Source organism: Scleropages formosus, chromosome 20 (assembly GCF_900964775.1).
Source record: "Scleropages formosus chromosome 20, fSclFor1.1, whole genome shotgun sequence".
Taxonomy (NCBI): Eukaryota; Metazoa; Chordata; class Actinopteri; order Osteoglossiformes; family Osteoglossidae; genus Scleropages; species Scleropages formosus.
In genome coordinates, this window is record NC_041825.1 from 14,619,331 (window position 1) to 14,907,688 (window position 288,358).

Sequence of the window (288,358 nt, forward strand, 5' to 3'; positions counted from 1 at the left end):
TTTATCATTGCCTTCCTCCATGCCTGTATTTCAAATGTGAGCACAGGAAAAGCATAATAAATTCAGGACACCCTGAGCTGGGTTCAAATCTACACCCAGATGCACATCACAGTTCCTGTGAGGGACCAGCACTACCTGCTGTGTCACCACACCATTTATGAGAGGTACACAGCTATGTCCCCTTGCTGTAACATAGTCCAAATCAGGAAACTACGTCACACAGTTCCTCTGCCCCCAGTCAGGGATGCAATTTTTGGGCTTTACACACATGTGCATGTATTCATTCATCAAGAACATGCAGAAAGGCAATTCACCAGACCTCATCAGTGTGAATTCAAAGGTCAGTTGACTAGGGCAACTCTTCCTTGGAAGATTCTGAAATACACTATCGTTCAGCTCTTATTTTTTCTCCAGTCTTTAGAATGAGCCTACTGGTCTGTTGCTAATTCACCCCATTTACCTGCACTGGCTCAGTGTCTCATCTGCTAGAAATTTCTGCAGGCTTTGGCATTGTTGACCACTCCATCTTTGCTACATCAAGAACTTTGGGATCCTTGATACAGTCATTGGTAGATCACTGATTTAACTGATACCTGTTTGACAGTTCATCTCATGTTTATTCACAGTTTATGTGCTCCCTCTCCACCAGTGTCCCTCAAGGATCAGTACTTTGAGCTCTTCTTTGCACAGTACACACCTAATTATTCCTATGCCTTCGTCTTCCACTTGTGTTCTAACAATTTGCAGATCTTTCTTTCCTTTCTCTTGTCAAGTCCCATGTATCATGAAGAAGCTGCTGGCAAAATGTAGCACATCACCTCTAGATGAATCTCTATCCTTGCTAAAGTCTTCATAACATCCACAGAATGAGATCATTCTTCACCATCCTTTTTAACCAAATGCCCCAGTCCTATGTAGACTGAACTATGGAAACTCCCAGCTGAGTGGCTTCTTTCCATCAACTCCATGACAACTATTTAAATTCAATTACTATTTGTATAAAACCTTAGAACCTCACATAAAATGTTACCTCAGAGCACTTAACTAAGGCATAAATATACAGCAAAAGAAATAACTAAGAGGAACCTATTTTTTTCAAAATCTCCAAATGCTAATTGATCTTCAAAAAAGGATTAGCTAATGAACCACATATGAACAACCGACCTTCTTTCAGTTTAACATATAATGCAAGCAGCTACATATCATTTCATGGTGTAGAACAAGAATTAGTGCATAAAATAAGAAACAGACCAGTTAAAAGTCCCACATTTTAGCCTATCCCTTCTGCTGTTTTAAAAAAATTCGAGATTTCATTCATATTATGAAGGACTTAATTCAGCCCTAACTCATGTCTCTTGACAAGTTTACTGAAACTATTTGTTAATGATCCAACTGCTTACCTTTTTTAACGAGTTATGTGAGCAGCCATAACTTATTTTCATTGTAACGTAATTTATAGAGGTACTTGTCTAAATAATTAGCTTATTAAAAAAAAAGTTATTCATTTATGCTTTCCCAAAATTCCCGACCACTTGGCACACAGACCACCACTCTGTCCTCCAAGAGCACCCTATTCCTGCCTAGAATAAATTAAAAACCCTTGATCTCAGCTACAGCAGATGATACTGTTCACACACACACACACACACACACACATTTTCAGAACCGCTTGTCCCATACAGGGTCACGAGGAACCGGAGCCTACCCGGGAACACAGGGGCGTAAGGCCAGAGGGGGAGGGAACACACCCAGGACGGGACGCCAGTCCATCGCAAGGCACCCCAAGCGGGACTCGAACCCCAGACCCACCCGAGAGCAGGACTGTGGTCCAACCCACTGCGCCACCGCACCCCCACTGATACTGTTCACTTCCTGTGTATCTTAAATGCGGGTTCCTTCCACACATAGCACACAACTTTTCTGATAGTAGTGTTTTTGGTTTTTGTTTTTTCAAAGCCCTTTCTGTCTGTCTCTATAGTTGATCCTTCCATAGATACCAAGTAATGCAAAAATTTGCTAAAGATATCACTGTCCCATTACTGATGTTCCACACAGCAGGTTTAACACCCACCTCATCAGATTTCAGGTCTAGGAAAGGAGCATCTAATAACATTTGCTCTTTCTGGCCTTAAAAGGATTAGCTTCTTTGTGATGATTCATTGATTTTCTTATGTATGAGTAATTTGAGTTAGTATTGAATTTTATGATCCTACTTAAGGACTGCGGGCAAAATTTGCAATGAGTGGTCAACATGTCTTATGTATAGCTTTTGGGGTTTAGAGTCTAGAAAAAACCCAGAAAGTCACTGATTCTGATGTCACAAGAAATATCTGAACAATTCTAAAACTTTCTTTGCTTCCAGTAGTAAATAAATTGTGAAGAAGTCGTCAAATTGTACATAAATAATGTGGATGATAAGCCAGAAAAACAGGCGTACAGGCAAAATTTAAAATGCGTATGGTGTCAAGAGCTTTAAAGTCATTATGTTGTTCATTGTTCATGGTGCCTTTATTAATTCTTTTTGTCCGTAATGACAAGAAAGAAGGAATAAGTACAATAATCACTGAATACTCTTCATCTCTCTCCACTGGTTTCTTGTAGTTGTCCATATCAATTTACAGACAGTGCCTCCAAGACTGTCAAAAGAGCAGCATCCCGATACAGGGCATGACCATTCTCTCAATCCCAGGAAAAACAATATGCTCTTCTATCTCTGGCTGCTTGATATTTCAACTAACTGTCCAACTAACAAGGAGCCAAAAATTCAAAATTTGTCAGCTCTATCATTATGGCCAAAATAAGGTGTGATGAACTCCCTGTCAGCCTCTAAACCTCTAAATCCTATCAAGCATTCAAGAAGGGTGTTACAACCCTTTGCATCTCCTATTGGGGTCTCATTTCTTTTGGCAGCTACTCCAGTGTACCATGCAAAAGGGTCTTATCAGACGAACAAGCTGTGTTTGCCTGTATCTGAACTTCTTCATCTGAAATGTAATTTTATATACCCTGAATTACACGCTGCCATGGAGAAAAGCATCTGCTTAATGAATAAATGTAAATGTAGTGCAATTAACTGATATAAAATCTTAAGGCAAATGCAGAAGCATCAAAATCTAAGAATTCTATTAAAATTAATTAAAGCTCTACCAGTCTTACAAACTCAGAATTAAAAACATAACATAGATAAAATCTCTGCTTCCAGAAATGCTAATGTGCAGTGGAATGAGAAGAGAAAGTTTTTCCTTTTCCCACCACGTAATGCACCGCACACTATTTATAATCTCATCTTTGTGTTTGCGTAGGATGTGAATGACCTCTAGAAATCCCCAACAGGTAATTAGATTTGGTGGGAACCTCAATGGCCACTTACAGTATAAGGCACCAAAAGACATCTTGAGCAACTCATAATATTTAGAACTGTTCTATCCTGCTTTTTCAAGGGTTTCGGCTATGAGAGAACTATGTACATGGTTTAACACTGGGAAAACTGATGTGTGCCTCATCTCTGGGGTTGCACAAAACGAGACTCCACTTAAAGTATGTGAAGGTTGGAACACGAGGCTAAACAGGTAAAGTTAGGACTGCCTGAGAGCAAATACATGGAAAGATGACATCACATGAAACAAATGTACAACAGACACTGTTCTTTAAGGTCAATGTACCTTACAAGAGATACCTGCTATTGTAGTTTCAAAAAAGCATCTAGAAAGAACCATTTGCATTTTCCAGTATATTTCCACCCAAAAGCAAGGAAACCACAGCAATCTTGCAGGTAATAAGTCACCATAAGCTACAGTGTTGATGGTGTCCAGCTGGAGAACACAGTTTAACTGAAACGCTGTACTCAAAGAGGGAAGCACAGAGAAAGGGCCAGTGTAGCTGACAGTTATTGCAAGGCATGCTGTGAGAGGTATTGCCAGAGCAGACCCAGCAGAGCGAGTGCACGAGGAATCCAGCAGGTAGACTTCTTGGTGCGAAGATTAAGCCAGGCGCTCTTCTGGAACCCAGAGGCCCGTTAACCACACACAGATGTCATAATAAAGCTCTCTGTTTTATAGTCCACCTCGACAGGAAAGCTACAAGTATGCAAACATCAGCTGGGAAATGGTTTGAAGATGCCTGCAAGGCCCTGCCCTGAACATCAGTTTGATGAATTTGAAAAAAGTATGAGGAAAGGGGATGGGCTCCTTTATCTGTTTCAGTGCTGTTTTTTTCGGTGCCTTCTTCCGAATCAGCACAGTTAAAATAAATAAAACAACGTGTCACAGGAAAATCATTGTGTTCGTATGGCTGCAATCACTCATTACTTCATCTGTGCCATTCATTTCATTAGCTTATGAATGCAGTTCTACTCAGTAATATATTCAGCTGTGTTCATTCTCTACATTTCTAAATCCATAAAATTAATGGAAATTAAAGATTTTTGTGACAGCAGGTAAGGGCAAGCATAGCACCCGCTTTTCTTTTGTCTTTCTCTGGAGTGTTACAACTGTGACTTTAATATGTCCGAATAGCATGAAGCATATGACTTCCATTCCAACATAAACAGTACATTGTTGTTTTAAATCCAGTAGGATATCTCAAGGCAGTTAAGGGTTTTGTAGCTGAAAACAAAATAATTTTATGAGATGGCTTCAAACCAAACGTTCAAAAGTCCCAGCTACCATAGTTTCATGCAGAGCGATGACATAAACGTACAACACATGACAATGCTCCCAACATTGGAAGATGTCACATCGCACATTCTTGACAAAAATTGTTGTTTAGCTAGATGGAGACTATTTAGACTAACTACTGACAAAATGGGCTCAGCTGCAGAAAACTTCATGAGAAAATATGTTTAGGACTTCTGTTCTTTCCACCAGTAATAGTAATTATTACTAATTCATTGCTTGCTGGGGCTTTTGCCAAAGCAGTTTATTATATTTGACCAGTTTATAGAGCTGGCTAGTTTTAGTGTATTGTTTAGGGTAACCACCTTGTTCAAGGACACTACAGCAGTAGATGGGAGTGGGACTTGAACTAGCAACCTGGACGTTAGAAGTACGTGTCCTTAACTGCAATACTATCGGTTAATAATAATGGCAACGTAACGGTGACTTCTGGTGCGGACTGTTTTTCCCAAGTGTCTCTAGAATTCAGTCACTTTAGGTTCACGAGACACCTCTGTGAAAGTGGTGTCATGTTATTTTTTTAGTTCCTGTTTTTACAGCAGCCCTGACAGTAAGCATGACTGTGCCCAACAAAAGTTGCAGGAGAGGGCGAAGGAAAAAATCAATCACTTAACATAAACTGTAAACACACAAATGACACGTGGCAATATAAAATGGAAAATTTAAATAAACAAAGAGTGTGCCTCTTTGGAAGCATCATTGTTATAATAGTGCAAAGAAATGGCATTTAAGTAATCATTAAGAGCCATAATTCACAGCCGGTATATTTTAAATAAACAGTATACTTGTGCAGGCATATACAAATCTCATATTTACTTTATCCAGATTACAGAAATCTTTGAGGTAAAGGACACTCACTAACCTGGAACTTGTGCACCTCTTGCAGCCACTACACATGGACATTATACAAAAAAGTGAGTTCATTATCTGGCACGGTATTTTCTGCCGTGCCTGAATCAAGTGAATTAAAGTAAGGATATACTGAGTGTGCATGTTTCCATCACTTAACACTAAAAGAAGGACCACTGTCCTCTTCCAGTGGCACATTTGTAGCCTTCTGGCTTTTAGTCTTGTTGAAAAGAGTTAATGCATTAGCAATGTTATGACACAGCTTTTTAACCACTTATGACACTGTTTTTTACAGCTTTAAATCAAATTATTGAAAGTATTGAATTATTGAATTATCCAAAGAATTAAGAAATATCAAGATCACTTGTGGTTCTTTTACATTCATTTAGTTGACGTCTTTATCCACAGTGACTTACAATATTTTTAATCTTACAATTAAATTAGATATTCCTCTCTAAGCTACTTAGAGTGATTTACCCATTTATAGAGGAGGGTAATTACTTTTCTTAAGTATAGTGGAGCGGGAATTCAAATCTGGGTCCTTTCATTGCGAAGTGATGGCTCTAGCCACTACAGCACTGCTGCTAGCTTTCCATACTAATAACAGTAATTTAATTAGTTCTGCAACATGAGGTTATATGACGTGTTCTGTGATGTCAAAGAGAATACATGGCAACGCCATATAAAATAACGGTACAAATAGTTACAAATACTTTAATAGAATTTACTCATGCAGGACCGTAATTAATTGTGCTGTATTACTTCAGCTGTCTAGTAATAATATGTTTGTCTGTTTCCTTAATATTTACAGCAGTTTCAGTAGTCACAACCCTTATTTATGCCTCTTGCACATGTGAAGTGGTAACCGTCTATCACAGAAAAGAGAGCAACATACAAAGTAAAACCACAGAGCTTGTGAACGCTAAAATAATGAAAAACTGAGGCCATGAAGGAACTGTTGCACACACTTGCCTTGACCCAACCCAGAGTTTAGCCTTACCATGTTTTAATGAAAAAATAGTTAAAACCACATTGCTGGCATACATTATCACATGAAAGAATTATTATTTATAAATGCAGAATTGATTTATAAAATCCACTACTGGTCTGTATCCAGGAAATTTCTTTATGCTAACCTCATGAACAAATTCCTCACTTAAAATTAACTTTAATTTGCACTGTAATATTTCAGACTAATCAGTATGCTTTTACGGTGTGGGGTAGCTAGCCCCACGACCAACCCTTCTCCTTTCTCAGCTGTGTTTGGGACCGTCCATGGCGGAGTTGTATATCAGTATACAGAAATACAAATACAAATGTTACATTGATATGTACATCAATATGTACATCAGGTAAAGTGTTACATGGAGACCAAACAATTTGAACCAAGCCTTTGCTGCAGGAGTCTGGCACATTACTCAGACATGTAAAAATAACTATTGAGCAGTCATGAAACATTATAGAAACCATTGATCTTTAGGGTAAAATTAAACACTTTCTTATTTTAAACTGAATGGTCCAGCATAATGTTCTCAACAAACTTTTGGATCCTGTGATATTTTTAAAGACCTTATCTAATTTTTAAATGTTTTCGTATGTCGTTTAGCTGAATAAAATTTTTTTAATGACATTGTAACATAAGCAGATACATGGGTGCAAAGACGATATCTGGATACCTTTCCAGGGTAATAAAATGGATTTTTGAAGTGTCCACAAAGTGTGTTCCATATTTATATTTCTTTAGTATGTGAATCATGTTATTCAAACGTACCAAGCATAACCCAAAGCATCGTATTTTTAATTGTCATTTCCAAGATATACTGTAGCTGGGCTTTTAAAAACATTCTTTGTGCTTTATATGAGACTAAACTGTATAGGTGAAGTTACTTTAAGTACTTCGTGTTAAACTGATGACGGTTAGTGTTTTGCAACATTACCTTCACCAAAACTAACGGTAACTACTGCAACCTCCGTTTTACTGGTTTCGCTTGAGATGGAGCATTCCTGGAAAACCAATGAAACATCCACATAATCTTGCAGGCGCGATGTCGTCCTGGCGGCTTAGCAAACACAGAAGATTGCTTTTAGCACTTCATAAAAATATAAGAAAACTGTTGAGCTCAACTTGCATATGTTCTACAGAATTTATCTTGATAAACACAGAACACAAACCGAACCCATACCTTGCTACCATGAACACACCTAATTAATAAAGGATTTATATGTGTAACATTTGGATCAGGCTCTATTAGATCTTTTGACTTGTAAAAGAAACGCTCTGTTATTTATGTCATACCGAGCGTCCCCAGACAGCCATTACTAACCTAATATCCTGTTTCAGAGTGAGCCGTTCTAGCCTGTTGGTCTTGGCCATTCACCAAAACATAAAAGTATGAAAACTGTCCAGTCACGGCCTGCAGCTCTCTAGAGCACCAATATTCTAAAGACTCGCACATGTTTCAAAAGACGCTTGCTAAGATAATGGCTGCAGACTATGAGCTATTTGTTGCTTTTTGTAATAGAGCATATTTCAGTGACCACAATGGCCTGCGATTATAGCTATGCAGGAGTATAGATAAACACCGCTGACTTCCTCTAGACATTTTATCTCCTCTCTCATACTTACTGCCCTGCGCTTTACCCTTAGCTGCTAAATGTGTCAAATCCCGCTGGATGCACGGCCAGAAATAGCTTGACATGTTGCTTGGCTGACATGAAAACAAGAAGCGGATACTGCAGTTCTCACTCAACATGCTGCCCTGGAGGTTTCTCTAAACAGCCAACATCATCCTCTGTGGGGGAAAGCTGTGCTGCCGTTGTCTACGTCACTATGGAAAAAAACATATTAGATAAGGAGAAAGTTGTGTCATTGTAATAATTGTTAAATACACTGTTTCCTTTGTACACCTTAAGTTCTTAAAAGTGCAAAGAAATTCTTCATCAATTCCTTAACACATGCCATTCAAACAAACACACACAATGTCTATAACCGCTTGTCCCAAGCAGGGGTTGCAGCGAGCCAGAGCCTAACCTGGCAACACAGGGCATAAGGCTGGAGGGGGAGGGAACACACTCAGGACGGGACGCCAGTCCACTACAAAGCACCCCAAGCAAAGTCTGAACCCCAGATCTGCCCCATGGCAAGTCCCAGCCAAGCCCGCTGCACCACCACACCCCTGTGCCCCCTGTTCACTCACTTTTGCAGAAATCTGTTTATGAATGGACCGCTGTAAATAAAATAATAGAACCCACTATTTTGATGGTGAAAACATTATGGCATTATACAAAAATGCATCCAATGCAGCAAGGTTAGCGGAATCCTACTTCTTGAGACCTTATACTACTTCCTTTTCAAAACTGATTATCATCTGCGTTCTTCTATTTGGGGATGTCTTTATGGTCTCTTATATTTGCCATACAAGCACATTGTACACAATAAAGCAGAATGAATCTGAATACAGAATGTTACATTTCTCACTCAAATACATATGGTACATAAAAAGATGATAGCCAAAACTGGGATGCTGAAACCAAAGGAAATGAAATAAGACAGTATTGTTCTGTTAAGATACTGGCAAAGCCAAGACCAGCTGTGGTGCAGACAGATTTATACCCATACCTGTGATGACGGCGAGGAGAATGAAATTTCTTCTCTTCTTTTCATTTCTTCCCTTTTCTTGCTAGGCTATCCATCATTATGCTTGATGTTTGAGCTCTGATGTGGAAAATGATGGCACCAGAAGTGGTAAGATTCCTAAATCATCAGCGGCCTTTCAAAACATAAGATGTATACTCTCACACACTGTGTCCAGAATGTGAGAAAAGGTATCCTTGTGTGTTCAGAATGAACAAAAAATATAAATTCGATTTGATGTAGTTAAAAAAACAAAGTGGCCCATGTTGGATACAGGCAGATTTTTTTTTCTTTTGTTTTTGCTGGGTGCCTTTTTTGTAGTAGGTAGTGCAGCTTTTCCTGAGAGAGAGTGCATAATCATATACATGGGACACCAGTCCATCGCAGGTCCTCTACTGTGTACTGTGGATCATTAGATTGTTGTACATTTAATTTCTCCTGCTCCTCACTACAGTCCATCTAAGCAATTCACCTAAAGAAGCTGAACCTCACCATATTCGTAAGTGTTGGGATCCATCAGGTTTCGCAAGAGCTGCTCTCAGTGCTGAGGACATCCTGTCTGCTTCAAGGTGAAAGGCCAGTGGCTCTGGCTTCCAGATTTCATCCAGGCTCCTCCTTGTCAGGCGCCAAACGTTAATTAATGCAGTGAAGGAAATCAGACATGTAGGGGAAATGGCCTTGTCCGTTGCAACCCAGTATGAAAGCCAATTCTAATGTGGGACTTTTTTATTGAAACCCACAGGTAATAGGGAAACTGGACATGTAAGGCAAATGGCCTTGATCATAGCAACTTGGCTAGTTCTAATGTGGGTCATTAAAGTGAAGTTGATAAAGAACTGACTACAGGGAGTGTAGGGCAGGGCCTTTGAGAAATGTTGAGTGTGATAGTGCAGTGCGGGTGGCCCCTAGCATGTCCAGCTCACTGAGTCTCCTCAGCTCATAACTCAGCTCCCTGCTGCTACATTTTACTGCCTGACTTACAGAGTAAGGAACTGCAACAGAAAGACACTCTAGGTCTACGGAAAAAAAAAAAAAAAAAAAAAAACAGGAGGTCTGAATCCATCCATCCATTTTCAATAGCCACTTGTCCTGAGTGGGGTCACAGTAAACTGGAGCCTTTCCCAGAAGGATTGGGCACAAAGCTGAGAGGGGGTACACTCTGGACAGGACACCAGTCTAGCCACACGCACACAGACACCCACTTACCCATTCACACACTAAGATCAATTCGGTGGCACCCCTTTACATGAACTGCATGCCTTTGGACTATGGGAGGAAACCAGAGCACTCACAGGAAACCCAAGCTAACACAGGGAGAACATGCAAACTCCAAACAGACTAAATAGGGATTGAACACATGTTCCTTCTCCCACCCAGACCCTGTTAGGCCTAACATTGTCATTTAAAGCGGTACATTAACATTGACATTTCTTCATTTAGCAGACACTTTTCTCCAAAGAGACGTACACCTCGCAGAAAAATACAATGCGTGAATTACATCAACAGAAAGATAGACTTAGATGCAGATGCATGATTTTGCTACATTGCACCATAGGAACCAATGTACATCATATGAGTAGCGGCATTGGTGTGGTATTTTGCAGTGCAGGCTGCATCACACGGGACTTTGACTTATTAAGCTCAATAGCATATTTGCACATGCATACTGATAATGCCCGACTAGATCACACCGGATGACCAAATCAAACAGCATTTATTAATTTTCAGACAGTCAGGAAGCGGGCAAAGGGTCGTCTGACTGACTGATCGACTGACTGACTGGTGGCAGTTTAGTGTGTTAACATTATAATCGTAGCTGAAACCACAGAAATGGCTTGGGAAACGTGCTATAAGGAATTTGGTAATGTTCCATATATTCAATTCAGTCTCTTCACAGAAAGGAAAAACACTCACCTACTCTTAGTTTACTGCAATTTACAAATACTTTCTGTGCTATGGTGGAGGAGTGGGTACTCCTGTTGCCTCACATGTGAGCTGGGGTTTGGACGTGGGTTAATATCTAGCTCAGTGTGTGAGGAGCTTGCATGCTCTCACCATGTTTGCATGGATTTTCTTCCATAGTCCTGACACATTTCAGGTGTGCTGCTGACCCTAAATTGCCTGCAGTGGGTTTTAAAAAGTAAACGAAACTGTCAGAGCAGCCTGTATTAAATATTTAACCTATAAACTGACCACATTCAAATATTCCCCCTTATCTTGAGTCTTGTACTTCATCAGTATCCACATTTCCTCTCAATAGCCAAGTGACTAAAAAAGAATGAGTGAAAAAGTATTAGTAATTTTGTCACAGTATGGACTGTAAGACCTCTTATGGCGTATAATATATGTATTCCTTGAAAACACACACACACACACACACACACACACACACACACACACACACACATTTTCAGAACCGCTTGTCCCAAACGGGGTCGCGGGGAACCGGAGCCTACCCGGCAACACAGGGCGTAAGGCCAGAGGGGGAGAGGACACACCCAGGATGGGACGCCAGTCCATCGCAAGGCACCCCAAGCAGGACTCGAACCCCAGACCCGCTGGAGAGCAGGACCCGGTCCAACCCACTGCGCCACCGCACCCCCCATTCCTTGAAAATAGTACCCTGGTTTTACCACAGCTTGTCAGACATACCCGGAGTGTTAACTGCTTCTAATGTGAAAATTCTTGTATTTGAGATGGTGCTGTACGTTGTTTTCTCGATATATCGCTGCTTTACAGTGGCCATCTTTCTTTGTAAGATACTTTTTAACCCTGCAGATATGTCACTGGACCCCCCAGAGGGATGCATTTTAACTTGAATCTGTAAGTTACAAAATACATGTTCCTGTTTTATCATTTGAACTAATTCTCTTTTATAATTATTAAATGTGTTCGTGAAGAAAATACTGTAGTGTGCATGCCTGCACAGTAAGGTGCAGTACAGTATGTATTTTCTATAACACTGAGGCCTCTTGCTGATTTCTCCTGTTAATTTTGCCGTTTATTTGAGGCGCTACCACACTGTACACACAGCACCGGCTTAACTAAGAGAAAAAATACCCAAATGAACATCCCACACACTCATACACTGCAAAATGTAGATGAGGCACACAACAAAACAAAACACATACACTAAATAAATGAATTTGTTTCATTTTAAAATTCATCTAAAATATCCCAGAATACTTTTGCTGTTGCCAGACATTAAAATGCACATATAATCTGTAGGCTTTTTGAGCAATGGCTGACGACAGAGTTCAGTCTCCCACAGGGTATTATTTGCGGTAATCCGTCCCCGTCCCGCTATCGCTCCCACTGTGAGACACTTCAGCGCAGCAGTAGCGCCGCCTAGCGGAGATCGTCTCCATTGCAATTAGTGCATCGACTTGCGCAAGTCCACGGGGTTTTTGCGCCCCCTGGTGGCGGCAATTCGAGTACGTTTCTCAGCGACGGGGATATTGCTGTGGTCCTGGGTCCAGACTTCACTGTACTTGTGTCTTAGCTCCAGTACAGGCTGCTTAAATGTACGGTAATACTCAAAGGAACTGGTGAACTGACCTGGGTTGAAGAATAATTTAATGCAATTACCTGTATATGTAAACACATATATTATATAGAGACGGGTGTAGTGGCGCAGTGGGTTGGACCACAGTTCTGCTCTCTGGTGGGTCTGGGGTTTGATTCCTGCTTGGGGTGCCTTGCGACAGACTGGTATCCTGTCCTAGGTGTGTCCCCTCTGGCCTTATGCTCTGTGTTACCGGGTAGGCACCGTGACACTGTATGGGACAAGTGGTTCAGAAAATGTATGTGTATATGTACATACACACACATCTCTTTATACATGTATGTATTATTCTCCAAAAGATTTATCGCCACTCTTTGCTTTAAAAACTTAGAATTTTATTCTCACTGCATAAAATGTATTCTTCTTATATTCCGACACCTTTATGTTCTTATATATTTCGTCTTCTATATTTTTCTTTTACTGCCCCGAGCTGGAGCTGTGCTCGTACACCATCATAACCATTTTTCAAAGAAAGGATGGAATAACGGACATTACATTACATTAATTTACTTAGCAGACGCTTTTCTCCAAAGCGACGTCCAACGAACTCTATGTAGTGTTATCAGCCCACACACCTTATTCACCAAGGTGACTTACACTGCTAGATACACTACTTACAATGGGTCACTCATCCAAACATCAGTGGAACAGATTGCCTCAGTCACTCACACACTATGGGTGAACCTGAACAGAATGTCTTTGGAGTGTGAGAGGAAACGAGAGCACCCAAAGACTTACACTGCTAGATACACTACTTACACTGGGTCACTCATCCACACATCAGTGGAACACACTCTCTCTGTCACTCAAACACTAAAGTCTTTAAAAATGTGAATTAATTGTACGAATGTATAAATACAGTCTTACGTGAGCACAAACAACAATTAATAAATTAGTATTTACCGTCCCCAAACATGCACCTAATGATGAGAGCTTGCCTGGGCCCCCGTGAATCTCCGTTTCAGTTTAACACGGTCGACATTACGCATAGCTCTTGTGTTTATAACTGTTGTGTTTATTATGCCACTTTCATTATTGCGGTCGCAGTAGCATTAAGTCATGCATTACAAGTGTACCGTGCAGTTTGAGAAGCTTTCAGTTTCATTCAAGCCCAGAGCTTCACCGCTTTTCTCATGAGCCACCTTCCTATGCTCTGCCAATGAAAAACACCCATTGCGTCATGTTAATGAGTGACATCCTGTGAGTAACAACTCTTAACAACCACATGTAGAGACACACATTCTGCCCAAGCGCATATTAGTAAATGTATGTGGGAAATCGACTCTGACCTTTCAAAGAGACTGTCCATGTTACTTTTCTATGGGTAGGAGATTAAAAGGAGCAGCTGGTAGCCTTGTGGCTAGAGCTGGTGCTTTTAGCCTAGAGCTGGTGCCTTTAGCCTGTAGAGTATAGGTTCTAGTACCCTTAAGCAAGGCCCTTACCCTTAAGTACTCCAGTAAAATTATTGTTGTCTGACAAGTGTCAGCTAAACAAACGAATATAGTTTGGTGACAGTTTCCCGATGAGTAACATCAAAACAGGCTCATGTACGGAGAATTGGCCACGAAATGCTTCCGGCTCAGAGGAAATCCAGCTTGGTGTGCTGTGCAGCTGAAGTTCTGTTTCCCCTCCTCTGTCCAGTAAGGCCCAGAGTGATGCGGTGAAGTGGAAGTGGAAGGATTGTTCCAGAATGTGTAAGTAGATAAGGGCATCCCAAAAGAACGTACATGAATCATCCATCCAATGACGTCTCCCTAATGTCCTCAATATGGCAATAGCTGGAAGTGGGATCCGTAACTGCACTTCCATAAATAGCCACGCGGCAAAAAGTCTCCCAAGTATTGCTGCTATTTATGGAAGTATTGTCAAGTTTCTGCTCTTACCAAATTCCAAATTATCTAAAGATATATAAATCACCCTTTTATACACTGCATCTAGCCTTGAGATGACTGCAGACGTACAAGTGTGCTTACATTTCCCGGGATAATTATACCACAATTTATTGCTTTAATTTATTTTTCATTTTTCCTTTCCCCGATTAAGATTTTAAGGCACCAGAGCTTGTGCGCCTAACTATCAAGATAGCCACCCTGCTTGAAATTACAAGGAGGATGTTCACGTTGTCCTGGAATGGAATTTTTGTTTTGCGGCAGAAAATTGGCGCCCTGATTATTTCTTTTGGTCTGTCAAGCTAATCTTCAAAGAAAGAGCGCGTCCTCGCCGTTCGCGGGATTCCCAGCCCTTCGCGTGCTGCGTCAAGCCCCCGTGGCCAGCCAGAGGTCCCATGGATGTTTGAATGGTGACACAAAGGGCACAAGAAAAACACGTTACGTGATACGCAGCTGATAAGTCCGTTTGTCGGCCACTTGCCACCACAGTGAATAAACAAACGCGTTCTGTCTTCTGCCGCCAGTTTCCAAGTTTCTCACATGCAAATTCGCTGGTTACAAAGTTTTGTTTTGTTTTGTTTATTTTAAGCTATGGGAAAGAATTGGGCATAAATGTCGTCCTGATAAAGCACACTGCCAAATGCTGGACATTATCAGGAATAAAGCACTTAAAGCTTCAGTATCTGTTTTGCCTTTTGAGGTTTGTTTCAAAAAGGGCCAGCACATGATCATGTATTTATTTCATTTTGATTGTTAAACTTATCTTCTTGCTTCAGTCAGTACACGGTCTCTAAAGAAAACACATTCGTAGATGTTCGCGCCGGAATCAAAATACCGTAAGACTATTGGAGGCAGGATTTGGGGCCTTCGAACCTGTTACAGTCGCCGGAGGTAGTGAGATCGTAGGTGTTTGCCCAGGCTGTCAAAATAATGTAGAGCAGAAGTACAATTTTAATCTCTTTACTATTAAGGATAGCTGGTAAACCGGCTCCATTTACAGAATGAGAACGTCCCATGTGTGGTGTCCCCAAGGTGTGTCCATGGAGTACCTGTGACAGCAGCTCTCACAACTATCACGATGCTCCTGCTTCAGTCTGCTCACCATCGTTTAATACATCCATCTTTACATCTGCAAATCAGCCTACAGATAAATGGGAGTAATACTGATATCACTTGTGAGGAATTGCTGGTCTTTGACCACAGTTTTCCTTTAGCAAAATGAAGTCTTTCCAGGCTGGTTGGACAGGGGGTGAGGTGGTGAGGTGGGATTGGCCAGGTCCCGCTCTCTGGCAGGTCTGGGTTTCGAGTCCTGCTTGGGATGCCTTGCGATGGACTGGCGTCCCATCCTGGGTGTGTCCCCTCCCCCTCCGGCCTTGCACCCTCTGTTGCCTAGGCTCCGGCTCGCCGGGACAAGCGGTTTCAGACTGTGCGTGTGGGCAGGTGGGCTGATCAGGTAACTGTGTGTCAGTGACCACCATGTCACAAGGCCAGCCTTATTCTTTCTTTACACATATACCCAACCATCTGAAAGACCAAGAAGCCCATCATGTGCGTTTAGAAAGTATGCCTACAGTACATTTTGCTCGACCTCTCCAACACACCTCTGCGCACTCTTTTTGTTTTGTGCAGAATAAGCAACCACGTCCACCTGTACAGCTTGCGCCGACTGAACATGGTACCTCACAGCCAGACAACATTAACTGTTCGTGTCTCAGAGCCATAGCTTTCAGAGTCTACTGCTGCCATCAACTGGTTAGGTCTTTTTATTACAGCTACCAAGGACGTGTGTGGAAATTTAATAATAACCACTAAATGAGAGACTGCATCTTATCACAGAGACATTTGTTATTGGCAACAGAGGTCACCCCTGACCTTCATTTATTTAAACCAAACAAGTAAAAATATAACAAAATAGACAGTGAAAAAAAAAAAAACAGATCAAAGAACACTGAACAGTTTCATTATTTTTTGGGTGAAAATGTCTGTCTACTGATTCAGTTAGACAATTCAGTGATATAACAGTATGAAACTGTATACACTGGTAAAGTGCACAGTAATAAGCAACACATCCAATTCTTAAGAAAAGCTTTGGCTCAGCAACTAAGTAATGAAAATTACAATAATTAAGTGATTCTTTCAGCAAGGTTCACATTATGGAAGAAGCACATTCTTATCTTCAGAAAAGCAGAGGAATGCAAACATCATGCATCAATATACATCTTGAGGTTAATGCATCCAATAATCACACAGAGAAGGTATCGCTGGAAGCAAAAGTAATGAATCCTTGCAATCAATTATGAGGAACTTTATTGATTTTCGCTTTTAATTTAAGGTTCTTTAAACAAAAAAATGTTTCAAAAGAATATATAATAGCAATCTCAGCCTGTTTCCATTAGATTTTTCAAATAACAACACTGCTTCCATGTCATTATATGTGCATCTTAACTGGCCAAAAAGGGCATTTGTATGAGCTTTTTTCTCGAGGGAAAAAAGATATTGATGCTGAATTTGCTTGTTATGTTGCTTACCCTTTACTTAAAGATAGCCTTATTAAGAACACATTGAGAAATAGAGGCTGGTAAATGCGCAACATGAGATGTAAGTGCAACAAAAACAAACACTGTCCAAGTTTTATTTCTTTTAATTAAGACAAATTATACACACCCAACCCCTCCGTCTCTATGCACAAAGAAAACTCCACTCATTTTGACAGTGATGAATGAGCTAGGTTTATGCTCCAGTGAAACTTCACATGTAAATAAATCTGTTGCAGGATAGGTTTACTGCCAGAAAACAGCAGAGCATGTTTAATTAAGCAAGTTGTTGGAAAAATATGTTCTTCCATTAGGGAAAATGATGGGCTGTCACTGTCTTATCATACTGGAGCGTTGTGATTTTCCAGCACTGCAGTCCCATTCGTCTCGACTGCAGCTCCTATGGTGTAGCACAGCTCAGCTCCGCACACAAGGTAACAGAAAGAAGTGCATTATAGCGACTGTTTTTCGAAGGGTTGCATTTCCTTTCCCCGTTAAGATATATACATCTTATTGCTCCTGTAGCTAGCTCGCAGGCTCCTTTGAAATTCTGCCATCAATTTCATGATTGGGGTCATTTGTATTGCATGGTGTGTGAAGACGTGGAACGTGCGAGGGCAAGCACTCATCGATGATCCACCTGCAGTCTGAGAGCTTGTTTTTGAGATTTGTGTTGTTTCTGCTTGTGGCAGGAACAGATTCCTGCTTCTCTGCCCAGTACATCACAGAATTCAAATATAGTCTTCAGTCACCAGAGTACATGTATTCAGACTATGTATATATGTGTGTGTGTGTGTGTGTGTGTGTGTGTGTGTGTGTGTGTGTGTGTGTGTGTATATAGCTGAGCAGGGCCAGAATTACTCAATGGATGTGTGTTTGTCTTTATATTTGCTTTTAAACATTTAAAAGAGAGCTATACATTTGGACAATGAACATTGCTAAGGTGGTCTGAAGAAAGTGATTCCACAAGTGATGAGGAATTAATTGCTACATATTTGAATGCATGGCAGCGTATCATTACATGTTGATCAGATTGGAACTATGGGGAGGATGAGGAGCCTTTGACTTTTAGGCCCCTCTAGTGGTAAGATCAAACACTCACATATCATATGAATATCCATCCATCCATCATCACATATAATTATATACTCACATATGTATAAATATATATACATTTATCAGACACTTCTCTCCAAAGAAAATTACAATGTTAATATACCTACAATTATTTACCCATTGATACAGCTGGGTAGTTTTACTGTAAGTACCTTGCCAAGGGTGTAACAGCTGGAAGAGTGATTTGAATGTGTGATCTCTGGGTCCAAACGCAGCAACTCTAACCACTATGCTGCCAGCTACACTATGTTACTGAGGTATATGTATATATACTGAGAGATGAGACTGAGATGAGATTTATATATAGACTGCACTCTTCTGGACAGAGACTTCAGATGTTGTTCCCGGAATCTGCTGGAGCCGCTCTCCCGGTTTGGGGGTCACGGCCCCGAGTGCTCCTATTACCACTGGGACCACTCTGGACTTCATCTTACACATCCGTTCCAACGAATGTCTTGTTCCAGTAGCCCACTTGTGTATAGACTATGTGTATACATGTATACACATATATACATATACCCATAATGAAACTTGTTTATTGATTTAATTTTTTTAAATTAATTCATTTATTTTCATTCAGGACAATTATTTGGTAAACAACTTTAAGGCAGGACATCAGCCTACATGTCTTCCCAGCTTTTCTGCAGCAATTCTCACAGACGTAGGGTAGGGTTGTCAGGCCTCGGACCACATGCCCCAGCAGAGCGCACCAGGCAGGAATTATGAGCATGTATAAAGGAGGCAACTCCACCCATCCCGAGTTGTGGAATCTCCTAGAGAGTACTCCCCTACATGTGGTTGCTCCTTGACTCTTGCCCCCTGTCTCCTCCAGTTTGACCTCCATCTGAGATATTGAATCTCCTAAGGACGATGTTCTCAACTCGGCTTTTGACCCACATTTTGTTCTTAGACCACGACTTTGAATTTTGCCCCCCACACCACAAGCCACCTCCAGAAATAGTAATAAATAAATAAATAAATAAATATCTCCCTGCATCTTTGTGCATGAAAAGGGCACAGATGTGGATTTCTTTCATTTCACTGTTCTGCTAAGTGTACCCACACTTTTGACCAGTACTGTAAACATACAGTATTGCCTTTTAGTGTATGGTCTGTGCTTTCAACTGTATCTTCCCTGCCCTGCTACATTACATACCTGGAACCTGTCTCCACTACACTTCACCAGATGTGGTATAATAGAAGGTGCCTGTTCAATAACTGACCAGTGCTTTCCTGCAGAGAAGTCGTATTTCAGTGAAATTCTCTGGGTTGGTGGATATTCCGCACTTAAGAGGTAGAAAGAGCCTAGTGTTGTTAGAACCTCAGCTGTCCTAAAATCTAAAATACCAGAGTAACTGTGTGTTGTTTCTCACATCAGATTTACAGTTAGGTGACACAGCAGCCTGTGTGAAAACTTCAGCTTCTGTGATTGGGTTTTTTTTTTTTTTTTAAATGTCAGTCCCTCAGAGGGAGAAAACCACTGGACTTACAACTCTGAGGAGTTAGAGTGATTTTTCCGGGCAAAGGTATGCCTTTGTTCAAATTACATTCCATATTCAGCTTCACAATGATTTACCCTTACGCCCTGTGTTACTGGGTTGGCTCCGGTTCCCTGTGACCCCGTATGGGACAAGCGGTTCTGAAAATGTGTGTGTGTGTGTGTGTGTGTGTGTGTGTGTGTGTGTGTGTGTGTGTGTGTGTGTGTGTGTGTGTGTGTGTGTGTGCACTAGGGTATTCTTACCATATTCTTAACTTATGGTAAACACATTGATCAAGGATACTTTAGCAGAAGTGGGATTTGAACCAGGAACACAAATACCCCGCATTAATGATGAATATCAGTAAGAAAAAAGAAGTACAGGCTTCATTCTCAGTGTTATGCCCTTGCAGTGATGACCAAAAAAAAATAAATAAATAAATAAATAAAAATAAAAAAAATAATGCTGGGAATATAATCTTCATTGGGGCTCCTGAGGGATCTGTCACTGTGGGAAGTCCAGCCGTATGCTGTGGGGTCATTGTTTTGGTTTTCAGCACTTTATGTCCAGTGGGAAGGGCATTTTGCTGTCCCTGTCTGACACAATGTCCTGAGTGGCCGTGGTCTTAGCGGGGAGCTGTCCAGCTGTGAAGACTAACAGCAGGTGGAGGCAACACACCTTTAGTTTCTGAGCGACCGACGGCGAGGAGGGGGAAGCAGGTGGAAAGATTCACACATCGTGACGGCGAGGCTACAGCACTGAATCCAGCACTTCAGAGCCATTGTTGTTCTAACGTTGTGTCATTCCGCAGATACCGACACGCTGCACTTCTGAAGTGGACCACGTTGCAGCCTTACATTTTCTGGTTTCTTGCAATGTTACACACTGTTTCGCAATTCGGGGGGGGGGTCAACTTTTCCCATGCAATAATCAAGAAGTCTTTTAAAGTCTATTTCATACACTTTATGCTTCTTAAGGAGATTAAGATTTTTTTTCATTAGAGAAATATTTTCTTTGTGTAATTTTTAACCAATTCATATACAGATGTGTTCCAAAACATTGCTTGTGCAGTATAATAATAATAATAATAATAATAATAGGCACTCCTGGGGAAGTAATTGTATGTTTACTGCATGCTCCTTTTTAAGTTTATAATAATAATAATAATAATAAGAAGAAGAAGAAGAAGAAGAAGAAGAAGAAGAAGAAACTGAATAAACTTTCCAAAGGAGTGTACAAAAAATGAAATAGCAGAACTGACACTGAAATGTGTTCAGACTACTGCACTGTACTTGTGCTGTACTGTGCTGTACTGTACTGAGCTCCGAGTAACCAGGCTCCGGCTGTCCTCGCAAACACACCTGCGGGAACAACGGAGGGGCGGGGCACAGCGGACGCTATTGAGTTGCCATGACAACCCCGCGACCAATTAAAGCAAAGAGTCCGTTTCTCCGGCAACGAAAGAGGCTTTCGGCGACGCCGAGGAGCCCAACTCGAGTTTAGTGGCACTTGTCGCTTGGGACCCCAACAAAGTGGAAATGTCGGAGGCGGCGCCGGCCGACAAGAGGTACGACTTCCTGGGACACTACCTGGGGCTGAGCTACAACCTCAAAGCGGACCGCTGGCAGAAATGCATGTCCACCGAGGAGTACCGGCAGCTCATCGGGGACTTCCTGAACCGCGCGGACATGAGCGCGCTCTTCGTGAGCCTGAGCGCGGCGGGGCAGTTCGTGCCGTCGGCGACCTTCCCCGCCGCGTCCAAGACCAAGGCCGTGTACTTCGTGAAGCGCAGCCAGGACCCGCTCACGGCCGAGACCGTCCGGACGAACCTGCTGTACGGCGACATCGCGCCCTCCCCCTTCGAGCAGCTCTCCACCCTGGTGGAGGAGGTGAGGCCCGAGAGCGACAGGGGGCGCAGTGCCTGCTCGGTGGCTGTATCATTACAGTGCCCTGCTGTGTAAATGGGTGAATCACCGTAAGTACCGTAGTATACAAACCCCACACTCCCTGCACGGGCTGCGTCGGGGAAAAGCCTCGGCTGAATGGACAACTAGTCTAGTGGCTTAGCGATCTAAACACACGAGTCAACTCGGAAGGGTTACGGTTAAGTATGCAGATGACATGGCCATCACTCAGTCATTTCAAGTGTTTCCCATTTCTGATTCTTTGTCAGAAAGCGTGACTACGTGGGTGGCACAGCGAGTAGCGCTGCTGTCTTATATCACCTGGCTGGCGCGCGAGGACGTGGGTTCGATCCCCTCTTAGTCTGTGCTAAGTTGTGTATTTTCCCTGCGTCTGTGTGGGTTTCCTCTAGGTGCTCCCGTTTCTGTCCCAAATCATGCTGTTAAGGTTCCCCTAGAGTGTGAGTGATAGAAAGAGTGTGTTTCACTGATGTATAGATGAGTGATGTAGTGTATCTAGCAGTATAAGTCACCATGAATTTGTTGGAAGTTGCTTTGGAGAAAAGTGTCTGATAGATAAATGTAAGTCACATATTACACTATCATGAGCACTTCTGGAATTCTGATTACTGCTATAACAATCATCATGTTCATATTGTAGTTGCTTTATAAGCCACTGTTTAAATATTTCACCCTTTCATTGAGAACTGTGAATTCAAAGAACTATTGTTCTAATAGTTAATTGTGAAGCCAGTCAAATGGCAATAAATCCCTACAATGTATCTGTGGAGACAAAATGTATGATTCACCTTGTGTACATTAGTTTAGTGCCACGTGGTTCCTTTGCATTCATTCTTGATCTTGTTGGCTCAGTTATTGGTTCCAGTGATGTCCAACAGCAGAAACCATGGTGGATGGCCACAGGTGGTGTCTCAAGATATTAAGCAGCATGTACACTCTCTGAAGACCAGCGTGTCGGTGATGGCGGGGAAAGTCCGGGGCAAAACTCTTCTTCCTTTACCTGTGTGTTTGGAAAGAGTGGGTCAGGCAGCCCTGGAGAAAGACAAGAGGTAATGTTTTACAGTCTGGCTTCCATTATGTTGACAGACATTTTTCCACTGTGTTCAACTGTAGCCTGATTCCAAGTTCTCTTTTTTTTTTCCAAGGAAGGCAATGCATTGTGAAATCTCATTATTGTTTTCTTCTCCAATCCTCATGGACAAAAGCATCCTCCATTCAATTGAGTCTGTGGTGATTGACTGGTGCCATCAGATTCGGGATGTCATCAAAAGGGACTCTGCAGCAGCACTCTTAGAAGGCAAGAACCCAACACCTGATGAGGAGCTGCTCTTCTGGAGAGATCGGTCGGTGTACTCCTTAAAAAATATATGGCCATCCACAGTAAATTTAATCTCTCTTGTGGTGTCCTTTCAATTCGCTAATGGGTCACTGCATTTACGTTTTTCATTGTACTTCAGAACCTTCTTTGGAATGGCATAGCTATTTTATTGGAAGTTATTTCTGTTAGAGGGTTTCAAAGTTTTGACAATTGTTGAAAAAATGACATGAGAAGAAAATGGCAGGTTGACAGACTGGGAATTTTTTGGAATTGATGGTAAATACACAGCTGGGTTTATTAATCTTACTGAAGCTGCCCATTTAAGTCTTCATGTGGCAGTGGTGCCACGACATACACTCTCAGGTTTCGACCAAGACATTTTTGCCATTCTGTAACCCTTCCTATGGTTTACTGCCAGTCCTGTTTTAACTATATACATCTAGGTCTAGCAGAGCAGGTAATTTTTTTTTTTTTAACTTCTAAACTGTAGTTGTCAATGGACTGTAATACAAGGGACATTATACCAGATCTAATAAAATAATTCACAGTGAGCATGTCCAATGAATTTCCATTTAATTATGTTCCATTTGAATGCTTCCTTATCGCCAGTATATGTCAGTTTAGAAAAATTGCATGCCTATAATATGAGAACAATGTGTCACTTCTACCACTGACCAGAGCAGTTAGCAAGGATCACAAAAGTAATAACAATAGAGTGTAAAATAATTAAGTATACTCTTGTTCTGTTTATACTTCTGGGGATTGTTTTAGATTTGCTGACCTAGAATGCATTTATGGGCAACTGAAGTCACCAAATGTTGCCAAAATGGCAGAGATTCTGAAGAAGATGAAGAGCAGTTACTACCCTGCTTTTCAGAACATGTTTCAAGAAGTCTTGGCAGGTGAGAACAAACATTTGTTCAGACTGATGTGCACTTTCCACATGGAGCTGTTCTCGTTTTGAGACATTGGCAGCAATGACAAAACTACAGTACATATACTCCATCAGTTTTGATGATTACATTAGTGGCACCACTTGTAAAACACAAGTTGGATCATTTTAGTCCAGTGTATTAATCATCATGTAGCCTGCAGATATTGAGCTTCCTGAAACCCAAGTGTTTTACTATGTTAGATCATTAATACTTTTGACAAGAAACTGAATGACTTGGAGATACTTATCCAGCAGTGAAAGCATCACCTCATTTCTCCCTATTTATAGCACTTGAGGAGGCCAGGGACATCAACATCCACTTGAAGCCCCTTAAGCAGATCTTTGAGGATGTGGAGAACATGGAAATCAATGAGATCAAGAGTCAGATTGCTCCCATGATGCATTTGGTGTGTCTTTTGTGGGCCAAGTCCAGATTCTACAGTAGCCCTGACAGAGTCATTGTACTTCTGCAGGAGATCTGTAACCTCCTCATATGCCAGGTATAGTAAGCTGCGCGCACCCTCAGCGCTGTTTGCCAGACACTCAGCTGTCAAAGGAGAATGGAAGGGTCATGCTTTTCATTTTCAGGTCTTTCCACTAAAGTGAATTCAACCTTACTTCTGCTGTGAAACTAAATTATTAATACCACAGCCATGGACTTGCCTTTCTAATTGCACGTTCAATATTATTAAGAGGTGAAAAGCTTTGCAGTTGGGGGAATTGAGGACCATGGCCTTGCTGCACAGTTATTAATTCAAGAGCTCCCTTATTCACACAATATCTTCATTTACATTCTATTTCTCAAATTTATGCAGATTCCTTTCTCCTAAGAATAACTTAGTTTATTCGTATAAGTTCAGAAACTATCTGTTCGTATAATATTAACCCAAGTAATTGTCTTGACCCGACAACTTTCTTCCTTTTCAGTAGTTCTATTGGACTCAGTGTTCTTTAATTTACACTGTTTTACATTCAAACAGATTTAAAAATGTACATCAGTTTTTTTGTGTTGTGATTTTTTTTGTTTGAAACACTATTTTAAAGGTGATTGTTATTTTTTAGGCCGAGAACTATCTGAACCCTGAAGATCTGTTAAAAGGGGAGGCTGAGGAGAGCCTGGCCAAGGTGCAGGAGACTATTGGAGTTCTTCTTCACTTCCAGCAGACCTACAAAGAGAGGCGTGCCAGCCTGAGTGAGTACCAGAAGTATGGACAGCAGCTCAAGGAGTGGGATTTTCCTCCTGCCATGGTCTTCAAAACAATGGACTTCTTCATTCAGAGGCTGGAGACTATTCAGGCAAGTAGAGTGTTCTGCAGAAAACAAAATCGAAGTGTGTCATCACTGGCGCCACCTTAATTTACCTTTGTTTCTGAAATCTAAATTAATATCTGTTCTGTGTTTTTAAAAAAAATCTTTTAAAAAATTGTGAGACTTTTTCTCCTGTCTCTGCTCGATTAAAAGAGGAAAGGAATTTTTCATCTGTGGGCGATGCCTTTATAGGGAAACGTCTGTCAGATACTTATTGCAGAACTTTTACCTTCAGGGTCTGCTGCTGGGGTCCCTGGACATGATGAAGCTGGAGAAGAGTGACTATGGAGGAGTTTGTGGGAAGATGCTTAGACAGCAGGTCCTGGGCATGTATGAGGAGTTCATGGAAACATACAAAGCATTCACAGAGAAAGCCACAGATTGTCTCAACCCTGCCAACATGGTACATACTGAGATTTATATTTCTACATTTGTATTCTGCAGCATGAGGAAACAGTGAATGGCTTTTTGAATGGAGCAGCCACTATGCAGCTGTTAACTTTCTAAGTTGTCAATTGCACAGTTGGTAGCGTTGTGTTAGAGCTACTGCCTTTGGACCCAAAGTACACAGATTTGATTCCCACCTCCAGCTGTAGTACCCTTGAGCAAGGTACTTACCTTGAATTGCCCAGCTATATAAATGGGTAAATATTGCAAGTACCTTAACGCTGTAAGTCGGTGTGGAGAAAAGTGTAAGCTAAATGAATAAATGTCTCTTTTCTGTGGGCCTGATAGGAGTTTGAGGCAGATGTTGGTGAGTTTATGCGTAAAGTGGAGGACGTCGATCGTCGTTTGGGTTCCATCTTCTGTCGTGCTTTTGATGATGTTTCGGACTTGGAGCATGCCTTCAAGGTGAGCATAATGAAACCAAATCAACAGGTTGTTTAGATGCGCACACACTTTCAAACACACACACAGAGCTTTTCTGTTGTTGATAAAAGACTTACAGGATTAAGTTTTAATCCTTTAATCTTTCTTGTATATTCCTGTAAAATCACATTCCAGCATATCTGTTTTTCTACAGATGTTTTATAGCAGATGACATATCTAACGGAAATGAAACTGTACATTTAATACAATTCACAGACACAGTGTCTGAATCCGCTTGTCCCAAGTGGGGTTGGAGTGAGCCGGAGCCTAGCCCGGCAACACATGGCACAAGGCTGGAGGGGGAGGGGACACACCCAGGACGGGACGCCAGTCCACCGCAAGGCACCCCAAGCGGGACTCGAATCCCAGACTCACCAGAGAGCAGGCCCTGGCCCCCCGTAATACAATTCATTTAGTAGAAATGATTAATTTTTGTTACAGGTTATAGAAATGTTTGCCAGCCTTCTTCATCGACCCCTAATTGCAGCTGGTATGCAGAGTAAATACCCGGAACTGGTCAACATGTTGGACTACGAATTGGAGAACTGCAGAGTACTGTACAACAGACATATTCAGAGAGAGGAAGAGCAGGGTGAGGTCACTGGAAATGATGTCCCATTTTATTATCAAACCTAATGTATGCCGTTATGCTAAAGCGTCACATGTAAGACGACGACAAAACCTTACAGAACTTGGGTCTATGCATTTTTTATTGTACACGTATGCAACTTTCTACTCCGCAGGTTACACCCCCGTCAATAAGAATATGCCCGCTGTGGCTGGGGGATTAATGTGGGCTCAGGAGCTCCAGGAGCGCATTCAAATCCCATTTGAGAAGTTCAAGCACATTGAAAAGCAGTGAGTTTCACTTTTTCTTTTGGTTTTCTTAGCTTTTTCACTGTACATCCACATTCTTATGTAAATGTCTTCATTCTTTTCTCACCTCAGTGTTAATTGAACGAAAGACCTATGTTGGGCGTGCATTTTTTTACTTCTGTAATGCCAGCGCTTTTATACATTACTTGCTCATTTTTGCAAGCCTCACAGTTTCTCTCTGTGCAGATTCTCAGAGTATGCTGATGGGGAGAGAGTGATTCAGAAAGAGAAGGAAGTGATGAAGTTACTTGACAGGTCGGTTTTCTCAGAGTCCATCTTGTCCTTTCATAAACACAATATACTTCATTCATTACATCCTGTAACCATTTCTTTCTGAACATGTTTCATTTAATAACCTCCCCTTTTTTGACAAATGATAAATTGATTCAGACTTTGAGGAAGTCTAGGGGAAATATTTTAAATAACCTAAAGCACGAGAAGCTGCTCTGCTGAAAATGGTTTTGCGGACAAGTCACAGTGTTTCTGAAGATGACTTCTGTCGTTGGCTGGTCCACGTTGCTCTGCTTAATCAGAATCACATCGCTCCTTTTCCCCCTTCTCGTATCTTTGGCAAAGCCATCTGCTAATACAGAACACAACACCTTTACAGAAAGAAAGGATTTTAGGAATTGTTAGAAAGCCATTAATTTTTATCTTTTTCGGTGAACATTGGAGTGCCTTAAGAATCAGTTGTTTTTTGATGTTCAAGTGTTTTAATTAGAGACAGTGTAATGAAGACGATAAGCATGGGATATGAACATATTCTGTAAAATTATGGATTTCTCTTGTCTCTGGTGTGAGGGCATTTTTTACATAAAGGGAAAAACTAACTTGTTAACTTGGAAACAAGGTACCCTTTTCATACTAATTTGTCATAAACCCATCATATCCTTAGATGTGCGTTTCCCTAGCACACTTACGTTTTTCTGCATTTTTTCCTCTGCTAATGCTAAATTAATCAATCAACAAATGAAAAAGAACAAGCACACAACAAGATTTCCAGTGCCCTGGAAATGAGAACCATTGTTAGATGGGAGCATTAAAAAAATCTAGCAGGGCCAATTAGGTGCATCTGCAGTCATTACCTTTCAACAAAGAGGCGTATGATTTATTGCTGTTACAGTGCCATTTGATTGCTGTTGGCCTTGTTCTGAAGCTGTAGAGAAATAAAACTGAATCCAGACGGGTTGCAAAATCCAATATGGACCTCTTTATATGAGCCCTTGTAATTAGGTTATTTACAGATTGATATAGTAGTTCAGAGACCTGACGTGCAGCCTCATCCATATCCTCAATTAGATTGAACGGAACTGAATGTACTTTTTACTCCAAAGTCTCTGCATGGTTATTCAGTGTTTCCTTGGAAAGCCTGGCCTGCATAAAAAAAAAAAAAAAAAAAAAAAATCTTTTCATTCTCGCAGAATTCCACTTTCATTAATCATTGCCTTTCCTGTGCTTGTCCTCTCTCGTAGGAGGATATTACACGAGATTAAGCCCAATATCTCTTTTGACAAGGTGGCTGTATTAAAAGCAAAAAGTTGGAAATTTGATTTACTTGTCAATACATTAACTGCTGCTAATGTCTAGGAAGCAATCACACAAGTTATGATGTCTCATTGACTTTCTTGTTAGACCATTCGCAATTTTTCTGAGGCAAAATTATGTTTTTTTTATGATGTACCATTAATTATATACAGCATATACCCCATTGAAAATATACATAATGAATGGAACGTGTGCTGTCTTCAACCAAGAGTTGCTTGGTTTTATTTATCCCATTTTATTTCTTTTGCATTTTCCATATTATCCAATTTATTACCCAGTTTTTACGTGTGCCCTTCAAGGTATGCCAGCTACCGAGAAATAAAGACAGCCACATTCATGCTATAACTCACCTGATGTCTGCAGCAGTGGCTGCTGTAACACACAATTCGAAAAGCGCTATTAAAATATTTCCAACCTTTCCTTGTCAGCACCAGGGCAGCTAGAACCTTGTTTAACTGTGTTGTTACCTCTACAGTATATGTGTTAGACATATTTTGAAATGTTTCTCTCTTAACAGTTACACGTCTAAGCTATATCAAGTGTGGGCTGAAACAGTTGGGGAGAAGTCTCAGTATAACCTCACTCAGCCCATTATATCCAGAGACCCTACGACAAGGCTTATCACTGTCAACTTCAGCCCTCAGGTATGAGAACCTATGGTGGTTTGCTCTTTGTCTGGTCTTATACTGTATGTCAGGGACAGGCAGCTTCAGAGCTTATTAGTTGTAGCTGGTTTTGTTTTATGGAAGTCTGTGTAGCTAACAGTGTCACTGAAAACGCAAAACGGAAATGACTAAAGATTTGTTCATCAGTATTCTTCCATCTGTTGTGTAGCCTTTGGCTGGAAAATAAGTACATTTAGACTCTCATAGAAATAGTGAAATATCCAAATAATATAGACTGAAATCCATGTTGTGGTTTTGAAACATTAACTGCACTGCATATATGTGCATAGAAATATGTATTACGTTAGGCATTTTTATTACCGCAGCTGAAAAACACCAACCTTTTTTCTATATCACCTAGTCTTTTCTATCTGAAATTCTCATGATCTCATAACAGTGTGATATTTTATGCTTTTCTTTGAATGTGCCACGTATCACCAAGCAGCTCACCAAAATGGCTCAAATAGTTTTAACCTTAAGATCTGATATCAGTAGTCCCTTTTTGTATTACTTTTCTCCCCGTAAAGCAGGGTTATACAAGTGACCGTTACCAATATGGCTTGACTTGTGTTGTACCTGTGAAAGATTTTTTCTGCTTCAGAAAAGAACTTATTTTCTCGACAGCAACTTCTGCTCAACTGCTTCACTTGACTTGTACAACAGTCCATTCTCGAAATCTGTGTGCCATGCTTTTCCAGGTGGCCACACTGTGATGGGTTTGACACTAACCCGGGGTCCATTGGGAACTTTCCTATGGACTATTTTAAATGATATATCCCATTTTTCAGAATGTATAAACAGGTCTACCCGTGTGCACACGTAACTCATTTTAGGGCCTGGTTACTTTGCACCTGATATGATAAATACATTCTTTTCAAAGCAAACCATTTAAGCATTTTGTATCATGTTCTCTTTTTTTTCTGGCAATACAAAGTCTTAACAATTTGAGGATATAATTCTTATTTCATGCATTTTGACTCATAAACTTATAAAGAACATGAAATGTAAGGAATATATATGGTTTGCTTGCTTTCCTATATGAAATAAAGAACATGTAAGCACATTTTTTTAAATTAAGTGCAGTAAAAAAGCCTTTTTTAATTGAACAATACAGTTAGTGTCCATGCTGAGAGAGGTGAAGTACCTGCAGGCCAGGCAAGTTGAAGCCATACCAGACTCAGTAGCCGACATTTATGCCAAAAAGAAAGTCCTGCAGCAGTATGTGGCCAACCTGGAACTCACTGCCAACTGGTACAACAAAGTGATGCAGACGGTGCTGGAGGTGGAGTTCCCACTGGTGCAACGGCAACTACAAGATATTGACGCCTGCCTGAAGGAGGCCGAGATTTCCGTTAACTGGAAGAGTGAAGGTACAACAAGCTGTCAGCTTCCTCATGAGTGTTTCTCATGTTCCCATTGCCCGTATTTTAAGTCTGGGATACATCCATTTATGGAGGGCCAAAACATGGTAAAACAGATATGATTGTCATGATGAAGGATGCACTGCATTGTGTGTCACGTGCCATGAAGTCAGTATGGCTCTTTTGCTTAAAGTGAAACCAGAAACTCAAAAGAGTCTGGCACTCAGAAGGAATGCTGCTGATACAGTGTTGTGTTTTGTGGAGCACTGTCTTTTCTCTCTCGATCCTTTGAGGAGGAACCTCCAGCTGAGATGTAAGGAGCTTGTGAGCATCTTGTAAATATCAAACTACTGATACGGCATTAGTTGACACACTTAAAACCAGTATAAGGACAAAGAGCAGTAAGAAACATTTGTTTTTCTTTTCTTCGGCACAAGAAAATGTTGCAGAGCAGAACAGAACAGATGGTTAAACCTACTTGAATATTCATCTTGTCACTATAATTCTCCAAACACATCATAGTCTTGTTTTGAATTGCTGCTTTTTTGAATGAAATAAGGTTCCTTCTTAAATGTCTTTAAGAGAAACAGTTCAAACTTTTCTCCTTATAAACAGCTTGAATTTTGTGAGGAAAAAAAATCCATTCCCTTCTTCCCATTAATAGCTGTGAAAGGATGGTTTGCTTTTAGTTTATTTTTAATTAAGCCCTTTAAACTAATTGAAAAGTGTTGCTTTTCATGTACTGAAGTATATCATAAAACTTTTTGCTATGTAATTACACTGAAACCGCATTAATGTAAAACCTGCTGATGGTCTCATGAATTTATAAGCTTTTCACAGATAATAATACTGCATAGCAAACACTTTGACGGCTGGAACTTTAAAAAATGAATAATGAATTAAAATATGGCCACAGAGAAGTAACACTGACTGTGTGGAAACCACACTGCAAATTATTCATCATTTCTGTCCTTGCCCTTGCTCATTATCTGTGATTACTCTTCATTACAAATATTGCCATGTTAATGTGCATAGGCATTTGGGACTACATTCAAAAAGTCCGTGACATGGTCCGTGACCTTGAGAGATGCCTGCAAAAGGTGAAAGACAATGTTGAGGTGATTCAAAATATCATGAAGACCTGGATGTCTCCCATCTTTGAGAGGAAGGAGGGGAAGGACACCCTCATCAACCTTGACGACAGAACTGAGAGGCTCGAGAAGCGCTATAGCTACATCCGAGACTCTGGCAACAGGATCCATTCCTTGTTGAAGGTATCTGTCCTTGTCACACTCAGTATGGGACCTTATGGGGGCACTTTCCTATGTCTGAGAGCAGTTGGGGTCCTTCACATGTGTCTATATGTATGACTGTGGTATGATGGTTAACTAGTTTGTAATTTCTATTTCAGGAAAATTTAGAACTTTTTAAGGCAGATGCTACTTCTGATGCATGGATGGCTTATGTGGAATATGTTGACGAAATGGTAGTCGATGGATTCTTCAACAGCATTGAGTGCTCACTCAGATTTTTTCTGGATAACACAGGTAATGGATATTCATTCTGCAGTAGTTTTCAGTTTGGTTCTTTAAGAACCACTTGATCTTTTTTTATTGTTCTGGAGCAAAATTTGACTAAGTCTTTTCTGTCTTCACACAGATCCCAAAGCTGGTTTGGCCCCGTTGTTTGAAGTCCAGCTAAACCTTAGTGTCCCTGACATGGTATTCTACCCCTCCCTTCAGTTTGGCACCAGTGATGGCTTTTATGACTTGGTGGAAAGCCTTGTCAATGACGTCTACAGGATCTCTTCCCTGATGCCACGACTAGCTGGGCACAACAGCCTTCCTCACTACCAGGTCTCTTGTCTTGACATAAATGTAATCTGTGACATATAGAAAGAATTGTTAACAATATTGGACTTGTCCTGCTTGTTTCTGAGTAACTGTGCCTCATGGGCTTTCCAGCCTTGAATAAAAAATGCCCCAGCCACATGGAAATTTTCAGAGAATGCTTCCTGTTAGTAGCCAAAGTCTTGTTAGTATAGAGGATATTAAATGTGCATGTGGAAAAGGGATACAGTGCATGTTTGACCGTGACCTAAACTAATGATCAATTTTGCCTATGGTTCCATATCGTTCATCCTGACTAAGGCTCATCTGCATGTTTTAATAGGCTGATATGGAGGGTATGGCTGACTTAGCTGACATGCGTCAACATCTCATGGACAGCGTCAAGCAAGTGATGTCCAAGTGCTTGGATTACTCCAATGGCTTTGAGCACTATGCATACCTTTACGTTGATGATAGAAAGGAGTTCATGCGGCAGTTTTTGCTATACGGTCATGTTCTGACCAGCGAAGAGATAGAGGCCCACGCAGAGGAGGGTGTCCCAGAGAGCCCTCCTACCCTGGCACAGTTCAAGGAGCAGGTGGACTCCTACGAGAAGATCTGTGAAGAGGTCCAGCACATAGACCCCATTGCCGTATTTGACAGTTGGATGAGGGTTGATGCCCGCCCCTTTAAGAGTGCCTTGCTTAATGTTATTAAAAGGTGGAGCCTCATGTTTAAGCAGCACCTCATTGACTATGTCACTAACAGGTAAAGAATTCAGTGAGCCATTCAGCTAATATTTGCTTAACGTTACACTTGTGTTGCTGCTCAACACAATAGTGTCATATGGAATTTCAGTGTGTAGTAGCCTTGTTACCTTTAAGCTCCAGAACTCTACCTTCACATATTTTTCTGTGTGGACTATGCTTAATCTCCCAATATATGTTGGGGTAGACAATTCTAATGTACTTCCATGTTTCCATGTGTGTTTTTGCATGCGTGTGTATGAACTTCAATGATCTTGTCATTGTGTACCCCAGATTACACTCTGTATATTCTATTCTATCTGTACTACAGCCCTGACTAGACAAGTGCATTCATCACCACAAGTCCTTGATTGTGCTATTCTTCGTCGCTTTTGTGCTTCACTGCAGCCTGTCTGACTTAGAGAAGTTCATCAAAGTTGCCGAAAAACAGCTGGGCAAAAAGGTAGAGGAAGGTGACTACAGTGGCCTGGTGGAAATAATGGGGCACTTGATGGCAGTGAGGGAGAGGCAGAGCAACACGGATGCAATGTTTGAGCCACTGCAGCAAACCATAGAGCTGTTGCAGACATATGAGCAGGAGCTTCCGGAGGAGGTTTACAGGCAGTTAGAGGTTTGTGTCTTATTTTGGTTCTGAAATGTGCTAATTATGTTTTTCATTTGTATTCATGTCGGAATTACTTACTATAATCGTGTCATTTGCAGTGCATTTATATAAAATATTTTTTGTGTAATGCAGTTGACTTTGAAAGGGGCAAGCATTATTAAAAAATATCTCCCTGTTCACAAAACGTTTTACTTAAGTTTGTCATCGTAGTGACATTAACAGTGAGAAGTGTAAAAAATTTCAGTGACGCTGCACTTGGTTATGTATCCACTGTACCACTTACCATGCTGTATAATTCCTGCCCAGTCAGAAGGCTGATTTATTCACTTTATCACAATATGGCGGCCTGTCGAACCCTCGCAGGAGCTGCCAGAGAAGTGGAACAATGTGAAGAAGCAAGCGGTCACAGTGAAGCAGCACATCGCACCTCTGCAGGCTAATGAGGTGGCCAGCCTGCGGAGGAAATGTGCCTCTTTTGATGTGGAGCAGCACACCTTCAGGGAACGCTTTCGCAAGGAAGCACCTTTCAGGTAAAATTCTACAGCCACGAATTCTCCAGTCACACTGACATTATCATTTACTGGCTAGGCAAAGCTTGCGAGACCCTTTCATTGTCTGCATGTACCTTTGGGTAAGCGTTTAGTGCCGTATAGTCCTCTGTCTGACTTGGATGTCTGCACTCGTACCTACCGCCCCATCACCTTACCACAGTCCACCCCACCCCAAAGCCTGCTCACATGCTTTGAAGGTAGAGTGTGTGCTTCTCTGATGCACTCCTTTCATATACTCTCAAGGACCAGAGCCATTCCTTTGACATAGAGCAGAGAGAGAGGTGTTCTTTGCTAGGAGAGGCGTTGCTTATTTGAGGACTGACTATACATCTGTCGCTCCCGATAGCTGGAACCGACAGGACTCTGAGAGGACTGTAGGAGGCGCCAAAACACCCTGATCAAATTAAATACAACCCCCCTGCAGATGAGCATTGCAAATTATGTCCTGCTGCTGTAGAACTTCTGGTCGTAATCACAGGATGACTTTGTGAACCCTTTTAAAGTTACTTTTCTATGCAGGTTTGACACTGAAAACCCTTACCATATGCTAGATATAGCCCACAAGCAAATTCAGGAGAAAGAATCAACTATGGCCGCAATCACCGAGTCTGCAAGTCTCTTTGAGGTGAATATCCCTGATTACAAGCAGCTGAAGCAGTGCCGCAAAGACGTGTTACTGCTGAAGGAGCTGTGGGACATGATTATAGTAGTGGACTCCAGCATTACCGACTGGAAGAAGACCAGGTGGCGAGAAATCAACGTTGAGGATATGGAGATGGAATCGAAGCGTTTCGCCAAGGACATTCGGGCCCTGGACAAAGAGGTGCGGGCATGGGATGCCTTTTTAGGCCTGGATGACAGGGTGAAGAACACCCTGACCTCCCTGAGGGCGGTGGCAGAGCTACAGAACACAGCCATCCGGGAACGGCACTGGCACCAGCTGATGCAGGCCACAGGGGTGCGCTTCACCATGGACAAGGACACCACCCTGGCGGACCTCCTGAAGCTCAACCTGCACAAGTACGAGGATGAAGTGCGGGGAATTGTGGACAAGGCTGTTAAGGAGATGGGCATGGAGAAGGTTTTGACCGAGCTGAACACCACCTGGACGGGCATGCAGTTTCAGTATGAACCCCACCACCGGACCAAGGTGCCCCTGATCAAGACTGACGAGGAGCTGATCGAGATCCTGGAAGATAACCAGGTGCAGCTGCAGAATCTCATGTCTTCCAAGTACATTGCCTTCTTCCTGGAGGAAGTTTCTGCCTGGCAGAGGAAGCTGTCCACAGCAGACTCTGTTATTGGCATCTGGTTTGAGGTGCAGAGAACCTGGTCTCACCTGGAGAGCATCTTCATTGGCTCAGAGGACATACGTTCTCAGCTGCCTGAGGTCAGTTCAAGGAGGGGTGGTGTATTATCCTTCAGCGTACGAGCTATTTTTGTGTTCCACTTATTTTTAAATCCTGCTTAAACTGAAAAACCACCTGTGAATCAAAGATTTACTGTGCCTGTGAATCAAAGATTTACTGTGCATTTTATTATTTTTTGTTAGATACTTGTCAGTTTTAATTAAGTTAAATGAGGATTTCAGTAAGTTAGCAGCATTGTTTTTTTTTTTCTGTGGTTAATTGTGTTTTATTCCCACATGAAATTCTCCCAAGGATTCAAAACGCTTTGAAGGCATAGACACAGATTTCAAAGAACTGGCCAATGATGTGAGTAACACTCCCAATGTTGTGGTAGCCTGCAACAAACCAGGCCTGTACAATAAATTGGAGGACCTTCAAGGCAGGTAGGTGGCCTGTTTTTTTTTTTTTTTTTTTTTTTTAAATAAATTGCGCTCTTATTTTATCAACTCTTTTGTGAATACACCTACAGATTAATATTTAGAACTTTTGAATTTTAAACAGTTCAATTAAATAAAAACCAAATGTGGAGAAGCTGATCAAGTTTGGTGAACATCATGTCTTTTTGGAGTATATAAACTGATAATAGCTGCAAGCTTTTTTTTTTTGTTTTTGACATATTCATTATTTGTGTACATGTACAATTGTCTCAAATGACTAAGTTTATCACCAACAACACACTTTTTTCAGGTTGGCCCTGTGTGAGAAGGCTCTCGCAGAATATCTGGACACCAAACGACTTGCCTTCCCCAGGTTCTATTTCATTTCCTCAGCTGACCTGTTGGACATCCTCTCTAATGGCACCAGTCCTCACCAGGTATGTCTTACAATCCTGATGTTGCACTGTCTCAGGGAAACGGGCATGAGGTCAGAATGATTACTGAAAATTAGAGGGACCATCAGTGGTTCTGCTTAGTGGCCAATTCAATGACCTGTAACATCTTTTCCAGTGGCTTCTTTTCTTTTAAAAAAGTCATAACATGTTGCCTTTGGAAATAGTTCTGCAGTTTAGCCAGCATAGCATTCCCATATTTAGCTGTGCACATTCACTAGAAAATGTATCAGTATCTGGATAATTAATTTTATATTATCGCTGATCAGTTATTATATTTTTAGCTGGGTGGAGTTGGTTTTTGTAGTACGCGGTCCACATTTTTTAGAACCACATCAAGTAGTACACATCCATGAACATTTTGCAAAACACTTTTCTGTGTAAATTACACTTGAGGTACCTTAACTTTAAATATTGAATTTCCAATAATATGCAACATTAATGGCCAAGAAATTAACATGAGGGATGCCAGTCCTGTGAAATGTTACATTTAATGTTTGCCAGGTTCAGCGCCATCTTTCCAAGCTGTTTGACAACATGTCTAAGATGAAGTTTGAGGTAGACCAGGCTGGGAAGCCCACCAAGATTGGCCTGGGAATGTACAGCAAGGAGGAGGAATATGTTACTTTCAATAAGCCTTGTGACTGCGCTGGTCAGGTACATCAGAGAAAATTTCTTTTTTTTTTCTTCTCATCAGAATGTCATAAAAATATTCCTTTTCTCCTCCAGGAAATTCAAACTGCTATCAGTTATTTTCAGGATGTCATTACCTCCCAGTCTGAGATTATAAATGGGAGATGAATGATGAGAGCGAATCGCAGCGTCTCTTCTCAGATTTTATTCTCATTTCAGCTGTGATCCATTTATCGGCATGTTCAACTGTTACAACAAAGTGTATTCGTATATGAGTCTTTGTGTATGTATTGATTCAGGTGGAGGCCTGGCTGAACCGAGTACTGGACAGCATGAGAGCTACAGTGCGACATGAGATGACAGAAGCAGTGGTAGCCTACGAGGAAAAGCCCAGGGAACAGTGGCTCTTTGATTATCCTGCACAGGTGCTCTCAGTGGACTTGCTGCACACAGCAGCCATTAAACTGTTTAATTAATTGTACAGGCACTGGCCTGCACCGAAGTTGTGCTATTACTTACTTTTATTTCTTGAAAAATTTACGTCAAGGATACATTTCATCCTTATCCATTCCATTTGAGTTACTGTTTTGAGGGAAAACTGTAGATTTGCTTGCTTTTTTGCATATAGATGAATTTCATGTCTCAGATTCCTTCTGGGAGAATGCTACTGATTTATGCCTAATTAGCTATAGAGGGTCTTTTGCAAATTGGATGTACTGAAATTTCTCTTTTTCTGGCGGGAGCTGATTTTATGTCTTGCATTCTTCCCAGCGTATTGTCGTAAATTGCCTGATATGCTTCCATGCTGTACTCTCAGACAAAATTCTAACAAGAAGTTCAGTATCAGTTTTGTCAGTGTTCACATTCCTTTAATCACATTCATGAATAACAAAAAACTGATTTATTTAGGCTTTGGAAGGTGCGATTGCTCTGTATAGTAGTATATTCTGAACAAATGAACAGATACCCATGGGTATACTTCATGTTAGTTATTTGGAACATCTGAACACTTAACCTTTTCTGACGTTTGTGTGTCTAGGTTGCTCTAACATGCACTCAGATCTGGTGGACTACAGAAGTGGGCATTGCCTTTTCTCGTTTGGAAGAGGGCTACGAGAATGCCATGAAGGAGTACTACAAGAAACAAGTGAACCAGCTGAATACCCTTATAACTATGCTGATTGGCCAGCTCTCGCCTGGAGACCGCCAGAAAGTCATGACCATCTGTACTATAGATGTCCATGCCAGAGATGTGGTAGCCAAAATCATTGCTCAGAAGGTATACAAGCCGTATGGCCCAGTGCAGTCTGTTCTCCAAGCACACAGAAAGGAGAATGCCTAAATAAATCAGAATCTAGAGGAAAAGCATGATTCAGCACAAAATGTAATTTACAATGGTTCCTCAACTTACAGTCACAACTGGAAGTGGAAGTCTGTCTAATCAATAAAAATGTAATAATACAGATATTGTATAAATCTCAAATATAATTATAAGAAACTTTAAGAATACTTGTTAGAATATTTATCTGAATTTAAATTGTAGCTATTTTAATTAGCATTGTTAACTACCTGTCGTTTTGCACAGGGCACCGGCTCATTTCGCAAACTTGCGCACTATGGATTTTTGAAGATGTTCACACTTTTCACTGTATTTATTTACTTTTAACTGCATTTTATTCACTATCAAATATTGAAGATATTTTCCAGTATTTTTGCTTGTTATGGAATAAACATGATCTGTGTTTACGTGGCCAGCTGGTAGATGTCAGTAAGAAGTACCCAAACAGAACAGGAGTGTGATTAATTCAGCTCACTTCCACAGTCTGGTGTTTGTGAGTGTCAGTAGACAGTAACAAGAAGAATGTTGCTCACGTTTACGGGGTGAATTGGTGAGCAACACTGAATAAGAGAATAAGACATTTTTATTTTTGTCCATTTTAAATTAGTCTCAGTAGACTGAGCTTATATTTCAGTCCGGACATATAAGGAGGGCTTTACTGTACAGCTTTTTCAGGTTCCATTGTCACACTTTTAATGAATGGTTTCTTTTGCTTTGTTAAAATGTAACACTTCATTAAACATTGACAATTGCAGGTTATTCATTAATTTGTGTATAAAGCATGACCAGATTTTTGGTCTTCGGTGAATGCAAGTTATTTGGATAATATCTGCATAATCTGAGCTAAGTACGGTAAAGACCGAGAATTTGTTATGCTTGTTGGTAACTTTTCTGGCCTGCAAATGCTCTCTACAGTAACCGTTTATTGTGTATGCTTTTCCACTCAGGTGGACAACTCACAGGCCTTTTTGTGGCTCTCTCAACTTCGACACCGGTGGGACGATGATAGGAAACATTGCTTTGCCAATATCTGCGATGCCCAGTTTCTGTACTCATATGAATACCTTGGTAACACACCACGTCTGGTGATCACTCCATTAACAGACAGGTTGGCAGCTTCTTTTTAATTGTTAAGCTTATGATTTATGACCTGTATTGTTTGTGGGGTAAGTAGGAACCTATGAGGTATGCTCTCTCTCTGACACTTATTAATTTGTTCAAAAATCAAGAATGGACAAAAATTTTGTGTTATGACGTGTCAATTGAATTTATACTTGCTCAGGAAGGGTTCATCTGCCTTACTGGCATAGCTTTTTTTGCACCCAACAAATTGTATATTCCTATGCTTTTAAAAATAGCTTAGCTTTCTTTGAAGTTATAAAAAAACCAGGATGACAATATGTGATGGCTAAATCAATGGTAATAGGCTGAAAGAATGGTTTTGCCCTTATCTCCTCAGTCAGCCTCTGACAGGGGTTTGAATGCCACCCATATATAAAGTAAAAAGAACACCTCAGACACTTAACTAAAGAACTGAACACATGTCCTTTCAACTTAGTCAAGTCCAGAATGTACTTTTGCCCTTTTTGTCTGTTTACATCTTTTTCATCTTTTTCACAGCACTCAAACTAATGGCAGTATTAAATTAATATATTGTCTGAACCAACACACTCCTTGGATTCCTTGGGCTGATTGGTGTGGATGTGTGTGGCTGTGTTGACAGATGCTACATAACCTTAACCCAGTCCCTGCACCTCATCATGAGTGGAGCTCCAGCTGGCCCAGCTGGCACGGGGAAGACTGAGACCACCAAGGACTTGGGACGGGCCCTGGGGATCATGGTCTATGTTTTCAACTGCTCTGAGCAAATGGACTACCAGGTATGCTACTGCACCAGTGAGAACAAAGATGAGTGCCTTATATATAACTACTTAAACGCGGTGGTCTCATTTAGCTTCCATTTTTTAATGCGTACTGTTACTTTTTAGAGTCTGGAAGGTGCACAGTTTATTAAGGCAAAGAAATGTAGCTGATGATGGCCACTGACTGTGAAGAGCAGGTGCTCTTATGAAACTATCAGTCTCCATTTTTTATGAATATATTTAAAGAAAACCCTTTCCACAAACTATATGATGTTATGATGTCTCATACATCTCTTAGTAATTTGCAATAATGGTTCAGTATGCAAATTAGGCAATGCCACTTAAGTGAACGCTTTTCAATTTAAAGGAAAACTCTAGAAAAGCCAAATTTTCACATGAAAAATGGTCATAAGTACAAATTTCCGGCAGTATTGAGGCGAGAGTGAGAATTTGTTATCACCTATGATTAACACCTCTAGTGCAAGATATGTTCACACTGAAATACAACTTAGGACACAAATGGGGTTGATGAAACAAGTGTTTTCTTGCTGATGACAGTATTCAGGATTTTTCAAACTAAAACACAGCTAGTGTTGCAAATGTCCTTGTGGCTTATTAACTGTTTTGAAAGTGCCAATGACTGTGAAAGAAATGCCCAATTATGCCAACATTTATATGACGATAACGAGGCAATAATGGCGACATACTGCACTTTCATTCAGTGTGGTCGGAGACGGAACAAGGAGGGAAAAGTGAAATGAGAGTGAGAGAGAGCTTTGAAGATTCCCGCTGTCTTTCTTCCTACCTGAAGCCATATGTTAGTGCTTATTAATTCTTTTTCTTTGTTTTCTCCCCGAGGGGGGCGCGGTGGCGCAGTGGGTTGGACCACAGTCCTGCTCTCCGGTGGGTCTGGGGTTCGAGTCCCACTTGGGGTGCCTTGCGACGGACTGGCGTCCCGTCCTGGGTGTGTCCCCTCCCCCTCCAGCCTTACGCCCTGAGTTGCCGGGTAGGCTCCGGTTCCCCGTGACCCCGTATGGGACAAGCGGTTCTGATAATGTGTGTGTGTGTGTGTGTGTTTTCTCCCCTTTTCTTCTCCTGAGTGTCAGTCATATCCAGAGCTGTTCATTAAGCTCTGCAAAACCCCCTTCTCCGTCTACATAAATGAGACTGATTAGTTAGAGTCTGTTGGATTTTCTTATTTACCTCCCAGGCCATGCCTGATCTGCCTCTTCAATTTCCCATCCTATAATAAAAAATACACAGTGGTCAATAGAGACACATCCATAATCTCCGGATACAGCTTGTTCCTGACTCCTGCCGCATCAGCATCATTGCCTTGCATACTGCTTTGACACCATGAGGTGTCAGACTGAAATAATAATAAGGGTAGGGGAAGGATGCAAACTGTTCAGTGTTCATTGTACAAACAGAAAACTTGAATATGTCAGCTCAATTCTGCAGGCAGTTGACAATTTGATGCCCGTTCTGAGTTTGAATTTATAAGCACATGCAAGAAAGGCATATTTCTTTTTAACCACCAGTTGTGCATGAAATATTTGTTCCTTAATCTGTTATATTGTAGACAAATGTATTTGAGATTGAAAGTTCATAAACTATTTTGATTTGCACTTTTTACATTTTAACCTAGCTAGCATTTTAAATAATATAAAGCAGTTTTTAGTTAGTGTCACTGGCACATTTTGCGTTCAATAATTTTCAGTAATTTTATTTTTCAAAATGACAGCGAAATTAATTTATAATGCTTTGGGTGCAAAACAAAACATGATTAAAACATGAAAAAAATCACTGCTTTTGGCAATATGTAACCATCTTTGGTGTATATAAAGACTTAATCTCATGATCATCTAAAGATCATTTAGCATCAACATTTGTTAGTAATGGTATAGTGTCCATATGCTTTGCACAGTGACAAAGAATGCGTTTGTCTTTATATCATAAATATCTGTCAATATTAACAAAATGTTTCCATGTATGTTTCTCACACCCTCTGCTTGCAAGGTAGACTGCAGACCACTGTTAGAAGTGGTTATTAATAACGAAAAAATTAATGAAAGTATAATATTACAACACAAGCTATGACTAATACTTTTTGTTAGTAGTAATATAAAATGTTTTGGGCAGCAAAGTGGCACAGCAAGTAGTGCTGCTGTCTCACAGTGCCTGGTTGGTGTGAGAGGATGTGGGTTTGATCCCTGCTTGGTCTGTGTGGGGTTTGCATGTTCTTCCTGTGTCTGTGTGGGTTTCCTCCTATAGTCCAAAGACATGCTGTTCACCCATAGTGTGTGTGTGACAGAGAGAGAGTGTGTTCCATTGATGTTTGGATGAGTGACCCATTGTAAGTAGTGTATCTAGCAGTGTAAGTTACCTTGGTGAATAAGGTGTGTGTGTGGGGTATCTGTTGGAAGTCACTTTGAAGAAAAGTGGCTGCTAAATAAATGTAATGTTGTTGTGTTTTGCCACTGTCTTCCAGTCCTGTGGGAATATTTACAAAGGCCTGGCACAAACAGGAGCCTGGGGGTGCTTTGATGAATTTAACCGAATCTCTGTGGAGGTGCTCTCTGTGGTAGCAGTACAGGTGAGTGTGCAGTTGCTGTTAAAATGGTGATTTTAATTTAAATGAGAAAATAAAGATGCATCAAATTTAATTCAGTTTAACTGAGAAATTTCACGGGGGGTGCGGTGGCGCAGTGGCGCAGTGGGTTGGACCGGGTCCTGCTCTCCAGTGGGTCTGGGGTTCGAGTCCCACTTGGGGTGCCTTGCAATGGACTGGCGTCCCGTCCCGGGTGTGTCCCCTCCCCCTCCGGCCTTACACCCTGTGTTGCCAGGTAGGCTCCGGTTCCCCGCGACCTCGTATGGGACAAGCGGTTCTGAAGATTGTGTGTGTGTGTGTGTGTGTGTGTGAGAAATTTCACACCACCTACCCAAATATGGAAAAAATACAATAAATACATGCCAGAGCCTATGTAACACATTTTCTTATAGCTTCTTTTTTATGTTCTTTGTATGTGTTTAAATTTTCTAACATTTTATTAAAATTTTGTCTTTTTTTTGTTGTCATCATTTTATTTTAAAATTGTAGTTATTGTTTTTTAGCAGTATATACAGTTTGCTGTATGTAAAATAGAATTGTATGGGGAGAATGGAAGATACAGAAAAATGCATAGAAAAAGCTGTCAAAAAGGGAACCAGTCATCTTTTAAGTTCTAGTTCTTTAAAACAAAAATTTAGCATGTTTTTTGCAGGAGGGGGACTCATTAGGACTAGTATTGCTATGAAAGGATGGAGTATTCACTTGAAATTTTAAGTATGTAAGCCTATTAAGACTTGCTTTTCTAGGCTTAGTAATTATTATTTTAATCCATATAATTCTTTCTGCACAGATACAGCGTGGACAATACAATTATTATTATTATTATTTTTTTTTTACTGTGCCAAGGCCATCTTAGATGGTTTCCTAGAAGTTGAGATTCCTGTTTGTAATATCTTTAAGCATTTAGCACTGCAAAGGAATTCAGGATCTGATTAATGGTTTCTAGACATAGAGAGAAGACTTGACTAATTCTGAAAATGTTTTAGCTTTTGATTGATCTTGGCAATTGTGTTATCAAATCTACCCTGTGGAAGTCCCTGGTATCTTCTTATGCCAAATATGTATGATCAAAAATCTAATCTGTTGATATCCTAGTGGGATGGAACCTAATGCACAACATACAAGTATACACTTTCTTTTTAAAATTTAACTTGTACTGCCCCAAAGCACAAATAAAGCACAATAAAATGTTGAAATTCTTTCAAGGGTTTCAGTATAACAAACAAACCCGATCCATCTCACTTACTCTAACCTTAATAAAAGGATTCAGTTGACAATTTCAGGCAGATCTCAGAAGGTAGCCATGTGCTCCAGCCCTTTGCCATTAAGGTCTTAAATGTCAGCTCTTTGTCATAAATGTCATTAGAAATAACAGAGTGAGACAATTGGAAGGAACAAAGTCACTGAAGGCAGTCCTATATTTTAACACCTCTAATCCCAAGAAAATCTTTTGATGGCAACGTTATAAGTGTTTTTCTTAAGAAGTATTTCTTAGAACTTTTAGCATAATTCAGATCTCTTTGGTTTATAAATGCTGTATGTGACAAGACTGTCAGCTTTTAACACCAAATTCTCTCTTCCAGGTTAAGAGCATCCAAGATGCTGTCAGAGATAAAAAGAAGCGGTTCAACTTCATGGGAGAGGAGGTCAACCTCGTCTCCTCTGTTGGGATCTTCATTACCATGAATCCTGGATATGCCGGGAGGACAGAATTGCCTGAGAATCTGAAAGCACTTTTTCGGTATGGTGTAGTGTTAAAGCTGATCATAGACCCTGTGCTATAAACCAGTGGTTTACCAAAAATAAGGTTTAAAGACATAACCTTTTGGAAAATTGGTCTGTGGATTTCAGCAATTTGTTTTGTAGTAATCATGATGTCAGAGACTTTAAGGTGTAATCATTTGTATTCACTGGGAATATTTCATTCCCTTTTCTTTGAACTGTACTGCTGACTAAGAAGCTTTTTTTTAGTTCTTCTGAATCAGAGCGAAATAATGAATGTGTTTATATGCAGTGCTCTGCACTGATATAATCATATATTCATTTTGGCATAAAAAATCAAGGTTTTTCCAGTGTCATGCTTTCAGACCTAAAAACAGTATGAGTTATTTGTTATGCTTCTGTTGTAGACCTTGTGCCATGGTGGTGCCAGACTTTGAGTTAATCTGTGAGATTATGCTGGTGGCAGAAGGCTTCATTCAAGCCAAGATTTTGGCCAGGAAGTTCATTACCTTGTATCAGCTGTGTAAAGAGCTTCTTTCAAAGCAGGTACACAAGCACTGGGCATCTGGCAATATATTTAATCATTGTATTTTCTCTTAAATACCATATGCATGTCTATGTGTTGAAGAATATTTATGTTAAATTACAAAATGCAGGATACTGAATACTTTGTAATGAATATACTTAAGGCAGTTGAGATAACTTTGGATTCTGCTTATATGTATTGTAATATCTGAATATAATGTATTATGTATAATGTATTAGTTTATTATTTATCCAGTGACATTCTCCACACATCTGCAAACAAGTATATGAATAAGATATAAAACACTGCTATTAACTGTCTGATTTGTTATAAAAATGCAAGTGTTCACTGTAATTTCCCGTAGCGGACAGGGTTCATCTGTGGGTATCGGATTAGATACCACAGAAGACATGAGTAACATATCATTTGATGGAAAATTAACATGGATATTTGTATATTAATGTAATTTACCCCTAATGTTGGGGAAGTTTATTTTTTCAACTTTAACTTGTGCGTGGCATTTTTGCAGGACCACTATGACTGGGGCTTGCGGGCCATCAAATCCGTGCTGGTGGTAGCAGGGTCATTGAAAAGGAGTGATCCTGACCGCCCTGAGGAGCAGGTGCTTATGAGAGCTCTGCGAGACTTCAACATCCCCAAGATTGTGACTGACGACATGCCCGTGTTCATGGGCCTCATTGGAGACCTGTTCCCTGCACTGGATGTCCCTCGTAAAAGGAACATGGAATTTGAGAAGTTTGTCAAACAATCTATCCTGGACCTCAAGCTGCAGGCTGAGGACAACTTTGTTCTGAAGGTCAGTCGAAAAAACTTTTTCTTTTTTTTGAATCTGTGGTTTCAAACATGCACACCCCCCACACTCACACACATAGACACACTGGCAAAAGTATAAATTGGCTGGGTGGCTAAATTGCTGGATGGCCTCTGATGACTGGCGATCTTATATTGCCATTTACTGTATCTGGTGTTTTTGTTTTCTTCCCTGAAGCAATAAACCTCATATTGTATAAGCATCAAAAGGGGTGAGAGGCAGAGAGGTTGGAATGAGTTGGTCAGAGTAATATACCATGAGTTATGATTGCACTTCAGATTCTACACTCTAAGTCCTAATTCAGGACATTAGTGTGATGTTACAGATATCAAGAGTGTAGATATCTAGGGTCATGGGAAATAAGTGTAATCTTTGGCAGGGGAAAAGGTCAAAGAAACAACTGAAATTATGTTCAACAGACGTATCTGTTCACCGCAGAGGCGATTAACCCTGCTTTTGTGAGAAAGGGAATCAAAATGGAGATAAACATGGCACACTTTGCTAGAAGAACAAGAGGTCAACAGCTTCATCTGCTGCAATTGCCTGAACTGTATGCAAGCAGTTTCTTCTAAATTGAGAGTGGAAAACTGTTTTGTAAAATGCCCGTCTGACCATAATGGCTACTGCTCACAGACATCATGTCAAAGCTGCAAGCCACCAAGGCTTTTTAAATGCTAAACCCCATTCTGAAGAGCGGCATGGTGAGCCTGGTCGATGGCATTGATTGAGCATGCCATCAGCATTGTGGAGAAGATCCCTCAGTCTCGGAGGGAAGTGATTCATTATATTTTTTCCCTTGCTTTTCTCAGGGACTTCAATAGATGTTGAGGTTTAATTGTGCAGGGTTATATCAAAGGAGTTTGGCATGACACTGCCTGAACTGTGCATACTTCTTTCTTCAAGAATGAACATGCATTTACTTTCCACTTGTTAATTTTTAAGAGACAGATATTACTGTATTTAAAGCAGTTTCAGCCTCGATTCTATAATTTGGACAGAACATTGGATACTGCACTTGCTGTGCATGTGCCATTTTTATATATATGTTTGTGTGTGTGTGTGTGTGTGTGTGTGTGTGTGTGTGTGTGTGTGTGTGTGTGTGTGTGTACATATATATATGTGGTCTCCGCTCAGTGGAAGAACATGAATAGCAAATACATTCTTTGCAAATACTGAAGTCAAATGAAGGCAGGTGCAGGTGGAGTTAAGAAATTTTGAATTTAAAAAAGGTGAAGAAGCTGTGGAAAAACTCTTTGCTACATATTGTAAAAGCAAAACCTCAGGTGATTCCGGGGGATGGCTTAACCACTGAAATACAAGCCAGACCAAGCACTGAAGGGCTACAATTGCCCTCTGATCTTATAATACCAGTGTACCTAGGGGGCTACAATCATAATGATTTGATTACGCTTGTGAGAGCTGAAGGAGACTTTGTCCAGTGTTATTACCAGAGAGCTTTGGAGCAGAGGAAGGCTGAGTGTGGAGAGCAAAGGGATAGGTGCCTGGTTGCGGAGGGGTTGGCCAGCCAGTACAACAATTGACCACATGGTGGTGAAGAGGCCACCTACCTCATGTGCCCAACACAGAAAATTGAAAAAAGGGCAAGAGGGCGATGGGCTGTAACACTTGCTGGGAGCTGAGAAGGAGCAGCTTACTGGATAAATTGAAGGCCAACAACAAGGTCTGTGAAATGTATGTGGAATACAAGTCTGACCAAGTCTGAGTGAGCGCAGAGCTACTATAGTATGTAACTGTGCTGTTCTTGATGGTCCAGCAAGGTCTGATTAAATAGGTAGGGGCACTGTACTGAGTTTAGTATGGAGGAAGTGCGCCGGGGTACGAACCAGCAACTGAAGTGATTTAGATACACCAGGTGGATCCAACTGATGTTGTTTATTGAGAAGGAAGCAATGGGGTTTCATTTGTATTATCACATAGTAAGATTAAGGGCACCACTTGTTTTTTTGAAGATTTTAATCAGTTGGGGACAGAGTCAGTAATAAATTTTCAAGGTCTTGTAGAGCAGCAGGATTTTGCAGGCATGACAGGGTAACTTCATATTTATATGCAATACATGCGGAAAGGATTTTTGCCTTTTTGCTATGTGGAAATTGTTGATTTTTTTAAAGAATTAATTACATTGTTCCTACAATAGTACGTTTTGAAATGAATAGCGTGACATAGCAGGAGGTTTATAAAAATAACACCAGATCCATTGTCCTGGAACCAGTTATATAAAATGGTGTACTTGTTAATCTTCAACCCGTCCATTATTTTCCACAGTTTGTTGGCACAGTAAAGAATTCATACATTACAATGCATACCCTCCCTCCTTTCTTCTCAGGTGGTGCAGCTAGAGGAGCTCCTTGCTGTCAGGCACTCAGTGTTTGTAGTGGGTAATGCTGGCACAGGAAAGTCACAGGTGATGAAATCCCTGAACAAGACCTACCACAACATGAAACGCCGTCCCGTGTGGTCTGACCTCAACCCCAAAGCTGTCACCAACGATGAACTTTTTGGCATCATCAACCCAGCCACCCGGGAGTGGAAAGATGGTGAGATCCAGAATCCTGTTTGACATAAAGGTCATTTAAAGAAGTTTTGCACTGGCATCAAAATATATATTTAAAAATTTAGAATTTCCAATGTTTCCTGACCATTTTTAGTCTGTATGGACTGGGAAGTTAAACATATTTAGTATATTTTTGTTTTAGGGCTTTTCTCCAATATCATGCGTGAGCTGGCTAACATTAGTCATGATGGACCAAAGTGGATTGTGCTTGATGGAGATATTGACCCAATGTGGATTGAATCTTTGAACACCGTCATGGATGATAACAAGGTGAAGTCCAGCATCCCACCTTTGCCCCAGCTCAGCTAATGTCATAATACTGTTTGTTTCCTTTGAAAGGTCGAGTCTTATTCATGTCCTGCTCACATGTGATCTTCTCAATCAGGTGCTGACTCTGGCAAGTAATGAGAGAATACCACTGAACCCAACTATGAGGCTGGTTTTTGAGATCAGCCACCTGCGAACTGCCACACCTGCCACTGTGTCCCGAGCTGGTTAGTTACTTAAGAATTTGTCTGCACACATTTCACTTAGCTTAGGGGTAAGGGTCTCCCTCAAGGTACATTTGTAAATTGTAGTGCACCCTGTGGCAGGATCTACATTCTAATGGTTGCTATACTACATTGGCTATTTGTGGTAAGGGGGCTCCAGGAAAGCAGGCTAGCCTGTGTCCCATTGGAAATGTGAAGTCGCTGGGGTCCTTTTCAGCTTGTGTCTCACAGTGACACCTACAGTTGGCCAGATGCCTACAGGTCTGCCTGTGGAGTTCACTAAGCAGCACTTTCCTTCAAGAATGCTGTGCAGCTTGGTTAAGCCTACAACCAGTTAACATGTCTGAGGGTTGTTCACCCTTCCTAAGCTACTGTGGGTGTCGTGCTTCAATGGGGAGACATAAGATACATGAGACATGACTGACATAACACACATCTGTAAAAGGTATAAGTACTTAATATTTATAATTGACTTTATCTGTGCTGATCTACACAGGCATCCTATACATAAACCCAGCAGATTTGGGCTGGAATCCTCCAGTGAGCAGCTGGATTGACAAGAGAGAGGTCCAGTCTGAGAAAGCCAACTTGACTATTCTCTTTGAGAAGTACCTACCTCCTTGTCTTGACAGTCTCAGGACGAGGTAATGTGCCAAATTATCACAGCATAATTTGAGGATCTGTATGTTTTTGTTAGATTTTAGGTAATTTATCCTGTGAAGGACCCTATTTTCTAAAATACTAACCATTTTTTTTTCAACCAAATAGCTCATATCAACCATGACCTGGTAGGAAGCATTTTGTAAATTAGTTTTTTTTTTTTTTTTTCCTTCTAATGTGAGTATCTTATTTGGTGCAGATTTAAGAAGATCATCCCTATTCCAGAACAAAGCATGGTACAGATGCTTTGTCACCTTCTGGATTGTCTGTTGACACCTGAGCACACCCCTCCAGATAGTCCAAAGGAACTGTATGAGCTCTTCTTTGTCTTCTGTGCCATTTGGGCATTTGGAGGTGCCATGTTCCAGGATCAGGTAAACATCCACCAGTAATTTAGGTTCATGTACAGTTTCAGCTATTGCATATGTATTGATTCACTTGTTTTTATCAGTTTTAAGAGAACCCCTTGCCTTGAACAAATGTTTATAGAATTCATGTGTATTTTTACCTTTTTTCCATTTTTCAAAACTATCAGTAATTACCTGCAATTATGTTACTTTTATTATTATATTGATTATTTTAGTGATTTTTTGTGGAAACATTGTTATCACTACCAAGAGAATTCCCTCACTAAAATGTAGTACTTTCTCTACTGCCATTACATCCTATGGTTGACATCTCTACAGCTACCAAAATTCGTAGGAGTTTTCTTGTTAAAACCTAATCATCCAGTGTAACATTTCAAAAATTATCTTAGAAGTGGCTGAATTGAGTTTTTGTTTGTCATTTCATCCATGTGGACTTGGGAGTAGTCTTTTACGCAACTTCATTTACCTGTATTAATTCTTGTGACGATGATTTATATGATGTGATATATTTACATTTAAATGAGTTACAACATCCTATGTTTTCTTGGCAGCTGGTTGATTACAGAGTAGAGTTCAGTAAATGGTGGGTGTCAGAATTCAAAACTATCAAGTTCCCATCTCAAGGCACTGTATTTGACTACTACATCGACCCTGAGACAAAGAAGTTTGAACTATGGTCAAAAATGATTCCTCCGTTTCGTTTTGATCCAGATATTCCTCTGCAGGTTTGTACCAAAGGGTAGGATATTTACTGTAAAACGGCCCTTCGCTAGACATGTTGTTATTGATTAATTGATGAATGTACAGTTCGACGTAGAATATTTTAGCAAACTCACTGGAAGAGTTTTTACAGAAGGAAAGTAAATACATTCAATATGAAAATACATAGATTGCCTAGTTTTGCAAGTTGAACCCTTTTTTTGAAATAATTTTATGCAAAGTGTTTGTTTTTGTCTTCCTGATGGGAGATAACTGACTCGACACTGAAAGATTTATTTTAAAGTTTATTTAATTTAAACTTTATTTAAATGGCCTGCACATAATGGTTGCACATTTTTAAGTGGCATGCCGATTAGAAATGCATATTACTGCATGCATCTTGCAGGCTTGCTTGGTGCATACCACTGAGACAATTCGGATTCGTTACTTCATGGACCGATTGCTTGAGAGGAGGCTCCCAGTCATGTTGGTGGGAAATGCAGGAACGGGAAAATCAGTTCTGGTTGGTGATAAACTGGGTTCCTTGGATCCAGATAAGTACATGATCAAGAACGTGCCCTTCAACTATTACACAACATCAGCTATGCTGCAAGGTACGCTCAAAGTTCAACTATGTAATTTTAATTAGTCACTTATTATTTATTTAAACAATATTGCTGTATATTTTATTAGTTTATTCTGTTTTTTCGGAGTGTATTTATTTAAAATCTTTCATTTGTAATGTCTTACTTAGAAGAATATCTGTTCCTGTTTTTTTGCCATCAGCTGTGCTTTCTGTTTCCACCACAGTCACGGTTAAGTGTTTGTTTAAATTTTTGCTATACAGAGATTAAGTATATGTAATCTTAATGAAAACATTCTTTATAACTGTTCTAAACAATGGATATAAAAATACGATTTTATTAGGAATCTTTATTTTTCTTATAAAATAAATCAGTATATAACACAGGATTAAGTCTTCCTATGGCAATAAAAATGTGAATTGTGAGAAAATGTATGAATGAATGAGTTTCTAATACTATGAAAAAATCATCCTGCCCAGCAAAAGTGTTTTTTTTCCTTGTTTTTGATACAGCTGTCACATCACATTAAAAACTATCAGTGTAGTGCACATGATGTATCTTGTTCATGTAAACTGGAATCTCTTCAGTTCCTTGACAGACCTATCTTAAGAAAAGCTATAGGGTGAAATCGTGTTGTCAGCTTCTTGCATTTGCCCTTAATGGTAATACGAAAAGCAGACAGAGAAGCCATCCTCATAAGTGTGAACCTTCCATCTGTCTACAGCCATTTTAGAAAAGCCTCTGGAGAAGAAGGCTGGTAGGAACTATGGCCCCCCTGGGAGCAAGAATCTGATCTACTTCATCGATGACATGAACATGCCAGAAGTAGATGCCTATGGAACAGTGCAGCCTCACACGCTCATTCGACAGCACATGGACTACATGCACTGGTACGTCTGTAACAGATTCTTTAGAAAGCCACTGAAGACCCAATCTTCCTCAAGAATATGCTGTACATGCAGGTTTTTTCAAGTTGAGTCCAGTGGGAGATGGAATATGCTGTTATATGAGGCATAAATATTTTAAATTCTGCCAGCTTCCTTTTTTTTCCCCCATCTTTAACTACAAATAAGTGCCACATGGCCTCACAGTGTAGAACTCAGACTTGGCAGATTACTATATTTAAGTCTGACAGATATGCAGAAGAAATGTCCTCCTTCCAAAACAATATCTTCAAAGAAGACTACTTTATGTTACTTTAGCACATAACGTACTTTGTTACTTTAAGGTATGTGCAACGTAGAGCCAAGTTTTTGTCCTCTAGTTTGGTTAAAACAATGCATATTATTTAATATAGTAGGCGATTATCTATGAGCTATCATCTGAAGATGGGCTACAATTTCAACGGCAACTTGTATCAGGTCTACCTGTGCTAAATAACAGGTGTAACTAATGAGGTTTTATATCTTGCATGCCACTGTGTTTTATATAGTTTGTAGTAGAAAGAATTTGTAGTCTGGTCCAAGTTAGGTTTTTTTTTTTTTTTTTTTTTTTTTAATTCATTAGTAATATTCTCAGACCTGTGGGCAGCAGGCTGTGTAATGGTAAGCACTGCTTTCTTTGGACCCAGAGGTTACAGGTGTGAATTCCACCTCCAACTGTAGTATTCTTGAGTATGGTACTTACTCTAAATTGCTCTGGTAAAATTACTCAGCTATATGAAAAGGTAGCTATTTTTAGGTATAGCCTACTTATTTGTAGTGTCTATTTTACATTTTAAGTTGTTCAATATTTGTTTTTCATTACTCTTTCTCAGTCTTATGGCATCTGGAAAGGGATTTTATTGTGACTAAAAGCACATTTTCTAGTTTATTTCTGGTGAAATCATTTGTCATATGGGCTGATCAATCCCATTATTTAGTTAGATGTTAAAGAAGCCATCCACAAAACATTTAATGCCCTATCTGAGAGCTAGTGAGTTTTTCAGCGAGTCGCACAGTGACAGCTGGAAGGAGATCTGAAGCTCGACTCCAGGACGTGCAGAGAGCGTCTTTCCCCAGTTGAAGGGGAAGCTCGGTGCCTGTTGTTGCGGTGACTGCCACTATGTCGTGTCCCCTCAGGTATGACAGAATCAAGCTAGTTCTAAAGGAGATCCACAACGTGCAGTATGTGTCCTGCATGAATCCCACCGCGGGCAGCTTCACCATCAATCCACGGCTGCAGGTAACTGTGCACTGCTGTATTTACACTGGTATACCACAGTGCTGCTGATGTGCCAATACACTAATATCGATTGACAGTGTCATGTATAAAAGTCTGCATCTCAGCTGATTTGATTTAGTTCATAGACAAAGGGCAATCAGGGCAGGTAAAAATTTCAAAACTGCTGGACAATATAATTATGAGTTTGCCGAGCAAGTGCTTTAATTGCTACACTGGAACGTGTAATGAGTCCTGAGGTTGTCAAGAGTAAATTCAAATGGCACTTGAAACTTCATTCAGAGCAGAAGTGGTACTAATTTGCATTCATGTAAGTGCAAACAGATCGTTGATTTATTTATTCCAGCTTTGATTTGATCCTGTGCTTTCTTGTCTGATATTTTGGCCAGTCTGATATCCTGGGCCAGATTTATCAAGCTGTAAACACCACTGCACAGTTTGAACCTGTACTTCCCTTAAAATTTACAAATGTAGGATTGTTTGAAAGATAAATCAAGAAAAATGTTTACATTTTCATTTAGATTTAAACCTTCAATTTCTTTGAAAAGGGAACTGGTTTTGGTTTTCCATGGATGCAAAAGACTGATAAATATGTCCTTCTGTCTCCACACTGGTTGGTCCTTGCAGCGACACTTCTGCGTGTTTGCACTCTCTTTTCCTGGTGCGGATGCCCTGAGTACCATCTACTGCAGCATTTTAACCCAGCGTCTCCGTGGGGAGGGCTTTCCGCCAGTCCTGCAGAAAAGCTGCCCCCAGGTCATCCAACTGTCACTGGCTGTGCACCAAAAGGTGACTGCCACCTTTCTACCCACGGCCATCAAGTTCCATTATATCTTCAACCTCCGTGACCTCTCCAATATATTCCAGGTATGTCACTGATACTTCATTCTGCATCATGGCCATAGGAGCATCGCGTGTCATCTTGTTAATAGGCTCTAGACACACATATGTTCTTCATAAGCAATTGTTTATAATTGTTCACCTAGCAGATGGCAAGGCATCATACATTGCAAAATGTAGGGCTCTTCATCTGAACTAGAGATCTGTGGTACTATGGGTCTTCATCTGTTGATGTATTTATGCCTATTTATACAGTTCTTAAAAAAAGTCACAAAGCATATGAACATGCTATGGATATATTATGCATTTATACCTTTAAATTTTAAGTATGTCTTGTGTTTCAAAGTTAGATATAGCCTATTCTGTATCCTAAAAGCAGTATTTTATTACAGTATGAAACTTGAATTACATTTCAATTAGATGTTCTAAGAGAAAATTCATGTAGTACTATTGGTAAGGCTATGAACTCAGTTAAGAAGTTGGTAAGGCTATGAACTCAATTAAGAAGAGAAACAAAATTATCATTTGTAATCTGTATTTGTGTTAATTTCAGAATTTAGATAAAAAAAATCTGTTTTTGTAGCTCTTAAGAATAGTTTCATGTCAAAAACATGAATAGCTACTTTTTTAGTTATCTGAACATTTCTTTTCTGATACATGTGGTTTTCTGTGTGTTCATGTATTAAAATCTGTTGTTTCTTAAAAAAAGAAAAAACCCTGAAAGACCTCACCATAAAAAAAACACTACACTTAAACCGAAAATGATTATATCTTATCCATAATTCAAGATACTAATGCCAACACATAGATTCCATTTTAAAGTGATCCTCATATCACAAATTGAAGAGGAAGCACGTTGTTTTTGCTGTCTGAAATCTATGAAAAAGTAGAATTAGATGGCGAGATTCCAGCACAGTTGAGACCTTTGAAGTATTGTACTTAGTTCTGCCTTGCTGATTCTGCCTTGCTGATTCTGCCTTGGTTTCAGTTGCCTAGGGACAGTTAATGAAAGGAAGAGCTGCCTTGCAGTAACCTCAGAGCCCTCTCCATTTCAACTAGTTTGACAAGACTTTAAAAGTTTTAATGTCCTCAGCCCAAGTACAGATTTGATTTTGGTGTTATTTCCCAAAGAATTGTGTTTTACGTTTAAGGGATTTCAAGATTGAACAGATCTGGTACAGGGACACACTGGCATACTTAACAGTAAAATTTAAGAATGACCAAAATAGTGTTTATATTGAGCTGCAATTGCAGTGGTTTTTATAGCATCTGGAAAGCATTATATTAAAAGATCTAAATATTTCAAGGTTTAAATAATTAAGCTGAGAAAATGAACAGATGTCAGAATTTCTCTGAAAATAGCTTGAAACTATGGCATTTTCATCATAGTAACATCATTTGTGTCTATTGGGAAATGGATTTATGTTAATGTAATGTGAATGGTAATGTAACTGCAGTATTCATTTGAGACTGTTTAATGTAGTATGTTTCACTGGTAGATAGTTCCTTGGAGATTTAGACTAATAGGAGGCTTTGTCTATATATTTTACTCTGAGGACCCCCAATTTATGTGTTTTTTTTTTTTCAAATTTATATTTTAATTTTCAAATTGTTATTCCCTAAGATCAGTTGTTGAGCTTGGAGTGTAGGTGTTTCACTAAATATTTGGAAGTGTTAATTAAATTCCATAATCTTTATTTTTCTGTTCCCAAAAGAGGAAACCAAAATGTTTTCTCATGGATTTCAGGGGGTAAGAGTACAAGTATTATGCAGAACCAAGATTAATTTTGTGTCTATTTAGTGTCCACTGTCTTTCTAATTGCCAGCAGTTCATGAAAGACAAAACTTCCTTGTGTTGACAGAAGCCACAAAAAGTGTCTTGCTGTTGTTTTGACTGCGATTGTGCAACAATTTCTGCTATAAATAACTTCTTGCTGAAATGCAGTTTTTGATTTTCCCTTCTTGGGAACGGATTTTTCGGGCAGTATGGCTGTCAAGTTTTCTGGACATTGCTCCTTCAGCAAGTCCACATGTGTCTCTGTACTTAATGATACTGATGGTACTGGTGGTACTGGTATACTGAGTTTGGCAGTAAGCAACTGCCAAGTTGGACTGCCAACTTAGAGTCAAAAGCAAAACCATCTTGTGAGCTCATGGTAGTTTCTGAATTCCATACAGTCCTTATGTAACTGAATTAAATTTTGTTTTTGTCACCATATGGTGCTGGCACCCTTCACAGATCATATGTTGAGTTGTTTGAAGTTAAATACACACCTGAAAGAGTAAAGGGAATCACTGAAGATACTCTAGCTCTGGCATTTAGCAAGGACTTTCTTCTTAGAAGATCTTAGGAGCCGTTAAAGTCGAGGTCAGAGGGAAGCCACAATAGAGTCCTTCCTAACGATACTGGAACCATCCCTTTGAGCACCGAATGTACACCGTTATCACCCTGCAGTGTATTCTCTACTAGCTTTTGGATTCAAATGTTTCTTTGAAAATAGCTATTGTAGTGAAAGTATATGATGCATTTCAGACAGTAGAATGCTGTCTAGGGCAGATAAAGGAAACTGATTTATAACATTAGGTTGTATATTTCAGTTCACTCCATTTAATTGTCCTTTATGCAAGGGGCTTCCATAAATATTTATAATATTTAGATGTCTTTGGTTTCTGTAAGCAGTGAAAAATCAAAAATATAAAATTGTGTATTTGTGGAAATATCTTTCAGTAAAGTGTCATAACTCAATTTCAAGAAATGAATGAATGAATGAATGTTCACTTGGACAAATTATTTTAGCTTACTGGTGTTGTGTGAGGCATATAAACAGATACAGATAGAAAGATTTATTTTGGTTTTTAACACCTTTTGTACCTAAAGTATTTGTCATATATTCAGCCTTTACAGTTATCATCTGTAATTGAGGCAATTAGCTGCACCATTTAGCATACAATTTCAGAGGACAGTTTTCACGTTGCATTCAATATTGTGATTCATTAGATTGCCCTTTTGGTAATCCTGAAATGACAGCAGTGTTTTGCATTTTAAAAAAAAATCTTGTGGAAGGAGGCACTGCATCTGTTTCACCAAATTCCCTACACACACTCTTTATCCTGAAGGGAGGTGTACAGCAACGCTGGGTGCGTTTGCCTGCAACCTGGCAGCACGTTGTGCCGCAGATGAAAATGGAACAGATTTATGCTACCTTCATTTCATGGTTGGCTACGATGTAGTCATCCCAATGAGGCAATGACAGATTTAAAGCTCTCTGAGGCAACCTACCAGGGATGAATTGTTGCTGGCTCTGTTGGGTCTCAATAGTTCAAAGTATAATCATGATCTGATTTTTTTTTTTTTTTTAAGCAGTAGCATTGGTATATTTTCTGAGATATATGGGAAATATTTTTCAAACATGCATTTCATTATTTTTAAATTTTATTGATTTATTTTTGTACTTACTGAGATCATTTAGTTTTCAGTGAGTCCTAACAATGGAACTGCCTTGAATGCAGAATGGCCTTGAATGGTCTTCCATATAAATATACCAGAAGAGCCTTAGAAGATGCACACAACCTACTAGTCTGAAAGTGTTAAAACTGCATTTCAATAACTGTAAAATGAACAGATAATTTTTCTCTAACATTGTTAAATTATTTCATTATTGGCTATGCAGGATAATTTGAATATTTTGCGAGTGGTGCACATTATTTCAGTATATCACATGTGGGTGCTACACAGTCATATTGTTCTGAAATGTTTACAAACAATGGCCAGATTGCAAAATATTTTATTTTTGCAGTAGCACTTTATCCTGTTATAGGTGGCTTAAAGGATGTGAATAATAGCTGGATTATAGTCATGAGAATTTTGAGGAATGAGTTTGACATTTCATGCCTTAAAAGACCATTTTCTGTCACAAGATTTTTTGGTCCACCTCTCAGCTCCAGGTTGAATCCGTCAGCATGCTATTGTAATCTGACTTCAGATTAATCCGTAACATAATTTTGAGAATGTACAGCTACATGTTGTCCTGTAATAGTTTCAACATTATAAGAATACAATACTAAAATGCTATGTGGCAATGAAATGTAAGTCATTTCTACTTGAGACTTCTGGAAAATTGCATACAAAAACTGATCTTCTCAGTCATGACTTCTTACTCAAATTGTATGTTCCAAAAAATTAGAACACAAGTAATAATGGGTGTATTGTTGATAATGGGATTAATAATTGCTGTAAATTCTGGCAGGGAAATTAATGTCTCATTCTCACTGAAGGTTTGCTGATGGTTAATATCAGTGTGGTGAACACTTGAAAACTGCATGAATGAATGAACTTTTATATATATATTTTTTTTTGAAAATGTTCACATATTCAGTGATGAATGTTTTTAAGATTTTAGGCTGCAGATTTTTCTGAATTAATGAATCTTAAAACTCAGAATTTATTTGATGAAGGAAAGTCTAATAAAGAGCAAGAGGGTGTTTCTGTAGCCTGCTTTCTTGGCAAGATTAGATCCACAATGGAACATGACAGCTGAGATGCGACATGACAAGTGGCACCCTGTTATAATTAATGCAGTCCTCTGACGATGGATGTAATTGCTGCTGCTTCTGAAATGATGGGACGCACCGTCGGCTGTTTCAGGACACCTGGATTAATGAGGCACGGTGGACATGCTGTCCACATTATTGTAGTGAGCCACCCATATCATTTGGGGCTTGTCTCATTGACACACAGTCGTCTTTTGAAAATCTCTTAGCCTAGATATCATACTTTGTTTTTATTTTGCTTGTGATACTTAAAAGATAGACCTGTCCAAACTGACGGATTCCCATAGGAAAAAAGGGGCTGGCTGCTCCATTGTTACGGATGATCAATTGCTGGCACACAGGTGCTGATGGTGCTGTTGACATACATCTGTGCTCATGCATAGATTAAATACATTGTATTTTGTACATACAGTAAAAGTCTAGTATTACTGTATTTACCATAGCTTGTAAACTTCTATCAGCATTTTTGATATAAGGGCATAACAACACAGCACTGTTATTCAAGACTTATAGAGAGCTGTGTTCCAGCATGGAGATGAAATGCATCACAGAAGAATTATGTGTGCACGGTAAAAATAGGTGACGGGATGACACTGATGAGACCTCTTTGATCGCACATTCACTTTTAACTGAACTTGGTAATTTAATATTCAAAATAAGGACTTCAGGAACTTGGTAGCATTGCTAGTCCACAGTCCCATGTTTATAGGCACTGTTCTTAGCAAATTTATCAAGTTTGTCTAACAAATGTTCATCTAAAAGTGGATCTTGTTTTATTTTTTAGGGAGTTCTGTTTTGTTCATGTGACTGCCTGAAGACTGTCCAAGACTTGGTGAAGATTTACATGCATGAGTCTCAAAGAGTCTACAGAGACAAGATGGTTGAAGAGAAGGACTTTGAAACTTTTGACAAGATTATTCATGATTCAGTAAAAAAGTTTTTTGAGGTGAGAGCTGCACGCCTTTACACTCTCTTTTTAAGTGATAGACATCATTAAGTTGGAGGAGCAGCTCCTGGAGGTAGACTTGACTGACCACTTGGTCTGAGTGAAAGAGCACTAATCAGCACGCTTCTGTCAGGGCCGGGGTTATCAGTCCAGCAAATTGGAAAACATCTTAATGGCTTTTCTTTCTGGAGGGTCTGTACTACAGTGAGGAAACTGACATCCCCTGTCCTGACCACTCCTCTGTAACACAGCCTTCAAGCATCAGGGAACCTCTACAGGCATAGCCTTTCCTGCATGTTCTGTCAGGTTTTTAATGAAGAAGATGACTGGAAGACGACAACATGATTAAATGAAAAAATGTCAAAAATTATTTTTTTAAATTAAATATACGTATGTTCAGTTTATATACCAATTAAATAATATATAGTATGCTTTAATTTAATGAGGTTTAGTTTTAGTTTTTTTTTTTTTCTTTTTTACTTTTTGGGAAGTGCTTGGATGAAAATGTCACATTTTCTGCTTTTAGAGCACACAGAACAGTGGTTGTCTTTCAGGACATAGATGCGACCCTTGAAGAAGCTAAGGCCATGAATATGTACTGTCACTTTGCCACTGGCATTGGGGAGCCAAAATACATGCCTGTGCAGTCATGGGAATCCCTCAACAAGATATTGATGGAGGCACTGGAGAACTACAACGAAGTCAATGCTGCTATGAGTCTGGTTCTTTTTGAAGATGCTATGTCACACATGTAAGCAGGACGGCAGGGTTTTGAACGCAGTAGCAGCTGATGAATTTGTCAGTGGGATATTAATGGAAGAAGTCTGTTTTATTTGGTGAAATTAGTTTGTTCTATCGTTTGCCTAATTCTGCTATTAATTTTTAAACCTTATATTGCAGTTGTCGCATTAACCGAATCTTAGAATGCCCCAGAGGATACGGACTTCTGGTAGGAGTGGGCGGCAGTGGTAAACAGAGTCTGACAAGGCTTGCAGCATTCATAAGCTCCTTGGAGGTGTTTCAGATTTCTCTTAGGAAAGGCTACAACATCCCTGATCTCAAGGTAGGATACTGTTCCATAAGCAGACAAGACCGGGGACAAGTTTTAATACTACTTGTTCGCCAGTGAAATTATGATTGTTACTGATAATGACTGTCAAATTACAAATTCTCCTTAGTTACTTTAAGTCTAATGAATATTCACCTGAGAAGTGGCATACTGACCTGTTTGTAAATGTTCAGATATTGTTTTAGTGCTGACATCATTTGTTGTAATTTTTAAATGAATTCTGTGATTATTAAAGCAATTAACTGAAGGTTGTCCTATTTACATTTACTTTTAATTAAAAACTGAAAAAGAGAATACTAAATGAGACAGAAAACACTGCAACACTCCAACTCTGCAACTTTGTAAAACGGTTATCTGGTTATAAATGTGGAAATGACTGAGGATTGCACTAAGAAGAGGATAATGTAAGTTTATCTGGATGTGTATGGCAGACTGATTTAGCTGGACTGTACATCAGAGCTGGGGTGAAGAATATTGGCACAGTATTCTTAATGACTGATGCCCAGGTGGCAGATGAAAAGTTCCTGGTCCTAGTCAATGATCTTTTGGCATCAGGTAAGACTTTCCATGGCTCTACGTACTATAGAGAAATGAAAGATAGAAAGCCCTGCATGTCCAGGAGTTTTCTGGCTCTTCTACAGAGATACTGAAGTTATGTAGATACAGAACATATAGTTTTCAAGATGAATTTGCATTTAGAATTGTTTTGCACTGGATATTAATTATGTATTGCACAGAGACTGCCAAGCTGCAAATTAGGTTGCCGCTTTTGAAACCTAGAAAAACTTGCTGTGCTGTAAATTGGCATGGAAGCCACCAGAATGCTGAGAGATACATGTGCCTACAGGGAGCAGGTTGTGTCTGAGAAATATGGTTTTCACAAAATATTGGAAAACGAACTTAATTTAAAAGATTCAAAAGCCATATTGTTTTCTATTCCATGGTATGGACCCACTAGAGAAGAGTAAATACAGATGTCCATATAAAGCATGCAAGAATGTAGTGAAGTATAAAAAATGCAAAAATTTGAAAAAATTGAAAGCTGTCTCTTCATATTTACAATGTTAAACCACAGGTGAGATCCCTGATCTGTTTCCGGACGATGAAGTGGAAAATATAGTAGGAAACATGAGGAATGAGGTGAAATCACTAGGACTGATAGACACCAGGGAGAACTGCTGGAAGTTCTTCATTGACCGTGTGCGAAGGCAGCTGAAGGTGAAGCGGTGTCCTGGACTGTTCATAGACTGTTCCATGTTATTTTATTTTCAAATGATGTTCTACTGCGGACCACAGTCCTGCTGTCCGGTGGGTCTGGGGTTCGAGTCCCGCTTGGGGTACCTTGCGACGGACTGGCGTCCCGTCCTGGGTGTGTCCCCTCCCCCTCCGGCCCTACGCCCTGTGTTGCCGGGTAGGCTCCGGTTCCCCGTGACCCCATATGGGACAAGCGGCTCTGAAGATGTGTGTGTGTGTGTGTGTTCTACTGCTCACCCTCTGATTTGCCTGATATTTGATTGATTGTATGATAACCATGTCCAGTTTGTTTCCTTAACAAAAATGTGATTTCATTATTTCTGTAATGTGGATTACACCTACTCGTGTGATGAACATCGGTGCATAAAGTGGAAAGAAGCAAAGTTTACTTAAGAATCACATGTCTGCAACTATGTCTCTCTTTCTCCTAATGTAATGCACAAATTGTATTTCTCTGAGATGTACGTCGCTTTGGAGAAAAGCATCTGCTAAATTAATAAATGTAACTAAATTATGAAAGGTTGGTCAATAATAAGCAAATTCCTCCATGGATACAGCTGATTCACACTTATTGCTTCTGCTCATACCACTGATATCACATTTTGGTGCTTTTAATGACACTTTAATTGTTCTGAAAAGTTCAAAACCCTGTTTTAGGGAGGGATGGCTAAAGGTCAACAGCTCAGATAAATTGCTTGTGAGTGCCAGCGAGCTAAGATAATACAGTCCAAGCTTTCATAATTGCTATATTTTAAGTACCAGCTCATAAATTCGCCATTGTCTTTCCACATATTTAGTGTTTACATTATGTTGTTGGTTTGTAGACATTTCATATTTTACATTTACATTTATTAATTTAGCAGACACTTTTCTCCAAAGCGACGTACATCTAATACAAAATACAATTTGTGTATTACAGGGAATATACATCTTAAAACAGTACTTCAAAGAATCGTCTCAGTTTAAGAAGCTACTATTATAAGACTATACTCTCCATCATTACACTGTCAGCTGTGGATTTTCAGTTTCTGTCTGCACACACTCTTGCGGAAACTATTTCAATGGTACGGTACCATTGAGCAAAGTTATTACCCCAGTTACACTAGCCTTTTAAAGGGATAAATGATGGTTACTTGCTTAGAATAGTATTCCAGACAGGTTGTCTTGGGCAAAGGTCTTAGCTAAATAAACAGAAGTAAATTTAGCTGTCTTGTGCTCTGTGGCCCCTCAATTATAGGTTGCCCTCTGCTTCTCTCCTGTGGGCAACAAGTTGCGGGTGCGAAGCAGGAAGTTCCCAGCCTTGGTCAACTGTACTTCCATCGACTGGTTCCACGAGTGGCCGCAAGAAGCCCTTGAATCAGTTAGCTTTCGGTTCCTCCAGGACATTGAGCAAATACAGGTTTGTTAACAGGCTGTCACAGCTGCATTTATGGTTGAATCTAGATGTCTTTATATGTAGAGGATGTGAGTGCCAGATAACTTTAAATTATTGAAAGATATTTTAATGATCTCTGCATTAATATTTAATCAAATTCCTTGTGTCTAATTTATGTTTCTGAACCCTTAGCCAGTATTAAAGGACTCTGTCAGTAAGTTCATGGCCTACGTCCATACCAGTGTCAATAAGAGTTCCAGGGCTTACCTGGCCAGTGACCGGCGCTACAACTATACCACACCCAAGTCCTTCCTGGAGCTGATCAAGTTGTATCAGAACCTGTTGTCCCGGAAGGGCAGAGACCTGGCCCTTAAAACCGAGAGGCTGGAGAATGGGCTCCAGAAGCTCAATAGCACGTCTTCCCAGGTGTGTCTGAGACGGCCTCCATCCCTGGGCCTCCCTAGAGTAGCATTGTATCATTGTCTGCACCACAATGCATCTGTTTAATGCATAAGCATTCTCTACCTGTCTGCATAACATTTATATTGACACTTTTCTCCATTTGGGTTCTCCAGCGTCGCAACATTCTACTTGAAAGTCATTTGCACATATGTTTTGACATCTGTATCAGTTAATTTTTTCCTCTCTGTTTGCCTTAAATAACAACATTTTCATTTCACAAATTTCAGTTGATTTTTCTTCATCTTTTCCACACGGCTGGCTTAAGTTACTGATTGTGCTCTTCTGTATTTTCACATTTCGTTGTTTCTTTATATATTTTTATTTTCCCTCTGGTTATTATTACAACGGTCTCAGCTGGAAGATATTTATGTACAGTGGCGTCTCCAGCCCGCCTCCAAATCTCTGTGCATCACATTTGTTGTTCAACAGCACAGCACATCCTTAACAAAGTGGTCTCATAAGGCTTCGCCCACTGACGTCAGCGGCTTTCTGTGTCTCAGAGCGAGTTGTTAAGGTTTATTATCCACTCTTAAATCTCAGTAATAAGTTCAGAATGTGGAAGGGCCTCAGCTGCAACTCTTCATTAGTACATTGATTGCTTTGGGGGTCGGCAAAGACATCTGTACAGCTGCCTTTTTACATGACAGCCTCAAATATATCTATATATGTATATATGTATATAAGAAGACCAACAGGTGTCACGAAAGGTTGAGGGTACAGTAAAAGATGATTCTTGAGTATAGTCAATTTATTACATACCACTATATGAACAAGTATACGTTACATGAGTAGCTGCATATAGGCTTTTCCATTATTGAAGAAACATATTAAAATTATTAAAAATAACAAAAGAAATATATGTTTATGTAACCCTTGCAAGATCGGGAGAAGTGAGTCCAAAAGAGGTGAATTCTGAGATCCTTCTTAAATGTAGCAAGAGATTTAGTAGTTCTGAATGAGAAGGGGAGGTAACTGGATCACAGCATCACATTGGAGTCAGAAACAAAAACCTTTGTGCTTTAGATTTCTGACCTCTTGTTATTTTAAAAAAAAAAAACAAAAAACAAAAAAAACTGGTAAATTTTGAGAATATTAATTTTAATCTTATATGTATTATAATATCGTCCATTCTCCACCAAAAGCATTTCTGTTTTGAGATGATCATACATTATTGTGAAGGCTGCTTTTTATTCGTAATGAATGCCTGAATAACAAATGTATTTGTGCTAGTTACTTTAAAAGCGATATATCTCTACAAGTCAGATCCCAACTACATGGACATTTTAGCTGATCAGGTTACCAGACTACCTTTACAGGAAAAAAATTGTCATGTTGTTAAAATAATATTTAATTGATGTCATGTCCATTTTATATTGATTTTGGCTGGTACATTATGTAGCACTTCCAATATATTTTTATGTTTTATGACATCCCAGGATACATCTTTTAATAGCTGAGGGCCTTCATTTAGTAATTTGGAAATAAAGCAGGTTCGGCTTAGAGACACATAAGTGCGACCCCAGAGGAAAATTATGACTAAACCACTCGATTGCTTATCTGATGATAATGGCTTTTGGGACAAAGTTCCACTCTAATACTGTGCATATACAAAAGCTTAGCATAATTTTAACAGCTTGGTGCTTCACAACATATACTCATTTACATCATGCAGTTAGATTTTTACATTTCATACTGTTCATAGTCAAATGTAAGCCCAGGAAATCAAGGGTACTTAGAAATCTGTCTGTGGAGCATAATAATCTTGAAACATACCTGCAGATTTTTATTTTCCTGCTTACCAAACAAATCTGTTGTGATTCATGTTGTGTCCCTTCATTAGCATGTCATGTATCCTGCATTAATATGAACAAAATTTGAATGGAACAATGTTTGGTCCCTGTATAGTACTGTAGTAAGCATGTCTGTACCAGGGACTAAACAATCTGCTGGTTCAAAAACTAATGCAACTTTTAGTACTTGACATACTTCTTGAGAATGTACTCTTGTGTTTTTCCATTCAAATGTTCATGACTCAAGGCTCTTCGCTAACTATTTTTTAATGTGAGCATTCATATATGCTGTATCCACTTCCCCCTCTGGGAAGTCTAGCACAGGAAAATTATGTAATGCTGATGAGTAAAGTATGAATCTGTAAATCACAGCCTTTGTTTTCACAGGAAGGTGTTATACTGTATACTGTTAGCCATATTCAATGAGACTGAAAATAGATCTATGCATAAGTTTAATTGTTTTTCATATCAGTGCTATAGTATTCACATATGTGCCAGCTCCTACGTGTACGTTTCATTGACCTCAGGATATCAGCCTGATTGTGTGATATTGCATTGTGTTGTTATGTTACCCAAAAGGAATTAGTGCAACTCAGAATAACACCCCCTTCTTTTGATTAATGTAGCCATATGGAAATGAGCAGAAATATCTGGTTTCTTCTGCTTATTTGCTTAATTAGTCTTTTTCTGTGTGGCTATTAGAAGCATTCAAATCATATCCTGGCTTTTATGTACTTATATTTATATTTATAACTTTAATTGGTTGTCAACACTTTCTTTTTTGTTGCCTCCCCCCCCCCAAGAAAAAAAAAAACGCACTATAATTTATTAATGAAATTAGCAGCTACGTTCCCCAAATGCAGTCCTTAAGAAACTCTTGTCAGCAGGTTTCAGAGTGGTTCAGTGGGATAAGGCTTTCTCCCTCTGAGGCTTGCATCTGGACTGTCTCATTCAGCAGTTGCAACCCTGAGCACCATTGTTGTGGAGCAGGTTGGCTTTGTCACATGAGGAAGGGGGACACTGAGGCCAGGATTACCTGGACTCTGTGCTGCATGCACCTGCAAAATCGCGCGTTCAATCATGACTGTTTTATCCAGTTTGAAAAGCCGTTCATAACAAAGTTATGCTATTGCTTAATATTTCTATCAAATATATCAAATATATAATGCAATGAAAAACATAAGATTTAGTTTCTATGCTTATTTTAAGATTATTTCATTTGTTTAATGTATTTTCATTTTGTTTCTGGTCTGCTACTCTATTAATTTTTTGCAGTGAGTCGTCATACATTTCTTTCATATTCATTTCTTTCACATCATAACATTTCTTAGAAATTTAATCTTTTCATTTCTGATATTTCCTGCTTTGCAATCTGTCTTCAGAATTCTTATATTATTATGCATGGTGAGGGTTTACTGTAATTGATCTGTAATTGAAAAGTCATTAGAAGAAAAATCTATTTATATCTATTAGCAAAAAACTTCAGTACATTTTTGTTATTAAAGAAAAAATGATTCTATATAAATTTTTGCTTTCAGAAGACATTCTAAGATGCATATCTTACAAAAACTCTTTAAGAACAAAGATGTAATTAGAAGATTAAAATAATTTTTGTTTATAATCTTTTAGGCAAACAGTTGACTTTGTAGAAGTCTGAATCATGAAATGTTTGATAGGTGGATGACCTGAAAGCCAAGCTGGCTGCCCAGGAAGTGGAGCTGAAGCAGAAGAACGAGGATGCAGACAAGCTAATCCAGGTGGTTGGGGTGGAGACAGCGAAGGTCAGCAAGGAGAAGGCTGTGGCTGATGAAGAGGAGAAGAAAGTGGCGGTTATTGCTGAGGTTGTAATGGGGAAGCAGCGGGATTGTGAAGAGGACCTGTCCAAAGCTGAACCCGCCCTGATAGCTGCCCAGGAAGCCCTCAACACTCTGAACAAGGTAAAAAAAAAAAAAAAAAGCATTCAATATGCTTTAAAGTACAGCTCAGTGAATTGCTGGAGAGAAGCATCTTTTGATTCTTTTTTTTCTTCTTCTTAGTATTATTATTATTATTATTATTATTATGTGACACTTCATTGTGACATGTTAATTTTATATAGTAAAGTACTTACAATGATTTACCCATTTGTGTTGCTATGTAACTTTACTGTGTCAATTCAACATATTACCTTGATCAAGGATACTGCAGCAGGAGAGTGATTCAGGAGGAGGTCCATTTGATTCCAAGATGATGGCTCTAAGGGCTACAGTACCTGTTTGGGACTTGCTCCTGCCCTCTCTTTGTAATAACGCTAGTTCTTAGGGTTGCTTGTTAAATGAACCAAGTGCGTTTAGTTATAAATTGAATAATTTAGTTTAATAAATTATTCCATTTATGACATATGACTGGAATGCATGCAGTGTCCTTCATAACAGTTTGGAGGGGAGTACATGTTTGTTTTCGTCTATCCCGAATCTGCTAAATGAGTTGACATCACCCAGCTGGCTGTTTTGGTTCAAATTACATACTTTGCTTTTTTATACCCTTTTTGAGTTTCTTTTTTTTTTAAGTTCTAACCAGTGGGGATTATCTACAATCTTCATGATTTGTCCTTAATGACAATCATAACCGACAGACCTCCTGCAATCATTTGGGTGTATTAAAAGTGTCAAAGCAGACAGATTTCTCAACCACTACTGTATAATTAATCAGCAGGCAATTTGCAGGGAAATGATAGGATTTGATTATATTGCAACTCCTGTTGTGAAAACGATAAATATAATTTGTGCAAAAGCCTTATAAGAGTCAGCTGACAGCACTGCCTGACAAACTAAGTTTGCTGTTCTAGAACTGATGTAATTTGGGATAATCTTTTTTCAGAAGCGAGGTACAGTTTCTATAACTTCAATATGGGTTTATGGTGTATAAATGCATTATTTGCTGTTACAGATGAATTGGCTTAACTTTAACACACTGGTTAGCTAACTTTAGAGTTACAAAGAGTAAATATTTTTTTTTTCCTTGAGATTTTCTTTTATGGTTGAAAGTTTTCCCAAGTGTTAAGTTCACTTGATGGAAGAACAAGAAGTTTCCCGACAATCAATCTCAGGAGCTCCTCAGACTAATGAAACCACCAGGGGGTTTAACTGCTCTGTGTCTAACGGAAATGTCGCCGCTGCTTTCCAAAGCAATCTGCAGCTTACACCTTCTGTAAAAACCCTGTTTTCTGTGGAAGCTTATCAATATTCCCCCAGACACCTACTCATGTGTTGTTTTTGCAATGTTTTGCTCATAAAAATCAGAACAACTTGACGGAGCTGAAGTCCTTCGGCTCCCCCGTGGCTGCTGTTACCAACGTGACTGCGGCCGTCATGGTGTTGATGGCTCCTGGTGGCCGTGTCCCCAAGGACAGGAGCTGGAAGGCAGCAAAGGTGATGATGGCCAAGGTTGATGCCTTCCTGGATGCGCTAATCAACTTTAATAAGGAAAACGTCCATGAAAACTGCCTCAAGGCCCTCCAGCCCTATCTCCAGGACCCCGAGTTCCGCCCGGAGCTGGTGGCTGCCAAGTCTTTAGCAGCAGCAGGGCTCTGCTCCTGGGTGATCAACATTGTGAAGTTCTATGAGGTGTACTGCGAGGTGGAGCCCAAGAGACAGGCCCTCAGCAAGGCCAATGCAGAGCTAGCAGCAGCCCAGGATAAGCTCACCACAATAAAATCCAAGATTGCTGTGAGTTAAATGATACACTCTCTTTTTTGCAACGGAGTACTTTGCTTAGTATATTTGGAGGTGTTCATTTTACAATACAAAAATTCGAAATTATAAATAAAGTTAAGGACAGGGTACACAGTGTGGCATGTGAGTGCTGGAACCTCCCTCCTTCGGGTTTGTGGGTTTAGATGTGGATTTGAATCTGACTGCTCAACCCCCCCACACACACACAGTTTAAAGACACAATTTAAATGTTTCAGAAGAACTGATGACTGTACAGGTGGTCCCCGATTTACGATGGTTCGACTTATGATTTTTTTCAACTTTACAATGACGAGCTGGCGATAGACATTCAGTGGAAAGCGTACTTTCAATTTAGTTTTTTTTTTCTTGGGCCAAAGACATGTAGTGCCGTACTGTCTTGTGATGCTGGGCAGTGGCAGCGATCCGCATCTCCCAGTCTGTCATGCAGAGGTATGTATTAGGTGTATTAAATGCATTTTGGACTTAACAATGTTTTCGACTCATAATACGTTTCATGGAACGTAACCCCATCGTAAATCGGGGACCACCTGTATTATACACAATTAGTGTGTGACTGCATGAGTGTGTGTGATTGTCTGGCAATGATCTGCTGTCCCCTTCAGGGTGTACTCTGCCTATACTCTTCACTACCTATGCATCTTGGGATAGCCCCGAACCACCACAACACCAAATTGGACAAACGATTTCTAGAAACGAAGATTACTTTTTTACTTTGGCTAACACACTTTTTTTTTCAAGGACAAATACCAACCTTGACAATTAATGGTATTTTTCCATATGCTTATTCTGAACATGTGCCAGGACAGCTGATAAAATTAAGTACTGTTTTCAAACTTTGGGAAGGTAATGGCAGGAGATAATTTCCTTTGAAATGTATGTCTGTTTGATCTTTGTCGTGTAATGAGCATTCAGTCATTTGATGAGCATTGCATTTTTCAGTGTTTCAGCACTTACCTTTTTTCATCTTCACCCACCCTCTCAGCAACTGAATGAGAACCTGGAGAAACTGACAGCGAAGTTTGAGAAGGCCACGGCAGAGAAGCTGAAGTGCCAGCAGGAGGCCGATGCCACGGCATACATCATTTCTCTTGCCAACCGCCTGGTGAGCATTCCTGGCATGAACTCCCAGCACCCAGCTGGAACTTGATAAATCCCCTCAGAACTGAAGTTTTTCGCTGAAAGCATTGCTGACAGAGCAAACGCATTCTTAATTATTAATTATGTGCGATTTTGAATAAACCTTAAACATACTTAATGTTCCATGCATCCACACTGGTTAATGGCTGGTTAATCATTTCACTATTTTTTACATTTATATACATGTATATAATATATATATATATAATATATATTTGTAAATGTATATTTGTAAAATGTATTTGTAAAATGTATATTTACATTTAATTGACAACTTTATCTAAGACTTACAGAGCTGAGTTTGTATATTAAGATTTTTCCAAATTATTTAATCATCTGTATAGTTGTGTATTCTTTCTTTACTTGTTCAGGGTAAATACTTTGCTGAAGAGTATTAAAATAAAAGTGAGAACTGAAGCCAGTACCTTCCAACTGCAAAGCAACAGCTGTAACCACTAAACTACACTAATATGATACTGCATGTGCGATAGAAACGTGTTGTAGTTTTTACATACGTACTAAGTGGCGACAGTATGTTGGTCATGAAAGTATGTGTTTTTCCTGTGATAGGTAGGGGGGCTTGCATCAGAGAATGTTCGCTGGGCTGAAGCTGTGAGTAATTTCAAGCACCAGGAGAAAACACTTTGTGGAGATGTGTTGCTGATCACAGCCTTTGTGTCCTACCTGGGATATTTTACAAAGAGCTACCGCCTGGAACTGATGGACAAGACCTGGAGGCCTTACCTGAGCGAGCTCAAGGTCAGTTCCAAAGTGAAATCCACACTATCCATTTAGTTATGGTGTAGCGCCGACTCTGGGGAAAAAAGTATCAATTAATTTGTACACAGCTGTTGAAGTTGTATGTATAATTAATAATCTCTGAATGATGGCACAGTGGTGCAGTGGGTAGGACGCAGGACAACTGTGTTATAAATATTTAATGAATGTCTTTATTAAAGCAGTTCATGTACTTATTGTATAGCTTAATGTGAACAAGGAAATAAAGATGACTATTGCATGAGTAGTATCAACAACAAATATACTGGCAGCCAGGGTTTGGTTGCTGTGGCTTTGTGTTCTGTTAATGAACAGCAGGAATTTTTGTTGTGCCTACCGCTCATTGTCATCCTCCTTGCTTTGTTTTGTGTTGGTGCTCTAAGAATGGTTGACTTATGCTATTCAAGTAACATATGCTGGTTGGACCCCATCTTCAATGTGGGTGGCTGAAGGTGTTGCATTCATGGCGGTCCACCACACCAAACTGCATATTTTTCTTCACTATAAATTGTAGCTGCCCTGGCAAGCTGCTCTCTGCTTGCTCACATACATTTTATAGAAGGTCTTTCTACAGCTTTTGCTGACTCAACTCTGCCCTTAATGCTTTGTGTTCTTTAAGTCAGTGCCCTCTTTTTGCGAGTCAGGGCACGTTCAACAAGTTGCCTAGTTCTCCCCTCACTGCTAAGAACTAAAAAAGGGGGTTAAATGAGTTCAGATAATAAGACGAATCAAGTGTTTGTCGCCTAGGCTGGCAAAAAAGTGTCCTGCACCTAGACCTTCAGTAACTATAGTCAAACAGGCCCTGTGAATGTATTGCACCCCATTGCATCAGTGTGACAATGTGCTGCATTTAAAATCACGTACATACAAATGTATCTGTTAAACCCTTTTTACATATATCAGTGTCAAATTTCCCGTTGTGAAAAATACATTAACATGAAAAATGTGTTTTCAAAATGTGGTCCTCGTTCACAGTCAAACTCGATATTAAAATCACTTTTGTCTTATTTTCATTTTAAAATAAAGATAATTTTACATAACAAAGATATTTTCACTAGATATAGTTTTTTAGTAATTAATCTGTGGTTTCATTGTTCCTCCAAGGTGCCGGTTCCAGTGACACCAGACTTGGACCCATTAACAATGCTGATGGATGATGCAGATATTGCCGCTTGGCAAAACGAGGGACTTCCTGCAGACAGGATGTCAACAGAAAATGCCACAATCCTAACCAGCTGCGAGCGCTGGCCTTTAATGGTGGACCCCCAGCTGCAAGGAATCAAATGGATCAAAAATAAATATGGAGAAGCCCTCAGAGTTATCAGGATAGGCCAGAGAGGGTATATGTCTGAAATAGCTCTGTACATTTTTTTCCCCGCAAAGTGTATGACTTTCTCTGAAAATAGAAGTTGTGTGTTGGGATTAGTAATTTTTGGTAAATTTCATGAATTTGTTTCTTGAAATTTTTTAAAAATATTTTCCAGATATCTTGATTCTGTGGAAATGGCCTTGTCTTCTGGTGAAGTAGTTTTGATTGAAAATTTGGAAGAGAATGTGGACCCAGTTTTGGGACCTTTGCTTGGTCGAGAGACTATAAAGAAGGGGAAGTAAGCATCCACAGAGTTCCATCTTTATCTGTATTTGCCCTTTTAACATAAATGGTGTGCAGCAGCACATAAATAAAAAAATCACAAATGTGGAAAAGGTTGTCCTTTGGAAAACTAATTTATGTTTTACTTTACTTTATCCTTAAAGGTGCATAAAAATTGGAGATAAAGAGTGTGAGTACAACCCCAACTTCCGTCTCATCCTTCACACGAAGCTGGCGAATCCCCATTACCAGCCAGAGCTGCAGGCCCAGTGCACCCTCATCAATTTCACAGTAACACGGGATGGCCTCGAGGATCAGCTTTTGGCAGCTGTGGTCAGTATGGAACGACCAGACCTGGAAGAGCTGAAGGCAAGTATAAGTGTGGGCTTGGCTCTTCGGCACTGGCAAAATTACAGTGTCGCTTGTTGGGAAAGGCTCAAGAACTTGAGATCAATATGTGACCTCAGTTTTAGACTCCTCATTCATAGTTCACTTGTGATGCTTGAAACTGAGGGAAAACAACTGCAAGGTCGCTTTTCAGAAAAAGAGATTAATGTGCTTTAGGATGTTGTGTCTTGTCATTTTCTCTGTAATCCAGCAAATTAGTTTTAGTTTGATTATTCGATGAATACCAGGCTTGGCAAATGTTTCATTAGTACTGACAATATTATGAGGTAAATTTTATATTAACACTATTATTAGGTAATACAGTTAGTGTGTACAGAATGAAATGGTTGAAGTGTTTCTGCATTGGCTATGAAATGAACCTAGTAGGTGGATGGTCATGATAGACTGATTGGTTTGCCACTAATCCTTAGCTGTTGAGCTTTTCGGATTTCGGCCACCCCTAGCTAACATTCTGCTGCATGAGCTCCTTACATCTCACCAGTTTTCAGAGGCATATCCAAATCCATGTGTCGGTTGCTTGAATTAGGTCTGCAAAGCAAGGTTTCTGGAAATGCCTAACATGTCTGCAGCTGGATGGGACCAGAATTTCCACATTGTCCCAGTGTGCAGAATCATCTTAATGAACTCAGCTGTGTGACAATGGCTTGTTTCTCCCCACAAGCTGATGTTCATATACCCATGTTGAATGTTTCCTTCCACTTTGTCCCACGTAGTGACACTCACAATTCTGGCACTCTATTCTATAGATGACGTTTCTTTTTTTGAGATCTTTGTGGATTTGCTTGGGTCATGAGAGGGTGGTCCACAATGTGTTACACAGTAGCCGCATGAACCCTATGTGGGCATTGTAGTCTAGGCGAGATCTTGGAAACATTTGTAATGTGTGGTAGAATGATACTTGTAAGTGCTGAATCATCTTCAGCCTGTAGACAACTGGTGTAGATAAATCTCTTCATATTGATGTTTTTCCTCAGCTTTGTGCAGAGCATCTGTGCTCCAGTGGGTTCATGCACGGATGAACAAGGCTCGAATGCAATTTTTTTATGCGAGGTTGGGTGATTGCTGTTATAGCTCAGGACATGGTCCGTGTTTGTGTATCTCGGGTTTCCGTTGCGCTCCAATGCTTCCTTTAGCAGTTGTCCAGCAGTGGTAGACTGTCTTCCTGAGCTACTAACCTTCACTTCTATCCTTTTTAGTGTCCATAAAATTGAAAATAATACAGATATTTATTTTTTGGATTGGACTGACAGATCCAGCACAATGGGTCTGAGGAGGCATTTTTTGTTGCCACTGTCAGAATTTTCAACAGGTCTGTTCCTCATGGTAAAATTTGCATTGAGAACTGGATTAGCATTCTTGGCACAGTCTTTAACATTTGCCCATGATGTCTTCTGTGTCTCACTGTAGTATTGGTTTCAAGTGTGGCCTCCCAGGGGAGGGTGAGCAGGAGGATATGTGTTTTTTTTCTGACAAGACCAGGAATACTCCCAGTTCACTTTCAGTGTCAGGTTTTTCATTTGGATGTGTTGGTACACCATGCCAGTAAGGTCAAGGTGGTGACTCAAGAAGAATAGGTGTCTTTCCTGACTAGGCTAGGAACACTCCCAGTTCACTTGCAATTTCACATTTTTCATCTGGATGTGCTGGTACACCATATAAATGTTCAAGGAGGATAGGTGTCTTGGCAGTTCATTTCTACGTCTCCAGTTTGGTACACTATTTTGACGTTGTTTTAAAAAAATTGTAAAGTTATCAGAATGAATTAGACATAAACATGATTTTTTTTAATGAAATGAAGTAAAGAGCTGCTTCTGAAAAATTGATTAGCCTTAAATGTCCCTGTTCAATTTCCATGATGCTTGCATCTCCTTCTCTGTGCTCAACTGGAGCTAAAAGTGACAGTTATTCTAATAAGACAGAGATGTTATATCAGCAGTTTGGTTTCATATGAGGCCATCAATTGCTATTGTTCCTGTAATTATTTGATCTGACTTTCAGAAGTGTAGTGTCAAATTTGCAGTTTCATCGATACTCAGTTAACATGCCTTGGTCATTATACTGTACATTTCTATAACAAAAACGTTGAACAAGTGTAAATTGTTTTTAGGAGCAATTAGAAAACTAATTTAAGGATGGTTAAAATAGCTGAGCATTTTTGGAAGGTGAAAATAGCATGGATCATGTAAATGGTAGAAAAAACACCTGCTACTGTGTCGCTTCTCTTATAGCTTATATACAGTATACATACTGTAATGATGACGTATTATGGTGGAGACTAAGGGGTTGCTCCCCCTCTCGCCCCTCGCTCCCATGCGCGCGCAGGCTGATATACTTGGCCGTGTACACATTTTGTGCCTCGCACGTTTTGGAGTTTACTTTAATGTTGTTTATTTTTTTGTAAAGACAGCTGTGTGAAATATGTCATCCATAGTTGCCTGCAAGATATTAAAAAGAAGAGCTTCCTTTTTTCCGTGTCCGACTGGGTTTATATAATTATACGCCTTTCTGGAATCCACGTGAGGATCTGGGCTAACTCATTAGCCAGATCCTTACAACACACACACATTTTCAGAACCGCTCGTCCCATACGGGGTCGCGGGGAACCGGAGCCTACCCGGTAACACAGGGCGAAAGGCCGGAGGGGGAAGGGGACACACCCAGGACGGGATGCCAGTCCACCGCAAGGCACCCCAAGCGGGACTCGAACCCCAGACCCACCGGAGAGCAGGACTGTGGCCCAACCCACTGCGCCACCGCACCCCCATATACAGTATACTGACTCCCAAAAAAAACAGTAAATATGGCCAGTAATTACTACCGAAAAGAGAATATTGAGGTGAGATTACTGCTCTCTCTGTGATCTGTGTATTGACCCTGTGTGCCGAGTGAAAATCCCTGAGGTTGGGAGCTAAGTGGAAGGCAAGATGAGGTTTTAAGAGGTAGATTCCTTCAAATTGTGTTTGGCTCTATATTCCTTTTTTCCTCTCCCTGCAGTGTGAAAATCTGTTGTATTTTGTATAGTACTTTGAACACTGGAGTCTGAAAAGAAATTGTATATCGTTCTGAAGCTGGGTGCTGTCAGTCTGTAGTAGCCTCTGTAATAGAGGCATAGAGAACATTGGAAAAGGTCACAGTGTCTATACTGACAATTGGCTTAACATTCTAGCTCTTTGTCATTGCTTGTACCACAGTTGAGGACTGAGCTTTCTGAAAAGAGATGTGATCCCACAGTTAGCTGTTACACACAGACACTATGCAGATATGGCAATCAGTGAATGTCAGCTTAACCAAACATCTACATGTCATTTTTAAAATATACAGTACCTAGGAAAGCATACAGGTAGCAACCTTTGCTGAATTAGTACAGGTGTTTGAAAACATCGCATGAAAATTCTGAAAGTATTTTTCAATTTCAGCTAATTTATTCTTGTATATTGTTCTTCTCACCAGGATGGTACAGGGTGTTGAACATAGTTTGATTGCTACAACAAAGACGCAAGTGGTACAATACCAATATCCAGTTACTATGGTGGCAGACATAGATGACTATCTGAATAAGCCAGCTGTCAACAGCTGAGAGGAAACTAAACTCCCAGCTATGAAGAAGGGGAAAAGTAAACCTCTGGGGGTATATTTTTGCTTAATATATAGAAATACCCTGTAAGTGGGTGATGTACCTTGCTGGAATATGCTCCAGAGCACCATGACCCCAAGTGTTTATTATTAATGGAGGGATGGATTTTCCAGACTATTCTTAGACTTGAAAAAAGTATTCCTAGTACTTCAAATGCTTGATTTACCAAATGTCTAATATTTCACACCTATTATAACATGATATGCAACTCAGCTCCCACTTTCTTAGAATGATTTGGGAATGCACTGCCTGAGTGTGGTATAGCATGCAGTGTACATGGTAATTATGTACACTGGGTAATATTTTTGCGCATTCAACTAGGCTATAGCACTATTGCAACATATTCACTTTATGGTTTAAAGCATGTCCAGTGGGTAATTTCTCAGCAATCTGTCTCTTCAGAACTTACTTATTACTGCTCAAGTTAATGAGCACTGTGAATTGCGATGGAAGCTGCAAGAGATATGGTACACGTGTTAAATGGATATAATTAAGTGAATGAAAACGGATTTTTCAAAGCCCCATACCTAATTATATTAAATGTTAATAAAGCTTCTGTGTCGGGCATATGAAATGGATTTTTAGCTGTCAATACACATTTTCTGTTTGGATTCTCCTACAGTCTTATTTTGCACATTCCAAAAAAATAGCAAAGGTGTCACACAAAAAGAAATTGCTGATGGCTGTGTTTTTAACACGAAGGTTCAGTGTATTTGGAATGTTATAAGATGTAAAAACACTGCACTCAATTCAGCATTTTTCCTGTATTTGAGATTCTTAGACGCTGATATTTTTGTGGTATACCTGCATGGACTAACAGTTTTCTTTCCAATGGGAACCAGTTATTGCTGTTGTGTAGGGACAAGTCATTGTGTTGTCTTGCTCCACTTAGGCTTGATAGGTGTAAAAAGGGAAATGATGACTTCAGTTTTGGTTAATCAGAGGGAATACTCCACATCCAAAATGAACTGACTCGGCACTGATGTTTAATAATCATTTTCCTGTCATGATGGACATATATTATCTCATTTAAAACCCAATTAAGGTTTGTGCTGACTGGTTAATTGTTTGTTTTCTGGACTGGGTAATTAGATGCACAGTATGCCAGCAGAGACCTAATCGTTAATAACTGACTCATTAAAATTTGGGATTTTGATGAAGTTTCCCTCTCCTCCTCTGCTTCAAGACAGTGCGCAAGGTCAAGGTCCCACAAGCTCAGTGGGCGCATCAATTCCCCTGCATCTGTTTGCCGTTATTTATATTCTTAGTCTCTGAACACCACATTGCTTTACTGCAGAACTTCAGGCCGAGTCAAAGACACTACAGCATATGTAATAGCAGGCTCTGTTTTGGGTAATTCAGCATGAAAGACTTTCAATTCCCTTTATTTTTGCCTTAATCATTCTGTCAGTTTTAGGACTCATGAAATATTGTGAAATGGATCCCTGGACTTTTTTAATTATTTTTCTTTTTCCAGTTACCGAGGCCTTTAAAAGGGTTTCACCCTTTAAAATAAGGTTATGTTTCATTTTTTTCTATATCTGACATGACCATTCACTAATCCTGCCAAAAATGAAGTACTCCAATTCGCCAGTACATACGTATATAGCACATGTACTTTTTCAGTCATTCATCAATGAGCATCATCTACAACTCCATCCCTGATTATCCTTTTGATCCATAAGTGCACCAAAGCTATGGTGAAATGTTTTTAACCATGGATTTGAGAATGAGTTCCATAAGATGAACACAGCTGTTTGTACAGGCTGAGGATACAGATAAGATATGCATGTCCTTCCCTATTTATATGAAAAGCATTATTGTGTTTATTTCTTGCTGTGTTGTTTATTTGGTTTCATGATAAGCCCCTCCTTTTTTAGCTGACAAGTACTGGTAAAGCCCAGAAAGAAAGAAAACTGCTAATAACTAACTAGCAGCTTGCAATCTAAGGGTCCCCAGTTTTTGAATCCTGCTCTTACTGTAGTACTTTTGATCAAGGTACTTACTCTGAACTGATATAGTGAAAATACCCTGCTGTATAAATGGGTAACCAACTAAATGTCACTTGTGTAAAAAATAGTGTAAAAACATTGCATGTTACCTTGGTATGTTGCCTTATACATACCACTGTGGTGCCAGCTAAATAAGGACATTACAAACTTGTAATGTTAAGGGAAACTGATGAAAGACATTCTGACATGTCCATTACACAAATCTTTGATATTGTTAAAGTGCTAAGATTTGTGATACGTTTCTGCAGTTTAAGCTTACCCTTGAGAAATCTTAAGCAGTGTGCTCTTCTTTGTACCATTTTCACAGAGACTTACTGAGATTGATTATGTAAATCAATGTTGAATTGCCTTCTCTAGCTAATTAGCCTTTAAAGGTGTCAGGCAAGCAACACACACAAAGTGCCCAATGTAAAAAAAAATAGACTAAGGTCACTTTTAATTGATTTTATGTTGCAATGTACAGAAACTTTGTTTCTGGCAAGTTTGCAAAATGCAATGGTAAAGTTTAGGTATGAAACAAATGTAAGTGCTGCATTACTCTCAGACAGGTATTGTGGAACTCTAGCAAGCTTATTATTTTTGTTATTTTCACCAAAGCTCAACTGGTCAGTATGAGAAATTTTAATACTCCAGCGCAATATGGATATGTATCGCATTATTTAAAATCCTATTAGGATTTCAGCAGACTGGGTCAAATTATTTGCTTTCTGAACCAGGCATTATTACCTGCTATGATTTATAGCTTCTATACTTTAAAAGCAGCAGTACCTGTATCTAGTAGGTAAAACATGATGTGTGTGCCAACCAAAATTTTTCATGTGTTCTTTCATTGCTTTGCTCACCTATTAATTGCTGATATCATTATAGTATTATTTTAATTGTTTCTAAAGACTGAGTTGAAACTGCAAATGTAACGTTTACTTTAATGGAAACACATTTTTGAAGGTCAGAGCTGAAATCCAAGAAGAAAAGCCAGTATTGGTCAGTCTCCATAAAGAGCAGATTTTTGTTTTCCCCTCTTTGCTTCATTTTGGCGTTTGAACATTTGTGTTGACATTCATATCCACTTTGTATGTGGGAGGTTCAATGCTCAGTGGCCTCTGCCAGGAGGAAGTGGGTTAATCCACTCACACTAAGCTTTCCTTTGTGTTTTCGCTATCAAATGCAAGAATATTGATTGCCACTGACTTTGACTTGTCCTATAATTTTCCTGTAGTCATTATGAGAGATTTCTACCACTATACATTCGTATATTTCCTCTAAATTATGTATCATTTTAAGAATCTGTGAAAGACATATATTTGTATGACAAATACAAATAGTATGAAAAAACATAGTGTTTGTGATTCTTATGCTGTGTTTAAGTACATTATCTCTTTCTTTTTTGTAGTCAAACCTCACAAAGCAGCAAAATGGTTTCAAGATTACTTTAAAAACTCTTGAAGATAATCTGCTGTCCCGTCTATCTTCTGCTTCTGGAAACTTCTTGGGTGACACTGAGCTGGTGGAGAATCTTGAGACAACCAAACAGACAGCTGCAGAGATTGAAGAAAAGGTGAAGTGGTCACTAGTTTTTTACTGTCGTAATATTTTTTTGGGGGAGATGATTTAAAAAAAATTAGTTGATAACATTTTTTCCATGTAGTTTTATTTCATAGTAGTTTAGCCCAAGCAGAAAACTGTCTGAACACACACATACAGCTTTGCTACAGCATCTTGTTGACAGCATTTATTAGTATAGCTCACGTTTTTTCCTGAAACCTTCAATGATATTTTCGTCAAAAAGGAAACTCGTGGTGAATGCCGATAAAACTGACTAAGTTCAGTCAATATCTGCAACATGAAATGTTTGTCTGTAAAATATTTTGTTATTACAAAACAATACTTAAATCATACAAAATGACTTTCACTTGCTTCACTCAAATGCCCTTAAGATGGCTCCTACTGAAATCAGCCAGTAGTTGCACATTCCTCTGCATATTTCACAGAGCAGTTATAGTTTATTCAAATTTGCTTAAAGAACATCTGAGATGCTGCAACGTCCATCGGCACAAACGTACAGAGTAGGCTGTTAAGGTCAGTGAAACTGACATGGTCTCATCAGCACATAGTCCTGTGCAGCTAGTAAAACGGCAGTTTTTTTTTCAGTGTTACCAGCTACATTTAGTGCCTTTGTAGCTCCTCTACATTTTATTTCCTGTCCACTGTTAAACTGATTATCTTATAAATGCCCGCTACAGTGCATTGCTGCAGTGTCATGCCCCTAAGCTGAACGTTTCTCATATCATTCTTCTAATTATTATAATTGTGGTTAATATAATTGAGCGAACATCCCCCCCTCCCCCCCTCTGTGTTTGTCTTGTAGGTAAAAGAGGCCAAGGTGACAGAAGTCAAAATCAATGAAGCGAGGGAGCACTACCGCCCAGCAGCAGCCCGAGCTTCCTTATTGTACTTCATAATGAACGACCTCAATAAAATCCATCCCATGTATCAGTTCTCTCTGAAGGTACGCGTTTTGTAATGGCCCTCTGCTGAAAGGGGACCCTGCTGAAACTCTGTGTGATTGCATTGTTTTTTCCATGTTGCTCTCCTTTGTTCCACGCTTGCTCTGCACTGGGTCCTTGTCTTCACAGTGGTTAATGTGCTTGCCGGTCCCTGCTGCAGCTGCGTTCCTGCTGATGTCTTTTATTTCAGGCTTCATTCTCGAGAGAGACTACCTGGAAAACCACACCACTCGGTCAAAATCCCCACCTTTGTTACGTAGTACAGTGCCGCTGAGCTACAATAAATGTTTTGGTGATAAACTACATGTTGAAGATATGGATCTATATACTCATTCATTCACGGTCGAGAACCGCTTATTCAGTACAGGCTCGTGAAGGTCTGGAGCCTATCTAGGAAGCATGAGGTGCAAGGCAGGGTATACCCTGGGACAACAGTCTGTTGCAGAAAAATATAGTATCACTACAGAATAATAAATTTAATCTGCATGTATAACTATGTACCATTATTTCACAGAGAATGGTAAATGCTGCCATCAGTGCAGTATTTATTGTGGCAGATTAATTACTGTGTACAAACATATTTCTGGCTCTCTGACACTTGGCAGTTTTGAGGGGTTCGTTTTAGTTGTCGTAACAGCTGTTAATAGCTTGAAGGTGTAGGAGCTGCAAAGTGATTTTTTTCTTTTACCTCTGAAATATATACAATACAAATTTTTAATCAGTTCCTTCGCAGCATCATTACTTTAGAATATTAACACCATTGGTGTAACTTATCTGATTTTCTGTAAGTCATTGTGCATAAACACAGCAATCCTGGGACATCAGTTATTTATGCATATGATAGCCATCCGGTATGAACCAACTATACCACATTTACTTTTATATCGTAGAACAGTAGTAGAATGTTTTATTCACTGCCTGTTTCCTTTTTCACTTTCTGTTTTCTGTGAAATTGCAATGTTTTAAATGTAGTTAGGTACAGAAGTGAGAAATTATCTTTTGGTAATGTTAAGTTTACATGTACAGGGTATGTGTGTGTTTCCTCTCAAACCTGTCACATGATTGAACGAGGTAGTTTTAGAGTTTATATATACATACATACATACATACATATATATATACATATATATATACATTATATATACATAATATTGCATTGGACATCTTTTGCGTATTTTGCAGGCATTCAGTGTGGTATTTCAGAAGGCAGTCCTGAAGGCAGCTCCAGATGAAGTGCTGAAGCAGAGGGTTGCTAACATCATCGACAGCATTACGTCTTCGGTTTACCAGTACACCACACGTGGCCTCTTTGAGTGTGATAAACTCACCTACACAGCTCAGCTTGCCTTCCAGGTGCCACAACCTTCCTTCCTGTTTTGTGGGGTCACTTTCCATGCCAGTGGAACTTTTCAAGTTTTCATAAGTTGTCTTTCGGTGTCATCATATTCTGCAGTGAAATAATTGATGTGCTAAATTCCAGATATTGCTGATGAATAAAGAAATCAATCCGATAGAGCTGGATTTCCTTCTGAGGTACCCTGCTCAGCCTGGTGTGATATCACCAGTCGACTTTCTCTCCAATCAGTCATGGGGTGGAATAAAGGTGAGGAAACACTGTGCTGATGTAAGGAATATTTAAGTAGGGTAAGCGCTGTCGAGCCAGATTTGACTCATGGTGATCACTTGCATGATTTTATGGTAAGGGAAGGTGCTGAAGTGGTTCCTTCATTTTCTTTGCGTTGCAAATGGCAGTAGAACATGCAAATTCCACACAGCCTGAGCCACATTTCAACTTATGCCCAAATGCACAGATTTTTTTCCATGACTGACTGTTTCTTGCACTTTTTTAACTTGTCTGAAAACCCCAGTGGAAATATGACTCCAAAAAGAATTCTGAACAGATTAAGTCATAAGAAAATTTCATGGGAGGGAGTAAAGTCTAAACATAATTATATACCTTTAAGTAGTTTCAATACATCTTTAGAGTTTTTATTGTTCAGTTTAAATTAGCTTTAGAATTTATTTTTTCAAATAACTCTCTTCTGAGCGCCACTATAATTCAAAGATTGGGATGTAAAAAAACAAATACTGTTGAAGAATTTCAGAAAATAAATACAACCGACAATTAATGAAATGGCCCCATTCTGCATTAGCTGGTTTATTTAAAACCCTAAATTAGCAGAGACAGTCGATTCATTGCATCAGAGCAGTTTAATGTCCGTTCTTAGTAAGAAAGCCTTAGAAGAGCAATGAGTCACCGGGTTACTTGGATAACATTAATGGTGGCTTCCAGCTGTCTACATTTGTGCTGCCCAGGGCAAATGCTAAGGACAGGTATGGTAGCAATTTTCTTCAGTGAGAATATAAGCCATCAAATTTAGCTAACAATAAAAAAGCCTTTGTTTTGCAGTATAAGCACATTGGACTCTTTCTATTATGAAGAATCTTTGTTCAGCATTTTAGGGAAAGAAAGAGTTTTTATGGTATATTGTCCTTACTTTTATCTAGACCTTTCTCTGCAACTCATAAATAGTTTTGTGAAGCCTTTCATTAAGATAAACAAAAAGAATAAATTCCATTTCTGGAATTAATGCATTTACAGTTTCTCTGTTCTGTATTTATCTTTTAAAAGTGAACCTTAGTTATCTTGTTTTCATTAGTAAGTCTGAATTCAAGCACAGTCACAACTGCACTATTCTGTATTAATATTCAGAAATGAAAACTATTGTAATTTTTATTAACGAGACCACCAATTTCACCTTGTACTGCTTATAGCCATGAATTCTGCTTCTGGTTTTTTATTTTTTCTGCTCCCCACCGTAGGCTTTAAGTGCCATGGATGAGTTCCGAAATTTGGACCGTGACATAGAGGGATCTGCCAAGCGCTGGAAGAGGTTTGTGGAGTCAGAGTGCCCAGAGAAGGATAAGTTCCCTCAGGAGTGGAAGAACAAGACGGCTCTTCAGAAACTCTGCATGATGAGGGCAATACGGCCTGACCGGATGACCTACGCTGTGAGGTGAGTGGTAGGGATGCCCTCATGGCCTTTCACAGCTGGATAGCTCATAAAGAACATGACCAGAGCAAAGACAGCCGCCTTGTGGAACTGGAAAACTTGGCTTGGCTTGGCTTGGCTTGGCTTGGCGCGTTGTTCAGAATCCTTTCCAAAGAAGCAGTGATGTTTCTACTTACATATGTGTCTGTAGAAACATCTTAGTCTCAGCACTCTATTTAACACACCTTTATTTTTACAAACTCCTTGAGTCATTGCAGAAAATGTGTGCATGACCATGACTTGAGACTCAATTCTAGAGTAGTGACATTTGTTTGAGACCCATCAGTATTTCTTGTGTTTCAACATCTTTACGGATCCCCGTTAGTAATGATTGTTTTCCTTGTCATTACACGCAACCATCAGGTTCTGTTGTGATAAGTGTACTGGTGAGTAACAAACATGTAGACCTTATCTTTTGTCTCCTCTCTGTTGCTTGGTACATTGGAGATTAAGGCAGTCAGCAGGCAAATAATATTCATACATCTTATTAATGTGGAAAAAAATGGGTGAACTGGTTGAGAATGTTGTTTGTAATCACAATAATTATACAAATGGAAACTGCTGCTGCATACCTTCTATTGCTTTGGTGAGTTTCCAGCTCTGGATAAAGGCCCCTGACAAGCAACTAAAACATGTAATTGACATTTTTGAGAAGATGTTAAAATTAGTAACTTGCTACTTTCTTGACAACCTAGTTACGTAAGCTGTGTCCACACAGACCTTATGATTCATTATGTGTAGGAGACAATAATTCATGTGTTGTGCTTCTGCATGTAAGAAAATCTATCTTACCTGTGTGTTACATACTTTCTCTGTCTCTCTAGTTTACTTGACACAGACATACTATCTTTTTGTGTTTGTGTGCCCAGCCTTTGAAGCGTAATTTGTATGCTCTTTGGAGATCAATTTTCACCAATTTCTCCAATTATCACTTATGACTGAATTTATATATATATATATATATAGAAAATACAAATGCAAGTATCCCCTGTTATATGGACTTAATTTGTTCCTGTAAACAGTCTGTAAACTAAACAGTCTGTAAAGCGGAGGTCATTTTCAATTTTATAAATGGGCAAAAAAATTAGACATTCCTGGACATTATTGATATGCCCAGGTATTTCCAGACACACCCTCTGAACAATTAAAAACAATCTGAAGAAATCGTAAATTATAGTAATGGTAAAATAACAAATATTAAGATACAGCAAAAATATTTTATACTGAACTACTGTATAGTAAGTATATACATACAAACTATACAAAAGACACATTTATTCATTTAGCTGATGCTTTTCTCCAAAGTGACTTACAATGTTAAGCTACCTAAAATGATTTACCCATTTATACCACTGGGTACTTTTTGTCACTGGAACAAATAGGGGAGGTACATTGCTCTTGGGAACCATAGCTGGAGGTGGGATTTGAGTCTAAAGGCAGCTTCTCTAACCACTATGCTATCAGCTATCCCCTGTCCTTGTTCATTCGTTTAGCAGATTCTTTTCTCCAAAGTGACGTGTACATGTGAAAGAACAATAAAAAAAGTGCAACAGAAAGAGAGGTTTGGATGCAGATGTGATTTTTTAGTACAGTCAATTCGTCATACCTCATACCACAGCATAAACCAGTATACGTTACACGAGTACCTCTATATAGGCTTTTCCGTTATTAAAAACAATTTGTTATTAAAAGTTATTAACAATAACAGACACGTATAGCTGTATTGAGCGCTTAAGAGATCAGGGAAGAATTGAGTCTGAAAGAGAAAATATCGAGTTGTATGTGAACAAAAGACATTAAAAAGTAAAAGGAAAAACCTTTCCCAAAACTAATAAAACAACTTCAAAAGCAATGCAGAATTATGAAAGGGTTTACATACGTTCTTGAAAAGTCTGTGCCGGATTGTCTAATGACTTCTACATCACTGGTAAACAGTCTGCCTCAAACACCGGAAAAAGTACATAACACCAGGATCAGTTGATCCATATACCGAACATGGGTACATCTTTTCTAGGGCCATAATACTGAAAGTCTGTAAACTGTGAGTCCGTATACCAGGGTACACCTTAAACGTACGTGTGTGTGTGTGTGTGTGTGTGTGTGTGTGTGTGTGTGTGTGTATAACACAGACCACACACAGACACACAGATGCTATATATACTATAATATGCAAGTGCATCCAGTTGCTGTAAGGGTCTATGAATGAAGTTACAATAATAATTAAATTGCTTCTCCCTTCAGGGATTTCGTAGAGGAGAAACTGGGCAACAGATACGTGGCGGGCCGGTCCCTGGAATTCGCCATCTCCTTTGAAGAATCTGGGCCAGCGACTCCCATGTTCTTTATCCTGTCTCCCGGTGTTGACCCACTTAAGGATGTAGAGAAACACGGTAAAAACCTGTCCTGAGGCGGCCTGGCTCAGCGTTTTCCCCCTCACACTTTAGCTAGCCTTGTGTGGCCTGACTCACTTTCTAGGTTTCTTCTCTTACTGTGTGAATGAGCATGACTTATTCGGTAGAAGCTGTGTTTCGGACTGACGTGGAGAACTACTCAGTTTACCAGTAAAGGATAATAGACACACTTTCTCTTACCTAAATTCCCTGAGTCATACAGTAGTGAACATTTGGACTTGGTGCAGCAGGTTTATTTAGCAATGGATTATTGTCCTGTGTAAATGTAAGACTAACTATTCTGAAATCAGTTTAATTCGGTTTAATATTTGTACACACTGGCTCTCTAACTGGAAGCATACTTCAAGTCCAATGTGTGTAGCAGTGTGGATTGCAGAGATGGGGAAGATGCTCAGTGCTGTGCCAAATGTAAGGTTCTCCCTCTTCAGAAATGTACACTTAGTGCATTTAATGAGCTCTCTTACATTCTGCATGTGTCGCAAAGTCTCTGGAGAGATTAAAAAATGGGACTCTCACAGACTTTGGCTGGACTATTAATGTTTTCGCTTTGATTTATTGATCTCAGATGGTCTGTAAACAAAGCTCTTGAACCTGCAGGAACTGATGCAGTTGCAGTATCGACAGTTATTGTGTGACGGGAGATCATCAACATTCTTTTCATTTTTATCATTTTTCATGATTTTTGTATAGGTTGAAATACTATAAAGAACTTTTTTTTTTGTTGCTGCTTTAAATGGGAATCATTGCAAAAAAAAAGGCAATATCTATTGTCTGGCAGCATTTTATTTTGAAAACTGTATACTCTTTATCTGACATCACTAGAGTGTTGCCTGTCTGAGCATAAAATAATTTGCAGGATATTGAAAATGCATTTTCTTTCAGGACGAAAACTAGGTTACACCTTTGACAACATGAACTTCCACAATGTGTCCTTGGGCCAGGGACAGGAAGTAGTGGCTGAACAAGCCCTGGACCTCGCAGCCAAGGAGGGCCACTGGGTTATCTTGCAGGTACACTGGTTCTTAAATAATTACATTTTCTTCACATTTTCATCTTGTTTATTGCTTTTTGACTGACTGATTGATTGATTGATTGACTGACTGACTCCAGGCTAAGTCACACAATTAGTAGAAGTGTAATCCACACTGTAGTACCATGACTACAGAAACAAGGAATTGTTTAATTAAGTTTGTATAAGGGTGGAAATCTGTACCTTTATAAAGCATGTCCCTTAACAACTCACTGCCATCCCTTTTATCATCCACGCGTGTTAGCCCACCCGGCTTGCAAAGGCCTCCCCTCAATACTGTCTCCCACTCGCCAGTTCCGGTTTTACGTGGAAGATATACGCGTCTTTGAAAGCTCCCCACCGGTGGCAGTTAATTATATTGCACCATGGATTGTTCTTGGCCTAGCTAAGAAACCTTTCTCTGCTTATATTCCTGGAAATCTTGTGCTTTATAGTGCAATTTGAGATAAGACAATACATTTTAATTTATCATACTAGCCCCCAACTAAATATTTATTTAGAAACTTTGTGAAATATTGAATTAAAATTCTACCAAGCTTCAGTTTTTTTCTTTGAAGCATTTGAAACATGCTACAAATGTAAGAAAGGGGCAAATAAAAAAGTAGACTTTACTTGACACTTTTCCAAAGCAGCTTACAATTATTTACCTCTATGAACAGGTGGGTAATTTTACTGGAACAGTTCAGGGTGCTCAAAGGTATTGCAGCTGAGGCTCAAACTTGTGACCTTGAGTATTACTCAAGGTCAAAGGCAGCAGCTCTAACTGCTACCCTACCAGCTGTCCCCATAGTTTTAGAATGCAAATTATTACTGAAGTATTATTCTCTTGCTTCACTTTAATTGAACATAGACAAAAAAATGAAGGCCCGAAGAAAACTTCTAGAGCCCAAGAAGGTTCCAGCAATTTTATCGTTATTGTAGTATATTCTTTGAACAGAAACATTTGGGTAGGATTGGTTCACTTTGGTGTCATAAATAGTATAAACAGAAAATTGTAAAACTATCAATGGTTGTGTGCAGCCAAGGTTATTTACTAATCACGTGCAGTGGTATTTGCATGCATTAAACATTGCAGAAAGGGATTTTTTTGCACACTGCATCTATGGCCCTAATGCATATAAGTACAAGCATTTCTCTACAAGACCACAAAATATGGATAATGTTCATGCAAATCAATACATAATAAGATTTATCATAGCAGGTGGTAGACATTTATTTTAAGATTTTTCAAAAGCTGATATCTAGGATCATATACAGGAACATAAGATGAAGAAATAGTTTTAGTATTTCATATGGGTATTTCATATTTCAAAAGTAAAGGATATAATGGTTATTTGTTGCTGAAGTATTAAAAGAAAAAATAAAGAAAAAAATGCATAATAAAGGTTACTATTGCTGTAAACTATTAAACAGAAGACATTGTACCAACTTTTAATGTTATAATGTCTTCTGCAATTCTAATTAAGTTTTGTCTCTTGGTGGATTGGTAGACTCTTGTAATATAAAGTGTAGCAATGTCCTTAGGCTGCTGGTTCAACTCTGACTGGAAGGAATGGGCACTACTTCACTTGATAGACAGTGTAGTGGTTACATCCATTGCCTTACAAACAAAGGACCACAAGTCAAATCCCAGCTCCTGCTATAGCACCCGTGATCAAGGATGTTGTTTTTTTTTTCTTCCCAGTTAGACATCTAAGTTCTAACATAAAAACATTTTATGTGACAAGTAAAAGCAATGTGGGCAGCTCTATTGTTAATCAGTAGCTGTTAATTAGTAAACATCTGCTGTTGTTTGAACCAGGGCTATACATAATATAATATACTATTGGGTAACATAAAGATTTTGCTGAAATTACATAACCTGTCATGTACATGGTAGGCATCCTGTGCTCCTGAAGTGGTATTGTAATAATATAATAAATATCTAATTTTTCATTTGTAAAATTCATTAATAGTCAGTAAGTTGGACTGTATGACAGGTATAAAACAGCCATAAAGGTGAAGGCAGTATGGTTTTAAAAATTTCACTCTGTGTGTGTGTGTGTGTGTGTGTGTGTGTGTGTGCGTGCGTGTATGTGTATTTCTGTTGAGAGGACCAAATCAGCCTAAAATTTGCTTAATGATGTGGAACAAAGGTTATTTTTTGTCCACTACTTAACACCAAGGGTTCAGCAGTCAATTAAATTTAAGAAAAATGTCAAATTAACGGAAAAAAGAAAAAGGTGACTGCCGAAGTCAAAGTTAAAGGCAAAGTAAGTCTGTCGGCTGCTGCCTCCTTGTCGGCGCCTGTACCTGTCTGAGAATATCGCTCAGGTAATGAAGCAGCTTGCAGGTCACTCACACAGACGGCGCTCACACACTGCTTTGCAGAGTGGAATTAGAGAGCCAGAGCGGGGTATCTTACTCACCACTGTGTTTGTGATAAACATAGGAGCTTTTATGACATCGGGAAAAACAAGATCTGCGAACAGCTGAAAGTAGAATGCGAGCGGAATACGGTGTGTTGGAAGCGATACTGGTCCCGGTCCTGTGGTCCCGTATCTCCTGATGGGAGAGCCGACGCCAAGGAAGGGAATAAAAAAATCCTTGGTTGACGCTGAAAGTGACCTTGTCGAAATCCAGAGTAGGTTTGCGCTGTCACCGCCACCTTTCTCTCTGTCTCGTTCGCTCAGTCAATCTTTGGTTCTGCCGCATTTTTCATGGCACAGCACAGCTGCTGAGTGTTGTGTAGGATGAGCGCAGGATAAGTGAACACTTTAACCACGAAGCGCATGGGGTCGTATTTCACAGAAGGGCCTCAGGATGCTGTAATGTTGAAACCCAAGAATAACTGTGATGTTTCCAATAATTGCGGTACTACTTATGTATCATCTGCAGTGTTGTAGGGCTGAACATTTTTCGATTTTCACGGACACCATTGCTTCTACTGTTGTTACAACTGTATTAGAAATGACTATGAAAGTTACTATTTACCCTACCCATTTTTGGCCTAAACTGAATACTTTTTATTTATTTTTAATTTTAGCTTTAGGAATGTATTTTTAATTTTAAACTAGTTAGATATCATGGACAAGTATATGAGCTTTATAAAGCTTTCATTGAAAATACAAAGGCCAGTTTAACTGTCAGTCCAGCCACTTTTTTTTTCCCAGTACACCCCAATTTTTATTGAACTATCAGTGATGGTTTTTACATATACAATTTCAAGGCACAAGTGATATTAGTATTATTACAGCAGTAAAGACATGCATGAAAATCATAATAAAATTGCCTGTGTTAATATTTTAAGTCTTATTTTCTAAACATTTATTCCTGGTTTTCAAAGTAGGGAGCAACAAAGGAGATAAATATTTAAAGAACCTCTAGGGCTCATAGAGTTATGGTATTGCTCATTTGGTGCTTTCTAAATCTGCTGTTAGTTTTAAGCCACTTTTCGTGTCTTTAGCCACTGCTACTGTTTACCTTTAAAACAAGAGTATTACTGATATAATGTAAATGTTTTTCAAATCCGGAAATTGTCTCAAATAATTTATAGAATTTCTTATTAATGCAGTATATTCTATTTACACTGCGTTATGATTTTAATATGTATTTCATTTATTTTTCTGAATAAACACTGTAAATACTCTACGTTGGCAATCAACCCTGTACGCTTTCTTTCAAAAGGAAGTCCTCAGCACATGACTGTGAAGTCACCAAACCTTTCACTTCTATTGTCCACAAGTATTCCAAAAGCTTCTGGTGATACCACATCAAAAGTATGAAATCATGATTTTTTCCACAGCATGTAGTGAAGCAGCTCACCAGAACCCTTAGAGGCTGATGATGAAAATATCTATTTTATTAAAATTATTATTCAAATCATATTGGCTCATACGCATAAAAGTAAACATGCCTTGAGGTATATGCAGCTGTTCTTAGAAAATTGCGCCAAGCATCAGTGAAGAAACATGGTCTGTTTCCCAGACTTTTTTCATCTTCTAACCACACTCAGTAGAAGTTGTTTTTTAAGTATGTTATCTGTTACTTTGTCACTCATTTTAAATGTTTGTTATCCTTCTACATCTTGCAAGACTGAGCATCTGAGGAAAGCGTCTTAAGAATGTCACAGTCCACAAACATGCAGAAGCCCTGCTGTCAAATGCCTCCATAATGAACTTGAAAAAATTTTTGTGGAACCATTAATAGTTGACGGGTGTTCTGAGTGTCTATATTGTGTTCTTACCTGCCTTGTGTGTGTTTGCTGCTCTGATTTGTCCTGTGCCAGAACATCCATCTGGTGGCTAAATGGCTAAGCACATTGGAGAAGAAGCTAGAGCAACACAGTGAGGGAGGTCACGAGAACTTCAGAGTGTTCATCAGCGCCGAGCCTTCTGGGACTCCGGAGTCGCACATAATCCCTCAGGGCATCCTGGAGAACTCCATCAAGATCACCAATGAGCCTCCCACTGGGATGCATGCCAACCTCCACAAGGCCCTGGACAACTTCAACCAGGTGAAGTGCTCAATATTTCAGAAGGACTTGCACACAAATAATCTTATTTGCTGCAATGCATGTGACTTGAGGAGAGTTGCCCACTTGCTTTCTAAGACCATGTGTGTCACCATATCCCATTTGTTTCTTCAGATCTGTCCTTTTTAATTGTTCATTTTGTTGTTAATGATGATTTGCTCTCAAAAATGCGTGTGTTAGTATTTAAAAATAACTGAAACTGCATTCTCAAGAGACCCCGCCTGGCCCATAGTGTTAAATTCTTAGTGACCTTCACTATGTGGAGAAGTTTGAAGTGCAACACTTGTATATGTCATGCATCTGCAGCAGGACTGTCATTAACACCTATATTAAGATGATATGAAGGCTGTTAAAGACCTTTTTGTATCCTGAAGGTGTCATTTTATCTCTAGATGCTCTGTGTCATCTTATAATAATTTATTTTCTATCCCTTACTGTGACCCTCACCCAGCTTTGGTATGGTGACAGATGGAATGCTCAAAATAATTACGGATTGTGAATCACATAAAATAGGGAGCTCTGATTTATACATATAGCAGTGTTAGGATTTTAAGAGCTACTGGCCTTGCAACTGGAAGCTGGCCTTGTTATGTTATCAGGCTATTCCAGAACCTCAATTTACCTCAGTATTTGCTCACAGGCAATTTAAATCTGCAGTTTTTATTGTTATCTTATCTCATAGCAAAACACATGTGATGCCATAACATTTAGAGAGGTCCCTGAGATAACGAAAAGATATGCCTGTCTCGCCAACACCTTGATAGTTAATCAATAATATGATAACCACCCATATCCTTCTCTCAAGCAATTCCACAGTTACACAGAAAAGTAAAGTTGCTTTCACATTGACATAATCTGCCAATGACAGCCTTGGAGCTGATTTATTTTGCTTGCACTTTTTGATACAGTCATAATTATCCTAATAGTGGAAATCATGACATTAGAAATAATTGATTTGAGAGGATTTAATGTGCCAGTTATTGTGTTAGACTTTTGAAAAATAATAACAATTAACTTTAACAATTAACTGCTAGGACTAAAGTAAAAAGTTCCTAAAACCTGCATAAAGTTTGCATTTGCTGGAGGCCTAATTGGGAAAAATGCATAACTCTGATTAAGCTTAATGTGCTTAAAGGTCTAAAGTATTTAAAACATGTATGCTATTTTTACAATATTCATTGTAATGAGAATTTAAAAAGCTTTTTTTTTTAGTTTTTTTGCTGATGGAGTAAAAAGAACAAAAATATAATCACATTTTTCAAATTGCTGCTAAGTCAAACCGTGGTTGCTGAGATGAAAACTATTTCCACACAACTGTTATCCATGAAGCTAGCAGAATATTCTTTTGCAGAAATACTGGTTTAAGTACTCTCTATTTTAACTGGCTGCGATGCAATGAGGATTTTTATCTTTATTGCAAGTACACATATTGAACTCGACATTAAGTTCAGCTCAAGTCATCTTTCAGCATCTCAGAAGATGAAGTTGAGGACCTTAATTCATACTCCTCACGAAACATTTATGAATTAAGACTACTTATACTTCCAAGTTACAGAGATTTGGTTTCATTAAGATCAAACTTGTGTGCTATTAGCAGTCACACAAAAGAGTAGAATAAAATATAGCAGTGTGTGTTAAACTTGGCTCTTAAGAATTGCTGCAGTTTTCATTTTACCATAGCTATTGCCATGATTAATACTGAAAAATTATTTCTCAAGAAATGTTCACACATCTCTTTAGTGTTTGTATGAGTGTGTTACCATGCTCTGCTGTGTAAATGGGTGACAAATGTCTCAGCTAAATACATGTTAATCATAGTATGTTGCTTTGGAGAAAAACATCTGCAAAATAAATAAATATAAACCTAAAATTTCAGCAGGAAATTTTCCTTGAGACGAGTGTTGTGGACAGTTGATAAATGCAAAATGATTTGCTTTTGTGCTTTTACTGGTTTCATTCCTTCTTTGTTTTTTTTTTTTCTTTCTATTTTCCAGGATACATTGGAGATGTGTGCCCGTGAGAATGAGTTTAAAAGCATCCTCTTTGCCCTTTGCTACTTTCACGCAGTGGTGGCTGAGAGGAGAAAATTTGGTCCACAGGGTTGGAACAGAAGCTACCCCTTTAACACAGGGGACCTGACTATCTCCGTGAATGTGCTCTACAACTATCTAGAGGCCAACTCAAAGGTGAGAGCACGACACACTACAGCTCAGAAACATAAATGAAAGCAGAAGCATTCTTCTGACCAATGGCCAGGGACGTTTGCCTCTTTCTGTATTTCAGGATACGACACTTTCATTCAATTTGTCAACAAAAACAGAATGGTGTTACATGCTACAAAGTTGCAGAAAAAATGTGTTCATTTTTAAATATTACACTTAAAAGTAGTTAATGTTTTGCTTGCCTTTGCCCATTTGTTTGGCAACCTGCTGAAAGCATTCGCTATGTGTGTGGAATATCGGCAGTACAACCCCGAGGCCTTTCTTCATCAACCGGCATTGCTACTGAATTATTTTACTTTGATGGATTGCCATGCTAAGACACTTTAAACCTACGAAATCCTTCTAATATTGAAGTATTGACATTAAGGTCTTACATGATGGCATCTGTCACTTCAGTGCTATCACACTGGCATAATGACATTGTCACATCACTCATATTGTCTGGAGTCAGCATGTTCCTAAGTGGCTGTCAGGTGTAGAGGTACCTCACATTATTGTTGTAATGATTGACATTCACTCTCAGCTGGCCCCCTGCCTTCTGTTTGCCTCACTAAGAGTAAAGTTTTTTCTGTCATTCTGTCTGTAATTGTGATTGTAATATTGCCTTGTGAAAATACCAGATCAGAGTTGCTTCCTTAGTGGTACAAATTTATTTCTTGTTTTACAGTATACTACATTCACATTCTAATCATTACATAAAATGTTCATTTTACTTGTTGGGTTCTTGTGAGTTTGGTTAACCCTGACCTGTTGCCCATTTTCAGAAGCTACAATACCGTTTCAATAAATGTTTTGGGTTGTCTTTTGACAGCAGTCATATTGCGGAAACATCAGGTTTTTTTATCTCATTCTGGTTTACTACCTATAAATAAAATACAACCTACCAATTTAATGATTTTTTTTTTTAAATTGTAAATAACTCTGCAGTTCACAGAACATTACATTTATTCAGCACTCACATAAGTACACTCTGTGGTCATTGCACTGGGGGGCGGATTGGTTATGGTTATGGTAAAGAGAAACCACTCACATTTACACAACCACTATTTATAGTCAGTGTAAGATCACTTGCAATTTGTATTTGGCTGTTGCATTACTCTGTGCTCTCACTGCTCTGGTGGGAAAAGGGGTGTCATTCCAACCTTTCTCTTTCTTTTGTTATTACAGAAATGATAAACCATGAAATGAACTTTGCTATGTACTTTTCGGACAGCATTCTGTAATTGTTCCTTGCAGAATAAAGCCACCCCAAGACTCTTCTGAATGCAGACATGAGGCGTGATTGCCTTTGCCATCAAACGATTCCCTTCCAACTTTGCTAACGAAATGTCAGGGCAACCTTTATATTGTCCCTACATTTTCCCATGAAATGGTTTTTCATTGGACCTTTTTAGGCTAAAAGCTTGCTGTGGAGAACTCTTGAATTAAAGTTCACACTACTTGTCAAGGCTGTTGTGCTGAGCAGCTGTAATTGGAAAATCATTGAAGCTAAGACTGCACCTAAATGTCGATCCTCTCCTCCAAGGGTTAACCTGTTACCAGCCAAATTGGATCAATACGCTTTCTGACTAAAGAAGAAAAATCTTTGAAGATGAACTTTAAAAAAAAGTACTGCATTGTCTTATTTAGTGTTTTTGTTTTCTTTTTTCCAGTTGACATGGTTGCGGGCGGTGTATGATATGATTTATACGGGAGAATAGTTTGATGACAAGGATTTCGTGATGATTAACAAGCAATGAGAACAGAGTTTATAGAGCAACCATGAGTTTGTAAAATGTCACTGAAAATTTTAGCTAAAACTGTTCAGTAAGAGATGTCCTCCAGTTTTAAAATGAGATGCTGTACATCATATTATGTATATTATTATTAATTTGTTAGTAACAGGACAGCTGGTAGCATGCTGGTTAGAGCTTCTACCTTTGGACACAAAGGTTGTAGGTTTGGATACCACCTTTGACCGAGTTACTTACTTTTAATGGCTCCAGTAAAATTACCTTGCTGAATAAATGTGTAAATAATGGTAAGCATGTAAACAATTTTACGTTGTAAGAACTGTAATTGGCTTTAAGTGCAGCAACTCAAACCTATTTCTTCAGGTGAATGGAAAAGATTACACTGATGAATACTAGGAATATTTTTTTCTAAATCTATGTTTGCAAGTTTGTGGAAATGTTTTTCACTCTGTTGCTTGCTATGCTGTGTTATGTGCTATGCTATATGTAGCCTTCTCTGCTGAAATGGCTGGAATTACTAAATGCCACTACATTTTCATCACATGACTATCAGATGTATAACTAAGGTGGTGTTTAATTGTGTGCAGGTTCCTTATGATGACCTTCGTTATCTGTTTGGTGAGATCATGTATGGCGGTCATATCACGGATGACTGGGACCGCAGGCTGTGTCGAACCTACCTGGAAGAGTTTGTCAAACCCGAGATGATGGAGGGAGATGTCTACCTGGCCCCAGGCTTCCCTTTGCCTGGAAGCATGGACTACAATGGTTACCACGAGGTTCATCATCCGTTCTTTTTCCTGTTCAGTAAACGGTGGTTTGACATACTATGAGCTGACAGTAGGTGGACCCATGGAAGGGGGCAGCACTGACCCCAGCTGACACCTCCCCACGGCTCGCCTTGTTCCAATTGTGCTTAAGGAAGCCTAGCTGCTGGCAGTTAGAGGGACAATCAGAGGATATGAGATAGTTGTTCTGAGAACTGGGGTGTCAGAGACCCGTGGAAACTGGAGGGATAACTGGCAGGAAGCAGAGGAGCTCCCTCATACAGCATGCAATATAAAAGTTTGGTGGAGTTGTAGACAGTTCTATTGGCTACTTTCACCTCTTTGCTTTAGTATTTGCTTTAGGATTGCCTTTCCTGTAAAAGCCAAATTTTTAGTGGAAAAAACCCAGTGTGCTGTTCCAGTTCCACCCATGTAAGCTCCTTCACCCCATAGACAGTCGCCATGCTACGAAATAAAGGGAGAGCACAGGTGAAGTGACAGGTCGATCGCCTACTTCAGTGATTGACTGCTGCACTACAAGAGGCAGTCTGCACATGAAAGAGTTCTTTGTTTGGGTCAAGGCTAGAATCGGTCACCCCACGTGTGACGAACAGCGCTGAGGCATGCAGACAACTTGTATTTTCTCCCTCCATTACTTCAGGGAACAAGGCATATTTCATTATTCCTAAAATCCAGATGGTGCTCATTTGGCGTCTTTGCACTGCCAACTCAAACACTGCTGCGGGGGTAGTATTTTACCTTTTCTGTGTTTCTTTTTTTTTCTAAGGCCGCTGTGAGGGGATTAGAAATGCTTCTGGTCGTAAGAGCCCTGTAATGGGCCAATGGACCCCTTAGCCACAGTTGAGTTTGGTTGTCTGAAGTCATTGAGACGATAAAAACATGCGCAGTACCAAAGTCTTCCCACCCACCACCTCCATGTTGCATTAATGAAGATATCTGATTTTTTCTTTTTTTTTCTGGAAACCTCCCCATTTTCAACCTTCAGTGGCACCTTGTTTCCTCATTGTCCTTTGTATAAACGTCCGCCCATATTAGCGGGGAGAGTGAGGCAGGCCACATTGTCTCCTCCTCTCTGCTCGTGTGTGAAGTTGTCAGTGAGGAAGGCAGTAATTTGGGGTGGCAGGGCACTCGTGTCAAACTGCAGCTGGTGCGCAGAGTTTATTATTTCTCTGCAAGGCGGGCTGTGCAGCTTGAGCTGCGAGTGTGATTGGCATGGACAATGTGTGGATCTGGAGTTCGTGACAAACACTACAAAATGGCCCTTAACGGCTCATATTAGAAAAAAGGACAGCATGTTGCAGTGATGCTGCAATTCCGATCATTATTTTTCTATGTATACTTAGAGAATAATCAACTTTTTTAACCAGTAAACCAACCATTTCTGTTTGCTCATAAATTTGTTTAATTTACATGGAGTCCAAGGCATACTATATTTTTGTTCTCGTCTTACCCTCAGTACATTGACGAGACTCTCCCTGCCGAATCCCCATACCTGTATGGGCTGCATCCCAACGCTGAGATCGGATTCCTCACCCAGACCTCAGAGAAGCTCTTCCGGACCGTGCTGGAGATGCAGCCTCAAGACAGCAGTGCTGGAGAGGGCACTGGGGGCACAAGAGAGGAGAAGGTAATTATAAGATCCAGGGAAATATTTAAAGTATGCCTTCATCCTCGGGATCAGCTGAATCTTGTTGCAGCTATATGTTCATTGGGTCTTTTGTTTTTACTGGTAAGAATGTATTTTCAGTCTTCAAGTTTATAGTTGTACAAACCAGTGCTCTTGAATTTGCTGGTTTCTTTTCTGTTAAGATGACTGTCATCAGGAATATACTGTAAAACACTAAGAAGATGTAATAACATGTTCCACATAAAAGCAGCACGATCCATTTTATTGAGAAGCTAAACCATTTTTATGTGAAATTCTTCAGGGTTTTTACGCACTAGAACTTCACAAGCACAAAATGATTTGTTTGAATAGACCCTTTATGTTATGTGCACTAAGGTAATATGTCATCTTTACCAAACTCTTGGGTCAAACACACTGAAAATCAAAAACATATGGGCAGGTTTCCCTTTGGTGATCACTACACTTGACCTCAGCAAACAACACGGTTGAAAATCAGTTGTTACTTGTAGCTAAATAAATGGTAAAGCTATTTTTTTAAATCTCTTCTGGTCAGTCCAAGTGGGAATGTATTTATACGATATGTTTTTCATGGTTACTTTGACCACATTGTTTGTGCAGAAGGTAGCAGGGGCAGTTGGTAGAATAGTGGTTAGGGGTGTTGATTTGTAAGCTGAAGTTTAGTGGTTCAAGTGCCCACTTATTAGAGCTGGTGTGCCGTTTGACCCCAGAACTTACCCAGAATTGCTGTTATGAAATAGACAGCTTTATCACTAAGAGTTTGAAATTATATTAAACCAAGTAATCAGTCAGAAAATTCAGTTTTCATCTATGTTACCAAAACACGAATTGAGGTTCAGTTTTTACATTTCTTACTGTAGCTCTGCTGTTAGTTTCTAACATTAATACATCTGGAGTGAAACTGAGTTGCACACCAAACAATAATGCATCTATATCAAACTGATTAATCAGAATGTGTTCACTGGAACAATTTTTAAAGCCAAAAGATGCTTTTGGTCCTTTTTTTTTGAAATGTGAGTTAGATACAGTGTTGTAGTGGTTATATTTTGGCTGACATTGATACCGTCATATCCTCTGGACTTTATGCAGACACCCATTTGTATTCCTCCACTGTCACTACATCCCTGGTGAATTTGAGAAGGGCCACAACACTACTACTGTATAAACAGACAGTAACATTCAGGCACTGCAGTGTAAATCCCTTCGCCAGCTCTATTGAAACACGTTGCAGGTCTTCTAATACCACCCTTCAAAGATTAGATTGCGACTCTTAAGCCACTGTCAAGCAGAGCTTCACAGGAGCACCTATCTACCTGGACACAACCACAGAGGATGTCCCATTTAACACTTTGGGAAATTAGATGTTGCTTTAAGCTTAAGAGGAGGGTATTGGCAAGACTTCATGATGTGAGCCCCCCTTGGCTCTTTTACTGGTCTCTTAAACTTGTTTCTGTTCATCTTTCTTGGCTGGATGAACTTCTGAATCACTTTTGACAGATCCTCTGGTTGCTGCCAGCAGGCAGTTAAGTGATGGCACAGAGACAATTTCATGTTCCCCAGCAAACAGTTGCTTTACCTTCATTTGAGTGCAGCTGACTTCCAACATGGCAAACAATCTGTCTGTAGACATAGGCCTTATCTTTACTGCGTTTACTTTTTTAAGCTGCTCATTTCAGCTTCCTTCAACTCCGTTTTCTCTCTTCACCATCTTTTGGTGCATTTTTAGTCTGGCAAGCCGGCACAGATATCCTGTTTACAAGACCCTTTGAAAGTGCCTTCATCCACAACTCAAAACAGCCTGGGCTGAGTGCCATATTGATTAAGGTGGTTACCGCTTTGCGGGAAACCATCTACAGTAGCTTGCACACGTCTAGAATCCGACTTAAAAGGTATAAAGCTGGAGAGTTTTTAGTGGGTTGATTTTTTTTTGTCCTCGAAGCTTCAGGTGCAGATATATAAAGTGTGATCTGGGAATCACTGGTATAAAAGTGATCCTGCTGACTGAGATCTGTGCCAGCTTTCAATTATTTTCCCTTAGGCACAGGAGGTCTACCAATGCCCTGACAATAATCGTATTAACTGCTTCTGAAAAGCACATCATTTAGTGGCCCGATATCCTAACAACTTTCTTCCTAATCTCTGCACCTCCCTCAGAATACCAGTCCTTAGCAGGAGTACTCATGACTACTAAGACTGTAAATGATCAATGGTCAAAAGGGTGAGCCACGGCCTAAAGGTCTGCAGTGCAGCAGTTTTTATAGACTATAGATACATTTAGTACGTACATGTGATCCTTTCCATAGTATTTCACTGTGCACTTAACAGTTGCTTCTTGACTCAATACTCAATTTTTAAGATGTGTAATGTTGATTTTTTAGATCAGTCATAGACTGTTGTTTGCGATGCAACCCATTTTATTATTAGTAGTAGTAGTAGTATTAGTAGTAGTAGTACTTGATTTGCATCTGGGGGGGGCGTGGTGGCATGGCAGTTTCAGGTAGTGCCCACTGTGTGGCGGGGCATCCCATCCTGGGTGTGTCCCCTCCCCTTCGGCCCTACGCCCTGTGTTGCCGGGTTCGGCTCCGGCTTGCTGCGACCCCACTTGGGAAAAGCGGTTGTTGACAATGGATGGAATGGATTTGCATCTAAAATACCAGCTATGGTAACTTGAGCACTACATTTCAGTAAAAAAAAAATAAGTGATATAAATATAAGTATAAAATATAAGTGGAACCAAAAAACAGACCTTGCTGTTCTTTAAAAGTGAGGTACATGACTTCAAACTAAGATATGACATGTCTCTCTTGCAGCTTTGTAATAAGTCTCACACATATCCCACTAGAGTTATAGGGTTTATCTTGTCTGTATGTTTCTTGACTAAGGACAGAGTCACAATGGCCCAGTACATTATATTGAAGCAATTCCTATACCCGAACTCTCTTGCTCCATGCTGACATTTGAGAAAATAAAAGATGGGAATGTGTCAGTGTTCCTGATTTTATTATGACAGATGACCTTTTAGGTTTAAGAGTAGGGTCATTCATCTTTACAATTGACAGATTCATGGACTTTGTATTGGTGTTTGTCAGTACCATGTTCTTGTAACTGATTTGAGAAAGCATTTAATGCCTTAGTTTTCAACATCTCACCCTTTTATCAGGTTTGTAATGCACTCTGCTAGATTGTGAAAAGGAACACAACAAATTGTTGACCTACCATGAAGATGTCTTTCAGATTTATAGATCTAGTCAGCATTTACTGGTTGCCCACAGCTATCTGATTTCTTTCCAAATTCAAGTTATAAAAACTTAAATAGAAAATATCAGTTGCAGCACTTTGTTATTAGCTATAAATATCTTAACATCGCTTAAGATACTGTTTTACTGTAGTTTTGTGTCCTGTATACCGCTAAGAGTGATTTCTTTCATCATGGTTTATATAGTGAAGTTTGGATGAAAGACAATCCCAGTGGTCTCTTGCAAATTTGTGACTCAAATTTAGTTTCTTTGGAAACGTGCTCACTTATATGACGTGATCAACGGTTCCACTGATATTCTTTGTTCTGAGCTCTGACTCAGCCTCACAACTAACAGGTTCCCTTCTGCCTCTTAGTGTGCAACACACCTGGCAGTTTCCCAGCATTCCCCACTGCTACCAGAAATTCATTTTAATTTTCAAATTAAATTCCCTTTATTTTTTTTTTTCCAACTATTTTAAAAAAGCCTCTGTTTTGTGGATTTGAATTGGAAGCTGTAATGACTTGTGTCCTGTGTTTAGATGGTGGCAGCATTAGATTCCAGCTGTGTTAGCTGATTGTGTAAAGACTACTGTGAGAAAGCATCAAGTCAGTCTATGTTTAAATTGCTAATGGAAAGAGCTGAAAACATGATGATAAAATGGAATAGTGGCCAAAACGTTGTGAGCAATGGCAGCCATAATGTATTTTCACAAATAATAAAGTGTTGTGTAGGTGGACATTCATAAGACAAGATTTAAGGAAGTGCATAATTCCCACTCAAAGTGGTACACAATAGAAGCTGAAAATCAAACTGTAATAAAACCAAAGCAACCTTCAGCAGTTTGTGATATTAAGCCAACATTCCTTTTGATGATTTTTAATAAAAGTATTCACTAGTTTCTTATTATGGGCATATTGTAATAGTCTTGCTGTATCGAACTATTCATAAATTGTATTTGGATTAATTTATTGCAATTTCAGTCTTTCCCTCTCATCAGTTTGCTATAAAGTCTTGTTGGCATGGGTACACACAACAGTTAATTGGCACCAAAGCAGATATTGAAATCAGCAGCCTTTATCGTTATAATTTCACTATTTCAGTAGCTTTTATTTATTTACTGCAACGTGGTGCTGACTAGTCTAAGGGTAATTTTCTTTGCCCTTTAATGTCCTGCTAATTGTTGCTGTTGTTCCTTTCTGTTCTTAACAAATGTGTGAATTAAGATCAGGCTCTCCTGATTTTTACAGTGAGGAAAATCTAAGAAAATATATACCAACAGAATGATCAATTTAAGAAAAGTGTCACTAATTACAAAAATGTAAATGTAAACCACTTGCTGTTCACTTTGGCCAAAAACCCAAATGCTGTAAGCAACATGGTTATGTCAATTATGTTGCTGCTAATATTAATGGAGCAAGATTTTGCCAGCTGAACAGCACCTGATGGGTAAGTAAAGAACTGTGCAAATCTTGCTCTACTTCGCTCACATTCTAAGGCAATTATAGAGGAGTTCGCGATTGTGAAAATCTTGCAGTATTTTCCTGTGACTACAGATACAAGGTAACAAGGTAATTTTTCTATTGAGCATCCTTAACCCTAAAATATATTAAATATTTATATAGCTTCTGTTTCTAGCAATTTCCTAACAGCTCTTTTCCTAATGAAGTGTACAATTACCTGCTGTTCTGCACCATATTCTACCATCTCTTAGGTTGTATAATGCTGTCCAATAGAAGTAGTTATAGAAACATTATGTTGGAATAATTAGCAGTTCCTAATTGCTAGCGGAGGCTCAGGGCAAATTTGCTTTGGTAAGTGCTCTTGAATTTGCAATCACTCTAAGTAACCTGAGCCCTCAAATATTTATATTTGTTCATCTAAGGCAATAGTATGAATTTACCATGTGTTCTTCAGCTCTATTAGACAATACTGGTAAACCCACCATCCACTTACCTTCTGAGGTATTTTGCTGGGAAACATATCTTTGTCCAGTTTCACAGATTCATGGATGATAAGATGTTTTTCCTCAACACATTTCAAAAGAACAGAAAACCAATAATCAAAATTGTCCAGAAAAAGGACGGCCAGAGTGTGTTATTGGCCACAACTAGTGTGTTGACAACATCAGCTTCTGCCTCACACACCAAGACCAAGTTGTCACATCACTCATTTGATGCAGTATGCTAGCTAATAATACATTTTGCTAGTAACTTGCAGGGGCAATTACTGGCTTATACAGTTGGTTGAGCTGATAATGGATATTTAATAATGTTTGTGGATCTGTGAATGTATGTGTTTTTATACCCCATTGAAAACAAACAAATCTCTCTAGTGTGTAATTGATTTCACTTTTGTCTTTTCGTGCTTGTTTAATAATGAGTAATAAATTACATAATCAGATCTTAGTCAAGTGTGTATAATAACTAATTATAAGTAATATGTTTCACATTTATAAGCTATATTAAAAGAATATGATATCCACCAGGTGAAGGCAGTCTTGGATGATGTCATGGAGAAACTGCATGAGGAGTTCAACTTGCCAGAGCTGATGTCGAAGGTGGAGGACCGGACACCATACATTGTGGTTGCCTTCCAAGAGTGTGAGCGCATGAACTTCCTCACGCAGGAAATCAAACGCTCATTGAAGGAACTCAATCTAGGTTTGAAGGTAGGTGACTTCCTAATCCTCCCAGGCACGGTGGTCAGTGGCTAAGCAATGCAGGACACCATCTCTCCAGTGTTTCTGGCCAGTGGCAATATTAAAATGTTTTATTGAACTTATTTACCAAATCAGATGCTAACACTCTTACACAAAATATCATATCCATAATGAAGTAGCAGCATTTTCCCTATGTGGATGCAAATTTAATAACCTTATATCATTTTCTGTGTCGAATACTAATTTGTCATTAACTTTCATAAAGACAAGACCAATAAGGATGGTTCATTTTAAAACATTTTTTTTATTAACTAAATAAGAAATTTCATCTTTTCAGAAAGATTTATTTTAACCCAAAAGAACATAAATGGGTCAAATGATAAATATTTACGCAAGCTCTCAGGTATTCCTTTGTGTTCATAACAGTGTACGTTCAATATTCTGAAAATTTGCTGACAACAATTGTTTTTATTACTGGATTAAAAAATCATACACTTCACTTTTTAGTGACAGTTTTGTCCATTATTATTCATTTATAATTTATAGTCATCAGTCATCAGCCTACTTCACAATGTGATTTTTCAGTTTTTTTGCCTGCTCAGAAGTCTGAGCTTTTTAGTGTTTAAATTTTTTATTCTGAAGACATTTTATCAAAACAGATGTCTTTTGTGAAACAGGACAAAAGCTTCAATCAAACCACACAATGCACCATATTAACTTTTCAAGTAATTTAACAGGTCCCAGTATCCTCCCTCTTTTCACACTGTATTAGCAATATATAATGTAAATGTTATATAAGAATACTAAAATGTCCTCCCATATATCATAATTTAATAATAGTATATATACCTTAAACTGATGTAACACCTAAATTCAGAGGCCTGGCCAGAAGCTGAATATTAATGTTCTGTTTTTGAAATCTGCAAGGTTAGTGTAGCGCAAGTTAGTGTCCAGAGGCAGATGCTCCCAGTTTGACTGTTGAAATCCCAGTGGCTTCGGCAAAGATAAATGTCAGCAATGCCGCACTTAATGTCACGGATCTGGCAACAAAAATGCTATTTTGAGCCCATTCTCCCATGAAAACTGTTTACGTGTTGCATTAAAAAGTAAAATATGCATTGGCCCAACAAAAACAATTTTTACTATTGAAACTGTAGCTCTTTCTCATGAGTTTTTTTTTTTTTTTGATTTTTCAAACCTTGCTAGCATATATTTAAAGCTGTTGAGGAATATGTAAAATTAAGAGTGTTCCAGTAATGTCCTGTTCAAGGTACAAGACCTATTTTTTATTTTTTTGTTGGTAATATAAACTAAACTTTGATTACAGTTAAAACTGACTTATGGTGAATTCTAGCTTTAGTCTATTGTCTAGCTTTTGTCATTTACCATTCAGGGTAAGGCAATGAACAATGACCACAGCCATAAGGAGTCAGTTTTTTTCTAATTGTTATAGTTGAAATTGTGTTTTTTTTTTATATGCAGCTCCTTCTATAACTATTTTTTAGAACCCCTGTAACCTGTTTTCCCACGTTTCCTGGTGGTTTGATCTTTCATTCTGCATGTGGGATTCTTGTTCCCTAGTGAAAAACAGTAAAAAGGTTGCTTGTGGGTTTCTGAATTCTTATTTTTTCTTTTGTTATGACAAGTAATTTCTAAATTATTCAGTTACACAAGAATCTGCAATTAGTTCAGCACTTTATTTAAAATGTTTGTGATTTCTCCTTTTAAAGGGAGAGCTGACAATGACAAGTGACATGGAGAACCTGCAGAATGCTTTGTTTCTTGACCAAGTGCCTGAATCCTGGACAAAACGGGCTTACCCTTCAATATCGGGCCTCGGCGCCTGGTTTGTGGACCTCCTCAACCGCATTAAGGAACTGGAGACTTGGACATCAGACTTCACCCTGCCCTCAGTGGTGTGGCTGGCTGGCTTCTTCAATCCACAGTCCTTCCTGACAGCTATTATGCAGTCCATGGCCCGAAAGAATGAGTGGCCCCTGGACAAGATGTGCCTGCAGTGTGACGTGACCAAGAAGTCTCGTGAGGACTTCAGCAGCCCGCCACGTGAGGGAGCCTACATACACGGACTCTTCATGGAGGGAGCACGTTGGGATACCCAGGTATACAGCAAGCCTCAAGCTCTCTACTGTTCTAGATTGGTCAAAGGTCTCATTTGCTTTATTAGTCACTGGGATCAATGTCAAGTGGAGTCACCGCTCATTCTTTCTGAGCACTTGCAATTTTAAAAGAACATATACACATTCAAATTTTCTCAGGCATCTGCGATGTGCATATTAATTAATAAGCCTAACAGTATGTACAGGCAAAATTTAATTATCAGCCCGGCTGCTTTTCATATATTAGGAAAAGTAGCAAGATGTCAAAGCAAGTTTGCTTCTCGGCCTTAGGGGAAAACTGCCTCAGTTTACCCAACTGTAAAAGTGAATATAAGCACAAATCCATGCGGAATATCCCAGTACAGCTGTAAAAGTCAGAGATTTATGATAACTGCTTCTTTTATATAACCAAGTTTATCCTGAGAATTCAAAAAGGATGTCTAAAGAAAACATGACCTTTTTAGTAAATACATATTAAGATTTAGCATCTGCTGCTAGAGGCCAAAAGTTATAATGATCTGATCTAAACTGAGTTCTAAACAGATATCTTTTTTCTGTATATATCTGTATAGAAACACCTGTATACATCTCTGACTAAAGGCTTAATATTTTAGACTTTTTCAGACTATTTTCTGTGCATTATATCTGTCTACATTAAGAGTAGAAGTTAGTTTATGCCGATTAGCTTTTACCTCATGAGCTGTTCCTCAGAAAATTTAGTTTCTGTAATAATTACTTATTTTATTTTATTTTATTTTTGAATTATAAATGTGTTTTTCACTTTTCTGATGCAGCTGAACACAAAGTACTCATGAAATATAGGATCAGTACTTGAGGTTGAATGGCAAAAAAGTGCTCCTGCAAGATTTGACTGAGGTCAGATTTACTTTGGAGGTCATTAGGTACATGGAAAGTCGAGATTATTACCATAACGCTGATTGGATGAATGAGTGTAAAAGCTAAAGATATGTTGCAGAGCATAATTACAAATGAGAATAAGTCTTCATTCCACCAACTGAAAAACAATAATCAGCAATTGGAGGGCATTCTTGGAAGCTAAATTGGCATTGATTTTGGGTTTTGTCGTTTATAGAAAATGAAGGCGGTTGTTGAAAAGCTTGCTTTGTTGTTTCTGAGAAAATATGAAGAGGAGAAATTTGGAGGCAATTCTGTACAGATGATTTCGAGTGGGTTTTTACTGGCCTTAAACCTGAGGGAAGGCAGCCTGCAGTAAGAGAGGAGCTGAGTTACTTAGAAGATAAAGGGAATGATATAACAGGTTACATCCTGGAGGAGGGTGGACAAAATGGGATTCTGTTGCTGTGTGGTGGGTTTACGAGATTTGATGAGTGAGGTCGGTGTCACATAAGGGAAAACACATCAAGGGAAAAGAGATTATCACCAGATGTCTCAGCATGTTCGGTGTTCCTTCTAGGTGACACAAAACTAAGAAGGAGAGAAGATGGAAAGAAAAGCAATTTAGAGATGTCCACTTTTTTGTAGAGGAGGTACAAAATCTGCATTAAGCATGGAAAGGAGTAGTGAAAGAAGGGGCCTGCCAGAGAAATGGAAAGAGAACATCCGTCCACAGGGATTTTTAGCATCCGCCATTTTTCCGTAGCATTGTACAGTGAAGAACCACGGGAAACAAGCCATAATGATTCAAATTAGTCTAAGCCAGCAGTGTCCAGCAAAGTAGACATGGTCTAAGTAAAACATGGTGTACGTTGCATAGAGGACTGTTACTGGTCATAAGCAGCTGTAAGGAGGCAGATTTGTACCTTGTGAAATATTAAGTCTATCAGAGAGAAAACGTGGAAAAGCTGAAATGAACATTTCACTCGTGCAGCTATATTAGCAAGGTACAGGGGTCCGTTCAGGCACTCATCACAGTGGCACACTTCCTCCCAGTGCTTGGCAGATGTCATCCAAACCATTGAGTATGTAATCAGCATTGCAGCAGTGTTGACCCATAGATACAAGAGCATAGACACAGTCTGTATGAGCAACAAGGTGAGCATTGTCAGCCTATGGTGTTCTGTTGCAGATAAGAGTCCACGAAAGGTCTCAACGGGTAAATCGGTTTAGAACTGAGGCTGCTTTATGTAGTGATGCAGGAGAAACTGGGACTCGGAATTTGTGTTACAGGCAAATGATTCCAGGAGAGAGAACACCATTGCACTTGCCGTGTGATAACCAACATGCCACAGTGGCATCATGAATTAATCATGAACTGCAAGAATACTGAATGGACTTGAAACTGGAAGCATCTTGCTAGATTTTTGGACTTGGAGAAACTTTCATACAATTATACTCAACTAGTTCTGTATTTTCTGTAAAAAAAAAAGAGAGAGGATAAATGTATCTTGCATTGATCAGTTTTCATAAATGTACACACATACATGTATAGTTTAATGAAAGCTGGTCTTTCATGTGTACATGAAATGGATCAAAAGTCATTCTCTTAGTACAGTATATTCAGTGTGTTCTTAGCAAAGACCCGTAATGCTAAAACACTACCTACACACACTCAAACACACATACACTCAGAAAAAAAAAAGAACACATTGTTAAATGGCTTAAATGATGGCTTAGTGAGCCACCAAGCTTTATACATTTTTCACCAAACATGCAAAATTCCTGTCTTATCTTTAAACATGGATGTTTCAAAAATAATTCAAAAACTGAGTCCAGAATATCAGAAGAAATCTTTAAATCAAGGCATTTTACTTTCTCTTATGATAAAAGGACCCCTTCTTTCCGTTTAATTTACAAAGCTACTACCCTTAAAATAAATGCATGAGTCAAAAAATGGAATTGGCTACCAAATTAAATTTTTTTGAAAATGCAAATACATGCCTTTGAGCAGTTATGTTAGCTATGATTCTCTTTTTTAATCTTCCTTCCCATATACCTGCCTTTTTTTGGAATTCAAAGCAGCAAAAAAAATAATCTAAATATATTATTTGTAAATTTCAAAACTGCTAATTGCAAAGAAAATACCATACAAATATTAGACATAAAGGCATAAAAGAAGAGGGGAGGACCGGGTGAAGGGATTAGTTTGTAGCAATATCTTGTTGTCATCTCCCAGGGAAGTGGGCACTGCAGATGTGTGTCTAGTGGTCAGTTCTTGTGCCTGTCATCTGTGAAAGTGTGTGGGAGAGGATTAATTATCGAGAGGAGGTCCTCTGCTTCACTTCTTTTATAGACTGTATTAAGCAAGAGGATTTCAATTCAAAATCTATTAACTTTCACCACTTTCAAGGATACCAAGAGCCCTGCAACTTATTGTCTCTGAATCTTCTGTGGGCTACCACTATCTCCTTGAAAATTGCTTGTCAAATTAAACAGCTTTAAATAAGCACCTAATGTAGCTGGACAAAATGCAATCAGCAGCAATATTTGTTATAAGTCTAATGGAGGAATATTGATTCTGTGAGGAATAAATTGGATTGTAAAGATTTTTATCAGATGACATTTTTTGTTACTTAAATCCATTTTCTGAAGATTATAAAAGATAATAAAACACTTATAGACACCAGCAGGCAGGACAGGGTTTAGTAAGTCTAGCAGTAAGGCGATGATAACCGCACATTGTTATAGTTCACACCTTTTGGGATTTGATTCTGCAAATCTTTAGCCCAGCTTCTTACCAGTAGTTTGTTGCTGTGTAACTGATAATTTATGTTTAATAATAATAATAATAATAATAATAATAATAATGAACTTATGGTTTATGGGAAACATTGTAAATAGCATCATATTGACTTTATAAAACAGGAATTGGTGTTTGTTTAAATGAAAAGCTCTCATTTGTGTAATGCCCCGTTTGCCTGTTTTCTTACTAAGACAGGGATAATGGCAGAAGCCAGACTGAAGGAGCTGACTCCATCAATGCCTGTCATCTTCATAAAAGCCATTCCCGTTGACAAGCAAGACACTCGCAACGTGTATCAATGCCCTGTGTACAAGACTCGGCAGAGAGGACCTACGTTTGTGTGGACCTTCAACCTGAAGACCAAGGAGAACCCATCCAAGTGGACCCTGGCTGGTGTTGCTCTGCTGCTGCAGGTTTAGAGCATGAGACATAAGATCTCTTGACACCTTTATAGCACGTGACATTATTGTTCAAGGAAATTCTGTTTATCTAATGTTTTACCCCTCATTCAAAAATCATAAATCAGTTGCTTCTCTTAATTTATGCTTAACTCCTTCTCCATAATGATTATATGTATCTTTAATTTATGCATGATTCATATAATCTTGTACTCAACAATGAGGATTTTCCACTTGTACAACAAAATCTGCAAATTATTCATACATTTAGTTGACACCTTTTGGGTTTTATATTAAGCTGCTGACAAAGATTTTTTAATTTGTATGGCTAGGGAGTTTTTACTTCATAAATTCAGGGTAAGTACAGTGATCTAGGGCACCAAGGCCTTTACTTGAAAGGCAGTGGCTCTAACCACTGTTTACTGCTGCTCCAAATTACCACTAAACAACTTTCATTTGGTGTAGTTTTGAAAACATGTATGTTAAGAGGTTTATGATGATTGAAGGTTTATGATTAAGTACTGAGGCTATGTAAAAATGGGGCGGCACGTGGAAAGGTGGTAATAATGACACTTGAAAACAACAGAAGTAGCATATTGGTTTTCTGGTTTGGATAAACCTCTTCATGTTGGACTGTTGAGCAAGGTATTTACTCTTAACTGATAGTGTAAGAATACAAAACGGTATACTGTAGATGGGTGTAAATCATTGTAAAGTTTCTTTGGATAAAGATCTTTACTAAAATGTTTATTTTTCTTTCATATGCCCATGCATTTGTCCCAAGCAACATAGAGTGCTTGCATACTAAGCTATTACATTTTTCATGCTTTTATACTGTTAAGTTTTTTTCTTTTGCTAGGGCAATTATATAACAATATAATAAAATATCGTGCCTCTGTTACCCTAAGATCTGATCAGCCTTCAGAAACGCAGAAAAGATGACTAGACTGTCTGCATAACTCTCTAATAAGAATAATTATATATTCTAAAACAATGCAATGTCAATTTTCCTTTAGCAGAGCTGAAAATCTATATGAGAAAAGACAAACCTGTGTTTTTTGTGTGTTTATACTGACTTTCACACATCACAACATAATTACATCCTCTGACCATATTCATTATATACATATGCACAGAAGTTTTAATGAAACTATTAATTTTCAAACTTTAGTTGCTGTTTAGCTCTTTTAACTTTGTTTTTTATACACTTTTGAGACAGCAGTGTATGGAAAGAAAGCTTTCTCAGAACCACGTAGTACTTCACTTCTTAAACCCTGAAGGCTGAGAACAATCGAGGCTTCAATATTTCAGCACCTAGTGCAATTTACAACAATTTATTAATATCAGCAATGTGAGCTTGAGGAAGGAAGTGATCTGGAAACCTCGACAGCCCTTTTTCACATGACTGTTCTTGACTGACATTTTTTTATTCAGCAACCACCACAATTTAGTTAACTAACCACAGGAGGATTATACAAGTGGACATGATGTAGAGCTCTGTGAACTCTTGGGTTTACACATTCTGTAAACTCCAGCTTCCATTTAATGAGAAACTTGAACTTCCTTTCCTTCTACATCTTACCCAGAGTTTGAGGTGATTGTTAAAAGTGAACTTTGGAAGTCCTTTCAGTTCAAAACAGAAAGAGCAGTGATTTTTCAGTTTAAATTTAAGTAGGTAACAAGACTGGCAGTGACAGCAATGGTCCTCCCATGTGATCAACTGCTACACCCCAGTCAGACCCCTTCGCTCATCTACTTCTGCTTGTTTGGTGGTCCCGCGCACCAAAGGTAAAGCACAGAGATTCTCGGTTCTGGCTCTGTTGTGGTGGAACGATCTTCCCCTCCCACTCAGAACTGCGGAAACTGACTACATTCAAGAAGGTTATGAAAACTCACCTTTGCCGGACCTATTTCGCCCAAGATCTCTCCAGCTCATGTACGGTGTAAATGTTCATGCACCGTAACTTCATGAGCATTATCAGATAAAGCCTTTAATCAGCCACTACTCCGGCATTGTATATGCTTGCTTGTGTTACATTAAAAAAAAATAAAAAATGGTAGGAGGGTATCAGGATTTGTCTATCCTGTGTTTTATGCACCTACTTGAACGATGAACCTCGGTGCAGCAAGTGGTAGGGAACAAACTAGGTTTGCTTGAGACTTCCATGTCTGCAGCTATGTTTCCTTCTCTAATGCATAAATTGTACTTTTGCTGAGATGGACGTCGCTTTGGACAAAAGCATCTGCTAAATGAATACATGTAAAATGTAAATGTAAATGGTCAGACATGTGGACTGGACCTCTTTGTTTAGCTTGTATGATTTTTAACACCACTTCTACACTACTATTCAAATACATTTCTTTCAAATGTTGAGAACCAGGCATTCATTTTTTGTCTACTCTGGGAGACATTTAAGTATATGTCTCAAACTGTAGATGCTGCATGCTGCCTCATAATGCACCTTTATCTTTCATTTTCAATTTCTGTGGTATTATTTAGAGAGACCTATACAGGTTTTCTAAAGGGGTGTGGTGGTGCAGCGGGTTTGGACGGGTCCTGCTCTGGCGGGTCTGGGGTTTGAGTCCTGCTTGGACTGGCATCCCATCCTGGGTGTGTCCCCTCGCCCTCCAGCCCTAAGCCCTGTTTTGCTGGGTTAGGATCCAGTTTGCCATGACCCGGCTTGGAACAAACTGTTTCAGACTGTGTCGGGGCGCCATTCCGTCACAGGGCACCCCCAAGCGGAACTTGAACCCCAGGCCCTCCAGTGAGCCCAGCAAAGCCCACTGCGCCACCGCGTCCCCCTGCTTTAGAGCTGCTTAACATTTCAAATGCAGATGATTGGTTACAACACAGAATTCAAACCAAATCTGTATTATCTGAAATCATGTGTTATTCTCAACATATGAAAGCTCATAAAGCTACTATGGCTGCTTTGGTAATTTAGTGCACATTTCTAATTTCAGAGACCAAACCGAACACACTTGATTAATAATGGACGTATACAGTGCAACCTTTGATAAATGTAGATATATATTTAATGTTTTGCCAAAGAGAACTGGAGATTTCAGTTAGCTGAAGGTACTTATGATAATCTGCGGTTTTTATTACTAAAAAATACAGCCGTGATGTCACATAATAAACCATTTGCCAAAAGCAAAATTGGTAACCTGGTTCCCATAGGTTGAACCTTGTCATTTTTTTAACTTTAGCCACCCGAAATTAAATGCCAGTATGGAGGTCAAAAGTTATATATCCACCCAAATTAAATATGTCACTTTGATATTCGTCTACATGGTGATTCACTCATTCATCAACTGGTAATTTTTAAAGAAAAAAATTTTTTTAAATTATAGTTACACAGATTGAAGGGTTAAAAAACCTGATCTGCACATGGATATGTTATAAGACCTTCTTCCATATTGTCTGTGTGGTAGAAGAAGGCCCCCTGGCTGGAGGAAATTCCATCCAAGGATCATGCTCTGAATATGAAAGAAGGCAACTTTCATCCTTTTCGTTGTGGACCATTGGTTGCTAGGTTACAGGTCGGTTTCTGAGTAACTGCCAATGTAAAAGTGCTTGAGTGTGTGTGGTACACATTAAAATGGTGCAAGAGAGGCTGGCTGCAATTTTCTGTTGATATGATGGTCATATATTGAGATATCAGAAGGGTTCACTGCGTATATTGAGCAGAATGAAACTAGGGGGCTGCATTTTATGAGGAATACCTTGTGGTTCCAGTGTGAGAGATTGCGTTGCAAAGCTTGGAAGGTAACGCAGGGAGAAGAGGGACAGCAAAATATTGTCTCCATAAGAAAATAACGAAATTAACAACATGTGTTGCCAAGTAGGGAGCAATCTAGACAGCTTTCCATGAATAATTAAACAATCCCTTAAGAAGTTGAGATGCAGAACAAGATCAGTTGTTTCCTGCCCATATCAGTGTCTGCCTGCTTTTCCTAGATCACCCCAAGGTCACTTTGCTTTAACGTGCAGTTCCAGACAATTCAGACTCGATGGAGTCGAGCACAGGCCTGGCATCAGTGACCACAGCTAGCCTGAAGGGCGGGAAACTCTGCAGTGGCACGTCAGCTGAGGTGTCGTATTAGTGTGTGTGCCGCAGTGTGAAAATTTCATCCCGATGAATATAAAAGCTCCGCTTGAGACTGATTTCAACAATTGCCTTTCTGGAAACAACGAAGCATCATTGTGCTGGTGTCATCTTGTCTCTCAAACACTTCCTCTCCGTAGTCCCATCAGGTTTTCTTCTCTTTGGAGGAGGATTTGCATAATTAAAATCAGAAATAGCCCTGCTGAAGCCAAGGTGCAGGTGCCATGCGACTTGTCACATACTCTGTGTTGCCTTCACAGAATTTTTTTAAGTTACCTATTTATATGTGGTCGTTTATAAGTTATCCCAAACATTTTTTCAATTTACAGCTGAATGTCTGGCTTTAAAATGTAGCCAGGAAAGAGTGGGTTTTAACAATTTTGGCAGCACAATGCACCTTTAGTCTGAAAGTGCGTAGAAGGATAGGTGTCTTACTATCCATGCACTCCCATTATACTTACCTGTCGATTCTCTGGTCTCTCTTTTCCAAGGCATGACTTACAGTAGCAGGTAGAGAGATGTGTGAGAGCGCCCATCATGTACCTATGGTGAACAGTCAGCCTGCTCTCTGGGTATGAGTGCTGATGATGACTTCATAGGGAATGTATTTCACTCCTCTCCCACCTACAGATCAGAGCTTAATCTTTTTTTTTTTTTTTTTTTTCCCTTTTGCACATACTATTTAATTGCTGTGTCATATTCCCATCTAAATGCAGATAGGATGGGATTTGTGCAAATTGGAAAACAAAACTATTAACTACAAATATCTGCAAAGAAATGCAATTGCAAGCTTTTGTTTTCATGTTGTGAGGAATGTGTTCACACTCCTTCACTTCAATGAATTTAAAGAAGGTCTGCAGTTGCGTTGCCTGGTATTAAGTTAGTATTTATTAATCTGTATGGCTTTAAAAATTGTTTTGCTTTAATGTTCTGTTTGTGTTTTTGCTTTGTGTCTAGCTATGGTACAGCTTGCATGCAAATGAGTGCATGTTTCTCATTGAAACATTTAAGGTTGAGGACAAATACTCATAAGCAATATGGTAAATAAACAATGGACTGTTAATAAAGATGTTGGTTTAGGGTGGTGGGAAAATGATGCCCAAAGATATTGTGGCATATGGGGCATGGGTGCAGAAGTCTGTCCCTTTGCCTTTATACACTTCCATGCAGAAATATTCATAGCAAAGTAACTCCAGACCTGTCTTCAAGGGTGAGATGAGCTCTGGGTTTGTTGACTGTATGATTGGGTAGATTTATAAATAAATAAATAAATATAGATTTTTGTAATTTTTTATGATTTTCACTCCGCTGCAAGTATACATTAAACATTTGTTTGGTTTAGTTAAAAGTATTTAACAAATTACTGCTGCCATGTTTATATGCTTTATTTTCAGTCCATAAATAACTATAAATAAGCAAAGTGGGGTAAGTCTTTTATACTCAAGGTTTACTAAACTGATTATAATATACAGTACATACAGAATGTGCTTTAAGTATATTAGAACAACAAGAAAATTACAGAGAAACAGTCAAATACTGCCCATTATTTTAAGCTTATTCAACGTAACCCATTTCTGTGCACAAACACAAAGATACTTCAGTTCTCAATTCTACCATAAACACTTTTCAAAAACTGACCTAAACACAAAACCTCCATACCTGTTAGAGTTACTGTCCCCAGACTACATACTTACAGTATTTTTTAAGCCAGTGAGTATTTACTACAAAGTCTCTAATTATGTAATACTTGAAGTTAGTTACAGTAGCTACCAGAAAGCAAATGGATAAAAAAATTCCATGAGTATATCACGGTGATTCGGAGGACGTGATTGGAATTGAAAACCCACAATCCTACTAGCAGGAGACAAAATTTCAAATCAAAGCTATATGTATTTGATATCTTATATAAAATATAACTCTTAATTATCTGTTCATGTTTTTATTTTATGTGCAATACATTTCCTAAAGTCTGGCTGGCAATATATTTTTTCTAAACATGCAACATGGACTCTCCCTCAGTGTCTAAAATATCAGCCGTGTCTTTTGGTTTAGAAAATGTTGTGACACCGTATGCAACTATCAATAGGAAACATGAAGACGTTTTATCTTAGACAAAAAAGCACCCATGGTGTCTAATGTCAAGAGACTTTTCTAAGATGATTATTTGTCCATCATATATGTGGATACTCATTCAGACCTACTGAATCATCATGTATGGTAAGCAAACGGTGCTTTAAGACAATTCTAACACAGTTACAGGCCACACATCCCTTTGCTGCATTACAGGCTTCACAACAAAACACTGACTGGAAACATGACCTCTTGGCACTAAATAGTGAGCAAAAAGTAATACTGCTTTTTGAGTGTTTCTTTAGCAATATTAGTAAAATATTTGTGTCATAATCTCACCTGCATTATTACGTGTTATTATGCTTTATTACTCCATGAATATAATTTTTAAACAACAGATTAGCAGATTTGCAGAATCCCCATCGAGATTTTTCATTATAGTTTTTTTTTTTTCCTGTTTTCTGAGAAAGATACCGTTTGCATTTAAATAGACACCGTTCCAGTGAGCACGTACTGGACTTCCCTCATTCGGACAGTATGGCACTATAAAGAAAGCTCAAGGTGATCAACAGAATTAGAACTGGCAACACAAATTGCCAATATGTTCAGCTGTTTGTTGTTTGTTTTTTTTTTGTTTTTTTTTAAATTCACAGTTCACAGCAGAACATGTCCTGAATGGCCATGTATATCGGACAGAATATAGTGTAACAAGGTGTTAAAAAACGTAAAATAACTATGGAATATGGAGCTAGCACTGGACTGGGCCATACTGCTTACATCTCTTTGCATGGCAATGAAACACACTCTCGACTTGTATCCCACTGACAACATTCCTGCAAGGCCTGGCAGAAATTGTTTTTCCATGCAAAGACTAACTGATACATGTAACAAAGCATAAATATGCTAATTTGTGTCATTATTACCATTGCATTTGACTTTATAATTTTTTAATTTGGACTTTTGAAGTAATTGTTTTGATCTAATCAGTGTGTGCAACCTTTAGTGTCTGTAAGTCAAGTACTCGTTGGGTTCCCCACAGCTGACAATCTACAACTCCGTTTGAAGATTTGTTAACCCGCCGCACAGTTAAGCATTTTTTTGTGCATTTTACATATAAAAAGTATTTATTTGATATGAAAAGAACAGCACAATGTACTAGTCCTGGGTTTTATATGCTACATTTATATTGATGCTGAGTAGTATGCATATAACACTGTAAGTGTTTTGTTTAAAAGAAATTGACAAAATGATGTGTAAATTGTTTACTACCAAGCAGATGTTAAAGAGAAGATGAATCAATCCATCCTACATAGCTGTACCATAGCAACAGTGCCAGACCCTTTGAGCTGCCTGCTGGAGTTTAAGGAGAAAATATTACTGTAAACCTCTTTTTATATAATAATCCTGAAGCTCTTCTGTAGCTGGGGGATAAGGCTGAAAGTTCTTTACAAAGAGTTGTGTAATAATGCAGGTAATATACTGATCATTATCAAAATGGGATGTTTTAGTGATAATCTCTGCTGCAGAAATGGAAAGACAAATATTATTGTTAATATTATACCTTTGTAGTTTCCCTTTCTCTAGCACAACTCATTCTGAGAATAGGTGAGACAAAACGTGTTATGATTTTAGCGTTTCACTCTTTGAGCTTGTCTCTTTACAAAGCACTGCTGTTTCTATGGTAAACAGCTAAAATGTGTAATCATTTGTAAAGCCTGCAGAGTGCAGACTGTTACCTTTTTTTCCAATTTCACAATTGAGAGCTTGAATTTGGATGGATGCATATCAAAACACTATATTAAATCAAGCTCCACTCCAAATCAGCATATTTTTTTGGAATTGTATGCTTTGGATGCTACCCTGATAGAATAGGCACCCTTTACTGTATAATTATTATATTCTCAAGCATAACTGTGTGTATATGCCATATCCGTTGAACAAGACTGATAACACACTCGCTAACATTTTGAAAGAGAATTCAGTAGTACAAATATAGCAAAGATTAAGAATTTCTTTTCATGAGTAAAAATCTCACTATTCAAATTTCACTATTCAAATAACCTCTGCATTGTTTTTTTAGAAAATTCTATCCAATCCAAAATCTGAGGTATATGTGACCTTATCAACCACATATTGCTGGTACTCCCAATGTCACTCTTAGAAAATATACTGAAAGTTCAAGGCCAGTGTTCATCACAACTGAGAAACATGATTTTAGCCTATTAAGTATAGTAATAAAATTAAGAATTTTTTTTTTTTGGGATTCATAATATAAGGCATTGCTTTAATTAAAACATCTGGACAAATATTTCACAGTTTTAATCCTTTCTTTGTACTTCAAATACTATGTTTGCTGTTGTGTTTAATTTATGTCAAGACAGCTGTAACAATGTAACCATTACACAACAATAATTATCCATTTTTGACATATGCAGTATTTCATATATAACAACACAGTTATTGATGTGATAAAAAGAAAGCAGCTTTTCCTGGCTAAATATACATATAGGACATACAGTAATGTGATATAGTGACAAAATAATTATGGAACATTCGAAGCTACTGCACTAAGCATAATATGTTCACCTGCCTCGTGAGTTACAGGGACACAGTCTAAAGCCGGATATCAACAGTAGTATATAATTGGTTGACCACATTCATTCACTTCTCATTCTACAAAGACATGAACTGACAGACATACATTATTGTACTTACTTGTTATATGATCTCATTAAGTTTAGTGGCTTGCCTAATCTGGTATTGTGGTCAGTAACTACTACTACTACAAAAAATGTTCAGTACAAAAGCCAACTGACACTCTCCCATTTACTGCTGCTAGTATAGCCTATTTACAATCATCTTTGCAAAGGAAATTTGCAAATTTTTATATAGTAAGCTGACACGTGCTAGCCATTACCAAAAAAAAAAAAAAAGAAAACAAGAATTCAAAGGAAATTTTAAAATAATCTTTGAATTGATTGTGCTTTTTAACCCACAAAGCCACTTCATTATTGAAATGGTACATTTTTGAGAGGCACCAATTGAAGTGCTAACACCAGTTTATTTAATGAAGAATCTCTAATGCTATACCTAGGACTGGAAGTACAAATAGAATATATTATATTTATATATTTATAAAGTTATTACAGTATCATTCTAGCTCCACAACCTTAATCAAGTTTCCTTTCACACAGTAACCACTGATGCATCGCTCTCTATGTGTCAACGTATAAAGCCCTTGGAAATTGCACTCAGAAGTTGAATTACACAGGAACTGTCCGATCTGACTTAGGCATCCTTTAGCCACCCACGTACACATACTGCTTTGTGTTTGTGTGCATATGTGTGTGCGCGTGCATTCGTGTGTGCGTGTGTGCGTGTGTGTGTGTGTGTGCGTGTTGTGTGTGTTGTGTGTGTGTGTGTAAAATCAGGACTGCAACACTGGGTGATTTGGAAAGCTGGTGCTGAAAACAAATACAATTTTGTTGTTGTTGATATACTTAAAATCATCTCACCCTATCGTGGCCAGTACCTCAAAATGACAATTTGTTGGGACTGCTCTGATCCGCCGATGATCCCATCTTCATTTGCCGTTACCATCACTGCTGCGGTTCTGCTGTGGTCTGATGTGAGAGTCCCTGGGCTTAGACAGTTACTTCGGTCTTGCTTGCTGTGCGGTAGTGGTGGGGGTGTCCTGGGATGTAGTGCAGCTGCTCCACCGTGTGTGTCCGTCTGGAGGCAAACGCCTGCCTCTTTGAGGCAGTCTGGTTCATACTTAAAGTGTTTTGCGCATTGTTTGAGGCACTGGGATGGGAGTGCATTTTTGTCATCTTGTAGCGGTCCATAACTGGCGTGGTGGGCACGAACACATCAGTGTGGGACAGGGCCCGTGACATGGACTTGTCATGGAAGCTGGAGCGCTTCAGTGACATCATTTTGTCGGGGGACAGCAGTGGGTCCTGGGACTGCAGGCGCTCGGCCGACAGCAGCTGCTCGTCGGAAAGGATCCGGCCGCCGTAGGGGGACACGTTGTACGGGGAAGTCTCGTACTCGGGCACCGGGCCCCGCTCTGGGGACAGCACTCGGTCCTGCGACATGGCGCGCTGGACGCGACGAGGTCGCTGGCGCTGCGATGGGGCCGGCTGCTCCTGGTTCATCTTGATCACGTGCAGAGGCAACGTGCCGCGAGCCGCCAGGTCCGGCAAATGCCTCTTGCGTGAATAGTACTCGTCCACGTCTTTGTCAGCTGCGGAGAGGGACACAGCCAGCGCGTTAGGGGAGAACCACATTCCGAACAAACCTGTCTCACCCTGCTGGTCTGCTCTCCCTCTTGAGGTGCATACAAAAGTGGCAAAAAGAGATAAAACTGTTTAGTTTTACTTTCATTAAGATTCCGTTGCATTTTTTCAGATATGGAATAACTGTGACTAAGGTCATGACATTTATCTTGAAAGATTAAATCAAACTCATTTCTAGTTGTCTCCATGCGACACGATCCCTGGGCATTAGTACAGACTGTAAACAAGGCATGACGGAAAAGTAATGTCAATGAGAGCCGCTGCAGCGCTTCACCAAACGTCGTCATATTGTCTGAATGGTCCCACATATTTGGAAAAATCCAGCTTTGCCTGTGGAAGGAAAGCAACACGGCACATAAACAAAGAAACACATCCCGCTACAACAGAAGCTTCAGGAGTTGTCTTGTGATGCGATGTTGCTCCAGGTCAAAGGGCAGATAAACACACATTACAGATGCAAGAGGAAAAGCAGACTGTAGAAAGGTGAGTAGAGACTGTCAACGCATTGAGGAGCTCAGTCGGGGACATCGGTGTCACACAATATTGCGGCAGTGACTCAAAGCAGTGAATCCAGCACTTCAGACTGGAAAGGAACTGCATCTGACATGTCCAAGTGGCAGCCACGTGATTTAACATGTGCATGCACTGCCCTTCTTCTTCATCGCTGTGTACGTTTTAACAAGGATCCTTTATTGGTACACAGGTTCTAGAACTTAATCTGGTTGAGCATCATGTAGTTCCAAGCATATCTTAGATGTAAAAAACGAGATGTAGCACAAAGATCGGCTCTCCTGCACTCTACACACCCTCATAATAAGAAAAACACATTTCAGTCAGCGTGTGACTCTTTTACATCCAGTTCAGAGAAAGGCAGCCTATGGCATCGAAAGCCTGCTTTGCTTTCTTTAACTCTTAATTTGCAGCCTGCTCACACATTTTAAAAACAGATACTTTCGTTCTTTTGCTCTCAATTATATTTTAAAGATGGGATCATTAGTCAGCAACCCATAGATTGAAATGCTTCCCAGAAGCCACTTCACTCTGCATTCGGTAAAATCCTCTTAGCTATTCCACAAAATATTGTCAGTTTTTTTGCTATTTGCGGTTGTATGTCTTGTAACTGAAGATGTCAAAACCATGAAGAGTGAAAATGTTACTACTGCGCTATTCTTAATAAAAGGTCAAACTATTTAAAGTACAAATATTTAGTTATTCTGGAGAAAAATCAGAAAAAAAAAACAAAAAAACTTTCCCACATCCACATGTTAAAAAAATCCCATTTTAATTTGTAATTTTATCTTCACCATAGATAAAGAGCTAACCTTCATAAGAAAAAAAAGATGGTAATACTGCATAAAAACAAATGTGGAAATTGTGGGTAATTATGTAATCGCTTCCATTGCATTACCAACTACAGTGAACGTGCTGTGGAGCGCATTTATCAGAGTTAGTCACAGATCTCAAACATCAGTAGACTCAAGTAAGAACATTAATCACACACAGCCTACTTGTGAAGCATCAATTAGAATGTGGTCTTCAGAGGGGATTTAGATAAGGCTTGTTATGAGATGAATTGGTGAAGTAATTTCATTTTTTCTTTTCTTCGTAGGAGGATTAACACTGTTGTCCAAGAAATTACTCTAATCCATTTTATGAACAAAAAGAGAAAAGCAAAATAAAATGTGATTCCTCTTGCAAAAACTTATTTTTTGGTTTAGATCATTTATGAATGGTTCCATCATCTTCATTCTTAAATTTTACCAATTTTTTGTAAAAGCCATACAAACATTTGTTCTTTTGCACGTGTGCATTTTTATATGTTTAAATATATATTTATGTAACGTATACAGTATATGTATGTACCCTCATAATAAGATGCATGTATTGCACACACACACATACACACACACACTTGCTGAACCGCTTGTTCCATACGGGGCCGCGGGAAACCGGAGCCTACCCGGCAACACAGGGCGTAAGGCCGAAGGGGGAGGGGACACACCCAGGACGGGACGCCAGTCCATCACAAGGCACCCCAAGCCTGGCTTGAACCCGCTGCACCACTGTGCCACCGCACCTCCACGCTTCCCAGCATGTATTGCATGTATGCAATATATGCATACATGCATATATTACAATACTAACATAGCACTATTATGTATAATATGTAATATTACAAAATAATGGAAAATCATTGCATACATTGTGGCTTCCTTAACAGCTTTGTCTTTTAGGCATATTCTAGATCTTATACAGTAGATATCAGCAATTTGCAGTTTTGTGAACATGCAGGCCTACTTCCCCCTCCCAGCACAACACAGCAATGTCTGACAAAAGAGGAGGGGGGGAAACAACTGGAGTGAAGCATGAGTAGCTAAGCCTTCTGGATATTTGCAACAGCAAACGATTTGATTTCAAAGAAAATGTGGACTGCCAGAGGAGACCGCGGAAGGAGCAGCTGCCAGATAGAGTTCCCTCTGATTGCCTCTGTATGTGTGTGTGTGTGTGTGTGTGTGTGTGTGTGTGTGTGTGTGTATACAGTATTTACTGGTCACTGTGCAAGAGGAAGGGGTTTGGCATCTAGAGCTGTCAATTCAGACCCTTCAAAGCAAAACACGACTTGCTGAGCTTGCAAAGACAATCTCTGCACAAACACAGCCCTCTGTGATCACCTACGTCTACCTTATATACTACCTTACAGTACTGTTATTGTAATTCCTTCCATGCGGAAAAAATATAAAAACACATATGGATGGATGTGCCATCAAGTTGACTCATAGCAATCACTTAGATGGTTTCCAAAGTGAGGGAGGATCAAAGGTGGTATGCTTGGGCCTTTGTTGTGCATGTCTGGGGGGCCCTAAGACAGCAGGAAACATGCAAACTCTGAACACCCTGTGCCACCATGTCTCTTTATACTTATTTACATTCATTCACTTAGCAGACGCTTTTCTCCAAAGCAACTTCCAGTGAATTCCATTTAGTGTTATGAGCCCATACACCTTATTCACCAAGGTGACTTACACTGCTAGATACACTACTTACACTGGGTCACTCATCCATACATCAGTGGAACACACTCTCTCTCTCTGTCACTCATACACTATGGGGAACCTGAACAGCATGTCTTTGGACTGTGGGAAGAAACTAGAGCATCCAGAGGAAACCCACACACATGGCGAGAACATGCAGACGTGCACACAGACTGAGCGGGGATCAAACCCATGTTCTCTCACACCACCCAGGCACTGTGAGACAGCAGCACTACTTGCTCTGCCACCGTGTCACCCAGGCAAGCTGGAGCCTAACCCAGCAACACAGGGCATAAGGCTGGAGGGGGAGGGGACACACCCAGGACGGGACGCCAGGCCATCACAAGGCACGTCAAGCGGGACTTGAACCCCAGACCCACCAGTGAGCAGGACCCAGGCAAACCCGCTGTGCTACCATGCCCCTTACACCTAAACATAGGAGGACAAATCAAAATTCCTACCCTGCAATGGATTGGTGTCCAGGTTGGGGTGTACCCTGACTATACCCCCAGGACAAGTCTGGATCACCATTACCCTGTCTTAACATCCGCGGATACTCACAGTGAGTGTATGAGTGACGGAGCATAATATCCTTAACACAAGTTGAAAATAATATTTAATCCAAACACATGAAAGTGTGGATTTTTAGAAAGAACAACTTTAACACACGGAAACTATAAATGCTTCTTAGAGGGACAATATTCACCATCATCAATGCAGAAAATGAAAGGCAATCTTAAAAAAGCATTAAAAATCAAGATAATTTCCTGCAATGTGTTCAGACAAACCTATTTTCCACTCAGTCTTTAGAAGAAAAAAAAAATTATGAAAGCATAATTGCATGTTCTCACATTTGGTCAAACATTAATTTTAATACAGACTGCAAATATATAAAATATAATCCTAAGCAAACAGTTTAATGAAGTGTAGGTAATTCAGCAATGAATCATACACTGAACGCTGTAAGTGCTGAAATTAATTTGTAATGCATTAATAAGTAAATTTGCTCTTGTAACATTTTTCCATCTCAGATTCAGGAATGCTTAATTAATGGTAATGTTTAATTTAAAGACAATCTGTTTAGTATCTGGGACTGTCAGTTTTGTTTAATTCAAAATGACATTCCTTCCAGTACTTCAAAAAACAGAACTGTTCAGTTATGTTTCTTATTAAAGAAAACTTCATCGCATTTTAGTTGTCTGAATGAAATAGACTAAAGTCTGTTTTCCTTTAGGCAGAATCTCTTGTTTAAAAGTTAACTGTAAACAACAGTATAAAAGCGATATGACTAACTGTAAGGAGATGCTGGATCTTATACATAATTAATTAATAGCTTCAGCCGCCAAATGTTTATATTCATTTACTGTGCGGTGTAATAACTGTTCGGCCTGAATCCCAAACCTTGACAAACCCCAGGGTTTTCATTTGTTGTGTTTATATGTGTGAGTGCTGTGTACATGTTTTTAAAACATGTGACAAACTTCTGGAGTAAAAAAGCAAAAGTGTACCACATGGGGACGTTAGTATAATATACACTGCCTGCCTCAGGAAGAAAAATAAGTGGGGGGAAAAAAAAAAAAAAAAAAACATTTTTCTTGTCATGTTTTCAAATTTTATTTCATCAGAGTGTTATCTGTGTCTACAAAGATACATAAACAAACCAGAGTGACTATGTATATGCAAAAACCGCTGCTCTATATTTCTACCTTGGCAAGTCATGGTCAGAAAAACACACACAGAGTCTGAAGCTGCTTGTCCCAAGCGGAACAGCGGCGAACCGGAGCCTAACCCGGCAACACGGGGTGTAGGGTTGGAGTGGGAAGGGACACACCCCAGACAGGATGCCAGTCCATCGCAAGGCACCCCAGGCAGGACTCGAACCCGAGACCCACCCCATGGCTTCCCCCAGCCAAGCCCCGCTGCACCACAGGGCCAGCCTCCCCCAGTCAGAAAAAACATTAAATTAAATTTAAAAAAAAAACTGTTCCTGTAATTTGCACATAACTTACTAATCATACTCATCATTTTGTCAGTTTAACTGAATGAAATGTATATCAAGCATATGTTAAAAATCACTGACAAACTTTTCATTTCACAGTACTAATAAAATTACAAAAAACTATAGAACAAAAGTACAACAGATGAATACTTGAGTCACCCCTGTCTTTCCAATCCAGATGAAATCAGAAAATAGCAAACCTCAGTTGCTAACAGATAATATATTCAAAGCTATGCACAAAATCTACTTGCTTATAAGACAGAGTAGCTAGTACTAAATTAAGGGGCTTTATCATATTGGCCTTATAAATGAAGGCTATATTAATGCAAAGCATTTGGCTGCTGTAAGAAAAAGCTTAAATTTGTTTACCAGGCACTGCTGGCAAAATGCAAGAGCCAAAGAGTTTTGTAATGAATGATTATGGTTCTAAGCAGCTTGCATTTAGCAGCATTTCAATTTGTACAGATGGGTCTTCACAGTATGTTTAATGTGTATAATGACTGCTTAGTTACCTACTGGAGTTCCCTTTTGGTGAACGCCTGTCTTGTTTGCAAAAACACAAGCAGCAGGCCATTCAAAAGGCTCACGCTTTTTTGGTGCCGCTGCCTACCTGAACGGGAAATCTTCCGTTTTCAGCACCTCCAATTTCAAACAACGTACAGATCTCGCACCAAAATAATGGCTTGGGTTTTGTCTGACTTTTTTTTTATCCTGACCTGGAACTCTTGTGATTTCTGTAAACGTGAACTATTGAAGCTTTCCTGGAGTTTGCTGACCTAAACTGATATTAATTTTTTCATTGTTCTGAAGTTCTGAAAAAAGGAATGGCTGTCTCACCGCCTCTGTCCGTTTCCCCATGTGCGTACAGTAAATACCTTTTCTTGGTGTACTGACAATGTAAGTAACAACTATGGAGCAGCATGCTGCAGTGTGTGTAATGAAGGCAGGCTACACTTACTGAGTCTCTTGAGAGAGGAGTATTTACTTAGGTCTGATTTCACTGCTGACTCGTAGGAGGGGGGCAGGTGGGACAGACTCTGGAAGGAGCGGGAGAAGGAGAGATCGTACGGCTCCGTCTGTGAGGTAAGGATGCTGTTCATCCGAGTGCTCTCTGCAGGGAGATAGAAGAGATCAGAAAATCATGACCACTTTGCAATCGTTGGCCAGGAGCCTTTGGGGGACACCTGAAAGGTACCAGGACTTCAGATACCCAGCAGGTCCGCATGCAAGCACAGCCCCTCATCTCACTGCACCGCACTGGGATCGATGATGTTTGGTTCTGTCCTCATGCATTTGTGCTTTTAGTGGCAGAGCTTTGCGGTGCAGTGTGACATGACACTGGAGCAGGAAGAGACGTGGGGACAGACCCTGAGGGAGCAGATGTCTGTCATTCAGCAGCAGGATGAGCCTAGTGCAGAGGGGGTGCTGGGGGTGGAAAAGGGTGAAGGGACTCAGATTAAGTGCACAGATATCAAAACAGGCCCCAGTGGCCGTTGCAGACGAAGGGGGCACGCAACACCAACACCATGTGCAACACAGGAGTTATAACATGAGGGCTGGGGAAGGTGGGCTGTGGGCTGTGCTGATGCCAGGAGAATAGTCCGCTGATGTCCCTGAAACATCAGAACCCTGTGGAAAAACACCACCGACTCTCTGGGAGGAGGATGACTGCACTGCACATGTACAAAGGTGCATCTTAAACTTACCTGGTCTTACTATTTCCCAAGGAAACAAAATCAAGAGTGAAACAACAAAATGCAGTTATTAAAGTGCCCAATTGCATGTGTACAAAAATTTAAAAAATGCAGTTCTAGCACACTGTTTCAGTGTTCAAATCAACGCTGCTATTGTCAAAATCGTATCCGTCATGCTATATATATTGATAAAAGATGTAAATAATCACTACTGCTAGACTGACTTAAAGAAACCCCAAGAGTGACAAAGCTATAAATAAGATAATGGGCAAGTACAGTATACTACTATTTGGTTTTTCAAAAACTCAGTCTAATCATGTTCTTCCAACATATACAGTTACGCTATGGTTTTTGTGCTATGCCTGCATCAGTAAAGCATTAGAGTCTAGACTTAAAGCAATTTTTTCACTGCATTGTAATTTAATTAGTTTATTACAGGGTACGATTTTGAAAGACGAATATCGGGCCTTATCTTCACTGTACATTCCTGTCAGAGCTTAATTACTTCTTTTTTTAGTTTACTTCGTCTAGCGTCAGCTGAATGGATGAGTCGCTCAAATAAATTCTCTATATGTTTCACTGGATTCCATGAATATTACTGAATCCATTCAGTCTCCTCTTTGATTCAGTTAAAGGGTTTTACAAATTGGTTTTCACACTGAAAATTTGTCCTGCTATGGCTACGTAACCACAGAGGTTTAACAAAACCAGTGAGATGTGAAAAGCCAAATATCCTTATAACTACAACATGTGTGTCACAAAATCATGTGTCACCGCAAAATCGAAAATAAGAAATGGAGAACAGAAGTATAAGAATTTAATTATACAAAAAGGGTGGACATAAAAACACTGATTTCCCTTTGGCATATCTTTTTGTTTTTCTCATTTCTCCTTCCTCCTGAGGAGTCATTGTCTCTTTTAACATTAATGAGCAGGTTGTGGGCAGTAATTTTGATACCTAAGAAGGCACTGCCCTTGGAGGAATGCTTAATGCAATCCTCTCACTCTGGGTCTCCCACATAAGCTTGTCTTAATGATTATATGCATATGAACTTGAAACTGGCCACAGGAGCCAAAAACATCCTTCTACATCAGGGCCAATTGAGCAAATTGTGGTGATCTAAATATTTATGCATTTATTGGTCTCGCAACAACTGCACTCTTGTGCCTTGAGTGAAATTGGATAGAGCAACTTTACTAGCCTTGGTGCTGAAATAACTGCATACATCATGTCCTTAGCTGAAGGACAAAGTACTTCATTTAAGCAGCAATTAGCCACTGACATGTTAACTGTCCTTAAGATACACTGGAGTATGCAGAAGGCAGCGGGCTTTTGAACACGTAGAAAACCAAGACATCTGTAGAAAATGCATGCTCCATACACATACATCCTGCGTTCAAGCCCTATATGCATTTTGTCCTCCACCATTGGAGGCCACGTCCTGGAAATGACACAAAAAAAAAAAAAAAATGTTTTTTTTCTCCTCCCTTTTTCCCAGTTTGGACATAAGGTTATCAAAATCTTTGACAGTCTATTTAGCAATGCAAGACAAACTTGTGATATTTTTAGTTTATTTTTAGTATGAGTCATTTCTACTGGCGTTGTAATGCCTCCTTTAGTTCCAGATTATTTAATAAATATTCAGCTAAGGGGACAATTTCAGTTTGAAGTCATTCATTTATGACTTCTGATACCATATGAAGATTATGATTTAATAGCAGATTATGTTTAATATCATCAAGTTTGTGCAAAAAGAGAAAGAAAAATTGGCTAAGCGGACTGGTTTACAGACTGCATTGCATTACTTAGAAGTGGCTTCTCAAGCAAAGCCAGGGGCTAAGAGAGTGTAATTGAATCTTAATATGACGGGGGGAGATTTGAAAGTACTGCACTTCAGCATCTTATCCGAGCATAAAAACTGAAGAGTGGACTGGAAATGCTGTGACCTTTATCGGATATTAGGCCAGTTTTAACATTAAAAAAGATTACGATGGACAGCTGCATCATCCAAGTAATCGTAGACAGAAAAGAGGAAAACTGTTTTATACCATAAGTGTTAAATAAGTATGTAGAAACACAAATTTAAACTAATGAATGCGGGTTCTTTAGTTCAACACAAAGAAGATGGTCAGAGTAATCACTTTTAACCCTATTTAATCCTCTTAACCAAAATGCTCTGCTGCGGACTCCAAAGACATAAAGAAGACTCTAATGAGTTACAGGACTTTCTTTTTTTCCAACATGTGAGTTGCTTTATTCATTTTCTTAAACTTTATTAATTCATGCACTTAATTATGCAAACATGTACATAAATGTTTCATTATTTTTGAATATGAAGTAGATTTACCCAAATAGAGGTTAATTTAATTTGGCAGGACATTTTGTTAATATTATTAATGATCATTTTGAATATATACTAATAATATAGTTACAGTTATACAAATCAACACTGTTATTGTCAGCTGGCTGTATAACAGTATGAACTAAAGGTATCTAAATCTGACACCATTTTGTATTGGTTTTGCAATTTGTCAAAGCTCATTATAAACAAACTTACAGCAAATATTCTAATTAAATATTGCTATCTGAAATGTGATGACAATGACTCATCAGCTAACAGTATTATAGTCTGTAAAAAAAGTACCACAGCAACACCTCTAGTACCCTTATTGATACAGGAAACTAGACTTTGATAGATATATTCTACTGCAGTTCATATCTTACAGTCCCATCTGTTAAACTAAGCTAAACAGACTTTGAATCTAAGATTAAGGTAGGAACAAGGTAAATAGCAAAACCACACACAAACAATTAAACAAAGAAGGAATATTGTGAAAAGAATGACTGATTTTTAAAACTGATTCGAAAAAATTGTTTTCCAAGAGTGTTTGTTTTTTTGGCTAACACTTTCTCAAGTTAAACCATGAACTAACTAGTTGCTTTGTTAAATAATGACAGTTGCCTGTTGCAGCCTTTCACTACCGGTGACATGGTGGTGCAGTGGTAACACTGCTGTCACACAACTGTGCTGTTTAGTGTGGATTTGAACACAGCTCACGGTGTGAGGACTGTGCATGTTCTCTCCGTGTTCATACTCTAAAAAGGCAGTGATAAAGTACAGGTACAGACCTTACCACATAATAATTTGACAGCACCTACTCTAATGATCACTAACCAAAGAACTCCACTACTACAGGCAATTTTTCCTGGGTTCCTTTCGTTTCTTTCTGTATTTATTCAGCTGAAATCTTTGTTCAAGGCACCTTACAATGTGTACTTCTGCAATGATGTGCCCATTTGTACAGCTGGGTGATTTTAAGTAGAGCGATTCAGCATAAGTACCTTGACAGATAATACTACAGTAGGATTTGAACTCAAGACCTGTTAAGTGCAAGGCACCAGCATTAAGGACTGTACTATCTTATTTCATTTACAATAGTAACGAAGACCTTGGCTTTCAAAAGCAGTTATCGTTGCCTTTATTACTACTTTTAAATACATATTCTTATTCTTACTATTGAAATAGAAAAAATGTGGGTTATTCAAATGCATATGTTACATACTGCAATTAGCAGACCATGGAGATGGGACATCATTACAATGCCCTTAACTACAGTTGACAAAATTCCTTTCAATTAAGGGATTTCTGAAACACTCATAAAAATGCAGCACACACATTTGTGATTCATGGTTCTATTGTTTAAAGTTTTATTGATAATTGTGATTTAATAGTAAAGATTCCATGATACTAGTCTATTGGTGTATTTTTATTAACAAGGCCTGCTGAACTTTTGGGGACAGGGCAATGCAAGTAGGTAAAACAAAGCATACAGGAAGATGTAGGTTTTCTGAAATTTTTAATAACAAATTAATGTAGCGATTATATTAATAATTTTTGTTCTGTTTAGGGTCTTACCTGGAAGCAAATTAGAAAAACTACGGAAATGTTGTTTTTGTCGGTCTGTAAGGCAATAGAAATTGGTTAGCTGCAACAATGCAAGTCCATAAAGGTATGTAAATCTTGGTATTATTTTTCTGTGGCTGGTCGAAGAGACATTTTAGTGCATATTTGGAATTACAAAATAACACAAGAGCAAATACACATAAGAAACTGTCAAACCATGACATTATTTTTAAAAAAATCTTGCTTTACCACAAGAAACCAAAAAGTCAGATTGAATCATTGCACAACAAATCAGATGAAGGCACTGCATTGTCTCCAAAGTGTACCTGCTGTTCAAACAGAAAGAAATGGCATGAAAGGTCAAAAAAGAACATTTATATTTCAACTTATTTAAAGGTATACAGGCAGTCCCCGGGTTAAAAACGTCTGACTTACGTACAACTCGTAGTTACGAACCACCCCCTTACTGAACGGAAGTTAATTTTTGGGTCACCCTTAAGTAACAAACAAATGAAAAGTTAATAATTAATCTCACATTAAAAAATTGAGCTGGCCCTACTTTGCAACGCACATCAAAACATTACGAGCCTACACCGGTTCGTCAGCTTGTAGGCAGGTGAGCACAGGGAAGGATAAAGACTACCTTCTTATCAGTTGGACAGTGTCTCGTGTGTTAGTGTATTTGGCTTTAATTCTCTTGTTTTTACATTCCTAACCATGGCACCAAAGCGTAAATGTGATGCAAGTGATGATGCATCAAAGAAAAGGGAAATGATCATGCTTGAAACTAAAGTTTAAATAGTAATGCGAATGGTGAAACGCCACTGAATGATTGGAAAAGCGAACAATAAGTTTCTTTAATGTTTTGCACACATGCGCATGCACACACTCTCTCTCTAGCTCTATCGCTCTCTCTCTATCTCTGAAAGAGCACTCAGCTATTAAAGAAACTCCTCAACCTCTTCCCAGTTGTGGAATCTCACTCTAGACAACTGTCCTTTCTGCTTGCTTCGGTCTTCCAAGTCCTGTCCCTCATTGTTCCCAAGTCCCGTTCCATGTCTCTTTGATAACGACTGCCTGCCTTGCCCCTCGACCACAATTTCCGATCCTTGCCTGTCCCCAACCACAAGAAAACGTGTAGTCCTTTGATTCTGAAGAAACGATCCTGCATTTGGGTCCAGCCTTCTCCGTGTCCTCTGTTCATCATGATAGTAGTAACATTTATTATTATCTCTTTCTATATCTCGCTCTATTATAAATATTGTAGTAACATTTATTATTATTATTATTATTATTATTGTAGTAGTAGTAGTAGTAGTGGTAGTAGCAATTATCATGACATCATTACACTGTATCACTATTATTACTGTACTGTTTTATTAAAGACATTTTAGTATATCTGGAAGTGTCTCTGTAATGTTATGTATAGAAAGGTACACAATATACTATATACTAAACAAACATTTGATTAATCAACGTTAGATACCTACCATACGTAAGTGTTCCGACCTAACGTCAAAATCCGACTTAAAGACAGACTGAGGACACGAAACTCGTTTGTAATCCAGGGACTGCCTCTCTGTGTGTGTGTGTGTGTGTGTGTGTATGATAGTGTTAAACTGGAAATTCACCATATACCAAATATTAAAGACAAGTTTCCTATCATTTGCCACACAATATGCTCTGATACAGTCACAGTCAGTGAAATATCTACAAAATCCTCTGTTAATACTGTTAATGTATTGCTCCTCAGGAATATCCCACAGTGAAAATATAACAGCAAGGCCTTGATAGACTGCTCATTCATGAGAAAACCCGTTTTATAGAAAACTTCCCCAACTGCACATTCTGCAGACAGAGCTGCACTTTACATGAATGACCATTTTCATACATTTGTACTCAGTTACCTTTCATGTATGTCCTTACCATTTTTAGGTGTACGGGTTGGACTAGAAAAAACCAGGTGATTATAGTTGTGTTGGTGGTTACCTATAGAAAAGGAAGGAAAGGTCATTACTGAAAAAGGAAAAGACAAAAAAATGAAATAAGAAATAAGTACACTTGAATATAAAGAAACTGTACATACATGTAGAAAATTAAGCACAGCAGTACAAATGTTATAATAGGATCCTTTTAAATGCAAGTTATGAGTGTTTTTTATTCAAAAACTGTCTATTTGTGGGTCTACAGCATTACTATGGCTATCACACAGCGCTGAAATGAAATGAAAACATGAAGGAATTACGGCTTTACGTACACTCGGAGCAAATTATGCAACTCAAAGGCCATACTTGTCAAACGTGTACACTGTTTTTTATGTACTAAGAAGAGGAGAGTCAGCAGGTGAAGAATCAATTGTCAGAAGGGCTTAAAACCAACATTGTCATGCCTCTTTATTGAATGAGAGCCCTGCATTTTGCAGAGTCAAATGTCATCACTTTTCACAGCTTGAGCAAAATGAAAAGCCATTTGAGCGTCCAAAGCTCAAAAAGCGATTACCAGTCACCATCTTCATCACTGTGAGGAAGCATTTTCCCCAGGCAGGTTACACTTCCTGGTATTTTTACTGCTATTTCATCAGACATTGGTAAGATACTCCTTCTTTCTCCACTGCATATGTATTTAAAATACAGTAATATTGCGAAAGCAAAATACTAATGTACAGTAACGAACTATAAAATAAGTTATAAAATAAAGGAGCCAACTCCCCTTTTCTAAAGAGAGGATATTAAAACCACAAAATATTCATGCCACGTCATTAATAAAGTAGTCTTCTTTTCAAGGAGGGTGCAACTCAACCTCAGTATTAAAGTGAATTAAAGAGGTATCACACATATGGGGGTAAAACTTGGCATGGAAAACGTACATGAAACAAACATTCCTGGAAAACACGGCACTTGACAACTTCAAGCAGAGCACGGACATGAAGAATAAACATCACACAGCAACATGGCATTCATTATTCACACTTTACCCTGGAAGGAGGGCACTTCTTTCAAAGAATGGACAGAATAATACATTATTAAAGAGAACACCTTCAAAGCATGTGCAAACCAATCGTTTCTTCGTGTTCCTTTTACTAGTATCAGCTGCAGTCATTTGCAGCACAAAACATTTACGCTCTGTTATTTTCTGAGTACGTTCCACAGCAGTCTATTGTTTTGTGGTCCATTCAGACTGTTTAATTTTGATAGAGGACTTTTTCGCAGACATGGGCTCTGATAAATAGTTTTGAGATAACAAAGGCAAGCTGCAGCACTTAAGAGGTCAGAATAGTTGGCCTTGGAACTTTGCAGGTGAGTAAGAGGGCCCTTTCATAAAGTCTGCAGCCTCCTCGGAGGTGTGATAAATGGTGGCTTTTCAGTGGTACCAAGAATACATTTATAAAGGAGCAAAATGAAGAATCAGCACCCAAATGTGTCACTTTACTGATTTGGCACCTGGAGTTGTCGCTGTTTAAAATGCAACAGATAGACATGTTTTGTATGATATTACACTGGCCAGGCACTCCTGACGTCTGCAGGGTTGCTATAATGGGCCATTTTATGTCGACATTCTTTCCAGCTACATACGTCTACGTTGTTCCCATGGCTACAGTATTTTTTTTTAAACTTTTTTATTTCTCCTTTAAGCGATAAACAGTGAGGCTGCAGAGGATTTCTGGATAACACCACCCATTTGACAGCTGAACAATTTCTGTTTTATAAAAGAAGGAAAGGCCATTTTTGTATAACCAGTTTTTGTTATGAAAGACAATACGACAGCTGGGTGTAAAAGATAAATATTTGACGGCTGTAACTCTTTTCCTTATGCACATTAAACAATGGATTTCATTAACTCGTCATTCATTGAGTACAGCAAATACCATCTTAAGAGCAGATGAAAATATAACGTGAAATCTAAACTTGTTTGTGCAACAAAGTTATTTTAAAGTAAAAGCACGTATTCAGCACAATTAAGAGTGATTCTAAATATATTGCGTAGATTTATACATCAATTTTATTAAATGATGCAGGTTTAAAAGAAAACGTCAGAATGCACTTAGACTCTTAGACTAATAATACACCAGGAAACTGTTATATTTCCTTGACCACAGATGGAGTAAACTCAATGGCATTATGTTCTCGATTTCTCCTACAGGTGCAAAAACACTACAGTAGCCCACAAACTCTATGCTATGTTATAATTAATAATAGGTATGGCCCATCTAAATCAATGTTCTTTGACTCAAAGACCAATTAGTTGCTTTTGACAAGCTGGTGTTAAGCGAGTCCCTGTGGAGAGTGGACTGGGTAGCGGTCCATCACACACAGACAGTCACAACTTCACAACTCGTAGGCAACTCCAGCAATTTGGGCTTCTTCAAAATAGGGTCTTCATGTCAGTTTGTTCGTCAAGACGGAGGAACGCTTATGCACCATACAAGAGGGGGTTGGTACTGGTGATTAGGACAGATCTTTTGTCTCAGTCCACAGTGCAGTTATTGCCGGTGTCTGCAAATGAAGTTAAGGTCATTTTGAGTCCCAAAAAAGGCTGGCATTGCTGTGATACCAAATTCTTCTGTCTTTCATATCACATAAGTCCCCAATGAGAGGTGAAAGTTTTACTATATTCGTGGTCTATCCCAAATCAATCTGATGAGCACAAATAATAACAGGCTGGGAGGAACTTTGCCAAGAGGATAAAACATAACACCATAAATATATTTTTACCATAGATGAGAAAACTGGGACCACATACAGTAAAGGCTGTTACTATTGTTATGTCTTTAGGTTCACCAAAGGGATCTGTATGTTTACAGCGAGTTTACCCAAAGCATAATTCCTCCATCTGATTTAAATTATTATTGCTGTGCACAGAGCAAACAGTCAGGAAAAATATTTTAAAATACACGTGCTTCTGGGAGACTCAAGATGACCCAGAAGCGAGCAACAGAGCACATAACTCTGTGTAACAACTAAAACCGTAACTGATTTTGTAGACAATCTTAAAATATAGCTACAAGCCAATATTTCCGTAGGCAAAGCAAGCTGGTATTATTATTTTCAGTAAAAAAAAAAAAAAAATGAAAAAAAAAGAAAATAGTTCAATAAAACTATTAAAGAATTTTTTTAAATATATATATTTATGTGCATACATATAGTGTGTATATATATATATATAGTGTGAAATCTCCTTTATAATAAGTAACTGCTACCCTTAAAAATTTTACTATCTGTAAAATCTTACTGCAGGAGGAGAGAATTAAGGCAGCTTGTTTGATAACAATCACAAAACACATATTTTAGGCACAGTTCACTCATTCTGAGTTCTACATGAAATTTACAAATTGCAAATGAAAGGCCATCTGAAGCCCAGCACTTAAGCATAGTTCACATCTGTTTATTCCTCCTTGCTGATAATCATATTCAATATATATTGACAAGGACACCCATCCAGTTTTACATAATAAACAAACAGATGGTATGCCAGTGATTCAGCACTCTGACATTTACTGAGTCTGATTGTAAGTGAAACATTTTAGCAAGAATTACCACAGAAAAAATAAAAACAGAATAAAAAAAAAATACGAGACCAATATGAACATTTATGCACATTTAACATTTTTACACAATTAATCTGAATAATTAATTGAATATTTCTGGTATATGCTGGGGATTTTTCACTGTACAGCAGGACAAGACAATTGCCTAGATGGATGCAGTGAAAAACTTTATGTATATGTCTGATATTTCAGTCTAAAGACTAGTAACCCAACTCCGTGACAAGTACAAGGGCTAAAAGCCTTGTACAAGTTGTGTAGAAGCCTTCCTCTGAACATTTAGAAATTGTCCCATATTCCTCAGGAAAAGAAAATGAACCACGTTATCCATGAGCATTTGCATGAACAGTTGTTTAGCCTGCGGTGTTGTTTCCGTGCATCACCCATGAGCCTGTTGTTTTTGTCAATTAGATGCAATGTTTTCGTTCCTTTCCCATAAGGTTTAAAAAAAAAAAATCCAGTCTTGCTTGTTGCCACAATTTTGACAAAGTATTTGCACAGATCCATGTTCATAAGAGGATTAAAACAAATTAGAATTCACTTTTTGAATTCATATATCTGCAGTGCTATAACTGTGGAACAAATAAAAATATATAAGGATAAATGTCATAGCATGCCACCTAGTTAGGGTAGCAATACAATAAATATAAAGTAACATGCAAGCATTATGGTTCTCAAGAAAAACACTGATTTCCATCAAGTAATGCCTAGTAGAAAATATATAATTTTCCATGTATAACATATATTTTTTCCAACATTATATAATCAACTGAATATGTTAGTGTGAAGAAACCATTGCACAGAAGCCCACCCAGGTTCAAATAATTTCAAGAGATCACAGTCATTCCAGGGAATTGCTGACTTAATGTGATGGCATTATTAAAAAAGTTGGTTTTACCAAATGTGGGCTGATGAATAACCATCTAAATGTCATGGCAGACACAAGCTTTATTGCTGCCTGCAGGCATTTGTGCAAAAATTAATGAAGAGCCCCCAGAGGTAGAGCGCAGCCGGTTCTGGAGACCAGAGAGGATGGCGGTGGCGACCCAGATCCATCGTGAGCTGGGCCTCTTCCCCTTTTGTCAGCGTCCCTCAGTGTCCTTCAGAAGAATTGAAACAGGGGCCTGTGCCATCTAATTACGACAGCCATGTGTGAAGTGTGGCGCTGGGCCGTAGGTGTCAGTGACCGGGCTCCGTCTGCTCCCACCCTCCAGGGCCCGTTGACGGTGGAGAGTGCAGCTCGGTGGCCCCCTCTCCCCCATTTTCAGACAAATGACAATGCATCTTTGGGTGGCCATCAGTTCTGGAGAGGGGGGGGGGGGGGGTTGGCATTTAACAACTGATAAGAAATGTTACCGTTTAATTGGAGTGTTAAATGCCATAATAGCTGCCTTTATTAAATTATGAGGGCTCACGACTCTATCCTGAAACAAATTCAGTACAACAGCCTGCTCTGATGGAGCTTTTTTGGCAGAAATAAACTGAACTATTTATGGTGCACAATTAATCATATCATTGTTATGATGATTATTTACTTGCTTGGCAGACGCCCTTTCCAGGGTGACTTTTTAAAGCCTCACAATTCGTAGGTTTCCTCATTATATAAGCACGCTGAGACAACTTCAGTTAAGTACCTTTCTCAAGAGTACAGTAGCCGTGCCCCAGCAGGTTAATGAACCTGCAAGCATTAGAAACCCAGTCTTTGCTACGCCGCTGCTGCCTGGTGAAATATTAAGTGGTTGACTTTACGTGGCTTTCTGTAACCCTGGGTTGCACTAGCCTGTTGGATATGCTTCACTGCAGCCTAGCAAGCAACAAATGGCTTGGGACGGTCATATCTTCAAAATGTCATCAGCCTGTTCTTCCCCTCCAGACAAACTGTCTCCCCCAGAGCTTGTCCAGTTTCTAGCAGAGCCTCCCAAAAGGAATAAAATGTAGAACCTGTGTCCTGGGACTATGTACTCCATCTGAACGTCCACACAAAATCTCTCTTGCAGTTACTCTCTTACCTGACCATTATGGTCACAAAAGACAACTCACAAGCCCTTGAAATAACTTCACAGCACATGCCCTACAAAGAATAAATGTGGCTGCCTTTTCTTTAATAGAGGTTTTAAGAGTCCCTGCACAAGATTTGCGGCAGACGTTGATTGACTGACACTGACCCAGGAGAGCTGGCATATAACCAACAGCACAGCATCTGTAGAGGAAAATAAGAAGCTGCTATGAGAGCTTCTATCAGAATCAAAGACCTACATTTATAAAGGTCTGTAACAGTGTTTGCCTCACACCAGCAAACAGGGTACACTGATACTTAAGTGCCTTTCTGGGGGTCAATGCCTTTCTGAGCCACCTTGTTGAACATTGACATATAGAATGACCCATACTCTTCTGATAGCTGATCCCATGCTAACAGGATATAGCTTGGATTTTGATCTGAAATACAACCCTATGGAGCTTGCTGGTGTTGAAAAAAGTACAAATTAATTTCCAAACCTGGTATTCTGAACCAATGCACCCCATTGAGTGTCAAGTCACTTTTTGACACATATTTTGGTGGGAAGTCTACAATGTAGTGTTGAAATTCTGGGAATAGTCAAAAACATATGATTCTACACTGTCCAGAACTGAGTTTTTTATTTGAAAATCTTAGCAAAATGGTTACAAAGCAAAAAAAGGATGGCTTTCAACAGTTTGAAAGTATCATCATAGGTTTTAAAGGCAGTTTTTACTTCCCTTTTATGCGGAACATGTGTTTCTTTTTTCACTGCCCTGCAGTTTTCAGGGACCACAGCAATTTATTTGACTTTCTGTAAATATTCAGTTCAGTTCATATTTATATAGCACCATTAACAACAGTTTAAAAGAGGGATAAATATAGGAAGTGGCAAGATGTACAGTGACGTGACACAAGTAACAAGCTGAGCATTGTAAGGCCTTGTCTCCTCCTAGTATAATGAGACTGTTTATTTAGGCATCAACTTTAGACCTACATGCTCTGGAATGATTTTTTGTCAAAATAAGGGTATTTTTGATAATCTTCTGAGTTATGCAGATCCCAAGTGAGACAAAAAATTGTTGACTCAAAAAGTTAATAATTCAAAAAAGGTCAGGAGCTGCCTGTTTCTAGATGCTGGTAACAGAACTTTTCCCTTCATAGCTATGATGAGAATTTTTATTTGATGTATTATGCTGTACAGCACACTGCTTAATTTAAAAGCTTTAACAAAACTGTAGGCTTGTTATAATCCATACTTTAAAACATCTATGGTGGTTGTAAAATCACATTTAGAGTTTGCTTTTCTCAGGATATGTAAAACGTGAGGGGAGCTGTATTTAAAACATTTAACGATCTGTTAAATGTGAACTTTGCGTGACCTGGATTTTGATATGCTTTTGGTGTGAACAGATCATTGTTGCCGTCTTGCCTTCTTTCCACATTCAATATAATATATATATATACATTTTTTATTATTGGCAATATATAATTGTCAGGTCTCAAAACTCTTAATACACTCAGTCATTTACTTCAGCCAGTGTAATTTTTTTTTTTTTTAAATATTTATGGAATGTAGTAGTTTTGAAAAAGCTGTCACTATTCTGACTCTCTTGATGTTTGTTTATAAGAACAATGCTTGACTGTTTCTGTCAGAATATGCTGAAGGAGCACCTGTTTCTCCTTGTCTGAAAAAAGGCTGGAGGCACATCAGCATTTTGCTACAATCATTGTTGTACCAACATGTCATACAAGCCATGCATATTATAGGACTTTGGGCTACCCAAAGAGTATAATCAGATGAATGGTGTGAAAATTATGGAGTTATGTAGGTGATTTTCTGACATAAATTAATTCATGGCCCCTTTACTCATTTTAATAAGGATGCTCCCTTTTATTCTTTTTTTTTTTGGGGGGGGGGGGGGGGGTTAACTTCAAGAATAAAGATATTCCTAAAAATTCCAATTTAGGAGAGAAAAAATTATACAAAGGACTGAAAAACAACATTCAGGACATTTGGAAAACCTTGTTTCATTAATTATTTTTTCTCATAAATATATGTGTGAAATGTGTGTTTCCAAATTACTTGGTTACTAAACATTTCTATAAATTGCACTTGTCTAAAAGTCATTATGATGTGACTGATCTGCACCTAGTATTTGGCATCCTAGTGGATTTGGAAACTTTCTCCAGTTACACTTTTTAAAACACAAGTCTAGACTCTGCCCTTAGTTTCCCAAGCCCAAAAACATAACCAAACAACAAGCCATCCAGTGTTAGTTTTCATGAAGGAATAAAAACAATTTTTTATATGTAATAATGCAGAGAGGGAGTGGACTTTTCATTTGTATGTATTGACCAGAATCTACCTTCAGCACCTCCAAGTTAGAAGTCTTCTCGTCCGTTTCTTTGAAAAGAGGTTGGAGAGTTGTTAGCAAGGATAAGCACAGATTTTTCTGATGTCTTCTTTAATTAACAAGAAGTAACATCATTCAAAACTGTCTTTATCCTTGCTCCAGCAGATTTCTTCTTGACAGAGTTGGAACCTTGCTGACTGGAGAAACACACACTTTGAAGGAGGCAGTTTATGAAGACTGGGTCTCAACAGTGGTTGGGGAAATTCTACATCACCATGACATTTTTAGGTCAAAAGTTCACAACACAGAGAGACGCCTCCTTAGTGACATGACTTAAGACCGCACAGCTACCACAAACACAGACAAGGGGTTCATGAAACCTGAGGGAACACAACCACATGGAATATGCATGCCTACCATAATGACTCTGCGCCCGCACCGGCCAATGATGGTCTCCTAGAAAACAGAATCAGGCAAAATGGGTGGATGGGAATGCAGGTTGTGTTACCAAGAGAAACACATACAAAAACATATATAAATGAGATGTCATTCGGCAATGTTGACAGACAGTAATGACCTAAGTAATCTGGTTACATTGTTTTGCAGCAGCCTCTTTTCATTGGCTTGAAAGATATGTGTTAAAGTGCAGTCAAAAGGCCTTCATTTTCTGAGCAAAGCTGTGATCTCCAGCTATCAAGAGCAGCTGGACAGCCTTCAAACAAATCTCCCACTTTTACACGTTGCCCCAACCCTTCTGGACAGACAGCAAATCCATCAATCCACCTAGACAAAGTGCTTCAGCACAGTGTGTATGCAGTGGGGGCACATATCTAAAGAACAACTCAAAAGACCAGCAGATTGTATCTTACTTTACTTTGAAAATTACATGTCATTTTTGTTCTGTTTATACCCTTTAATTATTACTAATCTGTTTTGAGACAAGACACCCATAGACTCAGGCAGGACACCAAAGCCTGCCCGGATCCCTTGAAGGCAACAATGTGCTCATTTTCTTCATAGACTGCAGGTCTCACAGCTCCGTCCAGGGGGACTTACAATAATCTGAGGAGGGACTCATTTTTCATTTGCTGGAACCCTTAACTTTCAGGTGCCTCTAAGGCCAGAAACATTGGCATGCTCCTGAAGAATGCCATTTATGAAGTCCAAGTCACAGCCGATGGGTAATCTGGCACAAGGCTCTTACCAAGAACTCACACCTGAACCATATAGTTTGATATACAGACAGGATCTTGACAACAGCCCCACCAAGGCCATTTAAAATGATTTACTAAGATCTAAAAGCCCCATTACTAATCCTTAGGCAGAAGGTATCATCTGTGTGAGGACAACAGCTTAAGAAAGGCTTTTTGTATGAAAACAAGAGAGCATCCATGAAAAATTATAAATTTCTGCTGCTTTGGTTTAAAAGAAATAACAAATAAGAAGTCGATAATGAGGCCATTCTGTGAAATGAAACTGTCAGACATTGTGAAAATGGTGCTGACTTGAAAATAAGACACATTAATACATTTGCAATTATGAACTCAGGACCAATGTGCACTGAAATTTAGGCCCTAATTCAAACTATTTGCAAAGCTTAAAACCCATATCTCTGCAACACACTTTGCTATGAGCACTCTGATTTGCGAACTATCACTGTAATTTATTCATGGCAAAAGGTTGTGACTCATTTCAGTGTACTGTAGCTCATCTTACAGACCCTGACAGGAGCAGCAGCACACCCCGGAAAATGATGTCTGAAATAATTTCCTAGTTAATGTGTTTCTCAAAGACAAAATGAGCAGTATGTCAAAAGACTATAACACATACAGTACAATCAAGAATTTTTAATAGAAAGCCAGGGCTACAGTGACAGTAACACTGACAAATGATAACAGAAATTTAAATATCAAACAGAGCATTATATTTCTAACCAAACAGTGTATTACTGTAAAATAAGAATACAAACATTACTATTATTACTTAGGTTATTATTTATAAATAAAAAAAAAAAATGTGTTGCCCATGAAAAACGGGGTGTTCTATATTCTGACAATTGTTTTATTTAAAATTTGGTGGAAATTTATATCAGCAACAATATGAAATACACAAGTGCAGAACTATAACCATCTATTAGCTTTTAATCTCTGGAACTTTGCCCTTGCAACAAACAAAGGACACCGTCCCCTGCAAAACTACACAGTGCAATCGATGGCAGCATACATCATTAAGAAAAATGTGTGGGATGTGGAAATTTTTTTTTCTTTTTCTGAGGGATGTCCAGAACTGGTCTTTCAGATAAAAGGAAGGCACCAAAGTAGGTTATGCATGGTGCCACTGCCACAGGGCACATGTGATGAAGCCCTTTGATCGGTCACTATTGATTGTGCTCAGTTGATTATGTTCACATCAGCTATTACCAGCTTTCCTTATAACTTCCTTACAGCATAAACAAAGTATTTAATAGCCTGTGTTACTCAACTATCCGTGAGGCAGAGTGAGAGTCGTCTCTCTCCAGAGTTGGCCTCACGACTCGTCCAGCATAAGCAACAGCTGCTGAAAAACAGATTATATTCCCTGGAAGTCTACTGCAGGGTTGAGGAGATGAGCAGCTAATCTTTCCAAATCTGAATGAAGTATAACAGAACAAATGAAACTTCTGACTTGAGAATGTGCCGTGTTTTACCCCTAAGATACAATCAGATTCACAGAGTCCCTCACTGCATAAATATTTGGCATATGTGCGTTAAGAGGCTCTGCTTCAGAGAAATACTAGTTATAACTGGAAAATATGCAAAGCCTTAACCATATATTTGTCAAGCCATTCAATATTGTTTGGCACATAAATTTCATCCTAACTGCAGCTCATCTAAAACTGAAATAATGCAACATTCTTTCCAATTTGTGTATTTTGCCAATGACTGGAGGACAGTATCACTGAAGTCTGATGATATGTAAATCCAACATGGTGATGCCATGTGAGTATGGTACATATCAATTTACAATATGCCTAAAAACTATGAACCTTAATTATGAGCCAAAATTATGAGCCTGTTACAGATTTAAGCTGTCTGGGAATACTGACTACAAAGGCATCAGAGAAAAACAATATAGATAAAAATTAAGTTCAACAGCACTCATATTTCCCTTCAATACAATGAACTGTTTTGGTTTTGGTTATTGTTTTTTACTGATTTTCTGTTTTAAATGTTTATACAGTATCTTAAAATAAATAAAAAGAAATATTTAGAAAAAAAAAAACCCTCAAGTTACAAAAACTGAGGCAAAAATGCTTGGAGACCTCCAGTTAAAGCATGTAAAACTTACAACTGTAGCCACATCAAAAATTAAAGCACCATTACAGTAAATCATGGTAATTATTAAACAAAATTTACCACCACCCTGCTCTCTGAAACTAAGGGGTCATATGTGAGATGGGGCTCTGAAGACAATCACTCATCAGAAATTGGATATATTTTCAGACATTATCCAGCAAAAACCTTCAGTGTGCCTATGGCTTTGCTGTCTTTGCTGAGGAATGACACTGGGGTAACTTACACTCACGTTCATTGGTTCCCGGAAGCTTCCCTCGGATGTCTATGACTGTTGCTATGCAGTTTATGCTGTGCCACTGAACACTATGAACACACTGAGACAGTGAATGCGGTAAACAAAGAAGATATTGTAAGTAATACATTTTGGTTTGAATGTATTACACACAAGAACTGTATATTTTTATATTCATGAAAGAAATGTCGACACAGCAAGCTGGATTTCTATCTATCTATCTATCTATCTATCTATCTATCTATCTATCTATCTATCTGTTTAATTGGATAGCTACTTACCGCTCCATTTAGAAAATTTAGCTTGCACCTTTGTCCAAGGTAACTTACAATTTTAGGGTTGTACGGTACACTGCATACACTTGTTTTACCCAATTATGCAATGGAGTATTCCTACTGTAGTAATTCAGAGTTCCTTACTCAAAGGTACTGGAGAAGGAGTGTGGGATTCAAACTCAAGCAATTCTGATTGCAAGTTGACAGGTCTAACCACTTTGCCTCCCGCTGTCCCTGGTCATTAGTCATTTGTAAGGGACCAGTATTTATTCTTCTTTCCTTACACAATGGATAAATACATAATTTTCTATTCAGAGACTTGTTACCACATAATCACTTCCACGCAGAAACACAAGTCTAGCCTTCCTGCTCTTCCCTCATTGTGAATTGTTCCCAGATCCCTGGCTTGCATCATCTGCATACTCTGTCCTAACCCTGCAGTCATGGCGCAATACATTCTCTAATCTGATTTTACACAAAGGAACACCATTAAGAGGGATCCAGCAGGAGGTGAACTATTATTCAGTGATGATTTTCTAATAGCTGGACGGGTTGGCTCTGCTCTAGTGCTGACGCTAATGAAAAATGGGTCACGGCGGAAAGGTACACAAACGGCAGCCTAGACCAGTAAGAGCACGATCTAACACTTACCGTGTTGTATTACTGCTGAATCATGTGTATTAGAACCTGAGCCTTTTTTTGTGAAGCTCTGCATAGGAACACGTAAAAACATTTTTACAAATCTTGTTACATGTCTGGATAGAAAACAAATAATATGCAAGGGTGAACACACTCTGCCTTAGAGAAAGCGAATTGAAATAGAGTGCCCTTGAAATGGTCTATGCACCAAGCGCATACATCTTTAATACCACGGCTTCGTAATACATCTGTTACGCAAAGGGTAACAGAGGATGCATGGTGGAGAGGAATGCACCATGGGAGGAAATGCAAACAAGTGTTATACCTGGTTTCACTCGGTTTGTGTGGAATGGATGGGGCTGACAGGAAGCAGGGGCTTCCAGCCCTCCTGGGTTAGTTGCTGACTCGGCATTGAGCTGACTCGAAACTGTGATAAGACAACTAATGTAATGCAATGGCACTGGTGCAGGAGTGTGCTCATTGTTTACCTTACTATAAAGCATTCTACTGTGCCTGAGTATTGGCAAAATTATTTGATTCTGCCACATCAATTTGACTGCTATTCTAGGCCCAGAACGGAACGTAATAGTAATACTTTGTCAATACATTTCAAAAACTTCTTTTTACAGGTTTGAGTTTGATCCTGAGATGCATTTATAAATATCTGCCCTTAGTATCATGGACACAAACTTTATTAACTATTTCCCTATGCAGAGGTCATCTGCCTTGGCAAAGAGCAGCTGTAGGCTGGCGCATAGACCGTATTACTCAGGCATATAAAATTTCTTTTGTTAAACAACTTTGGAAGGTACCAGCCAATCTAACCCTTTGTGAACATGATAAAAAGGGGTCTATTATGAAATGGTAGCCAGAAGGTGCAATTCAAAGACTCGGTTATAATTAAATATCACAGGAAATAGCAGGAATCTGAATGGCATTAAGTTTTTTCTAACAGATCAGTCACCGGAGCCCAAGAGGGAGGTCAGTGGACTTGATATGAAGAACATGATATGGAATAAGACATATGGAAACGAAGATAAAGTATAAATGTGTAAAGGGTGAAACAGGAACTGTCATTACATTAGGTAAAAATGATTTAATAACCACAAATAGTTTAGCATTTGAAGACATGTCCTATAACCAAACGGTGTGAGTTCCTTTGGTTCATGTTTGCTACTGCTTTAGTATCCATGATTAAGTCAAGGTACCTTGATAGAGTAAGAATATTGGACCTACCACACAAATGGAGAAACCATTTAAAGCAGTTAGTGTACAAACACAACTCTGTTTGTCACCTTGGATAAAGGTGTCAGATACATGAAAGTCTATACTGTTCATTCAGCACTGAAGTTCTGTACATCAAGAGCAAGACTTTTATTACTTTATTAACCATTTCCCTATTATTAGCAAAATTTACAATACTAGAACAAGTTAAACACACACACACACACACACACACACACACTTTACCTTCAGTATTTTAGTTCTTTAATGACAAATCATGTGAACAATGCAAACAAGTGAAACATCTTAGGCCAGCACACTACATCCTGTAATGTGGTCATGGGATTTCCATTATTCCTTGGCTTTAGCATACTTACATTGCTTTCAGTTTGCTACGTTCCACATTTACAAACCTGGGAATTGACTGAAGGAAAGCAGGCTAAGTTCTGTGCCCACAGGTACAAACAGCAGTGTGACTCCAGAGATTTGAAGCTGCAACACACTGATAACAAGTCCACCACCTTAACCACCACGCTGTGTGGAGCCCCTCGGCAGCACAGGCAATCTGTGAGTAATCGCTGAATAAAATGTATTTTGAAAACCTGCCTTGTCCATTCTACTGCGTGCAAGCAACCATGCTGGCTGAATGATGAGCAACATTTCAGCAACCAATACCAATATGACATACAATGCTAAAAGCACAGGGCCTTTAACTTACATCAGGGATTCTTAACCTGGGGTCCATAAACTCCTTGGCAGTCTATGGCTGGTCCTCAGTGGGTTCGTGAAACGCAGACTCGATTTGAAGATAATGCTGTCCAACTAAATAAGCTAAAATAATAAATAAATAAAAAATATTAATGCGCTATTGCTATCTAAATTAATTCTGAGTGAAATAAATTGAGTGCAATATTTTCTCCTAATTTATTTATGAACGTTTTTCTCTGAGGGGTCTGTAGCTTTCATGAAATTATTAAAGGGCTCTATTGTGTAGAAAAGGTTAAGAACCTATGCCCTAAATAGTGAGTGTACTGAGTGCTGTCCCCATGGACATCAGCCCACCCACCTTTGTCCATGGCCTGTAGATACGGCACAGTAGACAACATCGCCATCCCCAGTGGGGGCTGACTGAATTGGGACAGTAATGGACGGAAGTGCATGACGGCTGGAGCCACGGGCGATATAGATTAGCCGAGTTCGCCGATGCCTGCGCTGTAATGATGCACACCACTCTAAGTATCCAGAATAAACACTCACTGCGATAAGCACTTCGGCACAGTAATGCTCGCATTAATTAAACATCCTGCAGGGTGACATGCTTTGAAAGGGCCTTTTGTTTGGAAGCACCATGGCTCCCTTTCATTAGCATACTAACAAATTAATTGGCATCCCGTTATCCTTCTTGCCGAACCTGTGGCAGGAGTCTTTGCGGGTGCCTCTCGCTGCTTGTTTCACATCCCACTGAGAATAGTCCATCACCGTCACGCAGTGACTTCTGCTAGGCACAACCATAAATCCGCCACAGCGATACATGAAGGTCCACACCCAGTCGAGTCACGACAGCAGCTGAAAGTATCACACGCTCGGGTCTTCTTAATGAGACACGTCACTGTGCAAAGCTTATTAACGACCAAGTGGTCCTTGGCGGCAATTAAATAAACTTCACCGGTGTCAGGTTTCCTTGGACAGAGGAAATGCTATTGACTTTATATATTGCCTGACATCTTAATATGGTGTGTTCTGCCTGCTTCGCCACAGTTTGCCACTCTGCAATTCTAAATGTCAGATGGAAAAATAAATAAATAAATAAAAATTGGAAGGCACCTGCATTGCTTTGAGGCTGAACAAAATTTGTCTGGTAAAAGGTACATTAAGATCACTTATTCTATACTTTACACTTGGTCTACATGCTGTACAGGCTCAGTTGTGTTGTTTTTCACAAGTGATAAGCATAAAGAAAATCAGACAGGAAACTGTATTTTATTTTCAACTGTTCACCCAAGCAGCACATATGATTCATTAATTTGTGCAATTATATGTTCTCTACGTAGCTGCTTATCCTGAGCACTGTACCCATGGAATATCCAGTAGAAGAAGAGAACATTCCCCTCTGGTACATGAAGAGGGCCAGTACAAAGCACTCAAGTATTGTACAAGTATTGCCCAGGTTGCCAAACATTTATTTATTTGTTTGTTTGCTTCCTTGCTTGTTTGTTTAGCTGATGTTTTTTCTCTATTGTGATGTAAAACTGCTTACAGTGATTTACTCATTTCATTTAAGCTTTCCTACAAGTTCAGTATTAACTTTTGGCATTTGACTTCACCACAGAGTTGAGAAAGGAGGTAATGTTGTAGAATAAAGCGACAAATCAAAGGTTTTGTTAAAGGTATTTTGAATAGTTCATTGAATTTCACTCCATTAAGAATTCTATCGAGATTTCAGAACAAATAAAAGTGCCTTGCAATTCTGGTTTTGTATAATAAGCTACATAAAATGATTTCACAGCTCCATAATTTTTACAGCAGTAATTCAGAGTAACAGGATCAGGATTCAAACCTGGAAACTTCGACTACAAAGCAATAGCTTTAACCAATACCTTACCTTGCGACTGATACTGTATTGTAAATATATGCTGCATTTCTGGCTATTTTCAAATTGCATATGTTCAAAAAGGCACACAATTCAGTCTTTTTTCCTCAGATTCATCTATTCTCATAACACTTTAATAATAAAAAAGGTCTCACATTGAAACTCTGAATGCCACCAGGAACTTTTTCATCACTTATTTATGACCTTTTTTTCCATTACTTTTTGCAATTGCCAGAAGTAATTGTGCTGCTTAAGTTTGGCTATTTGAGAAAATCAGTGCTGAGTTTCACTTAATCAAGGATAACAATGTTTTCTCCACAGCACGCAGCTGCCCGAGAACACCAATCAGGTGTACCTGATGCCTTCATTAGGAGCATCTTCATGCAACAATCTTCCTCGCTGGGAGAAAAAGAGCAAGTGTGAGACTATGAGAGAGCGAGAGAGACAGGCGTCGATTCCTGGGATTTTTATATAAGCCCACATCGTTTTGAGACCCACAGCTCATCTGCTGCTGACAAGTTCATTAGTAAGAAATTCTGCTGTAAGATGCACGGGTGAAAGAAAGGCATGTATGATGAAAAGGGCACATCCAGCCCTGTGCACAGCAATGTTGCACATCCAGATTTTTTTTTTTTTTTTGAGAATTTGACTCATGCTGGCCTGACACCCTGTGGCCTGTGGAGGCCTCCTGTTGTGGCAGAGATAATAAACAAACCCAGGCATGAAAGCAACTGCTGTCTGAGATGCTGGGACCAGGTTCTTCTGTGTCTGATCAGCACTGTTTGCTGGATTACATAAATGTACCAAGTCTTATTGCTTCCATCCAAAAGAAAAACATTTAGATGCAATAACCTCAAAATGACATTGAGTTTTTTTTTTTTTTTTGAACTCAAGGTCACCTTAGTCATTAACAAGACTCAAGTAAAACAATGGCAAAAATCTTGACAACCTTGATGCTTCAATGGCTATTTGCAAGTTATGATGATGATATACTGTATACACTAGAACCAGAAATTATTAATTTTAGGCAGGAACATTATTTCTGCTGGTAATTCAAACCTCGTATAAAAAAAAGACACTTCGGGTCATGAACATGTTTACACTTGTCTTGTTCAAAACACTCTGGCAAAGTAAATTATTACTTTTGTTTTGAATTCTTGCATAATTGTTTGACATGTGCATACTGTATGTCAGTTAAATGTTCTTAGTAAATCTCTTTATATTTGTGTATAAATGAAAACTTAACTAATTGTTTGAAATAATTCACTATAGGCTATTTTAAATGGAATCAGAACAATAACCCTAAACAGCATTCAACAAAAGAGATCTAAAACTGTAAAAGCACTCTTCTATTTGACCTTAAAAAATGCTGCCCTAAATAAATTAACTGGAATAGCTAAATACAAAATACATTCAAGTGCCATTTGGCTACAGCATTCTTGAGGTACATAAGCATGCACTTCCATGTCTTGAGAGCAATGGCTTTATGAATATGAATAAGTTCTCACAAAAAGGAGAGGCATTTAATTAAATATTGACACATTCATTGATATACACGATTTTTCAGTTCTGGCTGTTTCCTTCATGAAAAAAACAGTAAGACAAAACCCTTTCTCAAAGTAAATCACTGTCTTTCGTTTTGGCACCATCATTTAAGGTTCTGTGATGTGCCCTTTACTCATGCTGCTGAATGTACTTTTTTTGTGGCTCTTTGAATCGCTAAACATTTTTCTTGAATAAACGTTTACAAGGAATAACCGCTGTATTACTTTTTTGAAACCTGCAACATAAAATGAAAATGAAGATTACAAAAGCCATGACTACGCCGTAGAAAATGAGACATACTGACATTTTTCAAAAATACATGTTCATGAGGAAAACATGAACTATTTCATCCGCACCTGAAGCACTTTAAACTGTAATATAACTAGAATAGTAGAGTTGTGCAAAAAGATAACTCACTTCACTAACTGACTTCTGGCAACTGCTCAAGGTCGGAGTCAAGGTCTCAATGGTCCAGAGCCCATCCTGGAATGATTAGGTGCAAGGCCAGGTGGGTACACCCTGGTCAAGATACCGGTCCATCGCAAGGCAGCCGCGCACACACACACACACACACACACACACACACACACTCATGTATACACTACAGGCAATTTAATCACCAATCCACCTGAACCACATGTCATGTTGGAATGTGGGAGGAAACAAGTGCACCAGAAGAAAACTCACACAGACATGGGATGAACAAGCAACTCCCACAACCCTATATTTGACAAGCAGTAACTGATAATGAATGGATGGATGAATGTATGATGGGTACAACTCTTCAATGAATAACTAATTATTCTTCAATAGATTAAATGCTGAAAAAAGAAACAATGCATATAGGCAGAAAGCTTATGAGACAGGTGCACAAAGGCCACTGAAGATAGATTTTTTTCTCATTTCCAATGTTTGGAGAGGCCGCTTGTTCACTGGCTTGCTGCAATAACACCTGACTTCCATCTCGAGTATTGACAGCAGTACTTGTAGTGTTTACTGGTGTGAGGGAGAGACACTGCCCTCAGACTAGAATGCAATTGAAGGAATACAAGTGCCCAGGCTAATCAGTGCACTGCAGTCTGATTTGAGTCAGAGGGCACAAGAAAGGCCACCCTCAAAGATCCTAACAGAAACTGGATTTAAAACCTGAATTATGGTATATGCGCATTCTGAAACCAGAGAGTCATCAACATCGTTGTCACAAACTCATTAAAAAGTGATGAAACAAACTGCTTCATATAAAGCTTGCCAAAGAACACAAAAACAATCCGCTCAATAAAAATAAACAGTGTACAGTAAATACAACTGACTGCTTACTCCACTGATAAGCAGTTGAGCTTTCACACGGGGTTTTATCTTATTGCTGGATGATTTGCTAGGCATACTGTCATCAAAAATAATTTTGTAGGATTTTTTTTTTTCCTTTTTAAATAAAAAACAACTGTTAAAGAAATAGCGTTTTTTACTTTTTCACTCACTCGTTCATTAGGGGAAAGTTATATCTTCTACAGAAAAATGTGATGGAGAGTTAAAACAACACTTAAAATCTGTCTGACCTGAACCAGATTAATACAGATTTTTTTCTTTTACCTTCTTTGAGCACACACACACACATATATTCACAAACATGAATGATTCTTTTAAAGCTGAGTATGTATAATACATAATACACAAATCCCAGTTGTTTTCCACCTTGACTAAAGCATGGGAATTAAATGTTTATCTGCTATGGCTTTTCTGATTTACCATGGTTCAAATGAAAATATTATAAGACATTTTACTGAGTTGACTTTAGTTATCAAATCTAATAACAGAATTTAATAAAAACTTTATATTACAATATATTAAATACAGTTATCATATTTCATAGTCTTTTTGAACAATTTCCTACACAGCTATATCATAAAATCAACTATTTATAAAACTAGTTCATAAAATAAATGAAAATATTGGCAAGTGGGTCCATGTTCAGAGTGGAGACTTAACTAAAAAACTTAGGAATCAGGTTTTTAGTAGCACACAAAATGCTCTAAAACAGTTGCCCATAGGGCACGTATGAAATGTTTAATTAGTCTGTGTTTTAATAACCTCTATACATGATTAAAACAGCTAATTAAGTTATATTTTGCTGTAGAAATTTTGTTTGTTCAATAATTTTGCACTGCATGACATTCTTGTCATTGGTATCAAGGTGATCTTGTTCTAGTAAATTGATAAGGAAGTACATCCATTAATACAGTTGGCAAGGTGATTATTTTGTCTAAGAAAAAAGTGTAAAGTCAATTTGCAAAAGTGGACTATATCACTTTAATTGCTATCGTTTATAAGCTGTTACACCATAATGTCAAGTTTCTCTGATTGGTCACATAACCCTGAATCTTGATCATTCAGTGATGATCTGTATAGTAATTATTTCACCACCTCAACCATAATGTCAATATCTTCAGCTCACGTGGCTTAAAAAGATTCCTAACATGACAGAATGTGGGCAGGACATTCCCGCTGTCTTATGACAATGCCCGTGTCAATGTGAACAATTCCATTAAATAAGGTCAAATGTGTTACGTGAGACTTTGACAAGAAAGGGATCTACTTTACATAATGTGGTAAAAGCCATAAATCACTGCACACAGTATAAAACAGAGGTTCAAAATTTTAGTGAGGCAGTCAGGAAAACAGATAATCACACGCTACAATGGGAAAAATAAAAAGACTTATAACTTAACATTGACAAGTGCTTATTTTAAATGAGTTCACATTAGACAGCATTTGTTTTGTGAGTACTTTATGGTGAAGTGTACTTCTGAGGACACACCTTATAACTGAAATCAATACCAAACCCTATGGATGAGGAGTCACTGAGCAACTGGCTCTAATTAGTGAACACTTGAACAAAATGAATAAATAGTGTCTTGTTCATTCATTCAGTCTCATTCATGTATTTTTTTCTTCTTTGTGTTCAGGTTTTTTACACAGTTAATGTATGTGCACTAAGTCATATAGCGTGAACAGGTAAGCATGCTTACCTTAAAGATCATTCAAAGACATTCTAAAAGTTTTTCCAATAAAAGTAAGTGGTAGTCTCTAATTGCATTGACAACTGCCACAACCTTTGTATTCTCACTTCGATATGAAAAAAACTTTTCAAACAATACTGAGTTGCTATTCCAGTAAAGGGCCTATAGGTGAAGGCTGTGAAGTTAGGCTAAGGGTTGTTAGGGTTAGGGTTTCCTTTAAAATCAGGACAGCAAAATATGCAATATATCATAACTTTTGGAAAATCCATATTCCTTCTAAACAATGTCCAAAATAACTTCATGGCTGATCAATAAATGTAAAAGACAGAGTTTTTACTGTTTTTGTTTTCTTGTTTTAAATGGATGAAATGTATATGCACTATGCAGCTAAACTTCCAGGAGGCATTTTAAATGTAATATTTTCGATGTTTCAGACTCCTTTTCAAAACCAATTGACTGCAGTGCAAATTAGCTTTATTCTTAGAAACTGCCCAGTGGGTTGATTTTTCTTCAAAGACACAGGGTGTGACTGCAAGCAAACAAGTTGCAAACAAGCAAACTTGGATTTCTTTCCTTTCTTAGCCACAAATTATAAAGCCTTTTCCAATGCTATGGACATTTTAAATCAGCAGAATTTGTTTCCATATTGAGGCACTTGAGAGTAAAGGGTAATAAAGAAATACTTTTAGCTGCCTGCCTAAATAATGATATTATCTGTGTCTCCAGTAGCACCAAATTACTCAAAAATACATTTTATAGCTCATTAAATTGCACTCATGCAAAATTTCCCAACAAATAGTTCAGCACGTTGTCATACTTCTAATTTGTTTACAAAATTAGATTAAGAACATAATTACAATATGAACAAGACCAAACACATCTAAAAAATTGAAGGTGGAAAAGAGAGATAAAAGCATTTACAGCATGTTGTTCTGTAAGTTCCCCACTTAGAGTTTAGAGAAAAGAAGGTAATTTAACAACAAAGGTCTTAATGGAATAATCTACATATCTAGAAAGAACCCCATAACAGATAGCAAAAATATTATGTTTGTTTCAGGATTTTTTTTTTTTTTTCTGAAGGAAATACGGGTAGCACTCAAAGCAGAAAAGATTCACACATTACAAACACATGCATTTGCTTTCTATCAATTTATGTATACTTTTTTCCAACAATCTGTGAAGTTTATAATAAAATGTGAGACTTAAATTACCTTTTTTAACAGTGGCACCCTGATCTACTGGTTTTCTAATAGATCCTGAGGGCAGATGATCCAAAATGCCTCATATTTCTGTTTTATGAAAATTAAAGGTATTGTTTCTTTTTAGAGTTTCCTTCATATTAATTCAGTTAACAGATAAAAAAAACTAGTGAGAATGTGCAGGTGATCACAAGCACTCTGTGTATTCTGTTTCACTCACATTAACTTTTAATAGACAAAATGACACTACCTGTGTACCTACGTCCTCAGTGTAATTGGTTGGTACAACTAAAAGGCACCAAAAGACAAATTACACAGCACAGCGGTGATGCTTACATGCATAGTAACTTTTAAAAGGCAGGGTTTAAAGTTTATTGGCACTTGTGTTCCCGTCAGCTTCATACTTGGCCTGGAAATGTTCCATGGTTCATATTTCCATGTTCGTGCTATGGTTCATAAATGCTGTCATGAGTTTTCTTTTTTACTAGCAGACTCCGAATCACGAGAGGGAAGCATTAATTGTTAAACAGGTGAAGCTGCTCTGCAGCATTATTTCCAGAAATGACCACAAAAGCATAAAACCAGGTTCTTGGTCGCAGGTTACCAGTTTCCTTTCAATCCCATCTTTTCATGCTGAAGAAAGTAATAGAATGGTACGATGTGTGGCAATTAGTAAAGGCTACAGATATATACAAACTACATATACCTGTATCTGTCACATGAGCATTAGTCTGTGTGGTGTTTGCATGTCCTCCCTATGAGGTTTTCTCCCACCCTCCAAACACTGGTGAACTGAACATTGTAAACTAGAGTGCGTTGCTGTGGTATGTAGATGAGTGACCAACTGCAGCTACTGTACTGTTGTGCACATAGAACAGTCACCTTCTGTGAAAAGGTGTGAGCTAAATACTACATAATGTTTTTTGTTAGTCGCTTTATAGAAAAGTGTCTCAATTAATGAATGTAAATGGAAATGTCATCCTGATATCGCGCAAAGCCACCACCTGCTCGCGTTATCCGATCCCATCGTCACTCCTGCGGAGCATTTCCCCGCAACTCTCCACCTTCATCTCTAAGATCATCAACTCCTCGCTCTCCTCTGGCTGTTTCCCAGCTGCCTTCAAAACTGCTCTCATTTCACCTCTGTTATAGAAACTCTCCCTGGATCCCAATCTGGTCCAAAACTACAGACTGGTCTCCCTCCTCTCCTTCCTGTCTAAAACTCTAGAGTGGGCAGCCTGTGATCAACTGATTTCCTCACCCTGAACCATCTCCTCGATGGTTATCAGTCTGGTTTCAAAGTTGGTCACTCCACTGAGACTGCCCTTCTGGCAGTATTTGACGCTCTCCAAGCTGCTAGAGCCGCCTCCCTCTCCTCGGTCCTCATCCTCCTCGATCTGTCTGCAGCGTTCGACACAGTCAACCACCGGATTCTACTCTCCTCTCTTAGTCAGCTTGGGATCAAAGGAGCGGCACTAAGATGGTTTTAGTCCTACTATCTGACAGATACTATCAAGTGGTCTGGCGGAGCTCTCGTTCTTCTCCTCTGCCTCTCTCAACTGGTGTCCTGCAGGGCTCGGTTTTGGGTCCTCTTCTCTTCTCGATCTACTCCTTCTCCCTCGGTCCGGCCATAGCCTCCCATGGATTAAAATACCACTACTATGCTGACGATACCCAGCTCTTCCTGTCCTTTCCATCTGGCTGATGCAGCCATTTCTGCACGCATGGCTGCCTGCCTGTCGGCTGGATGTCTGATCACCACCTTCAACTCAACCTCTCCAAAACAGAGATTCTTCACCTCCCAACTGGCCTGTCCTCCTGTCACAATCTATTGATCAAACTGGACAACTCACTCATTTCGCCTACCTCCTTGGCTAAGTGTCTGGGAGTAACGATTGACACGAGTCTGTCCTTCTCTCAGCACATCAAAGTCACAACCGAGTCCTGCAGATACATCCTGCGTAATAGTCGTAGGATCCATCCCTACCTCACAATTGATTCTGAACAACTACTTGTCCATGCCACGATGACTTCCCGTCTGGACTACTGCAACTCTCTCCTGTGTGGTCTTCCTGCTACAGCTGATACAGAATGCTGCTGCTCGAGTTGTGTTTCATTTGCCAAAGCGTTCCCACGTATCTTCTCTACTCATTTCTCTGCACTGGCTTCCTATGGCTACCCGAATCAAATTCAAGACCCTGGTTATTGTCTACAAATGCATCAATAGAACTGCTCCCAGCTATTTACAGGACTTGATCAACCGCTACACCCGAGCCAGACCCCTTCGCTTGTCTACTTCTGCTTGCTTGGTGGTCCCGCGCACAAAAAGTAAAGCATAGAGGTTCTCGGTTCTGGCTCCATTGTGGTGGAATGACCTTCCCCTCTCACTCAGAACTGCGGAAACTCTCTCTACATTCAAGAAAGGTCTGAAAACTCACCTTTTCCGGACCCATTTTGCCCAAGATCTCTCCAGCTCATGTATGGTGTAAATGTTCATGAACTGTAACTTCATGAGCATCCCCAGATAAGCCTTTATACAGCCGCTACGCCAGTATTGTATGTGATTGTTTGTGTAGCTTATAAAAAAAAGAAAAAAAAATTGATAGGAGGCTATCAGGATTCATCTATCCTGTGTTTTATGCACCTACTCAAGCAATGAACATCAGTGCATCAAGTGGAAGGTAACAAACTAGTTTACTTAAGAGTAACATGTCTGCAGCCATGTATCTTTCTCTTAATGTAATGTACAAATTGTATTTTTGCTGGGATGTATGTCGCATTGGACAAACCGTCTGCTAAATGAATAAATTTAAATGTAAATGTAGTAAATTAGAAAATCAATCCATGCACATTGTTATGCGTACATTGCTTTTCTTATTCAATTTACAAGCAGTAAAATGTTGTGATGATCCACGTTACTGGCAGTTAAAATGGGTTTATTGTAAACATTTGAATTGTGGGTAAAATGGAATTCTGTTCAACTGCTGTGGGGACTCACAGGGAATACAGGGGAGTAAATGTGTTGGCCAGTAAAACAGGGAGTGAAGTCTAAGAGGTGCTAAGTGGCTGGCTCGAGGTGCAGGTCCTTGAGAAAAAGGGATCCTCGCATCGAAAGCATTATTTCGTTGTGTTTGCACTTATACCTCTTGCTGTGTGCCGCTGTTCCAATAAACATTCGTAATGAACGCTGTGAATAGTTTTTTTTTTTTTTTTTTTTTTAAATCATTATCTTTTTCATCCAAATCCTTTTCTGCCCATGGAACCACAGATGCTATCTTCGTTTTTGGTTTGGTTTTTCCATCTCTTTTCTAAAGGCTACAGCCTTTCATTTAGCCAGATCGGCAGAAACCTGCCACCTTTTGTGTATGTCATTTTTATAGCGTCCAGAGACAGCGCTCTACAGTGTTGCATCAATTTTCCATATTTTTACTGCTCTGTGATATTTTATTGTTGAACCAAAAAATCATAGCTGTGTATTACTTTCTGCTTCATTACAAATTACCTTAGGTTTTGTAGCAACTGCTTCCTGCTCTCTATCATGCGACATTTTAAAATTATGAAACTGAAATAGCTGTAAACTGAGGAGCAGCAGGTGGCGTAACGGTTAGTCACCACCTTCCAATTAAAGGACCCAGACTCAAAATCCACCTCCTGCTGTAGTACCCTTGACTAAGGTACTTACCCTGCATTCCTCCGGTACAAATCACCCTGGAGTGTAAATGGAAAAATCATTGTACGCATCATGACACAATAAGCCACTCTGAAGAAATCCATCAGCCAAATGAATAAATAACTAACTCAATAAACTGTACTGGAAATTTTAACGAGAATTAGTATTTCTTTATGAGATCGCATGGGGCCGACAGACTGTAATTCCCCCTACATTATGGCGCTGCCCTTACAGCTGTCATTACTAAGAGGCATGTAAGAAATTTTCTATGAACCAATTTGTTACAGTCACAATCTTGTAAGTTTTGCTTGTGAAAGTTGTTTTGGAAATTGGTCTTCAGTTCTTGAGAACAACTTGTTTAAGCCCTTAGAATAAATACCCTCTGTGTTTTATGCATTCCACTTCTAAAAAGAGGTCAGTCATATGATGACATATGCTATTGAGAGTGAATTTGGTGTGAAACAGCTACTCAGTTTATTATTGTTGATTTTCTAGAAATCAATGAAAATGGGCTTTCAGTTTCTCAGCAATCCAGTGAAGCACGACTTGCATAATCCTACCGCTTCATTTAAGTTTTTCAGCTGTGAGATAGCTTTTATTTTTGTGGGTTATATTTCCAGCGCTGGCTCATGGAGAATTTTCATTTATTTATAAAGTTTATTCTGTTTTTTGCACAGAGAGGGTTCCCTTTTTGATGTGAAAATAAGCAAAAACATGTTTTTTCCAAACCTTTTTTCCTCATGGGTAAAATAATTTCTTACACTTTTGTATCCCATGTGTCTATTCACAAATGATCTATGACAACAAATATGAGTTTTCAGAATTATTTCAGTATTACCTGGAGCAGAAGACAAAGTCTGATCCTAATTATGTATACACTTGCTGAGGTCTTCAAACATAGGGCAGTAATAACATTAGTAATTCCAAAGTAACAATAATGAATGTATTGTCTAGCCTTCTATTTCCATACACACACAAATATACACAAATAAAAACATATATCCACACATGCAGACTATTGCAAACCACCATGTGGGCATAAATTTGCAAAGTAGGAGACTATTTTAAAATGTTAACTATTACATTCCAGTATGTTTTTCCAATACATAACAAATGCTTCCAATCTGGAACATAATTTCCAATATGTGTCATGTATGAAAGAGTTCAAAGCTCACTGACAGGTACACAAAGACCCTTAACAGGACATTCACTGAAAACCACCGCCGAAATGACTGCAGAATTGAATCAACACCTCTGTGTCCCAGTCTCAACAAAAACTGTGTATTTTTACTTTCACAAACCTGGCATTTATGGTAGGAATGCTGTTTAGATCCCGCTTATGTCGAAGACCAACGTGTAAAAATTCACAACCTTGAGTTAACAAATGTTCAAATCTCGCTAACAGGAGAATAAAATGGCAAAAGCAAAGACAATGCCTAACATTGCATTGAACTATATTTGTTCATTTAGCAGACTCTCACCAAAATGACATAATTCTCAAGATACAATAAATGTATTCAACAATAAAGCAGCTTCAGGTACAGACAAATCACAATGTGTGTTTGGTTTATTGTGTACTGCTATTCTACCATCATGTATTCCTTATTACTTAGGACTTTATTTGTCACTAAACCTAAATAAGTATCTAGTATTCTTGAGCTGCATGAAGCTGCACTGAGCTGTACGTCACTTTGGAGAACAGAATGCGCTAGATGAATGAATGTAAATGTAAATGTGAATAAAGATACGCTTTATGCGACTCTCAAATGGGTGTGCTGTGTCTTTCAGTTAGATACAGTATATGTGGATTTCTTGAAAACAAATACAGTTCATAGTCTTTTGAGTGTAATTAGCCTTTGAATGTGTCATCATTACACACAAAATAGAGATGCGTGCAAAACAAACGCGGTCGTGCACCGTCTGACTGTCTCATAATTAGCTTGGGTCTTTGAAATTCATCATGTTGCCGTCTACATGTCGCCTTGAGAGAGTTGTCATTATCGTCAGTACAAAGTGCTCCACTTTGACGACTAATACACCTGCATGCTCTCTGTTGGATGTGTGCATGTATAAAAGACATAAACAAGGACTCTTTGACTGCAAAAAACAGCTCATTGTTGTCCACACAATAACCAAGGGGGCATTTTTGTAGAAAATAGAAAGGCTGCTTTTAGTAATCATATTATGCAGTCAATTTATGACAAATAAGCACAAACACGAATACTGCCATGCTATTCTGAATACAGTAAAGGCAAGAGTGAAGTATATTTGCCCATGTCAGATGAGTTATTTGCGTCTGAATGATTCAATTTTGTGTATGAGATGCTTAAATTATATTATATTTTTCAATGACACTGTAGTTTCCAGCTGCTCTTGGTATGTTTCGGCTCCCTTTGAAGATGCCTGAAATGTCTTTCTTGTTCTTGATGGGATAAATACAAAATAGGGCTGTATCAGCCTCCAGCAATTTCAGATAAGAGAATGACTAATGCTTTTTACTCATTTTAACTAAATGACTTTAATGAGTAAGGAAAGCCTACCACATTCTGTGAAGTGTAGAGTATATCTCCTTAACCTTCTAATCTTGTACTGTACTGTATGCAAACGTGGGTCTATTCATACTTCTGGTCACACTTCTCATCTCTTTCTTCTCACTCAATACATTAATTGACAAAGTAATTTATCATGTCTTTTAAAGGCTTTGCTTTTTTCTAGCTGGTGAAAATGTGTCATGCTAAGAGGTCACTGAAAATGTTGAAATATATAGATAGCAGTTGTGTATTTATGGAAGAAGTTTAGAAATGTTTAGCCACAGAATTTGGTCTAACCATTTTCAGCTGTAGAGACCACTTTGTGGACCATGTCATGCATCGCTGCATTGCACACTCAGCACAAGAAACGCATTACAGCCGGAATCAGAGCAGAAGAGACACATCCTGAATGGCCCACTGCTCTAAATATGGAAGATGATAACTCATGTATGCGGGTACACAGCTTTGCTGTAGTGAAATGGCAATCGTGCGTATCTCTACTCCAGGTTAAAAAATTTTACTCATTTATTTATAGATAAATTTGCATTTTAGTTTTAAAAGTGTGGAGGCGTGGTGGTGTAGCGGGTTCAGCCAGTGCTCGCTGTGTGGTGGATCTGGGGTTTGAGCCTTGTTTGGGGTGCCCTGTGATGGACTGGCGTCCCATCATGGGTGTGTCCCTTCCCGCTTGACCTTGCGCCCTTGCATTGCCAGGTTAGGCTCCGGCTCACCGCGACCCCACTTGGGACAAGCGGTTGTTGTCAGTGGAGTGGAGTTTTAAAAGTCCAGAACTACCAATGGGAAGGAGGTGTAACTGAACTTGCAAGCTACTATTTTCTGTTTGGTTTCATGGTTTCTGCTCAGCATGCTGTTTTGTGCATCCAGGTTCTTCACAGAATACAGCATATAATACACCTGGTTTATCAGAGGCTGCATTGTTCTAGATAACAGCATGTTTTTTTAAACACAGGTGTATATTTGTATGTGCTCATTGTTGAAAAGAAACCAAATAGATTATCACAGTGCTGGAACATGAGTCTAATATGATTTGCAGCAGTTTTTTAGCATTGAACCCTATGACCCAAATCAACTTTCTGAGTTAACTCATGTAAAAAGAGCTGACCTGCCAGTCAGGATTGGAACAGGGGCGGACCACATTCCTTCAGAATAATCTGCGTGATTTGATTTCCCCTTGTTTCCTCCTGCCGCTGACCCAGGGCCACCAACACTCACACAATGAAGCTGTCAGGTGGTCTGCTATGCCACCCAGGTAATTTATCACACTTCATATCAGTCACATCCTCTGTAGCATTTTTTGCCTGAATTACATGCTTGCATCCAAATCTCTCCTTCTCTTCACGTAATGCCTTCTGCGTATTGTTCTCTGAGATGCAAAGAATCGTCTGCTAAATGAATAAATGTAAATGTAGGTGTATTTATTCAAATACTTCATTTGAAGAAAAAAAATGGAATCTGTTCTGACAGTCTGACATGCATCAAACTGCATGATTTAGCAAACTTAATTGTTAAATTACCTAGTTAACTGCTAAATCCACAATCTGTGCACAGTAGCAGATTTGGCTGCATGAAAGAAAAAATGTACAGAAAAAATAATAATAGAAAAATAACACACACATCAATATACATTACACTTGGTACTTTGGCTGACCATTTAATTGGTTTCAGTACAGACTTCTCAAGAGTAGCAAACCCATATTTTATACAGAATAAACGGCATTTGTTATAATAATTCTTTGTAACTGTGTGGAGAGCAGAAAGAATGAATGATGATTATTAAATGATTATGACGATGACTAAAGGTTACACAATTTAGATGGTGCTTTAGTGCAGACCAAGTAGTTCAGACCATTTGAAAAGATGTAATCAGCTGGGGGGGAGGGATGGCAAAAGTGGTAAACGACAAGCAAATATGGCTCTAGTTATAATTAACAAAATATTCCAGCAGCATACACACACATCATCTGAACCGCTTGTCCCATACGGGGTGGCGGGGAGTCGAAGCCTAACCCGGCAACACAGCGCGTAAGGCCGGAGGGGGAGGGGACACACCCAGGACGGGACACCAGTCCGTCGCAAGACACCCCAAGCGGGACTCGAACCCCAGACCCATCAGAAAGCAGGACCCGGTCCAACCCACTGCGCCACCGCGCCCCCTCCAGCAACATAGTAATTTAAAAAAAAAAAAAAAAGAAAAAAAAACTTGAACAAAGAAATTAAATATTTCCCACCTTGCTCTTCTATTACAGTACACAAAATCTGGCAATTAGAAATAGCAAAAGTTTTGTTTTAGTAATACTGTTAATTTTACTGCATTACTTAATATAAAAATGTGAAGTTACTGTACAAATAAAAGAGATCAAATAAGGACGTTTAAATGGACAACAAAGAATTAAATGCCTGCTACTTATCTACAACACATCACCACATCCGTTCTAATTTCACTCTCAATGGGGCCTAAAAGGCATATCATGACACAGCAGTTTAAAATCAAGGCCATTAATTCGCATGCTGCAGGATGACACATTGGTATTTGAAAGGAGTTTCGTCGGAGCCTTTTCATTAGGGTAATAACAGAGGATCACTTCTGAAGTGTGGCATGGCAGCTTTGACCTTCGCAAACAGATAAGTGCCTCCTGCTTTAAATAATATCCTGTTTCACTTTACAGTTTCTTGGCCGGGATTCCCAAGGGCCCTGCACAGCAGACACACAAGTTTAATTTAACGCTTTCCTGCTTCCCTAGATTGCTGCACAATGTATGGCGGATAGAACCAGCTTGCTGAAATTCAGCTGCTTTTGACAACATTTTATCCCTTGCTGGAAAAAGCCACCGTGTACCAAAGAACAGTGAGGTGTGTGTGTGTGTGTGTGTGTGTGTGTGTGTGTGTGTGTGTGTACACACTAACATCAACACTCAACATATGGAATTTGAACCGCATAAAAAATAAAGATGGAAAGGCTTGACACTCCCCTGCTGCAGGGGAAGAGATCACTATACATAGCACCCTGACAGGTTACAATGTACTTTCAAGCAACAAATCAGTAGTCGTCTTCAAACAGTCCTATTTTGAGGAAAAAAAAAAAAAACTCTTCTCAAAACAGATATATATATATATATATATATATGTATATATATATACACACACACACACACACACACACACACACAAATGACATATGCGAGTGTGAAGCTAAAGCACAGTTTCAGCCTAACTATGATGTGTGCCACTTGTCTTTAGCCACTTATAAGATGCAGAGATTTTGCTTTATTTACTGCCATAGGAAAGTGCACACATGCACATAAATTCCTCTGTTGCAACGAGCCATGCATCTGTTTAATTTTGCTATCATCCATTTTAAAGCCATTTTAATACTGACCATTAAATCTAGATTTTTGCAAAAGCAAGACTTGTGTTTTAGGCAAAATACTTACTCTGAAGTGCCCTTTGTGTGTATGTGTGAGTAAATGAGTGTGTGTGTGATTGTCGTTATTGAATGGCTTCCTGCCCAGGCAGCAGCAAAAACTACAATGTGAAGATTGAAGAATTAATGGTGGAAGATCTACAAGGAATGGTCCTATCTACTGGACAGACCCTCAGCCCACTGCTGCTCTCTCTGGACCCTAAAGCAGTCTGCAATGCACCCACCCCCACCCCTACCCCCTCCCCAACCCAGCCTTCCACCCCTGCACCAAACCCTGATTGCGTCCATTCAATTTTTAATGCTCAGGAAATTGATTTCTGGAAGGCTCATAACTGAATCTGATATATTTTAATTTAGTTCTCATACGCATCACTACCTTCAGAGCACAATAAATGGCTTGGGATTACACATTGCACATGAGGGGATAGAATATGTGTCATAATGTGCAGTGTGGTTTAATGTCCAAACAAAATGGAATATTCCTCAGACAACAAAGGGCAACTGCTCTCTGCTGTTCCCCCAGAAAAGGCTGAGCATGTGAATGAGAAATGAGGTGAGAATAAAAGATTATCCGCCTCATTTTTGCCTCTGTCCTTTGAACAGCAGTGCTAATGATTTTCATTCTCACTCTGTACACTGTAATGCACATAAGGTCACTGGAGTGGCATTAACTGATTCTTTTTATTATTCATATTAACAGATTTAAAATAAATGAAAAAGCAATTTAATCATAGAGGCTGGTTTCTAACAGCTTTGCGCTGTTTTTACAAAGGTCATAACTTAAAAAACTATTCAGAATTCAATTTCTTATTTCACAGTTGGAATAAGAAATGAATGCCAAGTTATATTTTCTCTCCTCAGCATATAACATATACACTACATATAAGAGATTACTTTACAAATTTTGAGACAGTAATTTACGTTGAGATGTATCATATCACAAGCTGGCTTGTTTTACAGGTTTGTCCAGCAGGATGTCAAAAAAATCAAATGATGCCTATGCAAATATTGCAAAGTACGCAAATTATGCAGACTTTGTTGAAAATGTAATTTTCACATTTATTATGTGGATCTACAGAAAATTTAACATAGGCTTCAAAGGCTTCATAGGCTTTAGGCTTCAATTTAACACACTGGTATCATTACACTGTGGCATTTTTGGTCCTTCGCCCATGCTTGGTGTTGTTTTCTGCAGAAAAAAAGCTTCCTGGTGCTTGCTCCACATGACCCCAAAAGAAAAACACCTGAAAGCAAGAGAAGCGCAGCAGGAGCACAGTCGTATCAGGTCATACCTGCCCTATTTTCATTCCCTTATGACACTGCGCGACCAAGGATAATAAGAACATAAGCTATTTGACTCGGCAGGAATTACTGTCTGCGATAGCGTTGTGGGCTTCGTAACATCGTGCTTTGTCCCAGCTCCTCGGACAGCGCCAGCAGCTACCGAGCTCTGACGAAGGGTCCACTTATATTGACACTTATCGGGAAGAGGGATTTAGGGGAGACCAACCACAGTGCAGAGACACTCACCTGAACTTCATTCTTCACCTCTCTGTTCAGTGTTTTTCCTTCCACCTCTACTGCAAAACTAATTACATGAAGAGCTTTACTTTTAGAAAGTTGGACTTGTTTTTAAATAACTGTAATTGCATAATAAAAGTGCTAAAACTGCAGTATCAATGCAGGGTTATGGCAGGCAGCTTACATCTAAAACTCTGGGCTTTCCCTGCTTATTCTAGGATTAGGGTGGTCCGCCTTAGCATTCTGGTCTGCTGCAAACTTTTTCTGCATTATTTTTCATCTTTCTGCCTTTCTGCCTTTGATTTAGAACTCCGGGGGAGGTATTTCATAACTCGAAATCACTTATGTGGAAAACTTCTGTAATCAGTTGAGGACTACCCAAATTTAAACAAACGTGATGGCAGTTCACTAACAAAATCCAAATTCCAAATCTGAGTAATTCGGACTTCTGGTGCAAATCGTGTCAAAATACTTCTGCTGTCTAACATAACTTATCCCATTACTAACACCTTGTAAATACATCTGTATAGCACTAGTGCCTCACAGCTACAATGCTGTGGGTTTGGACACGGACCCAAGTCTGGTTCAGTCTCTGTGTAGTTTGGGTGGGTTTTCTCTATGTTCTACATTTTGCTGCTACACTCCAGAGATATGCGTTTCAAGTGTATTGGTGACTCTGAATTACCCTTAATCAGCGTGTGTATGTGTGTGCACGCCTGTGTGTATGTGATTTATCTGTGACATCTGTGAAACTACATCTCATCCCAGGATGCACCTTGCCTCTCACCCCTGGCTTTGGGAATGCCCTCTTGACCACTGCGACCCTGCACTGGACAAGCAGTTATGGATGGATATTATTCCTCACTCATACTGATAACAATCGCAGAGTAAATTGACAGCTTTGCCCAGTACTGCATGCATTCTACCATCACTACCTATTGTAATCAAATGACACATGACACCAAACTGGAAAAGACAATGAAAATCACAGCCATTTTCCTGGAATAAATTATGGAAATTAAGTCTAGAAAGGTAAGCAAGGTAACTGATATGCAACATTAAAGTATACAGTAGACTACAAACACTCCACTTTAGAATCATATTTTTCATCGATAAAAAAAGCTATTAACTATACATGGCCTTGAATTTCTGAAGGACAAGTAGATGCCCATTAAGTCACATTATGCTTAAGATTGCTGAAAGGTATTTTGAGCTGATTTTATCTGGATTATTTTGCATGCAAAGTCCCAAAATGAACAGTGTGTTACCCAGCCACACTGCCGTAGTAACGGACTGTGGGCAGGCGATATGCCTACACCATTTGAGAATGACTTACTGTGGGTCTGTCGAGAGTCTCTTGCGCACATACATGTCATTTTCTAAAGACATCTGTTTGATACAAACTTACGGACCTCTGCTTGTCACCTGCATATATGTTCTGCGTCAGTCTTGTAAATCTCCATACATCTATTCATGTTTGTGCTTGCCATGTGATTAATTTTCAGTTGTCTAGACTTTATCTAGAGGCATTTTAATACAACACAGATGCCTTATATTCTAAGGTGATGCTGGCAGCAAATAATTCTCATCGAGAATTTTGTTAGCTTTTCATTACAAATTTAGTACTTCTTCTTAGAACCCCGAAACACTTGAAATATGTCACATGATTTCAACATCAGGCCTCTGAAAAGGATCCATTTTAATTATGCTTAAAAAAGATCTCTTGGTGCTTGAGCTGTGACCTCATGTGAAACTACTATACCATGGAAGCACATGTCAAAGGGCTTATATTATAAAACAGACCTGGTAAAAACATGAAGGACTGACAAGGCAACAGGGGTCTTCGGGGTGAGACACTGGCGGCTGTTGCATTTCACTTTACAGGCAGCAGCAATTTGGAGCAGCACTGTCTGTTTCTGTCTGAGACAGCAGGCAAGGTTCATACAATGCAACAAGCCGGGAGCTATAAAGCGCTTTTCCCACTGATGCTTCATCCCCCTGGCTGAAACACGGTAAAAGCCCCTATACAGCGGGCTTCCCGTGTCCCCAGACACAAAAGCGCTATTGAAGCAGACAAAACAAACCTGAAACACACGCACACCGAAAAGGCAGAGCAAAGACAGATTTTCCGAACGTAAATTGCCGAGCAAATGTTTGCAGAGAAATTCACCACCGAACTCCAGTCACTTTTCGTATTTCGCCATTGCAAATGTTTTGCCTTCTTTTTTCAATTTTATAATGTCATTTATAATAAGAAATAAGATGTAAACCTTTGAAAGACAGTAATATGAGGCAAACTGCCAATGATGTTTTGGTGTCAATAAATAAAGCAGGATAGATTCTCAAAGACTAAACAAGCTGTCTCCTCAAAGCTCTATCATCATCTGTGGCAATAAACACTCAGTGTTTACACTCTGCATTGCCAGCATAAATTATGGCAGCAACTAGCAGTCCTCTGATTTTAGAAAATGACAGCGATAGGAAGTTTTAAATAAGGTTTAATATTGTTACAGCATTCATTTCACAAAAATGCCAGATTTTTCTTTAGGTTATTGCCAATAATGAATTCTGTATTTCCAAAATTTAGTAGGCTTTGCAAAAATTGGATGTAAAGTGATATGAAAATGTTACATAACTGTTTTGTTTTCCAAAGTAGTAGAATCTTTCAAATATTAATATTTGAACAACAAATTCACTGTGAAGGATGTGAACGCACTTCTGCCCAACAATGACATTGAAGTAACTCAGAAGACACTGAGAAGCACCTTTTGCCAGGCACTGACTTGTAGCTGCAATGTAGTCTCAGTCATGTGAGTCTCTTTTGCCCAGTGGAGGGGACACCTGGTCACACCTGTCAGAGTGGTCTTATGCTACAAAAAGCCTCTGCGTATTACCTGCAAAAAAGCCACAAACAGCCACCTGTCAGTGCCGTTTGTGCCCTGCCTCTTGAAGCTGTAAATACCAAGTGCAAAGCAGAACGTTAGCGTGAGAGACTCTTGGACTTGCAAACCAATGCATAAAATGAGTTCCCCTAAGAGTAACGCCATGGCATGTAGACAGTACCTTGATTGATGTTGCACATTAGAGGGAACCGCTCTAAAGCAAACAACAAAGTCGAGCTCCTTCCTCATCTCCCATTTCCGTTATGTGGGGCTTCCTGGCACCCCTGGTGCCTGTTTATTTTCCAGCACAACACACCTGGGTGCAAGACAAATAGCATCTTCAGGTAACTACTTTCCGAACTGGCAGCAAAACAGGAACATTGATAACAGGCTTGTCATGTGGGCTTACTTTAAATCCCTACACCTCAGACTTATTAAACTTGTCCGTGAAATCAGTTACAGTTTATTACAAACTCCGGGTACCGGAGAGAGATATTACACCTTCAATATTTCTAGATTTGCACCGGACCAGTAGGGCGTGTCCACAAGGCATATGAGAAGGATGTTAGTTTCATCCTTGGTTATGATTTTTAGGGGAATTTATACTTAGAATTTTAAAGTGTATTTAATCATGCACAATACAGCAGGTCCCGGCATGGAAAACACTACTCATGTCATATTTGTACAAATAAACACTCCTCTTGCATTTTCTATTAAGCAGGTTTTTTAAAATACTGAATTCTTTCTCCAGAAAAAGTATGCAAAGTACAAAGTCGGTCAGCGAATGTTCATTAAGCAAACCATGTTAAAAGGCAGGATTTGAAAATATAAATTCATGAGAAGCTCAGCAAAGCATGGTAAGCGTTCTTCAAATATGCCAGCAGTGAACCAAAGTTAACACTGAAGACATTAAAGCAGGAAACATGCAGTCCAAGTATGTGGGTCTATTGTTGTTGTCGTGAACATTTATTAATCTTCTGCTCTTGGCGAGGAATGCACTCACATCGCTTACACATCGTCATGAGCACATAATCACTTACGCCAAAGCGTTCACAGTGCCCGGCTCAATTGTTTATGCCAGGTTAACTCTCACACTCTCCTGCGCACATGTCTTCCAGAACACGGCTCTGTACACTCTTTTTCAGAGTCAGCCATCCGCTTTGCTCAGTCACCATCTTCACTTGACGGAGCACTGAACTGAATTCAGTCAAGAGCACACCACTGAGAATATGCTCCTTTAGCCAGATAGTCAACATTCCAGTCCAAGCACAAAACAATTGAAACATGGGGTCCACTCTTTTTTAATACAGATTTTTAGAACATCTCCCACAGTAGCAGATTCTCACAGCAACTCAATGCAAGTTCCTCACAGGGGCTAGGTTATCGGTTCGGTCATGTGATCAAATCCAGTTCCACTGCATGAAGTTTGCATGTTCCTCCGATGTTCTGGGTTTAATCCTGCACCAAAGACATGTGCTTCCGGTGAACCTGTGACTCTGATTTGCCCATTGTGTGTGTGTGTGTGTGTGTGTGTGTGTGTGTGTGTGTGTGTGTGTGTGTGTGTGTGTGTGTGTGTGTGTGTGTGCATAGCTGCACGGGTATCCTCTCCACGGTTTACCATGCTTCCCAGAGAGGCTCTGGGCCATGACCCTGTATTGGACAAGAGGTGGTCATGCAATTAAGAATGGATGGATCAGTGTCTAAATTTCTTTTGAAAACAAGGAATTTCCCACTATATATTTCTTGAAATATAAAATCTGCTAGTAATTCAGACATTGTGAATGCACATATTATGAATACAACAGCGTTTTTAGAACTTTTTACATGCATATTGTATGCGGCGAAATCTGCATGCGGCATTTAGCACTTTCAAAAAAAATGCTGAATACTTAAAGACTTTGTGGGTTTTCATGAAAGAACAATTGTCATCACACAGTAATTCATTTTATGTGACATATACCAGAAAACTAGACAGCACTTTTCTAAAAATACAAGGAGCACCTATGTGTGATTCCTTTCGAGACAGGGCAGAGTTTGCCAATCTGCGGCTCCACACGACTTCTCGCGGTGGCTACTTAATGCACTGTTGGTACTGAATCAGACAGCTGGACCGAGAGTGGAGCGAGATGACAGAGCTGACATTTAGAAAGCGCACTGTTTACGGAGGCGGTGGGAGGCATTTCCTGTTTATTGTGCGTCTTCGATACCAGCTCCTTTCAGAAGCAACACTAATGAAGTTGCCAGAAGAGAGCACTTAATGAGGACTTCTGACAAGTCTTCAATCTACACATCTTCATCATTACAGTATATATGACAGCCATTCATCGTTTTGTAATTACAAGTCACTTGCATGTGAGAGCCTGTCGATGGTTGTAGTTTTTGCCAATGCAGTCAACATTATGCTGTAAGTCAGAAAGACAAAATGATGTGGGCAACAAAGAATGTTTATACAAAACAGTGTTTTTTTTTTCCCCGTCTTCCCTTTTTTCTGGCATTCTCTTTCTGTTTGTGTTTCTCGCATTCATCTAGTGACATCTGCGTTCACTTTTCAATTCTCCCTAAACAAAAGCCTCGCCAGAATGTATATGATTTCTAATTCTGGCCTGTAATTTCATTTTTGTATCTGAATGTGACGCAGACATGGCAGTCGTCCAAAGGAGTAATTCATTACCAGACTGCTCAGTATTCTAGGTGAGTGCTCTGTGCTTAGTATTCCATGAACCATGGTTTTGATTCCTTGCGTCGCCTTATTCTTATCATGCTGACAGTAGCACTTCCGTGCGCGACTGAGCTCTGCTGTCCTTGCCCTCTGCCTCTAACAGATATCGACAGCTGGGGGACTACAAAAGAATAGCAACCTCTAGCCAAAGGGAGTTATGATTTCCAACATGGAGGAGTTTCTTTTCTTTTTGACAATTGACTTACACCTCTTAGAGACAAACGGACCACATAGCTTGGGGCAACAAATTAATAAAAAGAGCCACTGCCACACCATGTGAACTTTCAACATCAGTGCATTCTCTTTTCATTATGAAATTCTTGCAGATCACACAGACCCTAAGGGTTACGTTGAGAAATGTGTGGTTTTTCTTTGATTTTTAGGGTAACTGAAAGGCCAGCAAGACCTGGACTGTTAACATTCTTATTGCTGTCTTCAGTGTAACAATCAACACATCAATATACAAATGGTTCGTTATGTCCTTTAGGAAAAATCCCTATACGTCTCCTGTTTGACTGCTTACTTTTTTAAAAAAACATATTATTACTCATTCAGGTGCCTGACAGTTTTTTTTTTCCCTCAAAGTGACTTAAAATGTGAGTTTTGTGAACTGTTACTTATATTTACCCAATTATTTTTGTTTTAATTCATATACTTATTTATTCATTCATTCATTCAGCAGAAAGCAAGAGTAAATATCTTGCTCAAGGGTAGGACCACAGGATTCGTGCACGGGCCATTTCACTGCAAGGTAAAAGCTGCTACTGCCGCACTACCAGCTACTTATGGCAATGTTTTCACAGCGAGAGCATGTTTGAGTTCACTATTAATTTCACCCAGTAAATATTAAAGAATATGAATTCATATTCTGCCCAGCACACATAACACATGACTTTAATCCAATGCTTCATTGCTCCGCCACTTTTGAATGTCACATAGAAACACTCAAAGTCATTTGAGTCATGTATCAAAATGAACAAATAGCTAAGCAGAAAAGGCTCTGCGGTTGGAATATGACTATCCTTCCATGCACCAATCAAAGCATGCATAGCAGTGTGCTTCCTTCATACAAAGCAAATAAAAGCTTCCTTTCTTCTTCACAAAAAATATTTTCATTAATGATATTAATAACAAAAATAAAAAATGAAACACACAAAAAGCATTCCTCGCAGGTAACAAAATTTAGTGCATCACAACAGGAATTAAATTGCATGCATGAATTAGCAATCAACAGAATCTGAACAGAGAAACCATGAGTAAGCTTTTGTCTAAAGCAATTATCTTTCCATTAGTTTGAGAGGTTAGGCTGATTTCCATAATGGAGTAGAAATATAATTGACAGAGAATAGATTTGTAAGTATTACAGCAATAACCAAATCTCCAAAATGAGAAACGTCACAGTTATGTCACAATGGTGTTCAGTTAATCCCGGAATAAAGTAGAAAAAACTCAAATAATTCATGAAATCTGGACATATGCACATTTTGCTAATAATGGTAAATGCAGCCTAATTTCTTTCCCTTGTTCTCTGGAAGAGCACTGGGTGCTCTTTTAAATGAAAAAAATAAATAAATAAATTGAAAAACACCACTTCAGTACGTAACAATCTACCTGCAGTTCTCTCTAAAGATCAATTTTCAGTAAGAAATATGACAAACACAAGACATGATTTTCACTTCTAAAGATGTATTAGCATCATAGTCCTTTTTTAAAACCAAGAGATTCCTATTAGGGTGAAAAGGTGCAGTAAAAGCCAAGAGTATACGAAGAAAGAAGATGACAGTGTTTATCTACAACAAATACAGACCAAGAATTTGAAAAAAAAACTGAAAAGTGAGCCCTCATGTACTGCCAATAAATAACATTTGAACGACACTTTAAAGTACTTTGAGGAATATTAAACTCTTTATTCAATATTCTCTGCCACCACTTTTTTTGGAAAAGTTATAACCTACTGACACATTAAAAATTAGAATCCTATCATTGAACTCACATTTTCAAACAATCCAAAAAACTTTAAATTTTACTCTCCTATTTCTGGGAACTGACCTATTTCTGAAAAAGTTTTACAGTTGTGCATATTGTGCTATGTGTCTCGACAACTGATCGAGACAAGTCAAGTGTTCCAAACCTGACTGTAAACTTTTTTGTAGATGCGACACACTGGGCCACTTGTAACTGTAATGCTGTATGCCCTACTAAATACTATACATTTACATTTTACATTCATTTATTTAGCAGACGCTTTTATCCAAAGCGACTTCCAATGAACTGTATGTAGTGTTATCAGCCCACACACCTTTTTCACCGCAGTGACTTACACTGCTAGATACACTACTTACACTGGGTCACTCATCCATACATCAGTGGAACACACTCTCTGTGTGACACTCACACACTATGGGTGAACCTAAACAACATGTCTTTGGACTGTAGGAAGAAACAGGAGCACCCGGAGGAAACTCACACAGACATGAAGAAAGGTGTCCAGTATAAACTTGAAGTTTGAATGCAAGTGGGTGTTTTCATGGACAGTCATCTGAAGCTAAACTGATACTTCAGTTACAATGCAGTAAGCATGGACATGATTTTACAACACCTTGGTATATCCTCATATTCTGTATTACTGTTATGTCTATGGCTATCAAAAGTGGAATACTGAAACATAAATAATTTGTTATTAATTAAGCATTTTCTTGTTAACCTTCATTTAGCTGAGTCCTCTCCAAGGCAGCACATAATGTTATGTAATCAATCTGACAATGATTTACTTAAGTGAAATATTTGTGAAATCTTCATAGAACTATTTTCAGTAGATTTCCTTAATCTGGGCCTGACAACAGACATTTAGATTACAAGGTATTTCCTTGTAGAAGACTTCTTAATTTATGGCCAGAATACTGTAAGGGAATAGTATTTTTCATAGGGCCATAATAAAGACTTGGGTGTAGTACTGAACCTCAGTAAGTAATTACAGGTCAAAAAAGATGTATCTTTGAATTTCTATAGGACAAAATTTATAGCAGTCCGTTCCTTTTGCTGGCATACAGAAAAAAAAAAAAAAATATGCGCGCAAACTAAATAAAACAAGCAAATGAATAACTATCATTAAAATTTCTGGTTTCAGGAAAGGCTATCTCCTTTATGTACACGCAGACTTACCTTGCTTAAGCACTGCCATTCAACTTTAACCTATTCTGGGAAGAGTTTTGCCAAAATTAAGGAGTACACAATTATCTGCTGAGCTAAACTGATCCAGAAAGTCTAATTCCTCAGCAGAATGTAATGTGGTTATGGCTATGGGCTGAATGTCCAGGTGGGGCTTGGTTGTTGTACCCTTGAGAAAGCTACTTACACTGTATAACTCCAATAAAAAGCTTGTTGTTCGGAAGAAAAATGTCAGCTAGGCAGCATCATAATAATAATAATAATAATAATAATAATAATAATAATAATAATAAGAAGAAGAAGAAGAAGAAGAAGAAGAAGAAGAAGAAGAACCCCAGATTCACCAGAAAATAAAAGCCATAGAATGCACCTGCTACAGTTTCTTCAGGATGGCAGCCCTTCTTGGCATCTTTCCTGCTGTAGTTAATAGCAGAAGCCCAGCATGCACTCAGGACTCCTGCTGGCTCAAGGGTCTACCCCATCACATCATGGCAACATGGAGCTACTGCTACTCATTGCCTGGTAACTCATCAAAGACACACAGTCCATTTATACAACAGCATTTCTTACGGTGCTAATTATGAACCATTATTTAGATGACGGCTTTGTCCAAGGTGGCCTAAAATGTCAGGTTACAGCTGGGTAATTTTTACTAGAGCCGTTCAGGGTACGTACTTTGCCCGAGGGTACTACAGCAGTAGTAGGTTTCAAACCATAATGCTTTGATTGAAGCACAACAGCCATCAGTCCTATACTACCTTGTGAAAACACAAAAAAAATCACTTATCCCTCGTTATCCAGTCCTACTTCATTCATAAAAATGGAATGAATACAGAAAAACCAAAAAATAAAATTACTTATCCCTGTACTTTCTTGAAGGAAAATTCTAGCTTGTTCCAAGCTGATGGGGTTTTTTTTAATGCAAAAGTCTGTGCAAATGATGCCTAATATCATAAGAAAACCACATAAAATTGAATAAATAATAATAATTTTAAAAATAATAATATTTTACTTAATTCAATATAAAAAATTACTTTTTTAAAGTAAACTTATTGTAATAGTTTGCATGGACGAGCTTAAAGAAGACAAAGGCTATATGTAACATTTAAATAAATAAACAGAAAAATAAATAGAAAAATTAAGCACAATGGTGCAAAACAGAGGATGCAAAAATAACCATGTAAGTATGCAAATCAGACCGCAGAGTTGTGTAATGCAACTGAGAGTGTGGGTACATGGTTCCCACAATGCAGTGCATGCAACAGTCTCTCTCACAAAGATACTTGCTGCAACTTTTAAACGCAGACTCAGTTTATCATCCTGGCCAAAATGTCACTGGGCCCAAACAAGATGTCCCAGAGTGGAAAAATGGAAAACCGGACCCATTAATGAAGAGGTAAGAATAATCATGGACTGAACACATGAAAAACCAGATGTCAGGGGAGCAAATAACAGCAGGTACATATACAAAGACTTCTGATGTGACTGTGCATTTTGATCTCCTGCAAGATTGCTTCTTGATTATGCATCTTTGCTTTTTAATGATAAATAGACCATTTCACAAGCAATAAAAACAGGCAGTAAACAATTGTTAAAAGTGTAAAAGCTGTCAGAGGTATTAATCAGCAGAGATAGAGAGCATCTCAAGACAAGCTGTCAGACTAAGTTAAATGGACAAAGCAGACTTTTCCATGGAGGTTTCCATTACAGGCCATAGCAAACTGAAAAGAAAGACTCCAATTAATACAGGCTCTTGAGAAGCATATCACAGAAAATGTTGTTTAAGCTTGTAGAGTATGTTGTGTGGGAGGAATATAATGGGATTTGGAGAGAGTGTGTTTTGTTTTTCCGTATACAAGTAATAGAGAGGGGCATGAATATTTCATTATTGGATGTTATTTAATGGATGCAGCTAAACAAAATTCACAATAATACGCTGAGCGGGGAATTCTGAGAGAAACAAACCACTAGATGGTAAAAATCTTTCTAAAAATGAACTCAGATATTTCTGGACTTGCTTTGCGAAACATATAATTGTCAGCATTTAGTGTGCCGATTTCTGTTGAATGTCGAAAAAAAACAAATCAATGTACAGTTTCCTGCTGTACTGTACATTTAGTACAATTATTTGGTTAAACAGCTTCCTAGTACGAGGAGATGCATGACAAGCAATCTCTGGTGCCAAGCAACAAGTTATTATATTTCTATATTTTAAGCTGTTAATTAGTAAAGGAGAAATGCTAATTGAAAGTGGAAAAGAAAATTATCTAAGGAAACTCGAAGATCATTAGGCACATATTTATAACTGTATCTTGGCACACCATGTGAGTGGTCACAAAGCAAAATTCACGCTGTTTTTTATCTTGTTGAGCCATTGTGATTGATGCACTGAGGCTTGAAAACAAATGAGCAGAAATGAACTATTAAAAGTGATTCAAACTTATTGGACTTCATGCTTTGATTTCATTTACAGATGTGAAGGTTGAATAAATTCAGAGTGATTTAATTTAGGTGATGCTTTGGGAGAGATGTCCATTGTTAAACAGCTACAGATATTTTTAGCTACCATTTTGTAACACATCATTTAGCTTGTTATGATACAGTAGTGAGGGGAATTTAATGTGAGGTGATTAACACAACACAATCAATCAGCTGTTAACTTAGTCAGCAAAGACATAAATGGGAAGTTAAATTTAACAGGACATAAATTTATCAGTGCACAATAACAGCAACACACAGCCATTTTTGCAGAGAAAACCAAAAGCCAAAAACGTAACACATCATTTGCCACCTTTAGTAAAAGTTGCCCCCCCCCACATTTAATATGAGTAATTAGGTACATGGCAGCACTGATAAAAATCTGCAAAGTTAAAACTACTTAATAAATGCATATTAAAATGGGCTTTTTCACCGAATTCAATAAGTTAAAACACGTATTAGGTAGATGCGCATTTAATAAATCAAGACCCACCAACAATAACTTTATTAAACAAATGTGCCTGACGTGTCTTCATGCATCAAAATAAAGTATTTTCAAAGTTAATGGTGATTCTGTAAGTCAGCATTTATTAGCATGACTAAGAAGCCTTAAAATAAATCTTAAATTAAAGAGCTGGCACCTCCAAGGTCATGTAAAAATGGTAAACTTATTCTTGCATGGTATACAGGGAACAGATGGTCACAGACCAATGAGTTATGCCATTCGCTGCATAATTAAAAGGTAGACTGTACATCCCAACCACAGAGAGATAGATAGATAGATAGATAGATAGATAGATAGATAGATAGATAGATAGATAGATAAGCTCGGCACTGATTATGTCTGGTGAAGTCCAAAGCTGCAGTGGTATATCTTTATGGCAGTGCCTGAAAACACCCAGGAAAAGCACAGTAAAGAATGAGTGCGCACATTAAAGTGTGGAAGTGAATGAGACAAGGGAAATGCTCTTTTCAAGCAGGCATATATTGAAAAGATGAAGATCTGCACAGGAGAATACTAATGAGGTTACTTGAAAAGCGTATTGGGGCTTCTTTAGGGAAATTCTCCGTGCATCCACACAGCCGAAACTCTTCAGTACACACAACCATTAATTATACTTTACTGGGGGAAAAGGAATTACAGAAACTTCTTTTATTCCCTTTGGTGGCTGTAAGGCGTAGGGGCTAGGGTCAAATTGTCCCGACAAGGGTTCATTTCAATGGAGCTTTTACACTTACAGAAAAGCTTGTTCTGGCAGAAGCAGAAATGTCAAGTACATCTTTTATCTTAAAACAGAATACTGAACTTGCGGTGATATATTTATCAACCTAACAATATTATTTTGAATGCTTTAACTGGTGATTTAAAATGAGGGCTACAGTCATATATTTTAATTGTTGTTGTTATCTACACTTTAAAATAAAAGCCCACCCCCCCACATGCATATAAATTTTCAATACATTTTAGACACCCATGAGAACTCTTGAACTCTTGAATATGCTCCTGGAAAACATACTTGGTATGTGAATCTGGTCAGTAGGACTCAACCTTACGACAAGTCCCTCCAGATTATCGAGACCTATGAGTCTGGCTTACTTTCTATAAAGAAAAGAAAAATAAATGCATTTTTTTCTTTTTGTTACTGCCACCAAACATCAGTGTGTTCAGTGTGTTGATAGAGAGCAACACTCTGCTCATAGAATTTCATCTCCTTTAAAGTTCACAATAGATCACGAAACATATACCTTTGTACCATCAAGTTAAACACTGCATCTGAGACTCTGTGCATAATAGACTTAAATTCCACCCAAGACAAAGTCAAACTCTGTTCTCATCACACTGTGAGTGTAGTGACCCTGTTTAAGGCATCTGAGCAGTGTGACGGATGATGATGGCACTTGTATATTGGCTTCACCCTAGTCAGGTATGGGCAGGAGCACAGCTGAGACCTAATGGACACAGAGTTCAGTAAAGGTAAAGGTAAAGCTCGCCCCATGTATGATGGGGGTTACTCTTCTATTGGCTCAGGGCAATAATCACAGGACAATGCATTGCACCAGTCCATTTGCTGTATGGTTGCCCTGATCTCCAGTTTATTTTCTTCATTGGCATCTGTGATCCTGGCTGAACCACAGAGCTCACCAGAAGATCACATAATGCATGCATACATAAGGGGTTATATGCATATATATTTGATTGAAAACACCCATTTTTGGCCACACACCTCTCTATTGTAGATTATCCACGATGTTAGCACCTTTTGCCATTGCTTATTTCTAGAGTAGAGAAGGTTTCAGGTCGCTTTGGCAACATATTTATTTTCAGCATACATTTGCTGATCCACTGCACTGGCCAGAAAAGGCAGTTCATCATTCTAACGTATTTGAATGTTTATTAAAAACACGGACTGAAATAAACTCTGGATGAAGGTGATTTCACTGTCCATGAATTTGTGTCTGAATTGTTGCTTTGAGAAATGTTATGAGTATGAGTTTAGCTAGTTTTCAAAATGGGTTTTCTTTCTTCATTTAAAAGGTCATTTTGTGAAGTGGTTTCTTACACTGTGCCAAGTGGCTATGTAAATTCCCCATAGAGCTGTTTCAAAGAAATAAAAACCATATAACGCACTTTCCTTATTACACGCAACAAAACACAGCATTTAAAAAGCAGTGTCTTGATAATAAATATATATAACCGAATCCAGCAGCTCCTGCTTCAGAAGCACTTCTGTTTGGAACTGGTACGGCTTTTGCAATATATGAGGCATGCATTTAATGATTTAAAGGAGACAGCATAGCCCTGAAACGAATCCCCAGATTAAGTTTCATACGGCATACAGTAATCATTCAATTTCACCAGCATTTATCCAAATAGGATCACTGAAAGCAAAAGCTGGGAGGCATGAGCTAAATGGTTGGGCAAACAATGGACAAGTCTAGAAGCAAGGCGCACACACAAAACCATCCACTCACACATGTACACACTGCGTAGGAAAGGCAGGCATACATAGAGTCAATCCACAACCTCCCACGGACTGAAGCTGTTGTGACGACTGACACAAACCTACAACCCTGAGCCACCCTAACATCCCGCATGAGATGCCATAATGTAATAATGTTACAAGCACATAAAATTATGTTGATTTTCTGTGAAATGGAGTCATTTGCCAAAGTGATTTTGAAAACTTATGAACTGCTCATGAACCCTTTTTAACGAACAAATGCATAATAATTAATAAAGCATGACAGGCTTGTTGCTGGAACACAATGCATGAAAGTGTTGTTATGTTACCACTGTACAAAGCAGTGTGCAGGCTGGATAGGTTTGTTTTGCTTATACCATGGTTAAAACATTATGACTAAAATATGGTATATTGTATGTTGTATATTTATAAGAAAATCAAAAAGCTAGTTTTTGACAAATAGCACTTCCTTAAATAGTCTACTAAAAGAATATTAACTCCTCTTCAGAGGAAATACCCCGCCATTCCAAAGACCCAAGTTCTAGCCAGAAGGTGTTGAAAACATAAGCATAGTTGCCAAGACCGTGCAAGTTTACATATAAGAAGTGAGCAAATTGCTTGCTTTGCATAGTTGAAAATCGTTGTAGATTACATCCCAACAAGTGTGCAGCCTGTAAGGCAGCCTGACAGAGTAAAATATGTCCACGAACATAACAAACATGGATCTGTCTGTAATGTTGTTCATAAGACAAAACAGCCGGAGTCAAGAAACAATGTGTACAACATAACACCGCAGTAGCAGTTAATTCCAGCAGCAGAATGACTGAAGTCAAAATCATGCAATTTTCTCACCTTATTCAAGTTCCCTCATTGATTCTACACTGCAGTTTCAATCGCAGTTGTGTGTCTTTCCTCATCAGTACTATCACCACTCTTCAGACACACTGTACCGGGTTAGTAAACACAGAGCAGCGCAAAACAAAGCAGCCATAAAAGTGCAAACATGGTGGAGACATTCCTTGCCCATGAAGGCTAGAAATGCTGGTGAATGTAGGAAATGCTGCAAAAGGCCATGTGTAGTAACATCACTGACCTTACAAATTTCGCTCCGTGCAGGAAAATGGACACACTGTCAAGGTTATTCATAGTTGACACATGGCCAGCGTTGTCTTAGTGTTGGGGAGTTGAAAGTTCATAAGCTGTGCACCTACTGTATCATGGTGATGGCTGCAGAGTGTTACACTTGCAACAGATTAAAGAAGTAACTTGTTATTACAAATAAACACAATTGGCTCCTCAGATGAGATATTTATGAAGGCTCACTAATTACCTGAATTATTGTGCTGTTGTAATAGACAGGCCCCACAGCAAGAAAAAGACCTCCTATTCTGCCCCCTTGAAAGAAAAAAAAAAATCCCTTTAGACGAGACCAACCTAAAACTCAATGCAAAACTCATAATAAAAGTAACCGCTGGTTTTGCAATAGTCGCAAAAAGTAATGAACTTAGTGAATGTGTCTCCATCCTAAGTGACCATCATCTGGGCACACCTTAGCCATAATACATTCTAGCATTAATAGACCCAGGGCTTTCATAGGTGTATTAATCCCTTATTGCAGCAAATGAAAATGGCAAACTAACTTGGAAACTAGTTGACTGGTAAGAAAACACTGCAATCTCTGTTAGAATTTACACCTGTATAAACTCTCTATAGTGTACAGTTGCTCCCGCTGACTCAATCTTTAAGGCATTGGAGGGAGAAACAAAAATGGAGGTAAACAGCTATATAGAGTATTTAATAGATATTACAAAGCAAAGGAGAAATGTTTTACTTTGAAGGTGTTAGTTTATTAAAAATTCTTTCTTTTGAATCACAGAGAACAGCAGGCAGAAAGCTTGTACAAAGCATGCAGGTCCATCAGCAGGCACCTGTGGAAGCACACAGCGCAAAGCAAGAATTGTGTTTGTTGAAGCTTTTCCACAACACGTGCAGTGACTTCGGATGATCGTCCATCTCGCACACTACGCCCAGCCTCGCCTCTCGAGATTCAATAAGCCGAAAGCCTCTGGAAGGTGTGACATAACCACCATTATGCAACCAAAGACGCCGTGTGCAGGGTCTGAAATGGACTTATGCAAATCTTCCAAGGCAAAGGCAGTCAGCCTTGGGCTCAAAGAGCCAGATGTGCACTGCACAACTGGGTTTACGCTCAGCACGGCCTAGCTGCAATGTTCCGTTTGAACTTCTTAAAGGGAGAAACAAACAAATAATGTAAAAGGATGAACGTAATCGAGTAAAGATCTGGGATGTGACCAAAGAAACTGATAAAAAAATATCTTGGCCAACGGAGTTGCTTTTACTTACATTTACATTTATTCATTTAGCAGAAGCTTTTGTCCAAAGCGACGTACATCTCAGCAAAAGTACAATTTATGGATTACATTAAGAGAAAGAGACATAGCTGCAGACATGAAAGTCTCAAGTAAACCTAGTTTGTTAACTTTCAGTTGTTTACCTCCAGCCTTTGTTTAAGAACTATTAACATATCTCTCCCTCCTTTTTTTTCTCAGTTTGTCTTCTGATCAGAATGCCGTAATATTTACATCCATTATCTCTGTCACTAATTGCCATCTTTATAAAAACCCGCATTAGCTATTTGAATTGAACAGTTCCCTGTAATTTAGTGAAAATGTCAGAAACATCAAAAGTGCAGATGTCCATAATGGAGTGATAACATCAACCTGAGAAATGTAACATGCCATATAATGGAAAATTATGAAAGCAAGATCACAAGAATTCTGGATTATTAATTAACACAATCAAAAACATTTGTGAACGCACCTGAGGTTCTGCAAATAGCCATACAATATGTGCCCGTTAGAATAATGAGAATTCAGCTTTACAAGGAACTTCATTCAATAACCCTACTTTGGCTTACAAGGCATTTCTTCATATTTATGAGGACCAAATTTTGATTTCGAGCACCCCCCAACAGCTGGATGACTAATGGTAATTATGTCTTTGATTTATGGGCATTCACCTTACAAAGGATTTTTCATGAATGCATTACCTTCACAAGGTGGGCAAAGTCTCTACTTCACTTTCTTACTCTGACACTGACAACTGAGCACCAAAGCAACCGGAAGGGGACACCTGGTTATTCACAACTGAACTGTTCTTTTTCATCTTCATAGGAAAAACTTAACAAACGATTACCAACAAAATCATTACATTATCAAGAATATAAGTGGTCTCTGCCTACCCTGCCTCTAACCGGTTTTAGATTTTTGATTTTATGATCATTTAATTACAATGCACGAACAATACACAAAGGAGCATTTTAACACTTCAAAACAGCAAAGCCTTGGGGGATTACTTGCACTAGACATTTCTTAATTACCATACAGAGCAAAATGATTGTACTGAAAAACAAATATTATTTAACATTACATAATCAAGAACCAGAGAGCAACAACATTACCATCCAAAGCACAGGATACTATAACTGCTTGGGCAATTGTAATGTGCAATTCAAAAATTTATCATTCTTAAAAATTCCCAGTTTACCAGAATTTTTGTCCAGTCCCTGATGTGGACTAAAATGACACCAAGCCTAGTCTAGTGAAACTTATAAGCACTGACACACAGAGGCCCTCTGCCTCATTCTGTGCCTCTGTCTAATTGTACCAGGTCCCTGTGGAATATTCCACCCATTTATCATTTCTGGAGCAAAATCACAGAAAACTTAACACCCTCCCTCTTTCCTTCCACAGTGATCTTTTAATCGTTGACCCACCCTGCAGACATAAAAAAGACATACTTGTCTTTTAAAAGACTGCCAGAATTGGGCTTCTCCTCTGCAATTAAAAGGAAAAAAATGGGATGGAGAGGTCTCTCCTTTCCCTGATCAGTCTTCCAAGCATCACAGAAAAGCATCATTTAAACCAACAATTCTGATTTCTTTAACGTATAAGAAAATCATGAAAAGCCCATATCTATGATTATATTATCATTATTTCATTGGATTTATTGGATTGTTGTTGGCTGTCCCAGGTCCCAGGAGGGGCCTTGTTGTACACTTTGGCAGCTTAACTACAACTGGTCCAGTAAAATACCCCACCATATGGAAATAGTGTAAGCTTCACATACTTTGAAGGTGTCCGTTACAAAATGTAACAAGGAGGTAAAAAGACAAATCTCTTTTTCTCGACAGCAGAGTGTCTAGCTCTTCTGGTATGATGGGGCAGTAGGTAGTGTAGTGGTTAGAGCTCTGGCCTTAGGAAACAGAGGTCAATACAGGATTTGAATCCCACCTCCAGCTGTAGTATTAACCCTAAATTATTCTAGTAAAAAATTACACAAATGTATACATTGATAAATAATTGTAGGTAGATTAACACTGTTTGTCACGTTGGAGAAAAGCATCAGCTACATGAATAAATGTAAATGATGATACTATGTACAGTGCAACTGCCAACATGTTAGAAAGAGATTTGACAAAGGAAAGACACACCAGTACAGTGGACTCTGTGATGGCTGTAAACGTAATGATTTGACCCTTCACTGTACAGAGCCTGTCTGACCTGGACAGGACCGTGTCAAGCAATGAATGAAGGTTCACTTGATTTATGAGAGCTCTATAAGATGAACAAAATCCCTTGCCGCTGGAAAAGTCCTTTATTGCTATGGTAAATCATCAGAAGTTGGCTATGCCAGCAGACAAATATTTAGGGGTGGAAATATTGACCAGCCACATATTTGTCATTTGGATTGAATAATTGGAATGTCATCATGTATTTACGGCATGGCAGCTGTTTGACTCTGTAATAAAATAAAACTGCAGCAAGTTGTTTTAAATGTAGCCACTCCACTTAACCAAACACACAATCCAGACAAAAAATAAGACCATGAGGAACAAAAGTTTGAAATTTTAAATGTCACAACATATCCGCACCTTGCTTGTATCACATAACTGCTGTCAATATACTGAAAGGAATATAAGTGTTGAAGTAATCGTTAGCGGTATTTGACAGATTCAGTGTGAACACAATGCCTGAGGATTTCAATTAATATAATAAAGCAAATCCAGCAAAAAATATATAGATTTAAGTCATAAACAATAGAAGGTAATAAAAGCCATAGCTTGTGTATGGAGTTTTTGCTGTGAAATCTGACTGATCTGGAGTAAATGTTTGAAGCTAGTAAACAATCTGTAGTTATCAGACATGGTGTAGTTATACCTTTTACACTATAAACTACTTTATGAATGAATGAATGAATGAATGAATGAAACTTTATGAGTTTGTCTTGAGATGAGATTGCTGATGTAGTTACTACTAGTCCTGGTAGCTGATCTTACTCCTGTTACAACAGGACCCTGAAATCAAGGTTTCTAAACAATTCAGACTGTTTTTTATTTTCTTTGAAATGCTGATATCATTAAAAAATATTAAAATGAAAGGCACTTAATAACATTCAGTCTAACTTTGACTGATTCCTCTGAATCCATTTTTGTTTTACCAGACCATCATTTACAGGGCTTCCCTGATCACTGGTTATGCACAGTAGGAATTCCAGGCATAGACAATCACCACTATGCTTTAAACATTCAGTTTTTCTGGAAAATCATCAGCCTTGATTTATTTCATCAGCTCCTGCGTCTTGGGGATATTTCTGGAAGAAACTATGGTTCATCAGCTCAGACTTCACTATTTGTACAAGAAGTAAAAAGGCTTCAAAAGTAAATAAAAAGGCTATAACTCAATATAGAGGGATATATTGTACATGTAAATAATTCTTTATATTCATTGCTTTGAGGCCCATGTGTAAACCCAGGTTAAACTATATTTAAATTGATGCGGGTGGGCTTAGAAGTTCTGTTTCACCCATCAGTGTCACAGCAGGTGACTGAATCAATGCCTTTACAAGTCTCAAGAACCCTGCAGAGGGGACCAAAAACAAGAGAAGCCACATCACAGCAGATATTGCTTTCCTGGATTTCTTTATTCTGCCTCTTGCAAAACCACTAAATGTTCGGACCACTGAAACTTTCTAAAAAATAGATGCTTTAGCGGCCTTTGTATTAATATTTGTAATATTTACTCCAGTATTGGCTGTGATATATAAAGTGTTGACATAGTGCTGGATGGGGATGTCCGGGGCTCTAAGCACACCCTCGATATCTCACTTATCACGATTGCATGGACCGAAAGTTTGCACAATACTTGCAATAATGATGCAAATCAGCAAAATATGAAGTAAATCAGATTCTCTATCTTGGTGTGTATAGCCATTTAGACAGCCAAGACTGCATTGAGAGATACACACAGGGAACTGGGTCCCCTTTCTTTTGCAAGGGAAAAAAATCTTATTGAACTGGGCAGCTCCATCCTAAAAATACCCTCTCTGATGAACACTGACTTCTTGTTTCTCAGTAAATGGCAGACAAGGCAGGTATTACCGTAAATGATAGAATTAATCATTATGGCACTTAGGTCATACATTAACTAAGACAGAGGAAGACCATTCTTGGTGTACGCAGAAACAGTGTACAACATTTACAAGAATTTTGTGATACCTTGACTATGTACAATACTTGTAACACTTAAATGTGACATTAACACATGGTTTGCATCTACAATACAGTCCACACATGCTTCATATGTTTCATCAAGTCAGTGGTCCTGAATACATGGCAATATAATATTGTCACCATCACCACAGAAGCCACACTGGAAAAAAATCGGGATCAACCAGTGGATGCATTTTGCCTCGGCTTTCATAGCCTTCATCACTACGAAAAAAATGGCTTCACCAGTGGGCTCTAAAAATCCACAAGAGCTAAGTTAAGATCTAACAGGTCTTTCACCCTGATGTTAAAGGCCTTGAAGGTCAGCATGAGCTGAGCTATCCAACATTTCTCATTTTCTCATCTGTCCACCGTCAGCTGCAGAGCTGACACATGAGCGAATCGCTGTGACATACGGGTGGACAAAGTTCAGCATGGCTGAACACTGAGCTGCCCGTTTTTTCCTCGGGAACCACATCGGCTGGAACCCGGCCCCCTGCCCTGCGGCACGCCGGCCGCCCTTCCCCAGCACCAGCAGCGGGAAACGGAGTGATAAAAATTATATTCGGGCCAGACGGAGAAGAAAGTGCCACAAGGTTGCAAGAAAAGCAGGAGGGCAGCCTGTCTTTTTAAGGGGAAGGCAGATGATATCCGAAGATGATGGGACATTACCTTTAAGGTTCCCTCGTCCCAGCGTCACAAACCCGGAGGAGATGAAGTTGTGGAGGTCATGGCCTCCGCTGCGGATGTTCTCTTTTCCGTAGTGTCCTCCTAGGAGCAGCACGACAGTATCAGAAACAGAGCTCTGCATGAGAGTGCATAAGAGATAGGCGGCTCCTCGACGCTGCGTCTGCATCAGCCTCCACTTCAAGTGCGCAGCAGCTGTGACACATTTCACCTGCGCTACAAAATGCACTTCCTTACAACGCAAAACAAAAAGCACACACAGTTACACGGCAGGGAGCTCAGCCATTCAGTAAATTTAGCGCCCGGCTGCTGAACTGTATGGTTTAAGGGCAGATTCTCAGCTGAGATGCTATGAAATCTAACTGCACTCAAGAGCAGTGAATGTATGGTATCAATCTTGTGTGCTGTGTCAGGAGCACTTTAAAGTTTGAGCACATTTGCGGCGAGTCACGCGGTGCCGCTGACGGACTCGGAGGAGGTGCTGATTCTTACCACGGGGGGACGAGTGTCGACATCAAGCATTCAGCTAATGATTTTGTAAACTTTGATTAGCTGGCTGCTAACATGAAAAAGAAAGGCCCCGAGGACAGAGGATTATTTACTCGTGTGACAGTGGAGCTATGCAAATGAGGAGAAAGCACAGTTACCCGGCAAGTCTAAGAGACCATTTTTACAGAGAAACAAAGGAAACTGGTTTCCGGCTCCCACGGTGAAACGCAGCTTGGGCTTCAATCCCGCTGATGAGTGTGCCAAGGTCCATCACAGTGGAGCAAGAAAAGCTTTAACTGCATGCTCTGCTCAGAGAGCTCCATTCCTTAAAGATCAAGCCACTGTTTCTTTACACAGTAAGTCTAAACATGCCTCCTTAATTATTCCAAAATGCGAAGACGTCACTTGCGCTATGGGGAAGCAGGTGGCACTGTGTTTAGAAGCATCACAATGCAATCATAGAACAGAGGTACGAACCCTACATTTGGTGTAGTACCCATGAGCATAGTACTTACCCTGAATTGGAAAGAAAAAAAAAAAAAAGGGTGAGTAACTAGGAAAAGCTTTATAACCACTTAGCACATAAACATATTTGTGCAAGAAACCTTGGACAAAACCTTCAGTTGAATGAATTAATGTAAAGCGTTTACCATACAGAACTGTTCTTTCAGCTGCGCTTTGGATACATTTTTATACGTTCCCGGTTTATGTTTTGAAAGTTTTCCAGGAGCTGCACTCAACTGTCTTCTAGATAAATAATTGGTAATTTAAATATGATCTCTGTGTTTGGTTTGTGGTACGAATGGAGTATGAATGGAGTTTCCTAGACTTTTATATATATATGTCTGTTTTTACTTTGCAGAAGACCATGTGACTTCTTAAGTGCATTAAACGGTGCTGCTGAGAACCTCAGCCCAGTAGTAATTACCTTCATAATACTGAGGTGCAGAAACCAACCGTTAGGGCCAGTTCTTCAGTTATTAAAAATGCTTTGCTCGCACATGTGTCTTGATGCAGCACAACGTGTCGAAAGCAGCTGCCATATTTATTTGCTGCATTTTAAAAGGACAATTGCATCTTTTCACTGCTGATAGCTTTGTAAACTCATAAAGGTACAAGGAGACCAAGTGCTTGGAAAGCTGCACATTAAGAATTTATGGCCTCTGATATACAGCCAGAATCATGTCTCCACCTCGAAGGTCACGCTTGCACTGGAGCGGTGGAGGGGGCTGTCTCAGCTCATTTAGGGTTACTCTCAAAAAGTTGGTGCTTTTCAAGGCCAGAAGGCACAACTTATTTCCTGCACTGTGCAATATTAAAATTGTCAGTGACTAATACATTCGTCAATGCTGTGGGACCCCAAGCATCAAAAAAGTTTTCAGACCACACATGTTAGTACAGTCTTATCAGTATTAAGAGTTCAGGTGAATGTATCGATTTTTGTTCACACGGATTCCTCATTTTATTAATGTTTATAATAGCGATGTTAATGTCTTTGTTGTTTGCAGTACTGGTATTTTATAAACTGCAGCACATTAATGTTTTTTTATGTTACATACATCATGAAATACTCCTTTTAGGTGTTCTCTTTGAAAAGTTTTTCCTTTCGTTTTCTGAAATTCTGTAAATCTTTACCTTTAAAAATCCACATAAATAACCAAAAAAACTAAGCACAAATGCTAGGCACAAGTTTAGTATAACCTTTCGACTGAAACGTGACACAATGATTCATACACTGTGTTTCCAGCACAAAATGTGCAGTATGATCAGCAATGCCTGTAGAACGCTCTGGATGAGAACATAATAATCACAAATAATGAACAGATAATAAGGGGTGAGTACATACATCAAAGTGTCAACAGGCTTGCAGATGAAAAGCAAAAAAAAAAAAAAAAAAAACAGGCCTGACCTTGAGACAACCTATTAAGTGTCTTTGTAGATCCCTGTTCCCATCCCCATTGACAGAAGAAGAGCGCATTCTCACAGACCCCCTTTGACGTCATGGACTTCAGCCGCCACTCAAACTGGCTATGGAGCCAAGAGTCACATTACAACTGAGATGGCTGGGATGCAGAATAACAACTACAAGTACTAGATACATCAGCCAGCTTTTCACATACTGAGTTTTCATGCATTTTTCACTCCTGAAAATATTCTGTGAACATTATTTCGGTAACAATAGAACTTACTTTACCCAACGATGAACTGGCATCTCCTATACTTCAGGAATAGGCTCACGACCACCACCACCCTGAACCGGAAAAGTGGTTCTTGACAGTAAGCGAGAATGAATAAAATACACATTTCAAAACAAAGTTCATACAGATTGAACTCTGATCATAGGCAACACTGTGCTTTATCCACAAAAAAATCCACGGTACAGAGCACAATAAGAAATATCATGATGAAATACCTAACAGCGGGACTTCTCTTAATTAAATTTAATCATACTTCAGCAATCCAGGCACTGTTTGTGTATGCAATGATGTCTTAAAGTGATAAAACAAAGAAAAAATAAAACAATTAAAAGATGATCCTTAGAAGTGCAGTTCAGTATCTGAATCCTGTTAACCACAAACTTTATAAACTGAAATGATCACTAGAAATGACATCACAGCCCTTCTAATTTGCATGATTGCTTCACATAACATTTGCAGGCTTCCCGAGTCCAGTATGAGGAAAACAGTGATTCAGCTGGAGTTTTTCTTCAATACTGAGCGGCTGGAGCCAGGAATTTAATACATTCTCACTTGGAACTGTCTTATAAGGAAACCATTGTGTGTATTAAATGACAACATCTTACACAATAAGCTTACATAACATCTCATGGCACAAGTTGAGAACTTACTGGTGACACACAATCACACATTCACAGCAAAAATAAGTGACAGAGCTCTACAAAGTTAATTTATAATCATACATTCAAGTATCAAGAAATCTAACATTGTCACTCTGCATAATTCTGCGAAAAACTGTGGGTTTCCAATTAATAAATAATTGTTTTTTCTTAATTTCTTCATTTAAAAAAGAAAAAGAAAAAACTGGACGCCTTGGTGTTAAAAGTTCAGGTTCCATTGCTATCATAATAAATATATCACATCTAAATTATTCATCAGAAAAATGGATCACCAGAAAATGTACTTGCAGTGCACCTTGGGTAATGTCTGAACAATGATTAATGTACAGGAATTTTCCATTACACTTTACACGCATTAAGGCACAAGAGCATGCTCTTTCAAAGTAATTTGACCACCTAACTGTCTCAGGGGCTGATTTACCAGTTGCTTGTAGGATGTTTTAACCTTGCAAAAACTGTCAAACTAAACATTATGTAAGCATATTTACTAAGAAAACAAAGCAACATTTCATGCATTAATGCCATGGTTCTTAAAGATTAGCACGTTTCACTCCCAACCCTCAGGCCAACTTGCACACCTCTATGCATTTCCAATAGCCCACTAAGTATAACGCAACGTCTTCAGACAAGCAAAGACAGTAAGAACTCACCAACACAGGACCTTAGCTATCCATTTTTAACTGCCACAACATGAAAACTTATTAATATAGTAATGCATATGCAAATGACAGTTTCTAGCACCGAGTTTCAACCCCTTTGACCAGAAAATAACATAGATTAAGCCTAATTCAGTCAAATCTACAAACAGTGCCTTACTTGAAAACATTTGGCATGGTCCCATAATGAATTGTGTCATTCATTTGGACTAGAACAGCTTGTAAATGTATATTTTGGTTAATTAATCTGTTATTTCAGGGCTAATAATGTAGTTAAGCAAGGCTTTTGTTTGAGACTCCTCAAAGGAACTGCATCATTTAATGGCAACGCTAGGAACAATTCTGCACCAGTCATGTAAAAAGTCCTGCAGCCTGAAGTTAATCTGATTTGACAACAAAAGGCTGTCAAATGCATTTCCCTGTTATCGCACAGCTCCCTTCATGGTCCGTGTTTGTGCGGTATTGAACCATGCATCCCGAACATCATCCATTTGTACTGACTGCAGTGAATGAGGAATGCCCTTTGCCCACTTACTCTTACCTGTTACCTACATGCTGGCATACTGCAGCCCCAATCTGTAGTCAAAAAAAGTTGTACTTACCAATAATTTTGCAAAATGCAGTAGCCAGAACCCCAATAAGCAACAGGGAAATCCAAAACATTGCACAGAAGAACCATAACTGTAACTAAAGAATACTGGATGCCTGCTGAAAGCTAAGAACTGACAAAAAGTGGTCATTAAAACCAACAAAGGCAAGAATTAACTAGCAACTCTCAACAAAAGCAACTGTAGTCCAGTCTAGTCTGATGAAATTGTGCTGGAAAATCAGGGTAAATGACACTGAGCGTGGCTACTGAAGAGGCCGGGGGACATGGTGGAAGAGAGGGTAATGCTGGTACCTCACAGCTCTCAAGCTGCTTGGTGGGCAGAAGGCACTGGCAAACCACTTCCTTTCGTCCCTTGCCTAGAAAACCACACGTGAGCTTGCTATGAGTCAGACTCAACTCGATGGTACTTCCATCCACTCATTGAACGTGTCATTTGATCACCAATCTCTGGAGGAGACTGAGTGCTGTGTAACACACAAAGCCTATCCCTGGAGGTGATACCCCCAGCCCACCTTCTTCTAATTATTTCACAGAAATATGACCCAGCTCCTCCTAAAAATCCCACCTCCGTTTCAGAACCAATGTCATCCCTCGCCCTGTGAGCTGTATCCGCGCACGGAGCCTACTGTGCCAAAGATGGACTCCGATCTGTTGCACTGACAATGTAATGAGCAGCGTAAACAGTGTGCTTGTACAAATCAGATGATTACTGGGTGGTAAAATGGGATATTTGGAGATTGCGCAGCTGCCAAGGACAACGGTGTGAGTACACTCAGACCAGAAGAGACTATGTCAGTGTAAACGTGTGGTACTTACTACTAGCTGACAGCAAAGACTAGACCTTTGTTTTTAAATATTATTGTTAAATTATTAATCATAGTAAAGTCTTGCTTTAATTTTCTCTCCTTTTTATTGCGTCTTAAAGTCTTTAACAAATTAGCTGCTACTATACAGTAAGTTTCCAATATTGATAAGTGACAAAGACTTCCTAAGAAATGTTTTCTTTTTTCTTTCATAAATACTGTTTAGTTTAGTATTCCCTGTAATAAGAACATTAAGACAGAAGAGGAATGAATGCAGTCATTGATTCTGAGAGTCGCATAGCGTTCTACATGAGTGAGTTTTAAATAAAACTCAGCAGTTACATGTTTCTATGAGTTATGAGTTATGTTGGTCTCTCAGTTGAAAATATTAAGCCAAATTACAAAGGAAGCTGGTGGGGCAGAAGCTATAGTCTTCTAACCTGAACAGTGCCGCTTCAGCTTCCCATAAGTAGCCCAGCTGTAGTAGTCTTACACTTCAGCAGGGTAATTAACCTCAAACGTTCTAGTAAAATTCCAGTAGCACATACTGTACAGCTAAATTATCGCTCTAGATAAAAGTAGAAATTAGCATGTTAAAAATTAACTGTGTTTACCTGTTGTGCATCTAATATGATGGAGCTGACTGGATTAAAAATGATGTATTTCCAGCTCTGCTATACTTTCTTTCAATCATATTCAAATGACATTCTTAATATCTCATAGAAAAGGAGTGTTCACTGCTCCTTAGTAAACCTAAAGATGATTGCATGATATTTCTTTATTTTTACTGAAAATGTTGGGTGCTTCAGAGACAAACATCCAAGAAACCATAAGCTTAAATGTGCAAAGTATTTACAACATTCGCCGACTTAAGCTGTCCAGAAAAAAATTATTTCTTCGACCATATTCTGAAACTGACAGATGCTTGAACTTATTTCAGATTTGTTCTTTACAAATGTATAAAAAAAAAATGGTAAATATTTACTGTAGACTTTTGATACAAATGATAGAGGTACATGAATGTGCACCTACCATGGTTAGACTTTGAAGTATGAACCGGTGTGTAGTGGTTTTTGGAAGAAGTTCGAACAGGCGTGTTTTCTTTGGGTGACGTGTCCATTGCTGCAATGTTTTCACGCTCATACTGAGATATTGGAATGGGTCCTTGTTGCCTTAAAATGTCAGCAAGGGCTCTGTAAACAAAATGAAGAAAAGAGGTTAAATATTTTAAAAAACACAGCATTAAGCATTGTGAAACACTAGCAACACACACAAACAAAAAACATTCCACACACAACCATTTTTGGCAAAAACATTCCAATGAGAGCAAACCAAACGGTCTGTTTACTATTTCTATTTTCCAACTGTTCAGAAACCAGATGCAGCTGAAATGTTAATCGTAATCATGGCTGTAAATGAGCTGAACTTCAAAATGATTTCTGTTAGAGAAACACCAGGTGCAGATGGAACCAGCCTTCAGGGACCACAAAACACAAAAGCCACACATTGTGAAAGCTCAAGACAGTTATGCGTTCTGCTGCTGCTTTTCTGACGGAAATTCAATCACTTTGCACCGGTGCGGATGCCCTGCTGCACTCAGGCACTGACAAAACATCAGTAACACCATCCTCCAGTTTAAACTGTTAATTTCAAAACCGTAAATTGTGAAAGTTTGACGGGCGAGACTCATGACTTCACAGAGCAACTGATCAGGAAAATGTTGCCGTCAGACGTGTTTAAACAACTGCCTTACCCACCTGTTTTCACAGAACCGAGCGTCACATCAGGAGAATATTTTAGCGGTCTTCTCGGCACACACCGAGAACATATCGTTTCCCATAGCATATCCGCACGCTGGAGCGTCCTGCTTTTCGCCGTCCCACTTGGCTGCTTAACTTCTACAGCGGGTGCACATTCAGCAGTGCAGTGAGAAACTGGCACGAGTTTTTGGCAGCTTAAGATTTTATGGCCGGATACTACGACCAATTCTCTTCATATAAAGGAATACAACTGTCCCTCTGCAGCTATTGCACTGCCAAAGCCCGAAGCCAGCAGACAGTCGCTCTCTAGGCACTATATTCAAGTCCAAATAGTACAACATATATGTTACAGAGAGGAAATTCAAGAAATAGTAACTGTAAAAACTCAGTAGTGTCATATATGATCAAAAAAGAAAATGTGGTCTGGAGCTTATCCCAGAAGCAGAGGGTGTAAGGCAGCAAGCATTCTAGAAGGGATGCCAGTCCATCACAGGATATACACACACTCATTCACACACAATACTGGCCATTTAGAGTTCACCTGAAACACATCTTTGGACTAGGGGAAAACCAGAGCACCTGGAGGAAACCTAAGAGAACATGTGCAGAAAATACAATCTCCACAAATACTGAGCTGAATTTGATCCCATGTCCAAAGCCTCAGCCCAGAAGCTATAAGGCATGAATACTAGATGCTGTGCCACCATGCTTCCAACAGCATAACTACAGAACTTTGGTAAATCAACCTTTTTAGCAGCCAGACTTGATCAATATGAATGCATGCATGTACATCTTTACACATACAACTTTTTCTGACCCCCCCCCCCGGGTCCCTCAACTTGCCCTTATTCATGCCCATGGAGGCAGCAGCCTGCATATTCCTGTCAAAAGCTGTGCTCGGACCGAGAATGGTTAACGTCTGCTTCAATTCTAGCGAGCAGTAAAATAAAAAAAGTCCATTACTGCAAGCGAACTGTGGACAATTGTGCAATAAATCCAATGTTCCACTTAACCTTGTTGGGTATGGTTGTCAATTTGAATGTGTCAAGTTGCACATGTCTCCACTGGATATATCCTTTGCGATAAGAGATATACAGCAGTCAAATTCCTTTGAAAATGTTTAGCCCACATGACTACAGCGCAGATCTTCATGATGGTTGGATTTTATTTTATGGTTATTGATTCCACTGAGAATTAAACTTATGTGATAATGAATGAATGAAGCATTGCTTCCACACCCTTCCCAAACAGAGATCCTACTTACCAATAATTAGAATACCATTGGTATTACTGCTCTGATGTGTATTCTTGGTTGCACTTTATTTCATTTTGCAGTCGTGTGTAAGATATGGCAAAATACCAAGAAATTAAGTCTAAAAAATACCCGTACTCATTGCGCTGATCTGGTAATAAGACATTTGTCTTAAAGTAATGTATAGTGAATATATCATCTCTTCAAAGGGCAAGAAGATGAAGCCCAAGAAATATTATTAGTATAGTTATTACATAAGTGCTGACAATGAAGTGCCTGCTTGATGACACTGCCATGCCACATTTGTCATATAAAAGAAATCACAGAAGTGGTAGGAATTTAACAAGACTATCTTGTTCACATGCCACATGAGCACATGCCAAGACGCAGCCCCACACAGAGAAGTGCAGATTACTGCTTTGAAGCCTTTCGTTTGATGCACAAAGCGTAACCTCTCATGTGTGCATTTTAAGATCTGGGACAATCACTAAATTTATAACTTCATGTATAGCTTAAATGAAAATGTTATGCTGAAGGCTGTGTAAATACGTGGCAGCGTGCATCTGATCATCTACCGTTGCCATATCATATTCGGAAGACGGTGATCCTTAGCATAAAGGGTAATGGTAATTTCGTTCCTTGAATGATGCACCCTTAGTATTCCCTCAAAAGACAAAATGTAAATATCCTTTCATCTTACCTCAGCTAACACAAACTTTAGTGTGAATGTTTTAAATGACAATCTATCCCCGAAACAAAAACATACCCGCTGTTCCGTGACACCAAACAGAAAAATAAACAGCAGAGTTTCTACTCGGAAACAGATTATCAATTTGCTATTGCCGGAACTGCTCCTATTAAACCGTGTCTTATCTTGTCGCCACCTGTGACCTTGTGTTTCCCAGGCAATGAAATGTTGACTCGGTTATGAAATAATTGCGTGGAGGGACCAGTCGTACACTGCAATCATAATGTGCGGCTGTGCCTCAGTTCAGACCGTTGTCTCATTGCTGATGTTTATCTGTATTCCGGCTTCTTCCGATCTGCCCGCTGGCCTTCATTGGTGGGGCTGGTCATCTTTTTTGTATGCAGATTCTGTATGAGTCACAGAAGAGGGCCTGAGCAGGCTATCGGTAAAGCTAAATGCACTCATGGGTATGAAATCAAAGTCTCGCCAGGATTTTCACAAGGTTGTTCTACCTTAATGTCCAGGCTATGAAGTGGGCGCAGCTGGCGACTAAATCCACCTGCTTCCTTCTGATGGGCTCTTAGCATTCAGAGGGGATCCTTCCCTACGTTCACCATACACGTTTCACACATTCAGTGGGGAATGTGGCTGGTGAGCTGCATCACTGATGGAGAATGTGTTCTTTTCAACACTGACAAGGAATCTGGAGCACCAGGGTACCAACAAGCATGAGGGTATTCCATCTAAACAATTCTGAAATTCACAACACGTATTTTCAGCATTGTTCATTTTCTAAAACTCGTTTTTTTCTTTCATTTTCTTCATTTTTTTCTTCCTACAATTTGTCTTCCTTCTCTTCCTGCCTCCATAATTAATATTGCTGGGATCTTGCTCTTTCAATCAGTACACCCTACTTACCTCCATGTACTGACTCCGTACCATTTTTTTTTTTATCTGCATTACAACCAGTCTTTCATTAGTGGCCTCTGCTCCTCCTCATACTTTTTTTTTTTTTTGCACCAACAAAACATTTAAAGGACACCAGCATGTGAGGACTGCATTACCTGAGTTTTAGTTTTAGTGAGCTTCAAGAAATGGAAAAAACTGTTCTCCCTGTTTAACAAAGTCATAACATAACTGCAAATCTTTCCTCTTGTGAACTGAAAATGTGTAGCCTTGGAATTTTTTTTCCACTCTGGTATCAAGATTATACACCTTTACAGTGAAAGATAGGAGCATACATACATACATACGTGTGTGTATAAAGCTCTGTATAGGTAATATATGTATAGTGGTGAAAAATAAAAGTACGGGTAATACACAAGGTGTGCACAGATGAGAAATATAATCAAAAATGGTACATGTAGGAATATATACAGTATATCAATACAGGTACACAGTGCTATATGTAAAGAGGAATTCATAGTATGTCATGCAGGCAATACATATATGAGGTGAACATACTATATAGCGAACACGAATGGGCGTATAGTACAGCCAGGTAATTCATACACGTACACACACAGTGCGAACGTGTGCGCACAGACGGGCGTCAAATGTGCAATGGACGCACGCAGGTGGTGCGCACGCACGCACGCACGCACGCACACAGCCAGCCAGGTAAGAGCTGCCTGCTCACCTGTGAATGTTCATTTCCTGAGGCGGCTGCGTTGACTTGTCGTAGGCAACTTTCACAGAGACTCCGAGCACGATGACGAAGGCGATCACGCCGCACGTGATGTACACCGTGGTGTTGGTCTGGTCCATGCTCGGGTCGTACGTGTCCCCCGTGGGCACGGGCGACGGGGGCAGCGTTTTCACCCAGTTCGGCGGCGACTTGTCGTTCGTGCACGTTCTCTGGTCGAGCCGGTTGCCCTTGAACTGGCAGCAGAAGCGCAGGAAGCAGCTGCCGCAGCAGTACCGGTGGTCCGTGTTGTTGCACTCGAACTCCTTGTCGAACTGGCCGCTCACGTCGTAGTAGCCCAGGCACGTCTCGTGGCCGCCCGCGGACGGCGGCCGGATTTGCGCGGTGCGCCGCGTGGCCGCCGGCGGCACAGCGGTGCTCGTGGCGTTCAGCTCGCGCGCCTTCTGCGGCCGCTTGGGCGCGTTCCTCACCTTCTTGTCCGTGGAGGCGCACTGCACGCTCGCGGGGTCGCAGTACAAGCACATGAGGAGAAGCAGGAGGTGGCGAATACCCATGGCGCGAGGCTTCTCTTCTCTCACACTCAGTTCCTTCTCAACTTTTTTTTTCTTTTTTTTTTTAATTAAACTTCTCTTTATGCTATAGTTCTCTTCTTCGCTCGCGCGCGTGTAATCCTCTCCGGCGGTCAGGACGCCTTCCCCCGGCTATTCATTCCCGGTGCGGCGCTCCGGTCGCCTCAGCTCTGAGGATGCCGAAGGAGCCGGCGTTCGCTGGACGGAGGCAGGGCGCTTGTGGCGGCCGGCGAGCTGCCCTGGAAACGGGGCTGGGTCATGGCGAAGCTGCCCTCTGCTCCCCCCCCCTGGTGCCTCCGGGCTCCTCCTGGGCTGGGCACTGGAACGGGCGTCAGTGTCCTCGTCCGAGGGAGCCGCGCTCACCGCCACACACTCGCCCCAGAGAACTGGGCATGATGTCGCCGCTGTCAACTTGGTCCTGGGGAGGAGAAGGCGGCAATGCGCGCGCACGCACACGCGCGCACACACACATGCACAAACAAACACACACACACACACACACACACACACACACACGCACGCACAAGTTCCTTAATTCACCATCTTCGAGCTCAGTAAGCCGATGTTCACGGAGGGCAAAGGCATGTCGGGGGCATAATTTTCCCAAGCATTCATTCATTCCTGTCATTTATTAATTTTCTCATATACTGTCGTAAATCGAATAATTGTTGCAGACATGATAATTGTTGTAGGGAAGGAGAAGACCCTGGTCCGTAAGGTAAGCGCTGCAATGGCACTGATCGCACACCTCTCTGCAGTGACAAAATTGACACAACTTCCCCGTAGCGACCATTTACTGGGCAACAATTACACTCATCATGGGCACAAACTCAGACTGAAACCCGCACACACCTTTTTACCATATAAAACTAACTCGGATAAACCGGTGGCTGTTACATCACATTCATTTTATATATATATATATATATATATATATATATATATATATATATACATGAACGCGTAAATGCCCTATAATAAACGCATGATCAGGAACATGAAATCCCGTACCCTGTAACATTATTTAAAAACTGGTGTCCAGCGCTGAAAATAATCAATAACATTGTGTAAGGGGTAAAATACACGGTGTCTTTCTCCTATTTGCTTCTTTTTTGTGCATCAGTGGCTTTTCCTTAGATTTGGTTAGACGTGAAGTTCCCATTCCATGCAGGAACCAGAAACTCGCGAAGCAGGGAGGAGAAATCACCGTGTGACACGCGGAATGACAAAGTGCGGCTCGTGCAGAACACTTACCTGGTGGCGCGCGGCGATGGCTCCTGCTCTTCCACTGCTTGTTGTGGGGACTTGAATGAATACGGGCTGCATTTCAGCGCTGGGCAAGAAGAGGCTCTCTAAGGTCCGCCCCCCCCGCGATCACTCCAGCATCAGCAGCAGCGTCACACACACACACACGGAGTCACTCAGAGACACACACACACACACACACACACACAGGGCGCCCGTTTAATTACGAATCACTCTCGCAGAACTGCGCAAGTGGCCGTTGTTATTAGCCGCACTTAAATGGCTCGCGCCTTGTGGCAGCCGCGTGACAGAGAGGACCGTTACTCGGGCAGGATCCTCGCAGCAGCAGCAGCAGCAGCAGCAGCCCGCGTGCATTTTAATGAAGCCGTAGCCTACGCTGCACCCAAGAGTTCGCACCGAAATATGCGCCTTATCCACATTCACGACGACAAACCGACTGCTGTTGCAATTATTTTAAAGAAAACGATTCCATATCTCCTCCTTTGTGGTATTCGTAATATCCCATCTTACGCACAGCCCGTCGCTCTAGGCGTGCGCCTAACTTTCACAGGAATGATGCTGAATGTTGCCGATCGTTTTACAAGAGCGGCAATCGACAGAATATTACAGCATACTTTTCCCACACTCTTTTACCTCTGTGCGAACCGATAGTAATGTATAACCCGTGTAGTAATAATGCACCCCACCCACCCTCCATGTATAATACACTGACTACGCGGCATTGTCAGTCTTCAAATGGACTTTTCAAAGGATTTTTTAAGGGGGGAAGTTTCCAGGCTTCTAGTTGCTTGGAAACAGAATGTTAAAACAGTCCAAATCATACTCGCTCCTTTTTATGAATCTCGGTGTGAGTTTATTTTTTTTATTATTATTTTCTATCTTGATAATTTGATTCACAGAAAATTGAGGTTCCTTATTTCTCCGGATGATGTCATGCAGAGTCATTTAATGTCTGTACATAACAAGACCACCGCATATTTTTGCAGCCATAGCTTGAGACTCCCACTTCAATAATAGTGTGTGCATCTCCAAAGGCTGGAAGGCACCTTACTGCATCGCATCCCCAGCACACACCTCTCACGATTTACACTAGACCCGTGCAATTCAAAGTTATTTTCTTTGTCCTTTAATTGCTGCCCTTAATCTAGCGAGAAGTTAAAGCATTGAATCATGCTGATAGACTAAGATTGTGGGCACTGAAAGCAGATGCTGTGAAAACGCTTTGCATTAAAAATTAATTTTAAGCAGAGGGGAAAATTGGAGAAATTGCTTTGTTACATGCCAATTCATTTAGTTATTCCTGTTCTGCAATGTATTTAAGAAAAAAATATTGAAAAGGTCAAATAAAAATGCACAGAAATAAGATTGATTAAACCCATTAGGGCATGAGGCAATAGGAACAAACACACCCACCCACATACGCACACACAGGCAACCATACATATACACACTCATTCAATTACAAAATGAATATAAAACCTTAAACTGAAAATGCCATTTCTGTGTTTAATAACATATTATTCATGAGTACATAAATGGTATAATGTGATCCCTTCATGCGATTCTTTTTGCATTTTGACTTGTAAAAGAAGATGCGAGGACCCTGGTGAAAACAAAACCTGTTTCAGCAAAAGTGGGGACCGGCAGGGTGGAGACTCTGTGAGTTTCAGCAAGCAAATAAAACAGATACAGCACCAAAAAAATGTAATGCAGCACTCCGTATCCCGTGCTTGCCATTAAACCATTCAAGAAAGACGTGGAGAATTAGCAAGAACACATACCCAGTTTACACAGCTCACATGCACTGAAGAGGAAATATCTGCATGTGTGAGATAAGAATTCATACTGTACGTACTGTATCTTGGAAGACAAAGTGATATTTGAGTATTCTTGCCCCTTGTATCTTTCCAAGGTCCTTATAGGCTTGACATTTTAGACCTGAAGCTGATTTGTCAATTGACATCTATCTCTGCAGCCAGTGGCTTCAGTTCAGCCCAAAACTCCCACTGAGGTGAGCAGAGAAGTGCCTGGATTCGCCAGTGATGATGTCAACAGTATATGTTTCCCAGGAGGTTTTAGATAGCCCTGTACCTTTGGACATCTGCAGGATCTGGCAACATCTCTGAAATCTGCAAACTGCTGAAGCAACCCACTCATCTCACGTCTACTCCTAGAGGAGTGAGTCTCTAGTTTTGCATCCATATTTCATCGTGCCTCATTTACATTCAATGACCTTTAAGACAAATAATTTATTAGTAAAAACAACAATGACAAAACATCGAAACTGATTAATACACAAGAAAACATGAATTAATGCAAAAGTGACTGCAAGTATGCACATAATGGCAGGATATTTATTTAAAAAAAAAAATGGCAGGTTTTAATTAGAGTTGCATGAATCATTGACTTTAAAAGAAATCCCAGCTGTTTTATTATTTTATATATGAGTTTGTGAGTATGTATGAATATATTTCTTATACAATCATCTAATTATAAACCCAGGAAGCAGTTGCTAAGTAACCGCTTTTTTCTTACGCCATTCATACCATTTGTGATAAAATATTTAATTCCTCCTATTAAATGTTCCTTTGCACCAAAAAATGTATCTTAGCCTTGGAAAAAAGTTATGTTCACTAGAAGCATTCTACAACTGCCTTAGAGATGCATGTACAATATGCAGGTATCCAATGTCAGATACATAAACAAGTCAAAATGGAGAATGATATGAAGTTCACTACAGCACTATGAACTGATTGGGTGGCTGAAGTGTTTAACAGGATTTTTCAATCTGCTTGTGCTATATTGTTGATACTCGGGCTAAGTAATCTGTCTGACCGTAATCAGAACAGAGGACCTTTCTACAGTTAGCATGTGACTATGAATTGTGAGCAAATCTTTGGGTGTCCTCCTTATTGAAATTGCTACGATCTGTAGTGACCTATGCGTAGCTAGGCAAAACAGTCTTGCAGAGAGGAAAAATGAAATCAATAACCTTACCTACCTTATGTTTCTAATTGGAAGTTCTTGTTGTAGGACTGTCATAAATATTAATAATGAAGAAGCCACATCCTTTGCACAAAGAATGTAAGTCTGAGTCAATAAAATGCTAACATGTGATACAATTATTGCCACAAGAGAGACTGAAAATAAAAGAACATAGAAAAAAGCTTTAGCAGTAAATCTGGCAGGAATATGTAAAAATTTGCATGGCACTGACCCCATCCTTTTGGGGCTCATCTGCAAAACATGATCAGAACTTTGCTTATCTGCCCGTCAACAGCTACCGTCAGGAGGAGCTTGACGCCAAGCCACTGGAGGTGCCAGTGAAGCGGTGGAAGCTGGACTAGAACAGACATAGATTCATCAAACAGTGCGTTATCAAGCATTTCAGGTATATTTTAGATTTGTCAGTATATTCACAGTCTACTGATAAGTGATGACTATAAACAACCAGGTTGTCCTTGTAGAACCACTGGCCTCTGTAGAATTTATTATATCAAAATGTTAATCTGAACAATATGGTCACTAAGTCATGTCATGTCTCATACTTCTACCTTTTGGCAAAGAAAAAAAGTGTTAACTCACAAAAAAACATAAATAATGAATTTGTTTTCAGGGCCTGTCACTTTATGTCAGGTTTTAAACAGCTCCAATTAGCATGCTTCCATATGGCAAGTACAACTGCGGGAGTTATTACCCTTCCAGGACTAAAACTGCAAAAGAGAGGTAGAATTTAGAAGAGGGTAAAATAAGGTAAGGCATAAAAATCTTCAATCACATTGCAGGATTTTTTTTTTAACAAAATAACCATATTATGAAACCTAAGCTGGTTTTCCAAGCTGGTTTGCGAAACCAGCTTAGATTTTTCTTTGTTTATCAAAACATTGAAATAATAATTTGTGAAATTTAACCTCACAAAGGACTTTTAAGCAAACTAACAAAAATGTGTCATAGGAGTAATTATAGCCAAGGTTGACTGACAGAAATCAAAGTGCCACTAACTGATGTTGTGGGATTGAAGAAATTTTGTGTTTCACATCTCAGCTGTATTTTAAATTCAAAGCCTGTCCGTGAACTTTGATACATTTATTTTGGGAAAGTGGTAATATACAAGTACACTGGAATAGGGTTCACATAACCACCAAATAATCTTTAACAAAAAGTTTTATTTGTCGCTATCTATGTTCTTAAGTCAAAACCAAAATTTCTTTTTCAATGATGTAATTGCTACTTACTCTAATGACTTTTATATACTTGGCAAGGAAATGTTCATTGGAAATTTTAATATTACAGTCTACACCTGAAGTTCCCTCTGTAAATATGCTGATGATTGAAGTATTAAATTTTTCCAACTTGAAAAACTGACACTTGATTTTCTTGACAATTCTAATGAATTCTGGAATGTCTGAATGCCCCTCTGCAAGTTATTAGAAAGTGTTACGTGATCACACTTGTGATCTATTGAAACCTCTTCATCTTGAGCCATTGTGCCATGCATGTGAATATATTTGCATGTACTACATATTTTTATACATAATATATATTTCCAAGTGTACTGTTTCTACCTGCATGTTGCTGTTACCCTGTGCTGTTAATAAAACTAATTTCAAAACCAAAAAAATAGGTTTATACTCTAGAATCTCTGAATATTCCCTTGAGCACCTGGGCTTTCATAATTTCAGTTACTTCTTCTAAAGAAAGTCAGTAATGGAATGGCAAGTAGAAAGACTCATGATGACTTTTATGAATTCCACTTAAGTAATGTGGATGAGTTGTTCCAGCTCTTGGCAGATCCTTGGAAAATGTTGGTAGGATGTTCACATTTTCAGTCCTGACATTTTTCTAGTCTTAACACAAGGAAAGATCCCTGCCTAGTCAGCTTCATGATAAAGCCTTCATAAAATTCAAAAGCTGTAAAAGGGGTGAGAGACATTTTCTACAAGTGAAGAAATTACAGGCAAAAGAGAAATTGTGTCTTTCTTTAGGCTGAACATCCAGTCTCTCTACTGAGCATATTATCAGACTTAGGAAAAATTGTCCATCTGTTCCATCAGACCCCTAGTGCTGAGGGCGTTGAGGTTGTAACCCTCGACACTCTTCACATTTTCTCATAAAACTCTACAAAAACCATAAAAATCAGAAAGCTGTATTACTTCAAAAATAATTCACCTTTCCATACCTACATCTCCAAATTTAACTTTCTGAAGACCTCGATTGCCGTGAAAAGCATAAAAATACTTTGTGATACATCCAGCTGTATAAATGGGTGAATAATAGTAAGAAGTTTAACATTGTAAGTTGCTATGGAGAAAAGCATCAGCTAAATGAATAAATGTAACTGTTTACTACAAAGGGGGCCACTGTGGCGCAGCGGGTTTGACTGGGTCATGCGCTCTGGTAGGTCTGGGGTTTAAGTCCTGCATGGGGTGTCTTGTGATGGACTGGTGTCCCGTCCTGGGTGTGTCCCTTCCCCCTCCAGCCTTACGCCCTGTGTTGCTGGGTTAGGCTCCGGTTTGCCGTAACCCTGCTTGGGGCAAGCAGCTTTAGGCAACGTGTGTTAACTACAAATAAAAAGAGTGGCATACCTCTGTGAGACAAAGGCATTTGATGTTGTTTACTAATGAATACAGTTTTAATAAGGAATATGGAGCCTCACTGAATGAAATGCATTAGCAGTCATAAATATGACGTACCAAATGGTCAAGAATGGTGGTGCAGTTCAGCACTGTAGAAGCTAATGTTCACTGCTGTTGTAGGCTTTCTCTAGACGGCAGCAGAACATATTTGTCATATCCAGTGGTAATACTCACCACAGGACACCTGAAATAATAAAGAAGCCTCTAGAAAAATTAAGACTATAGGAGATATGGATAATAAACTGGGGGAAAAAAAAAATCTTTGGGTCAAGGCATATGGAAAGCATTTCCTGTAGTTTGAGAAGAAGCACAGCTGCACTAGAAGAAACATCCTGGATAAAAATATAATGACATTCATTATAGGAAGCCATCGAATTTTGACAGTAAGGACCGCTGGTTAACTGACAGTGTAAAGACTGATTAAAAATGACACAATAAAAAAAAGATGTGTGATGAAAAAAATACATTATTTATTTATCCAAAATATTGTAATGAAATGATAAGCTACTACTTGAGTCAGCTAGTATCTTGCATGAGCAGACAATATCCTTAAAGAACAAGAAAAGAGCTATTAATGTTAGAAGTATCATTTGAAGGCTTTGCACAAACAATAATGCAAACACAGATGAAGGAAAAGGCAGGTGACAGTGCTTGGTAAAAATATGCACATCTCAACTTCAGCTTGCACTCTATTTATAGGGGCAGAATATTTCGGACTAATTCCAGATGACCATTTTTTAGTCCTTATTTTCTGCTCGCAGGATAAACCTGCAAGTGAATCAGCCCTACATAAAGCAAAGTGTAGTTTGTGCCAAACACTTTCCACAGAGCTGCTAAACAAACTAGGCATGACTGCCAGTTGGCTAGTGACCAAATGCTCAACCTCATTACCTGAGTCGGCACCATTACCCGAATGAACAAAAGAGCAATCAACATAAATCTGGCCAATATTGCGCTACTGGAATCATGTATGGCAAACAACAAGAATGACTAGTTTTAACATTTGAACAACAGCAAAAGTAGTGAATCTTCAATTGTATTCAGCAGTGATTTTCATTTCATTCTGTAACATGCCAGGACTAATTGAAAATAACTGAAATTGCTTTAATTTTACAATGAAAAAGGACATGAAATGAGGAAATCTACTTGATACATGTCCTGCTCATATCATGTTTATACACTCTGTATTCTGCACAGTGCATCACTAAGTGAAAATGTGATGTATTGTTTGAAGGTTAAGACAGAGACGGCCAAAACATATTTTTCGTAATCGTGTGGTTGACTCCAGTCTCTCACTCAGTGTCATTAGCTGTTTGTCCAAGGCGGGTTTGCAGATGTCTGGAACCTATCCTGGAAGCACGGTCCACAAGACTAAGCAATGTACACCCTGGAACGTACACCAGTCCATGTACAGGACATTTATAGCCATAGATTTATCTGAAACACAAGTTCTCGGACTGCGGGAGAAAACCCACGCAGACTTTGGGAGAACATGATAACTCCACACAGTCTGAGCAGAATACAAACCCACATCTGAAGAGTCCAGGTGCTGTGACACAGCAGCTGCCCACTGTGACACAACAGCTACCCGCTGTGCCATGATGCCACCCTTGACTTCTGTTTGTCACCATTTAAAATGTGCAATACAGTAGGTCACCTTTTTTTCTCATAAATGATCTGCGTTTATTCTGCCCTCGCTAGGATGTAGTGATGATTTCTAGCTTGGCAGATAGCTAAACAGGTTCCTTAATAAACATCCAAGAGATAGCAGGTACGTTGAAGATGTTCACTGTAAGAAGCACTGTGAAAAGAGGTATGTTCCTAGAGTTCAACAGGGAAAGAAAAGTGAACGAGGAGTGGAAAACAACAGCTCTTCTTCTAAACTTTCTTTAGGGCATAACTATGTGAACAAGTAGCACAACACAATCAACTCTGAACGACTCTCTTAAAAGAGACAGCACAGCGTTACTCTGCTGAGAAGAGTGCTCTATAAAAATAAACTGAATTGAACTGAATTAAATGTACTTTTCAAAGGCATTTGAGAACCCAGATACCATATTTATTCACAAACGATGTTTGTTTCATACTACAATACAAAACAAATTAGTTTTAGAATTAAACTGAGCTGAACTCATTAATCTGAACATGCCAAATAGATGGTTCTGAAATATGGACATGTTACAAAAAAATGTCTTCTAAAAATATATTTGTAGCATTACATGAACTTCATGCAGTTTTGTTGTGAGAAAAGTTTTAAATTACTGCTATGTTAATCAGCACCAGTAGGGAATACTGGTAAAATAGTTTTATGTCTTAAGCAACATAAGTAGCTTTTCATGTATTTGTATTATTATTTTTTAAGAGAAACTTGCAGTAGACTGTGTGACAGTTGGAAGAAATGAATGAATTTCTGTAACAAAAATTCAACAGATTAGGTATAGCACAAATTATAATGGAACTTAGCTCCAAACAATCAGGGTGAAGAAAAATATTGTTCTTAAACAAATACAGGGTAAATAAATGCTGAAAAATATGCAGAACTGCCATTAAATTGCCAGACTGCAGGACTAAGCAAAGTTGCTAATGCAATGGCAACACGAGCTCTGCAAAATGTAGATTTATGTAGAAGCAGTGACAGCTATGTACTGTACAGTAAGTCACTTATGTTCCCTGCTCCAGCAGGACAGTATTTTGACAGAAATCAGGAACAGATGCAAAAATACAATGATGCAAAAAAGTTTGTTTCAAATCTTTACACATTCTTTGAATTACAGATGGCACATTTTTCCTGTTTCTTGGCTCAAATGTATGGCGCTCATATGCTCTTCTCATGTTCTCTGTGGGTGGTTCGGTTTACACTTAAAACCTAACAATATGCAGATTAGAGGACCTTATGCCAATCTGTACGTGGAGTGTGTAAGTTTAGGTGTGCTTGTTCCTTGGGTGGCTTGGCATCCCACCCAGGACTGGTACCTGTCCGGTGTTCAATATTCCAGAGACAGGCTCCTGATTTGTCCTGAATGAGTGGATTTAAAAGGTGAATGAATGAATTTTTCCACTGTGCGGTTTTGGCAAATTTAGCAAAACACTGACATCAATGGCGTTATCAATCTTTTTCTTTGTTTTTTTTTTTTTTTTTAGTTAATCACAGTTATTTCACCAGCACTGCATGTAGAAAAAAATCAATGTTGTCCATCCAAAAAAAAAAAAAAAAACGCTTTCTTTATCACCTAATGCTGAGCTGGAGATACTGTACCAGCCACACTCTTTTGAGTGCTCCAGGGAAATTAGGTGAATTTATGACTTTTCTCAACAGTGATCTGATCTTTTTTAACAGTCAAGAAAAGTATTGCATTAAAATGGGATTCGTTGAATGGATGGGAGATATCAATTGACAGGAAAGCTGGAGACCCTGGAGAAATATAAACATTTATCTTCCATCAAATCATTCCATCATTATTTCTACAAGACACGTGAGACATTCTCTGTTCATTTTCTGAATGTGTTTTAACTTTTGTTCACTAAAACAGCATGAAATGAATCGTTTCTAAGAGGAGGAGGATAGAGAAGCATATTGACTCAGAATTCTCACTCCAGGGGATCACAAGAGGTATAGAGCTAAGCCTAGAACCTTCTCTGAATAACAATGAACGCATCTGTCTACGCTGCTTTACACCAACATGTTTACCTATCAGATCCTCAGTAGCGTAATCTACTGCCCGCGTAAACATCCATAGCCCCTGCAATCGACACAGCCGTCTGGTGCGGGGGTGGGGGGGGGGGGGCTATGACCATTTAAATTGTCTTTTTGATAAATTGTTCAATTCAACAACTCAGACTGTAGTACAAATATGTGTTGTAAAAAAAATGTTTACTTCTTATTTTGCACTGGTGGGGTTTTGTGCATCATTAGACAGTCTCTCATGAGGCTTAATTGTCCATCAGACCTTTTAAAAATCTTTCAAAAATAATCAGAGACTGAGGATGTTATTCCAGTGCTCTTTACAGATATTCAAGAGTCTCCCCCTCTTGTCACCAGCATCCGCTAAATTCCTACTATAAGGAATCCAGCATATTTACAAGAAGCTTTCCTGGCCTGCTTCCATCTTAACATAAAATACTACATTAGATTGAGCGCTCTTTGTAAACTGACATGTGCATGAATATTCAGAAATGTTTGACCTTTTATGAATCATGAAAAAAAAAAATCCCTGAAAAGGACGACAATATTATAAATATGCAAGCTGTTTATTATTCACTCCATGCATCTGAAGAGTTTGCTGTATTTTGTACATCAATGAGTGTGACAGCTGTTATTTCTGGGATATTTAGTTTTCTTACATATGACTGTTCTGCGATCAAAAAATATGTCCAAGTTTTCACCTTTAGTTTTCTGAAATGCAGCAGAGCTGATGCTTGTCAGGCATAATAGTGCTGCGCTCTACCCATATGTTATCACTCTTTGTTATGATATAAGCAACATGTCGGAGAACTTTTAGCAACTTTCAAAGCTACAGCAAGCACAAATTGATATGATTGTAATCTATAACTTTTTTCCAAGTCAATGCAAGGGAGTCAGCATGAATTAACTGTAAGAATTAATCTACAGCCCCATTTAAATCTGCGCAAACTGGAACAGTATACTCCAACTCCAACTGGCATTTCCCTTCACCCTCCTACATGTAGTCCAAATACATGCTGACATTTTGTTGGAAAACTTTAGCAAAACATAAATTGTGTCTAGCTATATTGATGATATAACATGGCTTTGTAAGCTTTATTGCTTTATTTTATTAAGTCACAGTACCAGATGTACAATTAAATCAATGTTATAGATGATTTTTATAAAATTATTCATTGCTAAATTTTTTTTAATAATGAATAGGATGAAAAACTGCAATGTTAATATAAAAAATAAATTAATGATAAATAAGTATAAAAAAACCCCTGAATGTCATATGACACCAAGATTGGTGTGAAAGATGTATTTAAATTGTAAATTTACATGTAGATGCGGCATTAAATATCATGAAGCATTAAAATGTATGTGAGCCATTGTGACTTCTGTTACCTGTTCTGTTATTTACTGTATTTTATCCATGAGGAATATTGACAACAGAATACATTTACAGCCAACAAGTATGATGCTTGTTTTTCAATATTGCTTGCAGCCAGTCATCTCACTAATCTTCACAAGTGCCATTCAGGGGGAGGCAACCTGACCCTTGGTAGCCATTAGTGGTAATTGTGCCCCAAGCCAGCAAGTAGAGAGGTACACAGTGTGGGGAGGGCTACTGTTTGTCGGGGGGACTAACACCAGGGAGAACATGCTGACAGAGACCCTTGATAACCCAGCATCAATATGGTCATCACTGCTGGTGAGACTCAGTTTTTCTTTTTTAGAAAGGGAAGGACACAAAACTGGCTCCAGGATATTCTCACCAGCTTGTTCATTTCATTTTTATTGCTTTATGCTTTCATTTCAAAGAGTTATAGGACTCATTAAGTTGAGATCTTGCAATATCTATGGATTCATATACAAAGGTATCAAAGAATACTGAGCTCTATTACTTTTTAATTACAAAAACAGACATAGGTTAAAGATAAACAATTTTTAGTTGTTGGAAAGTATTTCCTCATATAAAGTTTCAGCCTTTAAAAGTTGGAGGAAAAGGAATATTAAGATCCGACTACATTTTGTGTTTTTACCCATGTTACTATAATTATTAAATATTAAAATCATATAAGAAGACACTACTTAAGATAACAGTGAATGATACTGTAATGTATGGTAGCCAGCATTTTGAACAAAGGCAAAGATTTACAACCATTAGGTCACTGAGTAAGTCAAAATGATTTTGATACCCTCAAGCAAGGCAGTTAATGCGAAACAGGACATAGATACCAATCATTGATAATGGATCAAAGATATCTGTCACAGTACCAGATGTCTAAAACAACACAAAAAGTGTACATATGTGTGAAGAATTTTACATAGACGCTGTCTGTTCTTCACTGTCTGCTGCCTCTTGTGATGGTCAGATCTTTTCTTAAAAAAGATTGTGCTGTTAGTTAATGGTGCCGTTATGACACCATTGTAATGACATCATAATGTAAAACCAACTGCTGTAAATTGGTATGCAAAATGACACAGTAAAACTTCCTTTGCACAAATTTGTACCACCTTGAAATCGATGCTTCACAATGAAAATATCACCTGTCATGGCACATGAGTTATGAGTTATGACTGTGTCACATTATGGATGGATGGGAGTGACACCTTCACAGTGTAGGTGACATTGTATGGTGACATAAGACCGAACTTCAAACAAGACAAATACAGTGGACCATCTTAAGCAGCCTTCTTCATGAGTAATGGAAAATAGGAAGTCCAACAGATCGTAAAATTGTTCCATCTGGGATGCCCAGTCAGCTAGACAGGTAAGTTTTGCATCCTTCAAGGGGAAAAATAAAAATCATGATAAAGTAATGGTTGTTTGCATCTGCATACTCTCACATTTCATGTGAAAACTGATTATATTTTTTTATTTTTTCTGGGATCTAACAGCTGGTAGTTTCATCCTCTGCAACTTCCCTTGCATCTGTTTCAGCAGATGAGAGTCCATTGTCACGGTGACTGTGGAAATGTGTTCTGTCTGTTCTAGTATTATTTCTCAGGACGTCCACGACAGCGCTAGCACTCTGGAGAATTTTGCTGGTTTGATTTGCTCAGTACAATATGCTGTAGCAATTCAACGCACTCAGGATGAAACACCATGATCCAGTTTTGCTTGCCAGGCCCGCCATCATTTTTATTCTCACAATATCCTCCATTGGTGTATTGCAGTAATCTCATATTTCTCCCATGTGGTGCTCAGCCATGCTGACATTGTTGATGTGACACTACCACATTATGTCGATAGCCCTTTGGCAGTTTGGTGGGTGATATATTCTTATGTAATTGACCAGGAGTGCTCTGGTGAGCTGAAAAGTACCAAAAGAAGTTTAACGACAGTAGCATGATTTAACAATAAATGCAGACCTGAGTCTTACTGCTGCAGGACAAGAACACCTTTTCTGTGCGACTTGTCCATTCACATTTCAGCTGTCTCCCAACAGTGTCCCGACAGTTTTTTTTTTCTTTTTTCTGAAATCTGCAGTGTCAGTGTTGAAATATTGTACTTAAAGGCATCTCGAAAAAGACTGCAACGCAAAAGTCTTCCAGAAAATTTTAGAAATCCAAGTGGTCCGACAGTAAGCAGATCTTTGCAGAAAAGTCTTTCAATGGACAATTTACAGCAACTGTTCTTTGTGATGAAGGTCAGTGAGACAGTGATTTTCCTGGAAATATCCGTTGTACTTTACGTTCCATTTTCTTCATTATGGCCTTGAGCATTCAATCTTTGATGAGTTAAATTACATAACTCTGACATTTACATGACACTTTTCTCCAAAGTAACTTATAATTGTTTACCCATTTATACAGCTGGGCAATTTTAATTGGATGACCAACTTAGGCGAAGCACCTGGCTCAAGGGTACTACAGCTGGAGGTGGGATTCAAACATAAAACCAAAAGAAGGAGCTCTAAACACTACACTACCAGCTGAGAGACTGTACAAATCCATTTTAACACTATCCTTAATTTGCTTTGTGTGGCCACCCACATGTACTCACTAAAAATCTTATCTCAAAACAAAAAAGTAAACTATATTCAGCTTGAATAGAACACTACTGTGAAAACAGGAATAATAAGAAAAAATAGAAATACAGTCCAGAACAAAAGATTTTGGGAAGAATGGACAGTGGCCAAAAGCATGTTTGATTTTCTTGAGAAAAAAAAAAACTTTAAAAATTAATGAAAACGAAAAAAGACACACTCATACATGGAAACGTACATATACACATACAGTACCTGTGTGTAGACAAATATTCAGCAAAATGCATGTAAATCTATTAAAGCTCATATATTAGCCAATCACAGGAAGCTTAGCAAATGACTCAGGCTCACTGCTTCCTTTTCTCTAAGTTTGCAAAGCAGGTGCTGTTTCCATAGTTTTCATAGAACTCATTAGCCATCGTGCATTTAAATTTTAATTTAATTTTTTAATTCACTTGAATAGTTTTTTTTTCCCCCCACATACAGACATATGTGTGTATTTACTTATGTTTTCATAGAATTAAACATTGTCTGTCCTTCTGTCAGCTATCTTCTGTCTGACCTTCCAGCCTCTGTCATCCAACCTGTCCTGTTGGTGCAGAATGCTGCTGCACTAGTTGTGTTTGACCTACCAAAGCGTTTCCATGTACCCCACTTCTCACCTCTCTCCATTGGCTCCTGCAGATGCCTGCATCCTGTTCAAGGCTCTAGTTATAGCCTACAAGACCATCAACGGATGTGCTCCATCATACCTACAAGACCTGATCACTTGTTACACCCCAACCAGACTACTACGCTCCTCCACATCTGCCCACTTGGCGGTCTCAAGCACAACATGTCCAAAATCAAAAGCACAAATGTTTTGGGTTCTGGCTCCAATGTAGTAGAATGAACTTCTTCTCTTACTAAGAATTTCTGACTCTCTCTCAACATTCAGCAAGAGTCTCAAAACTCCTCTCTTTCTAACTGACTTTGTCCCTTGATCTGCTATGTGCTCAGTAAATGTATACTATATTATCTGTTTAACAATTTTAAAAAGAAACATATACTCATGTAATGTGTACTGGTTTTTACAGTGGTATGAGACAAATTGCACTCAAGAATCTCATGCATCTAAATTTCTTCTTCTGCTGGTCTAATGCTCTTTTGTATTGTTTTCTGTCGCTTTGGGGAAAAGCATCTGCAAATTGAAGAAAAATAAATGTAAATGTGTACACATATACACTGTAGACCTGATATAACGTGACTTGGTACAGCACGGAACTGCATATAATGCCGTCAGAGCTTAGACCCCAGATTTTTTTTTTCTTCAATCAATACCTTTCCACATGTTTCAAATCCTGGCGGTTAACAAACCCATTTCCAAAAGTTGAAAGGTAAAGCTATGCAATACAGCTATTAGCACAAAACAGATCTACAGTGAAAGACATTTTGTGAAAAACCTTTTGAACGATGCTTAGTAGATCTAGAAGATTTTGTTCTAAAGCCTGTATTTCCCCGATCTTCTGGTGTAACTTTGGTCTATCAACATCAGTCTATTTTTGTTGTAAATTTCTGTAATTAAGTAATTTGTGAGGAAGTGCATTTAATGTTCCAGAACTTATCACATGCGGATACTCTGGTTCATTACATTGTGTTTCAATTAAAAACAAGATTTCTTGAATTGCATTTTATTTAGTCTTATTAATAATTACGAAGTAAGTACGCTGCGACAGATCGCTTATTTTTGCTCACACACGTGTTCCAACACTTGCTTTTACTGACGTTCATCTTCTCTCAGCAGCAAACCAGAGTTACACTTTCTTCAACCTTTATTAAAACTGGAAACTCTTTACAACACAGACTCACTCATAAAGTGGCATGAATGTTTGGACTCCATCATTCACGTTATATTGTGTCTATTCTGTATTTATGTAAATATTCATGTATGTGTATATGTACACTTGCACACTATACAAAAAAGAAACATTGGAAATGACAGACCTTTGGCACAGCTGAAACTGCCTCCCCAATTGCTTTGAAGATGGACTAAATTAAATTAAAAAGTGAATTTTGTGCAGCTGTGGATTTTGGCCTTTTGTGGGAGACAGGTGGCCACATAGGCAGGATACGGTAACTCCAGACAGCAGGGTTCACAAAACACTGGTCTTTTACAACCAAAAATGGGAACATCTATTTTACACATTGGTGCAGCGCACTGTAGGATCTAAGCCCTTGTGTTTTGCTATGTACTTTAGTTACATTGAACTGCATGTTTGAATGACTTGGTTTGTATGAAGCATCTGCAAAATGCGTAAATGTAATATAAATGTAAATGATCCATATTATCATATAGGTCTGACAGCAGTCAGCTGTTACTGGCAACTATTAGCTGTTAGTCAAATCCAAACTCAGCCTTTAGCTTGTACTGCACCTTCCATCTGCTCACAGAACTCAATGTAAACATCATGCAGAAATTTCTGGTGTGTTTTTAGCACTTTTAGCCATCCATTGTAGGATGTAAAACATAAATACCATGCACTTTAAAAGAAAAAAGTATGTAATCATTGTTTTTTTTGTCCTGAAATGGAGAAGGTTTTACCAGTCCTTATAGCTGAGTTTGGTCTGCATTGTAGCCCACAATGAAAACCACCAGAACTCATGTCTCTGTACTCTGCTCAAGTGCTGTAATCTCTCAGTGGTGCTTTCATGGTGGTCCCTGCACATTTCAACTGTTTGAATGGCTGGATAGCTGTGTCAAGATCAGAATGCTTCTTGAGCTCCGTGAAGTTGAATATATATATATATATATATATATACAGTATAAAAATACAGTAGCAAACATACATATATAGCCCATGTATTTTATATATATATATGAGTTCAGTAGCATAAATGTATAGTATATATTAGTATGTAGCATTAGCATGAAAGCATGCATATATATGCTTACATGCTGTAGACAGAAACATCGATATAGATATTTTTTCACAGTTTACTTGCCCTGGGTATAAGTGCCTCTCCCTTTTTTAAATGAAGTGCCCTAAAATTCATTTTCCCTCCCTTTTTTAGGTAATGAATAAGCAGAGATATTTTTGTTTAAACATGTACCCTTCTCACACTTCTTGCTTTGTGAGATTGAAATTCTATAGAAATATTAAAAGTTGCCTTCAGGAAACATTTTAATTAAAAATGACATTATAAAGCACTGCAGCATGACAAAGGTGACGCACAAATGGCTGCAATATCCCCAGAAAGGAGAGGAATTAAATTATTTTTGTAATAGTCTTGTTAAAGCAATATAGCAGACTGTGCTGCTCTGAAATGTTTTGACTTATTAGGACTTTGTGGTTGGATCAGTGATGTGGTAAGAAGTTTTTGTTTTTTATTATTTTCATCTTCTTGTATACTTCAGCTGGGAACAATCTAACACACATGCTTCCAGCGCTCTGCCACTGCTTTGCCACTGCTTTGACCTGATTTCTATTAAAACTGATGTTCACAAATTACAGTACGAGGTATTGCTGGAACAACGCTTTTAAGAGAAGTGTCCCCTTGTGTTTAAAAGCACGCCCTGCAAGTCTCAGCTGGAGAAACTCCAAATAATGTAGCCATAAAGCCTGGAGGGGTCAGCACAGCCAGATATACAGATACATGTCCTTTCAAAGAACAAAAACTACATGTTACAACCAAAAAAAAAATAAATAAATAAAAGGTTCATGACATACTCCGAGTCTGTCCGAAACTTGTATGTGCTTTTTCAATTTTTTTATTTTTTTTTTGTCCAGTGATTTGATGGTGGTTTATCACGTCACTTTGGGTAGCTTTTGAATGAAAATTAAACTGAAAATCTAAGATATTGTATCTTTCTACCATAGTAGTTTGAACTGTCTTACAGTAATTACCCAAGAGGGGAACAGAAGGTGAGGCAGCTGAACTGTTTCTGCTTGTGCTGATGTTTTTCTTCCATTTTGAAGAGCATATCATATCAAATGATTTCAGATATTGGAAACGTTTAGGGTTATTAAATAAATCTTACAGTAACTCCCATCCCAGCTGCTTCAGAATTTAACAGGGCCTAATGTAATTTAACAGGGCCTAATGGTTTTGTTTTCTCCATACCGAAAAGATTTCCTGTTTAATGCAAAAACTAATAAAACTTGACTGTTTTAATTATGCAAATAAATATTTACATCCCCCACCTTCTTAACAGTTCAATAAGCCTTGACCCTTGCATTTAAACAAACTCATACAGAAAACACATGCACCGAGAAAGTAATTTAAAAATATTTATGTTAGTGGAACCATTAGTAGTTTTCAAAAGTTCAACTCGACAAGGCAGCATGAAATTATCGCAAAACAAGACCTCTCACTTTATAATTAACATCCTTGAAAATACGAATGCAGAACTGGAAAACTGCGTTTAGAACAACCCGAATCGCAGCCAATTTGGCAGCATCGATGTGCTCAACAGTCTTGAACCATTAAGGAAAAAAGCTAATTATGCTAATGCTGAACTGCACAGTGACTCCATAAAGAATGAAGCCATGGAGTATTTAAAACGAACATAATACACAGGGACTGCCGTTGTTTACAAGGAAACATATGTAAAGAGGAAAGTGTGTGTCGATAGCTTGAAATGAAGTAAGTAGAAGCTTGTGATCCTACGGCAAAGATATATGTTTTAATCTTAAAATCAGAATGCAAATTTCGTGGGCAAAAAATGGTTAGTTATACATGTACCTCTCAGAAGTAGTGAAATTTCATGTCTGCAGCACCACTTTACCCGAGAGACTGACTAGTAGATTGCCTGGTGTGCTTCCTCTCCAAATTCAGTCACTTGACATCACTTGAACAAGCATGCAGTACATGGCAGCCCTTCTCTCCATTACTGCTCAATAATAAACGCATTCTTTTCCAACAGCTACAAAAAAATGTTTTTATTCTACATCCTCTCTGTTGCCTAGTATAAATGCAGGTTCTACTCAGGAAAAAAAAAAGAAATGTCACTTGTGAACTAGTTAATGACAAAGCTAGCAACATCAGAGATAATGGCATAAGACATTTTGTCAAATGTTTTTGATGGAAATGTGCTGAAACAGCTGCATTGTGGTTCTTAATAATGAATGTATTACCTTTGTCACATCATAGCCTAACTGATATTCAAAATAGCAAAAATATCTTAAGGAAATTGATTTCATGTTAATATTAATTCTGGGGGAAAATAAAAGAAAATAAAGTACATGAAATTGCATGTGTGTGCAAGCAAGCAAAAAATTGCACTCTTCACTCTCCAAGAAGTTTACTCTGTATTGAACATGTTTGTTGATGAAGCTCCTTTGCTGCAGCACAGTTTCTGGCAGCTGGTGTTACACAGGGCTCGCTGGTGAACCCCTTACCTTCTCCATTTCCAGCACTTTCCTTGGCTCTATCATTGCCTCTCATGTTTGCTCCTGTTACAATACACTACTCTTCCTCTCTTTTCCATTAACACAGGTGTAGTTTCTTCAATCATAGCATTCCTCTCTTTCATTTCCTCCCCTTGACAGCCAACCACCATCTACAACTCAACCTTTCTAAGACTGAGTTTCATCTCTGAACAGTTCCATTCACCTGTGAAGAGCTATTTGTCCAAAAGGATAACCGGCTTCTTTAGTCAAGAGTTAGGGAATAATGATTTGAGGCCTAACCGGGTTTTGCAGGTACCGTTTCTCAAACATTCATAGAATTGGCTGGTACGTCACACCACCCTCTACTCAGGGCCAGGATCACACCTCGTTGATATCTTGCCTGGACTTCTTCGTTTCCCTTGTGTCTGGTCTTCCAGCTTCTGTGACCAAGCTTTTATAGGTGATGTGGAATGCTACAGCATGAGCTGTGTTTCAGCTGATCTGTGTCTGCCTTCCTCCTCTGTCTCCATTAGTTTTTTGTTGCTGTCCATATCAAGGTAATGCACAAATTGTATTTTCTCTGAAATGTACATCTCTTCGGAGAAAAGCGTCTGCTAAATGAATAAATGTAAATGTAAGTTCCAGGCTCTGTTTACAGCAAACAAAACTACGAAAAGAGCAGCACTTTCGATCATCCCTTACACCAAAACAAGAGTGTTGTAGTCTTCCACCTGCATAATCAAAAGCTAGTTGGTTCTTGGTTTTGGTCCCAATTTCTTGTTTCCCTCAGAACTGCTGAATCATTTAAGAATGGTCCCACAATGCAACTCTTTCCTACCCACTTCCCCAGTGCTATCCTAACAGTTCCACAGATTTGCGTTACATCATCTGCTGTGATCATCAGTGTATTTTCTATCTGACCCTCTTTTCCGAAGACTGCTGCTTGAGTAATATATACAGGAGGAACAAGTCTTGTATTGTTAATTTCATGTCTGTATCTCAAGCTCTTTGTCAGTTTTTCAATGAATTCTTCTTTACTCCAAGTTGTATATCCCTTTGCTTGAAAGCATGTGCTGAAGTAATAATTTAAGTAATTCTGTATGTGTTTCCTCAATCCCAGGCTGTGTTCGTGTTATCTGAAGCCATTAAGTAATCTAAAACCATATTCAAATCTTTACTTTTGTATCTTAATGGAAGCTGAAAAAATTTGAGAATTTAATGTCTAATCATATGCAGTTCACAACTACCAAACTCCCCCCAGCAACACCCATTATACCCAACATATTCCCTTTATGTTGTGTTTACTTTTATGTTGTCCTGAAGGTGGGAACTGCAGCCTCATCTGTAGGCCAGATGCGAACTCTTTAGTGTACCCCAAGCCAGAGATAGTGTGCAGTGTCCTCAAGCATCTCAACATAATGAGCAGCATGCAAATGAAGGTATTGATTTCTAAAAAACACAATAATAAAATTTCTGGAACATGTGGACACCTTTCTGGAATGTATTAGACAGCTCTATGTGATCATACCTGTAAAATACTGCAACCTCATGACCTTCAGTCATTCTTTTACAGATATCAGCATATTTGTAATTTCTTTGTGTACTGTCTGCGTGGTTATGTTACTGTGATCCAGTACTGTTCAGAAAACGAAAAAAAAACAACAAATAAAATATTCTCTATTTATGTTTCTTGCAGCTAAACTCAGGAGGTGTGGTGGTGCAGTGGGTTGGACCCCAGCCCTACTCTCCAGTGGGTCTGGGGTTCGAGTCCCGCTTGGGGTGCCTTGCGACGGACTGGCGTCCCGTCCTAGGTGTGTCCCCTTATGCCCTGGGTTGGCTCCGTGACCCCGTATGGGACAAGTGGTTCTGAAAGTGTGTGTGTGTGTGTATCTAAACTCTATGTGCAGTGCAAAAACTCAATTTTTTTATTATTACTTTTAATATGGGATAAGTATATCAACATATGGTGCTGTAGTGACAACTTTCTAGTATTGTATTATAATACTTCTCGATGGAATTTTTTTTTTTTGATTTCCAAGGCAGTTACTAAAACCATAGATGAGATTTTCTGTAAGACAAGGTGCATGACACAAAGAACAGGCTGCAGACCTGTGCTCTTTCCTCTCTTTTTTCAGGGGTAGAAAAACAGTATCACGTTTTTTTCCTTGAACCTTATGTTCAACTGCTTAATTTTTCCAAATTTCCATTTTTATGCATTAATAAAATTTTTTTATTTTTTTATTTGATTATTGATTTATTTACTTACTAAAACTGCCCTGTTGTGTTGCTAAATCATCAAAGTTTACTGACCCTCTGAAGCAGTAGCTTTATTGCGCTTAGTGACAGTGACTGGTGGAGTCAATATAGCACATTGGTGGACTGTACCTGTTTGCACAGGTGACATGTCAAACGTTGCAGTTGTAAATATTTTCAAACTCAGAGAAGAGCAGACTCAAGGAAGAGATAAGAACTCTGCAATTTCATTTTGACAGGTAAGTCATTGTAAGTGAGGTGGAGAGGGGCTGCAAAGGTTTGGATCTCACCGAACTCATTGTACATTAGAGACGAGGAGGAAGATATAAATGATGAAGAAGATCAAGAAGGCCTTACTGCCGACATCAAACAATGCTTTGATCTACTGACTGACAAAACAGTCAAGAATTCAGGACATCAGCTGAAGGCGCACTGAATCATGGGGAACGTCTGCGTACTAATGCGAAAAACACTGCTGCGGGCCAGGAGGCCTTCATAACCGACTCTATTAAGCAGGCAGAACAAGGGTAGAGTGAGGTGCTTGCTGCAGAGAACTAAAACCCTGAAGAAGAAAATTAGCTTAAAAAAATGACAGCTGAGACAGGTAGCAGCCGAGGCCATACACCTACCTGTTCAACTGGCAGTAACACCTGGTTCAGATCTCGACCCACATCAAATCCAAGTGTAGGAAATTAGGAGGCATTTGTCAGTAAAAAGGCTGGACAGTCTGTGGTCGGTTTGTTTTAGGATTTAGGTGAGTTTCATTGTGCAGAGCTCTGTAATTTCTTTTTGGCTACAAATAGTAAAAGGAATGACCAGCACTCTGATGCAGCAGGTAGCGCTGGTGCTTCACAGCATCTGGGCTATTCAAATGTAGATTTGAATCCAACTCAGACTATGTAGAGTTTCCACGTTCTCCCCTTGTCTGAGTGAACTTCCCCTGGGTGCATTGGTTTCCTCCTTCAGTTCAATGTCACGTTTCCTGTAAACTGGTGACTATAAATTGACTGTAGTGCATGAATGAATGAATGAATATACGTGGGTACTCTGTAAAGGATTTAAGTGCCCTGACTACCCTAAGGTATAAACTGCTTCTGCAAGAGATTCTTTACCACCATGGCTCAAACTTGGACAAGAAGTTAACAAAAGTGATTGAGTCAGGCCTTTACACACACACTTTCTGAACCGCTTGTCCCATACGGGGTCGTGGGGAGCCAGAGCCTAACCTGGCAACACAGGGTGTAAGGCTGGAGGGGGAGGGGACACACCCAGGACAGGACGCCAGTCTGTCGCAAGGCACCCCAAGCAGGACTCGAACCCCAGACCCACCAGAGAGCAGGACCCGGTCCAACCCACAGCACCACCACGCCCCCCGAAGTCAGGCCTTTAGATATTTGCATATTTTCTTCGCTTCTGAATTGCTTCTGTTGTCTCTCTGAAAAGTAAAAATGAAGAGATAATTGAGCCTAGTCACTTCCCAAACCCCACACATGTCCTACTAGTCACAGCAGTGTGGCCAATAGTTTAGGTGCATGCAGTTCGCTGCCTCAATAAGTTTGTGGGCTCTTATGATTGTTTTCACTGGTGCCAGTTTTTACCACATGCCTATTGTCCACACAGCAATGGGCAAGAGACTAGGTGTTCCACTGGTTCACTGGTAAAATGCACAAGTGTAAAAAAAGTGTACAGCCACGACGAATGTCTAACGGACTCAGGCCCAGTCAAGTTTCAGTTGCTATAATGTTCCAAAGAAGCACACTGACTTCCACTGTCCCAGTCATTCTCACTAAAATCAGGAGATTACAGGGGAAGCATTTCCCTCATCGTGGCACATTTTTTTCTCTCTCTCTCACACACAGAACTAGGGTTTCTGTCAAGCAGAGTCTGCCATTTTTAAAGACTGGGAAGTCCTCAGTCCACAGCAATTACAGATGTAGCCCTGGGGAAAGTTCACCTGATGTCTAACTGTCATGAGGCATTCTCGTCACCTGAGCCCAATGTTATGAATGATAACTGCCTTCCCTTCCAATCTTCTTCACATTACGGAAAAAAAAAAGGAACAAAATTGTTAGTCAACCATAGAGACTGTGTCCCCCGAAACTAATTTTTTCTAACCCACGATCTCACGACTTTCCTGCAAAGGGTCCTTCAATCACATAGAAGAGGCTGCCTGTCTGTGCCACACAAACTCTTACTACCTGAGCCTCGATTCAGGGAGAAATGTGAAGAAATATAATGATATTGTGCTGGTTTCAAAGGTAAAAACATCAAAACCTTATCAAATATATTACACATCCCATTAAAATGCACGACCTTAAGGTCCCGCATGTAGCCTTTTTACTACCCACCTTAGTTTTGGTCATATACTGGGACATATCTTTGGAAGCAAGAAGAAATCTCTTATCACTCCTCCCTAAGGATTCTTCCAGTTTCTGCTTGGATTTTTAAAAAAAAATAAAACATGAACATCTTGCAGCATTATTTGTCAGAGTTAATTAATCTTGGTGATGGAAAGAACTATTTTTCCAGTCCATCTAAGACATTTTGATGCACTTTTTATAAATATATAAATCTAAATCAAAACCTAACCTTATGTTATTTAAGAATAATTTATTGGTTACAAAATATTAGGGAAGCAAAGTAAAGAAAACCACATATACATACATGCATCCATCTTCCTTTCTTAGGGCTTGTACTCAGCTTGTACAACTGCATTGCAGACATAGTGATCCCAGCTGAATTTATAAAACTTACCCAGAGACTAGCTATACAATGGTTGTTATCATGAAGCGGTTTTAGTTCTAACCTTCCATATGACCCAAATGAGAATCCATACTGAATTAAATAAAAAATAACCTTTTGTGCTTCTTTACTGTGATCATCTGGGAGGTATAGTAGCCCAAAGAAATATGTCTTAAACACATCCATCCAGTATATAATATTTAATTTGTACAAATGTATTAATGCTATACTCAAGATTACATAGGCAGCTTGTAACCTACCTATTTGGTAAAATGCACCCAAAATGGAACGGGATATGATCACTTTCATCCCAGTAATCAATTACTTTTATGGTTCATGTGAAGACATGTCTAATAACATCTGTGAACTAAGATCAAAATTATTCTTTCCAAGTGAAAAGCAGCTCCAAAAGAGCACATTTTTAAACGTCTGCCTTGGTTCTGTGTTATCTGTTCCTGTGTTTCCAAAAATCAAGTAACTGAGAAATAAAATCCCTGTAAATTTCTGAGTGGCTCAGCTTCTGAAGACACACCTGCAGTGGCAGGTAGCTCAGTAGCCCTTGTGGTGTGGCTTGCCACCGGCTGACTGAGCTGTGTGAGAAGAGAACGCAATTTGCATCCTATTAACACACAAGAGCATAAAATTACACGGCATTTCTTAAAAGGGCTCAGATGTATGGTGTGATGAATTTCTTTGTTAGAAAACAATGTAAACATTGCTGTAAACATGTAATGAAGCCAGACTGTAGTCTATAGGTGTAGTTTCATCAAAAGGGACACATTTTGTGTCAACATTCTGCTTTTGGAGAATAGGATGGCTGGAAATATACTAGTCGCACAAATATTTTTAAAATAAAATCTACATGTGGCTATAGAAAGAAGTCTGCATCTAGAATCTCTCTTTAATGCAATGGTCACGATTAAATATTAAATATATGTGTTGATATCATTATTGTTTATTTACTGGGCTGGAGGAATATGAGCAGTGAAGACAAGTAAGAAAAGGAATATTACATAACATTGCACATCATATTTTAAAATAATTTTTTTCATTGATTTTAAAATTTATGCCACTGACAAGTCAAGCTGGACAGGAGGAGAACACATGACTTTCTTATAAACCTAGTTAATGAAAGCACCCTTTACTAAGAGCACAAAAACACACCATTGATGGTTTGTGTTGCAAATTTACATACTGATGCTTTGCCTGTTCAGTATTACAATGTGCCACAAAGATCTGCTACTTCCACATAAATAGCTTTTCACCATTTCATTCCACTCCTCCTTTGAATATAGGAAAATATACCCTCCAAAGGGCATATAAAGCAAGTTGAGTTATTCTGCACTAAAGTGTAATATTTTTCTAGTCTGTAAACCCCATATATAGGGCATTCTTCTTGAAGATGCTCACACAGAGACATCTATTATTCAGGCATAGTCCTTTTGCTTAGGCTCTCACCTGATTGGTGGAGACAAAGTGGCACAGATCAATGAAGGCTTCCCCACCGGACCCCGGAATCGTTAAATTCAATGCAATTCTGAACTACGAGCAGATGAGAATAAGAGCCTCTCTCCAGGGCAGTGTGTATTGCCGGGAAGTCGGAAGCATCACTGCAGACGTGAGAGTTGACCACCTTGCTGGGAGCAGAACTAATACCAAATTGCACCTCCCAAGTGTATCACACGCCATTGACATTTTATGACTTCAAATCACACACTAACTAAATTTAATCCATACAAAGGATGTTTTGGGAAGTAGTTACAGTTACTCTGGGTCAGTGCTGCAGGCAGATGAATAAGCTGCCAAAGCACCTGTTCTTCCATGCCCCTTTGCTGTGACCATGGGACTCAACTGCACCATTCCATTGAAAAATGCTTTCATTTGTGGAAGGAATGGAGAGCTGTCTGTCTTCACCCAACATCCCGAGCTGATGTTTTGCCTTTCTTTACTGCCCCTGAGAAATTTTGGTCCAGAGAAAATAAAAGTAGTAAATTTTCATTTTGGAACTTCTTTATTCTCTCTAACCTTTAGATGCAGCACAATAATATTGCTGAAGTTTACTAGAAGATATTGCTTTTTTCTTTTTTTTTTTTTTTTTCCAAAATTCAAGCGTATTACTAATTTGGGGGATGTGGTGGTGCAGCAGGCTTGGCTGGGTCCTGCTCTCTGGTGAGTCTGGGGTTCAAGTCCTGCTTGGGGTGCCTTGCAATGGACTGGTGTCCTGTCCCGTGTATGTCCCCTCCCCCTCCAGCCTTGCGCCCTGTATTGCAATGTTAAGCTCCGGCTCACCATGACCCTGCTTGGGACAAGCAGTTTCAGTCAATGTGTGTGTGTGTGTGTGTGTGTGTGTATTATTAATTTGCAATTTGTTATTGTTCTTACAGCAAAAGTCTTAACAGAACCCATGGCATTTTTGTTCTGTATCAGGATACGTTCTAGTATGTTCATGACAAGTGTAAATATTAAAAAAGGAAACTCCAATTACTGCCAGAGCTTTACCATCAAAATTATTTCATTTATATAATGATTGAACCATTCAGACTTTCTATGGAATTCTACTACTATATGACACATATGCTGAAAATAAACAATACAGCAGATTTAAACTAGAAAATAGCAAATGTCCATACTTTTTCCATTAATTTCAATCTAAATAAAGTAAGGGTGACAAAGTAAAAACAAAGTATTGAGTGACAGTGAAAATGAAGAAATGAGAAATTGTATTTAACGTTCCTTTTTTAATAATCCAGTTTTAATTCAGGTGCCATTTTAATTTATTACATTTTTGTTCAATTTTATGCACATACAGCCTGCAGACCCATTGCTTAATTCCCTGTCAGTTATTTTTCCATGACACATTTATAATGTATTTAAGCTGTTTTGTAAATTGCTTGTTCATTAATTGTGCTTCCATTTGAACCTGTATCCTTTGTTATTGCAGTTCTTATGGCTTGTATCCTAAATGACCCTTGATAAGGGAGTCAGCAGCATAACTCAGTAATAACAACGCGACATTATTAACAAACTAACATAATCATATAGCTTGCAATGTAACCTTCATATTGACTGCCTTTGTATATTACATATCCACATATTGCTGGTCCCTGCTCATTGAAAATTTTATGACGATATGATTAAATAAAACCTCATTAACCTCTAATTTTGTGACTGCACTGTAATGTTCCTGGTGTTCCATTATAGTGTCTCATGACAAACACATAAAACAATGCTTTAAAGGCACCTTGTCCTTCTGTTCATATTTAAATTAATATTCCACAGCAATGTAGTCCAGCAGTTTATTGTGAAATGCACTGAACTTCCTCCAAAAAATAGTATGATGTGTAGAGTAAGATAACTCCATAGGTCCATTGTGTTTTATATAGGCCTATAAGACTGTACGTATGGCATTACGCTTACAGGTGGCAAGGATGCATAGACTCGGATTTCAAACAGTAGGGCTTTATTTTGTAGCCATAATGTCACGCCCACACCATCAAGTCAAAAGACCGCAAGTGCTGCCCATCAGAGCAACCAGGGATAAAGGAAGCCGCGCCGACACACAAGGCTGCGGAATGTCATTGAGCCCACTGCTTCTCCAGCGACAACCAGCGAAACCCGTTTACCTCCTCGTCCTTACAGTCCCTCCCCGTCCTTTGCCCTTCGTCCCCTGGTCCCTGATCTCCTACTTTGCCTGATCAACCTCGATTCCTGTCTCGCCCCAAGAACAACGTCTGCGCCTCCAACGACCTGTCCCTGACTACGATTCTTGTCTATTGCCTTGTCCAATCCTCCCAACATAAATAAACCTGCGGTTGGATCCTCACATACTCCTCGGTCTCCTGTCACATAACAAATACGAAAGCAAAATTTGCTAAATTTATTTTTCACCCTTATGGTGGAAATGGTTTCAGATAAGTTTCATATCAAGGTAGCATAGTGGGGCAATATAGAAGAGATGGGGTGCGTGTGAAATGATGGGGTTCCCATTGGTAATTTCCTTATTATGAACGAAAAAGTATCCATATTTAAAAATGCATAGAAATGCCAAAATCAAAACCAAATCTAACCAACCAAATACAAAAACCAATTTATTGTTATCATCCATGAAATAGGCCTCAGAACACTTTGCTGTGTTCTGACATTCGTGGGTGTCACATGGAGGTGTGACGTAATGTGAAAGGATGTCGCGGAGAGATGGAGACAAGATTTCAAGTGACAAGGTGCTCCAATCGGTATGTACGTGAGTTGCATTAGGTAGTCAATAAGGATGTGATGGCCTGATAAGCACTGTTGGCGAGCTGAAGAGAGCCTCGTATAACCTATAGCAGATTGGTGGTGTTAGATGGCTGGCCGACGTAGATGCCAGGGGCAGCAGCCAAATGGGGAAAGTGGAAACGGCAGCTAATTGGAGTGTCAAACAAGAAGTAGCATTAAGTGTGCTTCTGTGAGGAAATGAGGAGATGTTGCGGGAAAAGGTAGGTGCTGTTAAGTATTTTCCTGGGTTTTTGTGGTGCCAGGTGCCACACTGGCAAGGCTTTGATGGTGATTTCTTGAACCTCAGTTTCAAGAAACAAAAAATCTGCTTTGTTCTGCAAATTTGTCATAGCCTAAGGCAGTTCATGTCTGTGGTGGAAAAACTGACTAATGAGACTCAGCTTATTGAAATTTCCTTTAAAAGACAGACACCTCATTAGGTGATTTGATGTGAAATACATTTTTTGGAACATTGTTGTCTAGGAATGTCGAACACAAAGTTTGTGCACAGGGCAGCTGCAAAAAAGTTTTGACAGCCAAAATATTTTGTGTTAGAGGCCTTTACATGCTGCCAAGCTACTGTTGAATAGAAATGTACAAATATATTACATAGTATTTTTGCACTAAAATGTGAACTTGCCTTCTAAAATAAAACAATGTAGTACTCTGAGAAGGGAGCTGACAAGCCAGACTAAACTCACAACTTTCTCATTTTAACTGTGGTCATTTAACCAGGCATCTGGTGGCAAAATGCAAAAGGATTTCATAAAGTAACTTAATGACAAACTCTGTCCTATTTAATTTCCACATGATGAAATCCTGATGAAACTGCAAACCCAAGTTAATTCTTTTGGTTTCTCATCATTTCACTGTTTGAATGCAGGTATCACATTGTTAAGCAAGTCATACATACAATTTACTAAAAAGGAGCGATTTCCCCCACTTTTTATTACAAAAGTATATACTTTAAATATGAGTAATGACTGCCTGCTTTGCTTAATTTGCAAGGCGAACAGGGATACGTCGAGGTTAATGCACGGAACGCCTCATTACTGTGCAGTGTTATATGGAGCTGTATGTCGCTTCAGAGAAAATTAACAATGTCTTTCCACTAATTGTTAAGAAAGTAAACCTTTAATTGGAAATTTAATCAGTTCATAGTCATACCATTATCTGAGAACTGAATGTATGACAAATGTTTAAAACCATTCCACATTGTTGCCTGTATAAAACAGACTGATTTATGAAGTATGAATAACCTTTCGGACAGTACGTTTATATTTATTCATTTAGTTGACACTTTTCTCCAAAGGGACTTTACATCTCAGAGAAAATACAATGAGTGCATTACATCAACAGAAAGAGAGCCTTAGATGCAGATGCGTGATTCTAAAACACAGTTAATAGTTTTGTTATCAATTAGTTCACGGTTGAACTTCGCTATAAAACACAGTATACAGAACTTCAATATAAAAATACTTGTTTTCTTTTGTAGGGGGCGTGGTGGCGCAGCGGGTTGGACCGGGTCCTGGGGTTCGAGTCCCGCTGGGGGTGCCTTGCGACGGACTGGCGTCCCGTCCTGGGTGCGTCCCCTCCCTCTCTGGCCTTATGCCCTGAGTTGCTGGGTTAGGCTCCGGTTCCCCGCGACCCCGTATGGGACAAGCGGTTCAAAAAGTGTGTGTGTGTGTGTGTGTGTGTGTGTGTGTGTGTGTGTGTGTGTGTGTGTGTGTGTTTTCTTTTGTTAGATGCATTCCATCACAAGAACTGTTGTAATGTTATCGAAAAAGATGACATTTTTGAGCTAACGCTAATGAAAAAGAGTACTTCATGAAAACTGTTCATTTCAATACCAATGGAAGTATTTAAAAATCAACTCCTTCTTTCACTTCTTTACATTTCTTCTTTCTAGTAAGTGATTTTTTTCAGAATCTTTGCTAGATATAAGTTTCACATATCCATTTTCTTTTATTTTTTATTTGCATTTCATCAGAAAAGATTGATAGGTTGAATATAACAGTGAAGAAGGGATTACAATACTGATGAAATAAATTAAATTTTATTATGTAATTTATTTGGTGTAGTCAATGCCCATGAAAAGGACAAACCGATGAATCCCTGACAGACAAGATGATAGCTAAACAGGATTACCAGAAATAAATGTAAAAGCGACTACTGGTGATCTGGAGTATTACCCAGAAAAAAGTATGCACCCTCAGAGGCCTTATCTAACCCCCCCCACCCCACCCCACACACATATACATACACACAAGCTGAAGCTGGTTATCCTGAGTGGGGTCGTGGGGAGGTGGAGCCTAACCCGGCAACACAGGGCAAAAGGCTGGAAGGGACAAACCCAGGACGGGAAGCCAGTCCATCGCAAGGCACCTCAAGCAGGCTCGAGCCCTAGACCCACCAGGGAGTGGGACCCAGCCAAACCTGCCGCACCACCGCGCCCCCGCGCCCCCACGCCCCCTATCTAACTCATGCATTTTAAAACACAAGACAAGAAACTCTTAAAGAAATAAACATTATTTAAACATTTATGTATTTTTTTTTTAAATCACACATGAAAGAAAAGCAGTGTACTCAGAAAGGATTAACATGGGAAGTAAATTGCCCTTGCTGCTTTGAAAAGGTTGGCTTAATTTTGAGCTAATTGATTTGGGTATAATGACACTAAGGGATCGGGAGTTATCAGCCACTAGAAAGAAATTAATTTTACTGCTTCCTTAGCAACTGCAGTAGGTGAACGTGCCGATAAGCCCCATGCAAAGACATTTTAAAAAGTAAGAATGTACCATCATTTTCGAATTAAACTTTTTAAATCTGTGTTTCCTCCAGAAGTCAAAAACACTGCACTTTTATTCTGACCAATGCCAACAGGCTAATGTATTTCAGTAGAGAATTATTCCAGTAACTATCTGGCACATTGCACACATTTTATGCTGCTGCCATGCACAAACATTTGCTTGATTTAGATAATTGCAGAACAACAGCTGCTGGGAAACAAAGATAAGTTGTTTTTTTAGATGTACTCATATAATTACATGAAATACACAGCTATAGTATATGCTGTCATTATAAAATAATGCCACATTGTATTTCCATTGACGTAGACAACCAAATATGCTGAATTCCTTCAAATTAGCAAGTGTGCACACATTTTTTATATAAATAAAAATCATAAATCTTAATGACATTGTGGATTTAAGGCATACCAATTGTTCACTGTTCTGACTTCAGTATTTCGGTTTAATATAGAACTTAAATTTCTCACTTTACATAAGACAATAATTGAAAGCACAGGCAGTCCCCAAATTACGGATGAGTTCCGTGTCCTCAGTCCATCTTTAAGTCGGATTTTAATGTAAGTCGGAACAGTTAGGTATGGTGGGTATCTAATGTCAGTTTGTCAGATGTTTGACCTAGTATATTGTGTACCTTTCTATGCATAAAAAAACATTAAAGAAACACTTCAAATATACTAAAACTTTTTCAATAGAACAATACAATCTAATGATAATATAATGAGATGTACATCGCTTTGGAGAAAAGCGCCTGCTAAATGAACAAATGGAATAACGTGGCACGCCGCACTCCTGGGTTCGGATAGGGCAGAGGAGGACACACAAGCAGGAACATTTTATTAGAACACCAACACATAGAGAAACAATGCTCTCGGTGCGAGGATCCTTTTTGCTCAAGGACCTGTTTTCTTTTTTTTCTCACGGATCAGAATACCAGCGCCCACCGAAGGTGTCTGGTTCCACACACTGTTCAACTCGACAGGTAAAAATTTCTCCATTCATCATTTCCAGTGTTCAAAATCTTTATTCAGTAAATAAATTAATCCTGAAAACTGTCATGCAAATGATAAAATCTACAATAAAAACCAGTAAGACCAACTAATATAAAGACTGCATAACAGAACCTTAAAAACACTAAAAAAAAAAAACATACCCCAAGGCAAAAACCATAAATAATTAAAAGGAACTTACCTGGTAACTTCACAACTCAAGAAGAGCAGTCCCCTGGCCTGTTTCCAGGGTGCTACCATACACCTTACCTACCATCTCTCCTATTAACATTTTAGTGGAATAAGTGAATAGTACAAATACAAGACTTAAAAAAAAATAAATAAATATTTTTAAGAAAATTTTTTTTTGAAAAAAAGGACCTGTACCTCAAACCAGTCTTTCCAGTTTGCTTAATGCCCCATTATTTTCCCCATAAACACCTAAATCACATTTTACCCAGAATCCAACTATTTACAATAGACCCGTTTCCCGCCCAAACTCTTGGTAGCAGGTCGTTACAATAATAATAAATGTAACTACAGTATTTATAATGGAGAGAGACATAGAAAAAGATAAAAATAAATGTTACTACTGTGATGATGAACAGAGGACACGGAGGAGACGGGACCCAGATGCAGGATTGTTTATTCAGAATTAAAGGAGTAGACGTGTTCTCGTGGTTGGGACGAGCGAATGGTTGGTCGATCGGAGAACTGAACCGAGGCAAGGATCCGAAATCGGGGTCGAGGGATGAGGCGGGTGGTTGTCAAAGAGACATGCAACTGGGAACAAGTGTCTTTTGTAGCCGAGTGCTGTCTCAGAGACAGAGACAGAGACAGAGACAGAGAGAGAGAGAGAGAGAGAGAGCGAGAGAGAGAGAGAGAGAGAGAGAGAGAGAGAGAGAGAGAGAGTGCATGTGCATGCACACACACGCAAAACATTAAAACTTTAATGTTTACTTTTTCTGTTTTTCGTTGGCGTTTCATCTTTCACTTTATTATTTACTCTTTAGTTTCAATTGTGATCGTTTCCCTTTTTCGTGGAGGCATCACCATCACTTGCATCACATTTACGCTTTGGCGTCATGGTTAGGAGGGTAAAAACAAAAAAATTTAAGCCAAATACAGTAGCACAGAAGACACTGTTAACGGAAAAAGAAGGAACTCTGTCCTACCTCGGGTTCACGCATCCCTCCCACGAGCCAACAAACCGCCGTAGACGCACAATGTTTCGATGTGCTTCACAAAGTCACGCCCATTTATTATCATGAACCATTGTATATACAGTAACTCAATTTTTTAATATAATAGGCTTAATTATTAAATTTTCATTTGATTGTTACTTAAGGGTGACAAAAAAATCTACTTCCGGTCAGATAGGGGGTGGTTCGTAAGTTCGGGTTGTACGTAATTCGGACATTCGTAACTCGGAGACTGCCTGTAAACTAAATACATCTGACATCCCATTTGATACAATTACACATGAGCTTAAATTCTGGGAAAAAGAGTACAAATTTGGATCTTATTTAGGTTTTATTTGGGATGGTTGGTGGCATCGTGGTTGGAGCAGCTGCCTTTGGCTCTGGAGGTTGTTGGTTTGATGCGTTCCTCTGTCTGTAGTACCCTTGAGCAAGGTGCTTACCCTACAATTCTTCCAGTACCTTTGTCTGGCTGTGTGCCTTGATACCTAGTTGTGGCCCTGTGATGGACTGGTGTCCTGTCCAGGGTGTCCCCCCCCACTCCTTCAGCCTTGTGCCCAATGTTTCTAGGATAGGTTCTGGCTCACCGTGACCCTGCTTGGGAAAAGCGGTTCTTGAAATTGGGTGGTTCGTTATGTTTTACTCACTGTAATCAGCTTCCATAAGGTAACATGTTATTCTGGTTCATTAATAACCAAACAGGTTAATGTGGTGTGTTTTGACAAGATAAAAGTACACAAAGTCAAGGGGTTGCAGAAGATCAACTTAGTTATGTTGAAGCACTCTTATAAAATGACTCACATGTAGTTTCTACAAACCTGTTTCTGCTGCAGAAAGTTTATTTCTTCACAGCTTGGTATAGCAAAGCAATTTAAATGGCCCAATATGGTGGGTCAATAACAGATTCGCAGTGGGCCCGTTTTAAAATGCATGGAGGGTCTGTTGAAGGCTCGGTTATCAGCACTAATTCAGGTGAGCTAGCAGAAAACAGACTCTTTACACTTTTTTAATCTGTTATACTTTTCTCCAACACGCTGTGACATATTGATGTTATAAAATGCAGAGCAATACTGATGTGTTTTGATGCCAGTAAAGTCACCAAAAATTTGTGAAATATGTCTGTTTCTTCCACTTGTAAATTTCCAGTGTCCTTGTGTTCCCCCCCATCAAGGTTTTTGTGAAAATCTATTCCTTATTATCTGTAATCCTAAGGAGAAATCGTCAGATAATGAAGATCTGAGTTTCAGCAGTATCACACAATAACTTCTTAGTTCACCAATTGTGTTGTGCTGTTCTTTTTTCTGATTGAATAGCTGTGTTTTATTAAGCTTTATTGAGGAAACACTATGCTTTAAAATAAAAGCTAGTGCAAAAAAACTGAACCAATTTTCTGCCTTTAATAGATTTTCTTTGCGTATTGTTTTGCTTTTGTTAGCAATACAACAGGAAGGTTCATTGTCAAACACCACATTCAGCAAGTTTATTAAATACAACAATGTATAATATAATAACATATATCATTCAGCATGACAAACGTAAAACATTTGAACAATAGAAAAGAGGTCTTCAACTTTTTCTCATCTTTTAAATCATTGCTGGTGACTGACACTAAGCACATCTGGTATTTGTGTTCTTTTGTCCTCTTATCTGTATTCTTGCTTTTCCAATTTCTTTCTTTTTGTTGCGTGTATAGGGCTGTTTCTTTCTCACTTACAGATGGTCACAGAATTTATGGCTGGTGTCCAGCGGTTGATGGAGCTGACAAATGAAGAAACTCTTTCCAGTCTAAAATCTGTATATTAGCATTTGCTTCTCTGCATTACTATACAGTGCTCCTTGAAAGTATGTGAAACCAACAGGGATGTTTATTACTTACCTGCTTAATTTAACCGAAACAACTTGGGGTTCACTTATTTTGACTAATAATAATTATAATAATAATCCTTCAAACATTAAGAGCAACTTTAAATTATGGTATCATTAATATTATACCATATTAATCTACTGTATTTGCAAATTTCTCATTTTTGCATATGTAGGGCTGTGTAGCCTATGTGTGGAATTATAAATGCTTCAAGCCACTGGAAATCATGTCTGCATGTCCCTCAGGAGTGGCTTTACAGCTGCCACTGTTTTTCCTGCACTCCTCATGCAGTCCTGGTATGAATGCATGAAGTAGGTCACAGCTGCTAAAAAGAGCATGAAACGTTTTTTTGAACAACTGAAAAATTAACATCCTTGTTAACCTTTTTTCCTTTCACCATGGAGACAAGTGTAAGAGGTACCAAAATAAATCATTAATTTGCTAAAAGGAGAATGACATGGCATATTTAATTCTGTGGAGATTCCCTCAGCAGTGTATAGGAATTCCCCTCATTTTTTCACAGTTTTTTTTTTTGTTACAACCTTTTTAAAGCACTGTTGGCTATACAGTACATATGCATCTATTCATTTAAGAGATGCTTTTCTCTAAAGCAAACTACAGCGAATAATGTGTAATATTCAGCCGACACATTTGCACCCAAGGTGACTTACAATGCTTGACATACAGTACAGTACAGTATCCAGAGACAATAACTCATCTACACACCAGAGCAATACAACACAAGACACACACACACACACACACACACACACAAACACAACTGGCAATTTAGAATCACCAATTCATTTGAAACACAAGTATCTGAGGGAAACGCACATAAACACAGGGAGAACATGCAAACTCCATATAGACTGAGCAGGGATCGAACCCATGTACTCTCACATGATATAAGCACTATTTGCTGTGCCACTCCTAGGAAAAATGCTGCATGAAGTAACATGTGTACACCGCAAACAGCTAGAGCATAACAATTTTGTTTCAAAGTTAAGAGTAACATGCAGCAACACTGACAAGAGGAGTTTAAGCAAGCTGGAGCCCTTCACTATCACAGGGTCTATAAAGTATGGTAAGAAAAAGTCTATGAAATCCATAATTCCATTACAAATTGATGCTCTTTAAAGTTTGCTGAAAACATACAGCTTTATTCCTGGTGTATTAATAAATCCTGTTGGTGATATTGGCTGTGTTGTGTCTATTAACCGAACTAAGAAATAATGCACAAGATTAGAGGTAACAGGAATCATGTCATGACCTCAAGGATGATTTCCCAAGATGAGTAAACCCACGAGCTGAGACAGTAAAATGAGTGTGTTGTATTATCTTAATTACCCTGTTTTTGAGAGGAGTGTATGTTGACCAGAAAGGATGATCAAGGGTGTCATGCACTTTAAAAATGTGTGGAATGTTCTGAAAGTTTTTTTTTCTTTTTTTTTTTTTTTAATCAAATACCGTTGTGAGCTAATCGTGAGGTATCAATATTCACAGCTCATTCATTGGGTGGAAGTGAACTATAGTCATCAGTGTATCTCAAAATATATTAAAAATGATGTACTCCAGTAAAAATGCTGAAGTTTTCACAAATAACAAAAAAGCAATAAATATCCAGTCGTGTATGTCATATTTTAGGTAATTAGAAAATCTTTTTGTTAAATAAAGAAAAAAAGAAAATGATTCTTTCCTGTCCTATTTTAAAGTACAATTTTTTTTTTTTTTAAAAGTAATTTTGGGTTTAAGGAGTCATCATCATTTTCCACTCCTGTACCTCTGTTCCATTCCTTTTTCGTATTGAATCTGCAGTTTTGAGTCTCTATTTTCTTCTCCACTTTTGCTAAATTTGAAAAGCATTATTATGGCCAGTACAAGGGTAATTCAAGAAGTATCCACACAAATATTCTTAAAAAGTTAAAAAAATGACTACTAATACTTTTTGACTTATCTTTGTACATCTGGCCTTTAAAAATCAGTCATTTGTTTCAGCTAAATTGGATTTTTGAAATGAGGTGCAGGTGATTTGCAGCACAGTGGAAGCAGTGTTAATGCTTTAAGCCTCAACATAACCACAATCCTGTACAATCCTTTCAAGTTGTATTAGGAAGCTACTCTAAGGACCTGGGAGAAAATAAAGTCCATGTTTACTGCACTATATTTGAGTCTATTACACAGACAATAGAGAGTATTTCGGAGTCCTTTACCAGTAAAATATTTATTTGTGCTATAAAAATATATTGGGGAATGGGGAATTTTAAATATTTTTTTACCTTAATTATTTTGCTGTTGACTTGGGTTTTGGTGTTCAAATGACATTAAATGCATCGCATTAACCCAAAAAAATGTTAATGTAAAGCAATGCCAGTGCAATTGCTTGCAGTTTAATAGCAATTACATAGTATTTGATGGGTATGTATAATGTAGATATGATACAAGAACCTCATAAACTGAAAAGCAGCATTGCAATCAATAGACAAAAACATCTCATCTGCATTATGTAATAAACTTCATAATTTTAAGTTATTTACCCAAAACAACCCCTTGTCAGCTGACATTATTTGGGATCAGAACAGTTGCTAGGTCTACAAGGTGTTTGTAAGCCTGTATCAGGATGTATTAGCAGATGGATCATAAATGCTTTTCTACAGCATTCACCTTTTATTTACTGAATGTTGGCAGCCTGTGCACAGAGGTATCTGTAAAAATAATTTAGGCACACCAAAATGTCGAGCAGCTGTTTGGAAATTATAGATTTCAACCTGCCTTTCAAAACACAGAAAGAATGGGTTTATTTTTATGTCATATAAAGGGGTTTGTTATCAAGCTTAGAGATTATTCACCATTATTTTAATAAATGGAAGACCTACACAGGACAATTACGTGTCATGAATACATTTCTGTTGTTTCCATTACTCATCGCTAACTTCTGCCTATTCTCACCACTTTATTACACAAACGCTGTGTTCTTGCATTAAATATTTGATTTTTTTTTCGTTATATCACACAATAAACAGTTACTAGAACGTGAGGAACTGGTTTATTCGTTCAGCATAAAAGTCAGGACAGATGCAATTTGTGCCACCCTTGTAGAGTGTGCTTTTTAACATCCGTCCATCTATTACCAAGCACTTGTCCTGCTATGATGTTGCAGTGCCCCAGAGCTTGTCCCAGAAATATAGGGTGTAATACAATATATACCCTGAATGGGTCTACAGTGCATTGCAGAGCAATCACACACACAAAGGGCAATTTACAGTCACCAGTTCACCTGAAAAACACCTTTGGATGGCGGGAGGAAACCAGAACAGCCAGAGAAAACCAACATGCCCTTGTGGAAAACTTGCTAGCTTAGCACAGCCTCAGCCAGCTTGAAACCCACGTCCGAATCCACTGCCCAGGAGAGGTAAGGCACCAGTGCTACTCAGTGTTACCACTAGGCCTCCCTGTTTTTTTGTTATGTTTTATTTGATTAATAGGGTTCCCAAAAATAACTTAAAGATCACACAATCATTTAGAGTTTTTGCCGAATTCAGATTAAACAACATGGGAGCACTGGGAAAAGTGACAAAAGTCTCCATTTACGATCCGAATCTGTAACCCTTATGGAACGAATCCCAGTGCATTCACTCCAATTTAAGATTAATTTTACAAATGTTTCCTAAATATCCACCTATCATTAAAAAAAATGTAGAGAGCAGCTAATCAGTCCTGAATGTCATAGGACCTTCCAGTCCCTCTTTCGACTACTGAGCTGTACGAATCGCCAGAGTCGGTTGGCTCTCATTTGTGGAGCTGAGAGAAGCTCCCTGCTGGGCTATGGGACTCACTACACTATGCATAATGGCTTCCCCTGAGGGCTGTATAAATGAGGGAGTCTGCTTTCATATTACGCTGAAATTCTGCACCTCGCCAAAGTCAAACGTCACACTGTCTGTGAGAGCCAAGGATGTAGTCTATCTGCATGTCACTCTCTGATTAATGGCGGAACACAGAGTGGCCTGGGAGCTTCCGACGGCTTAATAAAGCTGCGATTTGCTAAATGCATCTTCGCGAGGAAACTCTGCACATTCCACATCCTTTGTATCTGTGACGGTTTCTGTCAAAGGTAAACGCGGTCCACACTCAATTCCCTCTAGAATTGGCTTTCATATGTGTCTTGTGTGCTTACCTCGTCATTTTCTATCAAAGTCTGAAATGCACTGTAACTTTTTACAGATCTTCACTTGGCTCCCAATTACTGTGCATTTTGAATAACAATACGATCCCTTTGTCACGTAACTTAAGCATAACCATGATAAACAAGTGCATCAGTGCACACGAATGAGTGATCCCTAATGTGCACAAATAATTTGCTGAGAAAAATGAGCAAAAAAGAGGAGAGCCATACAGATCCCATTTTACATTATACACAAGGCACATTTAATACCTTCACCCATGACAAATGTACAACCTACCACATATTTTTCAGAAACTGTGAAACATCCTGAACATGAATGATAGTGTTATAATAGTTCATTTGCTTATCATGCACTTCTTTTCAGGCTTGTAATCCAACTTAAATGGCTCATACTAGTGCACCGGGCACATTTTATATAGCTGCACATTTATGAAAGTGATTAAAGCACACCATTCTCGGGCATAGAACTAGTTGACAACATTATAGCTACTAACATTGTTAAGCGCTCCATATTCCTCACAGCAGAACACTTTCTTTCGGAGTTATTGTTTGTTAAAACAAGCAGTAGTTAACATAACCAAAATTCTACAGATTTTTTGCCTTCTAAATTCACCACCAAATTTGCATAGTAAATGTGAAAAATGGCTAAATGTCTGCCAGAAATGATATTTCGGTGTCCACTTTTGCTATCAGGAGGTTAGTTAATTGATAACATCATTAGAAATCAACCAGCTTGTAACTGCATTCCTCCCAAGAGCAAAGCTTTTCAAGAAAATATTAAAATGTGATTTAGTACTTTTGAAAACTTCTCATAAATGAAGCCCTCCTTAAAATTTAATATCAAATTTATTAGAATTCAGACATTAATTTAGGATGTTTTCAACACTCATCTTGACTTGAGGCAATCATGTAGGTGGGAAGGTGGGAGGTTTGAACCAGATGGCCGGTGGCCTCAGGGAATAGGAGAAGCTGGACTAGGATCGTGATGCAAGAGAGGCTGGAAACTTCGTACGTTGAGGAGGGTTGGGGAGGGTGATGCTCAGCTAAGGCTCCTGAAGTGTCCTTATGCCTCTTTCCTTAGAACAGCTGAGGTCTTGCTCCTGAAGACATGGGTCACACCATAAGACCATAAGTTGATCTGAGACAGCGGTGCAGCTGTGTGCTTAAGCAGAGGGTTCATGACGCAGACAGCACATGGCACAGCTGCCTTCTCCCGCTCTGTTTGATCATTGCTATGGAGATTCTAGCCACTAGCAAGCCTTGCACTTCAGCCACTGTACCGTTGGTCTCCACTAGTGCCTCTAATCTTTATCTTGTCTGTCCGTCTGTGGGTAGGCGAGAAGATGAGTCTCATGAGATGCAGTCTTGTTCTGATCCATGTCATCACGGACATTAAAGGCTGCCAGCGGGAAAAAAGCCACCGGGCTCCCACATTGCACGTCATCTTGCCACACTTGTGAGCATGTAGCGAAAGCACCTTAGAGGTTATCTGCTGATAATTACAACAGTCTTGTTTTTTTCCTAAGGCTGGAGCTCCTAAAGCACCTGCTATGTAACTGGGGACTGCCGTTTGGAACAGACGCTACACAGGTCGATCAATGAAGGTCATGACCCCTTTACCAATTCAGAATGCAGGGGCAGATGTTTTTCTCTAAGAGAAAAAAAAAAAAAAAACACGTTCATGCCTATGCCGCCAGAAACAGGGGTCAGAGCAGAAACAATAAACTGGCATATGCAGTAGAAAAAGGGCGAAGAACTCATATCATGCTGCGTGCTTGAGTGTGTCTGAGATGCATTCCAAAAGGGAAACAAATATTTTTATATTGCACTGAAAGCTGGGGAAAATGTTCCAGCCTTGATATTTGAAGCTGCCAGAAAACCTGCGGCTGACCTGTGCTCCTGTCCTTCTGCGTCCAGAGCGATGGCAGATGGATGGACAGGTGAGTGTTTAAGGGAAAGAGGTGCCTGAAGGTGTGTGATTTTTATCAGATAGAGGCCATGCTGTCTACACTTGAGGGACATAAAGACATTCCAGTAATGCAAATCGCAGTAAATTTAAAAAGAGAGTAACAGAAGAAAATATATGGCTTTTTTAGAGCCATAGATTTTTTACATTTCAATATTTTGAAATGCGGGATGCGGTGGTGCAGCAGGTTTGGCTAGGTCCTGCTTTCTGGCAGATCCGAGATTCCAGTCCTTCTTGGGGTGCCTTGGGATGGACTGGCGCCAAGTCCCGGGTGTGTCCCCTCCCCCTCCAGCTTCGCGCCCTGTGTTGCCAGGTTAGGCTCCGGCTCGCCGCAACAAGGGCGACAAGCGCTTTCAGACAATATGTGTGTGTGTGTGTATTTTGAGATGTGTCATCATAAAGCAGGTTTGTGTACTGGTGCTACTCATTCAGGATATGAAGAAAGGTTCCCTAAGGAAAACCCCATAGGCATTTATGTATTATTTTTGAAAGAAGGATATAGATCAATAATTACACATTTTGGTTCAACACACAAACGATGTAAAAATTGGAAATAACAGACCCTAGCAGATATTATCAGGCAATATGTGCAAGGCAGACACCATATGCTTTTCACATAAACAGTGGATTATTATGCTCACATAGCCAAGAAGGGGCTCAATCTGCTCTAGATTCAGCTGGGACATAAATTGGAAAGATCACAATCACCATTTCACTCAACTCATTACAGCTACTGTAGGTTGAAAACGTTCTTCCATAATTACAAAGTTAACATGAAAAGGGGAATAGGGAAAAAATGTGCAATTTGATATGCTGTACAATATGTGTAAAACCCATGCCCAGAGTACTGGGCAAATTGTAAAACATTGTGTTTGGCTCCTGAACTAAGCTTCCATTTATTGACAGACCACAACAAAAACAATAATGCCAGACACTTGCTCACTGTTAATGCCATGAACAGACAAGCCTTGAAGCAATAGTTCAGACATACTGACATAGATACCTACACATGCTCACCCTTCAAATAACAAACGTACCCAAGTTTTCTTTGCAAGTGATTTCCAGTAAGGTATATTTTGAAAAACATAAGAGAAAGCAATGGCGTTACTTTTTGTTCTGGAAAAATGCACACTATGAATTCATGTTCAGCAGGAAACCTTTGATAGTTGCTCTTCCTGTTCATTTTAATAGGTCAAATTGTAATGCCGACAAAAAAGAACATTTTTGGAAAGTGAAACACCACTTGTGAAATTATTACCAATCGGCATTACACAGATTAATTTGATTTGCATATGGTATGGACACCGGTGAAATGGTAAGTGATATTTGTGTCAAAGGACGGAATCATGCTGGACACTGATGAAAAATTAATGCTGCGTATCCTGCAGCCATTAAACAAATACTGTACAAGGATGCTGTGCGGCTGGAAAGATTTGTGGTGAGTAACTGATATCATAATGCAGCCTGAAGAAATGAGCTGCTGAAGTGAAAACCCTCCTTTGAACAACAAGTTTGAGACCCCTCAATACAGATGACTTCAAAAGTAGTGAAAGCTCCTAATCCACTCAGACTAATTGTCAAAATCGTACACTTAGGGATAGCCCATCCTTTCGTATCACGTCCACAAAGATCTCCATTGACTGTATGCAACTTTTCCACCGAAGAAAATGCTACTTTAACAGTATGAATGGATTTAATGATTGATATGCAGCATTATTTAAAAATTATTGCATTTATCAGCAAAAGTACAAATCTTTAGAGATGCATACAGAACATACATATACAAATACACCAAAGACCTAAACGCAATTAAAAGACCAGAATAGTGGGTAAAGTTCTTTTCAAAGTTGCTTTGTCTTTCGGAGCTCACGCTGCAGTGTAACTAATTAGGGAAAAGAGTTATGCAGCTCCATTTATTCAGTGTACCACTGGATGTGCCTCAATGAAAATCATGCATGTGTGGTGGCTTTCAATCCCAAACTAATTGCTTAGCAACACCAGCTTGAAGAAGCCGCCGTTTGCAACCTTCGTTGCCATTAGCTGATTGCTGCACCTTCATTTATGCAAAAGCGAGACAAATACAAATGAAGCACAATATTTAATTCTTGCAAATTGTTGGGGTGCCTAAGCCTTTGCAATATTGTGGGCTTTAAAGGAAATCTTAATGAGTCTTAAGCCAAGCACGAAGAAAACAATTTATAATTCAGTCTAGCTGACTGCCTTAACCATAAGTCCTGTTAGGACACATGCAGAGGTAAATAAATTGCATTTTTAATGGGCTGTTTGGTGGCATGGGAGACAGTCCTTTCACATTTGTCTGCTGTAAACGTGATTAATTCCTTGGGCTAGTCCTGTCTCAAAACACCTCAAAAAATCCCATTTTTTTCTCACATTTAGTTTTAGGGCCTCTTTTCAATTACTACAATCAGTATTTGACATTCATTTTCAGGGTCATATTGTTAAGTTGTTTTGGACAACTTAACACTTTCATTGTGGTTTGAAGCCACTTTCTAAATGCAAGGCTACACATGTATCCCACATTTCAGGTGAAATGCAACCATTTCGTAATGTAACGTACTGCATTGAAATCGATACATTAATACAACGAAAAGCAGGCTTATTCACCTTCCATTTATTTACATTTACATTAAATGTAAATGTAATAAATGTAATTCCATTTGTTTATTTAGCCGAAGCGTTTCGGCAAGCAGCCTACAACTGCTTATCCATTTATACAGCTGGGTAGATTTTACTGGAAAAATGTTAAGGTAAGTATGTTATTCAAGGGTACTACAGCTGAAGGTGAGATTCAAACATGCAAACTCTGGGTCTAAAGGTAGCTGCTGTAACCATTATTCTGCCAGCTGCCCCAATCTGAGACTTTAATTGTGTTTAACCTGCATATGATGCACTATTGAGAAAGAAATCATCTATATCTGACATCAGTGTTTTATTAAAATAGTTTCTCATAAATTTGTATGACGCATCTTTGTCATCTGTGAAGCAGAACTACAGGCATGCTTATGGAGAACACCCACATAACGTAATATATGTAAAATTAACGGCACGTTTAAACGTATGAAACATTATGATCATCAATAATTGCCAACTAACAATGTATATTAAAAGGTAGGCGGAATAAGCTTTGCATGAAAATGAGATTACATAAATGTATCCAAGTGCTCCAGTCCAGTGAATTATTACACAGATCACTGGAATACAGGCTAGGTGGAAGAACTAGTGATGAACAAGCTGACTTGTAATGAAAACATTTGACTTCTGGATTCAGGTTTAGTTTACCCTTCTTACTATAAAACCTATAAAACCAAAGTAAAAGTGCCCTTGCATCAGCTGCACGTTGCTTCCGTTCATTGTTCTCTTCTTATTTCTTCTCTTTCAAAATCTTGCTTGTCATAAGCCAGCACAGCTTTGGATACCCCTTTTTAGCTTTATCATTTTATCACTTGATGTTGTTTGCTGCTGTCCTCGCAGAGGAATATGTATGTGCAGTATATTCTAACATAGCGTATATACAAAAGGCACAGGATTCCCCCAAAGTACGTCGAAAAATGTTGCCCATCTCAATCTGCAGGCAGTGCTATTCTCTGAAGATGTCAAGTCCACACTCAGAAAGCAGGCCATTAGGCTACGCCTGAAGGAACATTAGAGAACGCAAAGCTTTTACCAAACACAGAAATCCTACCCGCCCCAAAGAATGCTGTCATCCATCTCCGTCCCAGCTTGGCTGTTGTCTCCATGTTTTCGCATTTTGCCCAGTCCATGAAGTGTGTCCAAGGCACCCTGGTTTCCATACAAATGTTTTGCGGTGTAATCTTACTGCAAAGGCAGTTTTGTCGCAGTCCACGTTAAATTGATCCATCAGATACTTACTGATTCAGCTGTAAAAACGGTCCTACCATTATGTTTTGGTTATTTACATCTTATATTATTGCTGTTCACTTGTGTTGCTTAAATGCTCTTGCGCAGATCAATATCAAATGCCCTGGCTGTGCTGACTGAGTGTAGATTATGTACGTTTAATAGATTAACAGAACTCCAGCTACATTTTACTGATTAAAAAAACATCCCGGAGAGCAGCTGTATAGCAAAATTCAAAAGGGTTGATTTAAAAGATGCTTAACACATAAAATATATTACTGAGCAACATTTCGATATCATTATCATATATCAGTGTCTAATAAACATCTTTCAAGAGATAATTTACCTTCAGGAAAAATCAAATGCAAAAACCGTTTGAAAAATTGATTTGTTCTTATGTTTTATGAAATTTGTGACTTTATGCATTTTCTATGAACACATGAAATTGATCATAAAACTTGATTTCAATATTGCATTTATAAAGATGAACAATAAAATACATACCCTTCCCAATACTGCATTATGTCAGTTGTACCAAAACTGATCATTTCGCTGTCTAACTAGAGCATGCAGCCTTACTGCACACACACTGCTTGTAAGTCATACATCTTAACCAGTAACATTTATAACACACCTTCTCTGTAAGGATCCCAGAAAAAAACGCAATAATGATCCTTCAGGTCAGTTGAAACTGATCAGTTCAGAGAGGTGAGTCCCGGCACCTGAAATGTGAGTTTTCCAGTTGCCAGTTTTCTTGACTTGCAGTAGCATTAGTGCCTCCAAAGCACTTTCATTTGGCCTACGGGTAAGATATGTGCCTCCAGTAAGTGCAGTGCATCACCATGTAACCTACAATGTTTCTGACTGTCATCGACTGCCCAGAGCTGTTGGACCTGCGACGGTATGTGTAAACTGGCTATGGTGGTACAGTACATGCTAAAAAGCCTTACAGAAGGTCAAATGTGAAACTATCATCATTAATTTTTTTTTAAATCCACATTTCTTTTTTTAAAACTAAACATTCCTACTGCTTGCACAGCCCATCCAATCCTGTTAAGTAATTATAACATTTGGACGCATTGTCACAGTTTTTGTATAATGTACAGTATAATCAACATTCTGTTAGTTTAATTATACTAGTACTCATCTGCATTAATGCAGGTTATTAAATGTGTGAAGCTCAGCAGATCTGTGGTCATGTGCATGAGTTCAAGAGGTCCACAACACACAATTAAACAGGAAAGTGGTTTGCTGGGCATATTCAGGTATGATATATTGTATATTATGACTAAATATGGATATGTTGCATGTCAAAGTCTTTCTAAAGTTTTTTGCTGTGATTGACTTGCAGAGGGTTGGCTATGTTTTGTACCTATTGCTAGGCTTTGAGCATTGAATAAAAATGCATTTCCAGAGCTACCATGCAGGACTCACTCCAGACTCTTAATTTGTTTTCACACATATATAGGACCTGTCAATATTTCCAAGTTTTTGAATAGTATGTACTTATAAATTGCTATTTTCATTCATCCTTGCAGTCTCCTGGGATAGAGAGTGACTCACAATATGTTTTGCTAAATTACATCGTAATTGACCCATTTATAGGGTCATGGTCTTGGCATATATAATAAATCATGGAGAACACCACCTCCTTTGAACACTCCCGAAGCGGTAACCTGCCTGATATCACAAGAAACGTCACCCAGTCCCTTCAACGATACCTTCTTGATGGCTATGATGGTTGCCAATGTATTGTGGTTGTGAAAGTACAGAATTTGCATTCCTTAATGTCGCTGCTCCCCATTTCAGAAACGGCCTCTGCTTCGCCTCTCAGCAGGACGCTTGACCTGAATTGCTTCTGCAAAAATATCCAGCTTTATAAATGATATAAATAAAGGGTAGGTTGCGCTTGATAAAACATATACGAACCAACTAAATAATACATGCAGTTTCATTTTTGACTTCATCTTTGTGCTGACTCAGTTCGGGGGCTCTGAAGGCAGCTGTGGTACATTTCACATTGAAGCAATCTTCAGCGAATATTGCACTTGTCAAATAATTAAAATGAGGTTGCAAAGGGTGAGTAATAAACCGTATGTCAGAAGAAATACAGATGTGGTTCTGCTAATATATTGCTGGAAATGCTGAGTGCACTGGGGCAGGTCACAGTGTGAACCCTCTTCAGTTTGAGGGCTGCTGCTTTTGGTCCTCTGCTGGTGTCCCCTTTGTGAAAATGCAGTACAGCTCTTTCAGCAAGGAGGTGAAAACCCCATCAAGGTTAGGACTGGAGGTGATGAGCAGTTGGGCAACTTGGTGTGTTTTTTTTTTTGTTTTTTTGTATCATCTATCACATGAAAATGAAATGCTGATCCATTGGCTTTTGACAATACCAGCTGACCGACGCATTCTTAGATACTGCACAGTGTACATGAAAGAATACAAATGAAAGTACAAATTAAGAAAAAAAAACACACATTTTGTGCCTTAATAAAATATTCATACAATATAGACACACCAAACCCTTTTTTTTTTCCTCAGTAATGTGTTATACTAAAAATATCTTGAATTCAGGATATTTGCATTTTTATATTTCGAAGAGTGTTGGCAGTGTACGAAGGAAGCAAACAAAACCAAATAACAAAATGCACTATTAGGATGTTAGAAAGTGTTATTAGCAAAGAGGATTTTGTGTCAGTGTGGCGCAGCAGGTAGCGCTGCTGCCTCATAGTGCCTGGGCTGTTCGGGTGTAGATTCAACTTCGATTCACCACTTTAGGTGAATTGGTGATGCTAGATTAGTCTTAGAGTGTGTGTGGCTACACTATGAAGGACTGGCATCCTGTCCAGGATGTTCGGCCCTGTGACTGCGTGATAGACTCCCGAGCAGGTCAAACGGTGAATGAAAGTGACTGTGTCGGTGTGAACCACAGGAACGTACATAAAGCAGCATGTCTCTGAACATTTTGTCTAAGACTCATTTGTCTGAATGAGCAGCCAACATCTGGCCAACATTGTTCAAGTAACGTAGCATAAAATTTAAAGGGTTTGTGCAGACATTGCTAAACTGTCAGAGCTGAATTTCTGCTCCATTCATTTCAACAGTAAATTGTGGTTTTTGGATGCAAAGTGACCATGTTTTATCTTCCAAACTGTGTAATACGCACTGGCTTTATAAATTTTGCATGTGAAGTCTTCTGAAACAGTCCCTTATGGAGAGCATCCAAATCTATCAGTGTGCCTAAGCTGTCAAGTACTTCATGAAGAGGGAAGGTAAGTGTGCTGCAGACCATACCGCCGCACAGCATGCCGGGAAACTGAACAGCACAGGGAGGAACATGTATCATTTTGGTATTTCAAAATATTTTACAGACATCTAAGTTACAGTTTTATGCCACTCTCCCCCAATTCGGATTTCTTCATTCCATTTCTTATTATTTATTATTAAAAAAAATGTATAGCCATTCAGATGAGCAAACCACTGAATGAGTCTCTGGTCTGAGTAAATGACATGGTGTGATGGAATTTGTTTATCTGTTTCCATATCTGTCCACAATAGCTAATTTTTTTTTTTCACCACAGATGTGGTTTTTCTCCCCCATTTTTGAGCCTGATCCTCCTGTTCAGTCACCACAGAGCACAGCCACAACCTTACCTTAATCAGAGATTTGTAGCAAAGTCCCCCTGTGAAATACAGAGGATGTGATATAAGACATGAGAAACAGCTTAATTCACTATATGAGGTGATGAGGTGTCCCTTTCCCAGCTACAGTTTTTGTTTTTTTTAACCCAAGATCTCAAGATCCACCATATGAAGGCTCTTCAGAAATGTCTACCAAAGTCACATAGAGGACAGCAGCACCTCCAGAAAAGAATATTTTATGGAAAATTAAAACTATCTGTAGTACTCACTCTCTTTCTTTAACCACTTCTCCAAGTCAGGGTTGTGGCAATCCATAACATGTCCTGGAAGGATACAGAGGGTACACCCTGGATGGGATGCCAATCCACCACAGGGTAGTCACACAGAGAGTCACATATTAAGGGCAATTTAGTGTCACCAGTTCTCCTGAACTGCTTGTCTTTGGAATGTGGGAGGAAACCAGAGCACCACCCCACACAAAGGGAGCATATGCAAACTTCACAAAGACTGAATTGGATTCAAATGTACACCTGAACAGTCCAGCTGTGAAGCAACAATTCTCCTCACTGAGCCACCATTCCTCCCGTGTATGTGATGGAAACCAGACAAGCCAAGGTCAAGTATTCTAGTTCAATGTCAAGACTTTTGTCTTCTTTTTTGTTTGCGCATATAAGTCCCCTGTTTTCAGTGGACAAATAGACCTGGTGGTTGGCAGTCATTTTCTGAATCTTGCTAAGAGTTTATTACTGCATTTTAAATAAAGTACTTCTTCCTTTACGTCAATATTGCTGCAGTATTTCATAGCCTCTAGCAACTAAAATGTTGCCTTTGCTCTCCTTGATTACATTTCAAGGAGCATTTTTTCTTTTTCCTTCTTATAAATGGAGTGCAATGTTTGCTTTCCATGTGCTCCCTTTTATAGTGAGAATTTTTCCTCCTCCTCATCTTCTGATTACTTGGCTGTTATTGTCTCTATAAGCTCCACGTTTGCGTCCGTTGTGATTTGCTTAAAATGTTGAGTTTCCTTCCCTTTTTCATTTTATGGTATTTGCACAGGAAAGGACAGTCAAATTGCACCGCAGGCAAACAGCAGCCTGCAGGTGCCTTACAAGTCCTTCGGAAACACTCATGCAGGGCCAAGACAAGGAATCTAGCAGGTGTTAATTTAACCACTGGATCACTGTTCCGCACAGCTTCCGCAGGGAAAATATATAAAGTTCAATGGCGTAGCTTGTGAGAACACTCTGGTATGGTTCAGTAAATAAAAAATGCATCAGCTGTGGTTGGAGGTGCCTTTGGTGAAGCTGCCTATGGAAGATTAGAGACTGTGGAACACATGGATATTTTCTCTGAATACGGGTCTCACTAGTGATAACAGATACTTGTGCCACATTGCCTTCTATTTCTGTGAATGGCTTCGGAGAAATACAAAAATCGTATATGTATGTCTTACTCACTTGTACAGTAAAAAAAAGGCTGCTGTACTTCCTAGAGTAAACCTTCCGCATCAAAAGCTTCTAATGTTTCCATGTCATGAAAATATCGAAATGTACATTTCTTGGAGAAACATGCAAAATGATTGCAAAAGTAGGGGCTGCGGGGTGCATCGTGGTTAGTGCTGCTACCTTGCATTTGAAAGAGCCACGTTCGAATCCCACTGTCCTCTGTAATACCTTCGAGCAAGGTACTTACCCTGAACTGACACAGTAAGAAATTAGCCTACGGTATAAATGGGTAAATCACTATAAGCAGCTTAACATTCTTAGACACTTTGAAGAAAAGTGTCAGCTAAATGTATAAAAAATAATAATGATAATTAAAGCAAGAAATGTGTTTTGGAACCAGTAAAAAAAACCCACATAAAGGTTTTGCTGCCCGAAACGCGAGAGCATTTAATGTGACTGAACTGCTATGAGATGTAAATAATCGCAGCATTGTTGGCAGGACTGGTTTTACAGTTGAATTGGCAAACGTCAAACCAATCACTCCAACATGTATAGTAACAAAACAGCCTTGAGAACACAAACACTTTCCAGGAGACATGAGTAGGGGAGCTGGGATGTTTCAGACACACCGGACAGAAGAAAATATGAAAACAGCAACCAATTGAGACAAAGATGGATGACAGCATTATGTGGTGTGGGCTACAATTTTTGTGTTCAGTTAATGGCTCTTGTCCTTAGTCCTTTAGGAATAGCTCGAGCGGACACTTCTGCAGCAGATTCTTTGCGTTCCTAGAGAAAAGCTATCTGATGGTAGAAAAAGCGTTCAGTTTATTAGGGCACAATGACAACGCACAGTGAGTGGAAATTTGGAATGACAGTTATTGGGGGAAAAAAAAAATACTTTCATTAGGGTTCCTGCCGTCAAATCGAATGTACAGTTCAAAATTCTTGCGTTTTGAATTCTCCTCTGTGTCTCCTGCTGTGTTAATGTAGTTGAAAGCATCTTAAATAAAATGAAAAATTATTGAATTTACTGAATTTTATTATTTTTTTCATACATCATATTAAAGCGAAACGGTGGCTGTGGTCCAACGAACAATAGGCAACAAAATAACTGTGTGAAGCATCCAAAATTGAAGAAACGTCCCGATGAACTGAATTTCCACGGTAGTAGTTGATCTGTAGGGGTGGCATGGTGACGCACCCTGTAGCACTGCTCCTTCACAGTGTCTGCATAGTGTTCTTGTTTCCTCCCACAGTCCAAAGACATGCAGTTGAGCTGGACTGGTGATGCTGAATTGTGGAATAAGTGAGTGACTGTGTGTGTGGCTTCCCTGCGACGGACTGGCATCCTGTCCAGGATGTACCCCCCACAGCCTTGTGCCCATTGCTTCCTAGATAGGCTCCGGTTCACCCCGATCAGGACAAATGGTTATTGAAAATGGATGAATCATTGCCAGATGGAAAATCTATCAACCACTATTCAACTAACTCTATAAATAAAAAGAAAAAAACAGTAAATTTGCTTTTTTCATTAGACATACTTTTTAAAATACCCTCCATCTTGCTGTCTTCTGAGACTTTTTTATCAGAATGTTTTCTCTGGGGGATGCGCAGGAAGGTTCAATAAAATATGCCTGCATACATAAGATATGTGGACTGCTGGGTGCATTCTGGTGACTTAGTGTGGTCAGTGGTATTTAACTTTTGCAGTAGGACATTGCTATTTGGTCTTGGAGTGGAACCTACAGGCTCACATTCTATAATTACACTTTTAATGGTAGCTCACAGGATGGTTCCTGAGTGGAGTAAAACAAACTAATAATCACTTTTTGACTATCTAATCATCCAGTTTTTACTTGTACGCTATTTGGTGCCTCTGTTTTATGTATCTCAGTATTAAGAATTGAAATTTAAATTATTCATTCTTAACATCCCTCCTGCCAAAAACCTTCACATATTCTGGGCAATAGCCAGAGATACATTTTTCAGCCAAAGCTCTGATCTCTAATATGATGTTACAGTAAAAATCAAGAACAATCAAAAACAAAATATCACTTCGCTTAATGCACACACCAGAGATGGACAGGTGGCACCATCTTTTTTCTCTTCTAAATTTCAGCATGAATACATTGCATCAGTAGGTTATGCAGTGCAGACAACTGCGTCATTTTAAACTGCCTAACTGTATGGGAGGGTTACACAGTGGGTTAAAAAAAAAAGGAAGCAAACCATACTAGAGTGTAAAGAATCTTCCCATTACCAGACTTAATTCAGCAATGTTAGCCAAAGTCTTTCAGTTCATTCAATTAGCTATCTTTGTAGTTTAATCAATATAGTAATTTCGGTTTTAGGGTCTGCATATCCTACAAATCGTATTAATTTCTTTGAAGAGGAAACAGTCCATTGTACTGTTGTACTGAAATTTGGTGTTGGATGGATGGATGGATGGATGGATGAATAGATGGATGGATGGATGGATGGACGGATGGACGCTCAAAGGTTCACTGCTTCAACGTTTCCCTGTACTAGGTGGCAGGCAGGAGTGTAGGTCACTAGAGTTCAGTGTGCTTGATCGGGGACACATCATCTGTAGCTATCCTCATCCATGTGGTATTCACAAATGACTGCGTACCTATATACCCATAGCGTAATGTTCTGTATCAGTAATGCCAATGGTGCTCTATAAACTTCAAGTATTAAAAAATAAATAAAAACAAGGTTTAGGATTTTTTCTTCTAAAGGTATACTTTTTTCAAAATACGAGCACTATATAAGTCTTGTGAGAAACTGTGTTCAAATGAAAATTAGATAAAAATACGTTTTTGTGTTCTGGACTGCCTTATAGATATAATTGTGTATACATTTCCCTATGGAGTCTGAGACGAGTGAACAAGTTTGGAAAGAGTGCACTGTATCATTAACAGCTATGGCTGATACTGGCAGAGACAGTGCAGAACTTGTCTGGAATGTTGAATACTAAATACGACGTAGAGCAAAGAAGAAAAGAAGAGGAAAAAGTCAAGTAATAACAAAGATGGCATTGATGAGAGCTAACCAAGTAATAAATAGAGAGTCAAAGAGAGCACATTAAGGTGAAATAATATCATCATCTCCCCACCCCCTTCTTTTTTGCCGCAACATATAGAAATGGTAGTCCTGTTTACACCAGCAGTAGAAATGCCTGTGCCTCCCAGTGTTTGGTGTCAATTGTGGTTTCACTGGCACTTTCCGGATGAGGGCGTGTGGTAAACCATGAAACCAGCAAATACGGCGGCGCTTCAGAAGAGCTGCTGTGCTGCACAATCCATTGTTCCCAATCAGAAACAATTCACATTAATTCCCCTGAAAAAAGTCCCAAGCGTTCAGCAATCTCTCAGTGGCAAAATTGCCCTTAAATGGGCTGCTTTGTAACTCCCTCAGAAAAAAAATTGCTTTCCGTTTGCAATCTGACAAGGCCTCAAACAAAATGCCACACCGAAACCCTATATGTACAATATATACTACGTTACGTTTGCAGACTTAGGAACTCGCTTGCGGTGCGTGAAGGTAACTCCGAAGAAAATGAAAAACATACACCAAAACAAATCCAGAACTGACACATCGCAGTATAAAAACAATGCTGATTGTGTTGGCTGAAAAGAAGAAAATGTGATAATCTCTTAATGCAGTTTGTTTAAGGCATAGTGTATCACGAAAACATCGTTCATTGATATTAAGGCCACTCCATGTCAGATGAACTTAAAGCTGTCAAAACATGAGCCCTTCTGAGTCCTCATCATTAATTCACATGTGAATTATAGCGGGGAGAAAAAAATCCTGAAAATGGGAGGGAGTAATTTCCCACTCAATTTACTAATTGGCTCATTAGCACACCGGATCTCATTGGAGCTCTCCAAATTCTGCTTCTTCTGGTCCTCTACACCAATATTTATTCCATCTTTGTAAGTACACAGGACATTTGTCATCAGGCAGAGACAGAGCGAGCGAGAGAGGGAGGGAGATGCCATCAAGTAATAAAAATAAAAAAGGGGCTGTTAAGGTTCTTCAAGTGATTAAATGTTTTCACTGTGTGTCGCTACCCAAGACAAATCCAATGAAATGTTAATTTTGGACTTTTTCCCCTGACTGATTAATGCCTCACCTTTCTGCAGCGAGGACACAGAAGTAGGACAAGCGCAATGAGTTCTGTCTCTCCATCCACACAGCCTCAAACACCACCAGTTTCCTAGTTTAAACTTTATTACAGATGTGTTCGAAATGCTATGTATAAACTGATAGCTATTTTAATACCCATGATCAGCTGTTGAAATATGCTGTGGCACACAGGGCTCATTTTGGTTTTGGTGGTCTATGCAAAGGACCCATCATCTGCAAGTGCCACTGACACCCAGCTGGATTTGTTTAGTTGACAGGCACAGGAACAATGAAAAGCAGCTGCCTGGGTGAGTGGGAGAAAACACACAAGAGTGGAGTGCTACATGCTTTGTTCAGTATAGCATTGGCACCGTGGTATTCTTTCATAAAGCGTCTATGCTTTCATCCTCAGCCATAAATTTCTTTTTTTTTTTTTTTTTTGCACCAAACACCTGGCTTTTGTGTTTTGGGGCTTCCTTCCTATGTTCCCATTTCCCTGGCTTCAACATATGCAAGTACCATACATTTCAATAAAGGTTGAGGAAAGGGGTCCATTTTTTTTTTTTGAAAACATTGATTTAAATGTTTACAGGTAAAGCATTACTGCAAATGTTGAAACTATGGCCACAGAGGCATGAATAGGATGTCCCACGATTAAATATTTTTGCTGAACAGTTTTGCACTGACACCCAGTTGATGTACATTAAATATGGATTTAAGAAAACAGTTCAGTTTGTGTGTTGTCTGGGGCAGAATTCAAATGCAGGACTTAGAACAACACAGTCCAAGTCATGGTCAAGGTTACTAGTGCTGTGTATTTTTGTTTGAGGTCTCTTGCTTTAGGATCCGGGACTAGTGTGTCCACTGTATCCTGCTAAAAAGTCCTAAAACAATTTCACTGTGGTATTTCCCATATGGGTGTGGGGGCACAGTGGGTTGGACTGGGTCCTGCTCTCCGGTGGGTCTGGGGTTCGAGTCCTGCTTGGGGTGCCTTGTGATGGACTGGCATCCCATCCTGGGTATGTCCCCTCCCCCTCCAGCCTTACACCCTGTGTTGCCAGGTTAGGCTCTGGCTCCCCGCGACCCCGTATGGGACAAGCCATTCAGACTATGTGTGTGTGTGTACTTCCCACATCTAAGTGATCCACTGTATGACTATTTGAACAACTGACTGTGCAGATTTGACTTTGTTAGAAGAAAAAAAATAGCATTTTTAAAAAAGAAAGTAAACTTGTTTAATTTAATGAACGTACAAGTCATCTTTGATGCACAGTACTGCTGATGCATGTGACCCTCAGAGTTCATGTGTAGCAGTAGGCATTGCATGTTTCTTCACATTTGCCAAGTTTTTTCCAGATATCTTGGCAGAACGTCCTACCACTTTTTCCTTTGAAATATATTTGGTAGATGTGAGTAGCATCCAGACATGAGTGATAGTTGTGCATTATATTAAATAGTGACATTAAAGATACAACATGTTAAATATGCAGGAATTGATTAGCATGTATTGTAATGCAACTAAAACGGGCGTAGTAATCATTCACCTGCACTGGTGTCTGCACCGGTAATCACATACCGTCGTACCCAGAATTACCCTTAAATGCTGATGTGGATTTTGGGTGACATGACACAGTTGACTTTGAAGATTAAGTCCCCTGCGTGTTCTTATATATCAGAATTTATTCTCTTCATTTATCTCATACTTCGGAAATGTTTTGTCATATTTCTTGCTAATGTAAGGAATGCACACAAATGTTGGCATGCAATACTAAACACAATCCATGTTCATCTCTGGCTGGCTGTTTCTAAATCCCTCTGATCATTTGAACTTTTAGAGCTCCTCTGTGGTTTCCTTGTCTCTCTTTTGCATTTGCCTCAGCTTTTCTGTTATCTTTGTGTGTACCATTGGGGGACTCGCCCATCACTGCTCCCTTCATTTGCCTGGATGTCTTCATCTGTTCTTATAGTTCCCTCTGGACCTCTTAGGCTGCCTGCATTTTTAAGGAGCACAAGGGTTCCTTAAAACAAGTAAGCCTGTGAAGATGTGTGTCCTTGCCCCTGCTGAAAACCTTACGTATTTGCAAAAGACGACAAAAATCTCGACTGATCATTTCCAGCGGTGACGGTCTGGAAGCTAATACAAAAGCATGTGTGAAAGCACAGTGACAAACTACTAGCTACCAGCTGGTTATGTTAACTAACTTATCTAACTAGTTTTCAGACGCTGTACAGTAACAGCATGGCTTTTGCCTTTCAACTGGACAATTTTTTTTGTGTTATGTAAATTTGTAAAAAATAAGAGCATTTTGTCAATCCATTTCAACTCTGTATTTGTGCTTTCATCTAACATGAATTCATTTAGAGAGCCCAGCATTTCCAATACGAGCAATTATTTTCTGTTACTCCACTGAAGAAAGGCACAGGAAAATGAGAAATTGACACTGATTTTGATGGATGCTTCGGTGTTTGTTGTAGGTGGTATATAAATTGACACATTACTTGATTTGTGCATCCCCTATTCCCTGTATCAAATCCATTACCCAAAGAATATCAGAAAAAAATACTGCTATTTTGAAATCTTTGCAGTGAGGCTCATTACATCTATGACTGCTGCACTACAGAGAGTTTGCAAATCTTATACTCACAGCACCTCAATCCCAAGAGTAGAGGCGCGGCCTTTTTTCTCCTGGGCTTCCATGTGTGTTCCTTCCTCTGGCAACTTTCTGAATCTGACTCTGCGTTCATAAAATTTCTTCAGACTGAGAATGTTTTCAAGCACTGCTTAAAAGACTATGATTTATAAGTCCTTAAGCACTGGATCTCAGTCACGGTCCTTGTGGGCAGATGTCATCTAGATACTCAATCCATAAGGACCGTGAATTAGGACCAGTGTCCTAGAAGAACATTTTTCCAGTTTTCAAAAGCCCTCTCTTAAAAAGGTTCTTTAAAGTAATGGAATAAACCACAAATACATACTGAAATTATCAAGTCAGATCTTTTAAGTAAATAAATGAATACACACACACACACACACACACAGTCTGAAACTGCGTGTCCCAAGAGGGGTCGTGGCAAACCGGAGCAGCAGGGTTGGAGGGGGAGGGGACACATGCAGGACGGGATGCCAGTCCACCACAAGGCACCCCAAAGCAGGACTCAAACCCCAGACCTACCAGAGAGCAGAACTTGGCCAAACCCACTGCACCACCGTACCTTTATAATGAATAAATAAATAAACACACTGTAGTTTATTTGAAAGATTACTCCTGGTCCTGGCCTCCCATTTGTGTCTTAATTAATGAGGTATGATTAAGCTGACACAGTCTGACATGGATTTACCCAGCCTGTAATTTTTAATTCTTTCTTGAAAGATTTTTGTGTAGGTTTGTTGCTGCATGCAAAAAAGCTTTTACTGGATTTTTTGAGTAGTAAGACATTGGCTCTTTTAAGTAATACAGTTCAAGCATTGAGATAACATCTATAAAATTAATTCTTTGCAGTTTGAAGTCCAATCCAGTATTAAATATGGTTTATTGAAATAAATTTGCCTTCCCGACACTATGGTGAGCAATCACAATGGGCATCCAATAAGAACATGAGTTACATAATGAGTGTGAAAGTGAGTATCGCATCCAAATGACATCTGACACGACATCTACTGGTATTTTCATAATTCAGCAATTAAAAACGAAAAGCACTAAACAGAGATGGCTTACAGAAAGGGAAAACAAAGTGACAGGTATATGGCAGTTGTGAAGGGCCCTGACAAGATCTGAAAACCACCATTTCAGGGATCAGGAGGGCTCTTGCAATAGTCACCTTGCTCAAGGTATATAATTGGAAATCCTATAGCGTAAAAATAAGTAGCTGAACAGTGTGACATGTATATTTAGGTTGCTTAAGTACCATCAAGTACAGGTCAACTCATAGTGAGCACTCATGGCTTTCATGGAACAGGTGGGAACGGAAGAATCCGTATAAAATATATTTATACATAAAGGCAAATTACATAAAGTATTTTTTTTGTATTCTATTTTATTTTATTGTATTCCGCTGCTGTAACATAACAATTTCCCTTGTGGGATCAATAAAGTCTGTCTGTCTGTCTAAGATATTTAGGCCTTTGCCTTATGTGTTTAAATCAACCTTCTATTGTTAAATGGTTGGATAACTATACTGTGATGTGTGTCTATCCCTATCGGTGAACCTCAACTTTTCAACACTTTTTTTGATGCAGTTTGTCCATGTTTGCGATATGCTGTTATTTGTGAGACGCTTCCCCTTGACAGAAATAATTTTACCAGTGCACCTGCAATATGAGCACTGACTATTTGGCCTCTCTCAAACTCTGATAGTTGCCCCATTTGTCTCTGAAAATGCACATATCCAGTTGATAATTGTCAGATGTCTTTTATAGGTGACACATCTTACTAACTCACAATCAACCGAGAATGAATTACATTTGCAACTGTGATTTAATTTCCTCAAAGTTAAATGCCTTTTCAATTAAACATCCATACACATAGTCTGAACTGCTTGTCCCATATGGGCTCGCAGGGAGCCAGAGCCTAACCCGGCAACACAGGGCGCAGGGCTGGAGGGGGAGGGGACACACCCAAGACAGGACGCCAGTCCATTGCAAGGCACCCCAAGGGGGACTTGAACCCCAGACCCACCGGAGAGCAGGACCCAGTCCAACCCACTGCGCCACAACACCCCCCTCAATTAAACAATTTATTAATATAAAGCTGAATAATATAACTACATAAAGAACACTCCATACACATATATTCACCTTAATCCAGTTTTATGCACTGCTACATGTCCTTTTTTTTGAGCACTCATTCACTTTCCCATGATCTACGCTATTTCCTGAACACTTGCAAATGAAGCAATGTCCCTTTGCAATGAGTTCCTTCAATATCCTAACAGACTTCACAATAAATGCTTTTATTGCACACAACTTCTTAGAGGCATCGAGGAAAATAAATGAAACTCATTATTCAAACAGTGTTCATGGACATACAAACCTTTTATCCTCAGTTTCCTACAGAATTTATAATGTAAAAAGGGCAATTTAAGCATTTTCCAAGGCAGCATACTTTCTAGTATTTTGGGTGCATTAATAGCAGACGTTATTAAACACGGGTCTAAATGTTGAAATTAAGTTCTTTACTCAGGCTCTTAATAAATCCTTGGTGCAGGCCAAGGGTGTGTTCTTTTATCACCTGTCTCCTAATTCTTACACCTTAAAAAAAGATCTATGATCGTCATTCTTAAAATGATTCATTTCTAAAAATGGAAACACTCAGATATTGACTGAAATACCCTTTATAAATGCAATAAGGATGATTAATGTTGCTTCCTAAGGATCTTCACTTCGAGGGTTAGTCGGGGCTCACTGAAATCAGGAAATAGTCAGGGAAAGACCACAGAATTTTCCGGGCTTTATCAGAAAGCCTGACTTCTATCTGGCTGATTAACTCTTTGAAAAAAAGCTCAGTCAAAGCAGTAGGAAGAAGGCAGCTTGGTGTTTCTAATTAAGGGTAGCTGCGGCGACTCTGACGCGGCACCAAAGAGTGGCAGGATGGAGATCAGGTGCGCTGGCTTTGAAGCGAGGAACTCGTGTTATCAAACACAAAAACAGGGCAGATAGCATGACACAAACTAGAGTTTAGAAAGTAATTAAACACAGTATCCGCATAAACGAGTTAGGCTCAGGCTGCGGGATCCACAAGCAGAGGTCAGCACAACTGTACTTGTGGAAAAAAGGCAGAGGTAACTAAAACAATAGCTGCTCTTGTACCTTTGAGAAACGTACAAATGGGTGAGGGCGCAGAAGGGTAACATTATACTGTAGGCCGAGTGCTATATGAGCCTCTTTAAGGCCTCTGCTAAAAAAACGATAGCACTGTTAAGCATATTGGTCGTAATAGTATGATCACAATGGCGTCCAAAATCAAAAGCATGCCAGATGTCAATTTTGGTTCGCGGTGTGCTGGAACAGACACTCTACATCCCTCAAATATGCTGAATCTCTTCCAGCATTCAGGAAGGGTATCGGAACTCATTTCCGTCCCAAGCTCCATTAGCTAGTCCTCCATCAAGATTTTGACCTACGTATTTTGCCGTATGCTGTCACTAGAAATGCAGATGAATTTTTAAATATTCCGTTTTCCTGCTTGGGATAGCGCTCCCAATCATCCCGACGCCAGGTAGTGGGAGTACCTGGAAAGGAAATTATTCAAGGGACCTGGGTGGCATCGGGTCAGTTTTAACGCTGTGACATGTAAGCACCACAGTGGGAATAGGGATACATGCACTTACAGTGCCATTACAGTGTTCAGGCCTCTGTGAAATTAGTTACAATTTACAGTTTGCGAAATGGACAAGGGGGCGTAGCCACGAGTGTGTCCCGTTCAATTACTATTTAATTGAAGTCCTAATATTGCGAACGGCCCTCTTCCAGCTTCTCTCTCTCTCTTTCTCTCAAGAACACCTTGACTTTGTAATTGTTGTTTAAAAAAGCGTCACTAAATCCCCCGGAGAGAAGAGATGAAGCAGGGCTCGGAACATAAAAGAGAGGACCTCAGCTAAGGTAGGTTACACAACACTTCCTCTCATCCCGACATTAAACAGGTATGGATTCAATCCAGTTTATTCATGACAAACTCATTTGAAGCAATAAACACGCAAGCTGAAATTTTAAGACACGTTTTCCAAGTTAAGTTTTGCGGCTAAATTTCAATAGCTGTTCAACAGTCCGCATTTGAACAAAGAAGTGTCTCCGATTCATAAACGTCAACGTCGCTACTCTGACCAAACATCTTTGTTTTAATTGATGCGCCCTCATAAGCGGAAACCCTTTAATGATGAAGCGCTCGATGTGGCTGCAACCTGCACGGAAGTGGAAAGAGTTGCGCGGCGGTTCAAAGGCAGGGGACGGGCTCACAGATGCGCACCGGGGCCACGCTCGCGTAGACCGTCTGAAATCCTGAATTCATTCCAGCGCTGTCAGATGGGGCCCATAGAAACGAGCCGATTCAAGTCAGCGCATGGGCGCCCAGGAGAATTGGGGAGAATTTACAGCATGCACCATTTGTTCCTTTAATTTAGGGATCCTAACTGGAGGGGGAACGCTTTACAGCTGAGCAGCTCCCTCCCTCATTACGCAGGATGCTGGTCTCAGTCTGCAGATTTACTCCCATTAGCTTCACAGTTTAAGGCACGTCTAATTGGATGCTGTAGCTCTTGTTACTCTTTCAGGGAATGGTCATTGTGGTTAAACTGATTTTAGTGTAGGGGGTTCAGAAAATTGGCCATACATTTTAAATTGCACAGCGAGTTTCTGGAAGGAATCTAATGTAATGAGGTACTAACTGAATAAAAGTTGCTATGTTGCTACACTACAATATGATTATATTGTTGAATCTCCATATGCAATTTACGGTGATGGATATTTGCTATAGAAATAAACTTGTTTTTGGAGCTTGATGCCGAGGAAGAACCAAAAAATGCCAGTCAACATGAGATCAAACGGAATTCTGGTGGCTCTCCTTGCACCGCTGGTTCTCTAAATGAACAAGAAAGCTGAAGGAAGCAGAATGTAATGCGCTGGTGCATGTGCCTGGACAGGAAGTGTGGTTAAAACTGTGTAACACAACTGCTGCGCACACATTGCGTACATATCTCCAAATTGTATTACCAGGCTGCTGCATGCTCACAGCTGCGGCCGTGTGCTACGAGTGCCCTTGTTTTTCACCGCGCTGGTGGGATGACAACGGCGACGGGGGCGTGCAAGCTCAGCTCTTTCTGGCCCTTGCAGCCACATGTGCGACCGAATCAATTATTGCTGCAGTTTGATTAAGCATAGCTGCCTGCCCTGCCTCGCACCATGTGTCCCCAGTGGGCAAACAGAAGGTCTCGCCATTCCTTCCAGTGATAGGTTTTCAGCTCGTAGAAGCATAAACACGTGGTGTACCTGGCCCCTGACACTCTCGCAGGACATATAATCTGCTGAAGCTGTGCCTAAATCACCAAACCGCGGGGAGGGAGGAAGAGAGCTCTCGGGAGTCCGCTGTGCCACTGGCTCACTGTTAATGGTTGGCTGTGCTTTCCTTAATCATCCAATGGGCGAGATGCTGCATATTCACTTTCCTGTTTCTTGGGAAATGTTTGACCGAGTGAAAGAAACACCTTCAGACAGGGACTCAAATTTTGTAAAAAAAAAAAAAAAAAAAAAATTGGACCTCTGCCTCCACAACAAGCACATCTATCTTGGTTTGCCCATTAGGGCCTGTTGAGCAGGAGCTTTTCATTTCAAGCCACTTTTATAATAGGTCTAACTGCTGGACGTACAAGTACATCAGCATTTTAAGAATAAAGTAAACCACACTCAACAGCTTCAATATAAATTTCAGTTTCATTATAAATATATTTATACACGTGGAGACGAAGTCTTAGAAGGACTAAGTCGTTGTCTTGTCTTATAGTCTAATCAGTTGTTCATGTTGCTCTTTGAACTCTTTGCTGTTTCCTAGATAATTTAGAAGGTTTCGGACAGCTAAGGTAGGAATTCCATGAAGCGCTGATACAAAACAAAGCTGGAGAATGGCCCTTTATGAAGCTGTTATGGAAATAATAAACTCAGAGGAATATGCCACAGAGGGATTTCCCGTCAACTTTCAATTGAAAATACGGTGAATAAAGCGCAAATGTGCTTCACGTGCATCTGTACCTGCTAAAGAAATAATCATCTTAGTCATAGTCGGAGGTGCGTAGCAAACAATAGCACAAAGTCAAGCTCTTCACGTCAATGTAGGGCTGTCATTCACTCATAGCTCACCTCTGTAGTTACAAACTTGTGTTGACACATCTGTCCCCTCTGCCAGGCACCCAGGGGACGCCCCTCAAAGAAGCCGCAGAATAATAAGAAAAACAGCTTCAACAAACTGCGGGGAACAGCAAACCAATGTAAAAGACGCATGGGGAATCTTGCACGTTTGCGCTGACATTTGCAAACCGAAGACGAGATTTCATTCTGCACGTCACTTCCGAAAGCCTGCAGTAATGCATATTAATTTGTGGGGTCTGTCGCTGAACCGTGTATTGAAGAAGAGCCTTAACCTACTCTTTCAATTTGTTTTCTATTTCCGTTTCTTATCAGTGCAGTCAGCAAAGGAGAAGAACGATGCATCAACTTGAAAATGCATCACGTCTGTTTGGTGTGTCAGGGCAAACTATGAAATACAACCAGTCACATCCGTGATGGTGATTTTTTTTTTTTTTTTTTTTTTGTGGCAGTCAGTTAGCGGATGAGTAAACAGCCTACATGTATTGCGCTGATGTATGGGAAAGTATCTCTGAGCCCATCCTGTTTCTGAAGGGTATGTAGACTCACTCTGGAAAGCGACCTTGCCTTCTAGCATCACAGATTTGATACACACTTTGTTAAGTATGACTACAAATGTGCAGGGAAGTATTCGCAACGATAGCTTTGAAATCGCTTGCATCGCTTTGTCATACGGAGAATGTTGCTTTGGATAGTTTGGGACAAAAAAGTGTGTAGTTTTCACACATGAAACGGCTGAGCAACAGCAGAGAGGTTTTTTTGATCTTCAGAACAGAGGAGTATTTTGCTGTTAGAGGTGCACACTGGCTGTGCTCAAGATGGGTCTTTTCTAGCTAATGAGCTGACACTGCACCATTTATTACCTGAGAACAGTGTAACGGAAAAAGGAGTCCTGTCACTGTGTTTTTATGTCAAAACCTTTCTTTAAAAAAAAAAAATTTTAAAAAGCAATGCATCCCTTTCTTACATATTACACAGCAATTATAATTGCATAGGACGTTTATAATACAATAAATGTATTAGTGATTTCTTAACAGGCCTCAAACGAAATAGAATTTACAGGCGGAATTAATGTCAGCAACAATAATTTTAGATTTCAGCCCACATAAAGTGTCTTTAAATTTCTTATTATCTAGCTTTGCTTTCGGAAAAGCAAATAAATAAATATGACAACAACTGATTTAATCTTGTATTATCCAGATTCTTGGTCATATATGTGCACATACATAATTTATCTATTCAGTTTTCATGCAACTTATACACTTCACAGTTCAGTTGAGGACTGACCCATGTCCATGTGAGCTAATCTTATTTCTGTCCACCTCTTCATTCTCAGTGAATGGAACCTGAACCAAATGCCACAGCGTTTAAACTCATTCAGAGTGCTCCCTAAGGCAGCGTTCCAGTGAGCAGCAGCACTCGCAGGTTTCTCCAGTAACTCTGCACTTCCACGGCACAGCGCTGCGCAGGAATGCGCTGTGGGGAGAAGGAAGAAACTCTAAAGCTCCAATCACTGAAACAAAAAATAGCCTTGTGGGCAAAATCTTGACTCAGAATCGGCTGCCTACCTTTACCACCACAATTCATTGGCAGTCGCAAAACATCATAGTCCAACAATTTCATTCAGCCATGAACTCACTGACACTTACGGTGAAAACCTGAGGGCTTCGGGGAAGGTAAAAAAGGATTACTGATAATGACCTTTTTTCATAAGTGGAAAAAATCAGGTTTGCTTGTACTGTAACTACAATTTCAAATTTTGTTTTAGCCTTTTTACTGATAGTAAACTTAAAAACAACAAAAGGATGCATTTTCCGAGTCTTTCATCATTTAGCATTAATTAGTCTGGATTCCAAATTCTAAGATGCTAATATATTCTTTTGCACTACAGCATATCCAGCAGAAACACTACGAGCCCAAATTGTTTTCTCTCCACCCATAAAGTGGTGCAAATTGCTAAAAAAAAACATCCTTGAATATACAAGCAGAGAATTGCAATGTACCTCATCATTCTCTTTACTGTTTATTTTCTGTGATCAGCAGCCCATACTTAAAAGGAGACGATTAAGACAAGCTGTTCACAATCCAAATCTTTCTCAGTCTGTATCTCAGGAACCACTGGTAGGTTTTTCATTCGACTATCTTTCCTTATTTAGGGCCCCTTATAGATCATAATGTACACTTACTTCACAGTACCTCGAGTATTTTGCAGTTCCCAGATTCTTAAAGAAAACTTTCCACAGTACATCCTTTAGTTACACAGCACCTAAATTGAGGAATGGCCTGCCACACAATGTAAGAGATGTTCCGACCGCCCGAGCCTTCAGCCACGAGCTGAAGGCTGATGGTATCGATGTAGCAGCTCTCTCTAATTGCACTGCTGCTACCGATGCTCCTTTTGAGCACAGGTAGTGTTCCCTGTGTAGCTAATGACTAATGCACTGTTTTCTCTCCCTTTATTCTTGCTTCCTGGCAGCCCCTCCCTCCCCCCACGCCAGGCATTCAACCTCGACTCAATCAAGTAAATGGCTCGAGGGGGCTGGAGGTACACAATACTGGGGCTTGCTTGAAGCAAAGCTCTCCACATGGCCAGATTCTTCTCACTGTGGTTTGCATGCCTGGAGCAGAGGCGGCCAGAACAGATCTGGAGCCCCTCGAGGTTTATTTCTCCTCTGATCCTGCTGATAGGTTTTTGTTTACCTCTGCTATGTGCCCTCAGGGTTTTTCAGTTCTTTGTCACACATGTTGCTTTGTTGTCATTTTTCTTAGAACGAAAAAATGAAGGAGCACCTCTCGAATCATAAGAAGTGGCAACACCAGTGCTGGATGAGAGTCTCTGGGAGAAGAATGTTTCAATAGAGCTTAGAGAAACTATTCCCACAGTCACTTTTTAACTGTATATTTCTCATTTATGTATTTTTATGGCAAAACTGCCTCAGCTTGAACATACAGTATTCTGCAGTTGCCTGGTGTAAGTGCATTAACAGTCAGTCCATTAACATCTAACAGAAGCTAAGAAAACAGAACCAGGGAAAGATATATGAGTAATGCATACATACATAGTGGTGTAAAAGCACAAATGCATCTGCAGTACGTTAGAAGACATGCTAAAAAAAACAACCTGCAGGTATACATTTTATGAAGTAAATACAAAAAATAAAAAAAATGACATTCCAAACGTAGCTTGACAGTACTGTTGCTGAATAAAAGGGGTTGTAAAAACTCATTGAGGGATATCTACATAATTCATAGCAATGTTTGAGTGCATAGTGTCAGGATGTGGAAACAAAGTCAATGCTAAGAGGGAAAATTAAGGCCCATGTCAAAGCAGTGACTCAGTGCAGTTCTGACACCGACACAGTCTTTTTCACCTGTGAGAGGGAGGAGGAAAAAAGAAAAACTGACATTTGCCATTAGGTTGCAGACTGGAAGGACCAGTGCACAACAAAGAGTAAAGGAGAAAAGAAAAGATGCATTCGCCTGAGGGTTTAATAAGGGTTAGAAGACAGGCTTTAACCATTGGTTTCACCGCATACTAGGACTGGGATTATGAAAAATATAGGAGGAGCAAGTACTAATTGATGATGATGATGACGACAACGACAAGATTTGGGCCTCGAAAACACTTCAAAAGGCTGAAGATCAAGTCAACAGTACAGAAGAAAGATACAGTGATCCATAACATCAAAGCGAGTAAAAAAAACTATTTGGCAAGACCAAAAAATATGCTACAGCTCAGATTAAGGCAAAAATCCAGTTAAAATCCGCCAGTTAGAGGTAGAAGATAAATCTGACTTAAAATATTGGGACAGTAGCAAAGCATCATGGAATGAAATCTCAGGTGAGTTTAAGCCACCACCAGGTTCATGTTGCCGACTTTCATTATGATCCATATTGGTCTGGAGCAGATAAACGTCTACAGAGAAAATGTTACCTGTGGTGCTGGTTCCAGGACAGAGCTTTTGTTAAATTTAATCAACAGTCTAACAGCAAAATGCAAATACATAGACACTCTTCGAGAGAAATGAGATAAAAAAGTAAAAGTATCAGTGGTAATGTTGACAGATGCTACAGTAAAATGTTGACTGCTTCATTTCAGATGGCAGTGAATCCATCTATTTTACGGGCAACTTGAGTCATTTACATTTTTACAACATTGTGATCCGAGTCTAATCTGAGTAAAAGCCGCAGGAATCTGACATAATTAAGTTCTTTATCTCCCTTAGGTCATTTTTTTGTTGCTGTTATTGGGAATACTTTGCCTGGTTTTCTTGGCACTGACATTCATGCAGTCTCTCTTTCTGTAGAAAATATTTACAAATCAGTATTCATTATGAGACAAGAATATGTTCAAAATGGAATCTTGGGGTTTACTTTTAACTCTACAGGAGTGAGAGGAATAATCACTGGCTGAAGTTTAAATGTCTGATAAAGGAATTGTTTAATGATAAGAGCATATGGACATTTCAGTATTTCTGAAAAGAATCTAAAATTTTTGAGCAACATAAACACTGGGAATTTACAACAGCAACAATTACACTGATTACCAAAAGAGACATTTGTCATTCAGGGACTATAAGGTGTCTTAAGGTTTTACTGTACTTTGGCTGTGCACAGATTAACAGCTCAGTACACATAAGAGTCTTTATGAGTGTAGATATACTAGTTTGTCATTATTTTAGATGTTAGTTGCATTTCCAAGCTAGAATGAGGATCATTGTGAAGTTCAGCTACTAAAGCAACGTTTAAACTATACAATTTGCATTTGTTCTTTCTTCTGTATGAATATTACCACATATTTGATGGAGACAGTCTCTGCTAAATTAGTTTTTCAGGTAATTTTACTGCACTGACATATTATGGAAACTCCTAATGAAGTACTTTTCATGGAGTTTTGCAGCACTTAAGGCTAAGATCTCTGATGTAATACATACAATCCAATTGAAGTAGTTTAAAGGTAGAATAATATTATGGTCGTAGAAGTATGGTTTAACTAAACAAAAGAACAAGTAGCTGTATTACCTAAATTAATTGAAGACAATAATATAAAATCCTTCTGAAAACCAATCATTCTTATCACAGCATAAGTGATAAGAAATGGTCTTAATTCTTGAAAGGAAAGAAATATATATATATATATATATATATATATATATATACACACACATATATACACACACACATACAGTATATATATAGAAAATCTAAACCTTTAACTTATGAAAAAAATAATAAATGGTTACTTAGACACCTGATTCTACTTACCAACTTAGTTTAACTAATGCAACTTGATGTTCACTCATTTTTGCACCTGCTCTACTTCCATTTTTCTACTACATGCATGATTTCCTCTAAACCAACATGAAATTGGTAATACAAACCTATTATGTCAGATGATAAAAATTTCTTCTGATCACAGAATTTTGTGGTAAAATTCAAGGACACAAGGGGTTCACATACTTTAAGCAGCACTGAATACACACACACATATTTTCTGAACCGCTTGTCCCATACGGGGTCGCGGGGAACCGGAGCCTACCCGGCAACACAGGGCACAAGGCCGGAGGGGGAGGGGACACACCCAGGACGGGACGCCAGTCCGTCGCAAGGCACCCCAAGCGGGACTCGAACCCCAGACCCACCGGAGAGCAGGACTATGGTCCAACCTACTGCGCCACCGCACCCCCGCACTGAATACAATATATAGATATATTTACACACAAACATATATTACAGATATTGTCATTTTACTTTAACACACTTTCAGCTGATTTTTTTTTTTGAACATCTCAAGTGTTGGCCTGAATGCACTAGTAAGTGTAGTAACTGTATCTTCAAGTTCAGGCTCAACTCCAGAGATTCTGACACCAGCAAGGCAGCTTGTTACTGCAGCTTGGAACTCAGCATCCAGAGGATAAATCTCAGTAAGACTTCTTCCTGCTTTTTCCCCCTCATTTCATTTCCTACATTTTTTTCTGGTTTCATCAGCAAAGATCAAACAGCTCATTATGCTACATATCATGTACTATAAAGTCAATATATATTTTTTAATAGTATAAATCATTTTGGAGTTTCTGTAACTTCTCTGACATTTCAAAAAATATATATTTCTTTGTGATAAGGATAACTTAGCACTGTTCCTTTTTTGCAATAATGGGCTCTCAGTATTTTAATCCTGCAGAGGTCAAAGCAGCTTTACTCACTGGCCTCTAATTTTGGCATTTTGCCAGCATAAATAGTATTTACTAGTTTTGCCATTCATATTACTGGATTATTTCAGAAGAGTCACATGAGTTATATCAGTATAATGCCTCCTCTATAACTGCAGAATGGCAAGATCTAAAAGCAATGTGTTCAGCTACCCAACAACCACAATAAGGAAATGGTGCTGGATTCTCATAAAGTAAAACATTTTCTTCACATGTCAAACTAAAAATAAGGCTTAGCTGAAGGTTTGCTCTTAAAGAAGGACTTGATTGTAAGGGTGTATGTTGTAAGAATCTGATTTTTTTTATATGAGACCCTGCTTTTATTGCAAGTTCACCAACAGCATGCAATATATATGTGTGTGTATGTATCTATATATATGTGTGTGTGTGTGTATATATATACACTTTGCTGTATATATACTATATATACTGTATAAACATAGCGGGGGGGGGTGTGGTGGCACAACGGGTTTGGCTGGGTCCAGCTCTCTGGTGGGTCTGGGGTTCAAGTCCTACTAGGGGTGCCTTGTGATGCGACACACCCAGGATAGGATGCCACTCCATCCCCCTCCAGCCTTGCACCCTCTGTTGCCAGGTTAGGCTCGGGATAAGTGGTTTCAGCCTCTCTCTCTGTGTGTGTGTGTGTGTGTGTGTGTGTGTGTGTGTGTGTGTGTGTGTGTGTGTGTGTGTGTGTATATATATAGAATGTAGTGCTTCATATACTACTAGAATTGCACAGAAAATTTTCTGTCCATACATAAAGAAATATTCAGTCTCCTGTTTCATTACCAGTAGAAAAATAGACTATTTACAAGAAAGGCTTTTGTGCCATAATATCACTGATTTATTAAAGGGGATTTTGCAACAAACGAGCATAATGGAATGCATATAAATAAAACACAGACATTAAGGCCCTCTAATTGAGAGGCTATTTTGTTGTGCTATGGATACTGTAAAACTAATTTGAAAGCAGCATAAAATTATGGTAGTGTGCTTTTTGAGTATCATTTGTGGACTGCACATGAAAACATAAATGTTACTGACTGAAGCACTACTTCTGAAAGACAGAATAAAACTGGTGGTTATGTCTTAAACAGAAAATGTAAAGTACAGATATGTACAGGGAAAGCAGCACATTAGTCTTTCCAACTGTATGACTGTGCATGAAAACTGCATTACCATGAATTTCTCCTCTCCAACTTTTGACATTCACATTTACTGCATTACCATGATTTTGTCCTTTCCAACCTTTGACATTCATATTTACATTTATTAATCTAGCAGATGCTTTTCTCCAAAACGACATACATCTCTTAGAAAATACAATGTGTGCATTACATTAGCAGGAATACTTAGATACAGACGTGTGATTGTAAAGTACAGTTACTCTCCACCATAAGAACCAACATACATCACACAAGTGATAACTTTACCTGAATATCTATGATTGCTAATAACCTTCCCAGAAATAATTGTTTTTTTTTTTTTTTTTTAAATATATAAACATATATACGTTACTTTTCAGGAGTAGCTACGTGACGGTTTATCCATCGTTTAAAAGGTATGATTTCAAGGCTTTACTTATACTTTTAACTTACTACTTTTTAACTTTTGACTTACAGTTTACTATCTTAAGAGTTACATTCACTCCTTCACACTCCAGAGGGGATCTCTCTGATAGTCCTATGGTTTAAGAAAAGTTCTGAATCAGATGTAGAGCACATATATATTATTTGCTGTTTGTGACTTGGAAGTCCACAGTTCCTTTGTACTAGGGGGTCTGCAGGTGAACTTGACTTGGGTTTCAGAGTTGCCAAATAGACCTTTCATGCAGCCCCTTTTCAACAATGAAAGGTGTCCTTTTCTTCTATTATCAGGTCACCTGCCATATGTAAAATGGTCTGTTCAAGGTGTGCCAAGAGCTATAGACAAATTTCATGACATTTTAATTGGCTCACATTGAAGCCTGGTTTATGCTTGAAATGCTCGGCAAGACGACTTATTTAAATTATTTCAGTAAACAGCCTTGAGGACCAAAGTTGACACCCCTGGAGTAAAGCATGATGTACATTATATAGTAGTACTGGAGGAGGAAAGTTCTTGTCTTCAAAGAATTCATGGAGGCATTGTAATTGTGGTTAATTATGTTGTGTAAATTCCTTGAAAAGTACTTATTTTGGGATGGACTGAATTAAAACCCTAGTTTTATTTAGCATTAATTTTACAACGCAAAGAGATTACCTGGTTCATGGGCCTGACTTTGCGAATTTGTTTGCTCCTCTCCGTTTGCCTCATTATGCATAATAATAGCTTACACACTAGTGTTCTGTTGTACTAGAAGTATACCATATTCCTTATTTCAAGGCCAGCATGATTTTGATTTTGCTGTATGATGTCTTAAATATATTAGCTAGACCTTTATTACCATTATTTCACGAGCTTATCCAACATTTAGCATGATATGTTTCAACCTACTGAAGATTCACCCTACAGTTGCAATGGAATTGCTCTGTAGGCCTAATTCTTGAAAGGAAATGAAATCATATCTTAGTCGCTGTGACAAACATAAAGGATTTTCTTTATATAACAAAGCTCTGACTGGAGTATGTTAAGAGTTATGATACCATCTAATTGCAGCTTTGCCTTTTACATCTTAAAAAGGTCTGCCATGTATGCTGTTAGGATCTGATGCATGACGAAGGTTTCAGTGCAGTTATATCCTTTATAGATAATTCTTTTGAAGGACTGAATGACGAGCAAGTTTAACCATGTTAATTACCAACTGCAGGACGATTTCAGTCTTCAGCTTTCTGCAGTATAGACTTGACTGATCACGTTCTCACTATCCAAAAAGCATTTCTCAAGTTAGATCTAAGCGGTTCACCATAGTCTGCACTCCAATAAAATGATTCAGTCCATTTCTCTGATAGAAAGCAAAATGGAAAAGCATCACATTTCCGATTTATCTTGCCTACTGCCATATACAGCCCATTTGAATATATCTTCAGATTATTACATTGTAGAAATCAAGACAATGTGCACAGCACATCAGTGCAATTTTTGTTTTGTTTAAATTTTGTGGAAAAAAAATAGCTTTGGTACAAGTCAAGTATATTTCCATCTTACCGTTCAGACCGACTGGCATGTCTGTTACATATCAGTGCTAAGGAACGGAATGTTAACAGTTAAATAATTCAAATGCTGCATCCAAGGCACAGAGTAATGGTGCGTGCGTAGCACAGAAAACACATCAGCTTGTCTTTTGATATTACCCACAACTGTACCACAGTGCCTTTCAGAAAGACTTCTGCTGGAGGGCCTATCATTTATGAAAGCAACTGAGTGTAGGCAAGAGAGAGGGAGAAATAATTCTGAGCAGGGAGGAAGAACATCATATGTACACTGATTTTATGTACCCATCACTTCAAAAGAATGAACATGAGAAAGTGGTAAAACTTTTGAAATGTGTCCAAATACTGTGGTTGAGTACAAACTTGATTAATATTCTTTTTATATCCAAAAACGACCATGGATCGCAGACATTCAGTTAAAGATAAATGTACATATAGAAGCTTACACTCACTCACATTAACCACTTATCCTTGTCAGGGTCGCAGACATACAGAGCCTATCCTAGAACAGACACCAGGCCATCACAGGGTAGCCACACACATTCACACACTATGGGCAATTTAGCATCACCAATTCATCTAGAAGTTCATGGTAGAAGCTGTTGAACTGTGAGAGGAAACCTGAGTGCACAAAGAATATTCTGATAAATTTTTTTTAATATTCTTAATAAGTCACTTCTAAGATGAAAGTGCTGCTGTTAATCAGATCTGAGAGGTACTCATTTCCTTTTTTTATGTGTATGTGAACACCAGCTTCTGAGCTATGCTTGAATATTATATGAATATTATAGGGAACTTTGCCCTTTCATCTTTTTACAGCTGATATTGTTCAGAGAATTTTACAAATTATGCAAAATAAACCATATAAAGTGCATACAGTCATAGACCATCAATGTTAACTAAATATGTTGTGCCTGTTACACATGCAAAGATGCATCACTGATCTAAAAATGAATTATTGTCTTACCATTGATTGTCTGCTATGCTTTGTCTGATATACAAGCATCATAGATAGAAGTGTGTTAAAAAAAATGTCTGCTTCACACTCTTCTCATTCTTTATAAAGAGGAAAGGTACTTAGTAAAGGAAGTGGATATTTCTGAAAATGTCTGAAAGTGTATATTGTCATGATTTATAGAGAGTTCTCTGAATTTCTGTAGTTCACCAGTGCACAGAAGGTCATTCCATCATAAAAGGCTTATGATGAAAGGGGTCATTGTCAGCTAAGCTGGCCAAGAAGGGGATACCCTGCAAAACATCTACTGTGAGCCATGACTTACATTATATTTACCTTAATTCATTCAGGAGAGGTTTTACTCCAGTGATGTACAATTTAGAGTAACTGAAAGTGCATTTCACAACAGGCAAAGACATCATTTAAATGCAGACACGCAATTTTCAAAGCACCATTTCTTTGCCCAATACCACTGTTTTTGCCAGCGCACATTACGCAAGTAGTTGCCTGGAGAATTAAATCTGAAAGGAAAAACAAAGGTGATTATGACAGATGGTGTGATGCAAATTTCTGAAGCTATTAGAATATCGGAAGACAAGCAGGTACAAAAGATATGAGACCCTAGTTGAATGCTTGAAAAGGTTTGGCAGTTCTGAGAGAAGGAGCTCAATCGACCACACTGGAGCCAAACTTGAGAACTATGCATTTTTGATTTTGGACCTTTCCTGAGGGGGAACACCAAATAACAAAAGTGGAGGAGCATAGTGCTCTTGCTGGGGTAGAGGGAGAGATGAAGTCTTGAACATATCTTCAAAACTTTGCAGATTGCAGATACCATGGTGTATAGCAGGATGTAATTTTTAGGACTTCTGGTACTTTGCTCCTGGCTACCCAGCAGACCAGAATCAGAATTTAATTTATCATCTGGACTGAATCAAGTAGCCAGTAGAGACCCAGAAGTGTGGGTGCTGACTGAGGCATGCATTGGAGAGTGAAAGACCAGACAGGCAGTAGTGTTTTTTGGTCAATGCTAGGAAACACCAGCAGTAAAAAGAGGTAAGTCAGTAAAAGGATACAAAGTTGGAAAGGATGGAATTGAGCAGTCTTGGACCACTACCTGAGTTTCATGATTAGCGGGTAAGGGCTGAATATATGATATAATAAGTTGAAACTGGCAGGATTTTATTGTTGACAGATGCAATATCCAGGAAATCCACTTTTAAGGCAGCTGAATTGTGCCAGGCCTGCACAGTGACAAAGAGCTCTCTGACAGACAGACGTGCAGCTGGTCATTGTTGTTCAGGATGAAAGTGTAAAAGGAAAAAAGGTAAGCAGTTTATTACAGGCAGTCCCCGAATTACGAACGAGTTCCGTGTCCTCAGTCCATCTATAAGTCGGATTTTAACGTAAGTCAGAACAGTTAGGTATGGTGGGTATCCAATTCCAGTTTGTCAAATGTTTGATTTAGTACATCATAAACCTTTGTATGCATAGAAGACATTAAAGAAACACTTTGGATACACTAAAACTTCTTTAATATAATACAGTAATGAAAATAATATCATGTAATGATAATATAATGAAATGTATGTCGCTTTGGAGGAAAGCATCTGCTAAATGCATAAATGTAAATGTAATAATAAATGTAACTACAGTATTTATAATAGAGAGACATAGAAAGAGATAATACTGTAAATGTTACTACTATGATGATGAACAGAGGGATGAGGCAGGCGGTCATTATCAAAGATACGTGGAACGGGACTGGGGAACAAGGAGGGACAGGACTTGGAAGAGCAGAGGAGGAGAGGTTTCAGAATGCTGGGTGCGGGGGAGGGGGGGGAGGTTGGGTTGCCTGGAGTGAGATTCCCCAACTGGGAAGAAGTGTCTTTTGTAGCCAAGTGAGAAAGAGAGAGTGTGTGCAAGCAAAATATTAAAGAATCTTTCTTTGCTTTTTCCACTGTTCATTGCCATTCACCTTTCGCTTTAATATTTACTCTTTAGTTTCAATCGTGATCATTTCCGTTTTATTGGATGCATCACCATCACTTGCATCACATTTACGCTTTGGTGTCATGGTTAGGAGGATAAAAACAAAAAAAAAATTAAAGCCAAATATAGTAACACAAGACACTATGAACAGGAAAAGAAGGAACTCTGTCCTACCTCGGGCTCACGAGCCAACAAACTGCTGTAGACGCACAGTGCTTTGATGCGTTTAACAAAGTAGCGCCTGTTTATTATTACGAACTATTGTATATACAGTAACTCGAATTTAATAAAACAGGCTTAATTATGAAGTTTTCATATGATTGTCACTTAAGGGTGTCAAAAAAAATTTTACTTCCGGTCAGTAAGGGGGTGGTTCGTAAGTACGGGTTGTACTTAAGTCAGACATTCGTAACGCGGGGACTGTGTGTACATGGGGGACTTTTTTCTTCCCTCATAGTATTTAAGAAGGTTCCTAAAATTGATCATTTTCTCCAAAACCAATTACAATTCATTCTTTGTACCTTAGGCAAGTAATTTTTCTCACTTATTTAGCTGAATATTTCACTGGAGACATTTCAAGTCAAGTACAATTCTCTGTGGTACAAGAGCAGAGCTCCTTGTGGGACTTGAACTGGCAAGCTTCAGGTTTTAACTGCATGCCCTTAACACCATTATACCACCTGTATTCTGACAAAGGGGTAGTGACAGAGGCAGTGCAAATACAAAGGAAGGACTGACAATGGGCAAGGTCAGCCCTGGTTCTGGGTTTCCCTTTTCTCTCAGGCATATAAAGTTTGACCCAGTTCCAGTGAATCACTGTTTGTCATCACACAGGGAGAGCAGCAGCACTGGATCCCTGTTTTTTAGCCCTACCAGAGGCTTTCAAATAACCCGTTTACAGATTAGTTACACAACACCGCACAGAATACGTACAGCTGTTATTTTGTGCAGTGTTGTGTAATTCTATGAGTACCCCATATATGTCATTATCACCTCCCACTGCTCTTGCTATGTAAAGCCAATCTTACACTCACTGACTCATTTGATAAAAATCCATTATACTGCTTTGACTTGCTCTCTGTTCAGATGTCTTTAGATGAAAATTGGTAAATACAAAATACTGCATATCTTTGGCAATGATTGCATATATGACATAATAAGTTGGCGCTGGCAGGATTTTGTTGTTGACAGCTGTTATGTCCAGGAAATCCACTTTTAAGGCAGCGTAGTTGTACAAAAAATACATAGTAGTAAAAATTACAGTAGAATTACATACAGTATATCAGCCATATTAAATGTTTTGTTCTATAAGAGATTTTAATAATTGTTTCCATATTTTATAGAAGAAACACAGCACCTGTAGTAGTGTATTGTTTTTTTTCTGTCAAATCTTTTAAGAGTTGATTTTTTTTGCCTCACTAACATTCATCGTAACAGCTTTTCAAAAGTTAGTAAAACCATAACTATGTCAGAAAAAGTGTAGAGTGATCATAGTAGCGCTGTATGTCTCATAGCTTCGACTAAAAAAGAACACGGAAAATCAAAAAGGTTTGCAATTGACAAAGGTTACACACTTTCTCTTTACATTTTAAGATTATACTGAACACATGAGAGAAGCCAGAATAGAAACTGGCTGAAGGAACGTCAACAGTCTTCGATGTGCTGACGATAAAACACTAATAGCTGAGGATAAAGAAAAAAAGTCAGGGCACTTGGAACAGCAGCAAACTTTAGTGCTAATGGCAGAGACATAGTAGTAGTTGACCACATTCTTCTCTTGGGATCAATAATGAACAACAAAACAGTCAAGAGATACCCTGAAGATTAGCACTTGGCAGAGTGCAATGAAAAATTTTGAAAAGATCTTCAAAGGTGCCAATGAATCCACAAAGTTAAGAATTGTGCAGACTACAGTATTTTGTCAAACACTATATGGATGTAAAATCTGGATTTTAAAAAGAACAGTAAGGGAGAAACTCCTTTGAACTGTGGTGCTGGAGGAGACTTTTAAGGACACCATGGGTGGTCAGAGAGACAAACAGGTGGATCTTGGATCAAATCAACCCAGAACTGCTGTTGGAAGCATAAATGAGACAGAGGTTATCATACTTTGAACATATCATGAGATAACTGGATCTTCTTGAAAAAAAAATGCTCCTTGGAAAGCTGGAGGAAAAAGATGATGACAAGCAACCAGATGGTTGGACTCAGTCGCAACAGCAATGGACTTTTAAGTCTAAGGACACAAGTGGAGCAAGCATTTTTTGAGCCATGCTAGCTATGTGGTCATCTCAATGACACTTTAAAACATCCCCTAGCTGAAAAACCGATTTTCCACTTGAAACATGCCGTTGTAGTTTTTAAATGGTTCATGTGACATGGAAATTTGTTACAGGATGAAAAGTATTCTAAGTGGGGATGTGCTAACAATGAGCAGTTATTAACTGAAACTTGAAAACTAAATTACATTTAAAACTAAGTTTAAAATCTGTAAACTAATTTTTTTTTTTCCCAACCTTGAGCAGAAAGAAAGGAGAGGGGTGGAGGGAACAGTAGGGGTCAGCTATTTAGGATTCCCTCCAGACTTCTTCAACAAAGTCAAACTTTTCAGGCAATAAAGAAACATTGCTTATATAAAGTTGCTTTCAATTCCAAACAGCGCATCTAATTAAACCTGGTTTTGGAGCAGGTTCAAAACCCTCTTTAAAATTTTCAATGACATCCTCAATATTAATCCCTACAGTAACCACTAATGAAGTGAACCTGAAACAATTAAGTCCACTGCATTATCCTCCTTTATCCGTATATGCTTTGGAAAATAACAAATCAACAAACTTTACATACTGCTGCTTGTACCTTAAGGTCATTACTGATTTTCATCAAAGATGAATTATTATATATTTTTAAGTGATATACACACAGCCACTTGTCTGCACCCACACAGTTGCACCAAAAATGAGAGTTAATGAATCTGGATTAGTTTGGAATTTCACTGAATGTCTTGATCGAAAAAAAATGTATATCTTGTATTAGTGTTCAATAGTTTATTGCATGCATCTCTGAAGTAACGATATACATTTGACCTCAAAGGATGTAACACTGACAGTATTTTAATTTAACAAATACATATTACACTTTTTGCATAACTACACCAATTTAAATAGCATTTCTCCCTTTTGTTATATACTCATTTGCTTGTCTGCCTTGTCATTTTAATTACAAATCTGAACTAATGCTTTATTGATGCCTTAATTGATTGCTTTTCTCAGCTGCATTTCAAGTAGCTGTTCTGTAATGCTTGAAGGGGACCACAAACCTTAGTCGCAAGCAAAGAAACTATGCTTTTTATCATAATTTCTTTGAATTTAATGTCTTGGCACTCTGTGTGATTAAGCTGTATAGTAAATTAAGTTACTAACTTCATTATTCTGTGGAGTAACTAAGAGTAATTCTATTCTGGAGATCATTTTCCTTTGTTTGTAGGAATCTTAATACAACCAGACATGTCTGCACTTGCTATTATGCAGTAAAACTTGTTATGCACTGAATGCTGTATAAATATTTATTATGACATGACTAACTCCTTCAGACACAGAAGTATTTTCTGCATTAGATTTCTTTAGGCCTCTAAATGTTCCGAATACTGCAGTAGAAAACCAGTGAACAAACACACCAGGGGCATTTACCTTTTTCAAATTTAGGTGTGCTGTTCTTCCAACCTTCTTTAATGTTCATGTTAAACTATGAGCATTGAAAAACAATGAACATTATGCCTCTTCAGAAAAGGGGAAAAAAAAAAAAAAAAATCAATAATCAACTTAGCTAAAAGGGGCAGCAAGCAGCATAATGGATTTACACTTATGACCGAATGACTGCCAGTTCATCTGCAAAATCAGCTTAATCCAGAAGCATCTCGAAACAGTGGTTCCAAAACAACCACACACAGCATGCCTCTTCCACCCCATTTCAGCCTCTATCTTGTGTTTATTATTAAAATTGTTATCTCATTGCTCTGCTGACAATTTCATCTGAATCACTGTTCACCTGTGTTTTACTGGATCCATTTAGGTTAAATAAATTGCTCAAGGGTATTTAAAGTGGTACAGGGGGTTGGGTTTCAGCCTGCAACTCTATTCCCGTGCACAAACACCTGGGTTCGACTTTTCTGCTGTATACCATGCCTGTGGTAAATACATTCTCTCTGAACAATTTGAGTCCAGCAAGCTAGAATTGTGTTACAGAGATAGATACCACACAATTATTAGCTCTGGTAAAGTACGTTTGGATATTCTGTGTATTTTACTGGCTAGGATAGTGGACTAATGAACAATGTTACAAATGGTTAATGGATTTTTAACAAAAATCTGGGATTCTATTGCTGACGGTATGTTAGAGAGCTGAAATTGCTGAAATTATGTTCATTCCAGTTCTCAAAAGGCAGAGGTCAATCACAACTAATTTCATCACTGCGGCAGTTTCAGATGACTGTGGGTTTTCTGATACAACTACCTTCATCCTTTACCTATCATTTCATCCTACGGCTGCATTTCAAAAGGTGAACTGGTCAAATCTCAACACCAGTACTAGACGTTGACACCGTAATTCATGGGTGCGAACAAGCGACTGCAGTGCAGACACAGGTAATTTCTGGTGAGAAAACCTATAATTCACAATTACCGTCTTACGGCAATGGACAGAAAGCTTAATAACCAACAGCTTTGCCTTATAAAAAAGTCGTAAAATATATCAGCTCACAGTGTATCAGCCACATACTGGCTTCAGGTACAGGTCCTCTGTGTAGAAAGCCAGACATTAAAAATTACCCATAATATCAGAAAGTGTTTTACCTTGATGCAAGCAAAGGCATACCTTTAACAGACTGAACATTGTAGTAGTAATTTTGTATGTTTGCTTGGGGGCCTTTCTTGCCTTTGTAGTGGCTTCTGGAAAAACACCATCAGAAGCATCAGAAAGCCGAAACACTAGAGGGTGGATTCCCAGTTTTATAAAAATGCAAGAAAGAAACGCTGCCGATTACACAAGTACATGGTGAAAATTTGCATGCGTTTAATAATTAGTCGGTTTAATTTGCCAGCTTTTTGCTTTATTCTGTGTGACATGAGAGACACTGCAGAGCCATTTCCAGAGTGAAGTGGCATAGTTTAGACAGAATAAAGTATAGCCTGAGGACAAAAGGGGACTGAAGACTCTTCGCAAGTTGGTTGCACTTGGCTCTGATTATCATTGCATCCTTATGGTTCCCGCCACCATTAGCGTGACGTCAAACAGAGCTCTTTGGAAGACCTGTTTTGGGTACTGCGTCTCCCCTGAATGCAATAATCCCCACAGTGTCCCAAATGCCCTACTTCCCAGGCTCTCAGAGATCTTTGTTAGATGGCAGTCTATTGCACAAGACTCAAAAGACTGACTTAAAAACAGAAACAGTCCTTAAAAAAGGCTTTTTATATTTATGCTTTGTGACTTTCACATGAATTAATCCAGAGTTGCACCATTTCAGCTCACGAGGGCTGCAGGGTTTTCTGATTTTCAATCAACCTCCAGTCTTAATTGCTTTTCTGAAGTAATTATTTGAATTGTAAGTAATCTCACGTGGAGTTTCAGGTTTAAATCAGGTGCTAATTAAAATGTGTTCTAAAGCTCACTGGACTCTAACCCTTGAGAACCAGAAATGAGAACCCTAAATTAAATCAATAATATATAGTACTTCTTCAATAAAACTTATACTGTATAATTTGCATGAATATGCAAATGAATAAGGTGGGAGCACCTCAATGACTTGATCATGCGATACCTCTTCCCCTGATAGAATTGACTGATTCAGATTTTAACTATATGCTACTGGGGATTCAACATGCATCCTGTAACAAAGCAATGACAGGGCTGCCGTGTTATATCGAGAATAAAATTGTTTTTAGGTGTGACAAAAAAAAAAAAAAAAAAAAAGCTTAGTACTCCTTGTGCCATGACTAAATTCATGATATAATATTGTCTTGAGTGATCACTATTTCATTATATTTTGAGAGGAAAAAGGACATTCTGTGAAAAAGTAGCCGTTACAATTTACTATGAATCAGTTTTGTCGCGTGCTTTTATCAGTTTATGGTCATTGTGCAAGGTGATGCTATTTAACTGATTCCAGTTGCCCTGTCTTTAAAACTAGTCTTTATAATACTCATTATACATATAAACATTATACATACAAAGATTTAATTAAATCACAGGAAACAAAGCAACTTAACTTGCAACATATTTATCTGTCAGCCACAAAGTCATAACCATCCATTAAGGATAGCAGACCAGAAGTGAAAAAACATGGCAATATATTTTATTGATTTTATGTATGTTCCACGGTATCCATTTTTAGTGACCTAAATTTGTGCATTAATACTCATTTTGTAATGATCTTTATAGAAATGAATATGCAGGCATACATATTGCCACATAACTTAACATGCATTGTACTGTGCTACACTACCATATTAAAAATAGTACAACACATGGCATTATGCCCATTTATGGCCTTCAACAACAAGAATGTGTTTCCACCTATCTTCACACACTTTGGCATATACCTAATAAATCAAGCTTTCAGAAATTGCATAAGGTTTTTATTTTGAAGAAATTAGTGGAAACTAGTCTGTATGAAAATATGAATGAAAAATGTATGTGAATGGCCTTTGTCGAGCATTCTGCATTAAATCATGTGATACCCTGAGCTGGAAAAAAATGCAATGCTCTGAACAAAAACTAAACGTCACCATTTTCATCTCAAAAACATGAATCATATTGCATGCACATGTATTATTTTTGGACTTCATAACAATTTTTTTTGTCTTAATCCATTTCTCAGCCAGAATAGTGAACAAAACAAAAAGGGTTCTCACACACACAATCTGAAACCGCTTGTCCCAAGCGGGGTCGTGGCGAACCGGAGCCTAACCCAGCAACACAGGGCGTAAGGCTGGAGGGGGAGGGGACACACCTAGGACAGGATGCCAGTCTGTCACAAGGCACCCCAAGGAGTACTTGAACCCCAGACCCACCAGAGGGTGGACGCAGGGCAAACCCGCTGCGCTACTGTATCCCCCCCAAAAGGGTTCAATAATTAAAATTATATATAAACTTACCTAACACTTAGATCACACCCACATATTTAAAAACACCTCAGGCATCGCTTGCATGGTTTATGTTTGCATTGTGGTCCCACTGCGGTACAAGACATAACCATGGAAAAAGTCAGTGTCACTACAGAGTCACTTGACACGCTCGGTCGTCTCGCCAACCACAGCCAGTAGTGACGGCCCCTATGAAGAAGGAGCACAGTGAAAGCAAGAGCAGAGGGAAATGAAGTGTTATCGCACAGCTTCCCTGTGTTGTCTCCAACGCCCTCATTAGAGGCAGCTGCAGAGTGCAAGACAAAGCATGAGCTTTCCGACACAGTGGAGGCATTATTTTATGCAAAACATATAGCCGGGAAGATCTTTGGACTGCCGGCAGCCTGTAACGATCAAGAACATTCACTAATGTGCAGGCACTAGTTTTTACTCTCTAATGAGGCAAAGTTTATTTCACTCTTGGATACTGAAGAACAAAAAGAACAGATGGGAAGTGGCTGCAGCCCACAGGGAGTGTGCAACACCTGTTGACCTTGGTATCTTTAATGTACTGCAAATGCTTACGTTACCCAAGAAATGCACCAAGTTAGATGAACTTTAGACCCCGGGCCAAATTTACTTAACTTCCACAATGACATTAAATTGTGTTGTTTTTGAACAATTCTCTACTTCATGTTAATGCAGAGAAAAATAAAAGTATTCAGATGAAAAATGTTCTATTCTCTTTCATATTATAAAACATAAGACATTTTGACTGTGGCCTTTCCAGGGAGCCTTGAGTCAACCAAGACCCAGTCTTGCTTGCAGGAAAATTATACACCTACATCAGTCCCAGTGAAGCAGCAGAATGATGGAATGGGTGCCTTTGTACTTGAAGTAATCACGTCTAGAACACAGAGCAGCATTAATTCAAAGGTGTTTTCTATCAATTACACGCAGACACATCAATAAATTTCAGAACCCCCAGAATTCAATAGAAATGAAGACAAACTCTTTCTCTAAACCAAGCCAAATGTCTTGGCAGACCTCAAAGACCATGCCAGAAATCATTGACAAGTCTAATATATAACTCTTTGCAGGGATTCGCTCCCGTTGAATTCCCAGCAGCAGGACTTTGGAGAGCCTGCGCCACTTTCTCGGAATGCTGCATTAGAAATTCTGTGTATGGTCCTGTATGTGGTAAATGTGAGCAGTAATTCGATGTAGAAAATTCAACAAACAATTTTGCAGACTTTCAGGCACATTGAATGAGTGTGTCCATTTTGTGCTGGGAGTTCAATTTTGTGCCCGGGGTGGTGGGCGGCACAGAGCGGCTATTTTCTTTCAGAATACTCACCTTACGTCAGCGTTTTTTGAGGTGATGAGCTAAGGAGTTATTTAGGCAATTAACATACAGGGGGATGATTAAATAGCCTTGATTTTCTGATATGACTTGAATGGGAATTTGGCCAGGGCACTGAGGTTAACACACCTACTCTTCCGGTAATTGCCGTGGGAATTTTAATGACGACAGCATGTCAGGACCTTGGTTAAGAGTCTCATCCAAAGGATGACACTGGTATAAAAATAAACTTTTTTTTTCAGGTCTGGTACAGAATGAACGAATATGATGTTTACTGTGGGGCGGGTGGTGTTGGTATTCTACTTGATCCAGAGAGAAAGTGCCCCCTACTGGCCTACCAACACCACTTCCAGTGGAAACTTATTCTAAGGGAGCCCGGCTGTCGGTGTGTGAGACGCGAAAAACTGTGCATTATAGCTTCATGATGATTGGTATTATAGTCATAAAGAAAATGTATTTTTGAAGGTAACCTTGGTAAAAAAAGCTTCATTGTAACTGGGTATGAGCATTTTTCTAAGGTTAACAAAAAAACACTGGAAAAATAATACAAATCTATGTTCTGTAATGCACTGATAAGGTTTAGAAGCTGAGCTTGTTGACCTAACAGACCATCAGCTGACACTTGTAAAGATGCCTGAAATGGCACGCTGCCAATTCTTATCTGAAAAGTTGATTGTATATATCACTTATAGCATGTGGAGCAAGGATATGGGCAACTGTTTGAGGGTATGCACTTGCAACCAATTCAAGCACCCCCTCAATTGTGTGTTCAACCTTTAATATTTCCTTACTGTAGCTGGAGTAATACTTCAACATTCTCCCTACATGGATGGTCCAATAACAATTTATTGCTTTTATAGGTTTAGTATTAATGGTGGGGGTGCAGTGGCGCAGTGGGTTGGACCACAGTCCTGCTCTCCGGTGGGTCTGGGGTTCGAGTCCCGCTTGGGGTGCCTTGCGACGGACTGGCGTCCCGTCCTGGGTGTGTCCCCTCCCCCTCCTGAGTTGCCGGGTTAGGCTCCGGTTCCCCGCGACCCCGTATGGGACAAGCGGTTCTGAAAATGTGTGTGTGTGTGTGTGTGTGTATTAATGGTGTAATGCATTTTGTTTACTACAAGGATGCATTTGTCAGAATGAGATTTTGAGAAAACAGGATTTGCAAAACACAAGAGAGTACAAATTCTGTCTCGAATATGTGACAGACTAGGCTCTCCCAGTACGGCAACTTACATCACTCAAACTGACACAATCATTCTCACAATATTGGCACCAAGGAAAACTCAAAACACTAACATCACAGTGTGGTGTTCATGGGTGCAGCACCAACACAGCATCATGTCATGTTGCTACAACTAACAGTTGCCATTATCCACTCTTCAGGTAAAAATGCATGTATTGCTACTGAAACAATGTATATGTGTACTACATACCTTTAGTTACAACATCACTTGTTGTGTTTACTGGTCTTCCCATGTGCCAGTGGGGGGTGTTACTTCCTGGTTCCTCACCACCAAGCAGAATAAACCCCTTTGAAGTGGTTATATAGTTCCTCAGGAAGCACCGCCCTCATCTCGGGACGTACCATTACTGCAGGGGAGTCCAACGTGTGTTGGCAATTGTGACGTGAAACAAATGTATTTATCTCTTTTGATATCAGCTCTTTATGTTTTATGTGTGTCAAATGAATGTCTGCACATACTCTGCTTTGGTGTTCTGTGTTTAGGTATGGCTCTCATATGTAGTCTTGGAAATTTTGAATATCGTGTGGCCTACAATGGGTGGGACTGATGGTATATAAAGAGACCCAGAGTGAAAATGCAGTGTGTGATATAAAGAGGATGGAAGTAATATAGGAATATGTGGTTTAATGCGGCTATAGCTAGTGCTACTGTTACTGTCTTTACTCAAGAGTGTTTGTGTGTCAAAATGTTTTGTGTTTACTGAAACAACTCTTTCCTATTGTTATAACAAAGGAGATGTTTGTTCAGGAAGGTGATGCAACAGCATTATTATTGCTTCCTGTGTTTATTTGGTGAGGTGGAGGATCTATTTTACTACTTTTTTTAGTTAACTTGTTTTGCCATCATAATTTCTATAGTGCACAGGATATCCAAGCCAGCTGGATTCTGATAAGGTTGGCTATATTTGGCAGTATTTTATTGCTGGGGCAACTGTAGAACATCATTCAAGATCTGAGTACAGTCACAAGCTGTTTCTGAATTTTTGGGACAGTCCATATTCTAGGCCTAAATCTACAAAAGTATGATTAAGGGCAATATGTTTTATTAGCATTAACAGTGTTATTCATACTGTATTTGTTTTGACTAAATAATATTTTGAACTAAACTTTCAAATGGGAATTTTGAGAAGAGTGGGGTGAATAATACAATGTATACAGTACCTTGATTTTTATCAAGTATGGAGTGGCCAAATTGAAAACTACATCACTTTCAGTGCCATTTATTATAGTGACAGGAGTTTCCAGGAAGAGTGAGTAAAAAGAAAATGTGCCCAAAACATTCATTATAATCCTGAAATCTGAGTTCTCTTTTACAATCATTTGTTATTTGGCTGAAATGCATCTGGAACAACTTGAAAAAATGTATTGTGGTATTATTTCAGAAGATGTACAAAGCACACAAACCACACTGGAAACTCACAAGCATAAATTATTGGTATATGTCATTAAAATATAACTGACATTATTGTTAACTTTGCATTCAAAAAGGAACAATGATACTAATGCAATGACCACAGTATAGGTTTTGGTTCTGCTCCTGGAGAGAGGATCCAAAGAAGAGTGTATGAAGTTTAAATATGATTTCTGACTGTGATTTGCAGCTCTTATAGTGTGCAGCAGCTCATTCCACAGTGCAAGGCCTGTGATGAAAAGGGTCAAGTTGTGAAGATGTTATGAAGAGTACATGCTTGTGAGCAGATGTTTTAGGCAGTGATGCACAAAGTCATAATGGAAGGGGTTTATCATTTTATACTTTAGGCCAGTGCTAGCATTTAATATCTGATGTGGGCTGTGGTAGGTGGTCAATGGAGGTACAAAAGCCCAGAATGTGACATGGGCATTTTCCGTAATATTCTGAGGTAGTAATGGCAGGATAGCAGAGTCAGGTGAACCTGCCAGAAGGAATTTTCACAAGTCCAGACTGAATAAAACAATTGAAAGTCTAATGATTATCATTAATTACGATGTTTGTATAGCATGATATTCTTACAAGAGCAGTCCAGGGTAAGTATCTTGTTCAAGAGTATGAAAGAAGGAGCGGGATGAATTGGGACCCTTCAC

The 288,358-nt window shown here is 39.0% G+C and overlaps 2 protein-coding genes across 9 annotated transcripts; one reads left to right on the top strand and one right to left on the bottom strand.

Annotated features, from left to right (window-relative positions):
* The first annotated feature begins 21,181 nt into the window (after window positions 1-21,181).
* On the top strand, window positions 21,182-112,243 carry LOC108940084 (dynein, axonemal, heavy chain 9). Of its 3 annotated transcripts, XM_029246646.1 has the most exons (69): window positions 21,182-21,627; window positions 22,513-22,709; window positions 22,866-23,003; window positions 23,750-23,880; window positions 24,201-24,412; window positions 24,975-25,208; window positions 25,456-25,623; window positions 25,956-26,072; window positions 26,532-26,682; window positions 26,834-26,948; window positions 27,153-27,221; window positions 29,029-29,155; window positions 30,291-30,546; window positions 31,573-31,811; window positions 31,949-32,084; window positions 32,197-32,393; window positions 32,710-33,134; window positions 33,521-33,743; window positions 34,101-34,267; window positions 34,808-35,678; window positions 35,950-36,080; window positions 36,385-36,511; window positions 37,031-37,183; window positions 37,459-37,584; window positions 38,199-38,438; window positions 39,446-39,606; window positions 40,222-40,378; window positions 42,852-42,956; window positions 44,555-44,712; window positions 45,101-45,239; window positions 45,749-46,036; window positions 48,396-48,606; window positions 48,766-48,893; window positions 49,009-49,117; window positions 49,611-49,758; window positions 49,974-50,148; window positions 50,694-50,867; window positions 51,248-51,455; window positions 52,150-52,315; window positions 53,486-53,588; window positions 54,213-54,452; window positions 59,761-59,922; window positions 60,477-60,673; window positions 60,823-60,985; window positions 61,423-61,546; window positions 62,067-62,209; window positions 63,483-63,644; window positions 63,813-64,046; window positions 67,549-67,809; window positions 69,154-69,579; window positions 70,589-70,708; window positions 71,314-71,502; window positions 72,625-72,860; window positions 73,005-73,127; window positions 73,276-73,480; window positions 80,556-80,720; window positions 81,531-81,671; window positions 82,852-83,022; window positions 83,150-83,272; window positions 84,493-84,686; window positions 86,964-87,112; window positions 88,016-88,143; window positions 92,431-92,658; window positions 94,671-94,862; window positions 97,219-97,410; window positions 98,876-99,046; window positions 104,789-104,971; window positions 106,693-107,082; window positions 110,932-112,243. In XM_029246646.1, the coding sequence occupies exons 1-69, from the start codon at window positions 21,277-21,279 to the stop codon at window positions 111,157-111,159; spliced, it is 13,371 nt and encodes a 4,456-aa protein (XP_029102479.1). In that variant the 5' UTR covers window positions 21,182-21,276; the 3' UTR covers window positions 111,160-112,243. The 3 variants fall into 3 exon arrangements, with proteins under 3 accessions (XP_029102479.1, XP_018617456.1, XP_018617457.1); XM_018761940.2 differs by lacking the exons at window positions 21,182-21,627; window positions 22,513-22,709 and having other exon boundaries at window positions 22,897-23,003; window positions 23,812-23,880; XM_018761941.2 differs by lacking the exons at window positions 21,182-21,627; window positions 22,513-22,709 and having other exon boundaries at window positions 22,897-23,003; window positions 23,812-23,880; window positions 110,936-111,014.
* An 8,497-nt stretch (window positions 112,244-120,740) lies between these two features.
* Window positions 120,741-201,515, bottom strand: LOC108939858 (protein shisa-6-like). Of its 6 annotated transcripts, XM_029246891.1 has the most exons (8): window positions 201,406-201,515; window positions 199,577-200,569; window positions 195,270-195,430; window positions 188,808-188,906; window positions 142,558-142,596; window positions 134,172-134,234; window positions 127,605-127,757; window positions 120,741-121,563 (listed from the first exon to the last, which is right to left on the bottom strand). In XM_029246891.1, the coding sequence occupies exons 2-8, from the start codon at window positions 200,134-200,136 to the stop codon at window positions 120,962-120,964; spliced, it is 1,677 nt and encodes a 558-aa protein (XP_029102724.1). In that variant the 5' UTR covers window positions 200,137-200,569; window positions 201,406-201,515; the 3' UTR covers window positions 120,741-120,961. The 6 variants fall into 6 exon arrangements, with proteins under 6 accessions (XP_029102724.1, XP_029102726.1, XP_029102725.1 ...); XM_029246893.1 differs by lacking the exon at window positions 188,808-188,906; XM_029246892.1 differs by lacking the exon at window positions 142,558-142,596.
* Between the last annotated feature and the right edge of the window lie 86,843 nt (window positions 201,516-288,358).

Excerpts from the sequence above, each read along its gene's own strand:
- LOC108940084 (XM_029246646.1), top strand. The coding sequence starts at position 21,277 with ATGTCGGAGGCGGCGCCGGCCGACAAGAGGTACGACTTCCTGGGACAC. Across the intron at positions 60,674-60,822 it reads GAAGATGCTATGTCACACAT|TTGTCGCATTAACCGAATCT; the intron begins GTAAGCAGGACG and ends CTTATATTGCAG. Across the intron at positions 99,047-104,788 it reads GGGGCACAAGAGAGGAGAAG|GTGAAGGCAGTCTTGGATGA; the intron begins GTAATTATAAGA and ends GATATCCACCAG.
- LOC108939858 (XM_029246891.1), bottom strand. The coding sequence starts at position 200,136 with ATGGGTATTCGCCACCTCCTGCTTCTCCTCATGTGCTTGTACTGCGAC. Across the intron at positions 188,907-195,269 it reads TACTTCAAAGTCTAACCATG|GAGGACACTACGGAAAAGAG; the intron begins GTAGGTGCACAT and ends TGCTGCTCCTAG. Across the intron at positions 134,235-142,557 it reads GCGGGCGCAGAGTCATTATG|GTAACCACCAACACAACTAT; the intron begins GTAGGCATGCAT and ends CCTTTTCTATAG.